General features: G+C 43.4%; 1 protein-coding gene across 3 annotated transcripts; it reads left to right on the top strand.

The window, feature by feature from the left end:
• The first annotated feature begins 66,833 nt into the window (after nucleotides 1–66,833).
• OSBPL3 (oxysterol binding protein like 3) lies at nucleotides 66,834–271,760 on the top strand. 3 transcript variants are annotated; one of them, XM_088457857.1, is made up of 24 exons: nucleotides 66,834–67,059; nucleotides 135,569–135,760; nucleotides 177,093–177,320; nucleotides 197,019–197,135; nucleotides 200,437–200,490; nucleotides 201,881–201,994; nucleotides 205,008–205,175; nucleotides 209,495–209,621; nucleotides 210,227–210,330; nucleotides 212,200–212,295; nucleotides 213,659–213,812; nucleotides 216,907–217,031; nucleotides 229,324–229,425; nucleotides 235,528–235,662; nucleotides 239,597–239,690; nucleotides 242,087–242,331; nucleotides 243,427–243,564; nucleotides 246,368–246,431; nucleotides 253,375–253,453; nucleotides 255,471–255,615; nucleotides 256,482–256,626; nucleotides 256,719–256,845; nucleotides 264,499–264,621; nucleotides 268,695–271,760. In XM_088457857.1, the coding sequence occupies exons 3-24, from the start codon at nucleotides 177,228–177,230 to the stop codon at nucleotides 268,789–268,791; spliced, it is 2,646 nt and encodes an 881-aa protein (XP_088313983.1). In that variant the 5' UTR covers nucleotides 66,834–67,059; nucleotides 135,569–135,760; nucleotides 177,093–177,227; the 3' UTR covers nucleotides 268,792–271,760. The 3 variants fall into 3 exon arrangements, with proteins under 3 accessions (XP_088313983.1, XP_088313984.1, XP_088313985.1); XM_088457858.1 differs by lacking the exon at nucleotides 135,569–135,760; XM_088457859.1 differs by lacking the exon at nucleotides 229,324–229,425.
• The last annotated feature ends 16,598 nt before the right edge of the window (nucleotides 271,761–288,358 follow it).

The raw sequence follows: 288,358 nt of genomic DNA, 5'->3' as shown, positions 1-288,358 counted from the left end.
GAATACCCCTCTTGGTCTGGCTCTTGGAGCTTTTTTCTAATAGCCTCATTTGGCTAGCAGGGTGCCTAGAATGGCACACTGCAGCCAGAATCTATTCAGCAGTGCCAACTGGATCGTCCTTAGGATGCTTCAGACAGTCACACCGCTTCCCTTAGAGCTCCCCGGAGCATCCTCAGGATGCTCTGGGCATTGCTGTAATCATTGGCAACTGTGGCCCCGCCCCTGCATGACATCACATGGAGGGGGCGTGGCCTGAAACAGGCCCGCAAATAATGTTATATATATCAAAATGACCCTCGGCAGAAAAAAGGTTCCCCACCCCTGGAATACATCAAAAACTCTATTACTATTTAATCTGAATAGGATTTGAACTTACGAAATATCCATGCTTTGCTTTACCTTAAATAGTAATTTTGCCTAATTTTACAAATTGATTTTATTGTTACATTGTCTTTATGAGTGACATTAAATTGTTACAAATACATCTTTACATAGGGGTTTTTCCAGTCGCCCCTGCGACACTACACCTTTCGCTAGATTCATTTGTGGCGACTTGAAGAGAGTCGCACAGTTTGTCAGCAGCACAGCCTGACCCCTAACCTATAAATAATCGTAATACAGAGGGAACGCAGTACACAAATCCAGCCTACATTAGGCCACTATTTAAACAACATGATTTACAAAACAATGGGCCTGATTCAGCAAGGAACGCAGTTGCTTATACGCACGCAATCGGTCGATTGTTGCTTACTGCGCATGCATCGCAGTGCACGAACTAACCACAGCGATCGGGACCGAGATCGCAGAGACTATGCAGGCCAATGGCAGAGTGGTTGACAGGAAGTGCCGTTTGTGGGTGGGACAGTGCGTTGGGACAGCGTTGCATGGGCGTGCATATTAGCCACTGCGGTGCCCCACGCAGCCTGAGGTCTCATAGCGTGCGCTGAAGTTAGCAATTCCTGATTGAGGTCTGAGCTGCATTAACTGCGTATGGGTCTGATGTTACCGATTGTTTAGCTATGCTGTCAAAGTATACAGATGTGAGGAAGGAGAAGTGGGCGTCCTTATGTCAGGATGCGATCGCAATGCGAATGCAAGCATTTACATATCACCGCTGATATTAGCAACTGCTTTGCGTTGATTAAGCAGAATAGCGATCCGTAGTGAATCAGGCCCAAAGTTACCAGTGTTACAATTTGTGCTGCTCTCATGGCATATCCTTATTGTCTCTCTTTAGACATACATAATGCATTTGTTAACAACATATTACCTATGGTGGATGACTCGCCTCAAGGTTATAGAGTGAATTCAAGGTTTCACAAGGGCTTTCCATACGTGGCTATGAAAAACAGGAATGCATGTCTAAAGACACTTCTGCGGGAGATGAAGAAAGAAGATCCAACCTTGCTTCCTGTGATCCTGAGAACTTTAGTGACCATAGTTCAAATGCATAAAAAGAAAACATGGTACAAATATCAAAAGAATCCTCAACTACAGTGCAAGATATTGAAATAATGCAAACCAAGTCCTCCAAAGCTATGCAACTAAGCTGTTTGGGGAGCTAGTTCAGCGATGCAGTGTGTTTCCATTTAGTCCCATCACTAGACTAGCTAAGGAAAATCGCCGGTCAATAATGTTAAATCTGCACAACGATAACTCGGACACTGTATCGACTGCCATGGTCCGCCTCATCCAGTGCTTTCCATATCTGAGCTGCAAAACAATTATCCTGGAAGAGGGCAGTGATTGGAAGGACACTGAATACATACATGGCATTTATCATACCATGGCTGATAAACACCTTCTAAAGACAGTGCTATGCCAAGCAGCAAAAGCTCTGACCACATTTGCAGATCCTGAGCCACTTGCAAGGCATATTACTGCTCCAACAGACTTCATAGATTATGACAAGTTCACTCCAATTAACTTCACATATGGAAACATCTACTTAGAGCCAATACTTCATGTGATGCACATAGAGAGGAAACTACAAGAATAGCATCACAATCCCTAGGTGAGAAGTGGAAGTGCCTGGGGAGAGTAAAGTTGCCCACACACTTGGCGATTTTTTACACGATTTGCCCAATTCCGACAAATCGTGTAAAAAATGCCCAAATCATGAGTTTCCACTCACGATCACGATGCCCATGCACGTCCCTGCAGGTCGTACATCGCATCTTCAGATCTGCTGTGCTGTAGGGCAGATTTTCAATCTTGGACACAATGCACTGGATGCACGATAGATCTTAAGTCAGATTGGACATTTTTTACTCCAAATCGTGTGTAGGACTGCCGGGGAGCTGCCGGGGGAGAGTTCAAGGGAAATCGTACACGATGTCGGAACGTGAGCACATCGCCAAGTGTGTAGGCATCTTTACAGAGGCATACTTGCCTACTCTCAAGGAAGGTGCGGGAGGCTCCCAATTTTTCAGGTAGTCCCCTGTATTCCCTGGAGTGTGGCCGGATCGCCCGCATCCTGCCCACTTCCTAGTCAAGTGGGCAGGATGGGGAGATAATACCACTGGAAATCATGATCTGTAGTGAGGGGGCGGAACTAAAATGATGAGATCACGTCATATTAGCTCAATACCATCCCCAATGACCTATATCTATATATATAGAGAGAGAGACACACACACTAATTTCCAGTCTATTCTGAACACCTCACACCTCACAATAGTGCTTTTATGTTCAAAAGGTTGCACCGAGGTAGCTGGATGACCATGCTAAGTGACACGAGTGGGCGGCACAAACACGTGGCCCATCTAGGAGTGACACTGCAGTGGCAGACAGGATGGCAGTTTGACAAACTAGGCCCCAAACAGTACATAATGCAAAGAAAAAAAAGAGGTGCAAGATGGAATTGTCCTTGGGCCCTCCCACCCACCCTTATGTTGTATAAACAGGACATGCGCACTTTAACAAACCAATCATTTCAGCGCCAGGGTCTGCCACACGACTGTGGCTGAAATGATTGGTTCGTTTGGGCCCCCCACAAAACAAGCTGGCAATTAATCTGTCCCTGCACAAACTGGCTCTACGGAGGCAAGATGTCGTCCTCATCCTCCTCATCCACCGATTCCTCACCCTCTTCAGTGTTGTGTACATCCTCATCCTCACAGAGTATTAATTCGTCCCCACTGGAATCCACCACCACAAGTCCCTCTGTACGTTCTGGAGGCTGGTCTCCCTGGAAGAGTTGATAATTCATTTTTATGAACATCATCTTCTCCACATTTTGTGGAAGCAACCTACGCCTTTCGCTGACAAGGTTCCCGGCTGCACTAAATACTCTTTCGGAGTACACACTGGAGGGGGGGCAACTCAGGTAAAATAGAGCCAGTTTGTACAGGGGCCTCCAAATTGTCTCTTTTTCCTGCCAGTACATGTACGGACTGTCTGACATGCCTACTTGGATGATGTCACTGATGTAATCCTTTAACAGACAGACGCACGCTTGTCACTGCTGCTTTGAGGATGCAGGTGCGGCTACAGCCCACACAATTCACAAAGACAGAAAAAAAAATGATTTTTTTATTTTTGTGGAGCGCACTTTGAGGGTTACACCACTCTTTAACAGACAGACGGACGCTTGTTGCTGCTGCTTTGAGGATGCAGGTGTGGCTACTGCGCATAAATTTCACATACAAACACAGAAAAAAGATTATTTTATTTTGGTTGGAGCGCACTTTGGGGGTTACACCACCCTTTAACAGACAGACGCACGCTTGTCGCTGCTGCTTTGAGGATGCAGGTGCGGCTACAGCCCACACAATTCACAAAGACAGAAAAAAAAAGATTTTTTTATTTTTTTTGGAGTGTACTTTGGGGGTTACAGCACCCTTTAATGGACAAGCCAGCCGGCCCTTTACTTATGACACAGGCGCACGCTTGGCGCTCCTTTGTTGATGCACAGAAAATAATTCCTCCACCATTCTGCCAGTGGTGACAGTATCATATGCAGTGACAGTAGACATGTCAGAAATTGTTGGCACATCCTTCAGTCCGGACCAGATGTCCAAACTGGCCCTTGACTTATTACACAAGCACACGCTTGGTGCTGCTGCAGTGTTGATGCACGTGCGGCTACTGCGCATACATTTTGCACACAAACACAGAAAAAAAAGAATTGTTTATTTTTTGTGGAGTGCACTTTGGGGGTTACACCACCCTTTAACAGACTTATGGGACACAGGCGCACGCTTGGCGCTGCTCCTTTGTTGATGCACGTGCAGCCACAGTGCACACAATTCACAAACACAGAAATTTTTTTTTTATTTTGTTTGGAGTGGACTTTGGGGGTTACACCACCCTTTAACAGACGAGCAAGCCGGCCCTTTACTTATGGGACACAGGCGCACACTTGGCACTGCTCCTTTGTTGATGCACATGCGGCTACTGCGCACACAATTCACAAACACAAAAAATAATTTTTTATTTTGTTTGGAGTGCACACAATTCATAAACACAGAAAATATTTTTTGATTTTGTTTGGAGTGCACTTTGGGGGTTACAGCACCCTTTAACGGACAAGCCAGCCGGCCCTTTACTTATGGGACACAGGCGCACGCTTGGCGCTGCTCCTTTGTTGATGCACGTGCAGCCACAGTGCACACAATTCACAAACACAGAAAATATTTTTTATTTTGTTTGGAGTGCACTTTGGGGGTTACAGCACCCTTTAACGGTCAAGCCAGCCGGCCCTTTACGTATGACATAGGCGCACGCTTGGCGCTACTTTGTTGATAACCGTGCGGCCACAGTGCACACAATTCACAAACACAGAAAATATTTTTTTATTTTGTTTGGAGTGCACTTTGGGGGTTACAGCACCCTTTAACGGTCAAGCCAGCCAGTCCTTTACTTATGACACAGGCGCACGCTTGGCTCTACTTTGTTGATGCACGTGCAGCTACTGCGCACACAATTCACAAACACAGAAGAAAAAAATATATTATTTGGAGTGCATTTTGGGGGTTACAGCACCTTTTAACGGACGAGCCAGCCGGCCCTTTACTTATGACACAGGTGCATGCTTGGCGCTACTTTGTTGATGCACGTGCGGCTACTGCGCACACAATTCACAAACACAGAAGAAAAAAATATATTATTTGGAGTGCATTTTGGGGGTTACAGCACCCTTTAATGGATGAGCCAGCCGGCCCTTTACTTATGACACAGGCGCACGCTTGGCACTACTTTGTTGATGCACGTGCGGCTACTGCGCACACAATTCACAAACACAGAAAAAAAAAATGTTTGCACTTGGGGGGGAGCACCCCTGATGGACAGAGCACCCCCTGGACAACACTACAGCACCCCTTTACGACTGGGACACTGCACAGGACTTTGGAGTGGACACAGCCCCTATGGACAACTGACTGCACAACACAGCCCAGCCAGCCCCTATTGACTTTGCAGGAGTAAACACAGCCCCTATGGACAACAGCAGCACAGCACAACACAGCCAGCCCCTATGGACTTTGGAGGAGTGGACACAGCCCCTATGGACAACAGCAGCACAGTGCAGCACAGCACAGCACAGCACAACACTACACTGCACTACACTACACTACACTACACAGCCCAGCCAGCCCTAACTCCCACCCTCCCTCTTCACTGTCCACAGCCGAGTGAGAAAATGGCGCCGACGCGGGTTCCAAAACCTGCGAGAACCGGAAGACTGGATGATGATGTTTTGCATCGATTTCAGATCCGAGTCAGGCTGGAAACGTCGAGCCTGACTCGGATCGGGGTGGCTCGGGGGGGTTCGGATTTCAGAAATCCGAACCCGCTGACCCTTAATTATATATATATATATATTAGGGGTGAGCGGGTTTAGCATAGTCATCCATCTACCTCGGTGCAACCTTTTGGACATAAAAACAATATTGTGAGGTGTGAGGTGTTCAGAATAGACTGGAAATGAGTGGAAATTAAGGTTTTTGAGGTTAATAATAGCATAGGAGCAGAAAAATCAACACATTCTGTGATTGTAGCTGTTTTTATGCTTTTTTTAAACAAAATACAGATCCAAAACACAAAACCCAGAACCCAAAACACCGAAGGGTGGTTTTGGCAAAACCAATCCAGATCCAAAACATGAAGAAAGATCCAGATCCAAAACACGAAAAGTGGGCCGGTGCACACACCCTAATATATATATATATATCACATACACATACATACACACACACACAACCAGTACACTTGTACCAGGGGCTGGCTGGCAACTTTAAACCTGGGGGGCAAACACAAGCATAAGGCCCTCGATTTTCTACCAAATAACTGAGACAGAAAAAATAGCATAATAAATTTCTCAGAGGTGTGGTGTATCTAATATGGTTGTAGGTTAAATAGCCATAGAACATACTTGTTATATGAAAGAGCTATAAACAAATACATAAGCCACCAGCCCCATCTGAAAAAAACAAAAAGTATTCTAGTAGTGTCCTCTATTCAATACAGACACCATAACAGTGACCTCTATAGAATAATTAGACATAAAACCAGATCCATGATCTGGCCGCCTCTCCTTCCTCATTAAAAATCTGCTTCTCCCCCCAGATTTCACTGACCCAAACCTACATTATTAAAATTCCTACCCCAGATGTGTCCATCCCACACTCCTGATTAAAAGCTGTACCTCAAATTTGATAACTCCCCTTCTCCCTCATGAAATGTCAAACCACAGATTTACTCCCTCAAACACACATACACACACATATCACACACATACTCACACATACATGCACGCACATACACACACGCACGCACATACACGCACATACACACACACACACGCACATACACACATACACACACGCACGACCAAATCTATTCTCCTCCCTCCCTCTTTGCAAATAGTGCCCTGATCCCTCAGATCTATGAGGCAACCCAATAATAGAACATACCTACCCTGCTGCAATTAGCTCCTGTCTCGTCTCTTCCTGCAGTCTTCTGAATTCTGATTGGTGGATAGCCTCAGCCATCATGCCCCTTTTATGTTCCTTATAGTGCTACTAACCCCTCCATCTGTAAGTGCTATTCACATTGCCGCCCAATCTGTAGGTTCTTAAACGTGCTTCTCGCCCCCCCATCTGTATGTTCTATTATGTGCTCACAATGTCTATATGTTCTTTATTGTGCCCTCTGACTGTATTTGTACACCTCATCACCCCCCCATTTGTTCTTTAATGAGCGCTTTATCACCCCTCCCCCCATCTGTGGTCACACAGCATGCATATGTAACTTACCTTAAGCAGTCTTCTTGTCTTCTCTCCTATTCAGAGCTCCTCAGACAGACGGCAGCACCGTCACCATGGCAATCTTGCAGGGAGCAGAGATGCTGCAGTTATCAGCTGCCGGGCAGCCGGCACAGGCACCTGGAGGAAGTGCCTTACAGGGCTGCCATAGTGGCGCCCCTCCAGGCACAGGCACTCGTTATGACCGCCTCCCATGTGACTTCAGGCGGTAACGAGGCACATGCCGGCGCGGAGGAGTGGCTCTTTAAGCGGCGCAGGGAGGGCTTGTGAAGCCTTCTACTGCTCCACTAGCCAGAGCAGATGAATGCTTCCGGTTTGCGTTCCAATGGACCGCAAATCCTGGAAGCGCAGCAGCCAGCAGGCTGTGTCAAACGGGCCGGCTGACACATTGCAAGCCAGCCCAGCAGAGGAGAGATTGGGACAGGCCCGGCGGGAACTGTCCCGCGGCTTTTCCATGTCCAATCTGCCCCTGTCGTGAAGCATCTTCTCTCCTGGCTGACGGGCATGTGATGCAGTGTGCGGCTGCAGCCACCCAGCGGCCCCTATCTTTAAATTTGTAGCAGCCCGGGGGGGCAGATGGCACCCTGCCCCCTGGCCCAGCCCGCCACTGACTTATACATATATACTTACTGCTTCAGAGGCAGGGAAAGGCATAATGGCCGCAGCAGAGAGGGAAGAGGCAGAGCCAAATGCCGGGGGTGGGGCTTAATCTCGCGCTGCAGCAGGCAGCTCCGAAGACAAAAAAAAAACAGTTCATTTTGGGGATTGGGGCCGGGGACAGTGCGTGGGGGCCCCCTATGTGTGGGGACCCCGGGACGATCGCCCCTATTGCCCTCCCTATAATCCGGCCCTGCTTTCTCACGAGTTGGTAGCCCTAAGTATACTTTTGTGTTAATCCCTGAAGGAAACACTGCAAATATTGTTTAAAAAGACATATCGTGATCAATGTCTACAATATAAAATATACATCACAATACTACTACTACTGTCTTTAAAAAAAAATTCAGATAGTGCCGGCTATCGGGGACAATTGAATAACCCCTTGGGGGTCAATTAGCCATGGTAATTTACCATGGCTAATTAAATTGCCTCCTTAATTGGCTAAAGTAAAATTATGCTCTAAATCACCAGTATAAATTAGCTTCCGATAAAAGCACTGATTTCAGAGCCATGAAGTTCAAAACAAGGTGAAAATACTTCTGCAGGAACATTTAAATGAATGGAACCTTTAACTGCACAGTTTCTATAGCTAATATGTGTAACTAAATACTATTTGTAGCTCTTACTAACTGATTTGGGGCTCATTTACATTTGGATGTAAGGCAATTTTATCACACGCCTCTCAGATGTAGCAGGGCACGTCCACTTTACCGCCGCGCTCAGGTGTTTATTTCACAAACTCCCTGAAATGCTTTTTCAAAAGTAGGCAAGTATGACTACATTATGTTGCTGTAGCTCTGTATACACACGTACCTGATACTACATAATGTAGGTGTAGTGTAGAAATATACACACACTAATCTGATACTACATAATGTAGCTGTATATACACACTGATCTGATACTACATAATGTAGCTGTATATACACCTGTATCTGATACTACATAATATAGTTGTAACACTATATACACACGTATCAGATACTACATAATGTAGCTGTATATACACACTGATCTGATACTACATAATGTAGCTGTATATACACCTGTATCTCATACTACATAATGTAGCTGTATATACACCTGTATCAGATACTACATAATGTAGCTGTATATACACCTGTATCAGATACTACATAATGTAGCTGTATATACACACGTATCTGATACTCCATAATATATTTGTAACAGTATATACACACGTATCTGATACTACATAAGGTAGCTGTATATACACACAAATCTGATACTACATACTGTAATGTAGCTGTATATACACACTGATCTGATACTACATAATGTAGCTGTATATACACACTGATCCGATACTATATAATGTAGCTGTATATACACACTGATCCGATACTATATAATGTAGCTGTATATACACACTGATCTGATACTACACAATGTAGCTGTATATACACACTGATCCGATACTATATAATGTAGCTGTATATACACACTGATCCGATACTATATAATGTAGCTGTATATACACACTGATCTGATACTACATAATGTAGCTGTATATACACACGTATCTGATAATACATAATGTAGCTGTATATACACACACGTATCTGATACTATATAATATATTTGTAACAGTATATACACACAAATCTGATACTACATACTGTAATGTAGCTGTATATACACACTTATCTGATACTACATAATGTAGCTGTATATACACCTGTATCTGATACTACATAATGTAGCTGTAGCTGTATATACAAACTAATCTGATACTACATAAAGTAGTTGTATATACAGTCACACACGTATCTGATACTATATAAGGTAGCTATAGCTGTTTACACAAGTATCTGATACTACATATTGTAGCTGTAAATACATACTGATCTGATACTACATAATGTAGCTGTATATACACACTGATCCGATACTATGTAATGTAGCTGTATATACACACTGATCTGATACTACATAATGTAGCTGTATATACACACGTATCTGATACTACATAATGTAGCTGTATATACACACGTATCTGATACTATATAATATATTTGTAACAGTATATACACACAAATCTGATACCACATACTGTAATGTAGCTGTATATACACACTTATCTGATACTACATAATGTAGCTGTATATACACACTTATCTGATACTACATAATGTAGCTGTAGCTGTATATACAAACTAATCTGATACTACACAAAGTAGTTGTATATACAGTCAAACACGTATCTGATACTATATAAGGTAGCTATAGCTGTTTACACAAGTATCTGATACTACATAATGTAGCTGTATATACATACTGATCTGATACTACATAATGTAGCTGTGTATACACATGTATCTGATACTACATAATGTAGCTGTATATACACACGTATCTGATACTATATAATATATTTGAAACAGTATATACACACAAATCTGATACTACATACTGTAATGTAGCTGTATATACACACTTATCTGATACTATATAATGTAGCTGTATATACACCTGTATCTGATACTACATAATGTAGCTGTATATACACACGTATCTGATACTATATAATATATTTGAAACAGTATATACACACAAATCTGATACTACATACTATAATGTAGCTGTATATACACCTGTAACTGATATTACATAATGTAGCTGTATATGCACATGTATCTGATACTACTTAATATATCTCTGTAGCTGTATATACCCACTAATCTGATACTACATAATGTAGGTGTATATACACACACTCATCTGATACTACATAATGTAGCTGTATATACACCTGTATCTGATACTACATAATGTAGCTGTAGCTGTATATACAAACTAATCTGATACTACATAAAGTAGTTGTATATACAGTCACACACGTATCTGATACTATATAAGGTAGCTATAGCTGTTTACACAAGTATCTGATACTACATAATGTAGCTGTATATACATACTGATCTGATACTACATAATGTAGCTGTATATACATACTGATCTGATACTACATAATGTGGCTGTATATACACACGTATCTGATACTACATAATGTAGCTGTATATACACACGTATCTGATACTATATAATATATTTGTAACAGTATATACACACAAATCTGATACTACATACTGTAATGTAGCTGTATATACACACTTATCTGGTACTACATAATGTAGCTGTATATACACCTGTATCTGATACTACATAATGTAGCTGTAGCTGTATATACAAACTAATCTGATACTACATAAAGTAGTTGTATATACAGTTACACACGTATCTGATACTATATAAGGTAGATATAGCTGTTTACACAAGTATCTGATACTACATATTGTAGCTGTAAATACATACTGATCTGATACTACATAATGTAGCTGTATATACACACTGATCCGATACTACATAATGTAGCTGTATATACACACTGATCTGATACTACATAATGTAGCTGTATATACACACTGATCCGATACTATATAATGTAGCTGTATATACACACTGATCTGATACTACATAATGTAGCTGTATATACACACGTATCTGATACTACATAATGTAGCTGTATATACACACGTATCTGATACTATATAATATATTTGTAACAGTATATACACACAAATCTGATACTACATACTGTAATGTAGCTGTATATTCACACTTATCTGATACTACATAATGTAGCTGTATATACACCTGTATCTGATACTACATAATGTAGCTGTAGCTGTATATACAAACTAATCTGATACTACACAAAGTAGTTGTACATACAGTCAAACACGTATCTGATACTATATAAGGTAGCTATAGATGTTTACACAAGTATCTGATACTACATAATGTAGCTGTATATACACACGTATCTGATACTCCATAATATATTTGTAACAGTATATACACACGTATCTGATACTACATAAGCTAGCTGTATATACACACAAATCTGATACTACATACTATAATGTAGCTGTATATTCACACTGATCCGATACTATATAATGTAGCTGTATATACACACTGATCCGATACTATATAATGTAGCTGTATATACACACTGATCAGATACTACATAATGTAGCTGTATATACACCTGTATCTGATACTACATAATGTAGCTGTATATACACCTGTATCTGATACTACATAATGTAGCTGTAGCTGTATATACAAACTAATCTGATACTACATAAAGTAGTTGTATATACAGTCACACACGTATCTGATACTATATAAGGTAGCTATAGCTGTTTACACAAGTATCTGATACTACATAATGTAGCTGTATATACATACTGATCTGATACTACATAATGTAGCTGTATATACACACTGATCCAATACTATATAATGTAGCTGTATATACACACGTATCTGATACTACATAATGTAGCTGTATATACACACGTATCTGATACTACATAATGTAGCTGTATATACACACGTATCTGATACTATATAATATATTTGTAACAGTATATACACACAAATCTGATACTACATACTGTAATGTAGCTGTATATACACACTTATCTGATACTACATAATGTAGCTGTATATACACCTGTATCTGATACTACATAATGTAGCTGTAGCTGTATATACAAACTAATCTGATACTACATAAAGTAGTTGTATATACAGTCACACACGTATCTGATACTATATAAGGTAGATATAGCTGTTTACACAAGTATCTGATACTACATAATGTAGCTGTATATACATACTGATCTAATACAACATAATGTAGCTGTAGCTGTATATACACACTGATCTGATACTATATAAAGTAGATGTAACAATATATACACACGTATCTGATACTATATAATGTAGCCGTATATACACACATATCTGATACTACATAATGTAGCTGTATATACACACATATCTGATACTACATAATGTAGCTTTATATACACCTGTATCTGATACTACATAATGTAGCTGTACATACACACAAATCTGATACTACATCATGTAGATGTATATACACCTGTAACTGATATTACATAATGTAGCTGTATATGCACATGTATCTGATACTACTTAATATATCTCTGTAGCTGTATATACCCACTAATCTGATACTACATAATGTAGCTGTATATACACACACTCATCTGATACTACATAATGTAGCTGTATATACACCTGTATCTGATACTACATAATGTAAATGTTGTGACACAGTCGGGAAAGGGGTCCCTCCTGGGGCAGATGGATTCCCTCTTTACACACACAGCAGCCGAGGAAACAGGACACAAGTCTGGGGTTCTTGTACAAACTGGTTGGCGCCAGTCTTTATTGTACGAAACGCATAAACAAAATAAAACAATAAACAAAATCCTAGCCCATCTGGGCACTAACTAAACAGTGGGTAGCCTCACTACCAGAACGGTAGGGCCTACTGCCCTCACCCTCAATAACAGCACATGCACAGTACTTACAAGGTAATCATACAGTGTCTCTGGACATGCTAGCCTGCATGCCTACATCCCCAGGTGTGAGACACTCAGCCACATCAAACCATGCTTATCAGCCATTTCCAGCTGCAAGCCCTAATGAACCTATTACCAGGCTGAAAGGCCCAAAACCTGGAGTGGCCTGTGGATGGAGCCCTCCCTCTCCTCACATCCACACCCCCAGGACCCAAACCGGCTTTTCCAAAAGCCGATAATCTGGTCAGTTTACCAATGCTTCTATCATACTGTATATACACCTGTATCTGACACTACATAATGTAGCTGTATATACCCACTGATCTGATACTACATAAAGTAGATGTAACAGTATATACACACATATCTGATACTACATAATGTAGCTGTATATACACACAGATCTGATACTACAAAATGTAGATGTATATACACCTGTATCTGATACTACATAATGTAGCTGTAACAGTATATATACCAGTATCTGACATTACATAATGTAGCTGTATATACCCACTGATCTGATACTACATAATATAGCTGTAACAGTATATACACCTGTATCTAATGCTACATAATGTAGCTGTATATACACACCTATTTGATACTACCTAATATATCTGTAGCTGTATATACTCACTAATCTGATACTACATAATTTAGTTGTATATACACCTGTATCTGATACTACATAATGAAGCTGTATATACACAGTGACCTGATACTACATAATGTAGCTGTATATACACCTGTATCTGATACTACATAATGTATCTGTATATACACACTGATCTGATACTACATAATGTAGCTGTACATACACCTGTATCTGATACAACATACTGTAACGTAGGTGTATATACCCACGTATCTGATACTACATAATGTAGCTGTATATTATACAAATGTGTCTGATACTACAATAATGTCGCTGTAGCTGTGTATACACATGTATCTTATACTACATAATGTAGCTGTATATACACCTGTATCTGATACTACATAATGTAGCTGTAGCTGTATATACCCACTAATCTGATACTACATAATGTAGCTGTATATACACCTGTATCTCATACTACATAATGTAGCTCTAGCTGCATATACACATGTATCTGATACTACTTAATGTCACTGTAGCTGTGTATACACATGTATCTTATACTACATAATGTAGCTGTATATACACACTGATCTGATACTAAAGTAGATGTAACAGTATATACACACCTATCTGATACTACATAATGTAGCTGTAGCTGTATATACACACTGATCTGATACTACATAAAGTAGGTGTAACAGTATATACACACTGATCTGATACTACATAATGTAGCTGTATGTACACAGTGATCTGATACTACATAATGTAGCTGTATATACACACCTATCTGATACTACATAACGTAGCTGTAGCTGTATATACACACTGATCTGATACTATATAAAGTAGGTGTAATAGTATATACACACTGATCTGATACTACATAATGTAGCTGTATATACACACTGATATGATACTACATAATGTAGATGTATATACACCTATATCTGATGCTACATAATGTAGATGTATATACACCTATATCTGATACTACATAATGTAGCTGTATAAACACCTGTATCTGATACTACATAATGTAGCTGTAACAGTATATGGGGGGCCCTGTAACAGTATATACACCTGTATCTGATACTACATAATGTAGCTGTATATACACACTGATCTGATACTACATAATGTAGCTGTATATACACACCTATCTGATGCTACCTAATATATCTGTAGCTGTATATACTCACTAATCTGATACTACATAATGTAGCTGTATATACATACTGATCTGATATTACATAATGTTGCTGTATATACACCTGTATCTGATACTACATAATGTAGCTGTAGCTGTATATACCCACTAATCTTATACTACATAATGTAGCTGTATATACACCTGTATCTGATACTACATAATGTAGCTGTATATACACCTGTATCTGATACTACATAATGTAGATGTATATACACCTGTATCTGATACTACATAATGTAGCTCTAGCTGTGTATACACATGTATCTGATACTACATAATGTAGCTGTATATACACACGTATCTGATACTACATAATAAAGCTGTAACAGTATATACACACTGATCTGATACTACATAATGTAGCTGTATATACACCTGTATCTGATACTACATAATGTAGCTGCATATACACCTGTATCTGATACTACATACTATAATGTAGCTGTATATACCCATTAGTCTGATACTACATAATGTAGCTGTATATACACGTGTCTGATACTACATAATGTCGCTGTAGCTGTGTATACACATTATGTAGCTGTATATACATACTGATCTGATACTACATAAATTAAATGTAACAGTATATACACACCTATCTGATACTACATAATGTAGCTGTATATACACACTGATCTGATACTACATAATGTAGCTGTATATACACACTGATCTGATACTACATAATGTAGCTGTATATACACACTGATCTGATACTACATAAGGTAGCGCAAGCTGTATATACACACTGATCTGATACTACATAATGTAGTTGTATATACACACCAATCTGATACTAAATAAGGTAGCATAGGCTGTATATACACACTTATCTGATACTACGTAAGCTAGCGGTATCTTGTATATACACACAAATGTTATTAGCAAAGCATGTCAACACCAGAGAGAAACCAGTTGTTTATTCAATCATTTTTCAGCAATTTGCCATGATAAGCACACATCTAAGCCAAAGGAAAGAATACATTTTCAAACACGTTTGACACATTTACAGTATGCCTAAAGGAAATTGGTGATAAATATCACGCAGCATATTTTCAAACTCAAGTTTTTTTATTCACATTGCGCCACCAATACTCTGCTTAATGTACGGGCTTCACATTTTCAGATGTACCACTGCTCTCCTCCTCTCTGTAACAACATGTCACCGTCTTCCACCCTCCGACCAATTTGCCACTTGCCCGTTCCAACTGTCACTCTGCCTTACCACCCACCTGACCCTGCTCATTGTACATGCTCATGAGAGGGGCGGGTGCGGTGCAATGCCTGCTGCCGTGCAGGTGTACGTCTGTTACTTACCTTGCGTCGCACCCTCTCACCTTCAGGCCGTGTGTTGAGCAGACGGTCCTGGAACCTCCGAATAGAACACGGACACGATGACCTAGGGGGAAGGAGACGAGGTGAGTACCGTCCTTCCTCACGTCGACCGACGCGCCCTACTGAACCGGGGGATAAATTCAGGTTTTAAGTGAAGATCATCATTGGCACTTTTGGCCTCAGATCCCGAATTTTCACCTATCGGTATTCACGCACCAGGTGAAGATCCGTCCTTGCACCGGGTTGCAAGGTTCACCGTCCGCCCAGAAGGAAGGAGATAGGTAGTGACAAACAAACAGGGAGAGACAGTACACACAGATATTTCTCACCGTGTCCACTCTTGCTCTTCGTCCGCTCACTCGCCTACAGGTCCCTGTAAGGAGATACACCACACAGCCGTGCAGGGCCTAAACCTATGTCAAGCAACTACACATACTAAAACGGCATCACCCTCAACCTACACTGTGTGTAGTGCGACAGATATAACAAAACTAAACATTTGCCTGCACGGAACACCAAACACAGACTAAATACACAAGAGCAAAACACAGTGCTGTCCCTTTAAATGTCTGCTACCTATCCAGAGCTGGCCAGCTCCTCTTCTCGGTGACTGGGGAAACCACTACCTCATGGGTGGAAGCCGTACAGCTCTCCACCACTGCTCACACCTCTAATCATCTATGCGGGGGCTACCTAATGGGCTCAGGGCCCTGGACCTAACGCCCAGGGTCTTACCAGCGGCTCAGGGCTTATGCCTGCCTACTGTGGGGTACTCAAGGGACTTGGGCCTACTGCCCAGAGTCCCGCTCTATTTTGCAGCTCAGGCCTAGTGGCCTGCCTAACGGTGGGCTCTGGTAGTGGCCTGGGCCTAATGTCCAGACCACTTTTATTGGGGCTCAAATATAGGGCCTAGTGCCCTCCTGTATGGGTACAGGCCTACGCCTGGTTTATGGCCACGGGCCTAGTGCCAGCCTACTCGATCATTTAGTGGCCTGGGCCTAGTACCCAGGCCACTCACACCTTATTACGGGCCAATCCTTTTATAGGGCCTAATGCCCACTATAGTGCCCCGGGCCTTGTGCCCGCCTAATTACCCACGGGCCTAGTGCCCGACAACGCTCCACGGGCCTAATGCCCGACAATCCTGGCGGTCTAGGGAGGGGGTATATGGTGGGCCTCACGGAGGGCCTACCTGCTACGTTGGAAGAGGCTGTGGGGGGGAGCTTCGTGACGCTCTTTCACTTCCCACCCCCGCAGTCCTCTCCGGTCCTCAGCCGCATTCTTCTGCCGCTGGCCCGTCCTGGCCAGCGGCGCCGCCTCTTCTTCTCTTCCTCCAGCCGGCGCTGCCTGTCTTCTCTCTTGACAGCGGCGTCTTCTGGCCTCTTCCACGGCCGCCGCCCCTCTTGCCGCGCCGATCTTCCACTCTTCGGGAGGTCTTCTCTCCTCCCTCTCCGCCGCCGAACTGACTTTTCCCGCTCTGCGCCGTCTAATACAAGACGGCGCGAGTGGGCGGGGCTATGACGCGGCGAGCCGTGATTGGCTCGTCGCGTCCGCCTCTGATTGGCTGCTGGCCCGCGAGCCAGAGCCAAACGCCCGCCGCGCCCAACGCCTGACCGGCGCTGGGAGCAAGTACTCTCTCCCAGCGCCGGCTACCCGCCGCCTCTTGGCTGCCGGGCGCCAAGCTCCGCTGAGCTTGCGCCCGGAGCCAAGCTTCTCCCGGCGCCACAGTACCGCCGGCACTGGTGAAAGGGACCAGGCGGTCCCTTCACCAGGTGCCCGCGGTATCTGCACCGACGCTAGGGACATTACTGTCCCAGCGCCGGCAACGGATGTGTCCCGCAGAGGACACATCCCTCCTGCCTGCCCCTGCACGTCGGCTGATGCTGGGATCAAACTCGTGATCCCAGCACAGCCTTCCACACTCATGACCCTTTTCTGCTGCTTGCCTATTTCATGTCATCTTTTTTTTCCTCCTGGGGTGTTGAAATGCTTTACTAATAGCCCGCACACATATATTTATTTTTTTAATTTTAACTTTCTCTTTACTTTTTACTTAATGAAGCCTGCGCTGCCTCTGTTTGGGGATGGGGGTTGCTGTTGGTTCTGAACTCAAAAATCAAAACCAATGGCATTTAGAGCTGCAAAAACCGAATGACATAGAGGTCGGGTTTCACTTGAAGCTGAAAACTGACGGATAGTCAATCTTTTGATAGCTAAATGCCATTGATGTCCATCGGATTTGGTTTACAACCAAAACAAATGGTTAGTAAATTTACCCCCTAGAGTGACAAGCTCTAGCAGAGCTATGAAAGGTAGTATGATGGGCTGATTTGTTTAAAGAGGACCCTAATAAAGAGGACCCTAATTTTGTGGGCTAAACAAATATTCATGAAAAAATATCAAGTAATAAGATAGGGCTCATGGAAATTAGTCAGGCAGTTATGTCACTCAGTGGCTCCTAGCAATTATGGGAAAGAGTCCTAGACTGCACACCCTGAATATATATAATGGGAGGTGCTAACTGTTGAGACTGTTAATGCAGACACAAAACATACAAATCACAGACGCACAACTCCAAATGACTAATTATATATAAATACATTTTGCAATAAATAGAGGCTTTTGCATAATCATGGAAAAGGTTATGGGCCTACCCACCATATCCTCTGTAGGGTAGGTCCCTAACATACAAGGCACAATCTAGGTAAGTCCTAAAAATGATGTACTGTAGTGCAGCTTTGGGTTGATTTTTGGAGTGTGGGTCCCCTGGATTGCTTTGGTTGGGCTGCTTCAGGGCATTGCATTATAACACACTCTTCCTTTTTTGCACATTTTAACATGTATTTCACTTTTCTACTCTATACGTGCAGCTGTAGCTGCTCTTATCGATCTTACTTTACACTTCACCTTTCTCATTAGAGCGATGCCCTGGGGTGGCTCGGCTGAGGTGGTTTTGGGGGTGTTCTGTGCCCTGGATTTGAACCCCAGTATGATAGGGACCTACCCTACAGAGGTTACCTGGATATGGTGGGTAGGCCCATAACCTTGGCCATGATTATGCTAAAAACCTCTATTTATTGCAAAATTTTATTGCAAAATGTATTTATATATAATTAGTAATTTGGAGTTGTGCACCTGTGATTTGTATTGTTTTGTGGCTCCTAGCAATTAACCACTTGCCTGGCACAGTCATATCAGATACGACCATGCCAGCTTGGCTTTCCCTGACATGGTCGTATCTGATACGACCAGTCAGAGAAACACAGTGGTCGGCTTGCTGGAAGTTAACTTCCAGCAGCCGCCCATCTCAGAGGGACCTGACGGTCCCTCTACACCTGCGCCTCCTCCTCCTTTGTGGCCCGATCACTGCTGGCCACAGTGATCAGGCCCCAGCGGCACCCCCCTAGAAGCAGCAGCCACGGCTCATGTAGCCGCTGCTGCTGCTGCTGTGACCCGATCACTGTGGCTAGCAGTGATCGGGCAGCCATTTCAGTAATAGGCAGTAGCGGCTCTGGTATCCGCCGCTGCTGCTATGTAGCCGGGCCGCTAGCGGGACACCCTCCCGCTGCGGCTCTGGATCACAGTGATCAATGAGATCACTGTGTAGTCAGCAGCAGCAGCGGCTCTGGTAGCCGCCGCTGCTGCTATGTACCCCGGCAGCCCCTCCCACTCCTTTCCGGCCTCAGCTCCACCTCCCCAAGTCCCCATGTGTCCCGATCACTGCTGGCCACAGTGATCGGGCAAAATATAAAATAGTTAAAAAATATGTGTATACAAGATATTTGCAAACCATCGATGGTCGGTTGCCATCCCTAATCAGAGGCTCTGCGATATCTATCGATATATTTATATATATATATATATATATATATATAAATATCTATATATATCTATATATATCTATATATATATATCTATATATATTGATAGATATCGCAGAGCCTCTGATTAGGGATGGCAACTGACCATTGATGGTTTGCAAACATTGATGGCCTGACTGAAAACAAGTGGTTTGCCATTGCTGGTGGCCATCAATGTTGCACCATCGATGGTAGCCCTCAATCGATGTTTAGGAAACATCGACAGTTGTGGTCTACACAGATCTTGCCCAATCGCTAAACAATTGATGGCTTCTAACGATGGTTGAACCATCGATGGTACAGCTGTCAATGCCCATCACTACAGTATAACATAAAAATTGCTATTTTTATGGTATACTGGGTTTTAAAAAAAATATTTTTTTCAAATAAATTAGTGATGGTTTAGTTTAAAATTATGTTTTTGACCTAATTCAATCATAAAAGAAACCGACAATTTTGGAGCGGTTTTTGGAAAAAGAATTCATCAGTTAAGTGGTTAACAGGCTGCATATTAGTTTAACCCACAAAATGGCCCCCATTGTGCAGTTGAGTATACACAACTACAGATATTTTACATGTGCAATTTAACTTTACTAGTTCTATACTGTAAATCACTTTCACATTATTCTTTGGACAACATTGATACCTGTACCACAGGTAGAGGGAAACTGGATGTCTCTCTATTCCCAAGTATCAGGGCTGTAAATACCGGTTGGCCAGGATGGCACTCGCCAGGGGTGCCAGTCAAAGGGGTCTATTTATTAAGCCTTGGATGGAGATAAAGTGAATGGATTTAAAGTACCAACCAACATGACAGGAGCTGATTGGCTGGTACTTTATCTACATTCACTTTATCTCCATCCAAGACTTAGTAAATAGACCCCAAAGTACCAACCAACCAGCTCCTAACTGTCATTTTTCGAACACAGCCTGTGACCTGGCAGTTAGGAACTGATTGGCTGGTACTTTATCTCCATTCACTTTATCTCTCTCCAAGGCTTAGTAAATAGACCCCCAAAGAGAGGGGGTGCACCCCCCACTCACCCATCCACAAATTTTAACCACAAGGGAACTCATGGGAGCAACAAATTACTCCAGCCTTTCATTTTGGTCCAAGCTCCTGGGCAAGCCTTTATTTATATATACAATGAAGAAAAGGAAAAGAGGTAGTGTATCGGTGCACTAGTCGATTAATTACATAATTCTTAAAACATAACTTTTATTAGATATATGCTATAATATATGCCCCCTCTAGGGAAACATAGCGGCGAAGTATTAAAAATATAGATTAAAGAAATTAGAATTAAAATTAAACTAAAGGTCATCTCTACTCATAGGGTTATATAATAGGTGCCTTCTTATAAAGAGATCAACTATCCTATCTGTGATCGAATATGATTTAAATTATACGTCTGTGTTAATCCATATCTTAGATCTCCTCTATGGACTCCCACAGTATATGAACTGTGTAAATGATGTTAAATTAATCAATGAGGATTGGGAGGTTATAACCAATGGTTGACAATTAAAGTGATACCGTTTTATTGTACAGATATTATATTATGAGGAAATTATTAATGAATAAAAAATCAGCTGATATTGAATTGAGCTCTTGCCCTTTCAATTGGTCCTATAATATCAGTAGCCCTATATCAATCAATATCTGCTAATAATCCTATTGTTCTTAAACTGCCTTTATCGCCAGGCATATATTCATCAACACAGATCACAGATGGTATCCTTTTTAATATGTTCACACAGTTCAGTGATGTGATATCATCACTAGATATCTCATATACATAGAAGAAAAAATTCACAATGTTGATTAATCACAGTGATGATATTTAGCTGACTCCAAATGTTCTTAACTACTTCACTATTTAATGTTCAGATTCAGCATAGTTCAGCTAAATTGGTGGTGACATGTTAGTGTTTAGTTTGAATCCAAATGTTGCAGATTCAGCTGCTTCTGTAGTATCAGCAACTCTGTATCGGTTAGCATTTACAGGTTATATTACTGAATTCAAAGCATCGATGTCATACCGATTATATCATTAGTCCAATCGTCACTGAGCTGATGTTCAAGTTGCCTTTATATATAGGCAAATGTCCGTTAGGCACATGTAACTATTTTGACCTAATATTCTATATAAGGCTATCCCTGAGATTTAAATATCTTTTGGTTTCAGCGCCTATGTATCAATTAATCACTGAAGATGAAATAAATATAAGTAAAACACCGTGATTGAATACATTTCATATCAATTAATAAATAAAAAAGTGAATATATAAGAATAATTATCACCCCATTGAATAATTAATTATACATTGTGAATTAAAAAAATATATATATACATATGTGACCCATAGTGTATTTATAAAAATATATATAAATATAATACCATTATTAGGATAATTTATAATTTGTCAATGCATTGCTAATATTAACAAGGGATACCCTTTCTTTCTAAAATATGAAACCATAATTTCATATCCAAAATTAGTCGTCCAATAGTTAGTTCACAGGAAAGCAGAGTAATTGTTCCTCTCGTTCAAACCCCAGGGGTGGACGCTTTCCATCAAAAAATATAAGACGTGCTTCACTTTTGAGAAGTTGTTTAGTCATCTCTCCTCCCCTATTATCAGTTTTGATTTTTTCCATTATGAATCCCTTTAGTAGATGCGGATTACTTTGGTGATGAAGTAAAAAGCGTTTAGCCACTGTTGTTAATGTTTCAAACTTTTTTGATTTGCGTCTACATTACAAATGTTTCCTGCATGCTCTAGCAGTCTTTGTTTGAAAGGTCTGCTGGTCATGCCAATATATCGAAGATTACAGGGACACATCAAACAGTATATGACATTCCTTGAGTTACAATTTAGGAACTCTTGAATTTTCCCAGTATGATTATATTTATCTGAAAATTGTTTTGTATTGACCATATGTTGACACCTCTTACAGTGTCCGCAGCTGAAAAAAACTTAAATTTTATTCCAGTAGTGGACTCTGATCTGAAGTGGCTATGTACCAAGGAATCTCTTAAATTTCTAGATCTTCTCCAGCAGATTTGTACTCTGTCTCCAATGATGGTAGCTAGATCTGAGTCTGCCTTCAACACATGCCCATGACATTGAATAATCTCTCTGATTTTTTGGTTCTCCAGACAGAATGTGCCAATGAATCTTATTGGTTGTTGTTCCTGTTTCCTTGTCCTTAATTTGGACTTAGAATGAATTAGCACCTCTCTTTTTTGCTTTCGGGCTGAATGAAAGGCTTTTTGTGTAGATCTTTTACTATATCCTCTTGCCTTTAGCCTCTTGTCTAGTTCTTTAGCTCTTAGTTCAAAGGTCTCATCCTCACCACAATTCCTACGAGTTGGCTTCCTCCACTGGAAAACCTGATCTTCAGCATAATCGTTTCTATCTCGTTGGAATTTAAGTTTTTTCCTTTCTATAATTCATTTTTCCATATTTTCTACTTCCAAAATATGTTTTTGATATACTCTCTGAAAATTTTCAAGGTTCTCAAATTGTTTCAATTTCTCACTTATGCAATTTATCTCCTTTGTACATTGCTCTAAAATGATCTCATCATGTTTAATCAGAATCTTAATAAGTTCAAAAGAACATTTAATGAGGGTATCTTCCCATTCTTTTTTAAGTGACTCATTGGCCAATTCAAAGGATGGGAATACCCTAGGTCTTAGGCCCCATGTTACTTTTCAACAAGCCAGAGATGTGGGCGTGATAGATAAAACCCAATTTGAATACCTGGAGGTAAAAGAACCACTTTCTATGTGTTACCAAAAGTCCACAAGGACAAAGTTAATCCGCCTGGTAGACAAATCGTCTCTGGTATAAACAATTTAACAGAAAAAGCAAGTTGTTTCATCAACAAATACTTGAGATCATTTGTCACAAGTCTCCCATCATATGTTAGGGACACCATGGATATTTTGACAAAAATAGAAGACCTTATTATCACCCCAGGAACATGGTTGGCCACGTGTGATGTGGAATCTCTTTATACTAGCATCCAACATAATAAAGGACTACATGCAACTGAATATTTCCTGAATATGGATATCCACTCTGAATTTAATATCTTTTTGGTCCAACTCTTGGAGTTTGTGTTGATTAGGAATTTTTTCACCTTTAACAGAGGCTTCTTTTTAAGCAGAGAGGGACTGCAATGGGGACAGCATGTGCATCAACCTATGCTAATTTATACATGGGTTGGTGGGAAAAGGAACACGTTTTTATGGAAATCAACGAACATCATACCCAGCATGTCCTTCTCTGGCTGCATTATATAGACAATCTCTTCATAATATGGGATGGAGAAAAAGAAAAACTCGAGGAGTTTATATCCATCCTTAATTCTAATACCTTGAATTTAAGACTGACGATGGAGATGAGCCAATGGACAGTGAATTTTTTAGACCTGTCTATATCAGTCAAAGAAGATGGTCATCTTATTACCGATATATACAGAAAGCCAACAGCTACAGATAGTTTCCTACATGCTACAAGTTTCCACCCAAGATCAGTGATCATGAGTATACCAAAAGGGGAATTTTAAGAACTCGTAGGAATTGTGGTGAGGATGAGACCTTTGAACTAAGAGCTAAAGAACTAGAAAAGAGGCTAAAGGCAAGAGGATATAGTAAAAGATCTACACAAAAAGCCTTTCATTCAGCCCGAAAGCAAAAAAGAGAGGTGTTAATTCATTCTAAGTCCAAATTAAAGACAAGGAAACAGGAACAACAACCAATAAGATTCATTGGCACATTCTGTCAGGAGAACCAAAAAATCAGAGAGATTATTCAACGTCATTGGCATGTGTTGAAGGCAGACTCAGATCTAGCTACCATCATTGGAGACAGAGTACAAATCTGCTGGAGAAGATCTAGAAATTTAAGAGATTCCTTGGTACATAGCCACTTCAGATCAGAGTCCACTACTGGAATAAAATTAAAGTTTTTTTCAGCTGCGGACACTGTAAGGCGTGTCAACATATGGTCAATACAAAACAATTTTCAGATAAATATAATCATACTTGGAAAATTCAAGAGTTCCTAAATTGTAACTCAAGGAATGTCATATACTGTTTGATGTGTCCCTGTAATCTTCGATATATTGGCATGACCAGCAGACCTTTCAAACAAAGACTGCTAGAGCATGCAGGAAACATTCGTAATGCAGACGCAGATCAAAAAAGTTTAAAACATTAACAACAGTGGCTAAACGCTTTTTACTTCATCACCAAAGTAATCCGCATCTACTAAAGGGATTCATAATGGAAAAAATCAAAACTGATAATAGGGGAGGAGAGATGACTAAACAACTTCTCAAAAGAGAAGCACGTCTTATATTTTTGATGGGAAGCGTCCACCCCTGGGGTTTGAACGAGAGGAACAATTACTCTGCTTTCCTGTGAACTAACTATTGGACAACTAATTTTGGATATGAAATTATGGTTTCATATTTTAGAAAGAAAGGGTATCCCTTGTTAATATTAGCAATGCATTGACAAATTATAAATTATCCTAATAATGGTATTATATTTATATATATTTTTTATAAATACACTATGGGTCACATATATATATATATATATTTTTAATTCACAATGTATAATTAATTATTCAATGGGGTGATAATTATTCTTATATATTCACTTTTTTATTTATTAATTGATATGAAATGTATTCAATCACGGTGTTTTACTTATATTTATTTCATCTTTGTTGGTTTTGTCTTTTATTCAATTATTTAGTTACAACCATGAGAGTCATATGTTTTTTTTTTTATTCTCTCTCCTAATATTTATTTTCACCTATTTTGTTACTTAGAAAGATTTGCACTATCACAGCACCTTTATTTTATTTTATTTTAATACACATTTAGGATATATGAGATGGATATGCTTATGCATATGCATATATATTAATGGGTTTGAGTAGTGAATGAATAAATATTATCCCTTAGTAATGTTAGCAAATTTATGAGTTTATTCCCAGGATAGTGAGTGTAATATGATTAACTTATATTGGGAGTAATACTTTTATTAATGCCAAGATGTCTGATACATTGGATTGCAAGCATTGAAACAACATGTAAATGAATTCCTCATTTCACCCACGGATGGATGAGCAGTGTTAAATCCATAAGCTTATCATAATAGAATCACTTTTTCCACAATCCATTGCTTCTGCCTGATGAAAGAATCGGCAAGCAATGTTTATTCCTGCCTCACAAATCTCCGTTTTTTGCGGAGCTCTGATTGGCCGGAAAGGAACAGGTAAGGGTATTTAAACCCTCCAGACACATCCATCGGGTTGATCCTTCGAAAAAGCCGCTGGCGGAATGCGCATCGGACCTCTCTGAGGGTCTCTCTCTGTGCGCGCAAACATACTATGCCGATTACGGCTTTGATAATAGATGCGTGCTGGGTATATGTTTAATAGATGATCGACCAATATCTGGCATCAGTATAGCATCAATTGACAGTGCAGCAGACACAATGTATTCTGTGAGCATACATGATGCCATATAGCAGCGAATGTGACTGCAATTAATCATATCTGTGATCAGAGATTTCCCATGTGTATGAGACACCAAGGGAGAATAACATATATATCATTCACCAGTGTGACTACATGATAAAGCTAATCATAGTGACGAGCATATACTGAGACAAAAAGGCAACCCAATATTGCTGCCTAAAAGCCACATATGTTATATTGTTGGATATCTGCCTATATATGAAGGCAGATTAATATGATAGCCTATTGGATTGCTATCAGTATATAGTGTGTGACACCAGTGTTTTTTGACTGCAGTAACATAATCCGCAGTGATTAATCGATGCATAGGCGCTGAAACCAAAAAGATATTTAAATCTCAGGGATAGCCTTATATAGAATATTAGGTCAAAATAGTTACATGTGCCTAACGGACATTTGCCTATATATAAAGGCAACTTAAACATCAGCTCAGTGACGATTGGACTAATGATATAATCGGTATGACATCGATGCTTTGAATTCAGTAATATAACCTGTAAATGCTAACCGATACAGAGTTGCTGATACTACAGAAGTAGTTGAATCTGCAACATTTGGATTCAAACTAAACACTAACATGTCACTACCAATTTAGCTGAACTATGCTGAATCTGAACATTAAATAGTGAAGTAGTTAAGAACATTTGGAGTCAGCTAAATATCATCACTGTGATTAATCAACATTGTGAATTTTTTCTTCTATGTATATGAGATATCTAGTGATGATATCACATCACTGAACTGTGTGAACATATTAAAAAGGATACCATCTGTGTTGATGAATATTTGCCTGGCGATAAAGGCAGTTTAAGAACAATAGGATTATTAGCAGATATTGATTGATATAGGGCTACTGATATTATAGGACCAATTGAAAGGGCAAGAGCTCAATTCAATATCAGCCGATTTTTTATTCATTAATAATTTCCTCATAATATAATATCTGTACAATAAAACGGTATCACTTTAATTGTCAACCATTGGTAATAACCTCCCAATCCTCATTGATTAATTTAACATCATTTACACAGTTCATATACTGTGGGAGTCCATAGAGGAGATCTAAGATATGGATTAACACAGACGTATAATTTAAATCATATTCGATCACAGATAGGATAGTTGATCTCTTTATAAGAAGGCACCTATTATATAACCCTATGAGTAGAGAAGACATTTAGTTTAATTTTAATTCTAATTTCTTTAATCTATATTTTTAATACTTCGCCGCTATGTTTCCCTAGAGGGGGCATATATTATAGCATATATCTAATAAAAGTTATGTTTTAAGAATTATGTAATTAATCGACTAGTGCACCGATACACTACCTCTTTTCCTTTTCTTCATTGTATATATGAATAACAGTAGTAGGTAGCACACCACCCTTATATACAAATTCTGGATAGTAAATATTGAGTGTATATTTATAGGGTGGTTGTCGAATAGAATCTGTGCGGTGTTCCATATTTCTTATATGTTAAGCCTTTATTTAATCATTTGTATTGCTATTAAATTATCTTTAAATCTTTGTTTGCTAGACTGAAGTTGATCACTAATCCCATCTGCTCGATGTACATAACAAAATGACATACTTGTGAAAAGAGACATACATACAGTATGACAAACTGATTCCTATCTATTTAATAACCTGTGTCAGTTTACATAACATGCAAAAATCAGACCTTCTGTAGCTTGGCCACTAGATGTCAGACCTTGAGCACCAATAAGAGGACAATGAAAAATAAAACAAAAAACAGGAACTCTCACCAAAAAAAGTCAGTTAAGCTGATAATAAAATATCCTGAGTTTCAAATGGAATGAAGAAGTTAGCAGGTCAGAGGTCACACCTTGGGTCTGAGCCACCATTAGTGAAAAAACTCCCATTTGGCATCAGGGCTGGATTAATTAGGAGGATCAGGCCCACAAGAAAATGTGTAACAGTGAGTACAGGGTAATGGTTGTTAAAAGTATAATAAATATGCTTTGTCCTTGGCAGCTCCCATGTTCTGACCAATCAAAGTGCTCCTATTCATTCCTATGGCAGCACCGCTAGTGACCTTCATTTGCAACAGGCTCCAGATGGGAGATGTTCTGCGGTATCTGATTTGTTTTGGGATTTTTTGTCAAGTACCAGGATGCTTAATTTGAACTGAAGGGATATATAAGTAATACATTTGTCAAAGAGGGCTCTCTGGATGTTTTTATTTAATAAACTATTATTTTTAAAACAAATTCAAACTTGTGTTTGTGGAGTTGCATTTTTCTCTGGCACGCCAAAAATGCCAGGGCATGCTGGCACTTGTGGTGCTCCAAGTGCTGATATGCCTTGCCGGCCATTTTGGGCAGCAGGCCATGCTGGTGCCTGTAAACTGAATAACCAAGGATAAAGTGTATTTATTCTAAATGTAACATCTATTGCCCTGTACCCACTGCTACATAGGATGATAAGCCTTAGTGCCAATGGCACTAGTGCTTAGTATACCTGCGAGGGGCAGCCCATAAATATTTGTGGGCCTGATTCTCCTAGGGAACCCAGCCCTGGTGCCAACTGGCCTTGGGCTGGTATGAATCTGGGTGGGGGGGGGCCTCCATACTGCGGGTTTCCTCTACTATAATTTCACATACCTGGTTGGTAAAGCCAAGCAAGTGCTGGTTAATTTGGAAATTGAAGAGACCCCACTGCCAAACTAGGCAATAAGGCCCAGGGCTGGTTATTTTGTTTTATTTAATTTTAATACAATTTTTTTTTTTTGGTGGGGGGGGGCGTTTGCTTCTTTAGACTTTTAGATTTGTTTTGTTAAAAACCTACACAGTTCCAAGGTACCTGATCAGCACCTGTAACCACAGTGGGATTGAACATTATGAACCAAATATAGTCGGGTGCATGTTCTTTTTAGAAGGTCAAAATCACTTTTAGTACAGTATATAATGTATTTTGGACTTATAACCAGTGGCAAACCCACTCCTTGGTACAGTAAGTTTAACCAGTGGTCCTTTATGAATGTAGTTAAAGCTGAATAATCAGGCAACGACACCCAATTTTTTCAAATCATTTAAGTATACTTAAAGCCAGTAGAGTGTGCTGCTTGTTTATTTTACCCCCTGTCCCTTATACTTTTTTAGGCCACATACGTACATATACAGTATTGCTAAACGTAAGCAAATGTACTTCAATCAGTGCTGTAAAATGACATACTAGGGATTCACTACCTCGTTATAGCATACAGTACCATACTGACAAAGATAATACTTGTAGCTTCTAGTGCCAAATAAGCTGAAACATAAATAACACAATTGCTGATCATGAACAACGTTGTGTTTACCAATAACATTAAACAGGTGCTGGACTGCAGACATTGCATTCCTGTAAGTGAGCAATTTGCAGACTCAGAATGAGGTACCAGAGATTGCTCATTTGGCTCTACACAGGTTGGGAAAATAAATATTGCATTTAATTTCATTAGATGAATAATGTATGACGTGACTGTTGAAAATCAATCTTAGAAAGAGTCACTTTACGAGAGAGACATTTTTATATATATATATATATATATATATATATATATATATATATATATATATACAGTCAGGTGCATAAATATTGGGACACTGACAGAATTTTCATATTTTGGCCTCTATTCAAAAGTGAAAGTTAGATTTAGGATTGTTTAGTTTGTCCCATTACTTTTGGCCCCTTAAAAAGTGGGAAGCACATATAGAAACCGTTGTAATTCCTACACCGTTCACCTGATTTGGATGTAATTACCCTCTAGGGAGTATAAAAAGCAGGCACCCTTTAAAATCTGTGTACATTCTGCTCGCTACTAGATGAGGATAGGTGCATTCCTGCTGAATCCTGTACATTGCTACTGTGGTCTTTGTATTTGGCTTGCCTTTAACAAAGTTTATTCGGAATCGGTATGAAATACCGCCAGCCGCATGGTTCGATTCCCGGCATCGCCTGGCCGACCAAAGCAGAGTTCCTGGCAGCGGAAGCCCGACAGCACTGGAAATCCCAATCGTCGATAGATAAGTATTGACTAATCTAACCTAACCCCCTAACCCTAACCCTCCTTAGGGGTGCCTAACCCTAACCTCCCCACCCCAAGTGCCTAACACTAATCCCCCCTCTAAGTGCCTAACCCTAACCCCCCCTTCCCCGCTGCCTAAACCTAAGTCCCCCGGGGTGGTGCCTAACCCTAACCCTCCCTCCCTCAAGCCTAACCCTAACCCTCCCGGGGGGGTGCCTAACCCTAAGTCCCCCCCAGGTGTCCTAAACCTAACACCTCCCAGGGGGGTGCCTAACCCTTCCCCCCCGCGGCTGTGCGCTCGCGGCGCCCGGCATCCCATCGATCGGGATGCTGGGCGCCGGTCTCCTGGTGTCGGGGAAATGCTAGGCGTCTACATCTAGACGCCCGGCATTTCACCCTCGCCGGGATATGACGGTCGCGAAGCTGGCTGCCGGTATTAAGGCAGCTTGCTTCCCGATTGTATACCGTTTATTCTACCTGCAAGTGTGTGCTACCTACCTGCATTCTATCCTGCTCCTGAATTCTGTACTGATGCATCCCTATCAGTATAGCGTGTTGGTCGCTGAAGCTGGGTCCGGGAGATTAGGAAGAGGGCCCAGCGAAGAAGGACAAGAGCATGCTGGACCAAGGAGTGGCTTCTACAAAGGGATACCCGCTCTCACATGTCCCTGCTGATGGAGATCAAGGAGAACAACCCAGATGACTATCGGAACTAACTGCACATGGATGACGCCACCTTCCAGGAATTGCGGCATCTGGTGACCCCCCACATCCAGAGACAGGACACAAGGTGGCGGAGGGCAATCCCTGCTGAAGAGAGACTAGTGGCTACCCTGAGGTACCTGGCTACAGGAAGGTCATTTGAAGACCTGAAGTTTGGAACACTCATCTCACCTCAGTCCTTGGGAGTCATCATTCCGGAGACCTGCAAAGCCATCGTTAAAGTGCTACAGTACCAGTATTGCAAGTTAAGTAAAAAAAACAAACCGCACATTGGTTTCTTGTGTAAAGAAATTTTTTTTTATTTATTTTTTACTCAACATAAAGCAAAAAATAGCCTTCATTTAGTACAATGTGCACTGACCTGCAGGCAACTGAAAGTGTGCACTAAACTGTGTGCAATATCCTTCTTTTATAACAATTTTACAAAAGAACATTATCATCAATTTTATGAATCCCAATAGGTAGCCGGCTGTATGTGACAGGGTGGGCGAGACACCAGTTTGAACAGGCTAATACACACATGGCATAAGTATACATTGTGGCCCCGGCTTCCAGCAATGTGTACTTGTGCCATGTGCGTATAGTGACCTTGTCCAAATGGCGTCATCACCACCCTATCCCATGCAGCAAGCACCTATTAGAATTCATAAAATTTGGTGATATTAAAAGCAAGACAAAAAAAACCAACAAAATTAAATATCACCAAATTTTATGAATCCCAATAGGTAGCCGGCTGTATGTGATAGGCTGGGTCAGACGCCAGTTTGAACAGGCCAATACACACATGGCACAAGTATACATTGTGGCCCCGGCTTCCAGCAAGGTGTACTTGTGCCATGTGCGTAGTGACCTTGTCCAAATGGCATCATCACCACCCTATCCCATGCAGCAAGCACCAATTAGAATTCATAAAATTTGGTGATATTAAAAGCAAGACAAAATTTACATCTCTGTATATTGGGGCAACTCATCTGCTGCATCCAGCAGAGCATTATACAAGGTCGTGCTGGTGCTTGGGGTGCTTGGTGGGGGAGTAATATCTAACTGAGCAGGGGGGGTGGACATACCTATTTGGGGCAGGGGAAAATAGCATTGGGTCTGCTATGTATGTAGAATTGGAGATATTTTTGCTCATACAGCGACTCAACAGGTCGTAGTTTAACCTGAGAACATTTATTTGGATATCTGTATCCGTATTTCTAATTGTGCTGTTCACATGAGCTGTGAAATCATCTATTGCATCAGGGGGTTTCTGCAGTAGCCATTCTGCATTTTGGAAAAAATTGTCCTCACGTTCAGTAAGGTTCTCCTTTCCAACCTGTTTTCTTTTCTTTTTTTGAGGTTATTGTGAAGAAGATGAGGGTCCAGGTGGAAGTGGAGCTTCCACTTGTGTGGTATTCTCCGGCTCACTGTCACCACCGAGCAGACTGAGGTCTGGTGTGGATGCTAAATCAGGGTCTTGGGTGGGAGTCTATATAGGAAAAAAAGAAAAAGAAAATATTATAGTCATGTTTTAACCCCTTTTTTTACTATTTTTACAGTTTCCTAACACCGTGGAAGAGAGGACCAGCATCGCGGAAGATTTTGAACAACATTGGAATTTCTCTAACTGCGGAGGAGCCATCGATGGGAAACACATCCGCATCAACCCACCTGCCAACACCAGGTCATATTACTACAACTACAAAGGATTCTTCAGCATCGTTTTCATGGCAGTGGTGAATGCCAACTACGAATTTCTATTTGTGGATGTCGGCAAAAATGGCCGTGCTTCGGATGGTGGGTCCTACAAAAAGACGGCCTTCTACCAGAGACCAGACAGAGCACGGCCTAAATTAAATTTTCGTCGCAGACGAGGCTTTTGAATTACATGAACATGTGATGAAGCCATTTGCACAGAGGGGCCTGACCAGAAAGAAGAGGATCTAGAACTACCGTGTATCCCGGGCACGGCGCATTGTGGAAAATGCATTTGGAATAATGAGCAACCGCTTCCGCATTTCCAAACCACCATCAATCTACGTGTGGAGAATATAGACTGGGTCGTGATGGCGTGCTGTGTGCTGCACAACTTTCTGTGAAGAAAATCTACTCAACGAGGACCAGTCCCAGCTAGACCAGAAGATGTAGGACCCTTGGAGGACATTGAACATTTGACATCTGTGTCTGCACCACCAATTACAACAACATCCACCGCACGTGCCAAAGAAGTGAGGGAGGAGTACATGACCTATTTTAATGGACCAGGTGCTGTACCATGGCAGGAGGACTGTCTGTGAATTACTGACTAAATTGGACATTTGGGATTTAACAACAAAAACATTAAGGATTTTGGTTTAAACTGTGTCACTACTTACTAAGACTTCTGCAACCTCCTCTTCTCCCTCACGCTCAGCCATCAAGACGATAGATTCCCTTTGAGGCTGTTGATCACTGATGAATGACATCATATGGTAGTACCACAGCGCAGAAATAAATATTTCATCTGTGCCCGCTCCTGATTTTTTGGAGTCATCCACCTTCTTTTTTTCTTTGATGTACACTGTCCTGAGATTTTGAATCTTTTGACATACAGTTTTCAGATCTGCATCAGTGATGTACTTTTTCGTATACTCCAAAAGTACCTCTAGTGCGGCCAACTTGTGCGACTTGTTGTGGTATTTCCGAGAACTGATCTTCCACAGACACTCTTTCGAGTGCAGGATTTCAATGAATCCTGTAACGAATTCACGTTCACTATCCATGGACATTATCTATGAAGAGGAAAAAAAAGGACATTTAAATATTTATGTACAGGTTGAGTCTCCCATATCCAAATATTCCGAAATACGGAATATTCCGAATTACGGAATAATTTTGGCATGACTGAGATAATAAAACCTTTGATTTTTAATGGTTCAATGTACACAAACTTTGTCTAAGGCACAAATTATTAAAAATATGGTATACAATTACCTTCAGGCTGTGTGTATAGGGTGTAAATGAAACATAAATTTATTTCATGTATGTACACAAACTTTGCTTGAGCCACAAAATTATTGAAAATATTGTATAAAATGAGCTGCAGGCTATGTGTATAAGGTGCATATAACACATATATGCATTCTGTGTGTATATTGGGGTCCCATTCCCAAGATATTTCATTATGATATGCAATTATTCCAAAATACGGAATATTCCGTTAACCAAAATACCCTTGGTCCCAAGCATTTTGGATATGGGAGACTCAACCTGTATATAGTTTTGTTAAATTTAATGTTGTTATAGTTAACATTTTTAATGTTTTAATAATTTCTTTTTTACAGGTTTTTAAAAATTTAATGTTGTTATAGTTAACATTTTTAATGTTTTAATATTTTCTTTTTTACAGGTTTTTAAAGGTTTGTTATGGTATTCTAATCGTGTTTTCTTTTACAGGAATGTCATGTGTTCATTGCTTGGTAATACAATGTTTTTCTTTGTTTGACAGCATGGGTCTTCCACCTTTGGGCCTGTCGCTGTTGTAGAACTACAGATCCCAAGATGCCCTAAAAACAGTTTTAACATGCTGTTATTTCCCAAGGGTGGGTGGCAGGTCATCCTGGGATCTGTAGTTCCACAACAGCTGGAGACCGAAAGGTAGAAGACCCCCAGCTTTAAATAATGTGTGTAATGGTGATTATTTTGTAAAATATGTGTTTATTTATTTATTTTTTGTTAAATTACTTAAAATGTATTTTTATTTTATCTGTATTTAATTGATTTTTAAACATGTTTATTATTAATATAATATGTTATTTCAATATGAATAATCTTCCTGGAATGTTTATGTTTATCTTGAATAAATATTTTTGTCTATTAATTTAAAAAAAAATTGATTGGTTTTCTAATTAATTATTAGGTGGCCCCATGACGTGGTTTGGCAAGGGGGCACGCATTGGTGGGCAGTGGGAGCTTAAATGCATGACCCAGCCACTGCCCCACCTCAATACGGCGGGCGGTAGCTGGGTCATGCATTTATTACCTGGGGGCACACATTGGTGGGCAGTGGGAGCTTAAATGCATGACCCAGCCAACGCCCGCCTCAATACGGCGGGCGGTGGCTGGGTCATGCATTTATTACCTGGGGGCACACATTGGTGGGCAGTGGGGGAGCACATATTGGTGGTCAGTGTGGTTGCATTTAAACTGTACAAATATTCACCAAACTTCCAACAAAACAAGACTTCCAGTGTGCAGGCTCCCAAAGTGCGCCTATCATCCTCCATACATGATGCTGCACAAGATGGCGGTGGGGTGTCCACAGGAAGCTGTCAATCTAATTACGCGTTGTGCGATGAATCGTACAATTCGTCGTGAGGGAAAAAAAACCTCACGATCGGCTACCATCGTGTTCCAGGTTGGCTAATCTGCCCTACAGCACGGCAGATTAGAGGATGCGAGGAACGACGAGCGGGGACGCGCATTGGCATCGTGATCGTGAGTATTAACTCACGATTTGTACTTTTATTACCCGATTCATCATCACAATTTCTCGAAATTGGCCAAATTGGATGAAAAGTCGGTATGTGTGTGGGCACCTTAAGGCACGATAACCGGCATTCTCCGACCACACAGCGCACTGAATTGAATAGCTCCGTGAGCTCGCTCCCACTGTATCTGTATCTGGATAATTTCTGATTCTTATTTTTTCTATGAACCTTTCACCAATATTTCCCCTTTCTAATCTGTATCTGAAATGGGGAGCAGAAGTCTGTGAATGCATTTACTTGTGTACACCATATTATCTCACTCAGGGGTCTATTTACTAAGCCTTAGACAGAGATAAAGTGAACTATTAGAGCCGGAAGCTCACTGGGGCTTGCGGCAGACGAGACCCTACCACGAGGGTCTCGTCGCAAGCACGATGGCCATGATGGTCGGGACCATCGCGACTATCACCTGGCCGCTTGCTAAAGCTGTGGTTGGTCACCCACAGCTAACCCTAAGTCCCCCCCGGGGTGCCTAAACCTAACCCTCCCTCCCCCTAGCCTAACCCTAACCCTCCCGGGGGGGTGCCTAACCCTAAGTCCCCCCCGGGAGCCCTAAACCTAACCCTCCCCCCCGCGGCTGTCCGCTCGCGGCGCCCGGCATCACTACGATCGTGATGCTGGGCGCCGGTCTCCCAGCATCGGGGAAATGCGGGCTTCCACATCTAGACGCCCGGCATTTCACCCATGCCGGGATAAGACAGTCGGGAAGCCGGCTGCCTGTATTTAGGCAGTCGGCTTCGCGATTGCTTCCCCTCCCATAACATGCCCATAAGACACTCTTTTTGCTTTCACTTCAGGTCACCGCACAGGAATGCCCATCACTCTGCCGCTCCATTTTCAATACCATCTGATCTGATCGCAGCAGCATCATTGTGTGTACACTCAGGGTAACACATTTGCCGTACTGGCTTTCTGAGGTTCTCGCACATGCGCATACCTCCCAACATGACCCTCTCCAGGAGGGACACAATGCTCTGGTCCTGGACTCCCTGGTAATGTATGATTGGTAGAGGCTCCAGGGGTGGGGCTGCAGCACAGTCCAAAATTCAAGTAGGGGAGTCACACCAACTGCCAGTGAGTCCCAGCCAGTGATGTTTGGCAGTGTGTGAAATGACAGTTGGTGTGATTCCCCTATTTGAATTTTGAACTGCGCTGCAGCCCTGCCTCTTACCAGGGAAGTCCAGGACCAGAGCATCGTGTCCCTCCTAGAGAGGGTCATGTTGGGAGGTATGCATGCGCAGTTGCTAAAAATCACATTGTGCAAGTTTTATGCCCAGATGCCTTGTTATTTCAATTATTTATTGTTATTTATATTAAAACACTTGAAGTACACAATAAAGTGTATATTGCAGGCTTATTCTGGTTAGACTTTTTTTGTCATTGGCTCTGTAAGCAATTATTTGGAAACCCCCCTTTCAAAATCCTGTGTTTGCCACTGGAGAGGGGTGGTCGGCGGAACGCAGGTGTAACTGGGCGTTTGAACGCCATTACAGGGGCGTGCATAATTAAGCCCCTGCAATTGTATATGCTGGCAGATATCTAGATGGCAACAGGAAGTTTAGCAGTTTGTGAGGTAGGGTCAGGTCAAATACAACTGTGTGAATGGTTCCAATGTTACTCGAAGTTACCGATGTTTTTATTGACTTGCGGATGCATGTCATGGGAAGTGGGTGGCTTTATACAGTGATGGGCGTCTTGATATAGTGCTTTGCCGTGCAATTACATTCATTAGCACAGCTATAGGGTGTGTGTGAAAGTAGGCGCGCTATCTGTGCGGAATCAGGCCCTGAGTGCGAAACGCTACGTTACAGTGTCACAGCCACTGACTCTTTAAAGTAGCATTTCACATGCAGATACACCCGCAGTCGCACACAGAATATAGGCATCGCTATGTGAATAAAACGCATTTGAAAGGAAAAAGTCATGAAAAGACGCTCAGCGCTACTGAGTCATTCATCGCATACGCGTTATTTGTAACGCGAATTGTAGCGCATGGAGAATAAATGTATGTATACACATCTGTATTTATGCTGGATGCACTAATGAAAATAATCCCTTTAAAATGAAGAGGTCTATTTAATAAACAAAAATATGGCTTTTCTTAAGCATTTTAGCTGGAGAAAGTAATACAGTACTTTTGTTTTCTCTGTTCTAAGGAACATATTTATCACAATTCGCATCTCAAATGTGAATTGGCTGTGATAAATTCGCCCAATATCGCAATGCGATATTTGAATACATTACAAGGATGTATCAGAAATTGCATGCAGGAACAGAGCTTGCGATAAAGTTCGGTCCCTGCGAATCCACTCCACATACTTTTCACTGTATTTTTCACAAAAAATACAGTATGTGTCCCACAGCCGGCTGCCACTACCCCCCATGTCCGCCCACCCCCTACCGCAAACCTTCTCTCCCCGCTTCCCCCCTTCCTTCCCTTGCCTACACTTGTCGACTTATAAATTCTCCTCCCCTGGAGAAGGCTGGGAAGGAGAAGCAGGTGGGCAGAGTTGGTGGTGGGGTCAGCCTGCATCATTAAGCCCCACCCCCTTGTGGGAAGTCACCGCTAACGCCGGATAGTTTAAATAGGGGCAGGGCTAAATGACGCTATAATCTTAGAATCACGTAATTAGGCTCCGCCCCCAACACAAAGACCCGCCGATCCCTGGTAATATTCTCCCCATTCTGCCCACTCCACTAGCAAGTGGGCAGAATGCGGGAGAAGAGCCTACCCTTCTAGGGGAGCAGGGGGTTACCTGAAAAATCAGGAGCCTCCCACGACTTCTGGGAAAGTATGCAAATATGACTTGCCTGCCTGAATATTGGTGCTCTGGTGAGGTCCTCTCTCTGGGACTCTAGTGAGCTGGTCTCGGGGTCCTGCACTGTGATCCCGATCAGCTGCTCTATGCAGCAGCTGTCCAGGTTCACAGTACAGGAGGCCAGAGACCAGCTGAACAGAGCCCCAGGGGATCTCACTGGAGCACCGATCACCGGTCCCTGGATGCAGGTGAATTATCACCATTTTTTTTTTTTTAAAGTAGTCAGCTTGTGGTCTATGTAGACCACAGCTGATCACATGGGCCGGCTCCCAGATCTACATATCACAGCGGAGCAGGAGTCGGGGAACCGGGGGGGAAAGCCCCAATAACACCATCTCCAGGTGGTGTTATTATCACAGGGCTTCCCCCCGGTATTTTTTCACAATATATTTTTAGTAAATCTGAGTAGATCACATTTCCTATTACAAGTATGGGAAATGCGATCTGTTTACTAAAAATATGTTATTTGAAAGGATTGGGGTAGTTTTTCACAAAAACTACTCCAATTGCCCTTTAATACATTTATGTGATGCTAAAATAATCTGAAAATGGTGTGAAAAATAATGTTAATAAATATGCCCCTTAGTAACATGAAAAGTGTGGAGAAATCACTGATTTCGGTGCCTTTTCATTCCTCCTTATACAGGGCCGGCTCGAGGCATGTTCGACCAGTGCGGCCGAACAGGGGCGCCACCCCATAGAGGGTGCACCCCTCCCAGCCATTCCCGATTTCAGCAGGACAGTCCTGTTTTCCGGGCACTGCCCTGCTGATGAAGTGTCCCGCGGGCAGTCGGGAGGCTGGGCACCACCACTGCCGCACCTGGAGAAGAATGGATATCGCACGTGTGTGCGCGGCATGCATTCAGTGCAGGGAGAGAGCTGGGGGCAGCCCAGCTATTGACGTAGTGCTGGGCTCGACCCCAGCCTGAGGTTAAATGGGAGGCATGCCATACCGGCACTCCCCCAAATAGCATCATTTAGGGGCATGGCCTATGGTAATTGGGCCACACCCCTTTTCGGGCACACGCGGCTTTGTCACGCCCGAGGTTTGGGGTGTCTGTGTCTCTGGCTGCACAAGGCGCGGCTCCTGCTGGAGCCGGCCCTGTCCTTATATATATATAGATGAGAGAAACGAGTTGCAACTACAAAGTTGGTAAGAATTTTTTATTTTATGCTACTATTTATGATTGTATATTATGCCATTTTATTCTTATATTCTGTAATTTGTGAAGTAAACTTGGATTCATTGTGTGTCCATTCTATGAGTTAATATATCTTCAGGACACTGCGGTATTATATGTATTTTTAATAAAACCACTTGGATGATGGTACCTACATTGAATGAAAATTCCCTTATTTACAAATAGCTCATTATTGAGGAAGGAGGATTGCCCAACAAAGACATTATAAAATGATTGTCACAGTTTTAGTATTCTGTAGATCCGGCCCAGGACCCTTGGGTATGACTGATGTGTATAGGAAACATTGAGGCTTAAACAGGAGTGTTAGCAAACTAGTGACAAAGTAGGAACCACAGACTTGTGATATGCATAGATATGGAACTGGAACCACAGTGAGCAGTCCAGGCCCACTGGGCGACCCCTTGCCTAGTGACCGGCGAAGGACAGCGAGACCAGGGATACACTCCAGGGACAAAGGTGGCCTCCGGTACTCAGAACAATATAGTACTTGTAGATTGGAACTCAGAACTCAGGCCAGGAATCAGAGTCTTATGTAGTCAGAGTACAGCTTGGGGAAGCTAAAATCCTGGTATTGCTCTGACGCAAGACCTGGAACCCAATGAGGAACTCAGCAACTGAGAGTCAGGATAGGTAATACAGCATACTGGACACCTCAGTGTACAGGCCGTATACTGCACATTGAACCCTAGCCCAGGAACCAGCACCCTTCTCTGTACCAGCCCAAGACAATAGCACACAGCACAGGGAAACCAATACAAGGTCAGCACAATAGTATAGCCATAATACCTGAAGTGAACCACAGAGCACAGAGTAAACTGAGTACAGGTAACTTGCGTGCACTGTCCCAGCGACACAGACGTAGAGCCAAGTCCATAGGGGTGATACAAGTGGTGATACAGTGAGTAGTCCACAAGGTAGCAAATGGAAGTCACAGGAGACACGATACCAGAATACAAGGAGTGGACCTGGAGTCTAGAACTATCCTAGAAAGGAACACGTTGTCCAGGCAATGGGTTACTTCCAGGGGCTGATGAATAGCCGTTGGCCTGGGTGACCAGGTGAGCACACAGGTGAGCACACAGGTGCATCAGGTAATCACAGGGAAGTGTCTCTGGGATGTCTTGAACACTGAAATAAATGAATGTCCCAGTCTGTAAGGGATGCTAAGACTCCAATTCATGACAATTATATTGTGGTTTTAAACTACCCTAGTTAGTGCTGTAGAAATAACTTATTGCTATTGAAAGTCCAATCAGTCACATGCTTACAAGCCTGCATGCGCATCTACTGTTGCCAAGACTTTGTATGCTTTCCTTAGGCCATGCTTACCGACATTTGTTTTTACCTTTCCGGGAGTGGGCAGTGATGCAAATTGTGCATATTTTAATTATCATAAAATCACATCGCTAGGCCCCCTCCCCTACACCTGGACCTTGGATTGCCGGTAAGATTCTCCCCATTCCTGCCCATTTCACTAGGAAGTGGGCAGGATGTGGGAGAAGTGCCTACTCTTTCAAGGGAGCGGGGGCTACCCAAAATATTAGAAATCTCCCACAAGTCCCTGGAGAGTAGGCAAGTATGCCCTAGGCCAGTGGTCGGGAAACAGGGGTAAATTACCCCATTTAGGGTAAAACTGAAATTCCTGGGGGTAATGGAGGGACAGCCAGGCATGCATATGAATCATTGCATGCCCTGCTGTCCGTCCATTACCCCCAGGAATGGAGGTCACTGGCGCCCAGCACCGCAGGGAGGCTGTAAGCCTGGTAATAACATCTCAGCGGGCGCCCAGCTCCTTCCCTGCAGCACCGCGTTAGCCGGAGGCTGAAGTTCTCTTCTGAACTCCAGCTTCCGGCTCTCTCATTGCGCACTATGGGAGAGACATCATAACGTCTCTCTCATAGTTCCGAGGAGCAGCCAAGCGGACAGGATGGCAGCGGATGCAGAAGCAGGGATTAAGGTAAGTTTTTTTTTTTTTTTTTGTACAAGCAGCACTACAGGGGCATAACTACGGGGGCACTGCTACAGGGGCATACAATGGGGGCACTACAACAGGGGCATTATATGGGGGCACCACTATAGGATCTCCTTCCTTTCAAGTCAAGGGGGTAACGTCGGTGTATCTAAATATATTTTGGGGTAAAGGGTAAAAAAGTTCCCTGACCCCTGCCCTAGGCAGAACACGCTGCAATAGTTTTTGCCAAAGATGAGCCCACAGTTTAGGGAGCCTCCCTGAGGAGCAACCTTACTGGGAACCATACTTGCTTTTGGCAGGCATGTAATTATGGAATTCCTTCTAGAATCCCAAGATCTTTGTTCTCTTTATATAGTCAATCTGGACAGGTTGATATAAGGTGATCAAATAATTGTTATTATTGTAGCTGGCCCTGAAATAGGAGTGACACTTATTAATTTCCTTCTATTCCACATCTTATGTGCATTAATGGCAATAGTGTCACCCTCAGTATTAGCGTCTCACTGATCTTCTCTTGGCATAGGCGTTACCTATGGAAAACACAGGGAAAATGGCCACTGTGGCCATTTCCCGGTGACCTGCACATGCGCTGTAGACTATTCTTTGTTTTTACTACACATAAGTTCAAATAAAGCATATTATTTACTTAAATATATACAAATATTCCTGTCTTAACCAAACGGAGTAGGATCTGAGGCTTAATTGGAGCTACAAAACTTTTCAGCCAATCAATGCAGTCCCACAGGAATAAAAGAAGATAGAACTGACCACTCAGGCACCTTAAAAAAGTCATACGTGATGAAACGCGTTGGTGTGAGCGAACCACTACTGACGTCACCACAGAAGTGAGCGCGAGGTATCGAGACATTCAAATCCCCCAGTGAGAGATGTGGCGGCTCCCTGCAAAGAGCCCAGAATAGGACACAGTCTCAGCGAGTGAAGGAGCAAGCGGCAGTCCAGTGGAGAATCAACACAGCTGACTCTCGGCCTGATTCAGAGCCGCTCGCAAAAGCGTGCGCTTGCTCTGAATCAGGGCGTGTGCTTTTTTTTTTTGCTGCCTCTTGGCTGCTCGCATAGCTGTGGGTTACCACCCACAGCTTATGCAAGCGGCCATGATGATGGTCGCGATGGTCAAGACCATCACGACCATCGGGCTTGCGATGAGACCCTTGCGGTAGGGTCTCGCTGCCGCAAGCCCCAGTGGACTTCCTGCACTATTAGAGCAGGAAGTTCACCTACTGACATCACGAGTGATGTCAGTAGGGCAGCCCACAAACGGCAGGCGTTCCTGTAGGAATGCCTTATTTTGCTCAGCCACACCCCTTCCCCGCCTTCCAAACGGGGCAGCTGTCAATCAACATTGTCAGCTGCCCCTTTTGGATGCGAGTGCCGGAGTAAGTGCTTTTTGCGCTCGCTCCGGGGCTCGCGCACGCACAGTGTGCACGCCACGCGTGCGCACTGGGCCACCATCGACCCGCTTGTGAGTGCATAGCGCTTGCGAGCGGGTCTGAATCAGGCCCTCTGTACTTACCATTACACCGGGGTTGTCAACGAGAGACACCGCTGGTAGGGAAAGGTAGGGAAAGGGACTACACGCTGCTACTCTTTAAGCTTACTGTATTGTCAGTTACGGGGAACTTTTTAAACACACATTTTTTCACAGAAAGAGCTATAAACATCTTTGTTTTTACGCATTGAATGAATTGTTTTCTCACATTGTTGGTCTGTTTTAACTTATGTCCGTGGTTTTTAGAGTATACCATATATGTGAAAACCTATATTTTTCTTATTCAATTTGATTATATATCCCAGCTGCACAGAGCTACAAGCGCTTCTTTCCAACTTAACATATTATATATCAGCCAGTTTTACTCACTGAAATAAATAGTAAGTTGCTTAAACAAAATTTGGGAACGCAACATTTTTTCATCTTACTGGTTCAGCTTTGGGCACATTTGTGAATCCTAACGCAGATTCACGATATTTGTGAATCCTAACGCAGATTCCAGATATTTGTGAATCTGCACAGGTGCAGGACACGTTCTGCGCTTGTGCAGAACGGGTCTGCGATAGGGATGGACATCAATGGTCGATGTTTGTGAGCCATCAATGTTTTTCTTTCGATGTTACTGTTTTAATCATTCAATGGTGGCATTCCAATGTTTGTCACCATCAAATGGTAACGATTTGATGGTGTTCCGATGGTTTCTTTAATTCCTGAAAGCTCCACCACCACTGGCACCTTCCAGGCTGCTTTGAGCCCGTTTGTGTTACTGAGAGCACTGCAGCAGTGAGCGGCTGTTACAAGTCACAGTGGCGTCTGGTTGAACACCTGTGTTCTGAGTGGTCCTCGTCCGTCTGTTGCTAGGAAACAAGGACGCCGGGCTGCTTCTCTGTGAGATCTCCCACCTGACTGCTCCGTCACCTCCGCCTCACTCCTATTGGATACTTCTCCTATTTATTCCTGCTGGTTCTCTGCTGCGGTGCCGGCTATAGCGTTCAGTACATAGTTTCCGGTTTCATGTGAGTGAATTCATGCTCTTGTGTGTTCCAGCCCTTGATGTGCAGCGGGTATCTCAACCATCTCTGCCGCACTTCAGCGTCTGTGTGAACCTGCTAGTAACACCATAGCGGTCTTTGCCGCACTTCAGCATCTGTGAGGACGAGTTGCTAGTAACACCATAGCGGTCTTTGGCGCAGTTCAGCATCAGTGTGGACAAATTACCTGTAACACCATAGCGGTTTTTGCTGCATTTCACCGTCTCTATGGACAACTTGCTTGTAACACCATAGCGGTCTTTGCCGTATTTCAACGTCTGTGTGGACTGTTTTCTAATAGCATTACAGCAGTCTCTGCTGCACTTCAGCCCACTAGCCTGCAACCAGCCAAGTTCATAACAGCCCACAAGGCTGCAGACAGCGAAGTTCATATCAGCCCACAAGGCTGCAAATTGGTCACTGGGCCTAACCTTTGATAAGGACTTCCTTTTCAGTTGACCCCATCGCTTCATCTTCAGCACTATTGCATTAGTCAGAGGTGAATCTTTTCCTGGATCCAAAATCTATTTGCCAACACCACTGTCGCTATTCCTGGTCTCCTGGAACTGATCCTTATGTGTGATTTATCAGGAGATTGTCGAAGCCGGATAATTGGCTGAGACAGAATATGTTAAGAACTAAAATCTGCACGATGCCATTTTGCGAATGACCACAAGACGCCATTTTGCGACTGGCCACCCAGCGCCATTTTAGCGAATCTCACACATTATAAGGACATACGGCGATGTTATTATTTAGCGTCATGTGATTCCCACGCAATAGAACAATGTTAAAAGTCCCCAGTATATAAATGCATACATTGATATAAACATATAATATGATCAACCCTGCAAAACACGTACCACGGTGTACTTCACAAACACATAGACACACATTGCTAATTAGCATCTTTGCTTAATATCCCAATACTTACACTCTGCACACTTACATAGAAAGGTTCCCTAGCATTAAGGTTAATATTTAAGGTTTTATTCATTATCCGTAATGTTGTGAAATACATGTTATTTGATATCTAAGGTTTAGTGCATAATAAGCAGACTGTGTTTGGTGTCATTCTAAACCACTGTGTCTTTGCAGATTTCCGGTTCCATTTGGGAAGTAATCGCAACATGTGTCTGCAAATTATGGATCATAGACAGTTAGGCATTAAAATGTACTATGTAATGCAGCCAGTTTAGATTTGTTATGCAGCAGGAAAATGGACACAAAGAGCTGTTGTAGGCTGGACTGTGACCATATGAACTGACCTATGGACTGTACTGTAACAGAAGAACCAGGAAGAAGAACCAATGGAATCCTGCCAACCTGTTCTATTGTATTGCCTATCTCTGTAAGGGTACATATGCAGGCTCTCTGAAACTAGATGGCAGTCACCTTTTCTTTGCTGTTGACGGAGGTCTCATCTTTGATGCCGGGATCTGTATCCAGAGCGCATGCGTATGTAACGACTGTACCTTGTGACTGTATAATTTGTTAGCACTAATTGTATAAAGATCACAGCGTGTAACCATCTGCTTTTTCTTGAATAATATCTTTTTGTGCTTTGGAACCACAATGAAAGTCTGAAAGCAATTATTTCTTGTGCAACTCATAACGCTAAATAGCGACATTTTAGAGTATATAGATAGGTAGGAATCGATAGTTGGGGGCTCGCAGAGTGAAATCACACTATCGGTCACACGGTAACACACGATCATCGATCTCTCAGTAAAAGGGTGGAGGCGCCATATGCAGGAAAGAACGCATTGTGCCTTCGAATACCTGCTACCACTTGCTGAGAGGCTGCTACCCGTTATTGTGTGAGTTTAAGGAGCGCTGATTAGAATCCAGGGACAAGGAAGGAAAAAGTTTGTTTTCCTTCATTGATAGAATTTCATGTTAAAAGGAGAAGTCGCACAATAGCGTATGGGTAATAATACGTTTTGTGTAACGGTCGCATTATTAGAGTATATAGATAGGTAGGAATCGATAGTTGGGGGCTCGCAGAGTGAAATCACACTATCGGTCACACGGTAACACACGATCATCGATCTCTCAGTAAAAGGGTGGAGGCGCCATATGCAGGAAAGAACGCATTGTGCCTTCGAATACCTGCTACCACTTGCTGAGAGGCTGCTACCCGTTATTGTGTGAGTTTAAGGAGCGCTGATTAGAATCCAGGGACAAGGAAGGAAAAAGTTTGTTTTCCTTCATTGATAGAATTTCATGTTAAAAGGAGAAGTCGCACAATAGCGTATGGGTAATAATACGTTTTGTGTAACGGTCGCATTATTGGAGTGTATAGATAGGTAGGAATCGATAAGATCATAGCCGGCCCAAAAAACACATAGAATTTAGCGGCAATCATGGATCCCACTCAGAATCCCACTCAAGTCCTTGCAGCCCAGATACAAGCGTCAGAGCCGTAACTAGACTTTATGGTGCCCTGTGCCAGAAAGAGTATTGGCGCCCCTCTCATTTTTCAAAGGGACATAAGGCACCCAAATAAGGGCCATGGCTTCATGGAAAGGGCCAGGGAAGTGATAGGAGAGGCCAGGAGATGCTGGGGATGAAATAAGAGGAAGCTACAAGCAAGAATGATAATAAACAGAAATTTGACAGGCCCAAACAGCGCTCCCTGATCTGTGGTGCCCTGTGCGATGGCACCGGCCGCACTACCCTAGGTATGGCCCTGACAAGTGTTGACTCAAAAGGTTCAAGAACTTTCCCTCCAGGTTGAGGATTCTCGTTCTTCCTCCATTCAAGCCACTGTCAGGGAGCCCAAAATAAATCTTCCAGATTGTTTCTCTGGGAATCGTAAAGATTTTGTTAATTTCCAGGAGAGTTGTAAACTATATTTCAAACTACGACCTCTGTCCTCTGGTTCAGAAACCCAACGTGTAGGTATAGTCATTTCCCTACTGCAGGGTGACCCACAAACCTGGGCATTCGGGTTGCCCACTACCCATACAGCACTCCACTCCATGGATGCCTTTTTTTACAGCCCTTGGTCTCCTATATGATGATCCATATAAGGCAGCTATGGCTGAAGCTAGTCTTCAATCATTAAGACAGTGACGGAAAGCAGTGGAAGATTACTGCACAGAATTTTGCAAATGGTCAGTTGACTGCAGGTGAAATGACCCAGCGATCCGTAGTCAATTTCGCCTGGGCCTTTTGGACCCGATTAAGGATATTCTTGTTCAGCATTCAGTTCCCAAAAACCTGGATGAACTAATGCAATTGGTTATGCGTGTTGCCTGACGACTCCGGGAACGTAGACTAGAGAAAGAACTTCCTACCACTTCCCCTTGATTTCCTTTTTATGTGTCATCTTCTGAACAAGAAAAACCTATGCAGTTAGGAGCATTCTGTCTGTCCTCAGAAGAGAAACACAGGAGACAATCTCTAGGTCTGTGTCTTTACTGTGGTGGTAAGGGTCATACAGCCTTATCTTGCCCAGTCAAGTTGGAAAAAGGCAAGGTCTAGATGTACAGGGGGAACTTCATCTAGGCCTGGTCTCTGTCCCCTTCCATAATTCTATCCTTATCCCCACAGTAATTCAAGTGCCTGGTATGGAGGTATCTACTACCGCTTTCCTCGATAGTGGTGCGACAGATAATTTTATGGACATCTCTTTCTTCAACATTAAAAAAGTGTCCTCTGAACTCCTGCTGCATCCTATTTCCATTGTTGGCTTAGCTGACAGTCCTATGTCCAATGGAGTTGCTAGTTTCCATTCTCCACTTGTCTGACTCTCCAATGGAGCCCTACACTTCCTTTTTCTTACTTCATTGACCTTTGGCTCCAACAATACTTGGGCTGCCTTGGCTTAGCAACCATAACCCGGTGATTAACTGACAGACTGGCAAGGTTCTTCGATGGGGGTCTACATGTTCTTCCAGATGTCTTACTCTGCTTGTATGAAGTGTCCTAAACATCAAATGAGACTCATCTTCAACTATTCCTGCCCCTTACCATGATCTTTTTGAGATCTTCTCCAAGAAAAAAGCCGATAATCTTTCTCCTCATCATGCTTATGACTGTGCTATCGAACTACTACCTGGAGCCAAATTACCCAATGGCAGGTTATATACTTTGTCAATCCCAGAAAGCAAGTCTATGCAGGAATATATCCAAGAAGGGTTACAGAAGGGATTCATCTGACCCTCTAGGTCTCCCGTTGGTGCTGGATTCTTCTTCATCCAGAAGAAAGCTGTGTCTCTTCGCCTATGCATTGATTACCGGGGATTAAATGAGATCACTGTTAAAAATTCATACCCATTGCCATTAATTTCCGTTCTGTTTGATCAACTCTGTGAGGCAACCATCTTTTCTAAAATCGATCTGCAGGGGGCCTATAATCTGATCTGGATTAAAAAGGGAGATCAGTGTAAAATGGCCTTCAATACACATCCTAGCCACTATGAATACTTTATCATGCCCTTTGGACTTTCTAATGCTTCAGCTGTCTTTCAAGATCTCATCCATGGCGTCCTTCGAGAGTTCCTAGGGGTTTTTGTTGTTTTATACCTGAACAATATACTCATTTATTCAAAGTCTCTAGAACAATATCATCAGCATGTCAGACAGGTATTGCTGAAGCTCCTGGAGAATCAACTCTACGCAAAATTAGAGAAGTGCGAGTTCGAGGTCAAGGAAGTCTCCTTTTTGAGATATGTCATCTCCTCCCAGGGATTTTCTATGGACCCGAGCAAAGTCAAGGCCATCTTGGACTGGGTTCAACCTACCACACTTAAAGCTATCCAACGCTTTCTTGGCTTCTCTAACTATTATAGAAAGTTCATCAAGTCCTTTTCTTCCATTGTGGCACCCACTGTAATATTGACAAAAAAATGGGCTGATACAGTTAACTGGCCCATTAAAGCTATTCAGGCTTTTGAATTCACAAGTCAGCCTTGCTGCCACTGAGAAGAACTATGATGTCGGTAATCATGAGCTATTGGCCATTAAATGGGCCTTCAAGGACTGGAGGCACTGGTTGGAAGGAGCGAAACACCGAATCACTGTTCTTACTGATCATAAGAATTTATCTTATATTGAGACAGCTAAAAGATTAAATTTGAGATAAGCACGGTGGGCATTATTTTTACCCGCTTTAATTACATTATTTATTTTCAGCCTGGCTCCATAAATTTGAAAATGGATGCTCTTTAACAAAGTTTTCAGACCATCCAACTAACCATTGCATCTGAGGAGTCCATCATTCCTGGTTCTCGGATCCATTTGGCCTTGACTCGTAATTTAGCTGATACCCTTCAAGCCTGCCAATCAGAAGCTCCTTCAGGAAGACTCTCCAACTTACTTTTTGCTCCCGAGAGATTGAGGAAAGCAGTGTTGACAGACTTCCATTCCTGTAAGGTTATTATTGATTCCTACCTATCTATACACTCTAAATGTCGCAAAATAGTGTTATAGGTCGCACAAGAAATAATTGCTTTCCAGACTTGGATTGTGGTTCCGAAGCACAAAAAGCTATTATTCACCAAAAAGCAGATAGTTACACGCTGTGATCTAAATACAATTAGCGCAAAAGATTATACATAAACAAGGTACAGTCAATACATTACGCAGACGCTCTGGATCCAGATTTCCGGCATCAAAGGTGAAGCCTCCGTCAACAGAAAGAATATGATGACTGACTAGCAGGTTCAGGGAGCTTGCATATAAACCCTTGCAGAGATAGGCAATACAATAGAACAAGTTGGCATAATCCCATTGGTTCTTCTTCCTGGTTCTCCTGTTACGATGCAGTTCATAGGTCAGTTTGTATTGTAATAGTTCAGCCTCCAACAGCTTCTTTGTGTCTGTTTAATTGATCAATAGACACTACATACAGAGATACATTCTAACCTATAATTCATATCTTGTGAATGCCTGCTGCGATCTCCTTACCAATGGAACCGGAAGTCTGCAAATAAACAGTGGTTTAGAATAGCACCAAACACGGTCTGCTTATCATGTACTAAACCTGAGATCTTAAATACATAATTAATAATGAATAAACCTTGAATATTAAAATTAATGCTAGGGAACCTTTTTATGTAAGTGTGCAATGTGTAAGAATATTGCATAGTTTCGCTAACATGTGTGGTGCATTTGTGTTTTGTGCTTTGATAATGTTTATATATTTTATTTAAAGTGTGTATGCATGTAAGTCTATGTGTGTGTGTTATGCATGTAAGTCTATGTGTGTGTTATGCAATTCAGTGTATTTATGATGGATTCAATATATATATTATCCCTTTCTACCATATCTTAAAACTACAGTGCAAGGTGTTACAAGCAGTGAGGTTCATTTTCAAGCAGGGTGGAGACCCCCAGCTGACTGCCATTGCCACTTCGTCTGATAGCTAATTCAAAGGTTTTCCTCTGCCTATTAGAATACACTTGTCAGTACTTCTTAAGCAAACTTCCGATCATTGTTTCTAGCTTCTCATTCAGACAAATTCAATTATGCATATCAGTGTCTGGGTTATATTTCAATTGCCACAGCCATACTTGTCTGTATGCGGGGCTTCTCAATTTATATGTAAAACACTCACAGTATCCTGGTGTATTTTTTTTTTATTACTTTTCTCAGACATGTATACAGAAGTTGTTTCTCATTACTAACTAAACCCTGCATGAATATTGTGTTTGTCAGCGTGAGAGTGTTGTATATTATTCGCTATTTAGTGTTGTGCGAATGTGTGGATACGTGCGCACACTGGGTGCGGTAGCATGCAATTATTTGACTTCGACTTTATAGGCCATACTGGCATTTCAAAAACCTCCAAACTACTCACTCGCTTAGTATGGTGGCCAACTTTGCTTCGGGATGCTTGTGAATTCGTCTTGGCCTGTGATGGCTGTGCCCAAAATAAGTCCTCTCATGCTGCTCCTCCTGGCCTCCTGCATTCCTCTTTCTACTCCGTCTAGGCCCTGGACTCATATCGTGATGGATTTCATTGTTGACCTTCCTTCTTCTTCACGATGCTCTGTCATTTGGACCGTGGTTAAGCAAAATGGTACATTTCATACCTCTTATTAAACTTCCGTCTGCCAAAGAATTGTCTATTTTATTTATCCAACATATATTCCATCTTCATGGATTACCAATGGACATTGTGTTGGACTGTGGAACACAGTTTATTGCCCGCTTTTGGAAGATCTTTTGTTCATCTTTAGGCATCAGCCTCAGTCTCTCTTCCAGATACCATCCCCAGTCCAAACGGGTGGATCAATCTTTGGAGCAGTATCTCCGGTGCTAAATTTCTAAATATCAAAAGGACTGGGTCACCCGTTTACCATTGGCAGAATTTGCTTTTAATAACTCCTGTCATTCATCTTCCAGTCTCTCCATTTTTCTGTAACTCCAGTCTGCATCCTAGAGTTAACTCCTTTGAAACTAATCCTGGAAGGTCTTCTTCTTCTACCTCTGTCTCTAGGCTCCATTCCATCTGAAGGAAGGTTCGTCATTGTCTTCTGAAATCATCGTTTCACTCTAAGACATGGGTTGATAGACACCGCAAGCCATGCAGGTTCAAAGTTGGAGATTTGGTCTGGCTGTCTTTGAAGAACATCAATCTTCGCCAACGATCACAGAAGCTGGGTCCTAGATACATTGGTCCATTCCAAATCATTTCTCAGATCAATCCTGTTGCCTTTCAGCTTAAATTACCTAACACACTCAGAATCAACAATACGTTCCATTGTTCCTTACTCAAACCGTTTTTTTCTCCCTCTAGATTTAGTTCCAGACATCCTCCTAGACCTTCTCCTGTTCTTGTTCAAGGCCATCAGGAATTCATCATGGAAAGAATCTTGGATTCCAGGTTATCATGAGGAGCATTAAAATTTTTAGTATATTGGAAGAGTTACGGACCAGAAGAGCGTTCCTGGGTTTCTGAGAAATCGCTACATTCTCCTGTTTTTTAAAAAAAAATTTTTTATAAGTTTCCTGATAAACCTGGTTCTAGGGGTTCCTTAACCCCTCGTCAAGGGGGGGTACTGTTACAAGTCACGTGGCATCTGGTTGAACACCTGTGGTCCGAGCAGTCCTCGTCCGTCTGTTGCTAGGAGACAAGGACGCCGGGGTGCTTCTCCGTGAGATTTCCACCTGACTGTTCCGTCACCTCCGCCTCCCTCCTATTGGATTCTTCTCCTATTTACTCCTGCTGGTTCTCTGCTGCTGTGCCGGCTATAGCGTTCGGTATGTAGCTTCCGGTTTCCTGTGAGTGAATTAATGCTCCTGTATGTACCAGCCCTTCGTGTCCAGCAGGTATCTCAACTATCTCTGCCATACTTCAGCATCTGTGTGAACAACCTGCTAGTAACACCATAGTGGTATTTTCCGCACTTCAGCATCTGTGTAGACAAGTTACCTGTAACACCATAGGGGTGTTTGCTGTATCTCAGCATCTGTATGAAATACAGTAGTGCCTATTACACATAAAATATGCAGACACACACACAGACAAAATTACACTTACCTGAATCCCCGGTCCTGCGCCCAGGGCCGGATTAAGGGCTGTGGGGGCCTCTGGGCAACAAACATGTGGGGGCCCCTATCAATAAAAGTTGAAAATCATTTTATATATATATATATATATATATATATATAAAACAAGTTCCATTAGGTCGGCACCCCCTTAGATAGAGTTAAAAGTACCCTGGTGCCAGCAACTCAAATTCCAATCAACACATATCCATTTGCATATATATATATATATATATATATATATATATATATATATATATATTGAACGCAGGGCGACACTCCGTAATAAACATGTCCAAAAACAGAAGGTTGTTTTGCAACGTTTCAGCGCTTTATTCCGCGCTTTCGTCAAGCATACAAGACAAACCCGTTTGTCTTGTATGCTTGACGAAAGCACGGAATTAAGCGCTGAAACGTTGCAAAACTACCTTCTGTTTTTGGACATGTTTATTACGGAGTGCTGCCCTGCGTTCAATATGCTCAGTTTGCCCTGCTGTTAGAGGCCGACTGTGGAGGGCACCTGGCTCAGTTACCTGTGGAACCCGTGAGTGCCAGAGTGATGGCTATATATATATATATATATATATATATATATAATGCACACACACGCATATATATTTAACACACATAAAAACACTCCTACACTAAAAACACCCAGATACCCACCTACTACACTACCAACACCCAGACACGCCCCTCCTACACTAAAAACACAGACATCCCCCTACTACACTAACAGCACCCAGACACCCTCTACAACACTACCAGCACCCAGACACCCCCTCCTACACTAAAAACACACAGACAACCCCCCTTACTACACTACCAGCACCCAGTCACCCCCTAGTACACTACCAGCACTCAGACACCCCCTCCTACACTAAATACACACAGACACCCCCCTACTACACTACCAGCACCCAGTCACCCCCTAGTACACTACCAGCAGTCAGACACCCCCTCCTACACTAAATACACACAGACACCCCCCTACTACACTACCAGCACCCAGTCACCCCCTAGTACACTACCAGCACTCAGACACCACCTCCTACACTAAAAACACAGACACCCCCCCACTACACTAAAAACACAGATGCCCCCCAACTACACTAAAAATGCACAGACACCCCCCTACTGCACTAAAAACACAGACACCCCCCTAACTACACTAAAAACACACCCCTCCTACACTACCAGCACCCAGGCACCCCCCTACCTTCCAGCTGAAGTGTACTGCTTGTGCTCCCTCCATGGTGCTCACTGCGTCCACTGACAGAGCAGAAGAAGCAGATCCCGGGCCCCGGCCACCTTGTGTGGGCGGAGAAGAAAGGACAGGAGAAGAGGAGCCGATAAAGGAGGTAGCCCGGTCAGTTTGAAAAGGGGGCGGAGCCAAATTGCGGGCCTCGGCACCATTAAAAGAGTTTAAAAAATTGTTTATTATGGGGATGGGGGCAGTGTGTGGGGGCCCCCTATGTGTGGGGGCCCCAGGACGACCGCCCCTGTCGCCCTGCCCTTAATCCGGCCCTGCCTGCGCCTGCCACTGTCCGCTCCTCCGTCTTTCCGCTTGGCACTATGGAAGAGACGTCATGACGTCTCTCCCTTCACCCAGTGCGGGAGCCGGAAGGCTGGTACTTACTGAAACCAACCAAGTTTTACCAGGCTTAGTCTGAGCCACCGGGGATTCAGGAGCAAGTGCTGAGCTCTGATTGGAGGAGCCCATCACATGCTCCTCTGACCCAGCAGCAGTGCAGCCTCATGGGTGTGACTCATTGTGAGGCTGTGCTTGCTGTTGTGACTGCTGCTCTGCTGGCTGCCTGTGGATGCTGCTGGTGAGTACAATGTGTGGGCACTACAGTGTGTAATAATATGGGTGTCACGTTAGTGTGGCATAATGTGTGGGCACTACAGGTAGCATAATGTGTGGGCACTATAGGTGGCATAATCTGTGGATACTACACTGTGGCATAATTTGGGTGGCACTACATTATGGTATAATGTGGGATGCACTACAGTGTGGTATAATGTGTGGGCACTACAGATGGCATAATGTGTGGGCACTACAATGGTATAATGTGTGGGTACTACAGGTGGCATAATCTGTGGATACTACAGTGTGGTATAATGTGGGATGCACTACAGTGTGGCTTAATGTGTGGGCACTACAGGTGGCATACAGTAATGTGTGGGCACTACAATGGTATAATGTGTGGGTACTACAGTATGGCATAATGTTAGCAGATGTGTGGTCTCATTTACATACAACTGACCAGCATTGCAAGGGTTACTGGGTGGCTCACCACTGCCTATCTGCACTACCCTCAGATCCTTCCTTACCAAACACTATCTCTGTGCACTATCTCCCTGAGTCCTCCATACTCACCACTACCTATCTGTACCAGCCTTTCTATGAGTTTTCATTCTAAGATGCCATGAGTGCCACACCTTTGCACTGTACATTCTTTTTGTGAGGGCACCAGCAGAAGTTAAACATCATTATTGGGAGATCCAGACCAAGGACGTATTTATATATATATATATATGGATAGATACACCCCCTCCAGTGACTGGCCACACCCCTTTGTGGGACTCTATTATGGCGTCCTCCTGTGGGCCCTTCATGTTCCAGTCCGCCACTGGGTTCTACACAAATAGGTCCTATCAATACCTAGTTGGCTGTAGACAGAACAAGTACATGGGAATACCCTTCTTTCCTATGTGGGAATGCTGACGGCTCCAGATGTAATTGCTATAAGCACTTCAGGGAGCAGCTGAAAGGCAGTGTGGCTGAATAATGGCAGCATTACATAATGAGGAATCAGTGATGAGTAAGTAATGTGCCAGCAGCTTTACTATATGAAGCAAAAGACATTGCACAGTTCCTTCCAGTAACTGCCTCCTCTCAGAATGTATGAGCTAATGTAACCCTTCTACACGTTACACACATTAGGATATTACCACAAGCAAATCTGTGGTCATTATGTTTTGAGACGTCTTTTATGTAGTACATTTTTTTTTAACATTAATGACATTATTTAAATAGCAGTGTCACGGTGGCTAACATTGTTGCCTCACAGCACTGGGCTCATGGATTCAGGGCCTGATTCAGAGCCGGACACTATTTGCGCTCGCTCGTTCAGAAAAAGGGGCCGGCTATTTAAATTGAGTGCTCGCTCTTTGCGGTCTGTTGACGCCTCTATGTCTGAGCGAGCGAACGAAACATGCGCTCGCTATTTTGTAAAGACGCCCCCTGGCCGCTCGCATCCTACGTCATCTCCGCTATTTATTAGATTAATCGAGTACATCGAAAGGCATCTGAACTGCTCGCAGTGCTTGTGGTTGGATTTTCCTACCGCAATCATGCAAACAGTTCAGGCTAAGAGACAAGCAAGTGACGTGGTCGATGACGCTGCTTTGTTAATTATGCACACCCTTAAAACGTCCGTTTTGACTGTTTGGCACGCCTGTGTTCGGATCTCCACTCCCCGTTTTCAAGCACCTTCCCCTGTTACCACCCACAAACGGCTCATCCTGTCACTCAAATTAGCAGGCACTCGCTATTTTGCGAACACACGATTTCCAACCACACTCACTGGTTGGCGCATGCGCATTACGACCCATACGCATGCGCAGATGTGCGAACATCGCTCGGAGCGAACGAGCGGCCGCTTACGATCGGCTCTGAATCAGGCCCTGAATTCCAACCAGGCCACAGGTATGTGTGAAGTTTGTAAGTACTCCATCTGTTTGCATAAGTTTCCTCCTACAATCAAAAAATATACTGGTAGGTTAATTGGCTTCTCACAGCAACAACAAAAAACCCTAAGGCAGAGGTTTGCAAACTCCGCCATTGCAGTCCAAGTTTTAAGGATATCCATGCTTGCGCATAGGTGACTTAGGGCCTGATTCAGACCCGGACGCAAGTGGCCGTTCGTTCGTTCGGCGTACGAGCGAAAAAATGTAAATTCAAGCGCTCGCTCGTATGTTCGCTCGCAGCTAATCTTCCGCCCCATAGTCTCCCAACCCCTCCTCTAGCTAGCGAACGTTCTAAATAGTGACCGTCCGTCTCCCCTTTGGTTGCAGGGAATGCTCGCACAAGTCAAATCCGGAAGTGGGCCTGTCATTATTCGATTGCCTGCTATTTCATTCTGCAAACATACTTGAATCGATTAATAGCAATCAGTATATTCATTAGCTTAATTGGGATTCACAACTTTGCAATCCGTTTTTTTTTACAATGTCAATAAACTTTATTATTGTTCGTGTGTGTCATTCCTTCCGCAGAATACGTACGTTTGTACCAAGGGGATGGTTTTTCAAATTTTAAAGTTTGTTTGAATGCTACTATTGTTTAGCGTTTGTTTATATGCAGATTTTTCATCTTTATTAATAATATTTAAAGTAGCTTACGCATGTCACTGCATCAAGCCTATCATAGCTCACATTATATTTGTGAGGGTGTAGGTCACATGACTCATACAATAACCAATAGAATGCTTTCTGTTAATTTTCAAAGTACATTAGCCAATCAAATTTTTTCTGGGACCTATATTAAAACTGTTTTGTGTTGAATAAATCATTGCCATCATGAGAGCCGCAGCATTTTGTCGTCGCGAACTCCTGGTCCTCACAGATGTGATGGACCGGAGAATAACAGATCATCCGGCCCCCATCACTAACCTCCGCAAGCGGCAAGCCTATGCGGAGGTGCGGCGCCAGCTGCGTACGTTGGGCTACTGCCGCAATATCGGCCAGCTCGAAAGGCGATGGTCCGATCTACCCTGCAGATTCCCACGCCTTTTGGACAATTTGCGTCAGCAAATTCAGGAAAGTAAGTGTATTTTTTTAACATTTTAAATGTAAGCATACCTGCGTGTGCATGTTTTCCGTCTAGCCCTGTTTTTTTATTTAGGACATACCTGCGTGTGCCTGTTTTCTGTCTAGCCCTGTTTCTTTATTTAGGACATACCTGCGTGTGCCTGTTTTCCGTCTAGCCCTTTTTCTTTTTTTTGGACATACCTGCGTGTGCATGTTTTCCGTATTGCACTTTTTTTGGGGGGGGTGTGTTAATTTAAAAATATATATATACATATTTAATAATATAAATTTTTATCCATCTTTTAGGGGCTGAGCGCAGACTACGACATCTACGACGTCAACGACGTTGTGCTCGTCCCCTATCCCCCACTCCCACCCAAACCTCCTCTCCCCAACCTTCCCCAAATTCCCCCTCCACCCCAGACCTGGCAGACCGTGATGCCCCTCCCTCTCATCACATTGCCATCCCTCAAAATTCACCCTCCCCTCCACCCCCCCTCTCTTTTCATCACCCTCCCCTCCACCCACCCCTCTCTTTTCCTCACCCTCCACTTCCAGCCAAATCACCCCTCCTCCATCCGACCAGCACTGGCCCACCTCTGAGGAGGACGATGTCGGGGCTCCAGGCCCAGTCATCATTATGACCGGTATGTTTCCCTTTTAAACTATGGTTGCTTTTGCATTATTTTGTTTTTGGTTGATGTTGTCCTTTTGCCTGTGCATTTCCAATTTCTTAAGTATTTCTAATGTTTTGGATATATATCATTGTCAAACAATGTCTAGGATGTTTTCCCCTTACACATATGACACATGTCCAAACACTCATACTTGTGTCTTTCTTGTTTACGGTAACAACAAATGTAGTATTTTTGCGTAGTTCTCCCTATTTTTTGTTGCATTTTTTTTTTAATTATACAATCTTTGCGTTTGGCATTACTTTGGTGTTTTTTTTTTTTTTTCTCTTTTTTTTAAGTATAGTCTGATTTTTAAGTTGTTTGGAAACATATAAATTAAGGTGTCATTTTAGTAATCCACACATTTTTTTAACCCACAGAGGACCAGAGGCGGAACCAAGAACTGTTTTCCGACTTGCAGAACTTGAGGGGCCATGTAGTAGGCATGCTCGTGATCCTGGATCATTTGTTGGTGCTCCAGCGCCACTAATTTTTTATATTTTCGCCCTAAAAATGTTTAAAAAAATAAAATATATTTTGATTTATTAAAGTCTCATTCCTTGTCTGTAAATATTAGATTGTTGAACCTTACATAAGTCGACTATTGTAGCATGTTTTTTTAAGTAATGTAAATTAGATTGTAGAAAGCTCAAGTAAGTATGTAAGCTGGCACATTAAACACCTAACAATACCAATAGGTTTGTAGAATTAACAGCAATTTTTGTTAAAATTTGTTTTGGGGTAATGTAAAAATTAAATCAAACCTGCTTAGGCCTAGATTAGAAATACTGATTCACCATAATACCTTTGGTGTTTGTTTTTAGCCACAAAGCAGGGTAAAATACTTTACAATTTAACACATTACAGGATTAGCCATTAAGCAAGTTTGCCTTTTTGGGACCAGGTTACACTTGCTTGTAATTTACCAAGGAAATGTTTGTTTAACGTTAAACAAAAATTTAATGCACACAAATAATAAACACAAAGTGAATTGTCACAATCAATTCACACAGTGAAACACACTCAAAAATACAACCAACACCAAAAAGAACAAAATAACAACAACAATCAAGATGTGTTTGAAGAAGTAGCATGCCAACATGAATCCACAAATGAGGCAAAGAAATGATTGTTCCAGAAATTATATCCAATGTGGCCACATGAAGTAAATTTTTTGGATCAGGTAGTAGGCATCGTTTTTTCGGTTAATTTTATGGAATAAAAGACCAAAAAAGATAAAACACAAATTTAAATTGGCCATTAAAATCTTACATGTCTACATTGTGTCAATTAACTTAATTTTTTAAAATAATTACCTAAAAAATCTGGCCACCACATCATCGCGTATGGCCCCCCCACATACTGACCTCCGACCAACCTTGGAGGGGCCATCCTCAGGCAAGGCATCCTCTGGCTGCATTGGGACACCACTCCTTATGGCGATGTTGTGAAATATCCCACACAGGACCACAATTTTTGAAACCATATCCGGCAAATACATGAGCTCGCCACCAGAGCGGTGGAGGCATCTGAATCGGCCTTTTAAAAGGTCGATACAGCACTCCACCACCTGCCTGGTGGCTGTAAGTGCGGAATTATACTCACTTTGTGGCCCTGGTGTGGGAACCAAATAAGGAGTGAGCAGCCAGGGCGTGCAAGGGTAACCACTGTCTCCTGTGAAAATATAAAAACAAACATCAGAAGAACCATTGTGTAACAAGCTTTGCATTAGTTTCAACAGAAGGTTTCAACTTACCCAGAAGCCACGCATCACCAGCTTGTAGGTTGTTTAATTTGTGCCAAATCCCTGATTGCCGGATGACGAAGGAATCATGTGCACTGCCGGGGAATTTGGCATTCAGGGACAGGATCTGGAGGGAGGCATCACATACCACCATTACATTCAGTGAATGAAAGTGCTTGCGGTTCCTAAAAATAGCCTCCAGCCTTGCTGGAGGCTGAACTGGTATGTGAGTGCCATCCACAACCCCTATGATGTATGGGAAGCCAGCTATTTGGTAAAAATTGGCCTTCGCCACATTAAGGGTACCCATATCCAATGGCATTTTAATAAAATGATGGAGGTGTTTAAAAAGGGCCTCCATCACTGCCCTCAGGATCCTTGAAAAGGAGGATTGGGATATTCCCGCAACTATTCCCACAGTGGTTTGAAAGGATCCTGAGGCACAAAAATGTAACACCGACATTAATAGAGTAAGTGGTGGTATTGCTGTAGGACTTTCAATTTGCCATTCAAGATCACTCTCTATTAATGAGAGAGTGTCTATGATGATTTGTGGCGGCAGATGGTATCGCCTTAATACCTCATCATCTGGCATTCCAAAAAGGGTGACACATGTTCTATATATCTGGGGCCTTGCACACCTACGAGGCCTACGCCTGGGACGAAGTTGAGGTTGGTCGGGTTCTGGAACCATGGCCAATATAATACGACCAACATCAACCTGAAATGGTAAGCCAGGTAGTTATTGTTTTAGACAAATGTGTTAAGAAAAATATACTTATCTTTTCTCAGAAATCCAAAGATGCTTACAGGCCTGGGACGTGTCATGTGCAGAACACCCTACATTTCAAAAGTAGAAAATATGTTTAAGATTCATTAAAGAAAATATGATTGTAAACAAATTGATTTCGTGAAAAAATAAAGAAGGGAGCACACATTAGTTCAGAAAATACTACGCTACATTTAGTGTTAAGACAAGATTTTACCCAGAAAATTTAGTAAAAAATTAGTTCGTAAAATAGTACGCTACTTTTACAGTTAAAACCACTCAAACATTAGTTCACTAAATAGTACGCTACTTTTACAGTTAAAACAAGACACATTAGTTCGTAAAATAGTACGCTACTTTTACAGTTAAATCAAGACACATTAGTTCGTAAAATAGTACGCTACTTTTACAGTTAAAACCACTCAAACATTAGTTCGCTAAATAGTACGCTGCTTTTACAGTTAAGTCAAGACACATTAGTTCGTACAATAGTATGCTACTTTTACAGTTAAAACAAGACACATTAGTTCGTAAAATAGTATCGCTACTTTTACAGTTAAATCAAGACACATTAGTTCGTAAAATAGTAGGCTACTTTTACAGTTAAAACCACTCAAACATTAGTTCGCTAAATAGTTTGCTACTTTTACAGTTAAGTCAAGACACATTAGTTCGTAAAATAGTACGCTACTTTTACAGTTAAAACAAGACACATTAGTTCGCAAAATAGTATGCTACTTTTACAGTTAAATCAAGACACAGTAGTTCGCAAAATAGTACGCTACTTTTACAGTTAAATCAAGACACATTAGTTCGCAAAATAGTACGCTACTTTTACAGTTAAAACCACTCAAACATTAGTTCGCTAAATAGTACGCTACATTTAGTGGTAAGACATGATTGTTCCCAGAAAATAAACAACATTACTTTGCGAAACATATGCTAAGAACAACACATCTAATTTGTAAAATCATGAAAACAAAAACACTTACCAAAAACAGACAAATATCCCAACGTTCAAAAACTTCACTGGGGCAATGCCAAACTAACTGTAAACCAAAAAAAAAAAAATATTAAAAACATTTGTAAACTATTTACTATTATTTTTTACAGTGGTTTTTTAAAATACTTACTCAAAAAATCACAAAAAAATAGCCAAACAATAAAAAAAAAAAAAAAAACGGAAAAGAAATAAGCTAGAAAAAAACAAAAAAAACGCTCCAAAAATGTACTCCTTCTACTCACTAAACCACAAAACCTCAAAACCACTCCAACGCCAAACCTCCAACAAACAACATGCCACATCGACTCCAGTCACACCAAGCCATAAATAGTCTTTATTTTCCCGCTCAAATTAAGGACGGACAATAGGAGCGCACAGTCAATGATGTGGCCGAATAATGCTGACGCATGTATAAAAACATCACTGAAAAGCCAAATCGGTCTGCTGTAGTGAGACCTGAAAGTCCAAAATGACTACAGAGCAGCAAAGCACTGGCCAAGAAGCGCCAAGTAAGTATTTCTCTCTTTTGGGCAAAAGGATTCTGTTTAACAATAATTTTGGGAACATTTTACATTATACATTTTAATCCCATTTTAAAAAAAGGTGTTGAGGATGCCATGGAAGAGGCTGCTGGGCCTAGTAGGCCAACTAAACAAAAAAAAAAAATGCAGCAACAATTCACAAGAAATGAGATGGAGGTTTTGGTGCAAATGTGCAATGACAACCTGCCACAGGCAGCAAGGAATATGGGTGCAAGTTAGAAATGGAAAATGTGGGATGACATAGCCAGTGGTGTCAATAGGGTGGGTGATTTTGAACGTTCAACCCGGGAGGTCAAACGCCGGTACGTAAAAACTACATTTTAGTAAAAAGTGTTTACAGGTCCAAATACTGCAGGAATAATGCCAACTTTTTACCCCACAGATGGAGCGACTTCAAATATCGTCTTAAGCAAAAACTGGCTGATAGGGCTAGGCATGCAGGGGGGACAGGTGGGGGTCCCACCCCTGTGTCACTGGAGCTCACAGATTTGGAGGAGATGGCCCAGGGGTGTGTGCAGGATGAGGAGGTGTTTGGCATGTCGAACATGGATACCGACATGCCAGACTTTGCGGCTCCTCATGTTGCCCCAGGTAAATGTTGTAATGCTAACAACTCAGAAATGTGTTTGGGCCAATATCTAGATTATAATGTTACTCTTTTCTCTTTTTTCTCACAGAGACACAGGCGGATGAGTCTCCTCCAGAGGGGAGCTTTGGCCGCAGAATTTCTGCTGGCTCTGCAGGGGAGGAAGCAGTAGATCCGGCTGGGGACCCTGTGGCAGACAGTCCAGGGCATTCCCCCTCGCAGGCAGTGGGCCTCCTCACTGATCTCAATATTAAAACGGATCAGCAGACCGAGATTCTGCTGAGGATGGACGCCAATCTGCTACAGGTGGCGGACGCCCTGGAGCAAAGTGCTGCGGCCAACGTGACCATTGCTAAGGCCCTGGCGGAAAATACTGGGGCCAACGTGCGAATAGCAAATGCCCTGGAGCAGCTCGTTCGCCAGCACATGTTGGAGCCGGCCTCCCTTCCTGCCGGAACATCAGGACCCTCCACCTCTGGCACAACAACAGCCATCCCTCCAAATGTGCCTAGCCCTATGCCTAGTCCAGAGGCCACAACATCTGCCTCTGGCCAGGCCAGCAGAAGGACATCCCGGACCCGTTCAGGCTCCCTCCCTACCCTGGCCAAACGGGCCAAAAGGCGATGACAGCACTGGCTAATTTTCCCACAATCCTTCTCAGTGTTTGCCCCATATTCCTTAATGCCCAAAACCTCCCTCTCCTTTCTTGTGATTTTTTTATTAATTGTGTTTGTTTGTGGATTTCAAATGCCACTTATTTTGTTTGTGTGTTTCTAAAATCATTTGTTATTTGTTTTTACGTTATCAAGTTTTTTTTATTTCTCCAAAATGTAAAAAAAAAATAAATAAAATAAAATAATGTTGAAAATCTGCACAATTCTCTTGTTAATTTATTCAAAAACTGGTTAAAAGGTAATGCCCGCAAACAACATTACAAACAATACAAAGGAAATCTAAACATTATTTTTGGACTAAAAAACCAAGAGTTAAAAACAATTTATGAGTTTTAATTAACACTTAGCAAAAAACAAAAGGACGATTGTTTTCTTGGCCCCTAAAAAATGAAGAAAAACAACAAACCTGCGTACAATATTGTTGCCCTAAAAAAAATAGGAAACAAATTTGGCAAAAACACGCAAATGTAAAATAAATTTGTAAGCTAATTGATTGTGTAACCCAGAAATTAGCAGCTGAGTAGTTCACTTGCGTACGTTTTTTTGCTACTATAAAAAGGCTATTGGCTAAACACCTTACAGGCATTTTTGCAATTCAAAACTGATTGTTTTTGAGGCCTCAATTGATAAATCGGAAAACCATCGATGAGTCTCGGGAAGAACGAAGAGACCATCGTCATTGCGGTAGAGAATACCAGACCACAAGCTGAGCGAGCAGTTTGAATGGAAAGTGGATCAGACAGTGACGTAACCCTTGTTCCGTTCACATTGGCCGTTCGCATCAGATAATTTATGTACGCCCAAAAAACGCATCGACGCCTGCGTTTTCCCATCTCCACCCCCATCACAGCCCCAAAACGGACAGTTCTGTCAATCACATTTGACATGTCACTTCCTGTTCGCTATTCGACGAATGACTGAAAAAATTATCGCAATCAGTCGTACGCACATGCGCACTGTTACACCGACGCATGCGTCGTTTAACAACATCGGATGACTAGGAGCGTACGGCCGCTTACGAGCGGCTCTGAATGAGGGCCTTAATTCTTACCTCAGTCAATTTGATTAACCATCTGGACTCAAGCATGGATAGCCTTAAAAACTTAAGGATATCCATGCTTGAGCACAGGTGACTTAGGGCCTAATTCAGCATGCAATGCAGTTGCTAACACCCACGCAATCGTCCGATTGTTGCGTTCTGCGCATGCGTATGCATCGCAGTGTGCATGCGCGAACCAGCCACTGCGATCGGGACTTCGATTGCTGCGGTTACGCAGACCCATCGCAGAGTGATTGATATGAAGTGCTGTTTGTAGGTGGTGATGGGAGGGGTGGTCAGGGAAATGCAGGCGTGCCAGTGCGTTTGAACACCATTGCAGGGGCGTGAATAAATTATCCACTGCGAAGGCCTATGCAGCCTGTGGCCTCAAAGCGTCTGTGGAAGTTAGCAATTCCTGAGTGAGGTCACACCTTGTGCAAGTGTGCATGAGGCTCCAATTGTACTCGATTGCACCGTTGTTTTCGCAGTCTTGCTAAACATTACGAATGTGTGTAAGGTAAAGTGGGCGTCCTTATGTAGTGCTGCGGTGGCATAGCGATCGCAATTAATTAGCATACTATCGCAGTTGAACTGCATGCGTAATCGCTATTGCATTCACAGTTGCGATCTGTAATGAACAGTGGCGGATTTTACCTAGGGGCTGCGAGGCTGCAGCCCCCAGGTAAAATCAACCACTTCAGGAATCAAATCAAGGAACATCGATGTTGTGTTTCTGGGGCTAAATCACAAATTTACTTACACTTAAAAGAAAAAAAACTAATAAAAAATTGTCTATTAGTATATGTGTGATTTAACCCCAGAAACACAACATGTTGATTGAGTTTTATCTATTTTAAATCGATAAAAAAAAATAATAGTTAAATCAATCCTTCACAAATGTTTTAAAGGCACACAATAAATGTTGGGTTAGAGGGCCTGATTCAGACCCGCTCGCAAGCGCATTGCGCTCACAAGCGGGTCAATGGTGGCCCAGTGCGCACGCGCAGCGTGTGCACTGCGTGTGCGCGAGCCCCGGAGCGAGCGCCAAAAGCACTCGCTCCAGGACTCACTACAAAAGGGGCGGCTGTCGATGTTGATCGACAGCTCGCCCCATTTTGTAGACGTGGCTGGGGGGTGGCTTCACAAACGGAGGCGTTACCATGCGAACGCCTGCCGTTTGTGGGCGGCCCCACTGACATCACCAGTGATATCAGTGGGAGAGCTTCCGGCTCTATTTGAGCCAGAAGCTCTCTGGGGATTGCGGCCACAAGGGTCTCGTCGCAAGCCTGATGGTCGAGATGATCTTGACCATCGCGACCATCATCATGGCCTCTCGCTATAGCTGTGGGTGGTGACCCACAGCTATGTGAGCGGCCAGGAGGCCACTCCTAAAAAGACCAGCGCCCGCCCTGATTCAGAGCGAGCGCTCGCTTTTTGCGAGCGCCTCTGAATCAGGTCCAGAGTCTTCATGATGGGCAAACAGGTAAAACAAACCACATGCCCAATCACAGGTAGCTGCACTTTATAAACATTTACATTGCACCACAAGGTGGCACCAAACATAAGACTAAAATCTATAACACACAGTGCAAACTAGCCTGACCTGCTGGAGCTGTGTGTGTGTGTAATACTACTAGAGCAGGGCAGGCACCTCCTGTGCTCCATGTCAGTCAGTGCAATGTGAGGGAGCACGCCCCCCAGCGGTCACCCCCATCCTGGCCATACCCAGCAGCAGCAGCAGCAGGAGGAGTCTGCTCAGTGTGCCTCAGCCTCACACAACCTAGCTGCACGGAAGAAGTTGGCCGAGCAGCAGCACGGGCTGGGGGTGAGTCAGTGTATAGGAGAACTAGCTGCCTGCGCTCCGGTGACAGTTTCCTGCTCAGCAGTTCTTGTGTGTGTCCAAGTGATGAGACATTATCCCTTGTAACCCAGCAGCATCCGGAGAGACGATTACATGACGTCTGAGCACAGACAGGTAGGAGCTAAGGCAATAATCACCCTGGGATGGGGGCTGTACAAAGCTCAGGGCACTTCGGGGTGGGGGTCTGCTGGAACCTGCTCCAGGAGGGAGTCACAGTCTGATCCGTGCACATTGTTACTGCTTATTATGCTCCTAGTGATGTATAATGTGATAGTGAGATATAGGCATATACAGTAGGGTACGTTGTAGTAGTGTGGTTACAGAGTAACTACAGGAGTTGTCCTATGCAGTTATCCAGCAATGCACATGACTTGACTGATATAAAGTATGTCACCCAGGTTACACCAATATTTATGGTTCTGCACTCTCTGCCACACTGTACCAGGAAATGAACTTTATCTACATAGCTTTACTCTTATATTGAGTTGAGGTCTATGCATTGCTCTGGGCTGGTTTAGTTTAAGAAACTTCATGGCTTAACCCTTTGCTTGGCAGGCAGCCTGGTGCCCAGATCACCGTGGCCGAAAACCTTTGCCCTTTTTCTGATTACCGTCTCTGCTTCGCATAATATAATAATTATAATGATGGAACATACTGTGTTAGTCATTTTGCAAGCCATGCTAGGGCAACGCTGCCTAACCCAGGTCATTGCAACAATCAGCTGGATTTATAAGAAATGGATCTAGGCTTCTAATATGTTCTCAGAATTTAATGATGGAGTTTTTCTTCCCTCCAGGATCTGTCCTCCCTGAGGGAATGCTGCTTGGCTGGCGCTGACTTGCTGCTGTACAGTATACTGTAGCTTTGTAGTATTTCTCAGATCAGCATAAGGCTGCCCAGTCCCCTACTGGTAAATGGGAGCCCTCTGTGTACTGGGAGGCTATGTAGCCCTCTGAGGCTCGGAATATGCTATGAAATGCAGCTTTAACAGATAAATGACTGAGTTGAAGAGTTTGCTTGATATGGGGATTTTGAAGGTTAAAAGTAGCCTGCAGCAGAGGCGACAATGGAGATAGAAGCTAATCATTGCAGGGAGCTACACGTATTAAGGTTCATACTCAGATGGGATTAGCTATAGCAGGAGTATTTAACATGAAGCCCGCCAGCTGCTGTGGAACTATACAACCCAGCATGCCCTGACACAATTTTAGCATGCCCTAATAGCAATTCTGTGGCTGGGATGTGTAGTTCCACAGCGACTGGAGGGCTGAGTGAATGGGGGCCTAACACCTCTGAGAACTTCCGGAGTGAAATAAACTTTTACGCTATAGCCGATCACATAAACACAGTGACCGATTTGATTTACACCCTATGTAGCAGTAACTGTGATTTCCCTGGAGATACAGGGATTTATGGCGTCGTTCTTCTACAGTAGTGTCTTTAGCTTTTACTTAGTAGGATGTGTTAGAGGTCCCAAGGTTGAGAGACAAATTCATCTGTCAACTGAAGGATTACCATAGCTGGCAGATTCCTTCAAGCACAGGGACACGAAGGTCTGGTGAGGGTGTGAGTTGGCGCATCTTTTCTTGCACTGAGTAGTTGCAGAATTCGGATAGACCAATAGATATGAGGGAACATATTGCAGGTAACTACACACCTTTTGTTAAAGACTAGGGCCCTGATTCAGAGCCGGACGCTCTGACCAGAGCGCTCGCTCTGAATCAGGGCCCACCTCCATAAATATGGAGCGTCGTCCTGGACGCTCGTATAGCTGTGGGTCACCACCCACAGCATATACGAGCGTGCAGGATGATGGTCGCGATGGTCTTGACCATCGCGACCACCGCCACTGCGAGCAGAAGCCTGCGGTTGAGTTTCTCAACCGCAAGGCCAGGAGTGATTTTGGCTCTATCCGAGCCAAAATCACTCCCACTGACATCACTAGTGATGTCAGTGGGGCCGGCTTCTGACGGTACGCCTCCGTCTGGCAGGCACGCCCCCGGCACGCCCACCAAAGGGGGCGTGCTGTCAATCAACATCGACAGCACGCCCCCTTTGATCAGACACTACGAGCGAAGGAAAGTCCTTCGCTCGTCGCGTCTCGCGCATGCGCACGACGGAGCTCCCTCCGTCGTGCGCATGCGCAGTGCAGACCATCGACCCACTTGTGAGCAAACAGCCGCTCGCGAGTGGGTCTGAATCAGGGTCTAGGATATTTGAATTATTATTTATTGCTATAAACCCTGCTCCATCTGTACACAGTAGTCACCGCGGTTGTCTTAGGGGTATATTTACTAAAGTGCTGGTTTTTAGAAGTGCAGATGTTGCCCATAGCAACCAATCAGATTCTATCTATTATCTTCTAGAAGCTGCTAAATAAATGTTAGCTAGAATCTGATTGGTTGCTATGGGCAACAACTCTACTTCTAAAAATCCGCGCTTTAGTAAATACACACCTACGTGTACTGTAAAAACGTAATTTTCTTTATAGAAATGCAGTTTGTGTGCTTGATATTAATCGTTACCGATATTTTTGTGTTTTCTGTGCATTAAATCCAACAAATGATTAGATATGTAAGATAAGTGGTGCATGTACTCCAGGGCAGACAAACTTCTTATTTGCGTAATAATGTTCTAAATAGACGAGGGAGAAGTTGGGATTTGCTTTTATTTTATGTTCTCCAGAATGCCATATGTGTGTTTATAATAGTACATCAATCCTAGGCTTTATTTGACAGCTCTATAAGTTGAGTTATTCAGATATGCATAAATGGTACGCTTAAATGGTTATCCACTTTGGTACAACGCACCCCTCAGTTGTAGGATTTAGCAGGGGATCGCTGCTAGAATGTGCCGTTTGCTATGCAGAGTTTTCCTGTTTTCATTGGTGATTGACTGAATGAGGTTGGAAAACTAGATGAGCTTAGGATAAAATTCAAATTTGTATTTACTTACGGTTACCGTATATAATATCGCGACGTCTTTATGTAGCTCTGCAAAGACAGTTTTTGCCAATCATACCAGCCTGTGCCCCAAATTCCCAATATAAGTGTATATGCACACACTATGGTTAATTGTGTCAGAATCTAGGTAACCCATCAGTATGCTTTTACAGTGTGGGAGGAAACTGGAGCTCCCAGAGGAAACCCACACAAACACGGGAGGGAGGACGACATACACAATCACACACATAGTGCCCTGTTTAAGAATTTAACTCATGACCACAGTGTGGTATGTCCGTAGTGCTAGCCACTGTGCCACCTGTCCACTAGGATATGCCTTATGCATTTCCCAACGTATCCATGTTTATCCCTAATATTCTGTAGTTGGGAAGGTGTATTTTCCTGATCTTCAGAATTGGAAAATCTATAGCTTAAGGCAGTCGTTCCCAAACTTTCTTGAATCACGGCGCCTTAGTGTATCAGCATTTTCTCAGGGCACCCCTAGGACAAAAGTGTTTTTCATTGAGAATTTGTGCAATCATTATTAATTACATTGTGCTTATATGTCATCCTTAGGTTCAGTTATGTGCTGGTGGACAGGGTTGTGCTCCTTTCTGACCATGTATTTTATGATTGGCAGACACCAGCACTGGTTTTGTTTATCACATGGACCATAAATAACTTGAAGTGTTACTGGACCCATCAAGCCGGGGCTCCCCTGCAAGTGCTCTGCAGCACCCCAGGGTGCCACAACACCCAGTTTGGGAACCATTGGCTTAAGGAGTCGTGGGGAGGTATAATGGTTGTTTATCTAATGTATTAATCACCAAAGCTGAAGCATATGGTTGCCTTTAGTTCCTTTTCTTTTTGGAACAGCCCCACAATTTATTTCCCTCACCTGGTGTGACAGTGGGGTGCTCTCCCCTTCCTCTGGACCCCCACCAATGCTCAGCGCTTGAAGAGAAAAAAGGTTTAAGTGCAAAGGGATTTGAGCTGTCTGGGGGGATTTACATTGTCAGGATGGGATTTCTGCACAATTTGGCAGAGCCGTAATAGGGCTTTTATGCGCCCTGTGTTGGTCTGCCCCCTGAGTGTCCAACGTCCTGATGTGCGCATGACGTCATTATGTGGCGCAGAGGGGACGGGGCCGGCAGCACTGGTATGTGCAGCGCTGACCGGAGTGTCCTGAGGATGCTTTGATTGCTGTACTAGAGGCAGCAGAGTGCATGGCATGGTACATGGAACTGCCGCAACGACCCTGGCTGCAGGTTATTGTTCCAGGCACCCTGCTAGCCTGAAGCAAGGGCTGTGGGATGGCGATGGTAGCTTTGTGAGGCGGCACACCCCTGAATAAGGCCCTGCAATTTGGCACGTGATTGGACAGATGCCGCACAATCGATTTTCTATTATAACTACACAACTTTGTTAGTGTTCATTCTAGCACCCTGCATCTGTAACTACCCGTGCAGTTCCTCTTTCCTGACTGGGGTGTCGCTCTCTGCTCTGGTGCTTCTAGCACACACTGTTCTGTATATCAGCTGTCATCAGCTGAGTGTGCTAGAAGCACCAGAACAGAGAGCGACACCCCAGGCAGGGAAGAGTAACTGCATGGGTAGTGACAGGTACAGGATGCTAGAATGAACACTATTTTTTTTTTCTTTTGTCCCTACTGACTACAATTACCTGGATTTATACTCGTCTTAACTTTTCATGATTGGGGCTCCCGCTACATCTCCTTTTTCTAAATTCTTTTTTTTGGGCGGGAGGGGAAGGGGGGGGGGGATCTCCCTATATAGCACTATTACCTGTTATCTCTATTTAATATATGTAGGTGTTCTAGAAGCACACATGCTTAAGAATTACACTTGCTAGTAATTCTCATTCAGAGTTACAAGAAGATGAATAAATCCTGCATAGGAAATGTCTGGGAACCTCTGTCCCTCCCCCAAGGCTGACTGCATGGTTAATTGGTTAGTGAGCACTTAGTGGATGGAAACGAGATTTAATATTTATGAATGTACTGTATTGATGGGTCATTGCTTTCTCAGTTTGCCATGTCAGGTACTTGATGAACAAGTTGAGTAACTTCCCTTGTTGTCACTGAGTCAGACCCAGGGTTACCTGCAGCTCACACCAGGCATTTTGTGAAGTGAGCTTAGAAATTCTCAGCTCACACCTGCTCGGCTATTGTCTGCTGCTCGTCCATCCATACATTCACAGGAACTCTCCTGACGTCAGAATAGAAATGTGGGAAACCTACAATTTTGTCATTACAAACATTGCAGAAATCTTGCTTTAGCTTCCTCACCATTGCAACTACTTTCATATTCTTTCTATTTGTGGCTCATATTATAGAGCACAGAGGGGGCAGCATTACATGATCACTATCAAAGTACGTTTAATTGCACTTGTATGCTTTACCATTTCTTCTTTATTCCATTAATGTTGGATATTTAAATGTTCAATTGCTGTATTCTATGTCCAATGTAGCCTTTATGTACTGTAGGGCTATGTAGTTATATGTCTATTATTTGTTTGCTTGTCTCTTGCACTAAGGGGCAGTGGTGTCACTGGAGTTGGTGACACCAGTACGCTGTCACCCCTCTTATGGTCCTATGCTCGCTGGAGAAAGGGGCACACCCTTGTGCCAATGAAGCCACGCTGCCTGATGCTTTGGGGGTGGGGCTACGTGTCACGCGACCATTTTCGTCATACTGGGTGCTTGCCCAGCATCCAGGAGTCACGGAGCAGCCCCCAGCCTCTCTCCCAGCACAATAGATGATGCCTCCATGCGCGCATCATCCGTCACCGCTGCTCGCCACTCAGTGACCCCATCCAAGGGTCACCAAAATAGCAGAACAGCACTGCTATTTTGGTGTCACCTGGTGCAGCCCGCACCCCCCTAGTGACGTATGAATGCAATTCAGTTGCTATTTTGCTTCAAGTCGCTTAAGAAAGAATTGCTTTCCAGTCTAATCGTGTGGTTCCAAAGCACAAAAAGTTATTTATGTGAAAAGGGGTAACACGATGTAAGTTTAACAATTAGAGTAAAAAGCAATAAAATAAACAACAATACAGCCAATACATACGCGTGCGCACTGGTCCCAGTATACAGTCATTCAGTCCAGAAGTCTGCGGTCGCAAAGAAGATGTCTGTACACTGGGGTCAGGACACAGCTTATATACCTTACAGGTTTCAGAGTTAACAAAGGGACAAATTGACAGGTTCTGATTGGTTCTTGCTTCTGGTCAGTTCATACAGTGACATTAGGGGTATGGCTCAGTCTTCCAACGGTCACATTGTGTATCTTCCCGCCAAAGAACTGGTTAAAACTGGCTACAAAACTGCATACAAGTAATAACATTCTACTCAATAACTCCCTATCATCCATAACTAGCGAACGCATGATGCGACTTCTTTGCCGATAGAAACGGATGTCTGCAAATAAACAGGGATTTAGTATGATACCAAACATGACATGTCCACTGTGTTCTGAACCTCAGATCTCTTTTAAGTACATCTTACATAATTATTGGCTAACAATATCTTTAATAACTCTGGTTATTAACTATAATGTGTGGGAGCCATTTTATACATATGCATTCGCATATGTGCGTCTGCGGGTTGAAGTAGCATATGTGCGTTTGTGTATGTATATGTGTGCAATTCGCATTTGTGCACATTGGATTGCACCAATGTAAAGTAGAGTCCAAGTTACACGTCATTAGACTATAGATGACTATATCGTCAGATAATAATTGTAGAGCGATCTTACCCAATTATTTGACTTTGACAGACGCCACTGCTAAGGGGCATATTTATTGGAAAAAATAGCTGGATATCCCCCCAAAGAGACAGTCGGCCGCGATGCCACTGGTCTCATCAATACTGACGCTGAAGTCCGACACGGGATTTGAGATATGCGTCAAAATACCGACGCCTATCTTAATCCAAAGCCAGAACACGGAAGGACACCAGCCCGAACTATGTAAGTCTGGGGCACCCTTAGTGTTAGCCACAGGGGGTGGGATAGGTTTAGATAACGTAGTGGGGTTTGTTTTTAGTTTTTGGGGTGGAGGTTAGGGTTAGGCACCCCTAGGGGGAGGGTTAGGGATCACTGGGGGGGTAGGTTTAGGCTCAAAGGGGAGACTTGGATTTAGGCACTAACGAGGAGGGTTAGGGTGTGGGGTTAGGCTACAAGAAGAGAAGGTTAGGAGGGAGAAGGGACATATACTTACCCGACCCCTGTCGGGGTACCAACCATTGGGATGACGCTGTCTGTATTTTGACAGGAGGCATCCACACACCCGGCTTTACCGATTTCCGTTTTCGGGTGACATCTGCAAATTTTAAGTATCCCCAAAAAGTATCTAGGGAGAAGGGGTGAACGCGGCACATGTCAGGGAAATCTGCTGCAGCCCACCGTTTTTGATCGCTATGCAGTTCCCATAGTTTTCTAGGACTGCTACTATATTGTGAGAATTAACAAGCGAAGCATCCTGGTGCTCGGCCCGGGAGCTAACTACAACTTCAGAAGGTGATAGCCCATAATAGCCTTTTACTCATTTTTTGACACGTTTTCTCAGAATCGAAACGTTTTTGCGCTACTGTAGCCATGCCGATTGAGACGTACTTACGAATCCTCACATGAAGTGGGTCCCAAAGGAATGGAAGAGGGCATGTAAATGTGGTCAAAGTGGTAATGCAAAATGTGTCCCATGCGGATCACTATCACACGTGCATCCCGGGCCGTAACCAGGGGTGTACAAGTGGTGCCGTCAGCCAGGGTGCAGGGCCGTGGGGGCAGCACAGCTGCTGCCCCACAGCCCATGCATTTGGCTTGCAGGAGCCTGGAACGGCACCCTGCAGCCAGCATAGCTGCCCATAACATCCTTTGTACGCTTCGAGCATTTATCCTGCAGACTGTGCAGCTGCGACGCTCCAGTCATTGTGCTGTATTTACAGATTTTGGTGGCCCCGCCCCTTCAGCATGGCGTCCTGTTCAGGGGCAGCACAGGGCACAGTGTGTTCACCTGTTCATTTAGAAATGCCCTCTAGGCCTAATATGCAATTTGATTAATAAAGAAAAACTACAATCACCATTAACCAATAAATATACAGTGGTCACATAATATAACTCATCTGTGTTTTTAATGCCCGAGCGTCTCCCCCACACAGAGAGCGCTGATATAGAGGAACAGAAGCCACTAGCCAGCGACCTCTTCTTACATGTAAAGTTGACGTGTCGGCAGAGAGTGACAAGCTGTGATAATTTACATTTTATCTATTGTAATGGATTGTATGCTGCTGTTCCTGAGTTGGTGCAAAGGTGATATCCGCCTGGTATTTCCTAAATGTGAGCCAAGAACACTCTCTCTATCTAGTAACAGTTTAAATAAACCACAACTGATAAGTTGAAGATAGAAGCAGCTTGAAATTTCCTGTTGATATGACTAACTCCTCATCTTCCTGCAGCTTAGTATGCATGTAAATGACTGTGACCATAATGCAGAAACTACTCCACTGAGGGTGCTACACTGCATACTTGCTTACTTTTGAAAAAGCGTTTCAGGGAGATTGTGAAAGCACCACCTATGAGCACGGTGGTAAAGAGGGCGTGTACTGCTACGTCTGAGAGGCGTGTGATAAAATTGCTTTACGTTCAAATGTAAATGAGCCCCATAGCAGTTAGTAAGATCTAAAACACACTGATACTTTTCAGAAAATGCATGTAGCCATAGGGCTGATCATTGTGCATTATAACCATTGCAGGGAAATTATACCAATGGTCCCATGTGAATGTGTATATCTGTGTGTTTTGTTTTGTTTTTTTTTTAAATCCATAACAGCTACATAAAGGTGCAATCAGGGAGATTGCTAGACTCTTCAGCGAATCAGGGAAATTGCTATTATATCAGGGAGTCTCCATGACAATTAGGTAGAGTTGGTGAATATGGTGCAAGGGTATGTTTATAAAATGTTTCATAATTTTCTTATAGGTAAATAAAAAGAGGGACCACATGAGACTGGATGTCCCTGCATATACAAGTCATGGCCACTTCTGGTATTCTAGATGATAGGAGTCTATTAGACAGTTCTATATTCTGCCACCTACTTTTGTGAGCACCCTCTGTCCCTTTAAATGCTTCTTCTCCACCTCTTTTGATCTCATTTAAATAATCGCATCCAACAAAACTAAATATCATTATCTCGTATGTCATATTTTATTTAGATTTGATTCTCAATATTTTTATCAAATTATTAAATGATCGTTTTTATGTTCTGTTTTTTTTTTTATAATTTCTTAATATTCCTCTAGAATCCAAGATTAGGGTAAAACCTCTCAAAATGACCTTGCCTTCTGCTAGTTGGACTGGGATGTATCAAACTGACACAATTAGTATTATCAGGCACTTTATGATGCAAATCGCACCCACATGCCATCATCCACTTTTTTTTGATTATTATTATTATTTTAAACATAAGGGTATAATATAATGGACATAAACAAATCAGATACAAACCGATAAGGGGGCCTATTCATCATAACTAAACTTTCCCTGGAGGTAATTAGGTTTAGAACTCGCATGGAGTTCGACCTGTCCAGCTGGCAGCAGGTAAGTTTCACCTGCTATTCGCCACCTCACAGTGGCGGATAGTACCTCCATCTAATTCCGAAAATTCATAATTTTCGGAATTTGATGAATACCATAATTTTCACATCCCCATACTAATGTATGGGAAGTGTGGAAATTAACGCAGGGGGACTTAGCAAGGAGATTTCAGTGATATCTCCTGTGCTAAGTGGCTTCATGAATACTAAAATAACGTTATTTAAGGAAAATGTCCTTAAAAACATTAATTTAGTGTTGATGAATAGGCCCCAAGGTCTCACACAGTAGTTCAAATATAATTGCTGGAAATGAACCTATTTTTTTTGGGCCATATATTGCGCCTTAGAAGCTCCGCCACGAGTAGTGATTCCCAGCCTTTAATACTTTCCTGAATTTCACATTTCGTTCACATCATAGCCGCATATAAAGTCAATTATTCGGGCATATTTAATATTCTTTGAATGTTTTTACATCCTTTTCACATTATTTTACTGTCACCTATATGCACTAAAGGGCAATTGTAGGATAATTTGGAAAATTCTCCTTCAAGCCCTAATCATCACATTTCTTTATTAAGCAGTTCACATTTCCCATAATTGCATTGGAAAATGCGATATGCTCAGATTTGTTTTTAGTAATTGTATGAAAATAACGGGGGACGCCTTGTGATAATAACTCCACCTGGAGATGGCGTTATTAGGGCTTTTCTCCGTTTCACCCGTATCAGACCTTACAGCGGAGTACTCTGGGCAGAACTTTGACCCAGGGAGCCTGTTCTGGACCTTCCACTGGATGGATTTGGACAACAGAACATACTTTGGACAAAAACAGTGGTAACATTGGATCCCAGAAGACACACTAGGGAGTTGAGGTCCCGGTCGGATCTCCCGTTGGTATATGCTGGGCAGAACTGTGATCCAGGAAACCTGTTCTTGACCTTCCACTGGATGGATTTGATTGAAAACTTCACAGAAGGGTGGCAGTTGGTCTGGGATGTCTAATGGGGTGGTTGGGGTCCAGGTCGGACTCCACGGCAGTGTGCGCCGGGCAGAACTGTGACCCAGGGGGCCTGTTCTGGATCTTCCACTGGATGGATTTGGACAACATCACAGAGTAAAAACGTAATAACTTGAAGATTTAAACTCGGCCAATGCCAGGCACTTCAGCTAAAAAAAATAAAAATATGTATATATATTAGAGGCGGGGCATAACAGGACTTTCAGAACTGTCAAAAAGTAGTCCAGCTACCTGTAGCACAAAGGTAGAACCACACAATAGTTGTAATGAAAAGACGGCATAGGAACACTAGTGGAGCGATGGCCTCTAATAATGCAAGAGCACATTCCAGCTGAGGAGTTCCCCCATATCTGCTGAACAACCAGTCTTGTATAGTCCATAAAGCAGAAGTTTGTGATCAGACTGAGGGGCCTATTCATCATTACTAAACTTTCCCTGGAGGTAATTAGGTTTAGAACTCGCATGGAGTTCTACCTAATTACCGGAGGAATTCATCATTCCTCCTCTTCATAACTATCTATTCCGAAAAGCTGTCATTTTTGCGATGACAGCTTTTCAGGAAATAGATAGTTATCCCTGTCTACACTAAATTACTGCAGCTGGAAACAGTGCTGCGCATGCGCTGTTAAATTTGTTAACCCAGCGCATGCGCAGCACTGCCTACACATGCGGTAAGTTTGCTTCCCCCCCTTCACTCACCTGCCCCCCCCCCCCACTCACCTCCCCCCCTTCAGCACTTACCTGTGTGTGCGCAGCAGCCTCCGGCTCCGTCCTGCTGGTCTGTCACATGGTCTCCCAGCAGACCACAGTACAGATTAGGAAAAAAAAAAACTTTTTTTTTTTTTCTAATCTGTATTGTGTTCTGCTGGGAGAACACAGTGTCCGACCTGTCCAGCTGGCAGCAGGTAAGTTTCACCTGCTATTCGCCACCTCTAAGTGGCGGATAGTACCTCCATCAAATTCCGAAAATTCATAATTTTCGGGATTTGATGAATACCATAATTTCCACATCCCCTTACTAATGGACTTAGCAAGGAGATATCAGTGATCTCTCCTGTGCTAAGTGGCTTCATGAATACTAAAATAACGTTATTGAAGGAAAATGTCCTTAAAAACGCTAATTTAGTGTTGATGAATAGGCCCCTGAATAGCTAGACCGCTGATGTGAAAGGAGTTCAACTGTCCATTTATTGGAGCTTGTGCTAGATGTTTCCTACCTTCTTGATTATCAAGCTGGTGTTGTGATGCTACAGTGATTCTGGATATAATTTTTCAGTGTCACCCCTTTTCCTCTAGGTTCTGAATGAATACAAAGTAATGTATTATATTAAACATGCCATAGAGCAGAGGCTTTGAAGCCCTCAAGGAGAATATAGGTCCCACGCCACGGTTGGTAAACCTACCCTAGCTGGGCCTCAAATGACATTTTTCTTTCAAACTTATGAGGAGAATACATGTAGATTGTGGCAGATATGTTATCAGATAAACTACTCACTTACATTTTCCTACTTTAACATGCAGCGACTTGGGTTCAATTGCAATTAAAACTCTTGCTAAGATGCTACGTCACATTGGGTTTTGAGATGCAAACCCTACATGGAATTGATTGCTGATTGCTTTGGCCATTACATCTGAATTAAGCAAGATTTTGTCCCCATTCCCACAAAGCTTTTGGATTATTATGCCATTGATTATATACATAATCACTGGTTCCCAAGTATCCTGCAATCTTAATTTCCCCCAATCCATTCCTGTTTTTACATCTGATATCTTAGAGAAGTGCCTGGGTTACTTTTGTACTGCAGGGTCATTAAGGCTATGACACCAGTGTGCCTGATTACAGGGCCTTATTGGTTCATATCATTCGTCACACAGAAGTAGGTATATCCATGACTATACTGTAATAGCACATAGTTGTGAGGTCATCATCATTATTTATTAATGGTTATTTATATAGCGCACACATATTGCACAAACTTTACAGAGGATAGTCATTCACATTATTTTGTGCCCAGATGGAGTTTACGTTCTGTACCACATGTAATATACACACATACACTAGGGTTGATAATATTTTGTCAGAAGTCATTTGACCTATCAGCATGTTTTTGGAGTGTGGTCAGAAGCTGGAGTACTTACGGAAACCCATGCAGACACAAGGAGAACATACAAACGCCACACAGATAGGGCCTTGGCGGGAATTGCGCACAAGTCCTCGGAGCAGTGAGACGGCAAGCTAGCCATTGCACCACTGTGCTGACCGCTTGAGATGCTTCCTCTGTAATATAGAAATGCTGCTGTACAATGGACTCTTACCTGTGCTAGCTGTTCAGGTGAAACGTCTCCTCCCACCCCTGCGCTACACTGAGCTGTGCTATTTTTAGCCAGCAAGATTTTAAAGAATAATATTTTAGTTACTATAAATATTGATTATCTAGGCTTTATTTTATTTATTTATTTTTAACATATGTTTGTTAGAGTTCTCCAAACAAACAAAGGTTATGAAACAGAGCATTACCACAGAGTGAGGATTTAGAATCCTTTCTATCCACAAACAATTACAGTTCCAGTAATAGAATGTCAAATTGACATAATTGAAATCAACCAATAAAATATTCACACAAATACGAGCAAGATGGGCAATTATGTAGAGAAACCAGCAGCCAGGAGAAAGGCAATAAGGAGAAGGGTAAAAGGGGAGTGGGAGTGGGAAAAGAATCCCCCAATAGAGACAACATGGCATCTAGCTAAGGAGGGACCTGAAACTCTGCGATATACGGTAAGTGCCAGTCTGGATTCAAAAATGTGCAACATTTGTTTTTGGGTCTGAGGAATTCTATGTGCCTGATTCAATTAGCCGCGGTAATTTACTGTGTGAGAATAAGGGTGGTAGCCCCTGGCTTTTACGCCCCAGTCTATTCAATTACATCCCGATTTCCTCGCATGGTAAAATTTTGGGTGATGCGTGTTAGTACCTGGGGCAATGGGTTAACGAGTTTGTGGCACCCGCAATAAGGGCACTTACCACGGCTTTCTGTTCGAGACTCCCTCAGACTCGAACAGAAATCCTCATTAAGTGCAGCCTGTGAGCGTATTGCAGCCCGCCCTGGCCGAATAATTAGCCCCTGGTTAATTACTGAGGCTAATTGAATCAGGCCCCAAATGTGGCCTCCATCTTTTATAAAAATGTATGATTCCCTTCTCAACAACCAGAAGTGTAGATTGCCGTTTAAAATATAAGGTTTTTGGCAACATAAGTGTAAATGTAAGGGGCATATGTACTAAGCCTTCTGGAGAGTGAAAAATGACAGGAGCTGATTGGTACTTTGTGTCTCTACTTTGTCTATCTCCAAGGCTTAGCACATAGCTCCCTAAAAGAGGAAAGGACTGCAACGTCCATTTAAGGAGGCTCACCTTCTTTGTTATCGTAGCAGTAAGACATGGAATTAGATTCTGGTGGGAGGGGCTGGAATGCCAGGTAGTAAATGTCGCACACAGTGAGACTAGGGGCTCCATGTGCAGATGGAGGGGATAGAGAATTGAGGAATTTAGTTGTTCCTTTGATTTTAACGAATCCATTAAAATGATTTATCGCTAATCAATTTCACTTGTGTGAGAACACTTTTCCATAATTCCTGAGTTTCCTTAACTGAGCATGGTGCTTATTTAGGTTGAGCCTCTCTAAAGGGTTCTGGGTAATCCACATTCCTTTATCCTGGCATCATATGAAAGCCAACTGCTTCTGTGTTTTCTAATCTTGCAAAACCTCATGTTTTTTTGATATGCTGTTCGGCGTGTGATCTATTATTAAACACTCCTTAATCCAGGAAAAAAACCTGCCATTTACTCGGTCTATCATTATATCTTCATTTGAGAATATCTGACATTGGCCAAATGTTTGACAAGTTTTTTTTTCTTTCTTCATCATCTTCACATCTGTATGTCCCCAGTTCTGATGCGGATGGTAACCGGACAACCTGTAGCCAATCCTATACTCAGGAGAACAGTGGGCCTGATTCAGAGTTGTACACTAATGTGCTGCTGCTGCCGCCTCTGTGCTCGCAGCTGCAATGCGAGAATATGCAAATGTTGCTTCTGTATTGAGAAGCCCACCTGCGGCTTTGCAAATCTAAGTATCTGCATAAATAGACATAGCAATGGTCACAGTTCATTCAGTTATTGCATTCTCATACATGACCGTGGGAATTGAGACGCCGTAGCCATGTTTCTTGCATACAGGATCGCAGATGCAGGGTGTGACACCCCCCCCCCCCCCCCAAAAAAAAAAAAAAAAGTTGTGACCTGCTTGCGTTCTTTGCAGTCACTCCCTGTTACCTCTCTCAAACCCTCCCTGACTGTCAATCGCACTGCGGCGAGCGACTGAGGTAATGGTCCTTAACGCATGCGCAGTATGACTTGGATGCATGAGCAGTTCACTGATAGTCGCTTAAACCCTAAAACATTGGAATAGCGTACGACTCTGAATCAGGACTAGGGTCTCTTATAAGAAAAGTGTTGTCTAGGTCAGAGGACGGGACATTTGTGTGACTAAAGAACCAATTTATTATTTAGAGCCTCATTTGCAGTGATATGCAAGACCTGTCATTTGATGGACCGCTAGCTGGTTTGGTGGCCATATACTCTCATTACCTCTGTGTCTCATAAGCCCCATCCCTCAATATTCTGTCCAGCCTCAAGCCCCCCTGTGTGTTTCCAACTTCATGTTGCCCCTTTGTGTCTCTTCCCCCCCCCCCCAGTTTCTCTTTCATCTTGACACTATCAATAGTATTTCACCTAAAGTCAGTTGCAGACTTTCTTGCTATCATCCCAAATTCACATAAGCAGCCTATTTAAATCCGTCTGATTCCTGGAAGTGTTGCAAAGGGGAAGTCTGCAGAGGACGGGCCAGCCGCCAGGAAGTGCACCCGTGACTGACCATATGTAGCCTAATAGGCAGTCACCGTGCATATACTGTTGGAAATTGTGTGTGTACATGTGGTGTTGTTGTTGCAGGGTATTTAGGCACACATCAGCGGATCGCTCAAACCATGATCAGTTCAGTTATTTAACCAGTGGTGGTAGTTTATTGGGTAGCTGTACTCACTGTTATATACACACTGGTAATGGTGCAGAACTTTGTAGGGTTTTATACAGCTCACTAGCCGGTTAGTGTATGACACATACGGGTAGCGGTACAGGCACTGGAACAGCCTTTTATGCAGGTAATCGACGGGTCTCTTATGAGCTAAATAGGAAACGTCCGTCTCCCGCCATGTCACTCCACACAGTGGCAAGATGGTGCCGGACAAGTGCAGTACTAAGTATGGTAGCCATCTTGGTACAGGGAATGAAGGCTCCCTAAAGGTACACTTAGATGGACTGCACAGTAGCGTACTCCTCTTTCAACATATGCCACCCCTGGTGCGTGATCTTGGCCTAGCCATCAGGCAGTGTGGCCTACTGGGAATTTCCCGGTGTCCTTATGCCAGTGGGCCAGTCCGACACTGATCCAGTCTAACCGTTCATTAGGAACTGTTTGCAAAAACATGTGACCAACTTCTTTCACCCCTACAATCTATTTTGAATGCAGCAGCTGGATTAGTCTACCTTGCAAAACATTCTTCTGTGCTTACATTAGATGCCTATGTTTTTACCAAATCCAATATGAAATGCTTCTACTTGCATATAAAGCTGTCAACCAAGCTACACAAACATATATCTCTTCACTTATCCCAACATATCTCCAAACTCAATGACTTCACGAATGGAGTCAGACGTTCCATGAAAACTGACCTCAACTGCAGGTGAGCTTATCAAATTCCTGAACTTAACACTAGTTAAAGAAATTTCTCCTTGATTTAATGGTGTGCAATGCTCATTTGGAACTTGTTCAGTGTGTGTTCATTAACCCAGCTTAAGGCAAACGTAGCGCTGCCACAGGCCACACTATGGAAAATTAATAAATAAATATGCATATAAACAAACAATAAGAGAGAAAAATACGGCATTCACAGGTCTTGAATATGGAACATTAAGCACACCAAGGTACAGCAGCAACTACATTTTGGAAATGATCTTACTGCTCCCCAACCTACATTGTTGTTTCAGTAGTATTTGTAAGGATAAGACAGTGGTTCTCAAACTCTGTCCTCAGGACCCCACACAGGTCACATTTTCCAGGTCACCCAACAGGTGCACAGGTGTACTCATTACTCACTGACACCGTTTAAAAGATCCACAGGTGGAGCTAATTATTTCACTTGCGACTCTGTGAGGAGACCTGGAAAACATGCACTGTTTGGGGTCCTGAGGACCGAGTTTGAGAACCTGTGGGATAAGACAACAAATTAAGAAGCTTTTGGAAAATCTAAACTTACTACACCCACTGCCAACAACAGACTGCCCAGTTTTCTACTCACCCCTACAAACAATACAACTAGATTTGTTTTAGAAAATCAGTCTTTCATAAGTTCTTGTTGGTCGTTGCTGGTGATATAATCTTCTAAAACTAAACGTGTGCTTGAAAATAGTTCAATGTTCCAAACCCAAAGACACTTGTGGAAGAAAGAGATAAATGTCTGCTTTTACTTGTGACTTCATTTACTTAGGAATGTTTTCAAATACAGAATTAACCGTGCAAGCTGTTGAGAGTAAATGCCGGAAGGCATATTCCACTATTGGATGTCCAGACTGCAGACATATGCCGTATAACTTGATACGGTGAAACAGGTATGATGCGTTCTTTGTATTCTAAAGAGAGATCTGTGATATTGAAGGCTCCTTTCCCCACACATTGGTAAAGAAAATAGTGCAGCAGTTAAGAGTCAAGGACATATTTTGTTTCTCCTGTAGGGGCTTCTACCATGGCAATGTAAGTTTTGAGCATGAAATATACCTTTAATGAAAGATTTGACTTTCATTTGTGTACATTTTGTCACATATTAATTGCTTTTTCAAATTAAATGAAAAACACCTGAGAAATTCTACTTACAAATTCTTGCATTAATAGACCGCTCTATTGCTACGATAATATACTTGAATGATCCAAATATCACAAGACTTCTTAAATCAAAACACTGTATTTATTTACAAAGACAAATCTAAAAAGATAAAATTTATCAAGTGTAATAACACTAACAAATAGCTATCTGTAAGTATCTATCAATTATAATGGTACACATAAACAATCATCCAATAGGGGATAAAACAGACAATGTCTCAGTCCAATATGCAATCTTCAAAGATTAAATGGTAAATTTGGTGGCCACTTTTTTCCAATTGCAATGTTTGGTATAATGAGTTCAATTGTTTTCACTAAAAGTAACCACTTTTGTGCTGCAATGGATCAAACAGTATATTTTAATATAATATTGATTCAAGGGTAATACCTATAGTAAAACTGTTGTGCCCAAAAGATATGTAAAGTATATATCTTCCTGCAGTATGTCCTGCTAGCTCCAGCAAGAATGTTCTTGTAGTGCGCCACGTTAACCGTTCCACAGCACAACCACTCTATATCCTCTGAAGGTTGTAGCTATAAATATACACAGTCAATACTTTGTGGTTTTAGCTATAAATAGGCGCAACAATGATGGTTGTCTGGTCTCAGCCAAGCTAGCAGCTTTTTAGTTGTCACCCCTAGGTCTGATAGAGATTGAGTGGTCGGGTATGGCTAGCAGACTGCTCACCTGTTGGAATGTACAGCGGCAACGGGTCCTGGTTTGTCACGCTGTATTAGACCACAATCAGCTGCTGTCTCTTCAGCATGTATGAATCCTGGCTTCTATTAGCCTGTCGCTGCTGTCTCCAACACCACCTCATGCCGCGTGTGAATATGCGGCTAGCAGTCTCACACTACTGTTGGGAAGAACACCAAGAACAGTTCGTAGTTGTGGATGATGTTTAAGAATATAGAGGTCACAGAAGCATTTGTAGTATCCAGATCGACGTGTTTCGACCAGAGGATGATTGATTGGTAGTTGGCCCTGTGTTCCACAAACGTTTGCATTAGAAAGGCCATTGCAATGGAAGAGGAGGGCAATGTACTGTATATTGTGCTATGCGGGGTCTTTGTGCAGTAGGCTCATGTTGTGGTGTAAGATTGTATGTGTGTCTGATATTGATGCGAAAAACTGTGTGATTTGTGCAACCTCAGGGTTATTGCAATATCATGGTAGTGTTCACTCTAGGTCCGACGGCAGGCAGGGCACCGGACCTAGGGCACATCTGCATGCGCCCGAAAAGGTGTGGTCAATGAAAAGGGGGCTTGTCTTTATGCTGCATCCCCTTTTCCGTCACTCTTGGGGGCGTGCCCAAGCACCCGCCGTCCGTTCACCGGCGGTGACCGCTGCGCTGCCGTTTTCCCCCACCCGCGGGACACTGCGGCCCGCGGGTGGAGGTCAGAACCCGCAGGCTGTTTCAGTGGGGCGCTGGAGGGCAGGGTGCTTTCTGCCCTTAAGAAATAGGGCAGGGCCCGGGACCCCGCTGAAACAGCCTAGCGGGAACGCTATCATGCTATAGGTGGTGGATATATTGTTAACATCATTGATCCATGGCCTGCAGTGTCTTCAGTTTAGCACTAGACAGCCGATCATGTCATTTAGTCAAACATTTTCAGTAGCATCGGATCTCACCGTCCTTCTTGTCGCTGTTCCATCTGCTCCTCCATGTCTTCTATGAGACTCATTTTCTGAGCACTTTGGATAAACATTCTTGTTTTTCAGGGTGACTTTTATTGGTGCTTCTCACATCTGAGCAGAGGACACTGACCCTTACACATGACCCCTTGTATGGGGTACAAAATTCTCTGCTCCTGGACTTCCTACTTCATTTATGATTGCAGTCGCCGGTGTTAAAAACACCTTTCTCGTCAATAAATTTGTCCAAAACAGGTGACTGCAGTCAAAACTTAACAAGGAAGGTCAGGAGCAGAGCATTTGTACCTGTTGGAAGGGGTCATGTTGTAGAGTTTGAAGGTACTGCTGGCAATCCAGGCCATTCCACTTCTCTATGCTGCTATTGTGTCCAGTCATGAAACCTTTCTAGTTCTGGTTCTTCAAGAGGAAGTGGCCATATAGAGGGTGCAGTCATGCCCCGCTGTGTGTATTTGGAACCCATGGAGGAGGTGTCTACCCTGGGAGTCGGTCTCCTATTTGTTTCCTATGGTTCTAAAAGAGAAAACATTTATTTAGCTATCAAAGGGGGCAATTAAATTCAACGCGAATTGAATAGCACCGGGAGTGAGCTCCCGGAGCTATTCAATTCAGTGTGCTGTGTGGTCAGAGAATGCGGGTTATCGCGCCTTAACAAGGGTGTTAAGGCGCGGTGACCGTCATTCTCTGACCAAAGTTCCGGGCGCTCGGCTGTTAGCGCCGTGCTAAGCAGAAAAACTTTGGTCCGATTTCTCCTCTTATCCCCAGGGGGGTGCCAGAAGAAATCGCTAGCCCGCCCATACAGTGCGTTGAATTGAATAGCTGTGGGAGCGTCCTCCCGTCGCTATTCAACATCGTGCTGAATTGAATCCCCCCCCCCACCCCCAAAGAACCAAATCATGCAAAACAAGAATGTATATACTGCAGCCTCCTAAGAACCACACTTGCTACAAATATGGGTTTCTCTGAACCCTCTTATCTTCGGAACGGCTAAGATGTCCCTCCCTTCATGACTTCCAATTTCAATGTGATCTATATAGTAAATAGAGTAAGAGAAATTGTAACATTGCATTTATTTGAGAAAGCAAACATTATATGCAGAAATTGCAATGGGTGGCTGTACTATCTGCAAGTTGATTCCTCGTCATACTTTCTGACCTTTGAGCTACCATACTCTTCTGATTTACTTCCATATGATCAAGGAAAGTATGGACCCTGTAGCGTCCTAAGGATGCTCCAGGCAGTGCTGCAGGGTGCTGTTCCAGGCAGTGCTGCAGGGTGCTGTTCCAGGCAGTGCTGCAGGGTGCTGTTCCAGGCATCTTGATAGCCAAATGCAAGTGTCAAGGGTCCAGCAACTATACCACCCCCTGGTCCCTGCACTCTGGGAGTCAGCACCGCTCGCACACCCCTAGTTATAGCCCAGATATAATGTTTCCCATGGTAACATTTACATATTGCATGCCTTTATAGAAAATAGGTCTCTATATTATACAACCATGCTTGCTTCTTTTAGACAGTCTGCATAAGCTGAGACTTACTCAGCCCGGCCGGTTCCTAGCAGCTTGCTAGGCCAGGCAAACTGCGTCTACAGACGCAGACCCTGGCCTCGTCCCTCCTGGAAAATGGGGAGGTTCCGGGAACGTTGGTCAGCCCATGCTCCCACTCCACCACCCAAACGCCACAGCTTGTCAGTCGTGCTGCATCTTGGGAGATCTGCAAGCGAGATCACAGGACTCGTTCTGCACATGCGCAAACCCCAAAATATCGGAGATGTGCGCAAACAATCGGGTTAGCATATATCTCTGATTCAGGCCTCGAAGTCCCTCATGTTTACATTTTGAACTCTCAAACCTATTTTAGCAAAAGGCTTATTTGTGTCTCTTACAGTAACTACGGCTGATGTCAGAACTGCAACTAATGTTGATATTAGCCTGATATTTAGACAATTTCTGACATTAGCCTATACATAGTGCACCGCCACTGTAGTTCATTTCTTCTCTACCAGCCTCCCCCTCCCGTTTAATCATTTTCTCGCCATAAAAATTCTAAACTGAAATGCAACAGTTGACAAAGTTAAAATATAAATAGAGACCTGAGAAACAAGCAATCAGTTTATGTTCTATTAGAAGCTATTAAAGAACAAGGCAATTCAATGATTCATCCAATTAACTTTTTAAATAAAACATACCTAACTCAGTCCATCAATGTGTTCTGCTCCGTAGAAGTCCCCCAATAAAATCAAATAGATTCCCTTAAGGCCTACCATGACTATTCAATGTTCTCTCAGTTACTTATCCAGTACAGCCGCTCCTCGCAGGGCCGATCGTCATATATCTGTATGCCAGACAAGGGAATCCACTTGAAAGTCAATTACCAAGTGCTCGGTACGCATATGGAGCCCACATGAGAGAAAATACTCTCTGTACAGATGCAGCAACTTGATTGAAGTCTTAAAAAGGCTGCATGGGATTTGAGTCATACTTGGTTCACAAGTCCTGCTTTCCCATCTGGGATTAATGTAAAAAGTACTGTAAGCTATGCCTGAAAATGGATCCTTTTTTTTTTTTTTTTTTTTTTTAAATCTAAGTTTTAAAATGTTAACTAAAGTTTCTGTGTATTTAATCCATGTCAGTCGTCAGGCAAGTTGGTTAAAGCAAACGGATTTAACCAATTTATCTGAACAACTGTTTTTGTCTGTTTTCTGGCGTTTGAAGCAAACTGTCGATTGTCATTTGCTCCCATACATTACCAGATTTTCATTCCAACCCGCCATGAAGTTGACTAATTGGAAAGATCATTTACAGCGATGACTTTGCTTTTAATGCAATCATTAGTTTAAATCTCACAGCAAAATTACCACCCAATCATATTTTTACCAAACCCGTACCCTATTATGTGCCCCCTACCGACTCATCCATCATCTGAACAAATCAATTAGGATATCACTTTTGTATGAAGCAATGGGTAGTGTTAGAGGAGATGACTTTACACTGGGACACTGACCCCATTAAACTTAAAACCTTAGGAGTGGCCTACACTAAAGAGGAAATATTTAATTCATTTCCAGAGCATGGAACATTGGTTATTAAGGAACTGGATTATCTTCTCAGAACCCTTTATTCTAAGGGTAAAAATGCTATATGGAAGTTTTTATCAAACTGATTGAGGAAACGTTTTCATAGCTGAGAGCTTTCATGCTCATCAGATATTGTGTTTGGTACTGATTTGATAATTTGTCCATAAGGTGGTTTTGTTGTGTTAAAGTCTGTGCGCTGAATCTCCAGCATATACAGCGGGTAAAATAAGTATTGAACACATCAACATTTTTCTCAGTAAATATATTTGAAATGGGGCTATTATAATGACATTTTCACCAAATGCCAGCAACAACCCATGCAATTCACACATCCAAAGAAATCAAACCATAGATGTCCATAAATTAATTTGTGTAATAATATGAAATGGCACAGGGAAAAAGTATTGAACACGCTTACTGAAATGTATTTAATACTTCGTACAACAGCCTTTGTTGGTAATGACAGCTTCAAGATGACTCCTGTATGGAGAAACTAGTCACATGCATTGCTCAGGTGTGATTTTTGGCCCATTCTTCCACACAAACAGTGTTCAAATCTTGAAGGCTCTGTGGGCCTCTTCTATGAGCTCTGATCTTTAGTTCTTTCCACAGATTTTCAATTGGATTAAAGTCAGGTGATTGGCTGGGCCATTATAGCAGCTTTATTTTCTTTCTCTGAAACCATTTGAGAGTGTCCTTGGCTGTGTGTTTGGGATCATTGTCTTGCTGAAATGTCCACCCTCGTTTTATCTTCAGCATCCTGGTAGAGGGCAGCAGATTTTTATCAAGAATGTCTCGGTACATTTTTCCATTCCTCCTTCCTTCAATCATATGAAGTATGCCAGTACCATGTGCTGAAATACAGCCCCACACCATGATGTTCTCACCTCCAAACTTCAATGTTGGTATGGTGTTTTTGGGGTGATGTGCAGTGCCATTTCCCCTCCAAACATGGTGTATATAATGGCATCCAAAGAGTTCAATTTTGGTCTCATCTGACCAGACTAGATTCTCACAGTATTTCACAGGCTTGTCCAAATGTTGCAAACTTTAAACAAACTTCATCATGCTTTTTCTTCAGCAATGGAGTTTTTCGTGGTGAAGGTGCATACAGGCCATGGCGGTTGCGTGCATTACTTATTGCTTTCTTTGAAACAATTGCACCTGCTAATTCCAGGTCTTTCTGGAGCTCTCGACAAGTGGTCCTTGGCTCTTGGATAACTCTTCTGATTATTTTCACTCCTCCGTTAGAAATCTTGTGATGAGCACCTGGTCATGGCCGGTTTATCGTGAAATTATGTTCTTTCCACTTCCGGATTATGGCCCCAACAGTGCTCACTGGAACAATGCCATCAATATGTTTTGCAATAATAGGTCTTGAGAGAGCTCTTTGCTTTATCCATCATGAGATGTTTCTTCTGTGACAGCTTGGTAATGAAACACCTTTTTATGGGCCATCAGTTGGGACTGAAGCATCTTATATTAATTTTCACTGACAAGGGGCAGGATTGCTTTCTAATTACTGATAGATTTCAGCTGGTGCCTTGGTTTTCCATGCCTTTTTGCTCCTCCCTTTCTTCATGTGTTCAATACTTTTTCCCTGTGTCATTTCACATTATTTTTTTAAATTCAGTAATTTTTATTGATTTTAAATGTGTTGTATATTATACTAACATACTACAATACACCAAATATAATATGGCAGACATTAGAAGACAAATGCGACAGACAATATATAATGTCATAAAATATTGGATGAAAATGCCTAACATTATGTACAAAACAGGAGACATAATATAGACCAAATCATATGAGCAGAAGCTAATAGGAGCCCGAAGGCACCTTTCTGGCCCATATAACCGGATAAGAATACACAAACAAAAACCAAAATTTTTTTTTCACATCTACTTCTGGATATAGCAAGTGCATGTCAGAACATTATCGAATTATCACATCTGCCCAGATATCACAACCACATAAAAAGAAATAAAAGAACCTAAAAAACAAACCACCTCATATCCTCCCACCCTGCATAACCTAACCTCAACCTAGGCATACCTGGATCCCTAACCGCCTCTCCCCCCCCCCCCCCCCCTCCCCCCGCGATGCTATACTAACTACCTAAAAAAAACCAAAAAAAACCCACCCTACCGTCCACACAGATACAGGATAACAAAAACCCATGTAACTAACAAGAGCAATAGACTAATGACCCTAAGCTAGGAACAGCCCGGCGCTCCCACATTTTAAAGAAATGGTGTTAAATTCATATACAATACCTAAATAACCAGAGTAGACAGATTTTACAGACTATAAACCAAACATTGAGTTACAAATGTTAGTCTGGCCAGACCTTGGCTTCTTGTGAGATCGTACAAATAGTCCCGGCTCCGTCCCCCCAAAGACACAACATAAAATACATAAGCAATACATTCTGCAAGTTCCCCGCATCCAAGGATAAATGAAAAGAAGCAGGGAGTACTGTAGGGAGAAGGTCCAAGTCTTCAACTCGTCTGGAAACAGTAAAAAATTGATCTTTGGAAGAACCCTACAGTTTAAGTTTTAGCGATAACCATGGTTAAGCCTTGGTGGTTAAATCAAATTGGATGAGGTACTAATGAAGTCACCTGTGCTCAACCATGGACATCTCTAAAACATGAACTGGTGGGGAGCCTTGAGGACCGTGATTGGGAACCTCCTGCCTTACATATTATGACACACTAATGCCACTATATAACACATTATGCCACACCGTAATGCCACTTACAACACATTATGCCACATAGCAATGCCCTTTACACATGCCATACAATAATGCCACGTATAATACGTAATGCACTTATAACAAATTATGCCACACTGTAATGCCCCTATTTCACATAATGCCACACCGTAATGCCACATACAATACATTATGCCACACAGTAATCCCCCTTACACATAATGCCACGCAGCATGCCACACTAAGTATTACCCCTAATAGCAAATTGTGTACACAGTAATGCCCATTGCACATTATACCACACAGTAATGCACATTACATCCCACTTAGACAGATCTACTTCACCAACCTTTCTCTTCACTCCTGCCAGTCTGTCACCTCAGTTCAAGACAGGTTGCACAGTTTTTATGTCCGTGCAATACCAGGTTATTGGGAACATAGTTTATAACCTGTAAACTGTGTATATCAAGTTAGTGCCCCTTATACAGTGTCCCCTGTAGTTTTGCCCCTTATGCAATGCCCCCTGTACTAGTGCCCCTTATGCAATGCCCCCTGTACTAGTGCCACTTATGCAATGCCCCTGTACTAGTGCCCCTTATGCAATGTCCCTTGTAGTAGTGGCCATTATGCATGGCTCCCTGTAGCAGTGCCCCTTATGCAGGGCACCCTGTAGCAGTGCCCCTTATGCAATGCCCCCTATACTAGTGCCCCTTATGCAATGCCACCTGTACTAGTACCCCTTATGCAATGCCCCCTGTAGTAGCACCCTTTATGCAATGCCCAATGTAGTAGTAAAGTAGTGCCCCTTGTAGTTGTGCCCCTTATGCAATGCCTTTTAAAGTAGTGCCCATATGCAGTGCCGCCTCAGTTGTGCCCCCTGTAGTTGTACCCTTTCAAGTAGTGCCCCCTTCAAGTAGTGCCCATATGCAGTGCCGCCTCAGTTGTGCCCCCTGTAGTTGTACCCTTTCAAGTAGTGCCCCCTTCAAGTAGTGCCCCCTTCAAGTAGTGCCCCCTGTAGTTGTGCCCCCTGTAGTTGTACAGGGGACACAACTCAGTAGTATTAGTGCCTCCTGTAGTCGAGCCCCCTCAACTCCACTCCACTTCCCAGTACTTACCTGACTCCGCGCATCGTCCGTCTAAATTGATCCAGCAGACGTGGCTGCGCAGGCTCCCTAGGTCGTGGGTGACGTCATGACGTCACCGTGCACTGCATCACTGGGAACTCTGGCCTTTGAAGTGATCGGAGGCTTCCTTAGCCTCCGATCATTCCAGAGGCCAGCGTTCACAGTTGCAGTGGTGATGCTACGGCGCCCCCAAGCCCCCCGGCGCCTCCAAGCCACCGCAGGGGCTGCGGGGGCGGTAGTTACACCACTGCGATCACTGGAGCTGGAGACAACGGAGCAGCACAGGCCCTGCAGCAAAGACACTCCACTCCACCGATTCAGGAGCACCAGAGCAATAGGATGACGTGCAGCAGCCAAGGAGAACCACCCAAGCAAGATGGCGGCAGTCCACACTGAACACTCCCCAGACGTCACAGCAAGCAGACATGGTCCAAAGAAAATGCAGCTGACAGGACTCTGGAGCTCAGGAAACAGGGTTCTCAGGTAAGTACAGCTCACTATATAGTCTCAGGAGCCGGAGACAGGGACGCCACTCATTGCACAGAGGACGCGGGGATAAATCGCATGCGTCCCCAAACAGGATTCCAGGTCAAGACCCATGCCGATGTTCAGAGGAAGACGCCCCAAAGCAATTAGCAGCTTTGCAATAAAAAATCCACCAAAAACAGGATATTTTGAAGAATATTAGCGGGAGAGCCGTCTGAACACACTCTACTCCTAGCTACTCCAGGCCACGCCCCCCGTCATTTCACATTATTACACATAACTTAATTTATGGACATCTATGGTTTGATTTCTTTGCATGTGTAGATTGCATGGGTTTTTTCCTGACATTTGTGAATATGTCATTACAATAGCCCCATTACAAATATATTTACTGAGATAAATGTTGATGTGTTCAATACTTATTTTACACTGTTAATAGGGAGAAGTAAGTGCCAGAGGGATCAAAGATCCTTATAACCCCCAAGTTTTTACCTGGCAAGTGAACAGTAATCATGTATTCTCCTAACAACATACACACTAACTAAACGATAACATAAGAATGCATTTATATATTGTACAGATGTACATTCCTTTAGAATGTAAGCTCTCACGAGCAGGGCCCTCTTCCCTCATGTGCTTCTCCTTCACTTAATTATACTTTCATTTACAACAGCACCCAACCCTTGGTTGCTGACACCATGCTGCTTATTTAAGCGTCAAGCAGCAATGTATTAATCATGTATCTGTCCTGCATTGTTTGTACTGTTAATAACTGTTTTCTTGTGTGCTCATTTGTTTATGTACATTGTAAGGCGCTGCGGAACCCTTGTGGTGCCATTATCAATAAAGGATGATGATAATAATAATAATAATACAGATTGTCCTTGCTTTGATTTTTAGAGGTGTATTGCTGTGTGACCGTCACTGATTTATACAATATTCACATATCATGCCTGGACTGCAGACATTGTATAAATAGATATCTGCCTGTTTCTGGTACGTTTTTGAGTTGGACGTATTTTTTACTGGAACCGTTGGAATCAATCTAGGACAGAGAATAAAGGGACAGTTTAAAATAAATGTAAAGAAGTGTAACTGAGTGTCACACATTATATGGAGCACACGGAGTCCTTTATCTGCTTTTCTGTGATGAGTCATGGTAATTTCACACTTGTGACAAATCATATGGTAGGTCTTCTTGAGTCTGGAACAAAAGGGCTGCAGGTGTACGGTCCCGTCATTTTAGCTTCAATAACGTTATAAAAAGGCCAACACGTGTACAGCGAGCGCCTGAAATCGGCTGCTTGTATTTGTTTAAGAAAATGAATTATAACATTAGAGGAGGTTGGGTGTCTTGTGTTCTGACTTTGCTTTCAGAGGCTGATTTCTCAATTGTTTGGGTATGAGGTGCGAGCGCAAATAAATAGTGTTTTCTGTACTTAATATACAGCAATGGGAGCAGGGGCACATTGCACAAGGCTACAGTAGCATCTTGCTCTTGCTTAATTCAATCTGTCCCACAGTTATGTATTTGGCTCTTTCATTTTGTCTGAATCCAATGGAGAAAAAAATGAGGTATGGATTTGGGAACATCTGCATTACTAAAAGAACATCACTTTTTACATTTACTGTATTATGCAGGAATAGTCCAGTGCACACGTGTCTTTTCTCTTACCATGTGCTGCTATATCAACAAGTAAGTATGTATATATAGGCTTGCCATATAATTCCTTTTATATTGGGGACACATATTAATTACACAGTATATGTGGCTCATTAACACCAGATGAAATGTAGACTTGCAGTCAGCCAGGTACAGAATCTGTGTAAATCACATTGGCGTATCTATAATGGCTGCAGGGTGTGCGGTGCAGACGGGCCCCTGGGTCCTGGGCGGGGGTACACCACAAACCCTGAACCTTTTAATCATTACCTCTCCGTAGTCCCGCGGCAGCGCTGCACATCTACTGGGAAAATGGCGCTGCGGATCTTGCTGGTGTTCTGCGTATGCGCAGTGTCTACTACTAGTTTGTGCTGCTAGCGCTAGAGAAGAGGGGGCCCGGTCATTTAACCCTCGCCGGGATATGACAGTCGGGAAGCCGGCTGTCGGGATTACGTCCGCCGGCTTCCCGACTACATACCATTTGGAATAAGGTGCCAGAAAGAGTTTGTGTAGCAGTTTATAATAATAGGCACTCTTAACAGACCTATAATGCATAAACCCCTTGGCTTATTGAAGATATCACCGTTTCAGACTAAACAAGTCCTTTTTCAAGCAAACAAACCTGCTATATTTCTATTTTATATGTGTTATTTTTTTTGTCAGAGGCTTCCCTCAGGTTTCAGCTAATTACCTCATGTAAGCAGCCATTTTGTAGCTTAACCAATATTCCTAGGATCCAGTGGTGCTTCAGTGATTTTCCTAATTAAATGATAGGCAGCATTGATGATTGGGGACGGGATACATGACGCTTCTTTACACTTGCATGCCGGAATTAATTACGCCAGTATGCATGAAGAAAACCCTTTGCGAGTGAGGGACTTCCGGGTATGTGACCCAGAAGTTCCTCTGGCGTCCTTCTGTGCATACGATGGGATCCCTCCCAGAAGGGAAGACACGAATAGAAGCCCATAGGCTTCTATAGGGTAAATCCATCTAAAGATGGCGTAACCCACCGTATCCAAGCCCTGGAATGCTTGGCGCATATGAGAAATGCGGGCAAACACCCGAAAATTGTATTTTTGGGGTTTGTCCGCATTTCTGTCTTTGCTGCATATGGTCCTGGGTCATCTCACAAAATTGCGGTCTCCATCTGTGTAGTGACATGCACTTTAAATGAATAGGTAGCACAGAAGGACGATTAGTCATTAAGTAAAAAGCACAGACACAATTTCTATCATAAAACTGCTGCCATTCCAAATATGTGGCAATGTTTTGGAAGCTGTACAAATTGTATAGAGTGCAATAGTGAAGAGTGTAATTCTAAAGTGGTCTTTTGTGTACAGATAACTAGAATTTTCCTACCAGTTCTGGAATATTCACAAAAGAGTGCAGGGAGGGGTTTATAGATGAAGAGGGAGAATTATCAAACCTTCTAATGAGGTTAAATAGAGATTTGGCCCCATGGGCCAATCAGATTCTAGCTATCGTTTATCTTGCACATTCTATAAATTGATAGCTAGAATCTGTTTGGTTGTTATGGAGTAATACAGTACCTTCGTTAGTCACCTTTTAAAAAAACGTAGATAAAACTCCCTCAACGTGTTTTACCGTGTATATGTCACATTCACTTTTCATCCCATTTCTTACCAACACTGAGCACTCGTTGCATAGATGTTTTCTGCAGGTAATTATTACTGAATACATCAGTGGAGGCAATAGGACGACACTTTAAGTTTAGTGTCACATCCTTTAACCTCCTGCTCTAAACGTCCAAGGCAAGAAAAGGGATGGACATCTGCTTCCGATATTTCACAGCCATCAATGTTTTCCTTTCCATGGTAGGGTTATCACTAGTCAATGGCAGTTTTCCGATGGTAGCCGCCATGGAATAGTGTGGAAACGATGGCCATTCGATGTTAAAATACAGCTGAATTCAGCGGTTTAACATTGAAAATGGCAGTGGGTTCCTATTCGCGCATGCGCTAATCATATGAATGTTTTTTTCCATTGAATGCTTTTGATGTGATGATTAGGGAAATGTATTGAAATACCGACGGCTCTTTAGCCGCCGGTTCAAATACCGACCAAAGAAGCCTGGTAGAATGAGATCCCGACGAGATGAGGTAAGTAACCCTCACCTGTTCCACCCACCCTTAAAGGTGCCTTTCCCTAAGTTCCCCGGGCTGGGTGCCTAACCCCCCCCCCCCCCCCCCCCAACGGCACCCTAAACCTAAGTCTCCTGGGGGGGGGGGTGCCTAACCTTTCCCCAAGGGTGCCTAATCCCCCCCCTCCCCGCACGCTAGCACGAACATTCCCGGGGGCGGGTGCCTAACCCCAAGTCCAACTGGGGTGCCTAATCCTAACCACCGGACATTCGGGATTCTGGCGGTCGAGATGCCGACGCCAGTATCCTGATGTCCATCGGGATATCGCCGTTAGCATTATGCCAAGCGGCGGGTTTGCGGCGTCAGTTTTTCGACTGCCGGCATCCCGTCCGCCGGCATAATAACTACATCCCGGCCGTTAGTTACCATTGCGTTTTAAAGTTTTGATGGTGGTAGCCCAGCCATCATTTGGTGCTAAGTAAGACGTGTAGAAGAGCTTCTGCATACACAGGAGCTGCAAATTCCACTTAATGGGTAATGTGTCACCTAACACATAGAAAGATATTTGATGGTGGGCTTCCGATGTCCATCACTAGGCTAGGATGAGTCGTATTTGCTCAGCTGATCATTGATAGGGCAGGGGCCTGGGGGTTCTTGTCATTAGGCCCCTTCCCCTCATGGTATAATGCTGCGAATTGCAGGTCTATGAAGAGAGGAAGGGGTCATGTCATATTCTGCCTGTCCCCTATCATGGACCTTCCATTCATGGCAGCATACTTCCTGTCTTTCCCATATCAATAGGTAGTTGGCATGCAAAAGGGTCACCTACTATTCTGGGATTCTTTCTGTGATAGTAGGTAAGTGTGAATGAGTCTCACTTTTCTTGGGACTTCCTGGGTCGGAGGCTATCACTGCCGTCTGTGGGAGAGCTTTTCATGATTGGATTTTTCAAATTTAAATATGTCATCCTCATATTGTCACTCTGGGAAATCCAAATACATGGACAGAGAAAGCTGACAAATTGTCTTTTGAAATGTAAAAACATGTGACCCTACAGTGTGTAAAGGTGCCCATTCACTAGACGATTAAATTGAGCGATTGATCGATAACTATATCGTTCAATCGTTCATTAATCATTTGCAAATAGTTTAGAAAAATGTCTAAAACGACCAGCGATGTGCGCTCCCGCTGGTCGTTTAGACATCTGTCATCGGGCAAACATGCTGGACAACCTGACTATAACGTCACGTTCAGCATGTTGGGAGATGATTGATGTGCCTACACTGAACGACTGCTCGTTCAGTTTAGGCTCATCACAGACTGACAAACGACTGCATGATTACAATGTCATAATCGTGCAGTCGTTTTGATGTCTTAGTGGATGTGTGCCTTTACTGTTGCATCCAATTTGTGGATTGCCATGTACAATGCATGCAGCAAAGTACTATTCATCCTGGATTTCTTTTCAGTTTATTTATGAAGTTGAAATGTGAAATAAAGATTACAATCACCCTTTCAAATAAACTTGGATTCCCAGGGTATACACACATGTTCTGGTTGAGCAGTTTAGGAGGTGAAATATGAATTCTCGCTTGTATTTCTGAAGAACACTAACCATTTTTATGCACAAACATTGAGATATATGTGCGTGTGTGTGTATATATGTGTATAATATGTATGTGTATGTTCAATTCAATAGTTATGAGTACGGTACATAATAAATTCTTGTATTTTATACTCAGAAATAACTGATGGATCTGGTCCTCCTCCAATCAGTGTTCTTCCTTTCTATAGATTGGATCACTAAAACCGGACCAGCTATATGCAGTTTGATAAGGACTTACTCATGTCCCCCAATTGTACCCTCCTAGCAGATACACCTAAGAAAGATGGCCCTTGGACACATATTGTGTAGTATTCAAATCAATTCTTTTTCAAAAATACTCTTATTTAGAATGCTGTCATACCATGCAGTATAACTCCACTATGGCAAGGTGGTATCCACTTTGTTTCATCCCACTATAGGGTGTGGGCTCGTGACAGAAGTAGTGGCTCCTAGCAAAATGTCAGCAGTGACGTCAATAACATTGATTTATCTCATTAAAATGTCATTTGTCAATGAGTGGGATATCTTAGGCAGCAAGTGAACAGTTAGTTCTTGAAGTTGGAATACTTACAGTATGTACATGTGATTTCTTAGTTGTCTTTTTTTTTTTAATTACATTTGCAAAAATCTAAAAAAAATGTATACACGTTTGTCATTATGGGGTATTGGGTGTAGAATTTTGGATGCAAAAAAGCACTGTAAATACATTCCAAATGCACTGTATATTTAACTAACCTCCATGTGATATGATGGTTTCTCTATTACTGTAACTATCTTCCTAAGCTACCTAAAATAAAATTCCATTAACTCCCTAACTTAATACTTTATAACTTTATTGTATTCATCTCCTTCTAAGAGCTTTTATCTACTAATTGTGTAAAGAAGCACAGACATAAACATAATTAATAATTGAAAAGGATAGTTTTAACTGGACTTCTAAAGGCACACAGTCAGCGAAAGGATAATCTCCTGCTTCAGATGTACCTATTGGCTTTCTTATCAGTGTCCAGTAGCGTTTTGTCTCATGATTCAGATGCCTTGGAGAAGTGAATTACTCATTTATGTACTGTTGACATATATTTCCTAGGCCTTAAATGCTGCTCATTAAATATGTAAGTATGTGAAACGTTGGCTGTTTATCTCAGAATGATTGGATGTTCCGGGGCACAGTGGCTCATATGGAAATAGACCACATACTGTATCTTACCAGAGGTAAACTAAAATTATCCCTTTTAGGTTGTTAATATACTTTTTAATTTTTTTTTATATATTGCCAACCTATACTATAGCGCTGCACACAGAACTTAGTGGAACTTCCAATTTATTTCTGTCGCATCTCTTGCTGGGTTGTTATGGATGCTAGCTCTACAAATAGGCTTGGCGAGGACCCAGAACAGAGGCGCAGAGTCTAACGTATCGCTTGCCTTCATCTGGGACCCTGGGGTATGGGCTTTGCTGCACCCATACACAGGTCGTGGCAATCTGTCCTAATGTACGGGCTGGTGTACACTGGAGGAAACAAAATCACTGGTCGCTGTGAGGCATATTGAAGCGTAGTTATCAGAAACGGGTCAGTACCAGGATGACAATACCAGGGGACAAGCAGAATCAGGTCAGGGAGAGCCTGAGACAGAACCAGAAAGTCACAAGAAGCAGTACCAAGAGAGCAGACAAGGAGGCTCGCAGGCGGACCAGATCAGAACACTGTAAAGTACACTGGAGGTTCAGAACTGAGTAGTGCCCAAAAACTACCTTCTATAAGGAGGGATTCCATTTTGGTGCCAATGTGACATAATGTTTTTAGAGTGCCTGCCACTTTAAGTTTAAAACAGAGCTGTGAGCGCGTCCCTAAGGGATCTGCAGTTATTGGTAACACAGCCGCACTGGTACAGCAGCCGGGGAAAGGGAGGAGATGCTGGCATTCTCCACTGCAGCCGGGGAGAGAGACCGCCTGTCAGTGAGCATAGTACTTCACCACACTGAGGGCCTGATTCAGAGCCGGACGCTATTTGCGCTCGCTCGTTCAGAAAAAGGGGCTGGCTATTTAAATTGAGCGCTCGCTCTTTGCGGTCTGTTGACGCCTCTGTCTGAGCGAGCGAACGAAACATGTGCTCGCTATTTTGTAAACACGCCCCTTGGCCGCTCACATCATACGTCATCTCCGCTATTTATTAGATTAATCGAGTACATCGAAAGGCGTATGAACTGCTTGCAATTCTTGTGGTAGCATTTTCCTACCGCAATCATGCGAGCAGTTCAGGCTAAAAGACAACCAAGTGACGTGGTCGATGACGCTGCTTTGTTAATTATGCACTCCCATTAAACGCCCGTTTTGACCGTTTGGCACGCATGCGTTCGGATCTCCACTCCCCGTTTTCAAGCACCTTCCCCTGTTACCACCCACAAACGCCTCATCCTGTCACTCAAATTAGCAGGCATTCGCTATTTTGTGAGCACACGATTTCCGACCGCACTGACTGGTTGGCGCATGCGCATTACAACCCATACGCATGCGCAGATGTGCGAACATCGCTCGGAGCGAACGAGCGGCCGCTTATGAGCGGCTCTGAATCAGGCCCAGAGTCCCGGGGAACCATTGCTGCTGCATCTGGTAAGGAGCCGGGCTCTGTAACGCTGTGACAATTTCCCAACCACCGGAGCAAATGTACAAAAAAGGGCAATTTATGCAGAAGTAAATTATCCAACCCGTAGAGGTTAGTGTTCATTCTAGCACCCTGCACCTGCCACAACCTGTGCAGTCCCTATTTCCTGCCTCGGGTGTCACTCTCTGCTCTGTGTACATTTGCTGAAATGCAGCCCCAAACTTGCAAGGAACCTCCAGCATGCTTCACTGTTGCCTGCAGACACTCTATCTATCTATCTATCTATCTATCTATCTATCTATCTATCTATCATCACATAAATTAAATTTTTTTCTAATATTACACAATGAGTGGCCTTTGGCCTTTTTTGGGTGCTTTTGGTGCACAAGTCTATTTCTAGGACCTCCACAGAAAACTTGAAAGAGGAAGTGAGATTATCTGGCTGGAACAAGGAGCACTATTGAAAAAGTTAAAGCACTACTTTGACTGAGATCAGCATTGGATTAAGGAATATCAGCAAGAAAAGCCTAAGAATTTCCTCATCTAACTAGATGAGCATAAATAAAAGATACAGTTTATGGATGAAAAACACTTAAAGAAATATTTTTCATAACAAAATAAAATTGGAATTTTGAAGAACTAAAGTTAAAAAATTTATATCAAAACAAAACACACATGTAAATAAAAGAATGGCAGGTCCACTGTTGTGTTGTTGTGCAGTGTTGACTAATGTCCAAACATATATTGTGTCGGGGGGAATCCCTTCATACAATACAAAACTATTGTCAATTAATACCTCACCACTCAAGATGCTATGATAGGTATACAACAGAATGAATTGTCATTAACTATGGACTATTGTGGTAATAATGTAAGGCCATAGCCCTTATTTAATAAGGTAAGTATATCATCCACTGTAGTAAGTGTGCCACACAGAGGGATTGTTTGTATCAATATTATCTAAGCACCACTTCAGATTTGTCGTGGTAATTACCGATTACATCTCTTGGTATATACCGATATTTAAGGTATTGTATATCGCATAATGAAGGGATCTCTTATCATACAATTACTATAATCCTTCAATTGAAGTGATACCTATCTTTATGTATTAAAGTGTTTGTTTCCCAAACATCAGCAGCTCACTGCTGTTAATTGTCCAGTCCACAATGATATAAGTCGTTTACTGGTATTAGTTGTGTTTAGATTAAGACATTCACAGCCCTAGATATCATATATTGATTTTAAAGGCTGAACCTTGACAAAGCTGTTTACAGTGAAACGCGCGCGTCGGCGTCACTGGCAGCTCCATGCTTGTTTGTTGTTGTGCAAAGAATATGATTCTATTATAATTATGCGTGATGCTACATAGTAGCGTATTTTGTGTTAATACCCAATGAATACCTCCAATTGCTCTAGGATGTCAGTGGACCAATAATTCTGTTATATATATTTGATATCAGTCAATACTTAATTAGTATTATGTATAGCAGAACTGTCACAGTGAAACCAACACAGTGGAGATAGTGTGCCCTACTAAACTGATATAGGGTTTAAGTATACGCATAGTATGAATTATGTTACAAGTTAAACGGATAATCTGTTAGAATGTTGCCAAACAATCCACTACCTTCTCTTGACCTGGGAGAATACATCAATTAATCTATTGAGAACTTATGTGGATTTAAAATCAGTATATGATATCTAGGGCTGTGAATGTCTTAATCTAAACTAGGGGTGAGCGGGTTCGGATTTCTGAAATCCGAGCCCCCCCGATCCGAGGCAGATCCGAGTCAGGCTCGACTTTTCCCGCCTGACTCGGATCTGAAATCGAGGCAAAACGTCATCATCCCGCCTTCCGAGTCTCGCAGGTTTTGGAACCTATATAAGGTACCCGCGTCGGCGCCATTTTCTCACTCGGCTGTGGACAGTGAAGAGGGAGGGTGGGAGTTAGGGCTGGCTGGGCTGTGTAGTGTAGTGTAGTGTAGTGCAGAGTAGTGTTGTGCTGCGCTGTGCTGCTGTTGTCCATAGGGGCTGTGTCCACTACTTCAAAGCCCATAGGGGCTGGCTGTGTTGTGCTGTGCTGCTGTTGTTAATAGGGGCTGTGTCCACTACTTCAAAGTCCATAGGGGCTGGCTGGACTGTGTTGTGCTGTCAGTTCTCCATAGTGTCCACTCCAAAGTCCTGTGCAGTGTCCCAGTCCTAAAGGGGTGCTGTAGTGTTGTCCAGGGGGTGCTCTGTCCATCAGGGGTGCTCCCCCCAAGTGCTAAAAAAAATAATATTTTTTGTGTGTTTGTGAATTGTGTGCGCAGTAGCCGCATGTGCATCAACAAAGTAGTGCCAAGCGTGCGCCTGTGTCATAAGTAAAGGGCCGGCTGGCTTGACCGTTAAATGGTGCTGTAACCCCCAAAGTACACTCCAGTCCAAACCAAAAAAAAAAATTATTTTCTGTGTTTGTGAATTGTGTGCACAGTAGCCGCACGTGCATCAACAAAGTAGTGCCAAGCGTGCGCCTGTGTCCCATAAGTAAAGAGCCGGCTGGCTCATTTCTTAAAGGCTGGTGTAACCCACAAAGTGCACTACTCTACAGCAAAAATAAAAAAATATTTTCTGTGTTTAGCCGCACGTATATATCAAATCGATATAACATAAATGGAGGACCAAACTTTCTCCTATAAAAATAAAATAGAGAAAGATCAAGAACCACTTCCTTCTAGTGCTGAAGCTGCTGCCACTAGTCATGACATAGACGATAACATGCCATCAACGTCGTCTGCCAAGGTCGATGCCTAATGTCATAATAGAGGGCACATACAATCCCAAATGACAAAGTTCAGGAAAATTGCCTTGAAAAAAACATTTAAATAAGCTGAAGAGAAACGTAAACTTGCCAATATGCCATTTACAACACGGAGTGGCAAGGAACGGCTAAGGTCGATCCCTAGTATGTTCATGACTAGTGGTTCAGCTTCACATGACGATGGAAGCCCTCCTCCCACTAAAAAAATCAAAAGAGTTAAGCTGGCAAAAGCACAGCGAAGAACTGTGCTTTCTAAGAAGATATCACAAATCCCCAAGGAGAGTCCAAGTGTGGTGGTGGTTGCGATGCCTGACCTTCCCAGCACTGGACGGGAAGAGGTGGCTCTTTCCACCATTTGCACGCCCCCTGCAAGTGCTGAAAGGAGCACCCACACTCCACTTGCTGATATGCAAATTGAAGATGTCACTGTTGAAGTACAACAGGATGAGGATACTGGTGTAGCTGGCGCTGAGGAGGAAGTTGGCGAGGAGGATTCTGATGGTGATGTGGTTTGTTTAAATCAGGCTCCGGGGGAGACAGTTGTTGTCCGTGGGATGAAAAAGCCCATCACGGTCATGCCTGGGCAGAAGACCAAACATCCCACCTCTTTGGTCTGGCAATATTTCTATCCAAATCCGGACAACAACTGTCTTGCCATATGTACCATATGTAAAGGCGAAATAAGTAGGGGTAGGGACGTCAACCACCTAGGAACATCCTCCCTTATACGGCACCTGCAGCGCGTTCATAAAAAGTTACTGTCAAGTTCAGAAACTTTGGCTAAGACCGTAAGCAGTCCAGGGACACCTAAATCCCGTTGTCCTGTTGTATCCAAGCGCCTGCAAACCACACCGTCAACTCCCTCCTCGTCAATTTCCTCCTTAGTCAGGATCGGAAGTAGTCCTGCAGGCCATGTCACTGGCATGACTGACTCTCCTATCCGGGATTCCTCCGGAGGTTCCTGCATTGCTTCGCCTGCTGTTGCTGCTGCTGGGAGTCGTTCATCATCCCAGAGAGGAAGTAGGAACACCACTACTTTTACTAAACAATTGACCCTCCAACAGTCCTTAGCGAGGAGGATGAAGTACGACAGCAGTCATCCTGAAGCAAAACGTATAACTGAGGCCTTGACTGCTATGTTGGTGTTAGACGTGCGTCCGGTATCCGCCATTAGTGCAGTGGGATTTAGACAATTGATGGAGGTAGTGTGTCCCCGGTTCCAAATCCCGTCTAGATTCCACTTCACTAGGCAGGCAATACCGAGACTGTACAGAAACGTCAGAAAAAGTGTCCTCAGTGTCCTGAAAAATGCCGTTGTACCCAATGTCCACTTAACCACGGACATGTGGACAAGGGCAACAGGGCAGACTAAGGACTATATGACTGTGACAGCCCACTGGGTAGATGTATCACCTTACGCAGCAACAGCAGCAGCGTCACCAGTAGCAGCATCTCAGAAAGGCCAGCTCGTTCCAAGGCAGGCTACGCTGTGTATCACCGGTTTCAGTAAGAGGCACACCGCCGACAACCTCTTAGAGAAACTGAGGGAAATCATCGCCCAGTGGCTTACCCCACTTAGACTCTCCTGGGGATTTGTGATATCTGACAACGCCACCAATATTGTGCGGGCATTACATCTGGGCAAATTCCAGCACGTCCCATATTTTTCTCACACAATAAACTTGGTGGTGCAGAATTTTCTGAAAAGCGACAGGGGCGTGCAGGAGACGCTTTGGGTGGCCCGAAAAATTTCTGGCCACTTTCGCCATTCAGCGACTGCGTGCCGAAGACTGGAGCGCCAGCAAACACTCTTGAACCTGCTCCGCCATCACCTGAAGCAAGAGGTCGTGATGCGGTGGAACTCAACCCTCTATATGCTTCAGAGGATGGAGGAGCAGCAAAAGGCCATACAAGCCTATACATCCACCTATGACATAGGCAAAGGAGGGGGTATGCACCTGACTCAAGCGCAGTGGAGAATGATTTCCGTGTTGTGCAAGGTTCTCCAGCTCTTCGAACTTGCCACACGTGAAGTCAGTTCAGACACTGCCAGCTTGAGTCAGGTCATTCCCCTCATCAGGCTTTTGTAGAAGCAGCTGGAGAAAGTGAAGGAGGAGCTAAGACGGAGCGATTCCGCTCGGCATGTGGGACTTGTGGATGAAGCCCTTCATTCGCTTTGCCAGGATTCCAAGGTGGTCAATCTGTTGAAATCAGACCACTACATTTTGGCCACCGTGCTCGATCCTAGGATTAAAGCCTATGTGGTGTCTCTCTTTCCGGCCGACACAAGCCTGCAGAGGTGCCAAGACCTGCTGGTGAACACACTGTCAGCTGAAGCGGAACGTGACACGTCAACAGCTCCTTCTTCATTTTCTCCCGCAACTGGGGCTGCCAGGAAAAAACGTAGGTATCCTAAGCAACCCGCTGGCGGTGATGCAGGGCAGGCAGGACCAAGTTTGGACATCTGGTCCGGACTGAAGGACCTGGCAACAATTTCTGACATGTCTACTGTCACTGCATATGATACTGTCACCATTGACAGAATGGTGGAGGATTACATCGGTGACAGCATCCAAGTAGGCATGTCAGACAGTCCATACCTGTACTGGCAGGAAAAAGAGGCAATTTGGAGGCCCCTGTACAAACTGGCTCTATTTTACCTGAGTTGCCCCCCTCCAGTGTGTACTCCGAAAGAGTGTTTAGTGCAGCCGGGAACCTTGTCAGCGAAAGGCGTAGGAGTTTGCTTCCACAGAATGTGGAGAAGATGATGTTCATCAAAATGAATTATCAGCTCTTCCAGGGAGACCAGCCTCCAGAACGTACAGAGGGACCTGTGGTGGTGGATTCAAGTGGGGACGAGTTAATACTTTGTGAGGATGAGAATGTACACACTGAAGAGGGTGAGGAATCGGTGGATGAGGAGGATGAGGATGACATCTTGCCTCCGTAGAGCCAGTTTGTGCAGGGACAGATTAATTGCCAGCTTGTTTTGTGGGGGCCCAAACGAACCAATCATTTCAGCCACAGTTGTGTGGCAGACCCTGGCGCTGAAATGATTGGTTTGTTAAAGTGTGCATGTCCTGTTTATACAACATAAGGGTGGGTGGGAGGGCCCAAGGACAATTCCATCTTGCACCTCTTTTTTTTTCTTTGCATTATGTACAGTTTGGGGCCTAGTTTTTCAAACTGCCATCCTGTCTGCCACTGCAGTATCACGCCTAGATGGGTCACGTGTTTGTGCCGCCCACTCGTGTCGCTTAGCATAGTCATCCAGCTACCTCGGTGCAACCTTTTGGACATAAAAACACTATTGTGAGGTGTTCAGAATAGACTGGAAATGAGTGGAATTAAGGTTATTGAGGTTAATAATAGCATAGGAGCAGAAAAACCTACACATTCTGTGATTTTAGCTGTTTTTATGCTTTTTTTTCAAAAAAATACAGATCCAAAACACAAAACCCATAACCCAAAACACGGAAGGGTGGTTTTGGCAAAACCAATCCAGATCCAAAACACGAAGAAAGATCCAGATCCAAAACCAAAACACGAAAAGTGGCCGGTGCACACCCCTAATCTAAACACAACTAATACCAGTAAACGACTTATATCATTGTGGACTGGATCATAACCAGCCCATAACAATAGTCAATAAGACAATATATTAATATGCCAATGTTTTTCCGTTTGGATGTAACACAACAATTAACAGCAGTGAGCTGCTGATGTTTGGGAAACAAACACTTTAATACATAAAGATAGGTATCACTTCAATTGAAGGATTATAGTAATTGTATGATAAGAGATCCCTTCATTATGCGATATACAATACCTTAAATATCGGTATATACCAAGAGATGTAATCGGTAATTACCACGACAAATCTGAAGTGGTGCTTAGATAATATTGATACAAACAATCCCTCTGTGTGGCACACTTACTACAGTGGATGATATACTTACCTTATTAAATAAGGGCTATGGCCTTACATTATTACCACAATAGTCCATAGTTAATGACAATTCATTCTGTTGTATACCTATCATAGCATCTTGAGTGGTGAGGTATTAATTGACAATAGTTTTGTATTGTATGAAGGGATTCCCCCAGACACAATATATGTTTGGACATTAGTCAACACTGCACAACAACACAACAGTGGACCTGCCGTTCTTTTATTTACATGTGTGTTTTGTTTTGAAATCAATTTTTTAACCTTATTTTTCACTGTATATTTTCCCTTATTGGGCATATCCGTTTTAAGGTAATAACCATTAAAAGTTAAATTTTATCTTGAAATACATTTGATTTCTGCGCCCATTATTATCAACTTCTTTTTCCTTTCTTTCCAATAAACGATTCAATTTGGTTGATTAGGGCTGCACCCCCATGACTATGAATAAGATATTATATTAAGATCATATAGGGGCTTGGTATTATATGATAGAGTGCAGGTATTTCCCTTTTTTCCCTTTTCCTTGATAAAGCATTATTTTGAAGAACTGTAGTTGTCACAATAGTGCAGGATAAGGGATATTTTTTGTGTTCTTTCTATCTATCTATCTATTTATCTATCTCAGGTTGGCATTTGAATTGCATCTATTGCAGAAGTCCTTCCATTATAATTAGGCTCACCATATTATCCCTTTAATCTGGACACCTATGAATTACAAAATTGAATTTAGCCATCCACAGAACCTGTGTAATTCATAGCTGTCCAGGATTAAAGGGATATTATGGCAAACCTAATTATAATCCCTTCTACACAGTATAAAATTATCTGACCCCAAACTCCTAATTTACTATTACAGTACCTGTTCGGAATAGTTTATAAAATAACAAAACAACCTCTGGTTAGAGCTATCATCCCTTTAATCTGAGGCACATATGAATTACACAGGTTCTGTGGCTGGGTGACTTCAAGTTTCCATTTCACCTGGTTTTAATCAGCCACAGAACCTGTGTAATTCACACGTGTCCTGAAGTAAAGTGATGATATGGCAAGGCTAATTATGAGGGACGTTATGGAGGAGAGTAATACCCCTTTCACATATAAATACCGGGTAGCACCCAGGATTTTGTCCACCATTCTGTCCCAGGTGCGACACGGCTGAGACCCCTTTCAGACTGACGCCATCGTCATCACGTGCTGAGCCGGCGCTTGGAGATGAGATCATCTCCAAGCCCCGGCTCTTCCTATGCAAAAAACGGGACCCGGGTCGCACGACCCTGGTTATCCATTCACACTGCATCACGAGCCAGGTTTAACCCGTATTCAACCCTTCTCGTGACTAGGGTTGAAATGCTCGGTCGCTCGACCTGGGTTATATCACCCTGGCCATTTGACACTGTACAGTAACCCAGGTTATTGCTGCTAGTGTGGAAGGGTTATAATTTGTACTGGGTGGAAAGTTCATATAACAAAATACTGTAATCTGTTTCACTCAAAAACCAGGAGGAAAACAATAAATTAATGAGCATAATGCAATCTAAAAAGTAAAGCATGAGGCAAAATGTACTTTTTAGCACTTGAAAAAGTTTCCCATTGATGTACGTGCCACTGCCAAACTACTCTCTTTCTCTATAAATGAGCTCCGCTGTTACAGGTATCTTTGTGGCTCACATTGTGCAGTGTGGTAGATATTAAAATGGAATTTGCTAGAATAGTAAGTAGAGTGCATGTTTTGTGTAATTGTTATACCTAGAAGAAGACCAGTAATGTCCTGAATAAACTGATATCATTCATGGCCTGTGACTAAAGATCTCTTTAAGGCAGTGATTACTGCACAAATTAAGCAGTCAGCCGTGGCACTTGTCAATTTTGACAAATGCCCTTAAGCCTCACACAAGCTGACAGAGCCATTGCAAGTAGAATTTTTATTGTTCATCCTAGAGTTCTATACAGAATATTTGAACAGCCATTTTGTCTGGTTGCAGTCAAGTCTAAGGGCCTTATTTATCATTTAATATTTGCGGTGTATTCCCTAACGATACTGAAATTTGAACCTCTATATACCCCTGCCTGTACCTTCTAAAATCCTACCTATAAACCTCTAAGGATGACGCTAATTTGTGTACGCAGTCATACAGTAAATAGAGACTCCAGACTTAGAACATGTGGTTCCGAAGTACAAAGTATTATTCAAGTAAAAGTACAGTCAGTTACACGCTATTGATCCAGACACAATTAGACGCAAAGGAATTATACAGACCCCAAGTACAGTATACATACGCAGCGCTTCCGGACCAGATGATAGGCATCAGCAAGAAACCCCGTTGTCATTCAGCATGAAGACTAAAAACTAGGGGTGAGCGGGTTCGGATTTCTGAAATCCGAACCCCCCCGAGCCCCCCCGATCCGAGTCCGATCCGAGTCAGGCTCGACTTTTCCCGCCTGACTCGGATTCTGAAATCGAGGCAAAACGTCATCTTCCCGCCTTCCGAGTCTCGCGGGTTTTGGATCCTATATAAGGTACCCACGTCGGCGCCATTTTCTCACTCGGCTGTGGACAGTGAAGAGGGAGGGTGGGAGTTAGGGCTGTGTAGTGTAGTGTAGTGTAGTGCTGCTGTTGTCCACTACTTCAAAGTCCATAGGGGCTGGCTGTGTTGTGCTGTGCTGCTGTTGTTAATAGGGGCTGTGTCCACTACTTCAAAGTCCATAGGGGCTGGCTGGACTGTGTTGTGCAGTCAGTTCTCCATAGGGGCTGTGTCCACTCCAAAGTCCTGTGCAGTGTCCCAGTCCTAAAGAGGTGCTGTAGTGTTGTCCAGGGGGTGCTCTGTCCATCAGGGGTGCTCCCCCCAAGTGCTAAAAAAATAATATATTTTCTGTGTTTGTGAATTGTGTGCGCAGTAGCCGCACGTGCATCAACAAAGTAGTGCCAAGCGTGCGCCTGTGTCATAAGTAAAGGGCCGGCTGGCTTGACCGTTAAAGGGTGCTGTAACCCCCAAAGTACACTCCAGTCCAAACCCAAAAAATAATTTTCTGTGTTTGTGAATTGTGTGCGCAGTAGCCGCATGTGCATCAACAAAGTAGTGCCAAGCGTGCGCCTGTGTCATAAGTAAAGGGCCAGCTGGCTTGACCGTTAAAGGGTGCTGTAACCCCCAAAGTACACTCCAGTCCAAACCAAAAAAATAATTATTTTCTGTGTTTGTGAATTGTGTGCGCAGTAGCCGCATGTGCATCAACAAAGTAGTGCCAAGCGTGCGCCTGTGTCATAAGTAAAGGGCCAGCTGGCTTGACCGTTAAAGGGTGCTGTAACCCCCAAAGTACACTCCAGTCCAAACCAAAAAAATAATTATTTTCTGTGTTTGTGAATTGTGTGCGCAGTAGCCGCACGTGCATCAACAAAGTAGTGCCAAGCGTGCGCCTGTGTCATAAGTAAAGGGCCGGCTGGCTTGACCGTTAAAGGGTGCTGTAACCCCCAAAGTACACTCCAAACCAAAAAAATATATATTTTCTGTGTTTGTGACTTGTGTGCACTGTGGCTGCACGTGCATCAACAAAGGAGCAGCGCCAAGCGTGCGCCTGTGTCCCATAAGTAAAGAGCCGGCTGGCTCATTTCTTAAAGGGTGGTGTAACCCACAAAGTGCACTACTCTCCAGCAAAAATAAAAAAATATTTTCTGTGTTTGTGTGCGCTTTAGCCGCACGTATATATATCAATATAACATAAATGGAGGACCAAACTTTCTCTGATAAAAATAAAATAGGGAAAGATCAAGAACCACTTCCTACTAGTGCTGTTGCTGCTGCTGGGAGTTGTTCATCATCCCAGAGAGGAAGTAGGAACATCACTACTTTTACTAAACAATTGACCCTCCAACAGTCCCTAGCGATGAGGATGAAGTACGACAGCAGTCATCCTGAAGCAAAACGTATAACTGAGGCCTTGACTGCTATGTTGGTGTTAGACGTGCGTCCGGTATCCGACATTAGTGCAGTGGGATTTAGACAATTGATGGAGGTAGTGTGTCCTCGGTTCCAAATCCCGTCTAGATTCCACCTGCATCCTCAAAGCAGCAGCGACAAGCGTGCGTCTGTCTGTTAAAGGGTGGTGACACCCTCAAAGTGTGCTACACAAACAATTAAAATATTATTCTTTTTTTTTCTGTCTTTGTGAAATGTGTGGGCTGTAGCCGCACCTGCATCCTTAAAGCAGCAGCGACAAGCGTGCGTCTGTCTGTTAAAGGGTGGTGACACCCTCAAAGTGTGCTACACAAACAATAAAAATATTCTTCTTCTTTTTTCTGTCTTTGTGAACTGTGTGGGCTGTAGCCGCACCTGCATCCTTAAAGCAGCAGCGACAAGCGTGCGTCTGTCTGTTAAAGGGTGGTGTAACTCACGAAGTGCTCCAAAAAATAAAAAACTATTTTTTTTATGTGTTTGTGACTTGTGTGCGATGTAGCCACACTTGCATCCTCAAAGCAGCAGCGACAAGCGTGCGTCTGTCTGTTAAAGGGTGGTGACACCCTCAAAGTGTGCTACACAAACAATAAAAATATTCTTCTTCTTTTTTCTGTCTTTGTGAATTGTGTGGGCTGTAGCCGCACCTGCATCCTTAAAGCAGCAGCGACAAGCGTGCGTCTGTCTGTTAGAGGGTGGTGTAACCCTCAAAGTGTGCTCCACAAACAATAAAAATATTCTTTTTTTTTTTCTGTCTTTGTGAATTGTGTGGGCTGTAGCCGCACTTGAATCCTCAAAGCAGCAGCGACAAGCGTGCGTCTGTCTGTTAAAGGATTACATCGGTGACAGCATCCAAGTAGGCATGTCAGACAGTCCGTACCTGTACTGGCAGGAAAAAGAAGCAATTTGGAGGTCCCTGTACAAACTGGCTCTATTTTACCTGAGTTGCCCCCCCTCCAGTGTGTACTCCGAAAGAGTGTTTAGTGCAGCCGGGAACCTTGTTAGCGAAAGGCGTAGGAGGTTGCTTCCACAAAATGTGGAGAAGATGATGTTCATAAAATGAATGATCAACTCTTCCAGGGAGACCAGCCTCCAGAACGTACAGAGGGACCTGTGGTTCCAGCAGGGACGAATTAATACTCTGTGAGGATGAGGATGTACATAACACTGAAGAGGGTGAGGAATCTGTGGATGAGGAGGATGAGGACGACTTCTTGCCTCCGTAGAGCCAGTTTGTGCAGGGACAGATTAATTGCCAGCTTGTTTTGTGGGGGCCCAAACGAACCAATCATTTCAGCCACAGTTGTGTGGCAGACCCTGGCGCTGAAATGATTGGTTTGTTAAAGTGTGCATGTCCTGTTTATACAACATAAGGGTGGGTGGGAGGGCCCAAGGACAATTCCATCTTGCACCTCTTTTTTTTCTTTGCATTATGTACAGTTTGGGGCCTAGTTTTTCAATGCCATCCTGTCTGCCACTGCAGTTTCACGCCTAGATGGGTCACGTGTTTGTGCCGCCCACTCGTGTCGCTTAGCATAGTCATCCAGCTACCTCGGTGCAACCTTTTGGACATAAAAACACTATTGTGAGGTGTGAGGTATTCAGAATAGACTGGAAATGAGTGGAAATTAAGGTTATTGAGGTTAATAATAGCATAGGAGCAGAAAAACCTACAAATTCTGTGATTTTAGCTGTTTTTATGCTTTTTTTCAAAAAAATACAGATCCAAAACACAAAACCCAGAACCCAAAACACGGAAGGGTGGTTTTGGCAAAACCAATCCAGATCCAAAACACGAAGAAAGATCCAGATCCAAAACCAAAACACAAAACACGAAAAGTGGCCGGTGCACACCCCTACTAAAAACCCAATGTTTGAGCACACACATTTATACCCCCCCAGAATAGACAGGACAATAGAGAAGTTTCTTGCTTATGCCATTGGTTCCCAGGGGGGAAGCATCTGTTACAGAGCGTTTAACAGGCTGGTTCAAATAGACTCATCCCAGCCTCTATCAACTGGGGGTCTCTGCCCTCCCTCCCCCATGCAACATCCTAACAGTTGTTCATAATATACATTTTGTTGCTTGAAGTCTCTGCGGTCCATAAGTTGAGAATGCATGATGCGATCTCCACACCAATAATACCGGAATTCTGTTGAAAGAGTACACATCAATATGAAACCAAACACGGCTTTCTTCGTATGTATAAAACCTTAGTTATCAAATAATCTTTATTTCACAGCATTTATACTAACTGCACAAACTCTTATACCTTAAAGCTTATTAAACCTTTTATGTGGATATGTAATGTGTGAGTATGCGGGGTTTGATATAAAGACGCTAGTTAACTTGGGGCAGATGCGTGCGCATGAAGCTAATAAAACAGTGTTTTCATACAAGGTCTTATGCATTCGCTAATATGCGACTAGTTAACAGCGCAATTGTGCGTATTAATGTGTGCATGAGGAATGGTGCACTTAAATCTCACTTACTAAGTGAACATCTAGCAGTGTGGAATGCTGAGCCTGATAGTTCCACATGCCCCCTCTCTCAGCAGCCCCCACCTTTCCCAGGCTCTAAAGAAAAGCCTTTTATTCTCCCAGACTCTTGTGTGAATGCAAATTAGCCCAGCTACAAGACCCAAACCTAAGATAACACTCTTGGCTTTGAAGTTATTTCATTGCAGGAAGCTTGCTAATGTAAGGTGTGTATTCGAGCCGGGCCACCTGGAGTGAGAGCAGACATTATCCAGGAAGCTTATCTACACAGGCTAGTTATCACGTGGCCATTTGCTCTGTTCTAGCTGAAATGGGTTTTTGGTGAATCGCCGTAACTTATGGCGATGGTCACGGATGCAATCGCATGATGCTAATAGTATTATCGCCACATGTACTAAAGTGTGAGTTTATCTAAAATGGCGCTTAGGCGGCCATTCGCAAAATGGTGTCACTGCGATTCAATTTTAAACTGATCTTGTCTCAGCCAATAATCCAGTTTCAACATCCCTGAAAACACCCAACGTATTGGTTTTATACAGAAAAATGTAGTTTGTTTAGTTTTCGTTTTTTCTTACATGTTTCTAAGCATTTCGCAATTCATAATTTTTACTGTTGTTTGGATGCATTGTTCCAGTTATAGTTACACAGTTGCATGAGTATTTACTAAAGCCCGTGAGTGTTCTCCACAAAAAGGAAAAAATATATTTATTACAATACATTACATATTTGTGCTACCTCTTTCTGCCTGATGTGTTTTTAAGAAAGAAGACACTTGTATGTCACGTGGTTCCTGTGATGTTCGAGTGGAGATATCTCTTTAATAACTGGAGATATGGGCTGGGAATTTTATATCCACAGATTGTGGTGAATGAAGCACAACCTTTTGATCTTGACATCCTGTTCTATACTATAGTATATTTTTGAAAGAGAGTATGTTGTATGCAACAGAGTCTGTAAGGGAGTACATACAGGTTGAGTCTCCCATATCCAAAATGCTCGGGACCAGGGGTATTTTGGATATCGGAATATTCCATATTTTGGAATATGTGCATACCATAATGCTATATCTTGGGAATGGTACCCAAATCTAAACACAGAATGCATTTATGTGTTATATACACCTTATGCACACACAGCCTGCAGGTAATTTTATACTATATTTTTAATTTTGTGCATCAAAAAAAGTTTGTGTACATGCTTGAAATTCATTTGTTTCATATACACCTTATACTCACAGCCTGAAGGTTATTTTATACTGTATTTTTAATAATTTTGTGCTTTAAACAAAGTTCGTGTACATTGAACCATCAGAAAACAAATGTTTCACTATCTGTCATGCTAAAAATATTCTGTATTTCGGAATATTTGGTTATGGGAGACTCAACCTGTATTTATCCTCAAACCTATGAGACAAAATCATATGGGCGGGATGTACTAGAGAGAAAATACGGTCAGAAAACTGCAGTTTTCGATGATTTGACCGCAAACCCCAAATGTACAAAGCTCCGGAAAACAAAACTTTCCAGAGCTTGTACCCGGTAGGCAATGCCATCTATAGTTGGCATTGCCTAATAGAAGTCTATGGGCTTCTTTTTACATTGTGCCCTGAAAGGAATCCAATAGGATCCTTCCCAGAGTCACCTCTTTTTGGAAGAGCTGTCCTTTGCGATTTTAATTACATATGCAAGTGCCAGCGTTCTTTACATGCGGTAACTGGCGGTATGTATCACAACCATAATGTAATGCTTGCTACATCCAAGCCCATGTTGTTTTCCTCAGTGCAGTCTTGCGAAACCTCTCAGTGGGCTTAGATCATGTCCTGCACACTATAGTAAATAGCAGTGATGTGCAGGCTTGTATTATTAGCAATGGTAACAAGTGGATTCTTGTACCATGGAAGGGATGTTGTTAATGCCGTATATATAGATGAGAATAGTGCACCCATAGGGCATGAACATTTATTTGGTGAGGTTTTTTGATCATGCAACATTATTTCTCACCAAGCCTTGGATTTCGCCAGTTAAAGCTCTGTATGTGCTATGAAGCATGCCCTCTGTACCACTAGTATTGCTTTCATGAATGGAGCTAAAAACATTGGGAATGGTAACCTTGCTTTATCTCCTGTAGCTGGCTGCCTGACCTTCTGGGCGATTACTCAAGTACAAAGAATTTTATTTTTATTTACTATATCCTTGAAACACATTATTGCAAACAGGGGTGTTACTCGAATGTAGAAATAGTCGCTACATATTATGCTTTGAGCTGGTTTGTCACTGAAATTTTCCTGTAAACTAGGTTAGGTATTACTGGGGGAATACAGTATTCAGTTACAGGGGCATATTTATACAGAAATATTTGCGGGAGTTGTCCCAAAACCACCAGAATGTAAAGCATCTTCAAATGGTGTTAGCCATTGGGTGACATATTGTAGTATTTCCCAGAAGAGTGTTCATAAGACAATGGGCGCTGGCACATGCGTGGTGTGGTAAATGTGCAGTAGCACAGCTGGTTCCCGAACCCGGAAGTAAGGTTATGATTAGTAAATATGCCCCACAGAAATAGGACTAGCAAGAATAGATTTATAGTCTCCCCTCTTGACCCTTACCATCCCTCTCACGCATGAAAAAAACATGTTATGGAATAACTTCATGCCTTATAAATTATAAAGCTTTTAGGGATCATTGCAAGTGTCTGATCTTTTAGGACATTTTTCTTGTAATTTGGAACTTTGATGGGTAAAAAAGTTACACCTATGGCCCCTGGGTGGTAATACAAAGCCAAGCCGTGTTATTTTTGGTGTGGATTTTATCAAATCAAGGTTAATAAGTGGGAAGTAGTGGTGTTCTCTAATTAAATCTTGAACGGTTTTAAAAATATGGTGCCCCTATGCCTGAACACAGATCATATTTTTCAGATTTAGGAAATATGTTTTTTTTTTCTTTTACAGGTTACTCTGTTTAGTATTTTGTGTCTAAGGGCCGGATTCAATTAGAGCCGAAAAGTGCAGTGTGGAGAAAAGTTTCCGCGGATTCGGACTTTCCGCCTGTTCTCAAAGTATCTCCATATTCAATTCCAGGACGATTTCGCGTAAGCGGAAAGTTAATGCATTGTAATAGGTGGAAAAGTATCTCCTATGAATAGCAAGAGAAAAAAAGTGCAAAATCGTTATTTTGGGGTGCAAACGTGGGGAAACTACTCAGAACCCTTGGGACAGCCCCCCAAAGGACAAATCAACAACAACAAAATTACCTCAGAACACCCCAAAAAATGACTTTTGTTTTGGGAGCGAAAAAATAAAAAGTGGGGGGACAACTATAAAAACTAGCGAAATAGACTTCTTGGGGTGCTGTAAGGAGGGGCCAAGTGTTTTTGGGATTGCAGGTGCATGTATGAGGGTGGTTTTTCACGTTTTTAAAAAGTTCACTTTAGAGACAAAAAAAATAAGCTAGCACCCATTTTCAAGTACCCCAAATTTGACTGTACTACTTACTTTCACCAAAAATACTGCTTTATGCCATTCTTCACCACTTTTGCAAAGACGCTAATAAGAAGCTATTTAAACTACTTAAGTACCCCAAACACTTTTATTAGGGCTATTAGTACACATCTTCATTGATTCCCTATGTAAGTGCATCTTTTTTGGGGGTACAGACTGTTTTCCCCAATTCTGACAGTACTTTCCGCCTGTTCCACATTCGCCGCTTTCCGTTTTTGCCTGTTTAGGAATTGAATAGGGCGAAAAGCGGGGATGCGCACGGAAAGTGTTCGCCTCTGAAACAGTCGAAGGAGGAGGAAAGTCGGAAAGGTAAAACTTTTCCAACTTTTCGCCTCTAATTGAATATGGGCCTGGGCTGCAATGCAAAGACATTTCACCTAGGCAAAATAATGAATAAACTTTACGGCAGTTCTTTATAGTAAGATTAGAACATTCTGCAGACTTAATTATCAGGTCTACCTCTGTTGCTGTGTACTTTACACTTCTGAAGTTTTTGTTCCAACTTGTTTTTAAAGTGGGGATCATAGTCCATGATGAAAACTGCCATTTATTTTTGCAGAGTTAATTAAAGAAGCCATAACCTTCTTGTGAAAGGACATCGGAATGTTCCTTTACATAATCGGTCTTGTCATGGCACCAATGAGGCCAGTGAAGTAAATCTGATTTATTTCTGACGTGCTAAGTTACTTATGAACTTTGTACATTACTATTGTATAATATCAGATAGCTTTACATAATTTTTTGGATAATGGACTATTTATTGGTCATAGCAACGGCTACCAAATGAAATGAATGCTCTACTGAAAAAAACAAAACGGTTAACTGATTTGTTTCTAGCACTTTAATACGAGATGTAGTTAATAAACCTACAGCCGGGATGCCTGCTGCCGAAATCCCGTACCACGGCCAGAAGTCCGATGTCAGAATCCCGACATGAGTGGAGATGCCGATGCCGGAATTCTGACAGCCGGCATCCCGATCGTAAGTATAGCGGGGCAGGTTAGCTGTTAGCTGGGGGGGAGGGTTAGGTTTAGGCACCACGGGGAGGTTAGGGATAGGCTGTGGTAGGGGGGAGGTTAGGGTTAGGCACCATCGGGGGGAGGATTAGGTTTACGCACTAACAGGGCAATTAAATTTGGAGCGAAAAGTCAGTTTTTGCGATAATTTCGTACCGATGACGTCATTTTTGCTGGTTTCGGTTTTCACCGTATTCAATTTCAAAGACTTTTCGCAGGTTCGAAAAGTCTTTGAAAAAAAAACGGGGATAACTTTTCACCACTGAATAGGTGGTGAAAAAAAGTGCAGAATTGGGGTTTAGGGGTGCAGGCTTAAAAAAAATAGCCTGCATCCTTGGCAAACAAAACAAATAGCTATAAACCTGGGTGCATATGCTGCTGGTGCTGACCTGGACATATTGTGTATTTTCGCAATAGTTGCAGCTTTGCTTATACACACACATCTGTCGGGTTTTTTTTTTGCAGCTTTGCTTATACACACATCTGTCGGTTTTTTTTTTTTTTTTAGAACATGAATATTTGGTGCAGTTGCAGCAAACAGGAAGCTGCCTCACAGTGTGTTAAGGGGCCTATCCATTAACAGATTTTTTTCTGAAAGATGAAAGACAAAAGATATTTATTGAAAATTCCGGTGGCTGTGCTGAAAGATATCTGTCATGTACATGACAGATTTTGGCAAAAGATGAACGATATCGCATGACATCATTCAGGGAGTGGATTTTTTTTCTCTGTAGCTGCTGCTAATATCTTTCATCGTTTACCGCATATAAACTGCCAGATATCTTGCAGCGATATGCGATAATTGACCAACATGTTGGAGAGATGAAAGATTCAATTTATCGCCCGCGGGAGTGCGCATCTGTCATCGTTCAGGGCCTATCCATAGCAGATAAATTGAACAACTGAACGATATATCGTTCAGTCGTTCAATTATCTGCTAATGGACTGTTTTACAACAGCAAATCTTTTTAGAGCGAAGGGGATGATTCAGAAGTGAATGCTGTGTGAATTAGTGCTGCGTCTTCAGTCGTAGCAGATCTGAGTGCATATACTGCTTTTGGCATCTTTTGTTAAGACACTCATTGCCAGCTTCTCAGAACCACTGCCTGCGACCAAAGATGCAGCATCGGATCCACAGTGCAAACATCGGCCGGACCATGGGACATCAGAGTAGCCCGCAGGTCATTCATGATGTTCCTGCAAAACTACACTGCCGGGGCCAGGGGAACTGCATCCCAGGATGCAGCCACCGGCTTAGGCACGCCCAGAACACAAACAACTTACTAGCCCACTCCAATGCTTCCTGTGTGTGTGTGAGTAAATATTCATAGTCCAGTGTTTAACAAACGCACTCCATACGGCATAGTCTGCCCAAGTGTTTCATCTTCCAATTCCTATTGTCTGATGGTAAATTCCCCGTCACACCCAGAGTTACCCGTACATTCATTTTGGACTAGACCACCGCGAACCCACCAGAAAACCTCAGCAATGTAGAAAAATAAAAAGGAGCATATGGCACTGTGATTATTTTATATTACGCATCGTCATTACAACCTGCATGCAATATGATCACATCCGGGCCTGGCCTTCACTCATAGAATTTATCCAGTGTAGGGATCACCTGGGCTCACCTCATGCCTCTTTCTCCCGAGCCACATCAGATCTTCATGTTTAAAGGTAAGACCAGGCCGATGCTACCATTAGTCAACCTTAGGCAGCCGGCCACTGGAGGGCCCCGCTGAGTCCACAAAAAAAAAAAATGAATTACATAATTCATGGCTGTGTGGTATATTATGAATTTATGGCAGTGTTATGAGGTACATTATGATTTTGGCACTCTGCTGTGTGTAATATTCTATATAGTATATTATGAATTTGGGCCACTGCTGTGTGGCATGTTATTTCACTGGGTAGACTGATGCGTGGCATATTATGAATTGGAGGGAGCAGGGGCGGTTGGTGAAACGTTGCCTAGGGCACCCGGAAACCTTGCACCGGCCCTGGGTAAGACCTAGGTCCTGCCGTAGTGTATGGGTCTCTGGATTGCAGGAGCTGATAGGCAACGTTTAGCCAGGGGGCAAGTGGTCCAAGCCTTTCTACCAGAGGCTACAGATGAAAATGGGTGTGATAAAATGTGTGCGTGTGGCTTTTATTGCCAATAAAATATATGCCAAGTCACAGTGCTATAGTCAAATACAAAACAGCCCATCACAGCTATATAACTCTTGTTGCTTTGCAGTGTGTGTGTGTATATATATATATATATATATATATATATTATAGTGTGTGTGTATATGTGTGTGTGTATATATGTATATATATATATATATATATATATATATATTATTTATTTATTACCAGTTATTTATATAGCGCACACATTTTCCGCAGCGCTTTACAGAGAATATTTGGCCATTCACATCAGTCCCTGCCCCACCTTACACTCTATATTCCCTACCACATGCTCACACACACACTAGGGGTAATTTAGTTAGGAGCCAATTAACCTACCTGTATATTTTTGGAGTGTGGGAGGAAACCAGAGTACCCAGAGGAAACCCACGCAAGCACAGGGAGAATATACAAACTCCACACAGGTAGGTGGGAATCGAACCAATGACCTCAGTGCTGGGAGGCAGTAACGCTAACCATTACACCATATATATATAATGTAATATATAGATCTATGGAAAGTACAGCAAAGGTCACAAATTTAGGAGGAAGGCAAACATCTAAAAGCTGGTACCACATAAAACTAGTGAAAACTTCTGATGTATTCGTGAGTTGTGTCCTTTAAAACCAAATTTGAGTTAGTAGCTGTAAGGAAAAGATTTAATGTGTTTTGCCATTGACGGCTCCAGACAGTACTCTTAATGCATTAGATTTGCAAGTTTAATGCTTGTTTAATATTACATGGGATAAAATATGTTGAGCACTATTTACTGAAGCTGTGTGGAAAGAAATAGAGTACAAAGTTGGGGTTAGTAGCAAATCCACTTTCTTCTAGTTGTCTTGAAAGGGGCATATTACATTGTACTCCAACCACTCTGTTTTTAAGTGATAGGAAAGGCTACCAAATAAATGGAAATATTGTGTATTGGTTATTGCAAAAATGTCTTGAAATCTCATAGGACAACATTTCCTCAGATGCCCAGCTGAAGGTTAACTCTACAGATTTTCTGTATATAAATGACATATTAAACACTTTAGCGGCTGTAGAAACCATAAACTTAAGCATTATATAAACATATATAATTAGAAATAAGTGACACGCCATAAGTGCCGTAAAATTGGCCACTTGACTTAGCGCAAGTTCACTTCAAACAACATCTGCATGGGCCAATTGCCCTTTCAATGGCAGAGAAGTGAGCGGTCTCCAACCTCATACCAAATGCACACACACAGCCCATCTGGACAGGTAGGCCTCTGACCCAATAGGGTGAAGTCAGTTATCATGTGTATTAAAGGGGAGGGCACTACACCAGTGCAGCAAAATGGCTGCTGGGCTGCCGTTCTTTCCCGCCAAAAACTCTGACATTTCAAACAAAAATAGGAAGGAAATTCAGAAAACAAAGAGGGCGATCGTATGCCAAACACTCTCTATAAAGCAGAAAACACATCCAATTGCACCACACAGCTATAGGCTAAACAATCTGGTACCACACCACAATCCTTAAATAAGAACCAAAGTAATGATATAGTGTTAACGCCAGGCCTAAGGGAAGGCAGATCGCTGAGGTGCGGGCAGGGATTTTGCTCCTGAAAAGGGGACGTCTCCTCATGACAAGTCTCCAATTCGTCACTCTTGGAGTGTGCCCAACACTTACGGAGGTGCTCGGCTGCCCCTAAGCTCTCCCATTACTGTGAATAGATGACATCTATTTACTCTGCGCTGATCGGAAAGAGCAATTTTCCCACCCGTGGGGGTACCGTGGCCCACGGGGGGACGGCCAAGGGTAGGCTGTTTTAGCGGGGCACCGCTATAAGGTCATGGTGCATTTTGCCACTCTAAAATTGGGCAGGGCACTCCGCTAAAACAATAATATATCAAAAAAAGTCTGAAATCTGCACTTGTTGACTAAAATTATTATGAAATGGCAGAATAGAATCAGTCACAACTCCACACATTTAATTACAATGAGTAATAGACATTATCCATCTAAGTACATTTAATAGCGCTGAAGCAAATTTAAGTTGTTTTGGTATTCATAATACTTCGCTAAAACATCTTAAAAGGTACACTAATGATGTTATACACAACATGTCTCAGCCTTGAGGTTTATATGCCATCACGCTTACTTCAGAAAGAACTCCATTATTTTTACAATTAAAGGAATGAGTCAATAATTTCTTTAAAACTAACTCATTTTCTCCGAGTGACAGGAACTTATTTTCGTCCCTATTCAGGTCCATATAGGTCAGTGTTGGCTAACCTTGACACTCCAGCTGTTATGGAACTACATAACCCAGCATGCACTGCTACAGTTTTGCTATTAGGGCATGCTAAAACTGTGGCAGGGCATGCTGGGATATATAGTTCCACAACAGCTGGAGAGTCAAGGTTAGCCAACACTGATATAGGTGCAACTGAGCAATATTTATATAAGCGTTATCACCAGTATTGGGCACAAAAACAACGTGCAGTCAGCTTTTAAGAGGGGACTTATTAAATACACCTAGTTTAAACAAACCTAAGAAACGAAATATCATTGGAATGTAACAATAATCACTCCTGTGAGGTGTAAAAGTAAAGTGATCACTTATGCAAGGAACTATCCTTCTGGGTTAATCGACAAGGCGGTACAGACAGGTGCCAGAACCCGGTGGTCTTGGGGGGCCTGGCATCCACCAGCCACCGCCAGGGCGGCTCAAGGCCTGTTCCAGCTTTGCATCCACATAAGAGTGCCACCCCATAGTAGCCGCAGTGCGGCCTCCACCAGGACCCACACCAAGCTGCGCTGCATCCCTGTAGCCTGCCCCTGGCAGCACAGGGCTCTTCCAGGTGACTCAGACATGACCTGATTGTGACCTTATAGACAGCAGTGTGTTGATGTGACCTGACATCGTAGCTCACATAGATGTACTCCGTCCCCGCCAGCGCACAATGAAGAGGTGACACTGACGCAAGGCAGGCTGCGGTGCTGGACTTGGGCTGTGGTGCTAAGCAGGTTGTGAGGGGTTGCAGTGCACTGCAGGGGGCTGAGAAGGTACCAAGAATCTGCTGTGCACTTTTGAGGGGCTGAGAATGTACTGAGGGGCTGTGGTGCACTGCTGAGCAGGTACTTAGGGGCTGTGGTGCACTGCTGAGCAGGTACTTAGGGGCTGTGGTGCACTGCTGAGCAGGTACTTAGGGACTGTGGTGCACTGCTAAGCAGGTACTTAGGGGCTGTGGTGCACTGCTGAGCAGGTACTTAGGGACTGTGGTGCACTGCTGAGCAGGTACTTAGGGGCTGTGGTGCACTGCTGAGCAGGTACTTAGGGGCTGTGGTGCACTGCTGAGCAGGTACTTAGGGGCTGTGGTGCACTGCTGAGGGGCTGATGGCCCACGTGAGGGAGCAGTGGGTCCAAATTCCAACCCATCGGTCTGGTCTGGGCGCTTTGGATGGAGGCACTCACTGGTAATGAATATTAATCAGTTTTTTTATTTATTTATTTTTTCCTGTTGGGGCAAATAATCAATGTGTGTGATTTTTCTTTTTCAAAGGTCATTCGCATGCGCAGATCCCCAATCATCGGCTTTGTATATAAACCATCGGGTTTGCGTACAAATCCTAATCAGGCTCATAGACTTAAATACAAGAAGTAAAAATAAAAAATAATTTAGGAGGTATGTATAGGGTAAGTAAATCTGGATGTTATGGATGAGGGGGCCCCAGACCATTATCTTACCCAGGGCCCCATGGGGTCCTAATCCGGCTCTGCTGGGTTAGGACCCTGGGACTGCTACTGAACATGTGTGGACAGCCGTTCAATTGTGCGCAAGTGGACTTTACTGGATTCTTCTCCCGAAAAAATTAGCATAAGGTAGCCCATAGGTTACAGCGGCTAAACGCCATCTAAAGATGCATTGCTTTCCGAAGATCGATCAATTTCAAAATTTAGCAGCTCCCATAGAAAGCTGCTTTTATTTATTAAAATGGGGGAACCGTGGCAGATGTCTCCGATATCTTCTGTGGACCCCTCTCCTTGCTGTACAACCTGATGATACTTACTTTATGTGAGTTTCCAACAAAATCCATGTCTATTATCGCAAAATACACACACACACACAGCAGTCCCCACTGGTGTAACGCACAGCCATTTTGTCCAACAGATTCATGCCACATGTGGTCTGTACCTTATAACTCCCTAAACACAGATCAAAAAGCTAGACAAATCACTACCCTATTAAACAGATAATATACACAGTAGCACAAATCTAATGGCTACATAGCATTAATGCTCAAGGACATACAAGCTATAGTCCATGCCAACTGCTAAATTCTCATTAAGAGCTACTTGAACTCCTCTCCAGATTAAACTCATGGTCCGTCCTAAACTCCTAAAATAACCTATTTACTTTCATGTCATACTCCACCGTGTGATGAATTCGTATTCCTTTGTATAATCCATACTATATGTGTTTTGCAGGCGTATAGAGAGTGCAAAATAGAGAGAGCCATATTTGCCTACTCTCGCAGAAGTTGCCTGAGACTCCTGAATTTCCAGGCAGTCCCCTGGACCCCCCAGAAGAGTAGGCGGCCCACTTGCATCCTGCCCACTTCCTAGTGAAGTGGGCACTATGGGGAGGATATTGCTGCGAATAGCAGGTGGACGGGGCCAATATGACATGTTTCTATGAAAATCGCATCATATTGGCCTCACTAGACCCCCTTCCCCTCACATTGAATGCTATGAATTGCGGGTCGATTAAGAGGGGACGGGACCTAGTGACGCATGGCACCGGGCCTCGTCCCCACCTCCAGTGAGCTGCGCCTCTCCTCTGGGCTACTCCTGGAGGAGGAAGTGCAAAAGTAGGCAAGTTTGGAGATAGCTCTATGTCAGGGAGATGTATCAACCTTCAAGAGAGGTACAGCGTGCAAATTGCCAAAAGTAACCAATCCGCATTTATCTAGCACAGTCTGTGTAATGACACTTAGAAGCTGATTGGTTGCTATTGGTAACATTGTGTCTCTCTCAAAGGTGTGATTACATATCCCCTTTGGTGTTTAATTTTTATGTATTGTGTGACCAGGCCACAGGAAGTAGTCACATGGCCTTGTGTGCAGTGTGGAGAGTCAGCTCAGTGTGACATAGCCTAGTTGCTGTGAAAAGAAGTTTCAGGTAGGCTAGTGAAGATGTTATTACTTTTAGTTCTTTTTGTATGTTATGATCATCATGGATTTCACCTTTCTTTTCATGCATGGAAGGTATTACTTTCTCATTTTGATATGAGATTTAGGCCTGATTCAGGGGTGGACAGTAATTCAGCTGCTTTTTTCCGCAGTGTATCTGCATCTTTATGCCAATGTTGCAGCTAATGGGATTCTTACAGAGATGTCCACCGGCTGCAGCACTAATCTGCCGCCTTAAGCATTAAGAAGCACCATTGAGCATTGCACCCGCCCTATGGAGGCGCAGAATCTTTATCCGAAGATGGGCGATCGCGACACGCCCTTGTCTGGCTATCCACACCCCTGGTACTACCCAGGAACGCCCACTGAGATTGCCTATCACCTGTGTACAAATGTGTTCTGCGGCTTTTGGTGGTAACCATCGGAACACATGCGCAGTGCAACTCGGAGGCATGCGCAGAGTGAAAACATCGGCCGCTTGCATCCGTTATCGACACTGCATCCACTGATGAATCCGCCCCATAGGCTGTTTTATATTTAATTTTAATATTTTAAAGTTGCGCACTGATCAGCCCGTCTCAGATCTATTTGTCAGTGCCAGCCATGGTGGTTGATGTAGGGTTTAATGTGTCATTTAAAAAAAATAAGTGGTCAGCTAATCTTTTATTACCTCCTTGATTACAAGATCTGTTTTACACCTTGATTTGTCTACAACTGATTTGCAAGATTTTTGAGTTGGAACCAAATCGGCATAGATTATCCTGCATTGCATGCACTGAAGTGAAGTGTATATTCAGGGGACTGGAGTCTCTGGCCCGGACCCTCAGGGGCACGCCTGTTCTTACCGCCCGACGTCTGCAACTACTATCATCTTGAATTAAATGTGACCGGCCAGGGGCCCGCCCGCTACTTCCCCCTCCCCCCCAGTCGCACATTAAAAGTGAGTGACAGGAACAGGCCCGCCCTACCACTCCACCTCCTACTACCATGCTCAATAAAATGTTCTATTTTTTTTAACTTATGAGCCGGCGCACGTGACATCATGAAGTCACCCCGCACCACTGAAAGAGAGAAGGAGCCGCTCTGTGTGAGGAGGAGCAGCCAGAACAGAAGGAGGTAAGTGTAATAAGAGACATAGGTGATCTCCTGCACACTATAACAGATTATACTTGCCAATGACCCAACATACATACAGTAATCATGGGCAGATGTCTAGTGGCTGGGGCTAGGGAGACACTGCAGGGCTGTCCAGCATTACAGGTGGTAGTGAACTAATGACAGCTTCAAAGCAGATCTGGTTTAAAATAAATGCAGCTGGCAGAATCTTAGGGGACTTTGTATACATTCTCCAGTCCCACTAGTTTCACCTACGGGTCTGTAAAATGGAGCTACATTCACTACTAGTCTTGGGCCTTATTAAATTTGGCTGTATAAGTGGAATTGATTTTTGGTATTATCTGGGGCGCGATGCACCAAACGGAAAATGCGGTAAAACCCCTGTTTACCGCATTTTCCGTATGCAGCAATCTCCTGGCCGCCGGGCTGCGATGCGGAGGGTAAAGCCAGCTATTTCTATAGGTGTTACCCTATAGAAGCCTATGGGCTTCTACCGCATCGCGCTGGTATGAGGGATCCGATCGGATCCCTCCCAGCATGCCCCGCGGCCGTCCCGTCACTGCGCATGCACAGATGGATTCCCGGGTCATAAACCCGGAAGTCCACTGTGCAGGAGAGATCGCAAAGGACAGCTCTTATCCAAAGAGCTGTCCTTTGCTTTACAGATCGCATATGTTAGTGCATATGCGATCTGTACAATTGCGATGTCCGGCGGTGTTAGGCAGTAAGTATTAGTGCATCCCGCCCCTAGTCTGAAAGAGCACCTGATGAGCGCTGTGAATGGGCCAGATGTACCTAACAAAAAGATAAAGGTATTGAAGTGGTTGGTAGGTCCAGCGCTCAGGGAATGGCCAGCGATTATTTTGGGAGCTACACAGAGCTGGAGATGTCCATATCCTAGTATCTGTTAATTTTCGGTTAAGGAGCATACACACTAGATGATATGCTCCCTGAGCGATATCGTCTAGTGTGTCCCTGGCAGGGTTTGCTCACTGTCGTTCATGACTCTGGCATGTGTCTTGGAAGTTTTATATAAATCTGAAAACAGTACAACATTTAAAATGCATGTTAAATCTGTACCATGTTCTTTGGGTTTACCATGTGGTGCTTTCCATTTCAGCAGCAGCTAGAATTAAATTTCAATTCATCTTTGTACTGTACATGCATTTTACAGGTTGTTTTGCCTACAGTTCAGCTCATCAAACCTAGGTTTATATATTTGCTTTGAAACTGTTCCCTGTAAGTCCTGCTTTAACACTGCATAAATATGTGATTGTGGTTGTGCATTTGTGGTTGTACATTTCGGGCTGCCACAAAATTATTTTTAGCCGAAATTTTATCCTCTGGAATAGTAAACAACAAGCACATAGGCTAAAGTCTCTCATCTGATGGGCTGTAAAATGCAAACGTATTGATCCTCATGAAAGTGGTACATGGGTAGATATATTTAATAACTTGACTATTTTCTCACTCGATGCAATATTAAGCCCAATGGCTCTCCCCACTTGTTGGAGAAACAACTAATTTTTAAAGCATAAGTGAGCCTAGTACATTGTCTTCATTTTTAATAGTGTTCAAAGTGCATTCTCCATGCAGCATAGTGTACAATGTGCTTAGTACGGGCTTTTATAGAGCTCCATTATATTTTACCAAAAGTGAATGCTTTCGAACTCTGTTGGCAGTATTGATGTGTGTGTGTGTGTGTGTGTGTGTGTACCGGTACATTTTCCACATAGATTATATTCTTAAAATTCAATAAGCAAACAAAAAACTGGGGGTACATTGAGGGTAGATGATTCCAGTCATAAAGTAAACAACAGAAGCAAAGAGCTGTATCATAACACATATCACACAGACGTAAACCTCAGGGGTCAGGTGACATTTTTGCCCCTTTCACAACGATGACTCAGGAAGTACATGGGTTCGTGGACCGGACCTTCGACCGAGGTTGGCCCCTTTAGTCTAGATCCGGGTCAGTACGTGTGCACCAGCAAATAACCGGGTATTTAGGCTATGTGTGAAATGGCTATAAGATGGCTAAGTCAATGACTTTACTGTATAATGAAGATCTAATGTTCATTCTAGCACCCTGCACCACTGAAAACCTGTGCAGTTCCTCTTTCCTGCATGGGGTGTCGCTCTCTGCTCTGGTGCTTCCAGTGCCCTCTGGTCTGTATCTTAGCAGTTTTTTGCATCAGCTGACTGTGCTAGAAGCATCAGAGCAGAGAGCGACACCCCTGGCAGGAAAGAGGAACTGCACAGGTTGTGACAGGTGCAGGGTGCTAGAATGAACTCTAAAGATCTACCCTGCTCCTCCCTATACTCATCCCATTTGAATCATTTCATAAGGGGGGATGAAGCTGAGGCAGTATATTTACAGTCAGCAGTTACGAAATTAAAATGCATTTGGATCTTATTTTCTATAACCAGAATGTTGGGCACAGATGCGGTCATCCACAAGTGTGCTATGGAAGCTTTCGTAACAATTAAAATATGTCCCATAAGGTACCTATCTCCACTTTACATATATCCTGGATACATTTGTAAAAGGGATGTGACAGGATCCTTAGGTACAGGGACACCTGTCACTTTATATATCATGATGAACACTTTCTCCCACAGAGAATGCCAAAAGTGCGCTAGCCTAAAAAATATGGAGGATATCGCCAACACAGCCACAATTTCTCCAGCAGTATTTCGAGGTTTAGGGCCAAGTTTTATGTTGCCGTTGAGTAAAGTATGCTTTATGTATTTAGAACATTTCTGAGTGATTATTACGGGACACCTTGAAACCGGAACAAAATATAATCTCCCACTCCTCTTTAGACCGTGACCTAGATAGGTCTCCTTCCCATTTCACGTGTCCGACCACTTGCTGCTTCTTAGCTTCCACCATGAAATCTCACCCTTATCGTTAAAGGACTGGAATTGGGACAATATATATGTTGGGAAAGATGGTTTCCACAAAGGGGCAGGCAAATTACATTAAAGCCAATGCCTTAGTTGAAGATATTTGTAAAAATCCCTCTAGGAAACGTTATGATTTTGCTGTAAGTACGAGAAGGAGACTAATCCCTCATCAGAAAAAATGTCGCCCACTGATAGAAGACAGCTTCCAACCCATGTCTCAATATGTAAATCTGGAATGAAATTGGCTATATCTGCCAAAGTTAAAAATGGGGAAGGAAGTGACTTCTCTTTTAGCAGGCCTACCAATCTATGCCAAACCACTACATTCACAGCTTGGGAAGGCCAGATCCTAGAAGCTTTACAAAACTAGGAAGCCATGACAAATCAGGGAGAGCAAAATGAAGCGTGACCTTCCTTTTGATAATTGCCCAGGGTTTGGAGAAAGTGTTGTCAACCAATCCCGAGCCTGATTCGGTAAACAAGCACTCCCCCTCCAATTTAGGTAATGAACGGGCTCTTCTTGAAATTTTATGCCTACTCCCTTTCCAAACATAATTTGTTAGTAACAAGTAGGTCGGAAGCAACCTAGGAATGGCACAAAATAGGTACAACAATTTGTGGACTAACACGCTTTTGGCTGCTGTGACCCTGCCTGGCCTCTATACTTCATGAAGCATTTAATCCTTCGTGAGCTCCTCAAATGCCTTAAGCAGTGGACTATAATTGCAGTCGAGAATGTCCCCTTCATTAGTCAACCGGACACCTAGGTATGTGAGCCAACGGAGCTCCAAAGCATATTTATAAATGGCTCGTAACCTGCCGAGCACATCGGAGGGGAAATATTAACCAGCAGCCAAAGGTTCAATTGCCAACAAGGGGACAACAGGCAACCCAGGCGTGTGCCATTCATAATATTAAAGTACGAAGAAAGACAACCATTAACAAAAAAATCCTAGCCGAGGGATAAAAGGCTGATATTGAATCTATAGAATAAAACACACGTGAAAGACGCTCTCCCACTTCGGGATATGCTCTCACCAACAGCACTTAATTTAAAGTCCTAAACAGTAAAAAAAATCCCTTCCTCCTTCTAGACTTCTTGTAAAAGCCCTAGAACCTGTTTTACTATATTGTCTCATTTCCTCCCTGGCTAGATTTGCTGCGCATGCAAAATAGATGATTATAGAGTCCAGGTCATCGCTGACTCGAGCTGTAGCCCAGGCAGCCATGACCTTCCCCCCCTCCCACCGACTGAAAATTTTAGAAACCGCCACTAATGCGATAAAAATGCGAAAAATACAGGCAAAAAATTGTAAAAGCTTCAGTTTGCCTTTTCATTTAAGCCAGCCCAACTTTGAAATATATGGCAAAAAAATATTAAATTCAGAAACGCGATAACATCATTAAAAATCGGAAAATTACAGCTTTCTTATGGTCAAAAGGTCGACACAGAAAATGTCAACAAGTTTTTTTTATGATTTTGACGGTTAGGCTGCGAAAGTGGACGGTTTAGGGTTATGGTGAGGATTAGGGTTTAAATAACACAAAATGTGTTGACCATTTGTGTCAACCTTTGACCCTGTTGACCCGTTGTTCACATCGACCTTAATCCATGTTGACCATTTGACCCTGTTGACCTTTTGCCCCAGTCGACCTACTAAATGTCTATCTAGACCCTGTCGATCTTTTATACCACACCCACATGAAGTTGCTCTGTGAACACCATTATAGCCAATGTGAGCTATGTTGGAAGGCAAATGAAAAATGTAAATTTTTTGTTTGGACATGGTTCTAAAAAAAAAAAATCATACTACAGTCGCATAATAAAACACTAGGCCTAATTCTGAGTCATACTCAGCAGGGATGTAGGACACAGTACATGCCTCTGAGTCACACTCAGTTGCAGAAATGCAAAGTTTGTAAGGGCCCCTATGTACCACCCAATGGTGAAAAGTGTATATAACACGTGTAACTTTGACAAGGAAGATGGGCCCTCCTCAGCTCTGGGCCCCATAGCAGCTGCACCTTTTGCACCTATGGTAGTTACACCCATGCTAGACGGTGATTGGGAGGTAACGGGGGTGGTGAAAAGACTTTTAGTGATGTTACATCTTATGGGGGTGTCGCAGGTGTGTCGCTGAAAGCGGTTGCGTTTAGAGACGCAGAACCCAGGACACAGGAGCCCCTATTCAGATGGTGAAACTGCACCTGCCATAGGGCTGGTGCACGTTTTGATGGTGCAACTGGTGGTGCATCTTAAAACACAACAGCGGGTAATGCAGCGACTATAAACGTTGCAAATGGATGTCTCAGTCCTTGCAGAGTCGGACACACGGATGTACACCAGGGAAGGGCTTTGTAGCCGTATTCGCATAAAGTCTCAGATGTGACTGCGTCCAACTCAGATTCGGGCCCAATGTGTTTCGTAAAAGATGCACTTGAAGCATAGATTAGTTCCTTGAAGTGTGCAGTGTTGGAAAGCCCCCCCATGGCGTGCAATTCAGATGTGCAAGTTACAAATCATTTTGTAGTTTTTTTATATTTTTCTTGGTAAAGTGAAGGTGTGTGACATAAAAATTGGAATAGGTTACTTTTTTTTTAATTTCATTTAATATATTCTGCAATTTCTTAATGTATTAATATAACAGGTACTTTAATTATATCCATTTTGTTTGTTTTTTGTAGTAGGTTATGCATTACTCGGTGTTTAAACCACATTTGCAAATCCTATTATATTTTACCACCAATTAGAGCCTCTTATTAAAAGAATCGCTCAGGCATGTGTGTGTGTGCAATTATTTGGATGTGTTAAGTGAACCATTTCTTACACAGAACACATAGTTTACCTCCCCTATGTACCATTGCCCCATGCTCATTGATTTTGCCAGTAATTTTAATTTCCATTTGTAAGCGTTGTCCTAAAGTTTACAGGCAGTGTTACAGCTATAGATTAATGGCAGTTGGGACCATTATTAAATGAAATACTGAAATAGTTTTCAAGGCCTGGGCCTGCAAGCAGATTTTTACCTCTCTAACATTTGCCTTGGTGGAAATCAGGATAAGAGCTATTGGGGGACGTGGCCACATCACCTCGGGGTAGTGACATGCTGGACTGCCTCTGTTCCTATACGTTCTACTTGTTGTGTGCACTGCACAGAGCAGTTGTGAACTGAACATCCGAACCTCCACAAGTGGCAGGGAACTAGTTTATGGTGGTGTGGTATATTTTATTTGTTTTGCTTTTTGTATTCATTATTATTATTATTAACTTTTCCCTTCTATGCTGTTGCTTTTTAGGATTAATTACGTAAGGCATTTTATATGCATGGAGTGGTTTAAATCCCAAGACTGAGTCAGAATGCACTGTCCAGGATATAGATAGATAGATAGATAGATAGATATTATAGAGAGAGAGATATAGATAAATATAATTTTATATAGTTACTTTCATTAGTGGATGGACACATAGATGCATGCAACTCTATACATGGGCAAAGATCCACATTTATTTCCTTATAACTCTGAATGGTCTTAACATTATTAATAAATGAAAGCTCTCAAATTTCATATAAAATGTAATTAAATACAAACACCCCCACAGCGGTTCTTTACCCCTTTAAAATCCAATGGGAATCTTCACTTCTGCAGCAGTGCAAGGAATAGACGCCCTTGATTTGTCCTAGTGTAGATGCAAAACTAATTAGCTGGAGGGGTCATTGGGCAAAAAGCCAATCATTCGTTTATACAGTGCTACAGGTGTCCTCATCATGTATCTGTAACACCAGGCAAGGTGATGTGTTATACCCCTTTCACATCGGTATGCCGGGTAGCACCCGGGATTGTGTTGGGGTGCCCATCCCGGGTTCAACCCGGCTGAGACCTCTTGCAGACTGGCGGCCCGACCCGTCACTAATACCGGTCGATGACGTCACCGCCATCACGTGCTGGTCCGATGCTTGGAGATGAGATCATCCCCAAGCCGCGGCTCTTCCTATGCAGTGAACGGGACCTGGGTCGAATCAATCCGGGCTACCCATTCACACTGCACCGCAAGCAGAGTTGAAATGTCGGGTCACTCGATACGGCTTAATTCAACCTGGCTCTTTCGCACTGCACAGTAATTTGGGTTGCTGTGCATTCACGTGCAATAACCTGGTTATTGCTTGTAGTGTGAAAGGGGTATTAGTAATGGGTATATTTACTAAAGGTCAATTCAAAGTCGATAACAATCGATCAACATTGATGTTGTTGTTCTGGGGCTAAATCACACATTTACTAATACTTATACTGACAATTATTGATTTATTTTATTTGTGTGATTTAGCCCCAGAAACCCAACATTGTTGATGGATTTTTATCAGTTTTAAATTGATTAAAATCAACCTTTAGTAAATATGCCCCTAAGAAACTAAATGTCTGTATTTAAGGTTTGTTTAATTTTATATTTATATACTACTGCATAATGTCTGATGCTCGGCTAATTATACAGTAGTTGCACTAACGCCTACTAGTTAAACCAGTCTTTCTCTAGCCAGAGCCGTGATGGCGACTACATTCAGGCCATTTTTCGTGGCTATGTTGACTCTGTAAAACAAGACCAGCAAATCATTAGTCTCTTAGCTGCTGCTTGTGAGTAGTCCTGACTCCTGCCAGTCCTTCACCCCTCTCGTAGCCTCAATCAGCCTGTCTTACGTCTCTTGGCTATAAGAAGGACATGGGGAGCCCTGGGGGAAAAGCAGGGCTCCAGCTAGGGGACAGATAAGATGAGCAACATTTGTAGAGTAGATGGGACAACTGTCTTAAGTTTTCTGCTAGAAATTATAATTTATTTTTTACTTCAGTTTTTAGAAAATGACATGTTTGAAATCCAAGAACAGACTGGAATGCTGTGAAGTAGGTTGCTGACAACAAGCCCATAGGGAATAATATGTTCTATTTTCTAGGTTGTTACAAGGCTTGAAAAAACTTCACAACCGTCTGAAAACATCTACAAGCAAAGAGGCCTTAAAGCACCGTCGACGACATGTAACCAAACCTAAAAGGTCCAATCCAAGTAGAGCTAGACAAGACTGCTGAAAGGCCAGAGCAGAGCCTTGGGTCATTTGCCTAGAGAGTGACAAATTTGAATGTAAACGGTATGGATCTATCTGAATATAAAAGGATCAACAAACAAACGATTACAGTACTTGGTATAGCATTGCTTACGCAGTTTATTCAGATAATTTTTTTCTCCATATTTACACACCCTTTTAACCTCTGTAACCTGGTCTGGTATAACCTGTACATCTGGTTTCAAGGTACATTACCTGTCATGCTTTTATTAGAGCTGAAGAGATTTTCAGCTGTATGTATTCAAGGATTTCTTCTACAAAGATTAAATGTGTTAGTGTGTGCTCCTAATACTTTATACTGAGTTTGCTATTGAGTATTGGGAAAAGTTTGGCCATACAACTTGGCATTTGTGCATGCAGAGAGAAAATCCTTCTGTGAACATACTAGAGTGCTCAATAAAGAGCAAATAAAACCTCTACTTTACATCACAATAGACAGCATATATAAAAGGCAATTCCTCATTGAGCTCCAAGGTAGAAAATAAATAACACAAGTGTTTTTATAATTTAATGGGTGTTGGTATCAAAGATTGACAATGTAAAGATATGCAGTCAAAACGTCGACACAAGATGGTCAACATGCATTAGGTCAACAGGTTCAAATGGTCAACACAAATATGGTAAATTAATCCTAACTAGAATCCTAACTCTCCCACTAGTGCCTAACCCTCCCCCTGGTGCCTAACCCTAACCGTCGTTCCCGGCAGCCTAGCCCTCACCCTCCCCCTAAAAATGTTGAAAAACCACAAAAAAACACGACAACCATTTGTGTCGACAATTTGTGTGACGACCGTTTGAACCTGTCGACCTTTTGCACTATCAACATTTTGTATCTGTCGACATTTTGTCCATGTCAACTATCTAATGTCGACCAATTCACTGTCAACCTTTACATTGTCTATCTTCTTGTATCCGGATAACAATTAAACAAATAAGGCCGCCATGCTGTATCTCACTACTCTGCAGCAGGCTGCCACACAGCAGGCACCGTGAATGACAGAGGGCAGAATTTCTTGGCAGAAATGTGGATTGGTTGATTCATGCATAGTAGCGGGGTCAGTGATGTCAACTGACCGTATTCTCAAGGCGGGTATCCACTTGCCGATTAAAATGAGCGATTGAACGATAACGTTATTGTTCAATCGCTCATTAATCGTGCACAAATCGTGCATGAAAATGTCGGAAGCGACCAGCGATGCACGCTCCCGCTGGTAGTTTCCGACATCAATCATCGCCTGAACATATGCTGGTCAATCTGCCGATAACGACAGATTGACCATGTTCAGGGATGAGGGAGGATGCCTACACTGTACCACATATCGTTCAGTGTTGGCACTGCAGGGGAAGAGGAACGAATGTACGATTACAATGTTGTATTCGTACTGTCGTTCCATTATCTGCTAGTGGATACGCACCTTCAGCTTTTGTATATAACTGAGGTAATACTATTATTATAGCAGTAGCAGGGTTGACCATGAATAGTTTTTTTTATGGTTTGTATCGGAACCTTTTTAATTTTAGGGTTGTGTAGTCCTGTAACTAATATAATAAGTTAACTTACTGTATACAGCATTTACTTTTGTACTTGGCTAGTTCTAGGTTTCAAATGACCGTATGTGTACAAGATGGATAAATAGGCCAAAGTATTGTATAAAGATGGTTTTCAAGACAACAGTCAGTGCAATGAAACCTGTTTAACATTCATCTACAACAGGCAGTATTGGGTTAAATGTGCAATCAGACCGCGCAGGTGCAGCATGTAAGATGCTCATGTACTGCAAGTGATTTTAGTGGACTAGGGACTTTAGCTAATCTCCACACTATTAAAATGCAAATAAACCAGCCATTGGTTATTATGGTATATCAAACTCTGTGCATTAAAGGGCTGAATAATATGACTGAAATAACTAAAAGACTGCCACATTCCCTATCTCTTGGCTGACCATTGTCTGTAATGGGTATACACTGCGTGATATATCCTTCATACAGTCAACAACACATTGGCCTGACCGTCTGGTAGTGTGTACACACCATATATCTGTGAACAATGACCTTTTACAGATATATCGCATCGGCCGTACTGCACACATGACCAAACGATCGACCCAGTAGCTGCCACAGGAACCAGTTAAAATTATAACAACTAGTTCTCCTGAACAGACACATTGTGCCTGATTCAGCTACAGACGGAATTGAAAAGCTGCTCACATGCAGCTTAGCAATTCCGTCTCTGCAGATATGGTAATGCAGTAAGAGGCATCACGCCTCCTGCTGCACTACGTATCTAAGCTGCGTTGTCCAGCACAGCATCGTATACTCTGCGGAACATCGGCCGCCTAAGGTGACCCATGGGGTCATACAGCTGGCCGCCGCAGATGAGAAGAAGAAGCCAGGAAATCTCTGTCAGCCGATAAAGATCCTGGCTTCTAATCCTTCCCCCCCTTCCCGCCAACGACGGTGACACGCCTCCGTTTCAGGAAACTGAGGGCATCGCCGCCCCCTCCCTGCCCACAAACTGCAGCAGACTGTAAATCACTAACAGTCTGCTGACAGTCTCCGTGCGGAATCGCAGACCTGCGCAGATTCACAATCATCAGGAATCTGCGTTCAGCAGTACACTGCGGGATAAGGCCCATTGTGCGGCCGATTAGTAAGTGTGTATACACAATATTGTTTGTGCGGAACCTCATCAAATCATTCCAGTGTGTACCCCACATACTGTATAACAGGGGTTCTCAACTCCTATCCTCAAGTATTGGATTTCTGTAATCATGCAATTTATTTTGCTGGGTCAGTAATTATCCCACCTGCTTTCACAGACGGAAATCCTTAAAACTTGACCTGTTGAGAGAACTTGAGGCTTTGAGGTTGAGAACTACTGGTCTAAAAGGCATTTATGAAGGTGGAGCATCTGTTTCTTGCATCACTTAGTGACGAGGGGCCTTTGGTGTTGTAACTGACAGGCTTGTGATTTTATTAGGCAGCAGAAAAGTACAGATTGGTGGCTGCAGCAGAGCCTCCATGAAATGGGAATTGCAATTTGAAAAGAGCATGTCTGAAAGTGGGCATATCCTTTAATGGTTAACTCTTCCTATAATGGTTGTAATGGTCCAAACAGGAAATCCACTCTAATGGGCAGGCTTTTATTCCAAACAGCAAGTCGCCCCGTCCAGGTTCTTTCTTTGTGGTGGTCACATTTGTTTGAATGGGAATATCTTGGTATGAAATATTTTGTTTATATATCTCCTTCCTTCCTAAGCTACATTGTTAGTTTGGTTTGGAGCTGTCCTTTAAAGCTGGGTACACGCTATGCGATCCCTCGCACGATATATCGTTCTAACGTGGATTGGAATGATATATTGTGCGGATTACAAAGTGAGTACACCCCAATTGCGTGTGTTCCCGAGTCGCATCTTGCCGTTGTACACAGCATCATGCGGTGTGTGCGGATGGCGCAATGTATCATTCCATCTCGTTGTCTCGTCGGCTGGGTACAGAGTCGTATAGTTTGTACCCAGCTTAAGACTGAGCAGTACGTGATAATATGAAAATGTGGGGTGTCTTTAACGACCTCCAATCTTTCACATTGTTATTACTTGTCTGCGGATAACACTAGGAGTTTTTGTTTCTGAAAAGGAATGTACCTGGTTCCCAGTGCATGTGCCAACACGTCCTCACTTTTCTTACCTGGTTCTACAACTGCATGGTCTATCACTTACTAGATTTCTGGTATGCATGTAGCTGCTCCATATTCCCATTTATAGAGACAGCTTTATGAGACTCTGCTTTCCAGTAAATTGATACTTTAGATCATTAGAAGGCGGTGATCTACGCAAGTGAGAAACTGTTACAATGGTAATTTCACCTCCGTGTAACACTTTAACAGCTTTTCAGGAAATAGTGTGGGATGCATTTAGCATCTTGTTCTGCACATCTTTATATCTATTTAGGAGAGAAAAGACTTCCTGTGTAATTTCAGGAGCAGATTTGTCTTCTTTCATTGTTACAGTAACATCTGGGCAATAAAGGTAGGTCGCTACTTTCTCAAAGTCCTGTTTTGTATATTGCAAAAACTTGCAGGACTTTATTTGTTGTTCTAAGAAGCAATTACTCGCCCCTGGTACTCCTATAGGTATCCTTTCCTTGGAAGCCCTGTCTTATGAGGGGGGGGTCCCTTGTAGAAATTGGGTCTTCCCCAAGATAACTAAAGTTTGTAGAGGAAAGCACAATGTTCAGCCTGATTTATTACATCTATAGTTAATGAGCTTAAACTTTCAAATATCATTAGATCTGTGGAAAGTAGTGGGAGCAGGGTTAGTATTGTAGTATTGAGTGAGGGCCTGTAGGGCCTGCTTACCTGTGACAGCACACCATATCGTCCAATATATCAGGCAATATATTGGGCGATATATCATTCCCATCTGCTTCGGAACGATATATAGTCTATATCGCTCAGTGTGCATCCTCAATTGCGCGTTCACGTGCAACGTCAGCAATGTCATTCCACCTGATGTGCCGCATGTCCTATTGGACGACGTCGCTGACTACCGCGTACAGTTAAATGTGGAATGGAAGGGTATATCGTGTGGTCGTACACCTGGTTAGTGCCGCGGGTGTTACGCCGCCCAAAATATCATTCCATCGAGTGTTGGGTCGGCTACAATACACAGCGTTCTGATGTGTACCCGGCCTCAAAGAAAGTTTTGTTGCTATGGGCTTTACCTCCTTATTCCAGTGGAATAAGGACCAGTATTCCAGCGATGTTGTCTGCCCATTTTTTCACATAAGGGTGTGAGGTTCAGAGTGTGCAGTACAGTGCAGCTTCCATTCACCAATGTAGTGTTCTTTCTAGCACCCTGCACCTGCCACAGCCCGTGCAGTTCCTTTTTCCTGTCTGGGGTGTCGCTCTCTGCTCTGGTGCTTCTAGCATACTCAGCTAATGCAACACATTGCTAAGGTACAGACCAGAGTCTGCTAGATGCACCAGAGCAGAGAGTGACACCCCAGGCAGGAAAGAGGAACTGCACGGGTTGTGACAGGTGCAGGGTGCTAGAATGAACACTACCAATGTAAACTACAATCTGGGACTGACGGGTAAATGTAATAGTTTGCGACTGGCAGGCATCAGTGACTCCCTGGCAAGTCTGCCCAATGTTTTAAAAGGGCAATCATTTAAAAGGCAAAACCAGGCTTAGCTATGAGGTTTTACTTGTACACGATTCTGACTCTTACGGTTTTTCCTACTCGAACAAGCATGCTTTAGCTATAAACAGGACTTTTTACTGCTTTCGTCAATTCATACAGGGGGTTACCGTGGGGAAGGATTTTCCTTCTCCTGCAGCACCCCGCTTTGTGTATGAATCGCATCACCATACTTTTGTATGGTGAATGCAATTCATAAAGGAACGGAAAGAGGATGGCGTAATCTGTACCACAACCCGAACAGAGCAGGGAAATTGCATGCTTCCATGCTGTCTGCCCAGCACTGGCTCCGCCCCCTTTTGCCCAGCGTCCTTTGCAGTAGGTCTAACCTGAATTACTGCTCCCAGACACTGGCGCATGCGCAGTGAGAAACAGACCTATCTGGCTCATATATGTCTATCTTCCCACTGCTTTCCAGGATTGCAGAGGGGGACGGATAGCACATGAAGACGTCGGACAGGTAAGTGTACATGAATGGCTACTAAACATCACTATACATCGCATCGATACATGAATAGACCCCTTAATATCCAGCTGAGAAACAGGTTCCAACAGAATAGAATCTGCCCTTTTTAGAGTTGCCAGAATTTCAAAGTAGACCGTATACCAAATGTGAACGCAGGTGGACAAGACAGCGTTATGTGTTTGGTCTACTTGCATTACTCCACCGCTGTTATTTAATATTGCTTTAAAAAACTTAGGGGGAGATTTATCAAAGCTTGGAGAGAGAGAAAGTGGAGAGCGATAAAGTACCAACCAATTAGCTCCTGACATTTTACAGGCTGTGTTTGAAAGATGATAGGAGCTGATTGGCTGGTACTTTATCTCTCTCCACTTTATCTCTCTCTTTATAAGTCTCTCCCTTAATCCTTTGTATGTCTAAACTGTCATAGCCCCCCCAAAAATGGTGGCTTGTAGCTCCGTCTAGAGCTGTGGTTCTCAAACTCTGTTCGGAGTACCCCACACAGATCACGTTTTCCAGGTCACCCAGCGGGTGCACAGGTGTACTCATTACTCACTGACACATTTTAAAAGATCCACAGGTGGAGTTAATTATTTCACTTGTGATTCTGTGAGGAGATCTGGAAAACATGTACTGTTTGGGGTCCTGAGGACCGAGTTTGAGAACCTGTGATCTAGAGTAAATAACACCTTTACATAATGATTTCTTAAGGTGCGTACACACACAACGATGTAAGTAATGAACGATTTTCGTTCAGTTTTTCCCTTGAAAAATTGAACGAAAATCGTTTTACAAAGTAGTTGGTTTTACTTTACATAAACGATTTTCTGTGTGTTGAAGGAAAAATGTTGCAACTTCTATTGAAAATCGTTCAGTTGGTCAGTCTGACTGAACTACAAACGTGAATGCGCATGAACTATTATCATTTTACACTGAACGATTTTTTGAATGATAACTACGTCATTATAGTTAAATCGTTCAAAAAATCGTTGTGTGTACGCACCTTTATAGTTGAGCTTTATTAAGATTTTACCTTTTATCTGTTCATATTACAGTTTAAAAAAATAAAGAATTTAGAGCAAATAAGTGTAGTAGTGTCGATGTTTCTGTCATGTAATAATGCATGCCGATGATTCTATATATAGGGGGAAATTAAACCTTGATAACGGACTTTCCTTAATGTATAAGTAGTGGGATTGCTATAATGCAGATATATTCCTTACTCCTTCTTACATGTTTAAAGTATTTCCAATATTTAGGGATGTAATGTATGAAGCTATCAGAGTTCAGTGCACATATCAGAAAGTTCCATCCATCTAGAGCAGACTGTTTCATGAACCCTAATAAAGGTAGAGCACTCAGCGGAGAGTTCTGCAAAGCTAAACATTAGTGGTATAATTGCTTGTTAACAAGGGAGACTGCTTAAATGAAGCCTCATTATATGTACTAGCAATTATTGCTGAACGCATTTGTTACATTGTTCCACACTCTCCCTGAAGATGCTCCAAGATGTGTTTACGCTGTGTGCAACATTAAAAACATTTCATTATTCCCAAGAATGATATTGGTCATTCCAGGATATAGTGTACATAATACATAGAACAGATGGAGCCAGTTTGTGCTTAACTGGTTCTAAAGCCAAGCATTAATTTGTCCATGTTTATTTAGAGATGGAAATGGCATTTCTTTACTCAAAGTATTCAAAGTTATCATTTAATGAATTAAGAGTTTTAAAGTTTATTATGGGAGGATGTCAATGTCTTCTTGCCTTATTCTTGTAATGTATACTGTGATATAGCAGCTGATATTGACTAATTAACCTGGTGTCTGTGTGTATGGCCCCAAAATGATCCCAGTAATAATCCAGGCGGAATCGTTCAGATAATTATCGGACATGTTGGCAAATGCATCCAGAAGGGGACCGCTGTTGCCCCCTGTTTGCTGCCATATTCCGAGTGGCTGCATCACGTGTCTGCTGGTGTATTCCTAACGCCCACAACAGCCTCCTTTTAAAAAGTTTCCTACTTCAGCAGCTGGATGGGACTTTTCTATTAAACCTCACTTTGCCTACTGAGACCTTTCTGAATCTCCTAATAATCTACTTGCACAGATCATGAGATCATTTATTATACAGATACTGCTATTAGCGTGGCACATGAACATACTGTAAGAAGGTACAGTGTGAGCTCAGAGGTCATTACACAAGCCAAAGTTCAATCATTTTAATCAGACATTATTGCAGAGTGTGTTGGTAGAGTGAACAATTGTAATTAGAAATTCTATTTTTATATATATTGATATTGGGAAGCTTTATTATTCCATCCGTTCTGTTGCCTGATGCTGTTATATTGGTGATGAATCATGTCTCCAATTAGTACTGTAATTCAGTGATTCCCAACCTCGGTCCTCAAGGCACGCTAAAGCTGGATACACATCTAAAGATTATCTGTCCAGCCAGCCAACTAGTTGATTGCTTGGAATGAAAATCTGGTAAGGTATGAAAGCAAATGACAATCGGCAATTTGCTCCCAAATGCCGGAAAATGGACAAAAACTTTTGTTTGAACAAATTGTTTCGATCAAATATTTAACAAACATTTCTGACGACCATCTTCATCTGTTTTCTGGCATTTAGGAGCAAATTGCTGATCATCAGTTACTCCCATACATTACCAGATTTTCATTCCAACCAATCAACTAGTTGGATGGTTGGATAAAAGTTGGTCTAGTGTGTGGCCAGCTTTAGTGTGCCTTGAGGACCGAAGTTGGGAACCCCTGCTGTAATTGATGATCGGTCGCATAATATAGTAACTCCCTATATATGAGTATATAATAAAAATGGACCATCGGATTCTCGAGAATTAATATTCTCTTTATTCCCTACATGGTTCCTTGTACAGCAAAAAAACAAAACAACTGTTAGGAACAGCAGGTGACTGCATATTTGTGGGGTTTACTTATTGCATTATGTGGGTGCTGATCCTGCTGTTATCTCTGCTCAGTATTGTGGTCACATGTCATTTATGTCATCTGGGGGCTGGTGTAGGAAATGATTCTTTCTGGTGCCAGCCCCTTTAATACCCCCTGTTACAGGGAAACCAACCACTGACAGCGATTATGTGCTCCTCGCACTACTCCAAATTTTACTTTTTTTTCTGTTTTATACATTGTTGCCTGTGACTACGGCTTTGCCTGAATGCTGCATGGACCAAACTACTGCCTGTGTCCTACGGGAAGATTATTCAAACCTTTGAACAATGATACAGGTGTCCTTAATATCTTCGGTTAAGCTGATCTCTTCAGATGTAGTGTATTTCTCCTACCACAAGTCATGTGTTCCTATGTATATATTTGTATATGGGATAAATTACTGTGATAAAGGGGCACCTTATTTCACAGTTAATTTACCACTTTCAATACATTTTCTTATATATAGGTGAATAATTACTGAGATATCATAACCGCTATCTTTTAATTCAACATATATTCGTGAAGTACAAATTATCAATATATTCTAATACTGACCGAATAATTGGATATGATAATAGTTGATTTCACCATAGAAAGTAAATAACCATGGGGCAGTTACACTGATGCTTTTGAGAAAGGATAAGACACAATAAAACAGACACCCAGTTTCTCTTTTTAAACAAATTCTTTATTTTCTTGATCACTCTATTGTATATTCCTCATCTTTTTAAACAATATATTTCACTGCGGTAGGACTTAACCAATAGGATATGGGATGAGTCCTTTTTAAACTGAATTAATAAAAGTGCTATTTTATTATAAGTGTAAGTGCGCCTTCCATGGCAAACCTTTTTTTTCTTTTCTTTTTTTCTTGGTAATCAATTTGTTTAGTTGCTTAGCCCCTACCCTGAAATCTCGGAGAAGAGCTGATCAGCTCACAACTACTAATGCAAGATTCAACAGTTTCTGTAGTGTGGAGATACACACCTCTAGGAGCGTAAATACCACAGCGGCAAGGGGTGCAGCTGCTATGGGGCCCAGAGCTGAGGAGCGCCCATCTTCCTCGTCAAGTTATATATATTTTTCACCATTGGGTGGTACATAGGGACCCTTACAAACTTTTGCTATTCGGCCTTCCAATACATAGTTACGTCCCTGCACACCTCTCCTCCCTTTCACATCAATTCAGTCACCTGGCCACAGTCTTCTTCATCCACCATAGTTCCATGAAACTTGGTGAAGCAGTACACTTGCTTACTGTGCGCTGAGTTATCATGGAATGCCCTCACTCACTCCAACTCCTCCCATCAGCCGGTGTGACCTTCTGCAGACTACTCCACCTTATTTCAGCAAACCTATGTTCTTTGGTGGAAACCTAGGTGCTCCTATGAACTCTAAGTGGGGCCATCTTTGCTCCCAATTTCAGCATAATTTTTATCAGCAGATTCAAGTTTAATTGTGCCATTAGTCTGGAACCCCAAATGTTACGCCTTAGAATAAAATGTATTGCCTTTCTGCTGGTCAAATAGTAAAATAGTCTGAGCATCTGCTTTCCACAGTTAATGTTGTGCTATGTGTGGCCGTGACATAGTAGCAGGCTAAATTGGATTGGGCATTGTGAGGACATGAGATGTGTGTTACAAATGTACTGGCAGCATCTCAGTCCTTGCAGAGATCAATTTACTTTTTAGTCCTTTTGTGTTCAACTTCCCGTCTCCTAGTGTATGTGTGATCATTCTCAGGACACATATTTCCATTAGCATGTCTATTATGTACTGTAATAATGTAAGTTATTGAAATGTTTAATACTGGATAAGCCTTGATGTTAGCCTGGTCCATATGTCTGTGTTAGAGCAAGGTGACACCTCCCAAAACAAAAGACCCTCTAAGTTAATTCCCACCTCCCCAGGGGACGCTCAGGATTTACTCCTCCTTCCATTTGCCTGTTTTGTGCTTCACGTGAACCTGGTAGACTGAACGGAACCATCCCAGCAGGTGTTCGTCAGGGAAGTAATACCCAGAGGAGGTAGGAGAAAGTGACAGCATAAGGGACTCGCACCAATCAGGAAACGGTGCAACCCCCCCTGGGAGGTCACAATATCGTGGGAAATTGGAAGATTTTAAAGCAGGTCACTGAAGGCAACTCCACATGTTAGTCGCTGACTTTGGCTAAGAGGTCTCGCTCTGCCATGGTACTAGTGGAACGCATCACCAGTTCTGTGGATTTATACTTTGGAAATTCTGCAAGGACCTATACGCTATTCATTGCTGTGTGTTCTGTGATTAGCTTCTACTGTATGGGATCCTGGAATCAATTGTTTGGACCCAGGGACTAACACTGCTGTGTGATCTCTGATAGTTTCTACGTGTGGGGTCCTGGAAGCGATTGAGTGGACATACGCTATTCACTGCTGTGTGATCAGTGATAGTTTCTACTGTGGGGACTGAGGGTCTCTAGCTATTTTGTGGAATTGTTCTGGGACATTATACTCTACTGGGACTGCCTCTGTCTGGACTGCTACCTGTTTATTGCCTGTTCACTGGATTTACTGCTTGTCCTGACATATTATCTATTTCTGTGTGCTGTGGAAAAATAAACCATCACGTTGGTTTCATCTGCTCGGTGTCTGGGTGATTGAGAGAACCCCGTATCCTCACATTTGGCGGCAGCGACAGTGGGATCATTCAGACATCAATCAAGGAGCAGTGAAAGCGTGAAGTCACTCACAATAGAGAAGAGAGGATCAGGCCAACTGAGTGGTCGTCAGTCCTGTAAAAGGTAAAATGGTGCTAAGGAAAGAAAGTCAGTGCCTCAAGTCTCCCAGGGCAGTGAAGCTCGTGGATGGAGGTACATCGGTATGTCGGCAGGCTAGGAAGCCGGATATATTATTTATTATAAGGATGCAGTACATATGGGCATACTGGAATGATGCTCGGAGGATGATTAGCGGGTGGAGAGTATCCAGCTTAACAGACAAATTGTGTTATCTGGGAGATGCTTTCATGCACTGCAGAAGTGAAGCAGTCACATGGAAGATGCTGGATGAACCAGAGTTTGAAGAATTCGCAGAGGAAGTGAAGGCTACAATGGCCCAAATGATACAAGGAAGCCACTGTACAAAGACAGAAGGGCAGGTCCAGGATAAGTGGTCCTCCTGGACAGACCCAGAGGAAAGATCCGAAATAGAACTACTGCAACCCGGCCAGACAACCGAGGGGGTTGCCCCAAAATTAACTGTTACCAGTGGAGCGGGGTCATTGTCAGGGGGGCCCCTAAGCCCTCTGGACGAAATGAGCATGGAGGAGTTGGTAGCAGAATGCCAGCTGCGGGGCATCCCTGGCCAATTCGGCACGCGCAGGGAAATCCTTCAGTGTATACTCCAGGACGAGGGGGACCCCACCAAAGCGTTCACTGATTATCGGACATTTATCCTCCATCTCGGCCCACGGATGAGTGTGGGGGAACAGCTGGAGTGTCTGGAGTCGTGCTTTGTTGTGGCAGAAGAAGAGGCCTCAGATCGTGGTCTCCTGGATACCCCAGGCTGGCGGGACCAGTGTTGCAGGGTGAATGCAGAAAGGCACCGCCTGCAACAGCTTCTCCCACTGCCAAAGGACACAGCTGCCCAGTGTACTATACTGGGAGAGGCTAGCGCCCAAGTGAAGGAAGCAGTGCCCATAATACAGGCACCCCAGGAGGAGTCGCACTACACCTTCCCTTTTGCTGAGGTGGAAGATGGAGACCTATTAACCAGCTGCCAGGGGATCTATGAGGACGGTGTCCGAGAGGAGATCACCAAGGTTGGGGGAGTATCATCTCACTTCCCAACCACAAGCATACCAGTCGCAGATGGCATCGTGGTCCAGGCGGTTCAGCATACTCAGCTGGGAGAGGCCCATCATGATGAACTGGCAATGGCAGACTCTTTTAGTTCATCGGGGGAGGCTGAGGAGAAAATGCCCTGTGTATGTCCTGCTATCCTAACTCCCCCTGAAGGATATGAAGGATTGTACCCGATCCCCTATTTGGAAACTGAGGAATTGCAGGCAAAATGTTGGTACGTACCCTGTGATTTAAATGGAACATGGGTAGCAAAGACTGTTAACCTAACATCAGATCATAAATCAGAAGAGGATTTGTTATCACCCTGTAATAACTCGGACAGTGGTGTGGACTGTAACTATGTGCCAGGGGATTTGCCTGCCCTTAGTAAGATTCCAGCAAATACAGACCAGGTGGATGTCAGGAGACAGCGCTTGCAACCCCTTCTCCCACCCCAGGGAGAAGGCACTGCACCACCCGGCCCCCTGCATCTCACAGAACACGAGGCATTTGTGGAGATAATTTTGGAGTGTTCAGCGGTTAAAACCTGGTGTGGTACCCAACCAGTTATCCAGCCGACCGGGCTAGAAGAGGGAGGTACCAAGGAGGAGGACAGTCCAGAAGAAGTTCCAGGTGAGACTCTGGCTTTTGAGGGGGGAGGGCTGGGACAAGACCAGCCTGTCCTGGTGGCTCCCCTGCAGCCACTAACTGCATTGTTCCATATAGAAGGTTCATCCTGGGGCCCGAGCCGTGAGGAGCCCACATGTTGCACTGAAAGTTGTCAGCCCCCCAGTTGGTGTTTGGGGGAGGAAGGAATGGACACTGCCACAGAAGTGCCATGTAAAGAGACCCAATACTTGCCTGCCCCTGGGCAACCGTTACTTGTACAAGGTGGTGAGGGGGAAGGTACCCACTGCCCCTGTGTTCCAGAAGTGAGGGTGTTAGGATGCCCGATTAGTATGATTTGGGGAAAGGGGTGTGATAATGTGAAGGGGGAACACCAAACGTCTGACTTGGGGGAATTGCTAAATCCTCTGGTGGAAAAAGGGGACATGTTATATTGTAATTTTGTACATGCGGATTGTCTAACTAGGCTGCTTCTCACATCCTGGGTCTTATGTTACATTACTCTGTGGGACACTGGTGGCACACTCACCCACAAGATGCTTTACCCTGCACCCCACCTCGCCCAGTCAGTAGTGGTTCTGGATCCCCCCAGGGAACAAGGCCTAAAAAGTGGGAGAGGAATGTGAGGACATGAGATGTGTGTTACAAATGTACTGGCAGCATCTCAGTCCTTGCAGAGATCAATTTACTTTTTAGTCCTTTTGTGTTCAACTTCCCGTCTCCTAGTGTATGTGTGATCATTCTCAGGACACATATTTCCATTAGCATGTCTATTATGTACTGTAATAATGTAAGTTATTGAAATGTTTAATACTGGATAAGCCTTGATGTTAGCCTGGTCCATATGTCTGTGTTAGAGCAAGGTGACACCTCCCAAAACAAAAGACCCTCTAAGTTAATTCCCAGCTCCCCAGGGGACGCTCAGGATTTACTCCTCCTTCCATTTGCCTGTTTTGTGCTTCACGTGAACCTGGTAGACTGAACGGAACCATCCCAGCAGGTGTTCGTCAGGGAAGTAATACCCAGAGGAGGTAGGAGAAAGTGACAGCATAAGGGACTCGCACCAATCAGGAAATGGTGCAACCCCCCCTGGGAGGTCACAATATCGTGGGAAATTGGAAGATTTTAAAACAGGTCACTGAAGGCAACTCCACATGTTAGTCGCTGACTTTGGCTAAGAGGTCTCGCTCTGCCATGGTACTAGTGGAACGCATCACCAGTTCTGTGGATTTATACTTTGGAAATTCTGCAAAGACCTATACGCTATTCATTGCTGTGTGTTCTGTGATTAGCTTCTACTGTATGGGATCCTGGAATCAATTGTTTGGACCCAGGGACTATCACTGCTGTGTGATCTCTGATAGTTTCTACGTGTGGGGTCCTGGAAGCGATTGAGTGGACATACGCTATTCACTGCTGTGTGATCAGTGATAGTTTCTACTGTGGGGACTGAGGGTCTCTAGCTATTTTGTGGAATTGTTCTGGGACATTATACTCTACTGGGACTGCCTCTGTCTGGACTGCTACCTGTTTATTGCCCGTTCACTGGATTTACTGCTTGTCCTGACATATTATCTATTTCTGTGTGCTGTGGAAAAATAAACCATCACGTTGGTTTCATCTGCTCGGTGTCTGGGTGATTGAGAGAACCCCGTATCCTCACAGGCATATATGGCAATAACAACATGTTAAAGACCCTCTCTGCCATGCCAATATTTAGGACCTCTGGGATTTCCAACTGGCAGATTCTGGGAGCATGGTAATGTGATCCGTGTCCCTAATGTATACCATCAAGCAACGGGGAAGGGGCTACGGCAGTGCAAATAACTTAATCAAGCCCCCAAAGTGGCTGCTTCAGGGAAGTGGGTGGGATCTGAGACATTGCCCTGCTCTCCCTGGAGAACTCCGCGAAATTCAGAAGACTCCTGAAGAGAAGGCCGTTTGCTTGGGTTCAAGTTCAAATTGGAAGAGACCATATCTGCATTTTGTAGAGTGGACACGTGTTTGTTAGGGCCTGAAAGTTTAACAAAGTATTGGGGAACCCTATCATAATAAATATAACTGTAAATTATTTTGGTTTTCATTTAAGTCCTCTCATGCCAGATTTTGATGAGGTGTAAGAGTTTTATTTCATACCATACAGGTATCCTCAGTCCATGCAACAGTGGATTATAGTTGCAAAAGAAAATCTATTTTTCCACCTATATGATGCCATGAGTTGTCTCTTAATATTTGACTGCATGGAATTTAATTCAGATTTATTGGGGCTCTATTGAAGAACATGCTTGTGTCACATGGAGTTGAACACAACAAACCTCAATTTATGACCACTTGAATGACTATTACCAAACCTAATTCTTTATCTCTTCTGCTGACTCCGTTATTACTACATTACATTATGATTACAGCATTGTATTGGGATGTCAACCAAAACACAGTGATGCGCTTATTCAATCAGGGATCTTGAGTGAATCCACAGCAGCTGACATACAGAGGAAACTTCCACAAATCCTCTCAAAGGAAACACAAGTAAAAAAAAAAGTATGTCTGCGCTATTGGCCACTACAGACACAATTCAATATTAAAAAATGTGTTAATTCCAATTATTTATTCATAATAAAATACATATAAAAATAGAACTGTAGTTCCTATATTTGTAAATGTACAATCAACATATAAACTATTGCATCAGTGCACCAATAAATAAAAGAAAAGGAATATATTCGTTGTCCCGATTCAAAAAAGGGGTTTGCAGGTAAAGTAAGCACCCAAATAACTGAATTCCTTCCTAATGAAAATAAATACCTGTGAAAACTTCTGTTAGAGAATGTCACAATTGGTGTATATACAGTGATAGTCTACCTTCCCAATTCCCAAGGGTGAAAGCCAGCAGAAAATGTCTTATGGGCACAAAGCACTCACTGCTCCTCCGTTTGCCAGACAATGGTAATCCAGAAATTGTATTGGGATGTGTAGGAGCTGCAAAGTGAGAGGCTGCTCCAATATAATATTCAATTGATTGGTCAAACAATCATCACTTCTTGTGCAGAATGGATCAATCAAAATGCAAATGATCCCGCCAATGATCGCATGCATATTGGTGTTTAGTAAGCCAGCGCTATGTGCGAGCCACAGGGGACCCTGGGAGGGATCCTATTGGATCCCTCTTCAGTGGCGCAACTATAATTTTTGCTTCCCCCCGCCAAAAATGTTTGACGCCCCCCCCCTACCCCGGGACATAAAACAAACACACCCAAAGATGATGTTTAAAGTGTGTAGTTCCATGATACAGTAATGCCCCTTATAACACATTATGCTACACCGTAATGCCCTTACACATTATGCCACAAAATAATACAACGTATAACACATAAAGACACACAGTAATACCCTTATAACAAATTATGCCACACCATGCCCCTTATACAGTGCCCCCTGTATTAGCGCCCATTATCCAATGCCTCCTGTATTAGTGCCCCTTATGCAATGTCCCCCTGTAGCAGTGCCCATTATGCAGGCCCCTTATGCAATGCCCCCTGTAGCAGTGCACCTTATGCAATGCCCCCTGTAGCAGTGCCCCTTAGGCAATGCCCCCTGTAGCAGTGCCCCTTAGGCAATGCCCCCTGTAGCAGTGCCCCTTAGGCAATGCCCCCTGTAGCAGTGCCCCTTAGGCAATGCCCCCTGTAGCAGTGCCCCTTAGGCAATGCCCCCTGTAGCAGTGCCCCTTAGGCAATGCCCCCTGTAGCAGTGCCCCTTAGGCAATGCCCCCTGTAGCAGTGCCCCTTATGCAATGCCCCCTGTAGCAGTGCCCCTTATGCAATGCCCCCTGTAGCTGTGCCTATACGCCGTGTCCCCTGTAGCTGTGCCTCTATGCCGTGTCCCCTGTAGCTGAGCCCGTATGCCGTCTCCCCTGTAGCTGAGCCCGTATGCCGTCTCCCCTGTAGCTGAGCCCGTATGCCGTCTCCCCTGTAGCTGAGCCCGTATGCCGTCTCCCCTGTAGCTGAGCCCGTATGCCGTCTCCCCTGTAGCTGAGCCCGTATGCCGTCTCCCCTGTAGCTGAGCCCGTATGCCGTCTCCCCTGTAGCTGAGCCCGTATGCCGTCTCCCCTGTAGCTGAGCCCGTATGCCGTCTCCCCTGTAGCTGAGCCCGTATGCCGTCTCCCCTGTAGCTGAGCCCGTATGCCGTCTCCCCTGTAGCTGAGCCCGTATGCCGTCTCCCCTGTAGCTGAGCCCGTATGCCGTCTCCCCTGTAGCTGAGCCCGTATGCCGTCTCCCCTGTAGCTGAGCCCATGTCATGCCCTCTGTAGCTGAGCCCATATGCCGTGTAGCCTGTAGATGAGCCCCCACCCATACCCGTGTACCTCAGTCAGGTGATTTGGCTGCGGCTTGCGCCTGCTCCTCTGTAAGCATGCTGCTCCTCTTCGGCTGAGCGCTGCTTCTCCTCACAGGCAGCCAGGCATACAAATGCCGGCGGAGCTAGCCTAACAGACATTAGATTTCCAGTAGGACCTTTTGCATTTGTCTTCTCCTAGGTGGCGGCCATTTGGAGGGACATTTTCAGCAGATTTCATGTGGACGGTAAGTCCTCGTGCAATCTGCAGTCCCCAAGCCTCCGCGCCCCCAAGCCCCCGCGGGGTCTGCGGGGCTGTAGTTACGCCACTGCCTCTCAGGGAAAACTCAGAAAAGAAATTCAGAAAAGGATCCCATATGATTCCAAGCTCCAGAGCTTGGTGCATGCGAAATGCGGCCAAAACTCAGAAAAAGACATTTTAGAAGGTTTCACCGCATTTGCCTTTGATGCAATCCCACCCATTGTATCGCTATCTGTTCTCTCATAAACTTCTGGGTAATGTGGGGCACGTTGCTCTAGCTCTGTGCAGCACAAATTAATGTTTTGTTTTTCTTCTTTTGAAGTATAGATATTGATGTAATACAAAGTGTACGTCTTTCACTTTATAATATCTGGAAGGTGTTGCTGTCATTTTTTTTTTTTATCAACTGTAGGAAGTTAGTCTAAAGGAGTTTTCATCCTATAAACTGTGTACGGTCGGTCTGTGGAAATGAGTACCACTTTTTCTCTATGAATTGTGCAGTATATTAGTATAATTTTGCTGATCAACTTTGTCAGACAGTTCCACTGCTGCAGGATCTATACTGTCTCTGGGACTAAGCAGACTACTCCAAGCCCCATTAGCGCCCATGAATACAGCACCATGGTGCTGGCTGTCACAATTCTAGGTGCAGGGTGGGCGGCATAGGACCCCCATGAACCCATGCACTGCACACACTGAACCCATTATAGATATGACACTGCCATGTACATAAGTTACCTTTTTGAACTGCTGTTTATATATATATATATATATATATTTATATTGGTCCAATATGGCCCGGCACTCGCTGATCCTCCATGTATCAATAAGACCTGGGTGCTCGCTTGAGGCAGTAGTATACAGATACACAGTGTAAGTCACAGATTGTGTCCAAACACACAGCGTCACTCCAGGATTTTCACAAATAGCAGCTTTAATGCTGCTATTTGTGAAAATCCTGGAGTGACGCTGTGTGTTTGGACACAATCTGTGACTTACACTGTGTGTATATATATATATATATATATATATATATATATATTATAAAATGAACAAAGATATAATTTATGGTTTCATTTCCCTTTTAGGTTCTCTTGCCTTTTCTTTATAAGCAGAATCCTTCAGCTGGAACATACATCTGCTAAGGATTGAGAAATCCTCTGATTACGCCAGTCACTGAACAATAAATCCACGTTTGCGTCCTTGCACATGCTACCTACAGTAGGGGAGAGCTTGGCAGCTACATCTTGGTTAATTACTCCTAATTGATACTTTAAGTTCAGTCCATCAGAGTGTCACTAGTTTTAATAAAAGGATAAAAGAAGAAAACGCTATAGAACTGACATGAGAAATGAAGTGTAACTTGAGTGTTCATAATAAATGTTTACCGTGGTTGTGTGGGTGACGATCAGACCCCAGAGCAGCTGCTGCACCTAACAAGAGGTAGTGTGGGGGATAGCACAGGGGTTTGTGAGGAAGAAACTGTTCCAGTGGGAGGAAATTATTTTACCTTTCATTACCTTACAGTGCAAATAATGTATGCACCCATTAGCACATTGCCTCTGCTTAGGCAGCATGCTGACAGTCATCTGTGGGCAGGAACAGATTACAATAGCTGCTGTACCTGGCAATTAAAGGATGATTTCCACAATGAGAGTTTGTCATCCGGCTAGTCTTGTTTAGAGTCTCAAGGCCCCATCTTTTACCTTCGGTAGACTTGGAAGACACAGCTTTGCTCAGCTTCTGTAGGAGAACATGGTCTTCATCATAGACATGGCAGAAATCAGGGCTATACTAATGAATACCGCAGACATGATTTCTGACCATAGACACCCACACATCGCTAATAAATATGAACAGTCGTCGCTTCACACATTATAACCTCACCAGACTTGTGTCACATGAATAAAATGTACATCCTTCAAAGAATTTAATTGGCACCCCTTCAGATTAGAATGTTCCACTACTCCTGATCGTATTAGCAATCTGTGCAGGCATTTACCACTGATAGAATACGATCTATTGTCACCCACACGAATAGATATTATTAAAGGTAAAAAATAAATAAATAAAGGATTGGTGGCGGGATGTACTAAACTGAAAAATGCGGTAAAAACCTCTGAAAATGCAGTTTTTGGGGGGGGTCTTACCACATTTCCCATATGTACTAAGCATTCGTCCTGGTGGCGTTACCTAATAGAAGCCTATGGGCTTCTTATCGGAATGCCCCCTAAGAGGGATCTAATTGGATGCCTCCCAGCTCCCCCCTGCTGTGCACATGTTCTTCTGCACATGCCGAAGGACCCTAGAGGGACGTCTAGGTGTTCAACTCGGAAGTCCCTCTATCCTAGGCAAAGGATCGCTCTTATCGGGAGAGCAGTCTTTTGCGATTTTAATTGTATTCCTAGATTCATACCATATTCTTAAACCGCCTATAGTATATGTGATAATGTCAGAAAGTTACAATTCAGCACTATAGAGATTGTGTCATACTTAACCCCAGTATGTACCCTATAAGAGGTGGGATGTACTGCATAGTGCCTCTTACCGGGAGCGATGGATCTTAACATCAGTTTATTACGTGTATCATCTTGGAAATTGTAAAAAAAAAAAAAAAAAAATTGTAATTCTTATCTAAAACTAATCTTTGATTGTGTTTTGGAATAACTGTGTATTTAGTTGAAGATTCAACTGTATTCTCCCGTATGTCCCAAAGGGTTCTCTGTGCTACAAACATCAGACTGCTGTGTTAGCACTGATCAGAAGCAGCTGTCAGCTGACTGAGTGAATAGAACAGCAGAAATCCAATGAGACTGACTGCTGTGCAGGGCTCTTTTATACCCACAAAGCCTAAAGACCCGAGTTTTTGCCTGTGCACGTGCACCGACCCATGTCTAGATTGTGTGAAAGGGGCCCACCCAGTTCGGAGTCCTGGGTGGGCTCCGAACTGGGTATGACCATGCTCTGTACCAGTGTCGGGGACTGCAAACCAGGAAATTCACAGATTGATAGGCCCGTGTATTACCTGGGTCATCAGTCTAAAAGGGGTGTTACAGACACCACGCAAATGCATGTATATGCAATTTGGCACAGAAACAAAATATATTTCCATATGTTTCACTTTCCTTCGAAAGAAAAAAATAATGTGGTTATTTTGTACACCTAAATCCTAGCGTTCGATCGATGCCAGTAGGAACTGTATATTATTATGCTTGTGTTTGTGTTCTAGACTTGCTAGCAATGTAATATGACATTGCCACTGCTACCTGTCAAGCTAGCGGCAGGAGATTCTCTCCAAGGACCGCCTAAGAATGTACTGTACTCATCTGAGAGTTTCTTGTGTTTGTCAGTATACATACACTCTTCAGCAGTGACAGGCAAACTGATGTACTTCAGGCCGTATTCAGTGACCCTCTGACCTTCAGAAAGGCTGCACATTACTCTTAATTCCTGAAATATTTTATGAACATTTTTATTCACATTTTTTTATTTATATTTTAGTGCCAGCATATATTGCTTTATACAACTGTAATAAAACAAGGCTGAGAAATAACAGGTCAATCAATATCTGTAATAACAGATCAGCAAGTCTTTTAAACAAGCATTACAAACTATAACAACTATATATGACAAAAGAAAACAGGAAGGATCTGGGAGCCGCAAGTGAAGGTTTGGAGGGCTGCATGTGGCCCAGTCCTGCTATACAGATCTGTACAGTAGAACAATCAGCTGGTTAGTTACTGCTGCTCTGAGCTAGTTTTCTTTGTTTCTTTCTCTCCAACCTCACAGTAATGTAATGTACCACAACCGCTCTAATCCTATTGCTCTCTGTTCTCTATTTGCACAAAGCCCTTTAATGATTTGAACATTTAACAGTTTACAGAACCATTTTGAAACTGTTTTTCTTTTCATCTAGGCAGTACATTACTAATCCAGTTACATGTTTGTTCCCCCTTTTACCTCCTGTTCTCAATGTTTATTTTCTCAGTACGCTTGTGTTTAGTATTGTACTTTGCTTTATCCTCTTCAATTAATGTAACCATTGGTAAAAACATGGCATAAACTGTACTTCATACTTTCCTACTCTCCCCGGACAGGCAGGTTGCTCCCGTAAATCGCAGGCGTACACGATTCCCCTCAGCTACCAACTTGTATAATAGTGGGGGGGCCGATGACACTATATTCGCGCTGATTTGTGTTATGGTGGCCCCACCTCCTGGCTGCGCAATATCTGCATTGTGTACCAGGGGCCGAGCCACGATCACGCATACACCCACAACGTGTGTCATTTCCCCCCCCTCTGCTGTGCCCGGAGGAGGCAGCCAGATTGTTGCCAACTATGCTGTACTGTATGTAGATGATATTAGTAGATTGTAGGGTGACAGAAGATTGTATTAGCAGAGTGTACAAATATGTGTAGCGGATAATGCTTGGTGCAGTAGTCCTCCAGAGTTACACCCAGGTACACATGTATTGGCCAATGTGCTGATGGTGTAGCTTGTGTAACGCAGACAATGGCACTGGTGGTGGTTAGCTTACACCTGGTATGCTAGTTCTTAAGGCCCCCATACATCAGAGACTGATCCCTGTGATGCGGCGATCCAGAGATGCCAGGTCGGCGGATCAGTTAAATCCAACATGTTGGATTTCATAGATCTGCAGATCACGATCAAAAAATGATCACACACATCTGTGAAATTTCACATGTAAAATTTCACAGATCCTGCGACTGATAGCGGAACATCGATGACCGGCATTTCCGATCGGATGATCCGATTGCAACATCGTGGCGATCCGTTGCAGATGTATAGGTGACCTCTTTAGATTTATTATAACCTGGCAGAAGAGCAAGTTACATAAGACACAGGGATATCACCGGTTTAACAGCGGTCAAACCTCCTAAAAGAGCAGTTTTCTGAGTTTTGACCACATTTTGGGCTTGCTGTATCCCTCCCAAGAAGAGAGACGTACCCCCCCTCCTCCCTACCCATAACACATTTAGCATACCTCACCTATGTAGCAACAATGTACTCTCCTCTTGGGGGCGTGGCAACATAATTTGCATCCCCAGCGCAGTGCTATGATTCATGGTATTGCACAGTGTGGGGTGGGGCTGGATGATATTTTTCCAAAAACTAAGTTGTCCTTTTTTATGTTTGAAATAGGTCAAGATCATCTATTTATAACTTACCCAACACAATTTTATTGAAAAAAAATAAAAAAATTTGTAAACACACATCATTAATATCGATCAACAATATATCGGAGCATCGATGATCAGGATATCGTATCATTGCGACTTTGAGCAGCCGCAAGGTATACACTGGAGGGCTGCTTTCTTTACATTTCACCGGCGGCTCTGCAGCCGCTGGGTGGGAGTACTGCCGAGCTGCCCAATCAGCAATGATCAGCTGCACGGCAGTATCTTTCAGCAGCCGCCCAGTCGGCCTTTGACTGTTGACTAGGCAAATGGGTGGAAAGGAGAGTATCCAAGTATGAGTTACACTGCCTGCCCCACCCACCCTCAACTCGGTAATGACCCCAGACCCCAACTCTGTAGTAACAGTTTCTACATCCCCCAATCTTCCTTTAATTTCTGTAAGCAACAACCCCCATCAATACTTCTGTAGTAACACGACCCCTAACCATGCTCTCACTACTTTAGTAACTTTCCCCCTCGACACTGCAGTTACATTTCCCCTAACCCTGTAGTATACGAGTTTTCTTATTCCTCAACCCTTCCCTCTAGCTAGAGCAAGACCCAGTACAATACAGACAGACAACAGTAGTATATATCTGTCCTCTCATCCTGGCTCTGCCTGTATGTATTATGCTTCAGCATGTCCTGCCACATTGGGAAAGCAGGGAAGCCTGCGTACTGATAGTGGTGAGGAGCGGAATGTACTTATTGAGTGGTGGACCTGTGCTTACAAAGCAGCAGTGTCTTCTGGGTCCTTTTCGTCCTGGGCATCCATAGAGCCCACATTCAGTCTCTGTATGATTATGCAGTCAGAGCTCACTGAAGTGTGAACCAAACATGCAGAATGCTGCCAGTTTTATTTCTATTTTCTTCTTAGAACTTGGAATAAACACAGGTCTATTTTGAGAATTCACATGTGGTTGTTCCAAATGAACACAAGTTTTATATAACGCTCCCATTACGGTTAAATAAAATAAATAAATAAAACATCAGGGGCATCCATTTTACACCACTACAGCTCCACAATGGTTTCCAAACAAGGTTTTATAAACTTATTATGTCTTGAACTGTTAATTTGGATGCAGCAGAAGTCTGATTTATTTATAAAAAGGGGACAGTAGAGAAAACAGGGCCACGCGTATGTATTTATTACCACATTTTTTAGCCTCTTGATGGTGTTAATCTGTACTAATGACGCAGGAGACAGGACCACTAGGAGGTGATCTACTAGGTAACAAGCCTTTGATGCTGATCCTTTCACCTCTTCTATCCTGACAGAAGAGGAACAGAAAGCCACTCTTCATTTCTCAGTATGTGTTCATTACTTATTCCCTGTATGTCTAGTGACAGAGTTTTTCTGCACGTTAAAGCAGCAGTAATTAAAATGTAAGCAATAGACAGCTGGTGTCCAACTTCACACAGAATAAATATGAGGACAGTGATTAGTATGACCTTACTCTAAGTGAACATTTATGTATTCAGTAGTACAGCATTTTTCGTTACTGTACCAAAGATAGGCTCTCCAGCTGGAATTTGTAGTTCCACAGCAGCTTGAGCTCCACAGGTAGCTTTAAGCCAGGTCTACTTTCTGTCCTTTGCTGGTGTCTCCATCTCTAATTTATTTGTTGGGGCATATTCAATATGGGAGCTACATGCTGGACTTTTCGCTCCACATCAGAGGTTTTCCGGGGATAAAGTATCGGGCGCGCGCCCGCTTTATCCCTGTATTCAATTAGAATCAGCTAAAACGGGAGCCGGCAGAAAGGTAAGTATCGGGAAAAATAAGAAATTTTCAGGAATTCATCCTAGGACCTCCCTAATGATGTCCTGACATGGGGGATCACTGTGGGTACCCCCGTTTTTCCACGCAGAAGGTAATTAGGGTTTTTAAATAGCCCCGGCAGGTGTCTTTTCCCGACTTTGAAGAAGTTATGGAGAATAGCACTTAAGTTTTTTTGGGTGCAAAAAATAACTATGCCCATCAAATTTGGGGTACATGGAAATGGGTGCAAGCATATTTTCAAGTCCCTAAAGTGCATTTTGAACATTCTTAAAAAATGCACCTGCCGCTACCACCCACATTCTGTTATACACCTGCCGCATACTTGGGAACCCCCCTGAATTAATTTAGTTGTTTAAAAATTTGTTACCCATATTTTTTTTTTTACCCCAAAATTGAACTATTTTTTGGGGGGTATCCCTATTTTTTTTAAAAAAAAACTTTTTGTGACACAGATCATTTTATTTTATTTAAGCCTGCACCCCTAAACCCCAATTCTGCACTTTTTTTCGCCAGCAAAAGGATGGCGAAAAATTATCCCCGTTTTTTACATTGACTTTTCGCACAGGCGAAAAGTCAATGAAATTGAATAAGGGGATATTAGAAATAGGCGACAATGACATCATCGGCCCCTAAAAGTCATGTTTACGTTTTGCACAGACCAAATACTGTTGGATCAGTTAGGGAGGCATCCTGGAAACATGACGTAGCCAAGTGGTTCATGAGCTCTGCCCAGTCACTTACTGATAAATAAATAGAATAAACAAAACCAGTTGGCGCTGATTATCAGAAAGTAAAGAGGAACTTGTACAATGAGACCGATAAAGCTGCTGTTCCAAAAGAAACTCTGTAGTTTCTCCAAAGAAATAAGTTACCATAGATAAAATAGAGGAACTGCGCTAAATCAATCAACATATATAATTAATCATTAAAATCTAGAAATATTTATTTCAGACATATAATAATCACATAAATGTATGGGTCCCAGCATAATAAAAACATGAACAATATTCTCATATAATGAGCATGACAAATTCCTAAAAAAATGCAAATCAGAAGAATGCAGTTGTCCTCTTTCTTGTGGGGAAAGGCAGTAACTGGTGAGTTAAAAAAGTCTCAATGACCAAAAACTGGATAATCCAGAAAATCCTCTATTGTGGAAAGTATTGTAGCATAGTTCCAATATGTAACATAAAGATAATAACAGATTACAGGCTGTATTTCCTGAAAAGATGCAACAGTGTCTCTAGTATGAAGCGATGTTAATATTCCATGGTTATTGGCAAACAAAAACTAAAGTGGACAGCCACTGTTTGCTATAAGCAGCATATATAGTATGGAGCTGATATTGCTATTCCAGTGTTAGTTTGGCTCACCCCTAAATCCGTGCTGGATGCCGATGTCTCCGCTCACTCCCCTGCATCACTCACCGGAGAGACGGGAGTTCCGGCTGTGACGTTCCTGACTGATACCACCCCTTGCCTGTTAGAGACGTCTGTCTCACCGGACGAGGTGTGCGGAGACATCGGCATCCAGCACGGACTTAGGGGTGAGGGGTGATTGCAGCAATCGTGCAATTTGCAATCGATTGTGTATAAAAATCTTTTCCTTTTTAAATGGATTGTGGCAATTCTGCAATTGGCCTTAACTCTGCCTTAACTCTGTGCTGTGCGATCATGTGTCACAGCACAGTCAGTTTCATCCCAGTCGGTGGTACCTCCCAGCTGCACTGCACAGTTAGTCACTGAGTGACATTGTCGTTGCTTTATTATTAGCAGACGTCTGTGACCCTGAAGTGCTGGGACTGAGCCACAGACACTGGGCAAATATTAGCATGCCCCAATAGGGCGGAGGTGCTATGTGGTGGGGCCCACGGTCTTCTGCTACTTGCATTTTGTCTGTCCTTGCATTAGCCAGGGAATCGGCTAATGCATCCCGGCGGTTGGAATCCCGACAGCGGCATCCCGGCAAAGGAGGAAATCCGATCGTCCCCAGGTAAGTATATACTAACTAATATCTAGCCCCTAACCCTCCCTTAGGGGTGCCTAACCCTAACCTTCCCCCCCCCAGTGCCTACACCTAACCTCCCCTTCCCCGCCGCCTAAACCTAAGCCCCCCCCCGGAACCCAAAACCTAACCCCCCGAAACCCCCCCCCCCCCCTCTGCGGCTATACGCGCCCGGCGTCCCTCCGATCGGGATGCCGGGTGTCGAGCTTTCGGCGTATGTCTAGGCATATCAACGCCTGTCTTTAGACCTTTGCCGGGATATGACAGTCGGGAAGCCGGCTGTCGGGACTAGGTCCGCCGGCTACCCGACTGCATACCTTAGCCAGTGTTTTATCATTGGTACCAGCCAGGAAACCTTTCTAAGGTAACTAAATGAATTTGCCTGTTTGTAGAGCCATTGGGAGAACAGCTGAAATAGAACAACCCCAGGAGCTTTTTTGGGAAATATTTATCAAGGTGGCATTGCAGCTTTAAGTGTAAAAAACACGACTCTAGTGCAGAGTTTCCCAAATTCCACCATTACAATCCAGGTTTTAAGGATAGCCATGCTTGAGTAGAGAGTTCAATCAAATAGACTGAGGTACTAATTAAGTCACCTGTGCTCAAGCATGGATATTCTTAAAATCTGGGCAGTAATGGCGGAGTTTGGGAAACTCTGTTCTAGTGAGATTATGCCAATACTATAGACCAGGGGTTCTCAAATTCAGGTCTCAAGTATCACCAACAGGTTTTGTGGATTACTGTAATCATGCACAGGTGAGTTAATCGATTTGCTGGGTCAGTAATTATCCCACCTGCCTCCACAGACAGAAATCCCCAAAACATGACCTGTTGGGAAAAGTTGTGGGTTGAGGTTGAGAACCCCTGCTCTAGACTAAAAACAAAACCTGTCTGTGTTCTGCTTCCATCTCAGCACTATAGCACAGTTGCTTATTTTTTAATCATCAATATACATTCTACTTATTTTGGGTGGTTATAACTATGCAAACAAGACCGGGTTCCAGGAAGCAGTCTCACTACAATTGTAACATGATGCCTGCTGCGATACCTTGCAACACAATTAGGGCGTATACATTCTTCTATATTTACATATTGCTATGCAACACCATACAAGTTAGTGTAAGAAAAATCCTCTTTTAGTGACTACAGACACTGCCTAGCAGAAGGTGAGTTTCTATTCTAAACACTGCTGGTTTTAGGAATCTTTCTGCAAATTCAGTCTTAAAATATTTGCAGCTTGCTCCAACAAGCAGAGAAACTAGGACTGTATTATTATTCATACATTATTGTACTATTTTCAAAACTGCTGCATCTTCCACTGCTAGATTTAAAGAGGCAATAAAAAAAAATGCATCATACACCTGGTTTTGTATTTAACATTTTTGCCACTTTAAATCCAGCAGTAGAAACCGTAGAAGACACATGCCACTTCGTAAATGTACCCCATAATCTTAGAGAATATTGTATCAGGGCATGATTACTAAAATTAGTGTGTTCTTCCCATAGAAAATGTTGTGATGAATAGATTTAAGGCAATATTAATGGCAGTATAATGTTTTGGGGGTTTTTTTTGGTGTGAACTACTAATTCCCCTTTCCAGACATAAACCCCAGCATTAACCCAGATCGGAACCCTGGACACTGAACACAGGTTAAAGTCGGGATTTCAGTACATACCCCCTTTCACACTTGGGTAATGGCCCTAGTTATTCCCGCATTGTCACCCTTCACACCGGACCCAGGTCTTCCAGTGACCCGGGTCTTCCGTCTAATAGTGGAAACTTGGCGATGATATAATATCCAAGGGCTTCTGTGCCTGCCAATCAAGTCCTTTTTAGGCATGACCCGAGTCGTCAAGACCCGGGTTATGCCTTTCGGACATAAGCCAGGTCACTGACACAGTTTGTAAGACAGGAAATAACCTTGGTCAATTGTGGGGTATAATAGTGTTATTTATGTATACGGTACATGGTAATGCATATTATGGCAAAGGCAACCTGTAGCTCACCAGCTACATTTTGTATGCGTTGGATACAAAATGACGACTGATACGTATGAATGACCCCCTAATAAACTCATGTCAAGAATTTAGGTTCTGTTTTCTAAACAGTAATAAAAAGCCACATGAAAATATGTACATGGCATATATAGAGCCTGATTCTGAGGTGGGAGTAAAGCAAAACAGAGCAAGGAACTTTGCGCCTTGTTGCACAGCAGGAGGGGCAGATGTAAACTGTGCAGAGAAATTTTAAATTTGGGAGGGGCATGTTCAAACCCCAATCTAAATTGCAGTGTACATATAAAGCTGTCCAGTATTTATGGGCTGCATGCAAAAGCAGCCAGTATTTACCCTGCATGCAAAAATAATAAATGTATTACCACCCTTGCACTGCAACATGGTTTGTCCAGGTACATATTTACAAAAATAAATTTGATTCTGAATTTGTATATTTTGTTTGTGTGTATAAAAAAAAATTGGGAGAACTTTAAATCGCAGCAAGTCTACAATGTGACACACTTCAGTGTTCTTTTGGTAAGGTCTCTGTTTGTCTGAGGTTACAGATAACCTTTACAGAAGTTTGGTTGAAGTTCTCCTCCCACACCTCTATGTACTATGGTCCTTGCCTGTGTATGTATGCTGACGTGCTGACTACCTTTTTCCCCCATATTTTCCCCATTTTGGTTATCTGATATACAGTCAGGTGCATAAATATTGGGACATTGACAGATTTTTTATATTTTGACCTCTATTCACCACCACAATGGCTTTCAAATGAAACAAACAAGATGTGCTTTAACTGCAGACTTTCAGATTTAATTTGAGGGTAATTACATCCAAATCAGGTGAACGGTGTAGGAATTACAACGGTTTCTATATGTGCCTCCCACTTTTTAAGGGGCCAAAAGTAATGAGACAAACTAAACAATCCTAAATCTATTTTTCACTTTTTATTACTTTGTTGCAAATCCATTGCAGATAATTTACATCCTGAAGTCTGGAACGCATAGACATCACCAGACGCTGGGTTTAATCCCTGGTGATGCTCTGCCAGGCCTCTACTGCAAATGTCTTCAGTTCCTGCTTGTTCTTGGGGCATTTTCCCTTCAGTTTTGTCTTCATCAAGTGAAATGCTTGCTCAGTTGGATTCAGGTCAGGGGATTGACTTGGCCATTGCATAACATTCCACTTTTTAGCCTTAAAAAACTCTTTGGTTGCTTTTGCAGTATGCTTCGGGTCATTGTCCATCTGCACTGTGAAGCGCCGTCCAATATGTTCTGAAGCATTTGACTGAATATGAGCATATAATATTGCCCGAAACACTTCAGAATTCATTTTGCTGCTTTTGTCAGCAGTCACATCATCAATAAATACAAGGGAACCAGTTCCATTGGCAGCCATACATGCCCATGCCATGACACTACCACCACCATGCTTCACTGATGAGGTGGTATGTTTTGGATCATGAGCAGTTCCTTTCCTTCTCCATACTCTTCTCTTCCCATCACTCTGGTACAAGTTGATCTTTGTCTCATCTGTCCATAGGATGTTGTTCCAGAACTGTAATGGCTTTTTTAGATGTTGTTTGGCAAACTCTAATCTGGTCTTCCTGTTTGTGTGGCTCACCAATGGTTTACATCTTGTGGTGAACCCTCTATATTCACTCTTGTGAAGTCTTCTCTTGATTGTTGACTTTGACACATATACACCTACCTCCTGGAGAGTGTTCTTGATTTGGCCAACTGTTGTGAAGGGGTTTTTCTTCACCAGGGAAATAATTCTTCTGTCATCCACCACAGTTGTTTTCCGTGGTCTTACGGGTCTGTTGGTGTTGCTGAGCTCTCCGATGCGTTCTTTCTTCTTAAGAATGTTCCAAACAGTTGATTTGGCCACACCTAATTTTTTTACTACATCTTTGATGGGTTTGTTTTGATTTTTCAGCCTAATGATGGCTTGCTTCACTGATAGTGACAGCTCTTTGGATCTCATATTGAGAGTCGACAGCAACTGATTCCAAATGCAAATGTCACACCTAGAATCAACTCCAGACCTTTTACCTGCTTAATTGATAATGAAATAACGAGGGAATAGCCCACACCTGTCCATGAAATAGCTTTTGAGTTGATAGTCCCATTACTTTTGGCCCCTTAAAAAGTGGGAGGCACATATAGAAACCGTTGTAATTCCTAAACCGTTCACCTGATTTGGATGTAATTACCCTCAAATTAAATGTGAAAGTCTGCAGTTAAAGCATATCTTGTTTGTTTCATTTCAAAGCCATTGTGGTGGTGAATAGAGGCCAAAATATGAAAATTCTGTCAATGTCCCAATATTTATGCACCTGACTGTATTTTGGAGGCTTGGTTTAGTATTTACCAATCATTCATTAGCTCCAGGCACACAAGTGAGCGATTTCAAGGATCAGTTTGAACTTCCAGCATAATTTTGTTTTCTGTTTGTCACAGTTCTGATAATTATCCATGGGGCCTATTTGTAAAGAAAGTAGTTTTTTTATTCAATTTATGTTGAAACTGCAGTTTCTGCATTATTTTGTGGTTTGTTGCTATGTATTAATAGCCTAATGTAAGATATTTCACAGAAATCTCTAGCAGAATGCTGATTAGCACTGCAGATCGCAGTCCTCATTATCATCAATTAGTTACCAGCCCATCAAAATGACTGGATGTTGTCGACCTGCGAAAAGTCCCGTTTGAGCGCTGAAAGGGGTCATTTTTACTCAGCAGCTCGGTGGGGCTGCGAGTCAAAATGTTAGCGCCAGCTAACTGACAAATATGGGTCACATAAACCCACAATGATAACCATAGATAAATGAGATGGGTGAGAACTTTAATATATGGCTTCAAGCCTAGTTTAAAGTTTTTTATTTTTTGGCTTCTTATGTCCCCCTGTCAGATGTGCATCTTGCAGTAAGGCTAAGCAATGGGAAATACTTTGTGTTTTTTTTATATGTCAGTTAATTTTCAGTAAACCTTCAAACCAAACTAAGGAAATGTAAGTAGTACAGAGTGAAATGTTGGCTCTACCTCCTGAACACCATCCTGCGGAGTGATCTGACATTACAGGGAACTGAGGCAGATGTAGACAGTGACATATTAGAAATTACCATGGGAAGAGGGATAAGCTGGGTACACATTTAACGATGTGTGCCCAGCCGACCCGTTGTGCAGCGGGATTTGCCGATGTCAGGAGCGACATTGCGACGCCGTGGGCCATGCTACATTCGCTGGGCGATGTCGCTGACGATGCACGGGAGCGCGCTTCGCCAGCGTCATTGAGTGTACACACTAGACGATGTTGCCGACCTGTCGTCTGATCTGGCTGGATCGGACAACATATAGTCTAGTGCAGTGGTTCCCAAACTGGGTGCCTCGGGGTACTTGCAAGGGAGTCTCGAGTTGGTGGTCCAGAACCAAATCGAAATATTTATGGTCGATGTGATAGGAAAACCAGTGCTGGTGGCGCCAATCATAAGATATGTGGACAACCAGAGAACAACCCTGTCCACCACTACATAACTAAGCCTAAATGAATGACAGGTAAGCTCAATTTACTTAATTGAAACATGTTTGCTAAATTTCTCAATAAGAAACTTTTGGCCTAGGGGTGCCATGGAAAAAATGCTGATACTCTAGGGTGCCGTCAGTCAAAAAAGTTTGGGAACCACTGGTCTAGTGTGTACCGGCCACTCGACTGCAAGCTTTAAAAAATAAATAAATGATATGTATACTTTTATTATCAATGTTCTGCATTGCATTATTTATTTTTTATTGGGAACATACCCAAGACTGAGTATTAGAGCTATAGATTAATCTCCCTCTCTCTCCCCCCCTCCCCCCTTATGTATGTAAATTGTGGTTTGAGCAAATTTCGAGGCTCCTAGGACAGAATTGTCGAGTTCCAGCGATTTGGGCATGACAGAAGCCCGGGGCTGAAGAAGGGTCTTAATCGTATGCGTTATTTATTTCGATAAAATATTCCATCTTTAGGAACATTTTGAATTGAAGATCACTTGGGTTAGGGATCAAGAATAAGAAATCTGTAATTTTCCAGTTCATTTAGCGCGGTCCACAATGTGGGGGTCAAGGCTATAGCATAGTAGTCGCATAAAGAGCCAGCTATCTTTTTAAGGTTGTAAATTAAATGACCATCATTAGCGTTTAAGCAGTAGTATGGTTTCTGGATCAGTTAGCTCTCAATTTTTGGGCTAACAGTTTTTCAGTCCTAACTCCCTCTTTGTAGAACTTCTACTAAAGTCGGGGCTGGGGACTCTGTACACCAAACCTTCAACTCCAACTCCTCTATTTTACTACTGTCCAACACTGACCAGGGCTGGATTGAGGACGGGGTGACAGGGGCCCCTGCACATAGAGGGGCCCACACACAGGGTTGGTTGGTATGACCCTGCCAAGAACAGGTGTCTAATGGCACTTGTTCCCCGATGGGGGCTTAGTGCGGTGGCTCCAAGTTCTGAATGCAGCAGCACGGTCAGTGCTGCTGCATACAGCGCAGCAGAGCGGCTCCCGAGTCCCCTCATCATTGTCACGTGACACATCATGTCAGACCTCAGGAGCTGCCCTGCACTGTATGTGCTACTGCATTCAGGTCACAGAGCCAGCCCAGAAGGTAAGTAGTCAGGGGGGAAGGGGGTAGCGGTAGGTTCCATGTAGCTTGATGGGGGCCCCACAAGCCTTAATCCTGGCTCTGACTCCATCCAAAATTTCCACTCCACGGCTCTGTTTGTAGCTCATGGAGAGTCTTTGCAGCGTATTTGTACAGAAGCTGGTTAAGTAGGCAACGTTGTGTAGCAAAGTTTTATTTGAGTTTGGATACTTTTGAAACGTGGCCATGAGGGTGGCTATTTATGTACAGATGAGTCCACATACATCTAGCCTCCTGGCGCGTTAAATAGCCCTTCTAGTCGTGCCATGCCGTGGCGTGACTGTGTAGCGCCGAGCGTCTTTTCATGCGTTTTTTTACTTTCAAATGCGTCTTATTCGCACAACGATGCAAATAGATAACATAAGTAACTACTGTGATTAAAATGATATGCAGCATGCCTATGTTCTGTGTGTGACTGCGGGTGTATCTGCATGTGAAATGCTACGTTACAGTGTCAGTGGCTGGAACACTGTAACGTAGTGTTTAGCATGCAGGTACACCCGCAGTCACACACACAATATAGGCATGCTGCATATCATTGCTGTGCGAATAAGACGCATTTGAAGGTAAAAGATGCACGAAAAGATGCTCTGCGCTACAGAGTCACACTGAGCTCCTGCGTTGCGTAGCGCGACTTGTAGCGCACGGAGGATAAATGTATGTGGGCACATCTGTAGGCGAAGATTTCAAATTGATGATTGCTGTGTCTGACTAGAAGACTGGATCTCTCACCCAGAGTACGTTTCCAAGTAGATAAACTATCCAACAAGCAAGTGTAGAGGTTATGGGGAGCTGAGAAATGTGTAAAATGTTTAGTGGAAGGGTGCTGCGAGTCATAGAAGACCTGTTGCGAGTCATAGAAGCCATGTTTGATTAATTTGATAATCAATTGTGTCTTTAAAGTTACCACCCACAAATACCTGGCCTTATGCGCTAGAAGACAGTCTGGTAAGGAAATATCTGAAAAAGCCACTCTGTCTGACATACTGTATGGAGCAAAAATCGACCTTGCTTTTTAATGTTTATAATGTGTGTTTTTAGTATAAATTTGTACCACTTTCTAAGGAGGAGATTTAATAAAGCTTGGAGAGAGATAAAATTGGAGATAAATAGCACCAACCAATCAGCTCCTGTCACTTTACAGGCTGTGTTTGAAAAATGACAGTTAAGCGCTGATTGGTTGGTGCTATTTATCTCCAATTTTATCTCCCTCCAAGCTTTATTAAATCACCCCCTTAGTGTTCCCACAAATTTCATGCCACCAGGGTATTCCAGTAAGGAATAGGGGAGGCCATTCCTAAAATGTTTCACCTTGTTTTGTTAGTACATCCTGAGCAGGTTTTATTTTGTGTACTAGAATTTGTGCACATATTACAATCAGTGCACTTATACAGTAGAACCCTGTTAATCCAGATACAATTCTTGCCTGTGGTTTCTTCAGTCTGCAGCATAATAGGGGCTCCTATATCTTTAATATTTCCAGCCTTTCTGAATATAATATGTTAATGTTTGTTGAAAGTATTCCAAATTTTCCTCTCATTTTGATTTTCACTGATGCCAAAAGCTTCTGAAATACATTTATTTAACTTCTCTCCCTAATACCCCTTTCACACATCGTCCCGGGTTTTTGCTAAGTGTGAATGCAAATGACCCGGGTCCACGACCCTGCTCTGTATCAGGGTCGGGGACTGAGACCCAGGAATTCACGTGTTGATAGACCCGTGTATTTCCCTGATCGTTGGTCTGAAAGGGATATAAAGTGAATTTATCAGGCGTGTGAAAAAATATATAGTGTATGAAGGCCTATTCCAAAGATTCATCAGTATACAATAATTAAATGCTGTTCCCCTGAAGAAGTCCCCAAAACATACAGAGGGACGAAACGCATGGAATGGACCTCCTGTGGTTACCTCTAAGCTACGCTACAGTTAAGCAATTTATATCCTTTTAAATTGTATGAGTTTTTATTGTAATTTTTATTAAAGTATGTGTTTCATTTGGATATATCACACGATTGGAGTCATTTTGAGCATCTACCAATTGATGGGACAAAATACAGGTGACTATTACTTATATGTGCCTGTGAAAGAATCCAGCTGGTACGAGGCGTACATTACCTGTGTCTAAAAAAATAGGTGCTGGGAATTTATATTGAGCACAAGTGGATTTTCTTTTGTATTCACCATTGTGATTTTCTGTTCCTGGTATATTGAAGTTTGGGTATACACGTTTCCTTACATGAGAACATGTATACCTATGTTTAGCAGTTTGTCACTATGTATGTTTTTGTTTTGATATATTGTCGTGGAAACACCGTATGAAGATCACTTCGAAACAACAAAAGGGAGCGTTTAGAACCTGAATCAATTGGAACAATCTCGGAATTATTATTTATAACTAAAGGTTATTTTTGAATGAGACTAACACAATGAAGGCACTATTTTTCACTTTTGAATCATTATTTTTTTATGTCTTATAGAATTTATCATCACTTGGAAGAATTAAGTTGCCACCGTATATTAAGGAGTGCTTAATCTTATATTTTTAAGATTTTGTATTTCACAACTTATTCATACTTCTTCCTATTTTTGGACACAATTTATTGAACTAATTTAAGCCACTTACACTTTGTTTTTACAATAATTAGAATTCAACTTTTTTTTTCTTAACATATTGCTTATTCTCCCATAAACAAATCAGGTCCGGTATACTCGTCTTTGTTTGAGACCTATAAAGAAGTATATATTTACTGAATAAACTTTAGGTAACGCAGGTGTTTTGTCTCCATTTTAAAATGTAATTCCTAGAAAAGAGTCCCGAGCAGTTTTATTCCTTGAGCTTAGCCCTGGTCTCTACACCCCATGCAGTATACTCTGAAGGTCAGTCCCTTCCTGGTATGACGTGTATTGCTTCTATGTTTAAATACCTCTCGGCATATGCTGTACACCCTTACAGGTACAATCCTATTTTTATACTCTTTACATTGCTTAATCTCCATGGCAATGGGTTCCACTCTGAGATCTCATGGCTAGGGCTTTTTTTTCTTTCTGTTTTTGCCTTATGGCTCTCAGTTTAAAAACGACATTAATATTATCCCTGGCTGTTACTATTTTTAGCTGTGCTACTTATCTGTATTTTTTTTTTTTCCCTTCAGGCAATATTAGGCAAGCAGGTCTCGAAATAACTTTTTGTGTATCATCATTTGCTTTAATACATGCCCAGTTAAATTAAATGGATGTTGGTACCATGTGTTTTTTTTTTTCTATGATCTCTATCGGTTTCTATTTTTATGACTTGCTATACCGGCTATAATTCCCCTTTCATGTTTAACAAACCGTTTTTCCTGCTGTCAATTTTGCTGTGATTACATGGGGGTGGTGTTCTTCTGCACACAAGAAAGCAGTGTTTTTTTCTCTGTCTTCTCACACACTGTATATTTATGCATGTGTGGTTGTAATTCTGTTTGTCTATCTGTAATAAAGTTGTAATGGTTGTGTCTGTTTTCTGAGGAATGTACTCTTTGGGACTGTGTATGAACTATGGAGATAAAAAAAATAATTCAGATTTGTTTTTTTGTTTGTCCGTTGTGGCATCACGCAGAAACTACGGGATGAATTTGGAGTGCGCTTTTAATATTGTATAGCTTAGTCACCTAGCAAGGAACAGAGGTATGTATTATCTCAGTGACTTCAGGGAGAGGAGCAATAAAGGAAAAACCAGATGGTTGACACGCTCCGCAAGCCAAAAGACTAGATGTATATCCATATAATTTTTTGGGGAGAAAAATACTTTTATGGACTGTTTATGAACTATGGAGACTATTTTTTTCGTTTGTTTTATCAGAATTTGCACAGACTCTTCAAGTCCAAAATGACTATATGTATTTAAATATATAAATGACTATATGTATATAAATATACATGTATTGCACACACCGAACGCAAATCGTTATAAATGTATGCATATAGTAATACATAGGAGCTCATTCAGATCCAATCGCTAAGCAGCGGTCGCTCGCTTGCTAAAGGGACCGGTTATGCAAATCAAGCGTTCACACTTTGGAGTAAGGACGCCCTCTATGTCCTAGAGAGCGATGGCAGTCTAGGACATAAGCAGGACTATAAAATCTCTCACCTGTCACTCGCTGCACACGTCATCTCCCGGAACTGTGTATTTAATCGGGAACATCGAGGACCATCGGAGCTGCTCGCAGCGCTTGTGATATACCCTACCCTCCCGCAAGCACTGCGAGCAGTTCAGGCTAAAAAACAACCAAGTGACGTCTTTAATGACGCTACTTTGCTAATTATGCACACCCATTAAACTCCGTTCTGACGGCAAGACATGCTTACGTTCGCACATCAACACCCCCGTTCATAAGCACCTTTCCCTGTCACTCAAAGTAGCGGCCAGTCTGTGTGCCACGAGCGCTCGATTCCCGATCGCTAAGACTGGCTTGCGCACACGCATTGCGAACCATGCGCAGATGCGCGATTATCGGCAACGGCGAGCGGCCGCTGCTTAGCGATCGGGTCTGAATGAGCTTCATAGATATATATATCAATATCTATTTCGCAGGAAAATCCATGTGTACATGTCAATCCAGTAGATGGCGTGCACCATGACAAATACTGCATATTAAATATACATCACAATATTAGATGCTACTATTGTCTTTGTAAAATTAGTTCCGCTGAGCAATAACAGACATCCACACACGCAGTTTACATATTGTTATGTTATTTACATTTATAAAATTTCCAAGTCATATATTTGAACTTTATACTGTTTACATTTTAATAAATACAGATAAATAGTATATCCTACTTCCACCTCTTTCTTTCCACTTATTATTAGAGCAGAGGGGGATTTTTGTTAGTGTACCTACGCTTATTACACATTACCAGTACTCTCATTAGACAATCTGGAAGATTCACCATTGCCAGGCAGTAAGACAATTCTTTCCGTCGCACATTCCTTATTTACTTTATCCTTCCCCTCTCCATTCCCCCATACATTACCTACCTCCCACAACTACATGGAGCGCAGTGTTATTCATATATCTATATTCAGTGTACTAAAGCCTAAAATGCGGTCAAAACTCAGAAAATCCCCTTTTGCTGAGTTTTGGGCGCATTTTTATATGTACGTTTTCCATATGGCGTTACCGAATAGAAAACTATGGGCTTCTTTCCGTCTTTCCCTCCCAACACCCTGCAGAAGGACGCCAGAGTGACTTCTGATTCATAAACCTGGACATTCCTCTATCACAAAAGACAACTCTTACCAAGAGAGCTGGCCTTTGCGCATTTCTAGGTACATACCAGCGATATTATCTCTATGCTGGGAGTGATATGAATGCATCAGAGGGAACTTTTCCTTACTGCCACAGCAATCTGCTTGCTAGCTTATTCTATTGTGAGTATCCACCAGCTTTCATGTGGAAGGCTGCTCTGCCCACTATTTTTCCAGCCACAGCCCTCATCATTAGTATCAGGAATTACATTGACTCCAAGCGGAGAGCAAAAGATCTGTCAGAAGCTGGACTGTTGTGTGTGTCCAACCAGATGCCGCCCAGAAATGGCCATAGCTTTACACACTGGCCCTTCCTCCCGGCACTGCAGCAAAGTAAAGCCGGGTACACAGTGGAGCAATGTGTACCCGGACAATATGGCAAGCAGACATATCCTATCCTTCATCCATCCAAGAACAGTTTGGTGATGAACATGCCTTTTCCAGCAAGATGGAGCACCTTGCTATAAGGTAAAAGTGATATCTAAGTGGCTCGGGGAACAAAACATCGAAATTTTGGGTCCATGGCCAGGAAACTCCCCAGACATTCATCCCAATGAGAACTTGTAGTCAATCCTCAAGAGGCAGATGGACAAACAAAAACCCACAAATTCTGACAAACTCCAAGCATTGATTAGGCAAGAATAGGCAGCCATCAGTCCGTATGTGGCCAAGAATTTGATTGACAGCATGCCAGGGCAAATTGCAGAGGTCTTGAAAAAGAAGGGTCAACACTGCAAAAAGGTCTAAAAACACTGAAGCAGCAAACTTTGTGAAAACCAATACTTGTGTCATTCTCAAAACTTTTGCCCATGGCTGTACATAATTGTGCACAGAGACTGTTGGGAAACCCAGTGTTTGTACCTTCTATTGTTCCTTAAACCTACACTTGGTGACCACTTTCTATATTGTATATGGGAGGAACCTTTTTTTTTAGCCCAAGAGTAGCCAGAATTCTTTATAACATGAATTCAACATTTTGCTGGAAACATGACATGATGACATTACATAGTAGCTACAGTATAGATATGCTGGCTGCACATTTTATCCTGCAAATCACATTTCACTATATCCTAAAGGTGCTCCACTGGAAAAAAATCTAATGACTGTGGAGGCCTCGAGTACACAGAACCCAATGTAATGTTCGTGGAACCACCTTGAGATGACGTGGAGCATCATCATGCTAGAAGTAGCCAGTTGAAGATGGGTAGACTCTGGCCATAGGGATACATACGATTTGCCGGCAGTAAAAATGACAGTATTATGTCTATGGGACAATGCCGATTGTGGTTGTAATGGCATTTAAAGCACTTTAACCTTGTGGGAATTATAACTTTAAATATTATAGTAAAGCGTCCTGTTTTAAAGTTATAATGTTGAACCGGTTAAAATGCTGTAAGTAACTTTACAGGCGCATCAGCATTGCCCCATATACATTACACTGTCGACAGCATTGCTGTTGACTCTAACTTCATCCCTGGCCATAAAGGGATGCACATGGTCAGCAATTATATACAGGTAGACTGTGACATTGAAACAATGCTCATTGATATTATTCCACGATCAAGTCCCTAAGATCACATTTCTTCCCAATTCTGGTGTTTGGATTGAAAAAAAAATCTAAACTCTTGACCATATCTGCATGCTTTTATGGATTGAGTTGCTGACTTGTTGACATTGTCATTAGGTCGACCGCCAATATGTAGGCATGTATTTAGGTCGACTTGGTTAACATGTTGTTTTGATGATGGTTGGAGTTGGTGTTAGGGGATAGGTTTAGGGTTAGGCTAACGTAAAATAAAAAATATGTCGACACATTTAATGTATCGACCATTTAACTATGTCAGCCTAAATACATGTTAGTGGTCAGCCTAATGACTATGTTCTATTGACCCGGATAGGAGAATAGATAAACATGAACATGTTCCCAGTTACGAAGCACAGCAAAGCTTTAATACAATTGTTAGTGTATAACAATAAGTGGGTTCTCCATCTGTCCCAATCCCGTAATCCAGAAACAACCAAATACCATTATAGAGATTTTTTTAGGTATTGCTCTCTGTATTTAGAATAGTATTTTATCAATTGATACAAATGACCAAATACGGGGCCTGATTCTGGGTTGCACACACAAGCGAATGCATCAGCGTCTGTTGGCGGTCGCCTGTTTGCACCTTTATACAAATGTTATAGAAATTCCCTTGTGTACATCCATGCAGCTGAATGTGCCTTTTAGCGCCTGGGCGCGCTGTAATATCGTTTGATTCATCCTTATAGGCCACCATTGGTCTCAACATGGAAATTTGTACCAGCCCTATAGCAGGTGCAGTTGCTCCATCTGACCATGGTCCCCTATGCTTGTGGCTCTGCGTCTGTGAATACAGCCACTTGCAGTGACATGGCAATGACACTCCCATAATATACCCACCGAACGGACCATTTTTCCGTGCACTATTATCCACCGCCCAGGATTGCCCATGACTTTTTTGCCATATACTAGACTGATACCGTCTGGCCCAAACACAGCAGCGCCTAAGTGCATACACTCTCTGTAACGCATGCGTCGTAGGGGTTTTCAGAAAGGTTCACACATCTACAGTTGCAAGTATACGATGGACTACATGAACATCGTCGTCGTATGTGGATTGCGTATTGCGTGTGGTTTGGAATCGGGACCATGGAGTATTAGATAATGACTAGGTTTATTTGTTCCTTTTATCTTGCCAGGTGCTACGGGAATGTATACACACCACACACAAGATGAATGAGCAGATGTGTTTTCCTGGTGTTCCCCAGCCTATGTTTAATGAAGATCACGGGAGTCTCTGTTACATTTCCTGAGATAAGGACTGAATACTAACAATGGGGGAGGAAAGGAACTTGGGGGTGTCCCAGAAGATGCTCTCTCCATCTCGTAGTACTAGCAGCTGCTCCTCAAAGTTGGGGAGTCGCCAGGTCAGTATGCACTGATTGTTGCAAAGTGTGTAATTCAGAAATGATTGTAGACAAAACATTATTATTAATATTATTATGCATTAACAGCAAAACTGTGGAATGCTGGGATGTGTAGTTTCAAAGCATCTGTAGTGCTAGAGGTTGCCTTCCCTTGGCCTATTCTATGCTTAGCTACGGTATACCTATGTTTCTCATCATGTTAATTTCTCTCCAGTAGTGGGTCAGCAGGGGCCGTCCTCAATTACGGTCACCAATATGCAGTAAACTGCTTTAGTAGAAACAAATGCTGTTTAAAAATGTTATCTCCTATCATTCCAGTGTTTTAGGGGTTTTATTTCAATGTGATTAATAGCAGCTGTCTACTATGGTTGTGCTCACTCAGGGGTCTCTTTTATCAAGCAGTTTTCACGCCTTTTGTTTTGTCAAAGAAACGGGATATCGCTTTTTCTTTCTATTTAACAAAAGCGCTACCACTGAGCAATCTCATATTTCTTCTGCGGTTCCTCTAATTTTGCATGTAATCAAAGGCCTCGTAGCCTGTTCAATTTATCAAGCGGCAAAATTAGTAACTTTTTCAGAATTAGGTCCCGCCATCTTGAGGTACCATGGCAGCCGGGAGGCTTTTACCTGATCCCCTCCGTTTCAAATCTGAATGCTGGCCTCGCATGTGCGTATTTCTTGGAAACTTCGCCGGCCGGGTTATGCTGGGTACACACCCGATCGGCCCAGCGGCCTGACGACCACCACGTAGACCGAGTGACCTATTTGTTTAGCATAAACACTTACCAGTCGGCCACTCAGTATGGCTGGATAGACATCACAACTGGGCCGATATTTAAATTTGCCCGCCCAGATGTGATGTCGGTGTCGGCATTTCTTGCAGCCAGTGTACGGGTTGGTTGGTGGGACGTCCAAACACACCAACAGAAGCGTCTGCAGTGCTGCATGGCTGACGCGATATATCTGTGACAGACGTCATTTACATACATATTTTGTGTACACAGGAGCCGACACACTTAACAATATATTGTTTGTCAGCTGTACAAACGATAGGTTACTGGAGAGAGGGAGAGAAGCTCTGCTTAGGGGTTCTGGATTTATAAATTGCTCAGCAACTGCGTTCTGTAATGATTATCATATGCAGCGATACCGAATGCGCCCACTGACCCAACAGTGATAGCCCCCTACATAGGTTAGTCGTATATCTGTTTTGCACTGTATAGAATGTAAATGGATTAACCGACCATATATATATCATTGCCCTTGGCACCATGCGAAATAATTTCATTCTTTGTCACTTACCTTGTGCATACAAACCATAAAGGAGTTAAAAACCTGTTCTTTGTACGTTTATCTAGAATGTGCAGTATATCTCTAGCCACCCTGGTCTAACTTGCTCTGCCACATACAATGTATAAGCTGCCATCCCTGACTAATTTATACTCTGTCACGTTACTTTGGGTGGAGGTTTCAGTTACACACCTGGATTATAGGAGATGTTTATCGAATGCTGTTTTAATAATCTTGATACTGTAGTCTGTATCCATTTTTCTGTTACTGTAAAGATGATTAAACCAATTCATGTGCTGTAGTCTGATTTGAAAATGTGCTATTACGTTAGGCTGGGGAACATGAGGCACGATTCAGAGTAGTATGGAAACACGATTTCCGTACTACGACGTTAAACGATCATCGCATACGCAGGATCTGTACTGCGCATGCGTCGGTCTCCTACAGAGGTGTCTCGTAGTTCTCACAAGCTGCAACTGTTTGAGGGGAGAGGAGTGGAATGGGGGCGTCCAGTGTTCCCGAAAACGGGGGGGGGGGGGGTTTCCTCCCGTTTCCTGGGAGTGCCGAGGCCAAGGATTTCCTGGCCTCGGCAACGGTTCTTAGACGTCCATCTGAGTAACTCGCGGTTACTCAGATGGCAGATGGTCTCGCAAGTGATCTCATGGCTGTGTCCTCGGACGCAGCTGCGGAGCGCACGAGCTTGCAGGAAGCGTCTATTTACACCAGACGCCTCCTGCTGCATTAGCATGTGTTAGCTTCGCTGCTGCTTCCAAAGACAAATCTGAATCAGGCCCATGGTTACATGAAGTCATTCATTCAAAACCGTCATTTAATCATAGACAAGTCACCCATGGTGCACCCTGGCATATATATAGCGAGTTGGGCTATGTTCTAAAGACTAGTGGTTAGAGCGACACAAGTCTCAAACCATGTACTTACTTACCTTGGTCTAGTGCATGGGGATATATGCTGTATGATAGACATAGCTTTATGTTGTTCGTCTATGAGCAAAACTGTCTGCTAGCTCTGTGTCTGCAACCTGACTAATTATGGGACCCTTCAGGATTTGGCGGTGTCACAAGTATGTTACACCACACTCCAATAGTGTCACATCAGACACCCTATCACATTAGGCCAGATCCCAAGCTATTGTATTGTGATTTTATTTATATCCTTCAGTAAAGGTGGCCATACACTGTCTTATGGTGACTTTTATCTGACAGACACCAATACTCTGCCTGATGGTGAGTATATCCGAGCTTAACTTATCGCAGCTGTCTGCCATGCTGGAAGATTTTTCATGCCCGACAGACCAATTGGTGCTCAGTTGTGGCCACACGCTGTGCAATTGTTGGTCCAATGAACCGTATATTGGTTGATCAGCTTGATAATTGCACAGTGTATGGCCACCCTTAGGAGGAGATGCATTAAGCCTTGGAGAGAGAAAGAGAAAGTACCAATCAATCATCTCCTAACTGTTATTTTTCAAACACAGCCTGTAAAGTGACAGGAGCTGATTGGTTGGTACTTTATCACTCTCCAAGGCTTAGTACATCGCCTCCCAAGACTGAAATAGAGATGGGACCGATCTATTGGAAAGACGGACCTTCTAGTCCAATTTTTGTATTCAGAAATCACGATGCTGACTTCTTACCTGTTCCCCGGTGTCTCTTGCTCCACTGTGCATGCGTGACCTTTTTCTTTATTTTTACTATCACATGCGTGCCCTTTCCCTAACCCCCTATCTTCGCACATATGGAAATAACATTGATCCGGGATCCCAGGTGTGTGTGTGTGTACAAATGTGTCCACATACATCTATCCTCCATGCACTACAAGTCACGCCACACATAACGCAGGAGTTCCATGCGACTTTTTACCTTCAAATGTGTCTTACTCACACAGTGATGTGAATAGTTAGCACAAGCAGCTTCTGCTGATTAAAATGATAAGCAGCATGCCTGTGTTCTCTGTGCAGCTGCAGCTGTATCTGCATGTGAAATGCTACGTTACATTGTCAGCGGCTGTAACACTGTAACATAGCATTTCACATGCAGATACAACCGCAGACACCCAGATAACTCAGGCATACTGCATATCATTTTAATCAGCAGAAGCTTGTGCTGACTATTCACATCACTGTGTGAATAAGACAAATTTGAAGGTAAAAAGATGCTCAACGCTACCGAGTCACACCACCGCATGTCACAACTAGAAGGGCTGTTTAACGCGCAAGGAGGTTAGATGTATGAAGACACATCTGTATGTGCGTTGGGTGCCATATAGCGGCACGTCAGGCAGGGAGAGAGCAGAAACTGCTGCTGCTCAGCCTACCTCCCCAGCCCAGCACATGCTGCCGTGTGCTGGACTGAGGAGGCCAGCTGTAGTGGACAGGAGATAAGTGTTATGGGAAAACCTTAATATCAATTTCATTATTGTTCTCTGTATTAAATGCAGCTGATCCATAAGTGCGATATGGGACTGCTGATTGTCCATCCATATACTGAAAGGGAGCTCTGGGAGTAGATGAAGGGATTGTGAGATAAGAAAGAAAAGGATGGAATTGTATTAAAATCCCAAATAGGTAAAGTCCTATGACAACAGTATTTTTCTGCAGTCATCTCTTAATAATTATATTTTACAAATAGTAACGGAAAATACAAAATATAATGGTAAGCGTCCTTGTCAGGAATGCTAACCTAATTTACTTACACTGCTGATTTGTGCCTAGTATAGGGGAATATGTATGCTAGGCATCTTTTCATGTGAAATCTCTGTGTAGCCTGTAATCCAGCCTAAGAATTTGTGTCTCCTACATCATTTGTCTTGTCATCTTTTTTTGGGGGGGGAATTTTTCAGACCAGAGCGTGCCCGCAATGATGTCACACACACACTCATTGTCATTCGGTACATCCCCAAGTTATTGTAGTGTGAGAAACCTATTGCACTTTAATTAGATTGGCAGGATAGCTCTAGTAGGAGATAAAGGGGCTCATTTACAGTTGGGAGCTCAGGGGAAAAAATAAATGTGCCTTGACAAAACCATGTTGCACTGCAGGAGGGGGCCATTTAACATGTGCAGAGAGCTTTTGAGAGAGTCTGAGATAAACTGTAAATAAGAATAAAATTGTGCAGTATTTCTGGGCTAAATGCAAAAGCAGTCAGTATGTACCCTGTATGCAGAACAAATAAATACATATATTGGCACCCCTTGCATTGTAACATGGTTTGTCTGAAGTACAAATATATTCTCATTACTCCCAGCACTGAATCAGTCCCAAAGGATTTGATAGATGCCTTCAAGCTCTCGGAGCTGAACTTTTCATATAATTCTGTGTGTACTATGGTTCAATGTGTGTCAGAAACCAAACTGTTGTCATTAGCCTGATAATGTCCACAGTAGACAATTTCTGATGTTAGCCATATACATATATACTGTAACTCCTTTTCCCCCACACTATATGACAACCACTGGTTTTTCATAAAGGGATGATGTGATCATTTATTCACTGACTTAAGCCATGTGGTGTAAGATTAGACAGCGGTTCTAGTGGGAACAGTACTGGTGAGATGCTTCAGAGACACAACATGCGAGGCTGCTACAAAACCTCACTTAGAAAGCCAGGGTGTGTTCAGGATAAAGCTACCCTTGTATTCTGTGGTCAGAGTTGTAGCCAATCAAGCGGACAATTTGGTAAGCTTTACACACCCGATATGTCTGGTCAGATATTACAACTGGACAGCATTTAAATTTGCCCACCCATTTGAGATGTCCGTGTCAGTCAGTGTAATGGCGGTCAGCGGGTCGCCCTTACACACATGCAGATGCACCAATATATCTGCACTAGCTGATTTACCCGGGTAGACCTTTGGCTATTTACTGTTTTCATTTCCATCTCACCACTCCAGTAACACATTAATTTTTCACCTCTATAGTAATGCATCCCCTCCCTCACTGCTATAGTAAGACATTACCTTCCCTCACCTGTGCAGTAACACACTCCACTCCCTCACCTCTGTAGTAACACATTTCCATCCCTCGCCCGTGTTGTAACACATTCGACATTACCCTCCCTCACCTCTGTAGTAACACATTACCCTCACTTAAACATGTAGTAATCTATTCCCCTCCCTCACCTTTGAATTAACACATTCCCCCCGCTCACCCCTGTGGTAACACATTCCCCTCAGTCGCCCATTTTGTAACACATTCCCTTCCCTCACCCCGTGGTAACACATTTGACATTCCCCTCCCTCACCTGCATAATAAAACATTCCCCTCCCTCACCTGCATAGTAAAGGTGCGTACACACTAGACAATTTTCTCCATGAGCGACATCGTCTAGTGTGTTCCCGGCAGGTGTGTGCTCAGTGTCATTAACGACACTGAGCACAAACACTGAACGATATAATGAACGATATTGTTCAGGGCCGGGCTCCCTCCCTCATTCCCGACATGCAACAACCTTGCAATATCGTCAGGGTGGCCTGCATGTTCGGATGATGAACGGCAAAGACAAACGACCAACGGGAGTGCGCATCGCTGGTCGTTATCTTTCATCATTTTTGCGCAAAAAATTTACGATATTTTGGACGACTGAACGATAACTATACCGTTATCGTTCCGTCGTCCAAAATATCGCCCAGTGTGTACGCACCTTAAAACCTCCCATACCTGTGTAGTAACACATTCCCTTCCCTCACTATTCAAATAGGGGAGCCACACCAACTGCCAGTGATGTTTGGCAGCACTTGGGATGACAGTTGGTGTTTGAATTCTGAACTGTGCTACAGCCCCGATGAGTCAGTCAGGACATTGCACAGGGGGAGGAAACATTTTAGTCCTTTTCACCCCCTTAGGAGTTGAATTTTGAAAAATCCCTTCTTAGTGGGCACCTACGTCCCACTAACACTTTCTTTTGTGTCTGTTAAGGTCATGCTGGGAGTTATGATGGGTAGACATTTAGACGACAGATCAGTCAGAAGACCGATCTGTAGTCAGAGCGGCCGACTGGTAAGCTCTACACACTTACCAATTGGCTGCTCGATATATCTGGGCTGACATCACAGCTAAGATCCTCGTGTTGGAGGTCCTTGTAGTAAGTGTACGGGCAGTCAGCGGGTCGTCTATACGCACAGCCAGATGCACCGACATATCTGCATCAGCTGTGCTGCAGGTCCAACCTGATATGTCTCTGAACGATATCGTTAACAGACATATATCAGGTAAACACACCAGCGGATTTATTCACAATATATCTCTCATCGGTAGAACGAGCAATATATCACCAAGCGTGTATCCAGCATTAGATACAAGTTGAGAAAGTACAGATGTAGGGCAAAAAGTGTTATGTAAGTAAATGCATAATCCTTTATAAAATAAGCAAATTAGCAACGTTTTGTATTTGCTCTGTTACAGATTTTATTTACTGTTTCATGACTTTTAAAAACACCGTAAAGGAATTTAAAGAAATGCATACACACTATATCCTTCTATGTATTTGTTATGGTTACATTGGCTTCCATGGCAATTGCAGAATTTACAATATTCGCATGCTAGTGTCAGGGAATTTGGAGCAACGTTGGATGCCTGGCATTTTCTTATACAAAAGTATGTAAAAAACAGAAATTAGAGTAACTTTCTTCCTGTTTGTCTCCTGAGCTATTGGCTGGCATTTCTCGCCTGATGCCAGTGGCCGCACTATGGAAATGAGGGTGTCAGATAGCATTAAGCAGCATTCCAGCAGTATAAAAAGAAAAGGACAAATAATTGCATTGATTTATTTTCTGTTTTAAAACTATTACATAGACAGCTGTCATTTATTTAATTGAAATCTCATTATTTAGTATAGCAGACATGAAACAGTTGCCAAAATGTACAGACAATACAAAGTATAACTTCTGAAAATAGGCCAAACATATGATTTGCAGAGTAAGGGATTAGGGGCCTGATTCAGAGCCGGACGCTATTTGCGCTCGCTCATCCAGAAAAAGGGGCTGGCTATTTAAATTGACCGTTCGCTCTTTGCGGTCTGTTGACGCCTCTATGTCTGAACGAGCGAACAAAACATGCGGACTTTTTTTTGTAAAAAACGCCCCCTGGCCGCTCGCATCATACGTCATCTCCGCTATTTATTAGATTAATTGAGTACATCAAAAGGCGAATGAACTGCTCGCTATTCATGTGGTTGCATTTTCTTACCGCAATCATGCGAGCAGTTCTGGCTAGAAGACACCCAACTGACGTGGTCGATGACGCTGCTTTGTTAATTATGCACACCCTTAAAACGCCCGTTTTGGCACGCCTGCGTTCGGATCTCCTCTCCCTGTTTTCAAGCACCTTCCCCTGTTACCACCCACAAACGCCTCATCCTGTCACTCAAGTTAGCAGGCACTTGCTATTTTGCAAGCACACGATTTTCGGCTGCACTGACTGGTTTGCGCATGCGTACTAAAGCGGCCGCTTACGAGCGGCTCTGAATCAGGCCCTAGGTGCATGAATCCATCGGGCTAACCTATTATACCCCTTTTAGACTTACAGCAATATATACAAAGCTGGGGTGATATAAAAGTGTACATAAAATACATTTTCAAAAAAAAGTATGCAACAAGTCCCAGAGATCAGCCAGCAAAGACAAACGGGAAGATTCACCTTGCTTCCACAGAGTAAGCTTGTTCAGAATAAAGAACAGGGGGTAAATTTACTAAAGTGAGAGTTTTTAGAAATAGAGGTATTTGATACTTAGTGTTTTATTTTTCTATTTACAATACATATTATTTACAATATCTTCATAAATAAAGATTTGTATGCCATTTCTATGTATATGTTTATTTTTATGGATTATCCTCATATCAGTCTGTAATGATTTATATAATTTGTTTTTTAATTAGTAAAAATATATTTACACTTTACTCTGCAGTATTATTAGAACGTCCAGCCACTTTTTGTTGCTTTTGTTTAGGAGAGTTATACACAATCTTCTTTGTGGCAGCTGCGACTTATAATACGTTGATTGCACTGAGAGCGCCACGGTCAGCATTGTGTGCTCTCAAAGGTTACCAGGTAGTCCTCAATCCGCATAATGAATAATGAAAATTTGAATATATCCAATCACTTCTCTTTTAATCCCAAAAAATAGTGTCACCCTGCTGTATACTCACATAAATGTGAGGACAGGGAAAGACACAAAAGAAGAGAGACCAGTAGTGCAGAGATCTCAAGGCATATAAAACAATTTAATTTCACATATTACACTCTCATAATAAAAATGTATAACAGCATATACAAGCAGAAAGTTTTCTACTGTGGCACAGGTTCTCCCACAATTTTTCTGAGATGATAAGCGCAGCTCTGGATACTTAGCTCACCCACAGGGGGATCGATGATTGAAGATTACCACAGAGTCTGATGCACAAGGTCCGGTGCCACCGCTTAACGCATTTCGGATACAAGTCCTTTTTCAAAAGCGGATGTGGCTGCTTTGTAAAATGAGATCTTATATACCCCAATAGTCCATAAAACACTGTTCTCCCTCATTAAACAATTAGATGTCGCTGGATGTAATAAAACACTTAAGGTCTCTTTCTCCGGATCCAATATGGCCGTCGCTACTTCCTTCTATGTGTTTCATAGACCGGATCCAATATGACTGCCACAACTTCCAGTTGTGAGTTCCCCGCCAATTCACTAGAGGTTGTAACAAAGAGTTTTTCACCACTGATAAATTTTAAGTTATAACATTGCATCCTGATATTATAGGTCTGCCAGGGGGGGGAGGGGGGGCTGGAGAGGGTCCTTGTGTACTGTTGGGAGTATATACAGTTCATCTGGAAAGTATTCACAGCGCTTCACTTTTTCCACATTTTGTTGTTAATGCCTTATTCCAAAATGGAATAAATTCATTCTTGTCCTCAAAATTCTACACACAATACCCCATAATGACAACGTGTAAACAGTTTTTTTGAGATTTTTGCAAATTTTATTAAAATAAAAACTAAGAAATCACATGTACAGCAGTATTTACAGCGTTTGCTCAATACTTTGTTGATGCACCTTTGGCAGCAATTACAGCCTCAAGTCTTTTTGAATATGATGCCTCAAGCTTGGCACACCTATCTTTAAGCAGTTTCGCCCATTCCTCTTTGCTGCACCTCTCAAGCTCCATCAGGTTGGAAGGAAAGCGTCGGTGCACAGCCATTTTCAGATCTCTCCAGAGATGTTCAATCGGATTCAAGTCTGGGCTCTGGCTAGGCCACTCAACGACTTTCACAGAGTTGTCCTGAAGCCACTCCTTTGATATCTTGTGCTTAGGGTCATTGTCCTGCTGAAAGATGAACTGTTGCCCCAGTCAAGGTCAAGAGTGCTCTGGAGCACAGGTGTATGCCTTTCAAAATCATGTCCAATCAACTGAATTTACAACAGGTGGACTCCAATTAAGCTGTAGAAACATCTCAAGGATGATCAGTGGAACAGGATGCACCTGAGCTGCATTTTGAGCTTCATGGCAAAGGCTGTGAATACTTATGTACATGTGATTTCTTAGTTGTTGTTTTTTTAATTAAATTTGCAAAAATCTCAAAAAAAACATTTTACATTATGGGGTACTGTGTGTAGAATTTTGAGGACAAAAATTAATTTATTCTATTTTGGAATAAGGCTGTAACATAACAAAATGTAGAAAAAGTGAAGCATTGTGAATACTGTATATGGTACTATAGGGTCCTTGATATTGATATATTCAAATTAATCTTTTGATATAAAACCACTATTTAGAGCTTTTGATGTTTGTTCCAACAAAGCAGCTGATATTTTCTGTGATGGATCACCTCTTAAACGCTTTAGGTTCTTCCCTCATTAAGCTGTCTTTACACTTCCCTTATATAATCTTCTCTATTCATAAGGATCACTCCACCCCCCTTGTCGGCAGGTATTATGACAATACTAGTATCCTTTTGCAATGAATCTATGGCTTTAAACTTTTTTTTTTTTTTTTTTTAAGTAAAATTACACTCTCTGGTTTTTGTTTAATTTTTATAGATGCATTGTTGTACCGCATCATTTACATATTTACTAAATCAATCAATGCAACTACCCTTGATATTAGCTGGATAAAAGTTTGATTTATTCTTAAATATGGTTTTCTTATTCGGTTATTTTACGGGTTCTGAAATTTGTTCCTTTTCTTTATGCAAAAAATATTTTTTTTTACTGTGAATGTATTGATATCTATAAATATATCAAAAAGGTTGGGGTCACTAGTGGGAGCGAACTTCAAAGTTTTTTGTAACAGCCTTTCTTCTATATTAGTTAGGGTCCTCTTACTTAAGTTAAAGATCTGTTTTACTTTCTTCCATGCAGTTATTTGCTTTATGTTGTTCAGGAGTTTTGGTTTTTCTACTTTTTTTTTTTTTTTAAGCTCCTCCCCTCCTCCCCTTTTCCCCCTCTTACACCTTTTATATGAAGTTAATCTCTTCTTGGTGTTCTTGTCTCCCGCTCTAAAAATTAATTGGATTGTTGTTTTGCAAGAGGTTTATATCTATTTGTAGTTCCACGATTGAAACCAGTTCTCCTGAATTTATTGTTGTCATGGGGATTGATATAGTGGCATTCATCCACTGATTTCTTTTTTTCTGGGGGTTGGGACCAACCTTCCGGTCTAGTGGGTCTTTTATACCAAGGGGTATGTACAATATCCCCATTATTCCTAGGGTGTTAATCAGAAAAATTATTATGGTTCTCCAATTACAATAATCGTTTTATTAATTTTTCCAAACAGCTGGCCTCATTTTGTCTTTAATGTTAGAATAAGGATTAGAGGGTAAGTCGACAACTAAGGTGCTTTTTCTTGATCACCTGTTTTATCAGTATGGTATTATCCCATATATATATATATATATATATATATATAGTCAGGAGCATAAATATTGGGACATTGACAGAATTTACATATTTTGGCCTCTATACACCACCACAATGGCTTTGAAATGAAACAACAAGATGTGCTTTAACTGCAGACTTTCAGATTTAATTTGAGGGTAATTACATCCAAATCAGGTGAACGGTGTAGGAATTACAACGGTTTCTATATATGCCTCCCACTTTTTAAGGGGCCAAAAGTAATGGGACTATCAACTGAAAAGCTATTTCATGGACAGGTGTGGGCTATTCCCTCGTTATTTTATTATCTATTAAGCAGGTAAAAGGTCTGGAGTTGATTCTAGGTGTGACATTTGCATTTGGAATCAGTTGCTGTCGACTCTCAATATGAGATCCAAAGAGCTGTCACTATCAGTGAAGCAAGCCATCATTAGGCTGAAAAATCAAAACAAACCCATCAGAGAGATAGCAAAAACATTAGGTGTGGCCAAATCAACTGTTTGGAACATTCTTAAAAAGAAAGAACACATCGGAGAGCTCAGCAACACCAAAAGACCTGGAAGACCACGGAAAACAACTGTGGTGGATGACAGAAGAATTATTTCCCTGGTGAAGAAAAACCCCTTCACAACAGTTGGCCAAATCAAGAACACTCTCCAGGAGGTAGGTGTATGTGTGTCAAAGTTAACAAGCAAGAGAAGACTTCACAACAGTGAATATAGAGGGTTCACCACAAGATGTAAACCATTGGTGAGCCACAAAAACAGGAAGACCAGATTAGAGTTTGCCAAACAACATCTAAAAAAGCCATTACAGTTCTGGAACAACATCCTATGGACAGATGAGACAAAGATCAATTTGTACCAGAGTGACTGGAAGAGAAGAGTATGGAGAAGGAAAGGAACTGCTCATGATCCAAAACATACCACCTCATCAGTGAAGCATGGTGATGGTAGTGTCATGGCGTGGGCATGTATGGCTGCCAATGGAACTGGTTCCCTTGTATTTATTGATGATATGACTGCTGACAAAAGCATCAGAATGAATTCTGAAGTGTTTTGGGCAATATTATATGCTCATATTCAGTCAAATGCTTCAGAACTCTTTGGACAGCGCTTCACAGTGCAGATGGACAATGACCCGAAGCATACTGCAAAAGCAACCAAAGAGTTTTTTAAGGCTAAAAAGTGGAATGTTATGCAATGGCCAAGTCAATCCCCTGACCTGAATCCGATTGAGCATGCATTTCACTTGATGAAGACAAAACTGAAGGGAAAATGCCCCAAGAACAAGCAGGAACTGAAGACATTTGCAGTAGAGGCCTGGCAGAGCATCACCAGGGATGAAACCCAGCGTCTGGTGATGTCTATGCGTTCCAGACTTCAGGCTGTAATTGCCTGCAAAGGATTCGAAACAAAGTATTAAAAAGTGAAAGTTAGATTTAGGATTGTTTAGTTTGTCCCATTACTTTTGGCCCCTTAAAAAGTGGGAGGCACATATAGAAACCGCTGTAATTCCTACACCGTTCACCTGATTTGGATGTAATTACCCTCAAATTAAATCTTTTTTTTTTTTTTTTCAATACCCTTGTATTTTTTCTCTATTATTTGGTCCTCAGCAGTTTTTACATCCTCTAAATCTTTAAAGGGGATGATCATTCAGGGTTAGTCTTCCTTATCCACAATGGTTGGGACCAGGGGTATTTTGAATATTGGATCTTTCAGTATTTTGGAATATTTGCATACCATAATGAAATATCTTGGGAATGGGACCCAAATCTAAACACAGATTATATTTGTTTCATATACACCATATACACACAGCCTAAAGGTGATATTATAGAATATTTTTTACAATTTTGTGCCTTAAACAAAGTTTGTGTACATTGAACCATCAGAAAGCAAAGGTTTCACTATCTCAGTCATGCTAAAAAAAAAAATCTGTATTTCGGAATATTCCGTATTTCTGAATATTTGGATATGGCAGACTCAAATAAGATTTTTCTAGGGATTTTATCTGGTTATTATATTTTACAAGATCTGCCTTTCTTTCATTAATTATAAGCTCCATTAAGGAAAATGAAAAACATTGCAGGATACGATCCCCATTTCTTTAAAATTCTTCATTAGAGCTGTTGAAAGATGGTGACTTGAGAATCCTTAAATCTTTCAGGATTAAATGATCGGCTTGATACCTTTCTATTGTTACTATTTCCCAAAGTATAACTTCTGAACATAGGCCAAACTATTATACCCATTTTAGATATACACCAAAAACCCGGGTTTTTCCCTGTGCATGCGCATCGATCTGGGTCTTGGCTATGTCTGGTCAAACATTACCCTGGTCAGAGTCCCAGGTCTGAGGCCCTGCAATCGACCAGGATTATTCCTAGGACTTGCAACCCGGGTCAGTGCCCCGACTTATAGGTGAAACCCAAGTCTTTGATGACCCGGGTCATGCCTAAAAAGACCTGATTTGCGGGTACAGTAGCACTTGGAGGTGGTATCATCTCCAAGAGTCCACTGTTAGACGGAAGACCTGGGTCTGGCGTGAAGAGTGACGACCTGGGAATAACCTGGGACCATCACCCAGGTGTGAAAAGGGGTAAGTACTGAAACCCCGGCTTCAAACCATGTTAAGTGTCCAGGGTTAAAGCCGGGGTTTATATCTGAGAGGGGTATTAGTGTCACATGAGATTCAGTCAGAGATGAAAGATGACCTATGAACCTTGTGACCCATAGGGAAATAGGATAATCTTCTGAGTTTTGTTTTCATGTTTTAATAAGATCATGTCAGTTCAGTCGTCCAAGGGGTTACCAAAATTGGTCTCCTATCTCAGGCAGTATTCTAACACTTATTTTTTGGGAAATAATGTTGGCATTGTTAAGCAATATGTAGATGCTGTAGGGCGAGACCCGGGGCACAGCTGCTGCAGTTGACAAGCTGACCAAGCAGAAGACAGGAGCTTGAAGGGAAGCTGAACGTTCCCTCATTGTCTTTATGGTATTGACTGATGGTACAGACTGCATATTGCAGATAACTTCCTGGTGGTTATATGAGGACAGGAAAGCCTCTCTACAATCAATAGACTGCTCACATATTCCCGACTGCCCACACTACGTTCTACTGCCAGAAGCTTCCTTCTCTTTCCGTCAAAGTAGAGTTGTACTACAGAGACTTCTGTTATTATTCGCAGGAATCAATCAATGCCGTTTATGTTGTGAGTGTATATCAGACAGTAACAGATCTGCAGCAAGTAGAGGTCACAGTGTTAGGCAAGGAAAGAGGCATAATAATGACTCATGGCTTTCTTATCAATTGTATTAAACACATTATGACAGGAAAAACAATAACAAGAAAGGGTAATATTTTGCTGTTCACAACCATAAATCAAAACTCCTCCATGACGCTAAATTATAGTGACCCCAATACACTCACTGTACCCACAGCTCATCCCCCATAAGCTGATACAAAGTACTGTAATTGAAGTTGCAACTGAATTTTAGCACAAGAATGAATATTCATGTTATCCCCTTTGCATTATACTGTCCCACAAGTGAGATTTTACTTCATAATACTTTTTCTTCTCTTATCTACCAATATTTATCAACTCAGCAAATATTCTGTCTCTCACATGCCACTGACATTAAAACCCCTTTTACACCTAAGTCCCAGGTCTGACCAGGGATTTGGAACATGGTTCCAAATTAGGTCAGCCCCATGACAGACCCCTTAAGCAATATGGCACGGACCTGGGTTATTCCTGGGTCGGTGCCGTTCACACTGCACCCTTGTGCAGTGAAACTCATCAGCCAGCACTTGGAGATTACATAATATCCAAACGCCGGGAAATCCGGATCTCCCCTTGCTGTAAACGTGACCTACGTCGGACGACCTGGGTTACCTTTTTACACTGCAGGGTTACATGGGTCGTTCCCATATTAAACCCTGCAAGCTACCCGGGTTGGATTGCTAGGTCATTTGTCCTGGGAATCCAACCCTGGCTCCTTTTTACACCGAGCAGCAAGCTGCGATGTAAAAGGGGTGTAACAAACCTCTGCTTAGCTATGTGGTGACAAATGTGGAAGGAGTCAGAGGGGCAAATTGTAATTCGACAATCTTCTATTCTGCAGTTGATAAAATCTGCAACATACATCCATCAGCCATAACATGACATAAACCAATGACGGGTGAAGGAAATAACCTTAATTATCTTGCAACAAAGTATTAAAAAGTGAAAGTTAGATTTAGGATTGTTTAGTTTGTCCCATTACTTTTGGCCCCTTAAAAAGTGCGAGGCATATATAGAAACCGTTGTAATTCCTACACCGTTCACCTGATTTGGATGTAATTACCCTCAAATTAAATCTGAAAGTCTGCAGTTAAAGCATATCTTGTTTGTTTCATTTCAAATCCATTGTGGTGGTGAACAGAGGCCAAAATATGAAAATTCTGTCAATGTCCCAATATTTATGCACTTGACTGTAGGCAGCAAGTGATCAGTCAGTTGATGTGTTGGAAACAGGAAAATTGGGCACGTGTAAGGATCTGAGCGACTTTGACATGGCCAAATCGTGATGGCTAGACGACTAGGTCAGAGCATCTCCAAACGTCAGGGCTTATGGGGTGTTTCCATTATGTAGTGATTAGTACCTACCAAAAGTGGTCTAACAAAGGACAACCAGTGAACCGGCAACAGGGTGGTGGGCGCCCAAGGCTCATTGATGCTCGTGGGGAGCGAAGGCTAGCCCGTCTGGTCCTGTCCCACAGAAGAGCTACTTTAACAATTGCAGAAAACTAAAGGTGCATACACACTAGACGATATGCTCCCTGAGCGATATCGTCTAGTGTGTCCCCGGCAGGCTGTGCTCAATGTCGTTCATGACATTGAGCACAGCCGCTGAACGATATAATTAGCGATATCGTTCAGCGCCGGGCTCTCACCCATTCCCTGACATGCAGTAACCTGACGAGGTCGTCAGGTTGGCCTGCATGTCAGCGCGATGAACGATGATGACGAACGACCCGCGGGAACGCGTGTCGTCGTCATCGTTCATCTTTTTTGTGTTAAAAATGGATGATAAAGTGGACGACTGAACGATAACGATATCGTTATCGTTCAGTCGTCCACTTTAATCGCCCAGTGTGTACGCACCATTAGTGTTGGCTATGATAGAAAGGTGTCAGAACGAACATTGCATCGCAGCTTGCGTCTGTTTCTATCCCAGAGGCATTATCACTGAATGATGGAAATCATCTCAAATAGGTGAGACCACAAGAATAGAACTTTTGCTATAATTGCAAATTTACTCAACCAGCTGGTAATGAGGTGTTATATTGCGCGATTATTAATTCATTGTATCCACTTAAACCACACTGTTGCCAGACCGTTTATGGTTTCCCTTGTCACTATAAGCCTAAGGTAAAAGTGATATACTTCATAGCTTATAGGCTCATCATGGCACATTAACATTATTTTTCTGCAATAACAGGTTGTGCAGCCCTTTGAGGATTCCAGTAAATATAATAGTAATGGGAACCAGCCTTTACTGTGATTGTAATTTATTTGTTGTTTGTTGGTTTGTAAGTACTATAATCAAAAATAACAGTTTAAGTTTTACCGAATGTAAAGAGTGCCCCCAGCAAATAGGGTTCTATATTTTTTCGGATAATCTATATCAATGTTTCATTACTTTTGGGAGGACCACTGTCCTTCTCATATCTATGTATGTATCTAGGCAATTAAGCCTGATCAATATACTGTGATCCCATGACACTGGTAAATAAATTAGACACTACTATATAATGGAAGCCTGTGTGCCTACCTACCTCTAACTTTTGTTGTGATATAAGGTTGTCTGGCCACAAAGTGCATCGCTGTTTGCTGCGTATGAGGCTGCATAGTCAGTAACTGGTCAGAGTGCCCTTACTAACCCCTGTCTACCGTGGAAAGTGCATACAATGGGCAAGTGAGCTTCAGAACTGGATCATGAAGCAGTGGAGATAGGTAGCTTGGGCTGATGAATCAAATTTTCTTTTACATCATGCGAACAGCCGGGTGCGTTATTTACCTGGGGAAGAGATGGCACCAGTATACACTATGGGAAGAAGGCAAGCAAGCAGAGCCAGTGTGATGCTTTGGGCAATATTCTGCTAGGAAACGTTGTGTCCTGGCATTCATGTCACTTGTCACGTACCACCTACCTAAACACTGTTGGAGACCAAGTACACCCCTTCATGGCAAAGGTATACCCTGATAGCAGTAGCCTCTTCCAGCAGGATAATGTGCCTGGCCACATTGCAACATTTGTTCAGGAATGGTTTGTGGCACATGACAAATTTCAAGGCGTTGACTTGGCCTCCAAATTCCCCTGGATCTCAATCCTTTTGAGCATCTGTGGGATGTGCTGGAAAACCAAGTCCGGGCCATGGAAACCCCATCTCACAACTTACAGCACTTACAGGATCTGCTGCTAACGTTTTGCTGCTAGATACCACTGCACACCTTCAGAGGTCTTGTGGAGTCCATGCCTTGACGGGTCAGACCTGTTTCGGTGGCACAAGGGGAACCTGCACAGTATTAGGCAGGTGGTTTCAGTGTTCTAGCTGCTGGGTGTATTTTTTCCATGTTATTTTATAATACATTTGAAAAATTCTAGTTCCAGGTGCACTTCTAGTTCATTCGCTATTCATCCTTGTCTTTTTTTTTTTTTTAGCAGTATTAATTGCTTCTCATTTATAGTGGCTTGTTCCCTTACTCTTCTCTTTACTTATAATGTCCAAAACGTTTTCCTAATTAAGCTTCAAACATTTTTACTACTATACATTTTTAATTGACAGATCAGTCTTTGTGTAGATTCCTGAATTTAACCTCCAGTACAGAGTCTGTTATCATACTTGATCTAACCAAATATTTTCCCTTTTTGTATAAGCGGCAAGCGTAGAACAGCCCATTTTATGGCTCCTGGATTTACAGAGATCTGATCTGCCTTCTGCTCCTTTGATTCATATGTTATTCTCTGCTTATTGTTAATGTCTAACTTTTATTTAAACTTTTCGAAAATTCACAATTATTTTTCTTTGTTTCATTCTATTAATCTTGTAGATTGCATACTCACATTCTCTCTGCTCATTCACTTCAGACTTTTTGATTCAGTATAAGATAGGTACACACTCGACAGATAACAAAATTGGATCATTTCTTCTCTCCGAGACCTGAATCTGTTCTATGAACATCAGATTTCTAGTGTACATGCTACTCAATTATAGTTCCTATGTGAACAATAAATGTCCCTAAAGGTTGTTTAGGTGACGTTTTAAATGCACTATGTCGGAACAGTCTCGGTACACACAACATACCGTATACAGCACAATATCCGCTCACCATTGGTGGCATATATCGTGCTGCAGTCCAATCATCGACCCCGGGTCCTGTGTACACACTGTACAATAATCGGAGCGGGCAGCTAAGAATTGGCTGTCCGGTCCGATTATTGCACAGTGTGTACACTCCCCTTTACACTAGTAGAATGTTTTAAGAAATCTTAACTGCTGATATCCGAATCTACAGCTGTATTTGAATAGACTTACAGGAACAGGAGCTACATGTACCCATGATTTACTCAGTTGTACACTTGTGTTTCTTTCCTTTAATGTCAGAACAGCTCTATTCAGTGAAAAATTTAAAATGTGCTTATCGCACGCTGCCATATCTGTGACAAGTCTATCCCACACTGAAGTGGCTTACTTGGATAAGAATCAGCTTTCTTTTTATTTTATACTTTTGGTGAAACCCCATGTCAGACTGGAGTGATCTTTCTAGTCGTATCACTGCTTGATTTAAAGGCTGCGTTTTTAGTCAGGTGACAGCGTTCACTTTCATTTGAAAATAAATGGTCTCGCGTGCTGTATTTTTATTTTACAGAAGCACTTTGTAAAGATGTTTGGTGGTTTGTTTTTTTTCCTCCAGCCTGTTACGAATTGATGCGTTCTTGTCAAATGTCCAATCGTCATAGTATATGAGCTCACAAATAATCATCTGTTACTTTGTGTGGCAGCACAGCGTTCGAACATAAAAGATGTTTGTTCTAAATAATCATGAATATTTTATGATCCTCTTCATTTAAAGTATGTATAGTACAGTTGTTAATAGAAATGCCAAATTAGTCTCAGCAAGAGTGTGTTCTGTAGAGTAGAAATATTTGTTATACCCACGAATGCACAACAGGCTCCAGCAGGTAAGTCTTTTATTAAATATTGCAAAAACTTATAAGAGAGAAGTTATATCATATTGAATTTCACTGACAATTGCAGCATCCTGTTATATTTTGCTACCAATTATGCAATTCATCTTTGCATAATCTCTGTGTCTGGATATGATATTTCCTTGTTTGAGTCCAGATGTTGTCATTTAAATTGTGTGTGAGACTTAATTTCTGTATGGTGATTAGTCATGTTACACGGTGACTGGTGTATATACATGTGACATTGGAAGGATGTACCGTATGTTAACATTTATCAGTTTTCAACAGGATAGCTGGGAAATTGTAGAAGGCCTGAGGGGAAGCACTAGTTGTACCCTGGAACCACAGAAACTGGAAGGTTTCCTGCTTAAGAAGAGAAAATGGCCCCTCAAAGGCTGGCACAAGGTATGTGAATATTTTTTTTCTATATTTTTGTCTCATTTACCTTCTTTTTCTCATGTTTTTACAAACCTATGCAAATAAATGCAGTTGGGATGAAGGACGTACAGGATGCGTTGGTTCGTATGTATATAATTATATTGCAAATTATTATTGCCTTTATATCACGTGATGCCCAAATTAATAAAAAAAAAACTGAAATGAATAACAAACATTATATATGTCCCTATGGGGGATATTTTTCAAAGCTTGGAGAGAGATAAAGTACCAACCAATCAGCTCCTGTCATTTTACAGGCTGTGTTTGAAAAATGACGGTTTGATGCTTATTGGTTGTTAATTTATCTCTCCACGCTTTGATAAATATCCCCCTATATGTTACAGTATCTGCTTAGAGTATATTGGACCATATTTCAGTTATTTAGGGATTGAGGTGTAAAGGTATCCTATCTACAGACCCCAAATTGCACTGTGCACTAGTGGTTTATTTTTATAGTAGTGTTCTCATTTATCTAACTTTATATTACTAGTAAATGAGGATTTCCAGTGACCAAGATATTAGGCACCAGGGGTCTCCCATTTCTGGACATGTTTTACAAGCCAGAAATAAAAGTCTGCTTCTCATAATTCCAAGAGTAGTCGCTATATTGAAATCCTAAAACTTAGGAAACCTTAGCCTTGGATCAAGTGGCTCTTTAATCTGAGTCTTTTGGGCTCTCCCTGAGCTGTATATACAGCTCATTAAACAAGTTTATGCTCCCATGTGTATGCTGATTGGTTGGCAGCTGCGGAGGCGGAATGGTGGAGGGAGGAGACAGTACTGTAAGCGCATGTATGCGTCCCTATGAGTAGACCCACATGGAGACCCATATGTACCTGTCATTAGCTGTGTCACTTGCATTGGTATTTTTTTTATGCATCGGTGTCTAACTCTGGAGTGTATCTGGACCACTGTGTGACTTTGGCAAATTAGTGAAAATAATCTATTAACTAAAAAGCTGTGCTGGTGTCATCTGCATATATTGTTACTTTTCTAGCCAAAAATCACGTTCAAAAATATGAATTATAGTGGACTTATTACAATAGGTAGATAGATATAGAGATATAGATAGAACAAACGCGTTGGTAATTTGACAGCTCTGTTGGGTTCCGCATTGGAGACAGAAGTCATATGAGAAGTAACTTTCCCTGACTTTGGCCCCTGGGCATCTGTATAAAATGTGTGGTCTTTGATGTATTCCAAGATGAAGCCTCTGTAAAACTTTCCATAGTTGCACCTACTGTACTGTACTGTGTCTATGGGTAGGGATGGCTCTGTTTCCAGAATTAGTGGGTGACATCCGTATAATAAGAAAATAACTTCAACATAGTTGCTAATGTTTTGATGTCAGAATCCAATAAAGAGATGGGTGTGTGGCTCCCAGTAATATGGAATTTGGACAGGCTTCAGTAAGACGGTAATGCTGCATTATGCATTGAATCGGGTGAAGTCCCTCCATCAGAACCTCAAAAAACTACTATGCCCTCCCCACACAGCTTGTATATCTCTAAGGGAATGCCAGAAGGTCCTAGAGTCTTTAATTTCCCCAATTGTATTGTGGTCCTCCATAGCTAATTTATGCAAGAGAATAGAATTCGGAATATATATGGTCTATAATATGGTTATATGGGTGTAGTGCATCCTGCCTTCTAGCAATATGGGCTAGTAAAGAACCTGTCTCTTCCCTTTGGTCAATAAAATCTCTGCATTAAGGAAAGTAATTATAGCTTTTATGACTTTTTATGACTACCATTTATCTGCCATGGTTGGTGATTTGGTATAAGATAACACCCTGCCAGTTCCATGCTGCTTGTAAATAAATGTAATACTATTTATTTAGCTAATTAACATTCCTCTCAGGTATGCCTTAGCGACATTACACACAGACGCTGGAGGATCTATTATTTATTGTTGTTATTGTCGCCACCATCATATTATTACTGTTCTGTCACATTGGCTGCAGGGTGATTGTTGAAACCAGTACAGATTTACTTTCCACAGCTGTTGAATCTAACCTTAACTTACCCTGTACTGAGGAGGGCGCAAATATCCCTCGGGGTGTATGAGCTATCCCGTATATATGATATACATGTATATATAAACTTGCTGATGTCATTTCTCTTTGTTATATTTTGCAAGAGAGAGAGACACATAATGACCCCGAGGGTCAGTCTTAGCATTCATAAAGCAGACATCTGCATTTTCCTAATCGTCACTGACACACCCCTGGCGTATGTGGTATGCATAACCTGGCATTTCCAGCCTACCTCTTCAATAACCACAATCGACTGCCTGCTGCTTGTGTTTTTCATGCTATTTAATATGCACACGAAACAAGCATAAAACATAAGCTATACATTTCAAAGTATATATACCGGCTGTACAAAAGATTGTAGTTTTTCGCAATGGCTGCATAATAATCTAGTATATATCCAGTTTGCTGTACCATAAAGGCATAATAAAATAACTATTTAACTACAACCTCATGGTGACAACACATAGTAAATTACAATTGACAAAGGTTATTCCAACGCTGCTTACCGTGAAAACTTCAACAACCTGTACGCAGGTGATACCAAGATTACGTCTCATTACTTGAACTCACTCCCTGACTTAAGATGGGTACACACTGACAGATACATTGGCCGATCAATTGATCGGCCAATGTATCTGCTGCCCGTTGGGCAGTGTGTACCTGGGATATGTCGGTGAATGCCTGCGTTCACCGACATATCGCATTGGCTGTGCTGCACAGCCGATGGACAGTTATGTCTGCAGAAATGTCTGTCCATCGGCAGGTGTGTACGGGCGGTCTGCAGAATGCCCGTACACACAGAGCGGCAGCCGCAAGGAGGGGGGCGGGATATGCCCCCCGCCCACCGGGACACGCCCCCTGGTCGGCGGGACCCACAGATGATGGCCGTTTAGTGTGTACTATAACCAGGGCCACTACTAACAATTGAATTATAAAACTTTTGTCCCATGCTGCCTTGAAATTCCGCCCATACAATATAAAAGAGAGCCACAATAAACCTAGGCAGACTTTATATATTCTACGTACATGTGATAATTCGGTCACAAACAGACTTCAATAAACAAGAAGATATGGAAGTGGGTTTCCAGTCAAAATGTATTTGACTATCAAGCTGCAATTCTAGGCTGCTTCTTATCTTCATGATAGCAGAATATACAGGGGACTACTGTATGCCGTATACATAACAGGCTAAAGATGGCACTGGACATGTATTTCCTTTTCTATTCTCTTTAGAGATACTTCTATCTGGACAAAGGGATCTTGAAGTATGCCAAGGGTGTGACTGAAGTAAGTTGCATTTTTATTTTTCAGATAATATCTATTATGTAGCCATGGTAACAAATAAGTTGCAAATGAAGGTCATTATTGTATCCTTTATGTAAGCATTAATTATCTACTGTATATGTAGCTGTGCTGTACAGAATAGTCCTTAATATGTCACAATACCTATAGGAGAATATAAATAGGATAGCAGACCTAGCAGAGATTGGATAGGAAATACAAGCCATTCACAGACACACAATACAATAATACAATGTTTGAGCACAGACGACGTTGTTACTATTTACAGTATCCTTCCGAGCAGAGGAGGTGTTACAGGTTGTCAGGTTAGTAAATGATGTGCAGTCAGCCAGTGTGTTACATTACATGTAACAATGTAGGTAGCGTACAGGGTATACAAACTGGTATATACAATACAGGGAAAGCAATTAGAAACTGGTTTTGAATAGACTTGAACAATAGAGTAGGAACATGAGTGAAATAGGTAGTACGTGGGTGCTTGTGATAGTGGGGTAAATTACCATATAGCAAATGTCTGCAATTAAGTTTAATGTTTGATGAGCATTTGTGTTGGAGCCATTGTGAAATACTTCACTTACAGTATAAAATCCATAACCTTTATTTTTGTACATTTTATATTGTGTAGATCGTTTTAACAAAGATTGTCTAAGTAAACACAACTCAATAATATATATATACAACACATTGTTTTGTAAATTAATACATTTTATGTTACCCTCTATAGCAAAGTTTTCCAAACTCTGCCATTACAGTCCAGGGTTTAAGGATATCCATGCTTGCGTGCAGATGGTTAAATCAAATTGACTCCGGTGCTAATTAAGGGCATGATTCAGCTTGGATCGCAACTGCAATTACACAAGCAACTGGGCGATTGTAGTGTACTGCGTATGCATCGCAGTGCATGAACACTCCACTGCGATCTGCACTGCGATCGCAGTCACCACGCAGACCCATCGCAGAGTGATTGACAGGATGTACCGTTTGAGGGTGGTGGGGGGGTGGTTATTAGCGAAACGCAGGCGTGCCAGTGCGTTTGAGTGCCGTTGCAGGAGCAATTGTACTCTGTTACCAATGGTTTAGCAGTCTTGATAAGTATTACGGATGTGTGTAAGGTAAGGTGGGCGTCCTCATGTTGTGCTGCGATGGCATAGCGATCACAGTGGACTAGCATGTCTTCGCAGTGAGACTGGGTGCGTAATAGCTATTGCAATCGCAGTTGCGATCCATACTGAATCAGACCGTAAGTCACCTGTGCCCAAGAATGGATATCCTTAAAACCTGGACTGGACTGAAACGTCTGCTTGATGGAAGTCGCTGCTGACTATGAAGGTTTTGTGTATATTTGTTTATTCCATCTGGGTCTGTGTCCTTACAGATGGAGAAAGGAAAGCTGCACGGATGCATTGATGTCGGCCTTTCTGTGATGTCCGTTAAGAAGTCAACTCATTGCATTGATCTGGATACAGAGGAACATATATACCATCTCAAGGTAATCTCACATACTTTATAAAACCCGTAGGCTCATTATATATTATACATTCTTAGTGGAAATACAGGCCTTAAGCTGTATTTCACTGGAAGATATATTGGCCAATCGGTTAATGTATCGTGTGCCCGTCGGCCAGTGTGCACCAGCAATACGTTCGTGAATGATGTCGTTCACAGACCTATCCCTGTCGGCTGTGCTGCACCTCCTGCCTGTGCACTTGCGCAGAGGCCACGGGGAGGGGGGCGCGTGTGATGCGACTCCCACCAGCGGGACCAGATGACGGATGATGGTTGTTCAGTGTGTATGAACAACAGTCATCTGCAGATATATCTTTTAGGTGTGTACCCAGCTTAAGTCTAGAGCCTGCTTGTGCCTTACTTGAAGTCTCTTTCCTTGTGTGTTTGGGATGACTATCACCATGGCATTTGTTTTGTACTTATCAGCAAGTCTCTAATCAGCTATTTCATTGAGTGTTTGGCTATTCTTGTTTTATTGGGGAGGGGGCTCTCCTCTGGTTGTGAAGCTACCAGCTTGCCTTGACGGCATATAGCAAATTCTGCCTGCTGACTACTGATGAAATGAAACTCAACACTTATTGACTTTGAAATGTCCATTATGAATTGCATTAGTATTCTTTCTTTTTTTTTATAATTCTTTATTTTAAATGGTCAATCAGAATACAATTTAGCACAAAAAGGAGAACAAATAAAGGGTCACAAAAACACAATACAGAATATATTTTTAAACAATAATAGACAGACAAAACTATTCTCTTAAATAATTTTTATGTTTCTGCTTTTGCTGGAATATACCATGATATTCTTGCTTATGGCCATAGTAAGGTAGTGTGGTATTGCCAGAGCACAGGGGGCTTCGAATAGATAGCGGGACATTGACAGAGCAGGAGGGTAGTAACATTGCCAGAGCAGGGAACCTTGGGAGGGTAGTGGCAGTGCCAGAGCAGGGAACCTTGTGAGGGTAGTGGAAGTGCCAGAGCTGGGAACTTTGGGAGAGTAGTCGCAGTGCCAGAGCAGGGAACCTTGGGAGGGTAGTGGCAGTGCCAGAGCAGGGAACCTTGGGAGGGTAGTGGCAGTGCCAGAGCAGGGAACCTTGGGAGGGTAGTGGCAGTGCCAGAGCAGGGAACCTTGGGAGGATAGTGGCAGTGCCAGAGCAGGGAACCTTGGAAGGGTAGTGGCAGTGCCAGAGCAGGGAACCTTGGGAGGGTAGTGGCAGTGCCAGAGCAGGGAGCCTTGGGAGGGTAGTGGCAGTGCCAGAGCAGGGAAACTAGGGAGGGTAGTGGCAGTGCCAGAGCAGGGAACCTTGGGAGGGTAGTGGCAGTGCCAGAGCAGGGAACCTTGGGAGGCTAGTGGCAGTGCCAGAACAGGGAACTTTGGGAGGGTAGTTGCAGTGCCAGAGCAGGGAACCTTGGGAGGGTAATGGCAGTGCCAGAGCAGGGAACCTTGGGAGGGTAGTGGCAGTGCCAGAGCAGGGAACCTTGGGAGGGTAGTGGCAGTGCCAGAGCAGGGAACCTTGGAAGGGTAGTGGCAGTGCCAGAGCAGGGAACCTTGGGAGGGTAGTGGCAGCCACTGCCAGAGCAGGAGTCCTCGGGAGAGTAGTGTGGCATCACTACCTGGCTCTGTAGCGCCCATGACCCCTTCAATAGCTTTAGCTTTGTCACTGATAAAGTGTAAGTTGACAAAGAGTGTCCAAAAAAGGCTTACATTGCCCAGCATACATTATCATGTATTGCAGGTAATTTATTGCAAATTTTAATTTGTGTTAAGTCAGCAACATTCAAGACCCTTTGTAAATAATCAGAGCTGTTCTGATATTCGGCAAAAGTCAGCAGTACATTTTTAAGTGTCTGTCTCCTGCATTATATCATCCCTGCTGTAGCTACTGTACCTGCTTTCAGAGCTATCTGAGCAACTAACTGATCATGTGCAAATCATGTACTGTCCCCTTCTTACCTAGTGTACACATGAATATTGTCACTCAGCTTATGGTCCTGGTCAGGTGGACAAACAAAAAGTTAGTCTCCCTGTCTGCCCTTTAGCTAACATGCTCAGATGGCTTTTAAAGAGGGTTGTAGCAAAAACATTTGAGATTCTTTTAGATCAAACTTGCCTGCTTGCTTTTGAGATGATTTCCAGGAGATCTGGGAAGGTCCAGGTGGCAGGTGAACAGCACGAGGCATTGCCGCAGGTAGCATTACGCTACCTGAGGAAGGGCCATGAAGAAGTCATTCTCAGCGCATTGCGTCATGATCCTGCCGTTTTCACTGGAGAAGTGGGTGTGACATGGGAGGGTCTTCTACTCTCCTGGGAGAACTCCCCTAAAGTCTGAAGTATGTTTTTGTTGGCTGGTCCATTACACAAACAGGCTCTTGTACCTTTGGTATCATTTCAGAGATTTCCTTTCCTATCCTAACATTGTATACCTTGAAGTCCGCATTTTTGTTTCCCATTTAAGATTTTTTAAATTTTCTATATATATTTGTCCCTAAAATATTGCAATGATTGTATGGATCTAGTCACACTTGCAATGCTTTCTAAGTGGTATTTGCTGGCCTTGTGTTTTTTTTTTTAGTGTTCTCTGTTTTTTTTATAACTGGCAGTCAGTAACCTGTAATGCTTATTTTCCTACACATCCAGTTCCTGGAAAATGCTAAATATTTTTCTGTATTATTGAGTATATTTTATTGTCAAGGCACATTTGGGTAACAGTGGTGTCCCAGATTTCTGTCTCAAACGTATGATTATAATATTAAAGAAGGACTCGAACAGTCCTTAGATTTGTAGAATACAGTAACTCCACCTTATAGTGACAGGGGTCTTGTCCCAGGAATCCTGCCCAGTGAGTACCAAGTTATGGCCGTAAGCTGCTCCTTGCAGAGGAAAGTGGATGTATTGTACTAGAAATATAAACTTTACCATGTCCTTACATACCGGTTAATATATTTAAACTGTAAAAAAAAAAAAGTTAAGTAGCCAAATTCCTTGTTGTTCTGCAGGTGAAATCTTCAGAGGTATTTGAGGAGTGGGTGATGAAGCTCCGTGACCACCGGCTGTACCGTCAGAATGAAATATCCGTGTTTCCACATGATATGAATACTCAGTTTTACCCATTGCTCTCAACCACAGAGTCTGCTTCCAGTTTTGATCCCATTTCAGCTCCGCAGGTAATCGGCGCAGAGTTTTTGATTGTCGCGCAAACCTCAGACCCTCTCTCAATTTTGTATCTGGCTTTTCTTAAGAGTAACAATTACTGGTAGTGTACATTTCATTTATTCATTGTATGTGAGTGTGGGGCTTTCAGCATTTAAAATCAAGGACAGAATAAACGTTAATGACAAACAAATTAAGCATTAATGGATAATTTGTCACACAATTAGGTTTATTGAAACCTCATTCACTTAAGATTAGACCATAGCATTCATCAGGTTTAGGCACTGAAATGTCTGCCTGTACCTACTCACTCCTTTCAGTGTATTGTTATTACTGTTTATATAGTTTGCTCATTGTATGGAATATAGGATTCTATGGATCCTACCCCCATTTCTAATCCTCGCTGCTTTCATTGCTGACAGAAATACATGTGAGGTTGTCAACAACCTTGTAGTCTTGTTTTATTAACAAGGGAGATGATGCGGGTCTGTCTGCACACATCAATAACAGCGTGAGGGCTATTGATTGCAGGCTGCATTTAAGCCATTTCCGTGTGTATTCATGTGTGGATTGGTGATACATGACGCATCGCTACATGTTTATTTCTTTGGTCTTGTAGATTAATGCTGCCTGCCTGTCACACATGGACTTTCTGCTTAGTAGACTTTATGACCAGTGTCAGACTTGGGGTACATAGGGGGAGATTTATCAAAACTTCAAGAGAGATAAAATGGAGAAGTTGCCCAAGGCAACCCACTAGCGCACCCAGGGGGGCTTTCTGAGTACATAGAAACCCCCCTGAAGAACCAATTTTTTTTTTTCAGAGACTGAGACAGCGCTCTGCCTCTGACCCCTGCTTTCTAATGCTGCTCCCTGCAACTGTGAACGCTGGCCTCTAAAGAAGCCTCCGATCGCTTCAGAGGCCAGCGTTCCCAGTGATGCACTGCGCAGGTGACGTTATGATGTCACTCGTGATGTAAAAAGCCTGCCCTGCAAGCCTGCTGAATCTAGACAGATCCAGTCAGAGGCAGCGGTACTGCGGGAGCGGGGGCCAGCATGGTGAGGTAAATACTGGGTACTGCATGAGGGGCACTACTTTAGGGAGTACTGCATAAGGGGCAGTACTTTAGGGGGCCCTGCATATGAGGCAAAACTGCAGGGGGCACTGCATAAGGGGCACAAATGCAGGGGGCACTGCATAATGGGCACTATAGCCTGAGAGCTGGGGGATGATTCCTGCGTTCATGCCTATGGGGGCAGAGAGGGACTGTTGAGATAACTCGGGTGGGGGGGGCAGAAGTGACACATGAGGGTTGTTGCCGTGGCATGAGGGGGGCTGCAATGACACATGGAGGAGCTGAAGTGTGTGAAGTATTATGTGAATCTTTCTTTTTCAATGTATTTTATGTGGTTCTGGATTTCAAAGCTATACAATTGGGAAGCCGGCTGCCGGAATCCCGACAGCCGGCTTCCCGACTGCTTTATCCCAGCGTGGGATAAATGACCGGCGTCTATATCTAGACGCCTGTAATTTCCCCGACGCTGGGAGACCGGCGCCCGGCATGCGAGCCGACAGCCGCGGGGGGGAGGGTTAGGTTTAGGGCACCTGGGGGGGACTTAGGGTTAGGCACCCGTCCGGGAGGGTTAGGGTCAGGCTAGGGGGAGGGAGGGTTAGGGTTAGGCACCCCCTGGGGGGACTTAGGGATAGGCACCTCCCCGGGGGGACTTAGGTTTAGGCAGCGGGGAAAGGGGGGGGTTAGGGTTAGGCACTTGGGGGGGAGGTTAGGTTTGCTGGGCTCGCCAACAGCGTGACTAAAAACGGGGGTGTATCTCACATATACGTGTGTGTGTGTGTGTGTGTGGTATGTGTATATGTATGTATATATATATATATATATATATAATATGGAGAACCCCTTAAAAACCCTGCGTTTGCCCCTGCAACCAATCAGCTCCTAAGTTCTTGCTATGAGAGCTTCTCCACTTTATCTCCCTTTAGGTTTCATACATCTCCCCCTATATAATCTATCAGTAGATTCAGTTATAAGAACCTGCTGAAGAGTTAATAAATGAATATGAAGAAACACGCACATTATGTTAGAAATACGCAGATGTGTGTTATAGATGTATATGGCTGGTGATTCAGATAAAGTCATATCCGCAATGTTTTCTTATTTCAGATATTTTATTTGAAGCTACTTTCATCACACATTTCACCTCCATAATAACCATGCTACAGTGACTTTGTTATGTAAGATTTTACTGCTTCAATAGAGACGAGACAACCCTATAAATCGTATATTGGTATTGGCGATAAGCCACTACCAAACTGTAGGACTGGTCTAGCCATAGACTTATTCTGTATTTATATTCACTTAGATATTCGCTGTGCGTACACTCCATTTATTTGCTGCTGTATTTCATTATGTACTTGGGAAAATTCCTCATTGATTTTAAAAAAATAATTCTGCCTCCTGTGCATTGCTGGGCATTCTGCTTTCATTGTTAATCAATAAGTGTTAAGTAGTGTCATCTTGATCTACTTAGATCCCTCCACCTGTACTTTGTTTAAATTCCTGTTTATGTATTTATGCAGTTGTCTTATTCTCATCCGCATCTGATGTCAGCCTCACATGCTGTACACGCAGGGTCCCCACTAAGCTGGCTGGCTGGCATCCTGCAGAATTCCGGTGCATTGCCAAGTCTTTTCTGTAACTGGCCGCTTTTCTGAGAACACTCTCCCATTTGAAAGCATTTTTAAATAGGATCTGCTCCACGTTTAATTAGTCTCCCACATCGGCACCCCACATACTGAGCACTTGCGGCAGCAGTGCCTTTTAAACCATTCGGTGTCAGCTGCGCACGCTGAAAATCCACTCTAAAGTAAATCCCCCGTTCAGTGCAACTCTTTCATTTAACTGTTGTGTGAATGGAGAAACTATTTCATACCTTTAAATGTATAGTGCATATTTTTGCGGAAACTGTTGGGTCTATTTACTAAACCTTGGATGGAGAGAAAGTGGCCGGTGATACAGTCCCACCCAACCAGCTCCTAACTGTCATTTTTCAAACACAGCCTGTGACATGGCAGATAGGAGCTGATTGGCTGGTACTTGATCTCCATTCATTTTATCGCCATCTATGTGTACTAAGAGTAAAAGGGTTTATTGGAATTTACATGTCATTTGGTAATGAACTCTAATCATTGTGAAATAATGATGATAATATTCTTTAGCCATTATTCACCCAGTGGGAAACTTATTCTTCTCCTTGTTCATAAATTCATTATGACCTTTAGAGAACATCTTCCCTTTTTTGTTGACTGAGTAATTTGCTCTCAGGGCCGCCATGAAACGTTTCAGGCCTGCAATGCCCGTGCCACAGTATGAATATTGTACCCCCTCTGTATTTGCTGTGCTGCAAGATTGTGAAATTGTACTTTTGTACAGTCGAAAAAAGCCATTGTGGGTCTGACAGGCCTTATCCTATACTATACACGGGAGTTTCTACTATACATGGTGCCATTCCGTACAGTTTCCTTTATTGTTAGTTGACTAGACCAGGGATGGGGAACCTCAGGCCCGGGGGCCGTATAAGAAACAGTGGAATCATTTGGTCTGGCCCTCTGAGCTTTTCTCTGCTAGCCTCATCTGGCTTAGCTGGGTGCCTAGAATGGCACCCGACAGCCAGGATCTATGCAGTAGTGTAGTCTGGAGCATCCTTAGCACGCTTCAGACTGTCACACCGCTGCCCTTATAGCTCCCCGGAGCATCCTCAAGGTGGCTCAGGCATTGCTGTAATCATTGGCAATTGTGGCTTTGCCCCCATGTGATGTGCTGGCACGGCCTCTGTACAATTGTTTATGCAATGCTGTCACATACAACGGCATATATACTGTGCATGGCTTTCCTTTCTCAGGAGTGGTGTTCTGGGGCTTGTAGTACTGTATGTCGGCTATCCTGCTCTTTTTGTGTCAAATCATCAATTAGTCCAATTAATTTTCATGTCTTATCTGCAGTTTTTCTGAGAATTTTTATTGTGTGTTAGACAATGGCCTTTGCTGTTTGTGCTGCTGGCAGAGTTTGAGGCTGTGGTTTTGAATTGTCAGAACTGTGACTAGCTCTCTGCACATTTCAGTGATCTGACACAGTTTTCTTCCTTTATCATAGTACTAATTTGGCTATTTCACAGCTGTTTGTGATGCTTTTGTGCCTTTATCATTCCTCTCTTTTATGTATATGTTTGTATAACTAATTAGCACATTGTACAGTCATCTTCAAGCCTCACGTAAACCTGAATGCATTAATGAGCGGCTCCCTGCTTACTTTCACAGGAAACTCACTTCGCCAGGCAGAATTCACTGAAGCTGGCAGGCGGCCTAAACTTTTCCTGCTTAAATAATGACACCAAAGTCCCAGCCTGGCTCCAGTCTAATGCTGATATGGAAAAATGTGCTAAAGGTAACTTTCTACAATGCGGCTGGTCGTGGCGCCTAACAACTGAAGGACTATGAATAATTGATATTTAGCATAATGGGTGGTTAATATTCATGTTGTTCACTTTTGTGGGTTGGAAAGCTGCATACCTAGCAGTAACCTTGGCACCATTCAATAAACGCTTCTCCAGTTGTGCATGGTAAGTTGTAGCACATCAAATGGGGCAGATGTATGAAGCTCTGGGAAGTGATAAAGTGCAGAGTGATAAACGACCAACCAATCATCTCCCAACTGTCACGTTACAGGCTGTGTTTGAAAAATTACAGTTGGGAGCTGATTGGTTGGTCGTTTATCACTCTGCACTTTATCACTTCCCAGAGCTTCATACATCTGCCCCAATATTACTTACCCTAGGGAATCATTTTGGTAGGTTACTACTAACCTTATGACGCGGTCATATCACTTTCATTTCTGGACTTGATCTTCACCTTGTCTGAAAGCCCTTCGTGAAACAATGGTCCTGGCTGATTTTTTTTTTTCGCAGCTAGTAGGCAAATTAGCTCTAATGGATTTGTACTTTAGTTATGTCAGAGCTAATGCTACAGCAGTAATATCCTATGTTCCCACAGACCTTTCTCAATGTCACAGCTATTTGGTGGAAATAAGTCAACTGCTTCAAAATATGGAGGTCCTCCACAGGACGTACTCAGCGCCTGCAATAAACGCCATCCAGGTATTCCAAGAGCACTACTTGTGTCAGCATGTGTTTTGGTCGAATGAACAATGATTTCACATGTTAAGGCCTTAACACTGTTACAGGAAACACTGAAATAAAGTAGTGGTGATAAATGAGGTAGGCTTCCGTGCTCAATTGTAGCGTGCAGGCAGAATTCAGACGCTTGGTTCAGACTTACCTTGGGCAGGATTGTCCTCCACATGCAGATGCACAGACCTGCGGCATACACAGTAGCATAAGGAAGTCAGTCGAATGCCGCGTCCGTATACAAGTAGGGTTGATAAGATGCATGATCATCAAAATCATTGCTTTCAATATATGCGGATTACTGTTTTCCTAGGACAACAATTGGCTGAGCGATATCCTATACAGTGACCACCGCTATGTGCTGATACGCTGGGGCAAATACCCTCTTTATTGTCCAATTATTAAAACAGCCCTGGACAGCTGCAGTCACGTTGCGTATATAAAGGATTAGCTGCTAATTATACGCACATGAAGCCCTGCACGTTATATTTGTCATTCATCACCTGTTTTTGTATTGATCAGCTGGTTAACAAACATTGGTTGGCTTTTATATTTCACAAGAGAAATGAGAGATCCTTATGCCTGGAAGGAAAAATACAGTTATATTTTCTCATAAATCAATAATACAGTTATACGGATATATATTTACTGTTTGTTCTAGGCACGCATTCTTATTGAATCTTTCTGTATACACACAATAAACCACAGCTGCCACCTTATGTTGGTCGCACACAGGCTATATATAAGGAATATAAGCCAATCAACCCTGTAAATTAGGGGTGGGCAATAAGCGGCCCCCCAGATGTTGTAAAACGACACATCCCAGCATGCCCTGCAACAGTTTTGCTATCTGGCCATGATAAAAATCTTGCAATGCATGCTGGGATTTGTAGTTCAACAACAGCTGGGGGACCGCCTATTTGTCCACCCCTGCTGTAAATTACTGAGTGTGCACTTAATAGCAGTATGATGCCTGACAATAATCCTTCCGAAATTGACAGGATCATTATCAGACATGGTGGTAAATATGGTTGACCACTATTGGCCTCATCTTCTGAGCGTCCTTGTGGGCCTCACTGATGCTGGAAGTGACCTGACCCTTTGGAAGTGAATAGTGAGATCTCATCCAGGTCACTGTCCATGTGTAATTGGGTAGGTGTTTTCTTGGGAGGATCCGCTGGTGTGTAGGCAATGTCTTTCTACTTATACTATAGTATAGTAGTATGTTCAGTTATCCAGCAGAAGAACACCTTGTCTGCACACTGCTTGCTTCATAACTAACAGTGGGGTTCGATCTCTGCAGTCAGGGTTGGACTGGCCCACAGGGCTACAGGGGAAATCCCCGGTGGGCCCCACTACCTGTGGGCCCACCCCTCTCTTCTAGATGTCAGGTTCCAGAACTCAAATTTTAGATTGACTCTTTATTAGATGGTCAGTTATTTTATGGTGCAAGACCACTGACCATCATGGGGGTTTGGATCCCTTCTATAGAGACTACATCAAGATTTGCTTAATGGTTAGCCAAGTGTCTGTGGTGACTAGCCACACCCCCTCTGGTGGATGACCACTCCCCTTAAGCATGGGCCCTTACCACTGCATTCACCTAGTGGGCCCTTCATGCCCCAGTCCGACACTGCCTGCAGTAATACAATTTCCCACATGTCACAAAGTAAAAACCATCAGCCCTGGTGCATTTGGCGGCAGCTCATTAGATTAGAAATATTCTCCTGCCACCTCTTTATAGCACTACCCTGAGAATTGTGAGAGAGGAAGAGTCTCCTGAAGCAGCTTATAAAGAAAATACGAGTTATTAACTGATGCAAATGTTTTTTTTGCCAGGTTGGTGCCCTTGAAAGTCCCAAGAAAGAGAAAGGAACACACAGGAGGAAGTGGCGGACAAAAGGAATGAATAAAGACTCTAAAGGTTCCCTACAGGTAGTGCGCACGCAAAATTAAATCTGAAGTATTTTGGAATTACACCCAAGACCTTTACAAATGTATCCTTTCAGACTTTTCGGGCCTGTCCAGGCTGCACCCACTCTGGGGATTGCTTTCCCTCACAAAACAAGACTTCTAGCCCCCAATCCCTCCAACATTTCCTGAACACTTACCTCTTCAGGCACAAACTTATCATATTCCTGAACCACCCATGTATTCTACATAAACTATTGTACTCCATTACCATCACCAAATTTCTGTGACAGTTGCCTGGAAACCCCCTCTCCAGCACACACCATGACCACAATAAAAATAGTATTACAATATAATTTTACTAGTGATACATTTTCTTCTCAGTACCACAAATTAAATAATCTTCTAACATGTGTCAGCCAGTAATAAATACACCTGTGCACTAACTAGGAGATCTGGAAAACATGTACTGTTAGGGATGCACTGCCATAGACCATCAATAGGGTTAATTATTAATACTATATAATAATACACTATCCAGTGCATAACGAGACCAATGACCAATGTTTACATATATGTCCAGGGCAGTGCTAGATTCTTGTCCTGCTCCCCCAGACTCCAAGACTTGCTCCAATGATGCCCACATCTGAAATAAAACATTCAGCTCAGGCAGGGTGGCCCTAGTTAGTACTGTCACATTTAATGGCTTACTGTGATCGCTGGTCCTGTTTATGCTGGAATTATGACGCACAATACACTTTGTATGACGTATATTATAGCTAGTTAAGTGCTAATTATGCCTTCTTCATGGACTGGCCACAGTCTAAAATCAAGCATTTGGTAGTCCCCCTCTAGAAATCTTGCTTGTGACACTGCTTCAAATCCAGAAATCACTGCACCAGACAACCCCAGTAGTATGTTTGTAGCTCATTTTGTGTTGGTTAATTGCCAAACTTAATCTGACAAATTACTTTGTCAGATTAAGAACCTATTTAGAGACAAAACAACAGCTGAAAAACCACCGGTTGTACCTCCTTGCTGTAGATCTGGTCTGGAAAATGTGAATAGCCTTGTGCTACAATCTTCAGTGTTCACAGAGAATTATCAGGTGTAGTAGAGATTAGAATTGCGGTTTTGTTGTTCGGTTGCTCCTGAGAACAGTCAACAGAGCACTAGACAATTACAGAAATATGGGGTAACATGATACATACAAATTCAGGCTATACAATGTGTTCTGTCTCCATTGTGTTTTGTAATCTTCTAGTTTTCATTTTCATGCCAGACATCCATATAAAGTATTGGACTTTCTGTCGGACAAGGCAAGAGCAATAAATCAATCCGCTAAATCTCATGCTCTGTTTTGCTAATCAGCCGCTATGTTTTTCAGGTGCCATCAACGATTTCAGGGAATGTGCGATTGCATGCTTCCAACCCTAATTTGTCTACCATAGATTATACAGAGGAGAAGCAATACTCCAGCGGTTCAGACAGCTCAGAGTTCTTAAAGATGCAGGACGATTTGTGTCATATTACACACAAAGGTGAGAGGACCCAACTCCCAAGATTCAAGACGATTACATCACTAAGCTGGCAGCACATGTGTTATGGTTCAACCAGAGGCGTCAAAATGTTTTTAGGTTTGGGAGGGGGGTATAAGATCGAATTTTGTTACATCGTCTCTAAATCGCCAAGTGCCGCTTGCTCATTTTATGCGCCTCATAGCTAATGAAATACGTCCCCATCGGTCCATCCTGTTGTTCTGTTATAAATTAAACATACTTTTGTTTCTGTATTATTATATCTGTGCTCTTCTGTAGTTTTTCTCAGCAGTGGCGCTTTCTTCTGGCAGTGTCAGTTTTTTTTTTTTACATTGTGTCGTCATTGACACCTGCAATGCTTAAAAGAACAGTGCATTACACTCTGCTCTCTGCGTTATCCACCTGCATCCCCTTACCTTCCCCCATTGACACACATCCCTCCGTTCTGACAGCCTTGGGTTCAGTGAGTGACTGACTTGTGATGGAAGTGTGGATTCGCATCTTGATGCGATGTTAATAGAGTAGATCTGCAGGTTTCATGGAAGGAGTCATAGTATAATATAGCATTCTATAAATATATACTTCTAGTTTACAGACTAATAAAAATGTATGATAGATTATAGAGGTCTTTTCTAAAAAAAAAAAAAAAAAAAAAAAAAAAGATGTTAAGGCAACATTTGTGGATTATGTACTAAGCCTTGGAAAGAGAAACTGGATGGAGATAAAGTACCAACTAATCAGCTCCTAATTGTCATTTTTCGAAAACAGCCTGTAAAGTGACAGGAGCTGATTAGTTGGTACTTTATCTGTTACATTCCTGTAATCTTGAACTCCGCAGTAGAACTGAAGAATATGTCTGAGTGACTTTAACTATGTTTGGTGTGAAGGTGCTTTTGCATTTTATAAATTTGTGGATTGACTATCCCGTTCACTATAGTATGTAATACGTTACAACTAACTTCAGTCAGGGGCGTATCTACCCATTGGCCAGAATGGCACTTGCCAGGGGCGCCGACCAAAGGGGGGGCACCGCCCGTCAGTGCCACCAGTAGCCAAGGGGTGGACAAGTCCCTCGGCCCCACAAGTGTAGGGCAGACCGCAGTGAGATCGGTCTGCCCTACACAGTTTACAAACAGACAGCCGCCAGCTGCGGCTGTGTGTTTGTAATAGCAGCCAGCTAATGAGAGTCAGACAGACTCTCATTAGCTGCTGCGTCGTCCGCGGAGGGAGCCGGCTGGAGCTCACTCATGAGCTCCATGTTCCGGCTCCCCCCGCAACATGTGACGGGAGAGACGTCATATGTCATGACGTCTCTCCCATGCAGGAGAAGAGCGGGCCGAGACTCTGACAGCGGCGGTCGTGTCAGGAAGCGGGGACCAGGCAAGTAGAATTTTTTTTTTGTTCTGTGTGTGTGGATAAGCCTGGCACTACAGGGGGGGGGGGGGGCACTGAAATAGGGGGTGGCCGCTACTGGGGCACTTTATGGGGGGGGTGCCCGCTACTGTATTGGGGTGGCCACTACTGGGAGCACTGTATAGGGGTGGCCACAACTGGAAGCACTGTATAGGGGGGACTACTACTGGGGGCACTGTATAGGGGGGACTACTACTGGGTACTATTACTGGAGGCACTGTATATGGGCCTACTACTGGGGTCTACTACTGTTGGCACTGTATAGGGGGGACTACTACTTGGGGCAATGCAGCATAGGGGGGATTACTACTGGGGGCACTGTATACGGGGGGCTGCTACTGGGGGCAATGCAGCATAGGGGGGATTACTACTGCGTGCACTGTATAGGGGAGGCTACTACTGGGGGCAATGCAGCATAGGGGGGATTACTACTGGGGGCACTGCATAAGGGGGGTAGGGGGGCGCCAGTACATTACATTGCCAGGGGCGCTTGGATCCCTAGATACACCCCTGACTTCAGTATCAAATTCTGCATCACCATTTTGTGTCCTAGTGCCCTGATCATTAACATCAAACTCAGAGCTTCACAAACCTGCCAAGGAGCATGTGTCCTGTATGTTTTATTTCTTCCTCGCCCCTGTGTATTTTATTTTAAACTTTTACCTGGATGATCGGAGAGCTGTCACCCATAGATTATTATCATTATCCTTTATAAGGTGATACAAGTTATCCACAGAGCCTAACAAAGCACATAAACAAATCAGCAGAACAAGAAAACTGTGACTTACAATGTACACGGATTATAGACATTGCTGCATCAGCTGTCATAGCACTTAAATAAACAGCTGGGTGGCAGAAATCATTGGTTAGGTGCCGTTGTAGGGAGTATGCAGGAGATGATGGTATAAGTAAGGGAAGGAGAAGCACATGAGGGAAGAGGGCCCTGCTCGTCAGAGCTTACATTCTAAAGGGGAGGGGCAGACAGGCAGGGATGACACAAATAGGGTAGACAATGAGCATGGGACAGCGGGTTAGGATGACAGATGGATGGCTTTGATGGAGAAATGGAAAGCTCATCCCCCACTCTGTAGTAAAATGATAGGTCAAGTATTTTCCTATAGTGCCAATTATACCAGTTTATTGTAACACATGTCAAGACACAGACACACAATCCGCTCCCAGCGTGTCATTGGACTGCAGACATAGCACAGATCACACCCTTTTGAAAGTTTGCTTTATCTCCGATAATTCCTTCTCCTCTGACATTGTGCTCACCCCCTAATATTATAGGGTACGTATTTGTTTTGTGCAACTTATGTTCTACTGAGTTCATCAACACTTCTCTTAGTCACGCTAGTAATGCTGTCCTCCTCTCATCCCGCGCTGTCCTTGATTGACCATTTAAAAAGGATTATAGTTTTCCTCTTTTACTTCAGCGATACGGAGTCACTGTTCAGTTGAGGAGCAGCGGTTCAGAACATTAAGCATCTGTCGTGCGGAAAATGTGCTGCAGTCATTGGTATCTCACACATATAGAAAAGGGTTCGACCTTCCACCTACGTATATCTGTTATATTTATAGACTATATCGTTATTTCATTTCATTACTGATGGATATGCAGTGCAGGTAACATGTTTTCTAGTCGCTGAGAGATGTTTCCATGTTTTCATTTTTTTCTCTATAGCTTATTTCACTTTGAAGTCTGCTTATAGCACAGTTTTCGCTGAGCGAGAGAAGGTTAAGCAGTTATTGGAGCAAGACTCTTCACCAACCGCACAAATTATGGGCCTGAAGAATGCCTTATCAGCGGTAAGATATATCCTAACACTGTGGGCATTTATATCACCAAAATGTATAATCTCTCTCTTAGTCTCAAGTATGAGTTTGTGCAATTTATCATCTGGGTATGCGATTCCGGCGCTGACGATGCTGGCGGACAGAATCTCGGCAGCGTAATTCTCACGCATGCAGGTAAGTATTCTAACCCTTCCCCAACCCAGCCTAACCCTAAAGATCCACCCCGCAGCCTTACCCGAACCATCCACCCCATCCGCCGCAGCCTAACCCCCCCTCCCACAGCCTAACTCTAACCCTAATACTCACCGTCTGGATTCTGGAGCCGGAATTCTGACTGCTGTTGGGATTCCGGCTACGAGATTTTGTTCGCCATCATTGTCTGCGCCGGGATGGTGATTACATCCCCTTTTTGCACCCTCCTTTAAATCTCCCTCCTCTTTTCACTTGTATCACATAATTTCTGGATGGGACAGCTAGATTGTGTATTTCCATATAGCAGGAGGGATCCATACTTAAGTATTTCAAAAGAATAATCACTTTTTTAAACTAATTTATTTCCATGGTGCAAATATCACAATAGTTTAACCCTTATCTATCTGTTTCCTACATTAGACCAGTGGTTCCCCAAACTAGGTCCTCAAGGCATCCTTGCCGTCCAGGATTTAAAGATATCCATGCCTCAGCACAGGCGACTTAGGGCCTGATTTATTACGGATCGCAACTCCAACAGCGTATGCAGATTGGCCGATGATGCGCACTACGTATGCACCGCGGTGCACATGCGTGAGTTGGCATTGCGATCGCACTGCGATCACCTACGCAGATACAAAACCATCGCAGATCAAGGGAAAGGACGTCAGCTTTTGGAGGTGGTGTCAGGGGAGTGGTTGGTGAAACACAGGCATACCAGTCTATTTGAACGCTGTTGCATGGGCATGCATAAATTAGCCATTGCGACGGCATACGCAGCTTGTGTACTCAGTGCGTGCAACGAGGTTAGCAATATCTGAGTTAGGTCAGACCTGTTGTAATTGTGCATGAGGGGCCAATGTTACTGGATGTTCCCGATGTATACACAGGAATACAAGGTATTACGGATGTGCGAAAGGTGTAGTGTTCGTCTCTATGCTTGCTGAGCGGTGGCTGATGTTACTGATGTATACACAGGACTGTGAGGTATTACAGATGGGAGAAAGCTATAGTGAGCATCTCTACTGGCTGAGCGGTGGCTGATGTTACAGGTGTATACACAGGTCTGTGAGGTATTACATATGTGAGAAAGCAGTAGTGAGCGTCTCTATACTGGCTGAGCGGTGGCTGATGTTACTGATGTATACACAGGACTGTGAGGTATTACTGATGTGAGAAAGCAGTAGTGGGCGTCTCTATGCTGGCTGAGCGGTGGCTGATGTTACTGATGTATCCACAGGACTGTGAGGTATTACTGATGTGAGAAAGCTGTAGTGAGCGTCTCTACTGGCTGAGCGGTGGCTGATGTTACTTATGTATACACAGGACTGTGAGGTATTACATATGTGAGAAAGCAGTAGTGAGCGTCTCTATACTGGCTGAGCGGTGGTTGATGTTACTGATGTATACACAGGACTGTGAGGTATTACTGATGTGAGAAAGCAGTAGTGGGCTTCTCTATGCTGGCTGAGCGGTGGCTGATGTTACTGTTGTATCCACAGGACTGTGAGGTATTACTGATGTGAGAAAGCAGTAGTGGGCGTCTCTATGCTTGCTGAGCGGTGGCTGATGTTACTGATGTATACACAGGACTGTGAGGTATTACAGATGGGAGAAAGCTGTAGTGAGCATCTCTACTGGCTGAGCGGTGGCTGATGTTACAGGTGTATACACAGGTCTGTGAGGTATTACATATGTGAGAAAGCAGTAGTGAGCGTCTCTATACTGGCTGAGCGGTGGCTGATGTTACTGATGTATACACAGGACTGTGAGGTATTACTGGTGTGAGAAAGCAGTAGTGGGCGTCTCTATGCTGGCTGAGCGGTGGCTGATGTTACTGATGTATCCACAGGACTGTGAGGTATTACTGATGTGAGAAAGCTGTAGTGAGCGTCTCTATACTGGCTGAGCGGTGGCTGATGTTACTGATGTATACACAGGACTGTGAGGTATTACTGATGTGAGAAAGCAGTAGTGGGCGTCTCTATGCTGGCTGAGCGGTGGCTGATGTTACTGTTGTATCCACAGGACTGTGAGGTATTACTGATGTGAGAAAGCAGTAGTGGGCGTCTCTATGCTGGCTGAGCGGTGGCTGATGTTACTGATGTGCACACAGGACTGTGAGGTATTACAGATGTGAGAAAGCTGTAGTGGGCGTCTATGCTGGCTAAGCAGTGGCTGATGTTACAGATGTATACAAAGGACTGTGAGGTATTACGGATGTGAGAAAGCTGTAGTGAGCGTCTCTATACTGGCTGAGCGGTGGCTGATGTTACAGATGTATACACAGGACTGCGAGGTATTACTGATGTGAGAAAGCAGTAGTGGGCGTCTCTATGCTGGCTGAGCAGTGCCTGATGTATACACAGGACTGTGAGGTATAACTGATGTGAGAAAGCTGTAGTGGGTGTCTCTATGCTGGCTGAGCAGTGGCTGATGTTACTGATGTATACACAGGACTGTGAGGTATTACAGATGGGAGAAAGCTGTAGTGAGCATCTCTACTGGCTGAGCGGTGGCTGATGTTACAGGTGTATACACAGGTCTGTGAGGTATTACTGATGTGAGAAAGCAGTAGTGGGCGTCTCTATGCTGGCTGAGCGGTGGCTGATGTTACTGATGTATCCACAGGACTGTGAGGTATTACTGATGTGAGAAAGCTGTAGTGAGCGTCTCTACTGGCTGAGCGGTGGCTGATGTTACTTATGTATACACAGGAATGTGAGGTATTACATATGTGAGAAAGCAGTAGTGAGCGTCTCTATACTGGCTGAGCGGTGGCTGATGTTACTGATGTATACACAGGACTGTGAGGTATTACTGATGTGAGAAAGCAGTAGTGGGCTTCTCTATGCTGGCTGAGCGGTGGCTGATGTTACTGATGTGCACACAGGACTGTGAGGTATTACAGATGTGAGAAAGCTGTAGTGGGCGTCTATGCTGGCTAAGCAGTGGCTGATGTTACAGATGTATACAAAGGACTGTGAGGTATTACGGATGTGAGAAAGCTGTAGTGAGCGTCTCTACTGGCTGAGCGGTGGCTGATGTTACAGATGTATACACAGGACTGTGAGGTATTACATATGTGAGAAAGCAGTAGTGAGCGTCTCTATACTGGCTGAGCGGTGGCTGATGTTACTGATGTATACACAGGACTGCGAGGTATTACTGATGTGAGAAAGCAGTAGTGGGCGTCTCTATGCTGGCTGAGCAGTGGCTGATGTATACACAGGACTGTGAGGTATAACTGATGTGAGAAAGCTGTAGTGGGTGTCTCTATGCTGGCTGAGCAGTGGCTGATGTTACTGATGTATACACAGGACTGCGAGGTATTACAGATGTGAGAAAGCTGTAGTGAGCGTTTCTATGCTGGCTTAGCGGTGGCTGATGTTACAGATGTATACACAGGAATGTGAGGTATTACTGATGTGCGAAAGCTATAGTGGGCGTCTCTATGCTGGCTGAGCGGTGGCTGATGTTCCCGATGTATACACAGGACTGCGAGGTATTACAGATGGGAGAAAGCTGTAGTGGGCGTCTCTATGCTGGCTGAGCTGTGACTGATGTTACAGATGTATACACAGGACTGTGAGGTATTACGGATGTGTGAAAGCTGTAGTGGGCGTCTCTATGCTGGCTGAGCGGTGGCTGATGTATACACAGGACTGTGAGGTATAATTGATGTGAGAAAGCTGTAGTGGGCGTCTCTATGCTGGCTGAGCGGTGGCTGATGTTACAGATGTATACACAGGACTGTGAGGTATTACAGATGTGAGAAAGCAGTAGTGAGCGTTTCTATGCTGGCTGAGTTGTGGCTGATGGTACTGATGTATACACAGGACTGTGAGGTATTACAGATAGGAGAAAGCTGTAGTGGGTGTCTCTATGCTGGCTGAGCGGTTGCTGATGTATACACAGGACTGTGAGGTATAACTGATGTGCGAAAGCTGTAGTGGGCGTCTATGCTGGCTGAGCGGTGGCTGATGTATACACAGGACTGTGAGGTATTACTGATGTGAGAAAGCAGTAGTGGGCGTCTCTATGCTGGCTGAGCGGTGGCTGATGTTACTGATGTATCCACAGGACTGTGAGGTATTACTGATGTGAGAAAGCTGTAGTCGGTGTGTCTATGCTGGCTGATGTTACAGATGTATACACAGGACTGTGAGGTATTACGGATGTGCGAAAGGTGTAGTGTTCGTCTCTATGCTTGCTGAGTGGTGGCTGATGTTACTGATGTATACACAGGACTGTGAGGTATTACAGATGGGAGAAAGCTGTAGTGAGCGTCTCTACTGGCTGAGCGGTGGCTGATGTTACAGGTGTATACACAGGAGTGTGAGGTATTACATATGTGAGAAAGCAGTAGTGAGCGTCTCTATACTGGTTGAGCGGTGGCTGATGTTACTGATGTATACACAGGACTGTGAGGTATTACTGATGCGAGAAAGCAGTAGTGGGCGTCTCTATGCTGGCTGAGCGGTGGCTGATACTGATGTATCCACAGGACTGTGAGGTATTACTGATGTGAGAAAGCAGTAGTGGGCGTCTCTATGCTGGCTGAGCGGTGGCTGATGTTACTGATGTGCACACAGGACTGTGAGGTATTACAGATGTGAGAAAGCTGTAGTGGGCGTCTCTATGCTGGCTAAGCAGTGGCTGATGTTACAGATGTATACAAAGGACTGTGAGGTATTACGGATGTGTGAAAGCTGTAGTGGGTGTCTATGCTTGCTGAGCAGTGGCTGATGTTACAAATGTATACACAGGACTGTGAGGTATTACGGATGTGCGAAAGATGTAGTGTTCGTCTCTATGCTTGCTGAGCGGTGGCTGATGTTACTGTTGTATCCACAGGACTGTGAGGTATTACTGATGTGAGAAAGCTGTAGTGAGCGTCTCTACTGGCTGAGCGGTGGCTGATGTTACTGATGTATACACAGGACTGTGAGGTATTACATATGTGAGAAAGCAGTAGTGAGCGTCTCTATACTGGCTGAGCGGTGGCTGATGTTACTGATGTATACACAGGACTGTGAGGTATTACTGATGTGAGAAAGCTGTAGTGGGCGTCTCTATGCTGGCTAAGCAGTGGCTGATGTTACAGATGTATACAAAGGACTGTGAGGTATTACGGATTTGAGAAAGCTGTAGTGAGCGTTTCTATGCTGGCTGAGCGGTGGCTGATGTTCCCGATGTATACACAGGACTGCAAGGTATTACAGATGTGAGAAAGCAGTAGTGAGCGTCTCTATGCTGGCTGAGCGGTGGCTGATGTATACACAGGACTGTGAGGTATAACTGATGTGAGATTGCTGTAGTGGGTGTCTCTATGCTGGCTGAGCGGTGGCTGATGTTACAGATGTATACACAGGACTGTGAGGTATTACAGATGGGAGAAAGCTGTAGTAGGCGTCTCTATGCTGGCTGAGCGGTGGCTGATGTTCCCGATGTATACACAGGACTGCGAGGTATTACAGATGTGAGAAAGCAGTAGTGAGCGTTTCTATGCTGGCTTAGCGGTGGCTGATGTTACAGATGTATACACAGCAATGTGAGGTTTTCCTGATGTGCGAAAGCTATAGTGGGCGTCTCTATGCTGGCTGAGCGGTGGCTGATGTTCCCGATGTATACACAGGACTGCGAGGTATTACAGATGTAAGAAAGTAGTAGTGAGCGTTTATATCCTTGCTGTGCTGTAGCTGATGTTACAGATGTATACACAGGACTGTGAGGTATTACAGATGGGAGAAAGCAGTAGTGGGTGTCTCTATGCTGGCTGAGCGGTTGCTGATGTTACTGATGTATACACAGGACTGTGAGGTATAACTGATGTGCGAAAGCTGTAGTGGGCGTCTAGGCTGGCTGAGCGGTGGCTGATGTATACACAGGACTGTGAGGTATTACAGATGTGAGAAAGCTGTAGTGGGTGTCTCTATGGTGGCTGATGTTACTGATGTATGCACAGGACTGTGAGGTATAACTGATGTGCGAAAGCTGTAGTGGGCGTCTATGCTGGCTGAGCAGTGGCTGATGTTACAGATGTATACACAGGACTGTGAAGTATTACGGATGTGTGAAAGCTGTAGTGGGCGTCTCTATGCTGGCTGAGCGGTGGCTGATGTATACACAGGACTGTGAGGTATAATTGATGTGAGAAAGCTGTAGTGGGTGTCTCTATGCTGGCTGAGCAGTGGCTGATGTTACAGATGTATACACAGGACTGTGAGGTATTACGGATTTGAGAAAGCTGTAGTGAGCGTCTATGCTGGCTGAGCGGTGGCTGATGTTCCCGATGTATACACAGGACTGCGAGGTATTACAGATGTGAGAAAGCAGTAGTGAGCGTCTCTATGCTGGCTGAGCGGTGGCTGATGTTACAGATGTATACACAGGACTGTGAGGTATTACAGATGGGAGAAAGCTGTAGTAGGCGTCTCTATGCTGGCTGAGCGGTGGCTGATGTTCCCGATGTATACACAGGACTGCGAGGTATTACAGATGTGAGAAAGCAGTAGTGAGCGTTTCTATTTTGGCTTAGCGGTGGCTGATGTTACAGATGTATACACAGGACTGTGAGGTATTACTGATCGGAGAAAGCTGTAGTGTTCGTCTCTATTCTGGCTGAGCTGTGGCTGATGTTCCCGATGTATACACAGGACTGTGAGGTATTACAGATGTGAGAAAGCTGTAGTGGGTGTCTCTATGGTGGCTGATGTTACTGATGTATACACTGGACTGTGAGGTATTACGGATGTGAGAAAGCTGTAGTGGGTGTCTCTATGCTGGCTGAGCAGTGGCTGATGTTACAGATGTATACACAGGACTGTGAGGTATTACGGATGTGTGAAAGCTGTAGTGGGCGTCTCTATTCTGGCTGAGCGGTGGCTGATGTATACACAGGACTGTGAGGTATAATTGATGTGCGAAAGCTGTAGTGGGCGTCTCTATGCTGGCTGAGCGGTGGCTGATGTTACAGATGTATACACAGGACTGTGAGGTATTACAGATGTGAGTAAGCAGCACTGGGCGTTTCTATGCTGGCTGAGCTGTAGCTGCTGTTACAGATGTATACACAGGACTGTGAGGTATTACGGATGTGAGAAAGCTGTAGTGAGCGTCTCTATGCTGGCTTTGTGATTGCATACATTAGAATATTTTCGCAGCGGGTCTGCATGCGTAATTGCAGCTGCGATCGCAATAGCAATCTGTAGTTAATCAGGTCCTTAGTTAATAGCTCAATCGATTTGATTTAACCATCTATGCTCCAGCATGGATATCCTTAAAACGTTGCCTTTTTTGGTGCCCTGAGGACCGAGTTTGGGAATCACTGCTCTAGACAATAGGTGTTGTTGCTGCTCGGCCTGACTGTCTAACAAACAGATCTGTGTTGTTTGTACCCATACATGTACATAGACCACATCTGAAAGATCTGATGGTACAATCCTGGGATTGACTATCACATTGGACTCACGCGCACCGCAGATCCTGGACAACAAAATACTTAAGTGCTTTGCAAAGTTAGATTGTGTTTGGTAACAATTATAATAAATAAGTTGGAATGAAAGGGGAATTTCACTCTGTCTCACCTAATGTAGCAATGGGGGAATATAAGTTCTATTATTGAGCTTTAAGTTATAAGGGTGGGAGCAGACTCCCTTCTCTCTAATGTATCCCTTATTTTCTCTTTGGAGATACATATTATATGAGGGAGCTGTATCAAGTTTTCTAAAGAGAACAGGTGGAGAAGTTGCCCATAGCAACCAATCAACTTATAGCTATAATTTTATAGCATGTACAGGTTGAGTCTCCCATATCCAAAATGCTTGGGACCAGGGGTATTTTGGATAACGGAATATTCCGTATTTTGGAATAATTGCATAACATAATGAAATATCTTGGGAATAGGACCCCAATATACACACAGAATGCATTTATGTGTAATATACACCTATACACACAGCTGGCAGGTAATTTCATACAATATTTTCAATAATTTTGTGGCCCAAGCAAAGTTTGTGTACAGAAATTAAATTCATTTATGTTTCATATACACCTTATACACACAGCCTAAAGGTAATTTTATACTATATTTTTAATAATTTGTGCCTTAGACAAAGTTTGTGTACATTGAACCATCAAAAATCAAAGGTTTCATTATCTCAGTCATACCAAAATTATTCCGTATTTCGGAATATTCCGTATTTCGGAATATTTGGATATGGGAGACTCAACCTGTACTAGATACAGGATAGCTAGAAGCTGGTTGCTAAGAACAACACCTCCACTTGTCCTCTTTAAATGATTTGATAAATTTGCTTCTATATTTAAAAAAATAAATAAAATGACCTTTCCCTGTAACAGAAAGCCTTGTAGTATGGAACGGCACAAGATACACATTTGTAGTGCTTTGCGATGAAATGCCACTCTATCAGTACATAGAAAACCATTAAGTGAGTGAAGTATACAAAGTATAATGGCAGCATATTGTTCCACACAGATGTGGCTCCTGAATTCAATGAGGCTTCTTATAATACAGAGGGCTTGTGTTAAAACGGTTGTTCTTGCTCACTTGCCCAGTGTTTGGCGTGCTGCTTCTACAGAAAGACCTCAGTGACTTACAAAGATGGTTGGTTGTTTTATTATTATGACCGAAGCTACAACAGAGTTATAGAAAACTATATACAGTGTATACACAGGGGCAGCTTTTCTGTATCTTAGAAGTGACTCTATGCCTTTATTAGACACTTTGGGACTGATTTAAACCTAAAAAATTTACACTTTCCTGAGGTTTCAGTTGCATGTGTCTTAAACGCCACATTAAATATAGCATACGTAATAACTACAATTCATATCTTATAAATATGATAGTCAAAATGGGACATATCTCTGAGGATCGTCTTTGACTTGCATCTCTATGGAAAATCCTGCGATCATTGTTCTACACGAAAGATGTGTGTGTGGGTCTTTAGCTGTAGATGTTACAACGGGTATAACTATTCAGTGATTGCAGGACCTTGGAAATACCTTCATCTAATCCGGATGTATCTGTGCTCTAGTGGTGCAGTGAGCAAGATTCCTTTAAAGCACACTGTAGCTGCCTGGCTCAGGGCCAATAAAAGGCCCTGAGCTTATTTTATTTATTACTAGTTATTTATATAGCGCACACCTATAAATGCCCTATCATCTGATATGTGACCGCTCCCACCAGTGCAAGTGAAACATCTATAATAAAATAATTACACAGAGGCATATATATGGGGAAAAGGAAGATCAGCTTTATTTTAGAATAAATAATTGGGCAAGAAGGAGAAAAGGACAGATAAAGTATGGTGGCGAAGAAAGTACGGCCCAACTAAACAAGATCACCATCTGCACCAACTCCACATAGGCCTGGATGGGAGGCCAGCTGCCAGCCATCACCACCATTCAATGTTTCCACCTCCCACACCAATGACGCAACAAAGAGGGCACTTGGACCGGTGGTGCTGCTGACCTCAGTAGGGTAGAATTAGCCTAACCCATGTATTGGTGGGGAGGGCACCTCAAGATCTAAAGGCAGATAGCGACTGATACCATTCTTTCCCTAAACCACATCAGTAGGCTGACCTCCCCTAAACTCCACCTACCAAACACTTCACAAACAATTGTAACCATTGCCTTTCCAGGGGCAGCCACATACAGACTTGGGGTTTAATTTCCTACATGCATATTGAATGCATTCTGTCCCTCTTATGCCAGATTGGATGACATGTCTGCAACATCGTCTAGTGTGTACCTTCAATGTCACTGACGATGCGCGCTCCCGCGCGTTGTCAGCAACATCGCCAGTCGGACCTGCATGCATCGTCAGCAAGGGCCACTTGCACTTGCCGATGCCGGGACCCCTGCCAGGGCCTGGTGCACGATAGGTCGGCTGGGTACACATCGTTAAAAGTGTACTCCCTTGTACACAGCGATTTACAGAGAATGTTTAGTCATCCGCATCAGTCCCTGCCCCAGTGGAGCTTACAATTTATATCCTACTACATGTACAAACATATACAGTGCATCCGGAAAGTATTCACAATGCTTCACTTTTTCCACATTTTGTTATGTTACAGTCTTATTCCAAAATGGAATAAATTAATTTTTGTCCTCAAAATTCTACACACAATACCCCATAATGACAACGTGTAAAAAGTGTTTTTAGATTTTTGCAAATTTAATACATTAGACTAGCCTAATTATGCGTTCGGACTTTGGGAGGAACCAAAGCATCTGGAGGGTACCCACGCAAACACTGGAAGAACATACAAACTCCACACATATTGTGCCTTGGTAAGGAATTCCACTTATGACTTCAGTGCAGTGAGGCAGTAATGCTAACCACTGTGACACTGTTATGATCTTTAATTATTCACAGAGTTCTGTACTTCATGGGGAATATGCAAAAGGCATAAGAGATGTCAGTAATGTTTAGTGGATTAGTAGAGAAGGAGCCGTGTTTGCTAGCTCTGAGCTTTCCTGCATAAACATAAATGTAGTCTGAAAGCTGTGTCTCCCAAATGCAGCCCAAATATATGCACCTGGAAGAAGCTATATACCTTCATATAACTGATAACCCTAAGCAGCGGCTTGTGTTTTGTTCAGAGAGAGATAATTTGCTCTGCTTCTTTACTTTTCTGCTTTATAGATTATTCAAAGGGCCCCATTTAAGAACTTACCTTTAATACCAGTGTGTTGGGTACGGGAATCCCGATGCCTGCATCCCGATAGGGTAAGGATACCAACACCTGTCGGTCGTATCCTAACCCTCCCACTCTCCCTCCCTGTTACCTTAACTCTCCCTCCCCGGTGCCTAAACCTAACTTCTCCCCCTAGTGCCTAAACCTAACCTTCCCCTCCCCGCATCCTAAACGCTCTCCCCTTACGGCCTAACCCTCCCCCTAGTGTCTAACCCCTAACGCTAACCCTCCCCCTAACCCCGCTATTTACCTTCCGACGTCGGGATTCTGACAGGTGTCGGCATTCTGAGCACCGGAATCCCCGCGGTCAGTATTATGAATGCATCCCATACCAGTGGCATATTTTGTTTAGTATTGCAGTGATACTTACGAATAAGTCACTGGTATTCTATATTACTTACCCTTCAGACGAGATCCAGTGACGTCTTCCACTCTGTTGCTGGCAGCCTATCGCTGGAGCTGGCAATAGGGACCTATTGCTCTCGCCATCTATTGATGGTGTAAGCAATACAGTAATTGAAAGCCCTGGTACACATCAGAACGACATGTATCCCAGCCAACCCGACAACTGATTGAAGGATGTATTGGGCACCGTACACACTGCATGATCTGGTATACGACCGCGCAATATACCCTTCCATCCTGCATTCACCTGCATGCAGTCACCATAATCATCGTCCCATCTGACATGCAGCACAAACGCACGATTGAGGGTAGACACTGAGCGATATGGTCGATATGTCGTCCAATATATCACCTGATGTGTACCCGGCCTTCGTTTACCACTGTTTGTTAAATACTGAAAGGAGGACATAACCCCTTTAGCAAGTACTAATGGAGTTATGTCTTGTTGTTAAATGGGGCCCAAAGTGTTCTTGCTTTGCTTTTATATGTTCTGCTTATTTAAAAAAAACAGATCTACAAGAGACACGATACTATGTACACTTACCGCAATCCAATGTGATCAAAGGATTATTGAAGGTTTTCCTGATGTGGTCGGCTATGTAACATAAAAAGTCTAGAACTGGTGTCTTTCAAATATCTGACTTAAATGACTTGGGGGTCTGTTTACTAAGCAGTGTTATGAGACAGAGTGAAAAGTAATAAGAAAGTGATAAGGTGCCAGCCAATCAGCTCCCAACTGTCATATCACAGGCTGTGTTTGAAAAATGACAGTTGGGAGCTGATTGGCTGGCACCTTATCACAGACTTAACACTTTTCTCTGTCTCATAACACTGCTTAGTAAATAGACCCCTTGATCTGTAAAGCTAAGTGACCCAAAATGGTGACCTCCAAACTTATGCACACTCCCTGAGATTCCCCAACCGTTTGCTGATGTTTTTTCTATTTTATTATTGCTATTTGTATTTTTCTTAAAATATTCCAGGCTGTAAAACAAAACGCTGATCTCAAAGAACGCTTGCACAGAATTCACGCTGATTCTTTGATCCGTGATTCAGCCACTAGTTCAAAGTGCAGTCCTGAGAAGGTGGGTGTAGATCTCCTTGTTTAGGAAATTACTACCAAAAAACCCCTCCCCCCAGAATCCATTCCTTCCCTCAGAAAAAGTGTACATATGTATGTGTCATGCACGTGTAATAACTGCAATTACAATTTCCCTTTTCTTCCTTCATAAATTTGTTCTTTGTTGGTGAAAAGATGTAGTGTGGTGTTTACAGTATGTTTGTGCTACAATCTGTGTTGTTACTATATTAACACCTATCCTTCCCATGACTGAAGTTTCTATACCTATCTGTCCAGCACGTCTTCCATTCCAGCTGTGTTGTGTATAAAGCTATGCAGTGTTATTCTCAGCCTTTCATCGCCCTTGATTGACGAAGCAGCGTAAGGGAACTACATACATTTAGAAAGCTGTTTCGGTCAACTAAAGCTGGCCATACATGGGGGATACGGCTTGCGAGCGGAGCCCACTCTCCTTCTGTGGTCACTAATTGCCTGCTGTAATTAGATCTATATGCATTTCGGCAACAGTCTTGCAATGTCATCTTTGTATTTTTGCAACGTTGCTGTATGTTCCGTCCCATTTGTACAGTACGTAAAACTTGTGCTGTCATATAAATAATAATTTTAACTACTATTTACCAACATTCTGCTAAAGATTCTATTGATCTCAGTGGGATTATTATAAGGCATCACGGTTGTTTTGGGGCAATACGTGCAGAGATAACCGGCCAGTTGCCCAAAGTCATCTGCCATATTGCTGCCGTTACAGTCTGCATAAGACATGATTTGGAGATTGCACAATTGTGACACAGCGAGTTGAAAGAAAATTACATACCATTGTCCCTGGTGCTTCTTTATTTGAATCATCTCTACAACTCATTGTCTTTAAATGTAAGTGGTGGGATGTTTTTCTTTTCCCTACTTCTGATTAAAGGGAAGGGAGTATCCCATGACCTCTTACAACATAAGTGAATTGCTGTGGAACGCCTAGGGGTAAATTTACTAAAGTGAGAGTTTTTAGAAGTGATGTTGCCCATAGCAATCAATCAGATTCTAGCTATTATCTTCTAGAAGGTGCTAGTTAAATGTTAAGTAGAATCTGATTGGTTGCTAGGGGCAACATCACTTTTAAAACTCACTTCTAAAAAATCTCATTTTAGTAAATTTACCCCCTAGAGAGGTACATTTTATCATATTGCTTATATAAAAAGAGATTCTTACAGACCAGAGACAGCAATGGAATTTTACTGGATAAAAAGAGGTTTCTACAACAAGGATCACGTACATATAAAAGGGAAGTTTTACAGCTCTCAGCAATATACTGTATACTACAGATGCTAAATCAAAAAAATACCTTCTTCTAATTGAGCCATATTATCTGGAATTGATGAATGTAGCACATATCTGTGCTAGGCTATAATGTAAGTGAATAACTGAAATAATCTTCATAGCAAATTCATCATTGGCATTATTATAGACTTCCTCTTTTACTTTCATAATTCATTTTTTTGTATTGTTATGATGTATGTGGGCACCTGTATTATACAATACTTATTCAGCCTATCCATACTACCTGTCAATACGTATTATCACTATGCTTTCAGTACAATCTGTATACTGTGTGTATGAGAACAGGGTTGGAAAACACAGGGAATGTGTTTTTGCTTCTAAATCAGCGTCATGTTTTGGCAAAACCACCCTCAAGTGTTTTGGTTTGTTTTGAATTTCTTTAATAATTTATAAAAACTTTAAAAATCATGTAACTTGGACCTGTTTTTGTTCCTAAAGTATTATTAGCATCAATAACACTTATTTCCAGTCAATTCTGGCCACCTCACAGCACCAACCAGTAGGGAGGGGCTTGCATGCAATCCAAAATAAATACGCGAGATCCGGTTTTTAGATCAGAGTTCCCAACTTGGGGAGAAGACCAGAGTCGGGATTCAGTTCTACTCGGAACCCCAAAGTAATCCGAGCCAGGACTCTGTTCAACTCGGAACCACGAAGTTCGAGTGTGTTCGGTTTTCACGAAAAACAAACTGCTCATCTCAACTTCTCACCGAAAATTCTTCCAACTGCTGGGCTTGGAGCAGTGAGTCCGCAGAATACATGGGTGGGCAGCCTAATGCTTTAACAGCGGAGAAACCTTTCAGCAGCACTGGAATAGAACTGTATTTCTTACACGATACACTGCAACTATCCATATGGAATATAGAAACTGTTGACATAGCAAGAGTATTGTGGTCAGTGCATAGCTGTGATATTTGCCAGCTCCTGGCTTGCCACATTGTATTCTTTTAAGCAGAAACTCTTTTAATGACCTGAGGCCAATCACCTCGGTAATAAGGCCTCAACCTTTCCAGCATTAAAGAAAATAACTGTAGTGATTTAGTTCCTGAAACTGAAGAGTACAATAAGCTTGGAAATGTGTGGAGTCACTTCGGTGTCTTCTATTCCTTAAATAGTAAGTTAGAAGTTGAGCCAAAGTTTCGTAATTCCTCTTAAGAAAATCATTTGATGCCAATCTTTTCCACAGATAACAGTGAATCACAGGTGCTGTAACCCATAGCAACCACTTGTCGTGGGACCTCAAAAGAGGCGATTCCTAATAATGTGTTGCATATATGACATTCTGGGTGATACAGAAGGAAATGATGAGACCCACCAAATGGTCCTAGCAATCAGGTTGTTCATCTCTGTTGTAAACCATTTTATAAAGGTGACAAGTGTGTGTATTTCTACCTGTACAAAACAGTACTTGTGACTGAGAACAAATTAGTATTTGACTGTTAATTGGCCATTTTCTATAAATTACATCCAATAAGCATTTTCCACTCAAAGCTCTAGCCCACATCTGTAATTTATTTTGAAATTAAATATTGGCTCTGTATGACTGTAAAGAGCTGTGTCTGGGACTGGCCTTGTGGAAGCGGCAGATAAGGGTGTTGTCTGTAATGTGCTCAGAGGCAGCCATATCACTCTTATTCAATTATTCACAAGTCAGTACCCATCTAAGAGAGGCGTTCAGGAGATTAGAGTCCTGTAAGAGCAGCCTTGTTTTCATGACGAAGAATAAAAGCATTAGGGCACGTTTAATAGCTCTGTGCTTTGTTTCATAAATCAATAAATGCATGAAAAGTGTTATAAAAATTTAAATTGGTCAAACAGTAGTCTCATGCAGTGATGTGCTATACCATTACTGTACAGCCATGGCCAAAAGTTTTGAGAATGACACAAGTATTGGTTTTCACAAAGTTTGCTGCTTCAGTGTTTTTAGACCTTTTTGTCAGATGTTACTATGGTATATTGAAGTAAAATTACAAGCATTTCATAAGTGTCAAAGGCTTTTATTGACAACTACATTAAGTTTATGCAAAGTATCAATATTTGCAGTTTTGACCCTTCTTTTTCAAGACCCCAGTCCTCAGCAGTCCAATCCCTGTACCTTTTGCAGAATATCAGTCTTTCCCTGATGTTTTTGCTGGAGAGAAGTGGCTTCTTTGTTGCCCTTCTTGACACCAGGCCATCCTCTAAAAGTCTTCACCTCACTGTGCATGAATATACACTCACACCTGCCTGCTGCCATTCCTGAGCAAAATCTGCACTGGTGGTTCCCCGGTCCCGCAGCTGAATCAACTTTAAGAGACGGTCTTGGAGCTTGCTGGACATTCTTGGGCGCCCTGAAGCCTTCCTCACAATTATTGAACCTCTGTCCTTGAGGTTCTTGATGATCTGATAAATGGTTGATTTGGGTGCAATCTTACTAGCAGCAATATCTTTGCATGTGAAGCCTTTTTTGTGCAAAGCAATGATGACTGCACGTGTTTCCTTGCAGTTAACCATGGTTAACAGAGGAAGAACAATGATTTCAAGCTCCACCCTCCTTTTAAAGCTTCTAGCCTGCTGTTCTAACTCAATCAGCATGACAGAGTGATCTCCAGCCTTGTCCTCGTCAACACTCTCCTGTGTTAATGAGAGAATTACAGACATGATCTCAACTGGTGCTTTTGTGGCAGGGCTGAAATGTAGTGAAAATGTTTGTGGGAGCAAGGGCCCGATTCAGACCCGCTCGCTAGATGCATTCGCACACAGCCAAAGTATGCAAATCCCGCGATCGTACCGAAACGCATTAGCACGCCAACTATGTCTTGGCGTGTGATCGCAGGGTGTGTTTAGACGCCCACTAGTCTGTCTTAAGATGCCCACTTATGCATGTCATCTCCATGAAGTGTATGCAACCATCTGTAGCATCGAGTACCATTGGAAGCGATCGCAGCACTTGTGGTTGACCATACCCTAACGCAAGCACTGCAAGTGCTTCAATGTGAAATTCAACAAAGTGACGTGTACTATGACCCTCCGTAATAATTATGCTCGCCTCTGAAACGGCGTTAAGACGCTCAGACACTCCTGCGTTCGCACCACCACTCCACCGTTTCCATCAACCAACCCGTTACCACCCACAAACGGCTTGTCCTGTCACTCAGTCTAACGGGCTGGCTATGCGCAGCGAGTGAACACTTCCCGATCGCATGGACTAGTTCGCGCACACGCAATTCAAAGCATATGAACATTGCGAGCCATCGACAGCTACGAGCGAACGCAGCCGAGCGAGCGGGTCTGAATCGGGCCCTACGTTCATTGTAATGGCAAAGAGGGACTTTGCAATTAATTGCAATTCTTCTGATCACTCTTCATGACATTATGTAATATATGCAAATTGCCATCATAAAAACTGAAGCAGCAGACTTTGTGAAAACCAATAATTGTGTCATTCTCAAAACTTTTGGTCATGGCTGTAGATTGTGTTGGCAAAACGCAGCTTATAAAACAAACATGTTATTAAGTAATTGCTCAAATGAACCTAAAGTTTTCCCTGCTTCTCAACCATTTTTGTGTGAGCAAAGGTCTTGGGATTTCTTGTTGCTGTGTCAGAAGACTACATGCCCCTCAGCAGAGCCATAACAGGGCTTATGAGCACCCTTTGCCGGCCCGCCCCCTTAGCGCTGATGTCATGTGAAGGGGGTGGGGCTGGCAGCACTGGTAAGTGCAACGCTGGTTGAAGCATCCTGAGGAGACTCTAATCAGCTGCACAGGTTGCTGGGTGCCTGCCAGGAGCATCTAATGGACGCGCCTGTGGCGCTGCAGCAGTGATTCCTTGCAGCAGGATGCCGTCCCAGGCACCCTACTAGCCAGAAGCAAGGGCACCTTAGGCGAGAAGCGATGATCAAGCCATAATACTTGACTAAAAAAAATATATAACTCTTCTTAACCATAAAATAACCTGCAGAGTTATGATGGATTTATATAATTTACCTCTTTTATTTTTAAAATTGAAGGTGTCATTTTTTTATTTATGTAAAAAAACCGCAAAGCACCTTAGCCTTTACTCTCTTTAAACCAGCATTCAGGAAGTACCAGTATTAAGGATAAATCACATAGGGATTGTGATTGAAAAGTTCTTTGTAGCTATTAATGCAAATGCTGGCTAGTAATATATTTTTTTATAATTTTACCATATAAATTAGGATTCTGTACATTGGTGGCCTTGAGTATTCACCCATGTCTGCAGTTTCCAGCGTTGTTGAATCATTTGGCCATGTAATCCTTTTCGGGTCTACTAGTGTTCATTGGAAACCCTAATTTGAAGAGTCTCAACTGGACATTGTTTGGGTGCTTGGATTGTTGGTTGTATTCTGATTTTATAGATTAGTAAAGTATTATTTAGCAAATTTGTATTATACAAGATTCGAAGGATTGTGTTAAGACCTCACCCACCTTGATATTTGCCAGAATATCCATATATGCTCTCAGAATCATCTAGGAAATTATTTTACCACTAGTTAATCCACATACACATAGCTGCTGTTTGGAGGTTGGTGAATTGGCCTCCTTATATCTGCGCCTGGTCAGCATTACCAGGGTTTTAATAATCTACATTGGAGTTCAATGGAGTTTATACCTGCTGGTTAGTTGGTCTAAGCAAAGTTTTGAGAAAGTTCACAAAATATCCTTTCAACGGGGATGAAATGTCTCATCTCAAGTTTGCATTTAGTCTGCTGACAATTATTGACAAGAATTATACATGTAGCAAAATAATCATTGTTTTGGATTTTCTGGTTATTAGGAGAGTCCTTGTGAGGGGAACAAGCCCCTGGTTCATCAGATGTCCAATGAAAGCCGACTGTCTATCACAGATTCCATCACAGAGTTCTATGATGCTCAGGAAGTTTTGCTGTCGTCAAGTTCGTCTGAGAATGAGGTTTGTGACTGATTTCTACATTTCCCCATACATACCCTTAGCAAGGCTGATTCTCCAGATTGGGTACTGGTATTTTGATTTGCATCTTTTACTTTCCGGGGTGTGTCTTTTCATTTTTTAAGACTGGCTTGGTATCCTTTTTTGATCCCTTGCATATACCTACCAAACATTGGGAGGCTTCCGATTCAAGAAATGTGGCTGCTGCACACTGTGGGCATGGGTACCTCATAGTGGTCGTGGCTGCTCCCTTCTCATCTGCATATTTACCAGAAGAACTTTGTGCCCCATGTAGAGAAGGCTTCTGCCTCCCCTGCATGTGGCTGTGGAATACCTCCCAACTGCATGAACACTGGACAAAAAAATTATGGTTGGGAAGTATACTTATAATAATTTCTATGCCCTGACGTTGCTCTTTAATTATTACTGTCTCACTAACTTGATGTAAACTACCAAATGTAGATATTTTCAGCAAGAAAATAAGTACTTCTGGAATTACTCATAATTTTCTGTAGCCATAACCCATAACTACTTTATTCCCTGGAGACTCATATTCTATCCCCATATATGTACACTGAAAATGTGTTTTAAAATGGGTGCAATACGTATTTGGCTACTTTCACAGAAATGTCCAGATGACTCCTATGTTTTGGGGGAGACTCCTGGATGACTAAGTCACCCTCCCACACCCTACTGAAATGTGCAGAACAGGAGGTGTAATGATGTGGTTCTTAGCCCATTAGATTGTCAAGTACAGGTGTGTCCTCATACACTTAGCCTTAATACGCCATGTGGCACGAGACGCCTAGCGTGAGTGAGCCGCCAGGTCCTGAGTGACTGGGTTTGCGCTGAGCACCTTTTTCGCCCGAAAACGTGTCTTAGTCATAATCGGGTGCTGCACTGGTTAATTTGATATGCAACACTTTGCAAAAATGATGCTCGGTGCAAGCCGAGTTGCACAGGACCTGGCTCTCCGAGAAGAGCTGTTTGGCACGACTGCAACAATAGTGTATGTGGACACATACTGTATGTATATAGATTCATTTTTTTTCAGGTAGCAATTCAGTTTGGAACAATATGTTGAGTTTTCTCTCAAAAGTTATGCTGACATAGCATAGCAGACTGGTTTAAAAATATCTCCTATTTCGAGTTTATCACAGGGCCGTCATAACAGCATTGTAGGCCCTGGACAAAGCAATGCTCTGGGGCCCCTACGATCACTGCCCCCCTCTCAAAAATGCTGCCGTAATAGTCAGAATGAGAAAAATAGAATATATATAAATGTTTGTTAAATAAAATAAATAAAAACAAAAGATTGAGGATTGATAATAGAGATGCCTGATCTGCATCTCTCTTACATCGCTGCCCAACTGACCCAGTTGAGGGAATGGGTTACTCCATTAGGCCAAGGGGATCTTTCCTTGGCTCTCCTTTAAAAAAGAGGGATTAAAATGTACTCCTTTGCAGTTTTTGTTGGCTTATACCCCGGGGAGGCAATCGGGAAGCCGACTGCCTAAATACCGGCAGCCGGCTTCCCGACTGTCTTATCCCGGCAAGGGTGAAATGCCGGGCGTCTAGATGTAGACGCCCGCATTTCCCTGACGCCGGGAGACCGGTGCCCGGCATCACGATCGTAGTGATGCCGGGCGCCGCGAGCGGACACCCGCGGGGGGGGGAGGGTTAGGGTTAGGCACCCCCGGGGGGGACTTAGGGTTAGGCACCCCCCCCCCGGGGGACTTAGGTTTAGGCAGCGGGGAAGGGGGTGGTTAGGGTTAGGCACTTGGGGGGAAGTTAGGGTTAGGCATCCCTAAGGAGGGTTAGGGGGGTTAGGTTAGTGGATACTTACCTATCCACGATCGGGATTTCCAGCGCTGTCGGGCTTCCGCTGCTTCGGACTCTGCTCCTGTCGGGCTGCCGCTGACGGGAATCGAACTGCCGGCCATGCGGCCGACGGTATGTCATACCAATTCCATACCCCGCTCTCTCGTTGTCCACCTCTATTACAAAAGGCCAGAAAAACGTGGCTTGCTGGGGAAACATTTTTTGGGGAAGCTGTGATTGATTCCTGTTTTCCGCTCTGGGGTAACGTAACTTTTTCAGAACTATGGGGGCTGAAGTGTGGCTCAGCTTTGCGGTCGTATGGGGTGGCTGCTATTGGTCCGTTATATGAGGATGGGGTTCTTTACTCATTTGCATATTTGTCCTCTAATTATGGTCTCCCAGTCCATTTCTTTTATAAATACCTTCAGCTCGGCATGCTCTCTGTGCACAGTGGAAGGGAAGCGGTTCCTGAGTTTTCTGAGGTCTCCAGTTCGTCTGCTTGTTCGTTCTTTGGCTTCTAGAAGATCTGTCTCCATGGCCTATTCTTCACTTTTATCCCCTAGTAGTGCAGAGGGATTGATTAATGTTAGAACTCACTGGAATCACAATCTGGGAGCTTTGCCTGATGGTGACTGGAAGGTTCTTGTAGGTTGTCCTCGTGATGCCACGGCTTATGCCAGATTTCAGCAGATACAATTATATATATTGCACAGGGTCTATTGGACTCCGCTTAAGCTTGTTAGGTTCGGTGCCTCTACTGTGGATTCCTGCCCTAAGTATAATGCTCCTTCTGCTGATTTCTGGCATCTTCTTTGGTCTTGTCCCCGAGTCGCCCTGTTTTGGTTGATTGCATGCGGAACATGGGTGTCCATGCTCCTTTATTGAACCCACGTATCTGTGTATTCGGTCTGGATTTGGATGAGTCCCTTTCTAAACCCTCTTCGATTATACGTTGTTAACCTTCCAACATTAGCTCGGGTGTGTATTGCCCGCATGTGGATGGCCTCTGATCCTCATACCTTTTCATCCTGGGTGGCTCTGGGGGATCGGTATGCCGAATGCCCAGCAGGAGTGAAGATCCCGACATCTACAAAAGTTATGTACAACTAACCCTCCCCCCAACCCTAACCCTCCCCGTAAGTGCCTAAACCTAACCCAACCTGTCCCCGCAGCCTAAACCGAAGTCTCCCGGGGGGTGCCTAACCCTAACCTCCCCCAGGGGGTGCCTAACCTAACCCTCTTCCCCCCGCGGCTGTCCATGCCCAGCTTACCTTCATTCGGTATGCCGGGCGTCGGGCTCCCGGCGTAGGGATAATGATCGGTGTCGGGATTTTGACGCCTATCATTAGACCCCTGCCAGGATTTGAAAGTCGGGAAGCCGGCAGTCGGCATTTCGACTGTCTGCTTCCTGACTGCATATCGGCTCTGGTTAACCTGACAATCTCTCATGAACGATACATGTATCAGAAGTGAAATTGACCAGGCAAATTTGATTAAGTCTGGTCCTTGTGGCAAGACTCATGTTATGCCCTTCCTGACCGTTAATCATTTTGGGGGGTATATTTGTTTTGCAAATTAAAAGTTGAGTTTTCTGCTAGAATATGACTATCTATTGATATGTCAGTTTTATTATTCAGTTATGACATACAGTAATGCCTGTATGTATTATTGAATTTGAAATTTGTCTTTTGTTTTGGTATTTTATCTATAGTTTAAAGAAATTTAATAAAAATACCTGTTTCAAAAAAAAACAATTGAATCCATATTAATAATTGCTTCCTGAAAATACATATAGATCGCCTTATTAATTTAATACATACTTCCCAACAGTCCAGATTAGCAGACCTCAAAAGTGGTGACCCTTACATTAAAGTGAACAGGACCACTCCTGAAAATGCTTGGGGACGACAGGGCTTGGCTGGAATGGGGACGTACCTTATATCGTCCCGATTTTGCATATCTGGGGGCCAGTAAGTGTATCATTATGGAGGATCAATATTATTTCAGAAGTCCCTTCAGGGAGATCATTCCATACTTTGTTTCCATCTTATCTTTATTTATGGTTATCTAGCGTTGCTATGGTCATTTATACACATGTGCTCTGTCTGTGTTCTAGGTATCGGATGATGACTCGTATGTCAGTGATGTCAGTGATAACATATCGGAAGATAATCTAAGCAATGACATTGATCATGAAAGACAATCACTAGGTACTGTGTGCCATTCTTTGTTTTTAATACTTGATGATGCATTTGTTCACAACTTTATCGATGAAGTCTAGCTGAAGTCTATATGGCTGTTGGGGGAGATGTATCATTGGAGAAGTATCATTGGAGAAAGCTAAAGTGGCGTAAGCAACCAATCGTCTTCTTACTGTCATTTTAAGACTGTGCTAGATAAATAACCGTTAGAAGCTGATTTGTTGCTTTGGGCATCTACTCCACTTTCTCTCACTCCAAGGCTTGATACATCTCACACGTGAGCCGTACACTGAATGCTATATTTTGATCTGGAATTCAGGTAGTGACTCGCCTGTTACCTTAGAAACAAACTGGCACCATGAGGAAGAATCGGGAACTGGCTATTTATCTATGTACCTTCTTAATGAAAATAAAATGGGCATCGTATTACATCACCAAGTTATTGGAGTCACCGTAGATGCAGTCTAGTTCATGGTCTATACGTAACCAAGCGCTATTACATTTGCTATATAATATAATCTATTCTATGCAGCTGGCATTTAGAGAGTCACCAACCCTCAACAAACCATATTACTGCAAATAAAGGCAAATAGCCGTACCTCCACAAGAGAGACGAGGACAACCACAAGTGAAATGAATAACTTCTATATTCATTAGTGCACTAGGGGCAGGGTTTGGGCTAGGCATTAGGCATAGGGGAATAATACTTACCAGAACCGCCATTTGTCACACGTCTGCTCTGGGACTGCAGCAGTCGGGACCCAGAAGACGACACTGGAGCCGCTGCAACCGCCACCACCAGGTAAGTGACCCCTGGGCCACCAAGGACGTTAGGTCGACATTATATCATGTTGACATGTCATCTGTATAGACATAATGAATGTCAACATGATTAGCATGGGCACATTTCACCCATGTACACATTCTCATGTCGACCTGATGCACATCAACATGATAAATGTTTATCTGACATACCACACCCCTCCTGCAGACCATGGTGGTCAGGAGCAGCAGATCTTTACCTAATCACTTGGCACAGACTCCAGCATGATGGGCACTGATCTCGTTTGTTAACATAAGTCACAACTCAATAGCGGCCAGAGAAGTTGCTGCACGCTGGGGGGAGAATCTTCCTCACCGGGAATAATGCCACCTCGGCTCTTCTCCACATCAGACAACTTCCTGCTCTGCTCACGTGATCATGTATCTTCATGCTACCGGAGCACATTTGGGGCTCACTCCCTGAGAAGTCCCATCTCACGCACTGATAGAGGCCAGTGCAATGCTGTTACAGTACGCTGACGTACCTATTGGCCCGGAACGAGTACATCCTGCGCGACCTTTCTAAATTTGCGCAGTAGGGTCCCTCACTGCCTTATCCGCATAGATTACGCGCTATAACGTATAAATGTGAACCCTGGTTTAGATTAATTATAGAATTTTAGTTTCTGTAAGATTTGAATGATAGCGGCTTTAACGGCAAGTCTCCAGCCATCAAAAAACATGTAGATCTTCATGTCATTTGCCGTAAGTGGCCCTTACACTGCTTACATGTGATGCTACTCATTGGAGAATGTACCTGCAATGTCAGAGTGCACGGTGCACAACCGGATGCGGAGGTCTTCTCACCAGCTTGACCAACCAGCCTTAGTGTAACCTACTGTTTAGGCTGTGTGACACCTCATGCCGATGCTCTCATCTTGCGCTTTTTGCCCCCTGGCTGGTTCACTAGAGCAATGCTGGTCATTGGCAGTGATTTTCCAAAGACCACTTCTGTTGTGATAGCACAGGATATAGGTTTGTTTTCATGGTGCTAGAAAATTCAGTATACCAGGGCGTGAAAAGCCTTCATTGGTGTCTTTGCAAAAACCCTTATATTGATATTTATATGGATTGTATCTGCTGATATAATACACTGATTATAGTGTCCATATTTCTCCATGCACCTATGATCCCAGCTTCCTTCAACATAAGGAGATTATTTAACAGGATGGATGACTTGTGTTAACACTGTGAGATGTATCAAACCTTATAGAGAGGTCAGGTAGAGAAGTTGCTCATTTCAACCTATCAGCTTCTATATACAGTGTATCATTTATAGAATGTACTTGATAAGTGATCGCTAGAAGCTGATTGGTGGTTATGGGCAACTTCTCCACTTGACCTCTTTAGAAAGTTTAAAACATCTCTCCCATAGTGTTAGCACAAGTTATCCCACCCTCTTTCTATTGGCGTTAAGGTCTATTATGGGTTGTTCTAACAAATTGGCAGTTATGTAAGTATGAATCTGGGATCCTTGTAACAGGTGAGGGAGGATGGTTTTTGCGAGTGGGCTGGAGAAACCATTTAATAGAAATGTATTGAAGATTGTAAATCCTTTTTGGTATAACGTTCTCTTGCTGTAGATGGAGCATCTGTAGTGGATGGATGTCCCAAGCACCGAACGTGTCTTCCTGCTCCGTGCCCAAACACAAGTAACATCAGTCTGTGGAACATTCTTAGGAATAACATCGGTAAGGATCTCTCCAAGGTCTCCATGCCGGTACAGCTGAATGAGCCCCTCAACACCCTGCAGCGGCTGTGTGAGGAACTTGAATACAGTGAACTGTTGGACAAAGCAGCTCAAACTCAGGACCCATTTGAAAGAATGGTATGAAATACCCCTCAGCTTTTCTTTTCTCACAGTGGTGTGCCGATGGCGAGATAAATGCAAATCTGTTTGTGGAGGGTATATTACGTGTGTTCGGTGTGAGCATACGCCAGAACCAAGCGTAGTTATTGCAGAATTATACACAAACCGAATGCACCTCCCTTATCAGCTAAGCGCTTAATTTTGCGACACATCTGCGGCCACTTTCCCATACAGATCTGGCAGCTACCTTACTAGTTTATGCTAATGTGTGAAGCTGTCTTTGTATACTAAAAATCTGTTTGACTGCATGTGGAAGCTTATCAACGTCCATTGCTCTTACGTCCACAGTCGGAGCCGATATCATTAGTATCTGGATTTACACCAGCCCTATGCTGGGTACAAAGGATCGGGCTGGAACAGATGTCCCATATGTGTCCGCATACAGCGATCGAGCAAGGAAGTCTGCTTACATGCCCACGACTCTCCTATAAGACAAGAGTTCCATGCCTTGTATGGCCACCTCCCAGTTACTGCCCAGAAATGTCCTCTTAATGGAGATTTGTGATCCATTGTCTGATCAACCCATACGCACTAGCTGTCTTCATCCACGGGCAATGATCCGGAGCATGTACAGAAGTTCATTTTCTTTCTTTGGTGTATGTGCAGCAACTGAGTTCAGCGAGATTTGTGTGTATTGTGACTGGCGTGTGACTGAGAATCAGCCCCTAATGCGGCATGACCGGGCTTTTACCAAGATGTTCTCATGTTGGCAAAGCAATGGAGTGTCGATGGAATTGTGTGTATGCGTAATTACACCAGTTCTCCAATGGAAATACTGCACCCGGCATAGGGCTGGTGCAAGTGAGCAGAGGCGATGCTGGCGGCCGTTTACGGATAACAGCGACCGGCCAGAGTGATGTGTATATACGTATTATAATACGCATTTAACTCTGCTCGCACAATGCTGGAGCAATCACATTCGATTTCTTGGTCCGATCAATCTCTGTACAGATTTTATGTTGCTTAATATACGGTTACACTGTTCCAAGGTTTTATTTTATATTTTCAATCATATATTCTCATTCATTATATTATGTGTCTATTATATCCTAGGTTTACATTGCCACGTTTGCTGTATCTACATATGCACCTAGTTTCTATAGGGCTGGTAGCAAGCCGTTTAACCCTGTGCTGGGAGAAACCTATGAATACTTTAATGAAGATAAAGGTTACAAGTTTATTGCAGAGCAGGTACAGTACTATTTATTTATTTTTGTCCCTCTAGGTCAGGGGTGGGGAACCTTTTTTCTGCCAAGGGCCATTTTGAAGTATATAACATTATTCACGGGCCTGGTGCAGGCCACGCCCCCTCCGTGTGATGTCCCACTGGGAAGGGGCCATAATCGCCAGTGATTGTAAGGACAGCTGTGTGACCGTCTGAAGCTTCCTAAGGACGCTTCACCGGCACTGCTGCATAGATTCTGGCTGCAGTGTGCCATTCTAGGCACCATGCTATCCAGATGAAGCTAGCAGAAAAAAATCTCAGACCAAATTATTCCGGGGGCCTTATACGACCCCCGGGCCTGAGGTTCCCCATCTCTGCTCTAGGTGTATCTAAAAATATTGAGTTCTGCAAATATAAATATTTTTAATCACGTATTTTTATTGAAATTTTCTAATGAAAACAACTAAAACAAGAAAAAGCATATAACAAAATAATAAAAGAACATCAATTAGATGTCAATATAAGCGTATATCGTGAGCATAGCATCATATTGGGGTACAGAATATAAACACAGTATACATAAACGCATAGCGATAGAAACAAAATAAGTATAGAGCAAAACAATATTGATCCATTCATGTTTATATCTATATAAACAGCACAGCATCATGTATAAATATGAGAGTAACCATTGTGTGTCACCAGAACTTTTTCGTTCCCATTGCAACACACTGAAGGGGCCCCTTCCCAATGCTCCTAAAGAGACGCCTCTTTCCACAGTAGTTGTTAATTTTATACCCCATAATATTGTCCTAGTTAATTTTATGCACCATACAGTAATAATGCCTTACTTCATTTTATGCTGCATAGAAGTGCCGTATACCACATAGTGCCCCCAGTTCATGTTATGCCACATTCTATTTCCCGGGTTGGGTATGAAATACCAGCAGAATCCCAATGCCGGGATCCCGACAGGGTTAACATACTGACACTCATTGGTCGGTATGCTAACCCTCTCCCTACCCTAACCCTCCCTCTTTAGTGCCTAACCCTAACCTCCCCCTCCCCGCATCTTAAACCTAACTGTCTCCCCTTCGTACCTAACCCCAAAACTTAACCCTCACCCCAACTCCGCTACTTACCTTTGGCAACCTGGCGTTCGGGATGCCGGCGCTGGGATTCTGACCGGCGCCGGTAATGTAAGTATCGGCATTCCGACCGCCGGGATGCCGAACGCATCCCGTGTTTCCCTCAGTTCACAATGTGCCACATTGTAGAGCTGCCAGTTCACGTTATGCCACACAGGGGGCAGTGATCTACCAGCTGCTATCCGACGGGCATATTTCATAATACAGGATATTCCACTTAGAGTATAGATCTTCAACTGTGCCTTCCTCCGAGTTCTAATCTCAGAGCTCAATTCCACCCCCACCCCACCCCCCCACACACACCCCCTGGCTTCACAAAGACTTTAAGCAAGAAGAAACCTATGACAGTGATGGGCTTATCTGTGAGCCTGAAACCAGAGTTTGGGAGATGGATCATATCAGTGTGGAGCTTTACTGAGAGGGAGACTGAGATCTCCCCTTTTCATGCCCGGGCAATGGGCCAGATGCAATTTCTTAGCAGCCAATTTTGAGAACTTGGCAGACAACTATATGAGCTGGGTTCAGTGCCCTCTAAGCCTCGGTGACACTCCCTGAACTACGCCCATGAGAGCAACTATCAGACACAGTAATGGCAACCAAGAGAGAAGGATGGAGGCAGGAGTTCTATAAATATTTAACAGATTTTTTACATATGGATTCCCTTTATGCTGCTAGTGTACTAAACAGACACTGAATACACATTTGAAAAATGGAAGAAAAGCTACACTTGCAATTGTTGCAGCTTGCCATGGCCCTAACAGGGCTATTCTGCGCCCAGTGCCGGCCATCCCCCCCTCCCCTCCCAAGAGCATGACGTCATGCTCTTGGGAGGGGGCCCCGGTGATTACAGCTCTGAGCTGAGCATCCTCAGGAATCCACGGGGGGGGGGGGGCTGTTAGAGCTGCAGGGAGCCTGTCTGGAGCGATTCTGGCTGCAGGGTGCCATTCCAGGCACCCATCTGCCCAGATGCAGGGGCCGTGGGTGAGCAGTGGTACCGCCCACACGGCGCTGCACTCTGTGCGGTGGCACCGCTTGCACACCCCTAGTTATGGCACTGCAGCTTGCTTTACAGTTTTAGATTGCTGGGAAGTTTTACAGCCAAGATTTGTATAGGCCACATGTATTGTCACTGATATCTGTAGCTAGTTGTTGTTTTGAATACTCTCTAAGAAGAGCGGAATAATTATAGAAATGTGCTCTGCACTAGTTAATACAGAATTTGTTACGGATTGAATGTTTTCAGCACAGCAGTAGACTCTTATAAAAGCATTTCTCGTTTTTATTAGATATGCTAAAAGGATATGCTAAACATAATTGTGTTATTCTAAATTGCAATGTTTCTAGCTGTGATCTGAGAATTGAATTAAAAAAAATTGATTAGTTCTAAACCCAAAGTGCAGACTGTTTCTTAAGTGCAAAACCGTTCAATACGTGTCTAGTTTTATGTCTAGGTCATTAAACTGCCCCCTCGGTAAGGGGTCTCCTCTTGCTTTGCACCCTATCTGCACTATACTGTATACGAGTAATTTGAATTCGCTTTTATTTTTGCTTTAGTGCTGTGGGTTAATGTCATTTTGTTGATTTATATCCCAAGTAATTTGAATTCCGGAAAATTTAAATGTTGCAAGAATGAATGGGCATAGTGGATGTTTGGAAAGCTTATTTATCTTGTTCTACGCAGGTGAGTCACCATCCGCCTATATCTGCCTGTCATGCTGAGTCTGACAATTTCATCTTATACCAAGGTAAATATTAAAATGTTAGTAAATTTAATTATTATAGATGGTTTTCTCAAATTAAAATATAATTTAACTATTGATAACTCCATGATACAATATACAAATAGTGTTAGTACGCAGTGGAGATCCATATCATCTTTCCCACTCATACATTTATATATAAAAAAAAAAACAGTCCGAGTTCAGTATGGTACAAAAGCCCAGAACGCTTAAAACCAGTGCTTAAATTGTTTGTGAATCCCACTTTGAGGAATAATTATTACAGGGTATTGAGAATGGCATGACATTTATTTAATTTCAGGAGGGAGGGTTGGAATCCCTTGGCTAGTGCTGACCCACCCCTCACTCCTCTAAAATGCAAGGGGTGAAGCTAGGCTTTCAGTCACCAGGGGCAAAGACTAATTTCAGCTCACCACCACCACCACTGTCCTAGTAGATAGTCACCCTCTACCTATATGACCGCCATATAATACGAACGACATCAGTAGCCGCGATCTAGTACAGACAGCTTTAGTGACCACTATATAATACAGAGAACAACACTATAACCACTTTATAATACAGACAGCACCACCATGACCGCCATATACTGTAATACCAAGAACATCAGTGACTGCCACATAATACCAAGAACATTAGTGACTACTATTCAATGCAGAGAGTATTTTTAGTGACCTTACAATATTATTCCTGCATCAATAATTGAACCCTTCTTCAAACTAACAAACTACTTCAGCTGCATATTAACAGCCAAAATTAATATACTTAACCCCTTTACAATAATTACCTTATTCCCAATATTATAAAATAATTACATTTCTGTACATTAAACTTCAAATTACATCCCTCAGTCTTCTTAAACATATTTCAAGAGACTTGCCGTCGCCTCTTCCGGGAGATAGATTGGCTACGGATTGGTTAAGTTCGAAAATGTGCAGAGTAGGGATGGCCATTTGCCATCGATGATGATGAAGTGATGATTTGCCATCTATTTAGGAGAGCCAACCATTCTCTAACATCGATGGCACAGAGCCATGTGATTGCTACGATCAGCCCCCAATGTGACCAACAAAGCCCTGCCCCCACCTCTGATTGGCCCGTTGCCATGAATAATAGTGCAGGGATGACCATCAGTGGGGTGAAATCATTGATGGTTCCCAGTTGATGGGTTCTAACCATCGAGGTTAACCACCAATGATACCATTGATGGTTAGTCCACCAATGGCCATCCCTAGTGCAGACTACAGCAGGAGCGGTGCTGCCATAGAGCACCAGTACCCGGCTTCCAGCAGCATTGTGGGTGCAATGTTGCGATGCTGTAGGGACCTACGTACAGGTGCTGCATTTGGGAAGACGGGGTTCAGTGATCCTGTTACCCATTGTTGCATAGGCACTATTTTTGCAAGGTTTTCAGCCGTGGAAGCAGTCAACACTTTGCACTCCCCTGGCTACACCTCTGAGTGTAGCGCATGGTTATCACTGGAGCAAATAGCGGGCTTGTTAAGCTGGGCTACATTGCCATTTTGTGTATGGGCTTGGTGGCAGCTCCTATAGGAAACTACAGAGTACAGCAAATTAAAAAAAACAACTTTTATTCCTGAAGGGCTATACATAAGCAGACAAGTTTTAAAGGAAAAATACATTTATTGAAGTTATGTTTATAGGGGCTTTTTTATATTAGAATAAAACACACCTTAAAGTAAATCCAGATAAATTGTCATAAATATTTGCTTGACGTACAAAATTCCTCTCGAAACCAGTTAAAGGAATCCTTGTCACGTATTAGAGAATAATTCTGTGCAATTCAAAATGTTCTTCAAATCCCCCATTCACTAACTTTTCAGAGATCCAGTGACCAGAAAACCTCACTGGCGTTGGTCATCTTTATATCTCTAGGAACGTAAAAACATGGAGAAGCCTAAAAGCGCACAGTATGCGTTGACTGACTGTCATCTAACGTCATTGGACTGGCCCCACTGCGGTTCATTTTGAAAAATAGTCATTCGGTGTCTGCAAACTGTCTATTTTCTTCTAGCATTTGGGGGCCTATGTATCATTCTGGTTTTTTTACATAAAATGATGCAGAAACTGCATTTTCTGCATCATGTTATGATTAGTAGTAATGTACTAAAAGCACAATGCAGGAGGTTTCACAGAAATCTTCGGCAAAGTGCTAATTAGTACTTCAGATCGCAGTTCCCATTAGTAAAACGGGGTCAGACCATAGTCCCCATTGATAATAAACTCCAAAAAGTGTAGCTTTTCGGAGTTTAATCCTGGTAGTTTACACATACTTGCCTACCCTCTCGATTTGGTCGGGAGCCTCCCAAAAATCGGGTGCCGATTCCGACCTCCCGGGAAGGCAGGCAAGCCTCACGGCTGCCGCCGACCCCTCCTATCCCTCGCATGCAAAACCCCCGCAGCGGGGAGGGGGCGGTGACGTGATTCATTCGGAATCGCGTCATTGTGACCCCGCTCCCTGCTTAACACTGCCTGTAATATCGGCAGTGTAGCGGGGGCGGGGCCAAATGACGCAATCGTGTGGCTCCACCCCCGCCCACAAACACTTATCGCCTGGCCACCCCCGTTTGCTGGCCACGCCTCCCCAGTTATGCCGATCTGACTGCTCCCTCCCGGAAGGGGCAGCCAGATAGTCGGCGAGTATGAGTTTACACCATCTTCAGGTGGATTTACTGATTAGTTTATATGATACAACAAGCTAAAGTGTGATACAATAAATGTTAGTTTCACTAAAAGAAATAATACAGCAATGTGATTCATTGTATATACAGCAATCCAAGATATTTCTGTTACAATGACTAAACAGACCATAAAAACATATTCCGAGATGATGAATTGAAGTCTTGCATTATAGTGATATTTCATGTTTGGCTGCAATTGCTGGCAGCTTTTAATGGGTCAGGTATCATCCTGGGACACAGGATGTTCCGCAAATAGCATGTACTGTCTTCTGTGTTTGAAAATGATGTCTACAAATGGGATTTAATGAACAAGTGATGATTGTAAATGTGATTTAAAATACACATTACCAGTCAGTTGTAATGAGAAGTGCATTACTTATTTCTCATTAGATACACAAAGAGCAGATACAAATAGCACCTATTCTCCTCCCTCCTGATATCCGGCATCATGCTTTTCCAGTTGTTAAAAATATTCCTAAGCCTTTAATATAATAACACTTTTATAGTCCCAGTCCTCACAGGGCTACATATTTATTATCACAGAGTAAGCATCAGTAATGAGCGAATCACTTCTTCATATCCTCAGACAGAACATTACTCTGTTCCGTGGCGAAGACCGTCAGTGGTTCTCTCCAGTTACTGTTTTTGGGGACTGACAAGAGACTAAAGTTACAAGTTTGGGATTCTCTTATCTAGAATGCTTGGAACCTGGGGTTTTCTGGATACAGTGTTTGCCCTACATTGGTACCTTGAGTAAAAAAAAGTAAAATGGCCCCTTCTTTAAACTGAATAGCGGAGCATCACAGTAGCTACAGGTAGAAACGTTTGGCGGTCATGTCTGTTTTTATGTTCAAAACAGCAACAATACTTTCCTTTCTGATTTATGGACCTTCCCGGATAGGAGCTTCTGGATAAGATATTCCATACTTACAGGGCTTCATGTTTGGGTTTTATTTTTCTTAACTAGCAAATGTCAAAGTGGCATGCTCTAACTTACTGTACATAACACCCACTTTCTAATGATCTTACAGTACATGTGCTGACACAGCCCAATATTTACAGATGGACCCGTAATAGTTTGGCACATGTTGAACAAGTCAGACTGATCCCCTCTTTCTGGTCATAGTCCCACTGCCACATACCAATTTCTTATGACTATCCAAATCCGGTGTTGACCACAGAACTTTAGTGTGTGAGTCAAGTAAATAGAGTAGAGGTCACAGTGGTGCAGCATTGAACACATTGGGGTAGATGTATGATATCGGCACTTAACGTGCCGCTATAACGCTTCCCGCTTCGCCTCTTTACCGAGGCGAAGCAGGCAGCACTACCGATGAGATGTAAGAACATCTCATCGGCCGAAGATGGGAAGCGATACCTCCCCCCCCCCCCCGGCGCTACCCGCTAGAGACAGCAGCGCATCAGCCCTGTGTCTCTGTCCCGGCCGGCTCCACTGAGCAACTCCCCGCGTGCAGCCTGGAGCCGGCAGCAGGGACAGCGCTGTCCATGCTGTGGGTATAGGCTAGCACCAGGCTGTAGCTGTTGATAACGATAGCTACAGCCGGCCGAACGGTCATGCGGTATGACCGTTCGCACATGGCCCTGCCGCTCGGCGCTGCTATCTTTTAGATAGCAGCGCCAATAAAGACAGGGGCGCATAGCGCCCCTGTCATTTACCGCCCAGACCCCCAATCATACATTGGGGAGAAGCGGTATCAGCGCACATACCATGGGCTGATACCGCTTCTAGGCTTCGTACATCTACCCCAATCCCCCCCCCCCCCCGACAGGGATAAAACCCATTCCCTAAATGGGCTGCAGTAGAGGACATATGCAAAGAAGCAATCACTGTGAGGTGTGTGCAGGACTGCACCAGTAACGTGTGCGAGGCTAACAGTAGGCGTACGTCATATACTTCTCCACTCATGCTTTCAACCATTTGTTTTGCTTGTGAAATACAAATTTGCTAAAAAGCTTCAATTACCATAAAAAAGCAGAAATACACAAACATAATTCATGCACCATCAGACTGAGAAAGCACTCATCCACATTAGCTAGTCACAAATGGGGGTGTGGATCATTAGGTCTACAATAAAATGGTAGACCATGTCCTAACACTCCTTTCTGATGCCTAACCGTCTGGGTAGTTGCCTGACCCTAACCGTCCCTTCTAGTGCCTAACCTTTGGTAAGTGCCTAACTTTCCCTCCTAGTACCTATCCCTAAAAAAAAATAAAAACGAAAACATGTATTGACCATTTGTATGTCGACCTAATGGCCCTGTCGACTGATGTCCCTGTAGACCTTCTTACTAGTCAACATTTAGTGTCGACCTTCAGACCCTGTCGACCTATTGCCTGTATTGTCTTGTCTACCTTGTATTGTCTACCTTTTTACTGTAGACCTAAATACCGGATACCCACAATTGGTTTGCTACCACTGGCAAGCGTCATGAATTTGCACTAGTTTCTGGGCACCTACCAATGATGCAGCTTTTACAGATGCCGATGCCAGTGTGCAGCTAGTCACAATTACACAGACTCGTCCTTCTCAGCTACGTTAGAATGCCCTTTCCCTCCTCCCATTCTGCCTCTCTGATCGCAATCTATTGTGTCAGTAACATAGATATATGTATATCTGTGTATACCGTATTTACTCCTGGTTTACGGTACCGGACCTTATATAGTTCTCACTCCGCACCAGCCTCCGTATCTGTAGGAGATTAGTAGTATGCAGAATGTATTATACAAAGTTTGTGTATTGCAGTTGTAACATTTAGTTATATCTGGCATTCTTAACCTATGGGTCACCAAGCCATTCAGAGGGGATTTCCCACAATCCTCTCTTTGTAAACCTTTCCCGACGAATAGCATTTTCAATTGGTTGTAGTTTTAGCAATAATACATTTTTTATATCAAGGTAAAGTAATTGAAACTAAATACATTATTAAGGTAAAACTGAACAGTGAGTTGCAAGGCTGACTCAGACACCAGACTTGTTCTCCCTGTTCCAAACACAATAAACAATTAAGAAACTGTTGTATAATAATATAGAGTGGACTTCTGGCTGTATTGTGACTCATCAGAATCCTTTCTATTGCTCATTACTCCCATCAGACTAACATTCCAGTCCACTAGGTGGAATAATATATCACACAGGTTCTCAAACTCGGTCCTCAGGACCCCAAACACTGCATGTCTTCCAGGTCTCCTCACACAATCATAAGTAAAATAATTAGCTCCACCTGTGGATCTTTTAAAATGTGTCAGTGACTAATGAATACACCTGTACTCCAGCTGGGTGACCTGGAAAATGTGACTTTGAGAACCACTGATATATCATAATTAAAGCTTGACTAGGCCCTCTATTGGTGAAAAACTATTACCGTATATGTATTGTGAGACTGAAATAAACCTTTATGCATTTAGTTTATTTAACATACTGTATGGCATGAAAAATTGTAACACCCATAATAATTATGCTAAATGTTTAATAAACTAATTATTTTTATTAACCGTTATTTATATAGCACACACGTATTACACAGCACTTTATAGAGAATATGTATTAATCCACATCGGTCCCTGCCCCAGTGGAGTTTACAATCTATGTTGTCTATCACATGGAACACACAAACACACTAAATTTTTTGTAAGAAACCGGTTTACTCACCAGTATGTTTTATTGTGTGTGGGAAGAAACCAGAGCACCCGAAGGATACCCACATGGAGAGAACATACAAACTCCACACTAATGTTGCCTTGGGCAGGAATTGAACTAATGACCTCAGGGATGTGAGGTAGTAATAGCAACTGTAGTTTATAGGCTACAGCATTTTGCTGTCATTTGTTGTCCTCATTCATTGCTTCTTATAAATGTCAATATTTCACTTTTATTTAAGTATTGCTTCTATATAACGCAATGCATATATATATATATATATATATATATATATATATATGTTCACACACACACACACACACACACACACATACACACACACACACACACACATACACACACACATACACACACACATACACACACACACACACACAAGCATTCACTCATTCACGTTAATTTTGTCAAAAGAAATACACACAGATAGTGCCCTGGTTGGAGTCAAAGCCATAATCTCAGTGCAGTAATGTAGTGCTTGCAATAAATCTGTTTTGTATTATTATTAACATCACAATTTACACATAATGTGCAATTCATTATAAAATAATGACTATTTTTGTTTTTCAGATATTCGGTGGAAAAATAAATTTTGGGGCAAGTCCATGGAAATAGTTCCTATTGGCACAACTCATTTGATTCTGCCAGGGTAATAAGCGCCATCATTTCATATTTGAACAGTAGGAGACAACAGTTTGAGGTGGTTTTCTAAATCTGTTTGATATACACATTTAGGGTTTCCATGACTAATCTTGAGGTCACATACAAGTTAAAAGATAGTACTCACTGATGTATCTATAATGGGTGCACGGTGCACACGAGTCCCTGGGTCCAGGGGTCTTAAACCGCACACCCTGCACCCATATAATTAGTATACTTACCTCTCCGAAAGTCCCACGTCGGCTGGTCCTTCAGACTGAAGTCACAGGGAAAATGGCACGGCGGCCATTTTTCTGGTGATTTGCGCATGTGCACTAGAGATTTCTCCAGGAACATAGCCCGGGCGCCATGTTCCCGGAGACCTGTGCATGTCTCCAGCACAAAGCCAGAGTCTACTGCGCTGCCAGAGAGGAGGTGGCTCGCACGAAGGCTGCACATGGGTCCACTCCTCTCTTAAAATGTCCCTGATAGGGCCCCAGTTGGTTACCTCTTTATGTCTGGGTATTTGTGTCCTTACCTACCTATCTCCCTTCGTCTCTCTGCACAGATTATTCTCCCTATTTGTCTTTCTATGTAATTAATCTGGGATTGGTATGATCTTTAAACATTCGTAATGCCGGCAATCATTTTTTCGGCAGTGTAATGTCGATCAGAGTATACTGACACGGTACTAATGTTAGTTAAAGCATTGTACCTGTCTCAACAATAACTTTTAACATGATCGTAAAGCACCATGTTAAAAGTTACAGTGCCAACTCTGTTACAATGCTTTAACTAATGCTAGTACCACTTTGGCTACTCAGATCAACAGTGCCCCTTATATAGTGCCCCCAGTAGTAGTCAATCCTATGCAGTGCACCAAGTAGTAGTCCCTCCTATGCAGTGTCCCCAGTAGTAGTCCTCTTTATGCAGTGCCCTCAGTAGTAGTCCCCCCTATGCAGTGCCCCAAGTAGTGGTTCCCCCTATGCAGTGCCCCCAGTAGTAGTCCCTTCTATGCAGTGCCCCCAGTAGTAGTCCCTTCTATGCAGTGCCCCCAGTAGTAGTCCCTTCTATGCAGTGCCCCCAGTAGTAGTCCCTCGTATGCAGTGCCCCCAGTAGTAGTCCCTCGTATGCAGTGCCCCCAGTAGTAGTCCCTCCTATGCAGTGCCCCCAGTAGTAGTCCCTCCTATGCAGTGCCCCCAGTAGTAGTCCCTCCTATGCAGTGCCCCCAGTAGTAGTCCCTCCTATGCAGTGCCCCCAGTGTCCCTTACATATATAGGACAGAGACACACAAAAAACCACTTAGCTGAATCCCCGGTCCTGCTGCTATCCGCTCCTCTGCCCGGCTCTGCACTATGGGAGAGACGTTATGACATCTCTCCCATCACCCACTGCGTGAGCCGGAACGCAGAGCTCATGGGTAAGCTCCAGCCCGGCTCCTGCAGTGGGCGCAGCAGCCAATGAGAGTCTGTCTGACTCTCATTGGCTGCCAAAACAAACAACCACGCCACCGCCGGCAGTGTTTGTTTTTGTGTAGTGCGGACCGCACTACACTAACCATCCGCGGGCCACAGGGAATGGCTCCGTGGGCCACGGGTGAAGACCCATGTCCTAGACCAAGGGCATTCAACTTGCGGGCCTCCTGCTGTTGTGGAACTACACATCCCAGCATGCCCTGCTGCTGTTTTAGCAATCCCTCATAGCAAAACTGTGGCAGGGCATGCTGGGATATGTACTCCCTCAACAGTTGGGGGGCCGTATGTTAAATCCCCCTGTGTCCTAGACCATTTTGATAGTGTTGAGTACTATGTAGGAGACTCAAATCTGCCAGGCCTAGAATGAGTAAGAAAATGTGGTAGCTGATTCAGTGCACTCCTCCTGGTATACTGGTCTGATACTGTAGGACAGCTCTGGGCATCCAGCACTTAACGCTGTCTGCTCTCAAAAACCGCCGTATGGCAACGCCTGCAGTAGGGAATGAAGATGATCTGGGGATTTAATTTTTTTTTTTCTTTTCAACTTTAAAGATTTGAGGACCATTATGAATGGAACAAGGTGACCTCCTGTATTCACAACATTTTGAGTGGCCAGAGGTGGATCGAACATTATGGGGAGATTATCATCAAGAACACCACCAGTAACACTAGTCATTGCAAAGTCACATTTGTAAAGGTAATCTGGTTTGGTCTTATAGTATGACTTGATTGAATACATGTAGCGATGAGCAAAATGTTCATAAGTGCCCCGCAAAGTATTCAAGTCCTGCGTTGGGCCAGGAATGTTACATATCGGTGTGAGTTTATACGCTGCCCTTGTTAGACTGTGCTTGTGTACCATGTCCATATATTACCCTTATACTACACTACGGAACATTGTTGCAGGGACAAGCTAAGAGAGGAGGTGGCTCAAGGGAACGACTTTGTAGCGGCATTTGAAGCTGAGGGGTAATTATACACCCATTCTCAGCAGGTAGAATTGTTTCCTATGGAAAACCAATATAGATAGGCATCTAATCCTTTCAAGTGCTTAAATATCTTTTAAATGGGATCATTAAAATGGAATTGGGTACAGAAAGTTGACAGTGACGATGTCACCAGTGAATATGTCACCGTCGGTATACCAGCACAGGGATCTCGAATGTAATTCTACTTAGAGCATTTTATCAGAGCAAGAGTTATTCCTATAAAAATGCTGGTAAGTAACATGTTTAACGTTATAACACCCGCAGGGATAAAATGCTGTAAGTAGCATTACACCCGTGTCAGGATCCCCACGTCGGCATAGTGAGGTCGGCATACTCACTGGTGATAGTGTTGACCTCCTGACCCGCATACCATTCCAATGCTATCAGACTGCTGAGCAGAAACCCGAAGTTACTTGGGTTTTTATGTGTTCAGCTAATTAGCGTTTTGAACTTTGAATTGGGCAATAATCATTGTTGTGTATGAATTATTATTCTTGTAAATGATTTGCATCCTGCTAATGCATTTTTTTCACTGCTATATTGAAATTAAAAGGCATTCTATCTTCTCTTGTAGGCAAAGTACTGGAATCCTAACGTGCATGAGATTGAAGGGACAGTGATGGACAGGAATGGTAAAGTTGTGCAGCGGCTGTTTGGGAAATGGCACGAGAGCCTGTTCTACGGGTCACCGTCCTCCCCCATCTGCCTCTGGAGGACTAGTAAGTTCCTCACGGTGGTCTCTGCATTATCGGGGGACATGTTTTAATGCAGTTTTGTTTTACACACGTGTGCTGTTTCTATTATCTAACAGATCCTATGCCCAAGGACTCTGAGCTGTATTATGGGTTTACAAGATATGCACTACAGCTTAACGAAATCGATCCAAAGACTAAACCGCTGCTGCCGTGTACTGACACTAGATTCAGACCAGACCAAAGGTAATAGATTAACTTTGTGTTGTTTTATTGATGTTTGACAAATATAAAGATTTGGTTACTCTGGCCACAGTTGTATTCATTGTACACCCACCATGTTCTCTATGTATATATAGTGTACATAAAGAGAAAGTTGTATATAAATTTATAATTGAAGATGGTGTCCTAGAGAGAGCTGCTATGTCCTTTTCACTGCGCTATACAGTTGGAAACAGATACAGTAAAAGAAGCAGGCTGGGTATTAAAGTGGTAAGAGGACAATATTTTCTATAGGAAAACAGGATCTTGATAATGAGGTTAAATGTCACCAGCAAGACTGCAGGTGGCAAAGAGCTCAGTGATCCATGCAGTGTTGGTTTGGGGGTCAGTAAGTTGCTCAGTATAGAAGGAGAATACATGTAAGTTTTGTGAGAACTTTGTACAGGTTTATTTATTGGGTAGAATACATAATTACTCCACTTCTGTATACATTGTTATGGTACACATGCACGATGTATGATTTCTTGCTTGCAAATTCATTGTTTTGTAGATTGTTTGCCTCCCCCTCCCCCCTTGTTTTATATTGTAACCTTTCCCCTATACAACACAAACTCAAATTTAGAAAAGTTATATTAAAAAAAACTTTGCATGTAATAGTGGTTTAGAAAGAAAATGAGTCTAGTCCTGGCATTAAAATGGACTGTAGCGGAGAAAGTCAGGTTAGAGGAACACCACAGACCCCACATTTACAGGTGTAATTATGGGCGTGATAGGGCACATACTGCCCTCCCACCCATATTACCCTGAGCTATCTTTCCTATCTCAGGGTAATATTGTCTCATGAGCCCGAGACATAACCTGCTAGTGGGCCCCATAATTTGAAAGTGGGGATTTCCTGCTTTTAAGTATGGGTTCCCACTTTGTTGTAGCTGTCACTATGGGAGTGATAGGGCACATACTGCCCTCCCCCATATACAGAAAATGTTACTTTTCCGTAGTCTGCGGTAAATTTGTTTGGTGATCACCATACAATAAGTACTATGAGGCCCCAACATTTGAAAGAGGGGAGCACCCTATGTGTAAAGTGGGGTGCCCCTTCATTTTTTTAGCCAGGTTGAGGGAGATCTTCCCCCATGCCTGGACTACATTATTTTACTGTTAATGTGTGGTGGTCAAACCTTTTTAGAAGAGGGGACTCTCCTTTTTAAAACAAGAGTACCCCCATTTTTCTATGTTATATGCTTGGGCACTCAAAGTCCCTCCCCCCCACCATTCATTCTTTTTTATTTTTTATATTGAGCACATCCAAATTTACTGGTGGCTGCTGCAGGGAGTTCCCACGTGTCTCCTGGACCAATGGCCTAACCTCCCCCTCTCCCTCACAGCCTAACCCTAACCTCTCCCCACAGCCGAACCCTAACCCTCCCGCTGCAACATAACCCCACTATCGACATTCTGAGAATGATGACATTTCACATGCCGACATTCGACTTTCTGAGAATGTCGCACAATGCCCGCCGATATTTTAACAATGTTGGCATCACTGTTCACATTGTGGTGTCACAGAGTTAGATGGGCAGTGGGGGAGCTCGGTCGGATGTTCCTACCTCCAGGCACCGTGGGCGAAATTCTGTCACTGGGAATGAGCAAATTTCAGCCAAGGTCTCAATCGATTGAGTATGGTGGGACTAACTATTGTTAGAGTAAAGCTGCATACACACTAGATGATTTTTATGGACGATAACGATATTGTTCAGTTTATGCAGTAAACGACCAACGATGCGCGCTCCCGCGGGTCGTGAACGATGTTTTTTGTCGTCCCTACATGCAGGCCAATCTGACGATATCGTCAAGAATTGCATGTTCAGAGATGTGGCAGGATGACTCCACTGACAGATATCTTTCAGTGTGTACACCCAATATCGTTTCAAGGGATATCTTTCACCAATATCGTTCATACAGCACATCGTCTAATGTGTATGAGCCTTAAGGGCGGGAGTCATCTATGTGGAATTTGTAGCAGAGTTTTTGACTGTACTATACTTTCTACTTAAGGGTCCATAGGGGGTCCACAGGGTTTACCTTGGGGTATAGGTTGGGAACCAAATCCGGGCACCACGCAGTTAAAGCTTTTAGCTCCCAGGATGCACTTGGGTCCACTCTCCCTATAACCCCACCCCCAGCCAGAGGCACCTCAGTTTAAGTTGTGCCCGGCCGGAGTCGGGTCACCGTTTAGTGCAGTGGGGAGCTGATTAGCAGCCCCTAAGCTTTATTTTTTCTAAATACAGAGTTTTTTTATTTTACTTTGGACTTTCAGAGCGGCAGCGTCGGACTGTCCATAGGACGTCTAAGCTGCCGCTCCGTCACCCCGCCGGCGCTGAGACGCCAGTACAGATCTGGGGATCTCAGCGGGACCCCAGAGTCTGTACTAGCGGACTCTGCGGGCGCCCAGGACTGCTGCCGGATCTATGGGGAGCAGGTAAGGTCGCGGATCACTGCTTGCGGTGATCCGCGCATTTAATATGCAGTCCTGTGCCTCCGGTCTCCGGGGACAGACCGGAGGCGCCGGCAGTGGCGGCGGGCCCCCCATACCCCGTGTGTCCACTAGACCACCAGGGACTTACTGATCGGCACTGGGAGCCGGCGTCCCGGGAGGTTAATAGCCGGCCAGGGGAGGAAGCTTTCCCTGTTACAGCGGCTCCTCCCCTCAGCTCAGCGCGCCTTTCAGTATGTATAGTCTGGCGTCGCTGAGCTGCTTCCTCCGCGGGCCACGCTTCTTCTGAGGTCTCCAGCGGCCATTTTCTTGTGGTGCAGCAGCAGAGCTCCGGTGATGGCAGTGAGTCCAGTCCCCCTGCGTACCTCACCATCAGGTCAGTGTACACAGCGCTGTAGCCTTCCCAGACACTGAATCTGGGTAAGTTGAATGCAGTGTAATAGTGCAGTATATTATATGACATGTTTATGTATATATGTATATATCTGCATGGTATGTGACTTATGCTAGTGCTGACTGTCTGTATTTAATTCTCTCACCTGTCAGTGTATATCTATCCCTTTTCCTTATCTGCCCTAATACAGCTGTACTTAGGGTGGTTCTGAGACCTCACATTTATATACTCGTTGATATTTGTGAGGTTTGTCACATACTGTTGCGTGCTGCACGTTGCCACATTTTCGTTGGAACTGTGTGTTGCATACGCTGAAAATGGGTCCCTGCGGCTAATTTTAGCATCAGTCAGGACCAGTATAGCACTGCTTGATATTTCCGCCAAGATTGGTCAGATATGTTTGACCAGGAGATAGAGCGTTATACTGCACCCATTTTTGCTATCCTGCAAGTCATGTGCTGCAGGTGTTAGTGCGGAGGATTTGTTTCATAAAGGGTTCTGTGTGTGGCGTCATCTGGTGCCGGCCCCTTTCACGACCCCCTTGGGAGGTTTGTTTTCTCGGGATCCTCTCAATTGCGGATCGCCGGGTGGGCCCCATTGTTGTATCTCACCTGGGGGTTACTTCACCATAATGCCCTTTTCATCTCAGAGTTTCTCGCAGTTTCTTGCACTCTTCCCCTGTGACACAGACTACTGCTCCCTGCAGGGGGTTTTCGCAGTATATGAAATCCCCCTGGTGCCACCATAGTCTGTCATTCCCCTTGCAGGGATTCCCACGGCCACCCTGGGTGGATGTCGTTTTCTACGGAACGCAAATTGGCGTGGTTGACGCCCTGTGGTTACTTCCCAGTTGGCTCTGCGTGAACTGGATACTGTTTTGGGCTCTTTCCCTCTTACACGGGGGGAAGCCTATTTCAAGTATTATTATCCCTGCTTTGGGCTGGTGGCAGGTCCATTCTGGTTAGAGTGAATGTTGACCTGCACCTGTATCATACACCCTCAGTATTGCGTGCCTTCTGGTTCCCTGTTGCTGACTAGCGGGGGGATCGCATGGCGGGACTCTGGCTGTTGTCAGTTATGAGGTATTACAACAGTGTTTGGCCTCCTGTCCCAAATTCCCTGAGGGTCATCACGAGCCCCTCATGGGGTGGATGGGCGTGTTACTCGTCAGATTACAGACGTTACTATGCATCCCATTCCTGCGTGGTCGGATTCTTCTGATCCGTAGGTGGTAACTCTGCCTGAAATCAGTATACTCGCTTTCAGGGGTTGTTACCCATCCTACCATGGCTATAGCATGGTTGGTTAATACTATTGCATACTGAGCTGATGCATTTGTAATGTTTTTTCCCCTCCAACACGTCTGGGGTTCAAATGTATTTGGTCGCTCATGTAATATATGCAGTTGTCATAGGTGGACATGCCTATATTGGATACCAGTCTCCTAACTTTCAGAGTTCCGGCTGCGACGGTATCCTCCGTAATACCCTATGGCTGCGCTCTGGGAATGCAGAGGTGCAGATACCATCTATAGGGTAGATCTTGTTGGGTCCTGACCTTGACAGTGGCAGTACAAATTTCCCGCCTTCAGCTATGCCCACTACAGGGCCTCAGACTAAGTCTATTAAGTCTTTTTGTCCTCTGGGTCAGCCTAAAGGTCTGTTTCTTCAACCGAGCAGGCCTGGACTGCCAGCCGATCCTGCTTCTGAACCTACGGATATATCGTCAGCATGACGAGAAAGGCCTACCACTGGGAGATGGCGATTTTCTCAGTTCGCCCGGTACTAGTGTCTAGTTGCCGCGGCTACGTGGGTAGGAGGGTACGCCCTCTCTTTGCTCAGGCGGCCTATTTCCATGTGATGGTACGCAGGCCCTTATTCGGACCCGAACAGGGCCTTACGAATCCAGAAGGCTATACAGTTGTTGGGGTAAGCGGAGCAAATTGGGCCATCCCCACTTTCTCAGCGAGGGACTGGTTGTTCTGCTTTCTTTCTGGTGCGGTGGCTGAATGGTCCTCTTTGGCCTATTCTCTGTCTCAATTCCCTGAACCAGTTCCTAAAGCTACCTGGGCTCAGGAGGCAATCCCTATGCTCCATCATACTATGTTTGGAACCTGGGGACTTTATGGTATCACTGGATATACAGGACGCGTGCCTACGGGCACTTACAGAGACCTTGCCTCAGCATGGACTGAGGTTTGCTGTATCACAGCACTTACGGTTTTCGGGCTCTGCCTGTTGGGACTGTTCTCAGCCCCACAGGGGTTTACCAGCGTTTTGGATTTTCTGACAGTTCTTCTGTTCAGTATATCCCAATGCTCCTGTACCTGGATGGCCTCCTGCTCTTAGCAGGATCACCGGGGTACTTTACAGCCGGGTCAGGTTGACTGTGGCTTCTTCAGGGTGCAGAAGTTTAATCAATGGGGAAAAAGTCCTCCCTGCATCCCTCTCTGGGTATTCTTCACCTAGGAGCCCTGCTGGATTCTCAGAATCTGAGAATTCTTCTGGCGTAAGACTGCATCTCCACTCTTCCATTAGGAGTACATGGATGTCTGCGCAGTCGACATATGTCTTTGCACTCTGGGATGCATGGTCCACTATTCAGTGTCTGCCTTTAGAAGGGTGGAATGGGCTTAGTTCCATTCCAGGCCTTTCCATAATTGGCTTATCTCCAGATGGAACAAGTTTTTTTTCTGTCTGATCACTGTTCAAATGATGCTGCTCTCCCCGGAGGCAAGTCTGTCCCTTTTCGGGTGACTATGACCATCTCGTTCAGGGTATTCTTTGCTAAGGACAGTGTCTGGTTCGCATCCATTTCAGTGCAATTGGATGTCTGTCGATTCCACCCTGTCAATTAACTTGTTGGAACTTTAGCCTGTCTTGGGCCTTCACTCTGGCATAGCCCTTGTTTCCTGGTGAACCTGAAAAAGTTCAGTCCGACAGGGTCAGAACAGTAGCTTCCTTTTTAGCAATACTGTTCGTTGGGTGGCAATGTCAGGTATGTCATACATTCGGACATTGTCTGAGGGTCTCCTCCCGACCATCTCGACACTGTTCATTTCAGGTGCTCTCCATTGGGAAGCGGGAGTCCTTAGCCGTTACGACGTGCATCCCGGGGACTAGTCTCTTCCCCAAGAGAGGTTTCATCTCCTGGTGAGCAGGGGGGGGGGGGGCCCTCCTGAGGTGACACTCATGGCCTTCTGACTCTATCACACTATGGTGTTACAGTCCAACTCTGGGGATCCTGAAGCAACCTTCAGTGACTCTTTGTCGGTGAAGGGGTTCTTCCAATTTGCGTACCTGTGTTCTCCAGTCTCCATTCTTCCTCGAGGGAAGTGTTTCAATCGAGACAGAGATGCTTTCCTGCTGGTGGCTCCTGATTGCCCCAGATGTCAGGGGTACTTGGTTTTTCGGAGTCTCTCCATCGATACTCCATTCCTGATGCTTCACTACCCAGACCTGTTGTCTCAGGGTCCTGGGGTTTGCCTTGGACCTGGGTCGTTTGTCTTTGACTACGTCCCTACAGTGGTCTTACGGCTTCCATGGCTTTGTCATCGTTGGAATGATTGGAGCACATGGATCAGCTTTTGCTGGGACCTACCACAAACTGTGGCAGCCATAATTCTTATGGTATTATACCTATCGATACGATCCTCTGGTGTCCAGGATTTCCAGATATTCTGGCATTCCTTCCGGCTGGCTTGGGTTTCACCCTCGGCCTGGCCTTCCTGACAGTGCAGATCTCTACACTGTCAGTATGATTAGGTTATGGAATTGCTCCGCTCTGATATCCAGTTCATCCTTTGGAGTGTTTTCTGGATTATGCCTCCATTTGTCCTCCCTAGGGACTCCTTGGGAGTTAGGAGTGGTTCTTCGTTAACTCCGGGGAAAGTTAATGGAACCGCTGGTTGTGATAGCCATTACATGGTCTATTGCTTTGGCTTTCTCTCTTTCTATCAGGGAGTTTATATCAACCAGGTGAGTGTCTTGCCTTGCTAGGTGGCCACGTGGTCTTCTGTCCACACCTTTTTAAGGTTCTAGGCATTGTTTTCCTTTGCCTCTCAGGATGCTTCCTTTTTGGCGGCGGATTCTCCTCTCAGCACAGGAGCGTCCCCTCCCTTGGTTGAACTGCTTTGGGACATCCCCAAGGTCAACCCTGTGGACCCCCTATGGACCCTGAAGTAGAAAACAAGAGATATGGTAAGAACTTACCTTTGTTATCTCTGTTTCTACGAAGTCCATAGGGTCCACAGGGCGCCCGCCCTGACGCACCTGGCTTCAAATGGGCTGTGTGACTGGTCACCGGTTTTCCGTCTCCCATTTCTGTGAGTATGGTTATCGAGTGTTCCAGTTTTCTCTCTTTTTTTCTCCTCCTCCGGCCTTTGGCTACTTACAAACTGAGGTGCCTCTGGCTGGGGGTGGGGTTATAGGGAGAGTGGACCCAAGTGCATCCTGGGAGCTAAAAGCTTTAACTGCGTGGTGCCCGGATTTGGTTCCCAACCTATACCCCAAGGTCAACCCTGTGGACCCAATGGACTTCGTAGAAACAGAGATAACAAAGGTTCTTACCATATCTCTTGTTTTTTGGTTTGTTATTTAATAGCAATCTGCAGTCAAATTAACACTTTCTGTCTCCAAGTTCACATTAAAAAAAAAAAAACGTATTTCATGCCAGAGACTAATTGTAATTAGGGCACTCTGAGCTGTATCCTGTCACAGTCCCTTGTGTGGAATTCTCCAGGGTATCTTCCTCTCTTGCTAATGGCTTATGTGGTTTCGTCTTGTCATAGATTTCTTGAAGAAGGAAATGTGGAAGGAGCCACAGCACAAAAAGAGCGTATCGAGCAGCTCCAGAGGGAGAGGAGGAGGGTTCTGGAAGAGAATAATCTGGATCACCAGGCTCGGTTTTTCAGGTGCATATTTCTCTTGCACTGTGTAGGGTTCTCCTACTACAGTGCCTTGCTAAAGTATTCACCCCCCTTGGCTTTTTACCTTTTTTTGTTACATTACAACCTGTAATTTATTTAATTTTTTTAATCTGAATTTTATGTGATGGATCTGCACAAAATAGTCTAATTTGGTGAAGTGAAATGAGAAAAATATATATATAAAAAGAATCTTTATAAATAAAATTCTGAAAATTGGCATGTGCATATGTAATCACCCCCTTTGCTATGAAGCCCCTCAAAAGTTCTGGTGCAACCAATTACCTTCAGAAGTCACATAATTAGTGAAATTAAGTCCACCTGTTGTCAGTATAAACACATCTTTTCAGCCCCAGAGGCTGCAACACCACTAAGCAAGAGGCATCAAGCTGGCCACACACTAGACCAACTTACATCCAACCATCCAACTAGTTGATTGGTTGGAATGAAAATCTGGTAAGGAATGAAAGCAAATGACAATCAGCAATTTGCTCCCAAACGCCGGAAAATGGACAAAAACTGATGTTTGAAAAAATTGTTTAGATTAAACATTTAACAAACTTGTCTGAATGACCATTTTCATCTGTTTTCTGGCATTTAGGAGCAAATTCTGATCATCATTTACTCCCATATGTTACCAGATTTTCATTCCAACCAGCCAACTAGTTGAATGAAAGATGGTCTAGTGTGTGGCCAACTTTACACCATGAAGACCAAGGAGCTCTCCAAACAAGTACAATTCTGGGTTGGGTTATAAAAAAAAATATCCAAATCTTTAATGATCCCCCAGAGCAACATCCATCATCATCAAATGGAAAGAAAATGGTACCACAACAAACCTGCCAAGAGAGGGCCACCCACCAAAACTCACAGACTGGGCAAGGAGGGCATTAATCAGAGAGGCAGCACAGAGACCAAAGGCAACCCTGAAGGAGCTGCAGAGTTCCACAGCAGAGACTGGTGTATCTGTGCATGTGACCACAATAAGGCGTACACTCCATAGAGCTGAACTTTATGGAAGAGTGGCCAGAAAAATCCATTACTTAATGATAAAAATATGAAGACACGATTGAGTTTGCCAAAAGGCATGTGGGCGACTCCCCAAATGTATGGAGGAGGGTGCTCTATTCAGATGAGACTAAACTTTACCTTTTCGGCCACCAAGGAAATCTCTGTCTGGCGCAAACCCAACACATCCCATCACTCCAAGAACACCATCCCCACAGTGAAACATGGTGGTGGCAGCATCATACTGTGGGGATGTTTTTCAGCAGCAGGGACTGGGAAACTGATTCGAGTCGAGGGAAAGATGGATGGTGCTAAATACAGGGATATTCTTGAGCAAAACCTGTTTCAGTCCGCCTGTGATTTGAGACTGGGACGGAGGTTCACCTTCCAGCAGGACAATGACCCGAAGCATACTGCTAAAACAACACTCCAGTGGGTTTAAGGGGAAACATTTAGATGTGTTGGAATGGCCTAGTCAAAGCCCAGATCTCAATCCAATTGAGAATCTGTGGTCAGACTTGAAGATTGCTGTTCACAAGCGGAAACCATCTAACATGAAGGAGCTGGAGTAGTTTTGCCTTGAGTAATGGGCAACAATCCCAGGGGCAAGATGTGGCAAGCTCATAGAGACTTATCCAAAGCGACTTGCAGCTGTAATTGCCACAAAAGGTGGCTCGACAAACTGCTGACTTTAGGGGGGTGAATAGTTATGCACGCTGAAGTTTTCTGTTATGTTGTCCTAAATGTTGTTTAATTCACAATATAAAAAAAAACACAACTTCACAGTTGTAGGCATGTTCTGTGAACCTGAGTTTTGTTAGACTGCTGATCTCCTGCATGCAGCTGGGATCTCCTGTATGCAGTCCTGCCTGCATTCAATAGATCAGCCATCCAACGTATTGTACTCCAGGACAAGCCCGGATGGGTGGTATCCGGTGCCAGTTCTAGACCAAGTAGAGTCCAGGACTTAGGGCTTCATTCAGAGGTGGCCGTACGGTCTACGACCGCACGGCCGCCTCGATGTTTGTCCACTGCGCATGCGCACGAGGGAGCCGGCTCCTTCGTGCGCATGCGTGAGACCCGCTACGACCGACAGCGCCGGTCGTAGCGGGTCTCTTTCCAAAGGGGGCGAGCTGTCGATCTTGATTGACAGCTCGCCCCGTTTGGAAGGCGGGCCGGGGGGGGTGGCAGCCCAAACGGAGGCGTTCCCATGGGAACGCCTACTGTTTGGGGGAGGCCCCACTGACATCACTAGTGATGTCAGTGGAGAGCTTCCGGCTCTGACAGAGCCAGAAGCTCTCCGGGGCTTAATACAAGTAAGACCCTACCCTAGGGTCTCGTCGTAAGCCCCATCGCGACCATCACCCTAGCGGTCGTTAGAGCTGTGGGTGTAAACCCACAGCCTAACGACCGAAACAGAGGCGGCCGGTCAGGATGCAAGCGGCCGCCCAGTTTCTGAGCGACCGCTTGCATCCTCCGACTGCCTCTGAATGAGGGCCTTAGTCCCTTTGACAACACCCTTAAAAAAAAAAAAAAAAAAAGATTCAAAAAATTCTATATTATTTGTGTGTAGTACATAAAAATGCAACTTACCTATATGGTAGTTTCTCTGCAACGGGGAACCTCTGAAGAAATTGATCTACCTTGGGCAGACAGTGTCTTCATGTTCTCCTCGTACAACAGAGGTTCAAGCGGACATATGCTCCCTGCGTCATCTCATGGGCCGTGGCCTCTCTGGCCTTCTGGGCCGTGGCCTCTCTGGCCTGTGTACTTCTGGCCTCTCTGGCCCGTGTCCTCTCTTGCCCTTTGGCCCGTGTCCTCTCTTGCCCTTTGGCCCGTGTCCTCTCTTGCCCTTTGGCCCGTGTCCTCTCTTGCCCTTTGGCCCGTGTCCTCTATTGCCCTTTGGCCCGTGTCCTCTCTTGCCCTTTGGCCCGTGTCCTCTCTTGCCCTTTGGCTCGTGTCCTCTCTTGTCCTCTTTGGCTCGTGTCCTCTTTGGCTCTTGTCCTCTTTGGCTCGTGTCCTCTCTTGTCCTCTTTGGCTCGTGTCCTCTCTTGTCCTCTTTGGCTCGTGTCCTCTCTTGTCCTCTTTGGCCCGTGTCCTCTCTTGTCCTCTTTGGCCCGTGTCCTCTCTGGCCCCCTTGGCCCGTGTCCTCTGTGGCCCCCTTGGCCCGTGTCCTCTGTGGCCCCCTTGGCCCGTGTCCTCTGTGGCCCCCTTGGCCCGTGTCCTCTGTGGCCCCCTTGGCCCGTGTCCTCTGTGGCCCCCTTGGCCCGTGTCCTCTGTGGCCCCCTTGGCCCGTGTCCTCTGTGGCCCCCTTGGCCCGTGTCCTCTGTGGCCCCCTTGGCCCGTGTCCTCTCTGGTCTTCTGTGTCACTCCAGACCTCGCCTGCCCAGTGTGCTCTCTGGCACGTGTCCATCCTTCCCCGTATCACTCCAGACCTCTCCTGCCCCCTGTTCCACTCCAGACCTCTCCTGCCCCTTGTGTTTCTCCTGCCCCCTGTCGTGCTCCTCTTCCTCAGTGGTGAGGTGTGGAAGAAAGATCCGGAGGTGACCCGCACATGCGCATAAGGCTCACGTCCAAGGTCATGTTTCCGTTGCCAGCTGCTGGGTTCTAGTGCCCGGCAGCTGTTCACCAACCCGGCAGTAAAAAACAGGCAGACTGCGCCCTGGCCAGAGCAGGCACCTGGAGCACAAGCACCACTGACTCTGCCCTCGCTATGCCCCTGCTATGATTTCCAACTCCCCTCTGCTATCACATGAAATACTGAGTGCTGTGAACCTGTGTCTGTGTAGCAGACCGACTTTATCTGTATCAGGCAGCCAGAAGTTTTGTATCTGCTTTGTTCAATGTAACAGCCTCTTCACCTCCTGCCACCCCATGCTGAGATTTGGGATTCTAATATGTAGGATGATGGTTAAGAAAAAGAAAAATGTTTAAACTATACTTAAGAAAGTTTTTGGGGGGTTTGTGGCTTTAAAGTACACAATTTCAAGGTGTTAATATTTTTTGATGACAACCTTTCAACTAAAGACTTTTTTTTTTTCCTTTATCAACAGAAAATCCAGTGATGAATCCTGGCTGACAAATGACAATTACTGGCAGCTGCGGAAATATCCGGGATTTGCTAAACTGGACTGTCCAATATTGTGGTGATGACCAAACAGAGCACCCACCTGTACCAAGCACTGTCCCGATGCACATTGTAGTATGTGTATTAAAGAAAAATGCTGGAATCTATCCATTTTTAGAGCTGGTCTTTAATAAAATGTTGGCACATGTGCTCCATTACACAATATCAGGATCTACAAGTGTTTGTGTTAGTAATATTACCTTCATCCTTCCGGTTAACTGCGGTACTCAATCTACTTAATGCGAATTTGTGACCTCATATGTTTAAACTTATTTTAAGAAACTTTTAAAACAATTTATACCATGTGCAAATGATTTCTTATAGGCATAAAAAAATGTATGATATTTTTTTTTTACTGACACACACCTACACCTATTTACACAACACCTAAACTATACAGTCTGTCCCAATGTACCAAATAGCTTATGTTATCCATCATTCTTATAGTAACTTTTCCCCGAGACGTCCTTGATCAGTGGGAGTAGCACATGTAACGGAATTTGTGTGTGTTATCATGGACTATGTTGGGCAATGTCATAGGGCACACCGGAAATTTCAACATTAGCAAAGATCTAGATCTGCTGGCAAACCCGTGAACAGACAATGACGATATTTAAGCACTTTAAATGATTCCAAAGGGGGGAACGTGCACTTGACTTATCTGGCTATGTGCAATATGTATTTACAAAACCATACATCTGATCCTGAAGAGCCTTCTCATCAGCCTGGAGATGGTTTGCTCCATGAGTAGTGAATTGGATTAGGTTGTGGGACTCTGCATGCTTAGATTCTTCTCTATTCTGAATTTCTGCCACCTTTACACCCCATCAATACATATAATCAATATCATCCTGTCACAACAGAAACTGTGCTTGTGTTTACTTTCCACAATGTGATGTTTCTGCATGATAGGTGATGAAGAATTTAGTTGTATAAGAATAGCATTTGGAGATTATTTTGGATACTACTCTGTTAAAACCTTTTAATTCTTAAATACTTTTCAATTTGCCCCTATTTGTGACACTGCAAAACAGCAAAGAGCTGCACAGAGCCTCACATAACTGTATTTACTGTAAAACTTCCGAGAGTTACTTAGTTCTAAAGAGACCAAAAGGAGGTATTACCATAACAACCAATCCGCTTCTTGCTATCATTTTATAGAACGTACTAGATACTAGATAAATAATAGGCAGAATCTGGTTGTTCTAGGCAAAACCTCCACTTGTGATTTGTTGCCAATTTGATAAATCTCTCCCTCTAGCCCTAGGGTGTTAGAATGTGAGGGTTGGACATAACGAGAGAGAACATCATTTTGATGTTATTTCTCTCTCTGTTTTATAGAAGACACCACATAGATGTTACATGTACATGTCAGGTCAGAGCAGAGCAGACTGGAAAATGTAAAATGCCTTTAAAAAGAAAACCCTGAAACTTAAATAAATGTATGTACTCAGCGTGTTAATGATACTGCGATATGCTTGTGTAATTCAAAATTAATGTAAAGTATTATTTTTTAATATTTATTTTTCTATACATATTTTGCCTATTGCCTTTACTGATTTTACATTCTGTTAATGTGCTATCTAGATTTCTTCATGATGGAAATAAATTGAACTTGGAAGGCCTTTCAGTGTGAGGTGCCCAGGAGATAATCATATACATTACTGTTCCAGGCAGTTTAAATATGAATTATATGATGGACAAGTTGGAGTAAAATGTGCTTTGTACATAGAAGAAATATTTAGACCAAATTTAATTTTGGTGTTTTTTATTGGAAAAGTTCTGGCATCATATTATGAATAGGACATAATCACCTACCGTACATCATGTGGTGCTCCCAGCAGCCCAGAGAAGTGGACAAGTCTCCTGGAGCTGCCCCCAACCCCGGCTGCTTCCGCCCACTTCCAGAGTGAAGTGGGCTATACAGGCGGCAGATGATGCGATCACATGGCCACTTCCCCAGCAAAGCCCACTTATGCAGGTCCGGACACCCCCCCCCCCCCCCCCCCGCACTGTTGACCTTGCTGCTAACAGTATGATACACTGTAGCACAAAACACCCAACAAAGAGTTAATTTATCCCAAAATAAGCAAAGGTAACTTAATTAGAGGCGTGAGTTTTAGTGCAATAATATATGACCTAATTGTATATGGCTCTCCTGGCTGGTCATATCAATAATTTCAAACTATCATCAGGTGAAAACAAAAATGGGATGCTGCATGATTTAGTTTATCTGGTCACCACATCACTGGTTCGATGTCATTTGACTACAGTCTCCTAGTCATTGGTCCAGCTGACAAAATGGCTGCTCCCACTGTGTGTATACAATAGGTGATCTCTAACCAACAAGGCGGAGACAGAGGATTGGCTGATGTGGTGGGTGATGGAGATGGCCTCAAGAAAATGCTCAATTGGCTTTCGCTATATTTCTCCTATTGGATATTCTTACTTTTTTATTCTTCTTTCACTGTCTTGTTAATATCAATGTTTTGTATATTCCTTTGCCTTGGCTGATGTACATTATGTAGTACTACACAGTTTATAAATGTAAAATGATACCTAATATTGGAGAGCTGTAGCACAAAGCTACTGTAGTATATACTATGTCACAGGCTACAAGGTTTTTTGTTTTTTTTTTCATTTAAAGTGTCTTATGTTTTATTAATTGAACACTGTAGGATTGTCTGCAGTACATTTCTGATCCAAAGCTGAATGTATATATAATATACAGTATTTCTATTTTTATTACCCATAACATCCAAAACTATACACGTCTTCCATAAGTAAATAAAAAAAAAATAGCTTTAGTTCTGTTGTACAAATAAAGGAAAACACATATGCGCATAAATAGTATGTGTGTGTATATATACTGTATATAATTATATATTGAATTGGTGAGCTGCTATGAAGACTAACTGTAGAGGAATAATTACTGGTGAGCACGGCATGACTATTCTGTATGATTGTGTAAATAAAACCTTATTTCACAGTAGATATCTGATGTGTTGCATTTCCATGTTTCCACAGCTAGTGCCGCACTGAGCCTTATATGGGGATTCCAATGACAAACATTAGGGGCCTGATTTTAGGGTGCGCACATGTAAAAATACAGCCGCATCATGCGATATTTAGCAACCCGCTCGTGTGCCACAGCCGCCATACAGAAATTTAGAGCCGCTACGAGCGATTCTTAGTTGGATGCTTCTCATGAGCTGCATGGGTGTTACTTGGTGGCGAGTGCGCTGCACTGGGGTATTTTTTTACGTAAGCGAAGTGTGCCGTGGGCGCATAGTCAGAATTTCAACCTAGAGTGTACGCCATTTTCAGCCGCATCTCCTGCACCAAGCGTTTTATTATTATGTATGACCAGTTATTAATATAGTATATTCCGCAGCGCTTTACAGAGAATATTTGGCCATTCTCGTCAGTCCCTGCCCCAGTGGAGCTTACAATCTATATTCTATACCATATACACACACTAGGCTTCATTTTTGTTTGGAGGCAATTGACCTAGCAGTATATTTTTGGAGAGCACAGAGTAGGTATTCGTGGTGTTACTAGTGACAGCTGCTCTCGCGGCAGAAGTGCGCCGTCAGACTCTGAATACGGTCAGATAGACACATAGGACTTATCACTGTAGTTGTCTGGAATTGTTCCTATCGTTCCATGTGACTCAATCACACCCTGGCTGCGCAGTAGAATAATTGCGCTGTTAATGGAGAGCCACGGCTTGTTAAATGATCTTCTCTGGCAACCATACGCAGCGCCATGTGTATGCAAAATTCTCCATGCATTGCAGCATTAAAGACACCTTTAGGGATGAGCAGTTCTCAAATTGGGGAATCCTGGGCAAGGTACAGCCTCCATTCTACCACTTCGCTGCTTGTAGTTCCCGGTATTAAAAAATGAGACACTCCAGAGACAAAGGGGCTTTTTTTATCAATGTCCAAGTTGTGTGAAAGTTAATGTCATATTTTCATAAAAGTATTATCGCTATTGATGAAGATTGTAACGCAAGAGATTTCACAGAGCTCTCACTTTGCCATAAAAATGAATAGCAATTGTATTTGTTAAAAAAAAGCATGATACTTTTAGAAGACCCTTTGGGGAGAATTCACGAAGCAGTAACTTCTGTAAGCCGCTGCTTTCCCGGCGTGTTGCAGTTACATATTTAAAACAGCACTCGGGGGCAGTGCCCGCCGAGCTTTACACGGACTCCGAGTGCAGTTTTTAAAACACTCACCTGCAACCTGACAGGAAGCCGCTGCTTTGTATATTCTCCACTTTGTGTTCGCTACATCTATCTGTGGCTGCATTATAAGCGTTTCACTGAGGGGTAGGGGATGTTTCTACTTCAGGGTCCATAGGGGGTCCACAGGGTTGACCTTGGGGTATAGGTTGGGAACCAAATCCGGGCACCACGCAGTTAAAGCTTTTAGCTCCCAGGATGCACTTGGGTCCACTCTCCCTATAACCCCGCCCCCCAGCCAGAGGCACCTCAGTTTAAGTTGGTGCCCGGCCGGAGTCGGGTCACCGTTACTGCAGGGGGGCTGCTTAGCAGCCTCTAAGCTTAAAAGAGTTTTGTTTTATTATTTTTTACTACTCTTCAGAGCGGCAGCATCAGACTGTCCAATGGACGTCTGAGCTGCCGCTCCTACACCCCGCCGGCGCTGCGACGCCAGTACAGATCTGGGGATCGCAGCGGGACCCCAGAGTCTGTACTAGCCGGGCTCTGGAGGAATCCCTGGGCTGCTGCCGGATCGACGGGGACAGGTAAGTCGCGTGGTCACCGCTTGCGGTGATCCACGTGTGAATATGCAGCCTTATGCCTCCGGTCTCTGGGGACAGACCGGAGGCGCTAGCGGTGGCGGCGGGCTCCCCCTCCATGGAGGTATACTCCGCGTGTCCACAGCCCACCAGGGATTATAGCGGCAGCGGGAGCCGGCATCCCGGGGGGTCAATTGCTAGCCAGGGGAGGAAGCCTTCCCTGTCTAGCGGCTCCTCCCCTCAGCTCAGCGCGCCTTTCAATAATACAGTCTGGCGTCGCTGAGCTGCTTCCTCCGTGGGCCACGCTTCTTCTGAGGTCTCCAGTGGCCATTTTCTCTCTGTGGTGCTGCAGAACTCTTAGGATGTCAGTGAGCCCAGTCCCCCTGCGTACCTGACCATTTGGGTGAGTGTACACAGCGCTATAGCCTTCCCAGACACTGAATCTGGGCAGTTGAATGTAGCGACATTGTGCAGTATATTATATGTCATGCTTATGTATGTATATATATTTTTCTGCATTGTATGTGACTTTTGCTAGTGCTGACTGTCTGCTTTTTCTCTCACCTGTCAGTGTATATCTATCCCTTTTCTTTATCTGCCCTAATACAGGTGTACCTGGGGTGGTTCTGAGACCTCACATATATATATTTGTTAATATCTGTGAGGTTTGTCACATACTGTTGCGTGCTGCACGTTGCCATATTTTAGATGGAACTGTGAGTTGCATACGCTGATAATGGGTTCCTGCAGCTAATCTTAGCGTCAGTCAGGACCGGTATGGCGCTGCTTAATATTTCCGTCAAGATAGTCAGATATATCTGACCAGGAGATTGCACACGATACTGCACCCATTATTGCTATCCTGCAAGTCATAGCCTGCAGGAATTAGTGCGGAGGATTTTAACTCAGAAAGGTTTACGTATGCGGCACCATCTGGTGCCGGGCCCCTTGCACGACCCCCTTAAAGGGCGTTGTTTCTCAGGATCCTCTCCTTTGAGGATCGCCGGGCGGGCCCCATTGTCGTCACTCGCTTGGAGTTACTTCACCATACTGCCCTTTTGAACTCGGGGTATCTCGCAATTTCTTGCAATTTACCCCTGTGCAACAGACTGTCGCTCCCCGCCGGGGTTTTTCACAGTACATGAATTACCTCCGATACCACATCGGTCTGTCATTCCCCTTGCAGGGATTACCACAACGGCCACCCTGGTGGATGTCGTTTTATACGAAATACTAATTGGCGTGATATACGCCCTGTGGTTACTGACCAGTGGCTCTGCCGTGAACTGGATGGTATATTCGGCTCTTTCCCTCTCACATGGGGGGAGCCGATCTCAAGTATTATTATCCCTGCTTTGGGGCTGGTAGCCAGGCTCATTCTGGATATAGAGAATGTCGATCCTGCACCAGTATCATACATCTCCCGTTTTCTGCCCAGCGGGTGGATCTCATAGCGGGAGTCTGGCTGTCCCCAGATACGAGGAGTCACAAAGGCCTCCTGTTTCCCATTCCCTGAGGGTCCTCACAAGTAATGGAAATCCCCTTCTGGGATGGATTTGTATGTTAATCATCGGGTTACAGGCATTAATACGCCTCCCATCCCGGCCTGGACGAATTTTACGGATCCGTAGGTGGTAACTTTGTCTGAAATCAATGTACTCGTTTTCAGGGCCTGTTGCCCGTCCTACCATGGCCATCACATGGTGATGCTTTTGTGACGTTTTTCCCCTCCAACACGTCTGAGGTTCAAATATCTTTTTGCCGCTCACAAAATATGCAGTGGTCATATGTGGGATTACCTCATGGGATGCCGGTCTTCTAACTTTCAGGGTTTCGGCTGCGACTGTATCCGCCGCAGTACCCTATGACTGCGTTATGGGAAAGCAGAGGTGCACACTCCTTCCAGGGGGAAGTTCTTGTTTGGTCCTGACCTTGACAAGATCGTTGCATCATTGGCAGTATCACTAATGGGGAGATACCGTCTTTAGCTACTCCCACTACATTCGGACTAACTCTGTTAAGTCTTTTTGTCCTCAGGGTCAGCCTAAAGGCCTGTTTTTTCCTAGGCTGTCGGCCTCCACGGGGGCCACCATATCCAGTACCGAGCAGTCCTGGACTTCCGGACGACCCTGTTTCTACACCTGAGGATATACCCTCAGCCTGACGGGACAGGTCTACATCTGGGGAATTTCCAGAGTGAGGTACTGATTCTCAACGGCCTCTCATTGCTCATGCAGCCTCCTCACTGGCATTGTTACACGGGCCCTTCAGAACTGATCAGGGCCTTACAATCCCAGAAAGCTATACAGTCTTTGTGGTAAGCAGAGCTATTTCGGCCAACCTCACTATCTCAGTGAGGGACTGGTTGTTCTACTTTCTTTTTGGGGCGGTGACCGACTGGTCCTCCTTTGCCTATACTCTGTCTCAAATCCCTGAATCAGATTCCAACGGTGCCTTGACTCAGGTGGAATCGTCCATGCTCCATCATCCGATGTTTGGAACCTGGGGATTTTATGGTATATCCGAGTATTCAGGATACGTACCTACGGGTACATACAGAGCCCTCTCATCAGCATGGGTTCAGGTTTGCTGTGCCACAGCAACACTTGTAAGTTTCGGGCTCTGCCTTTTGGGGCTGTCCTCAACTCCACCGGGGTTTACCAGCTTTATGGATTTTCTGACAGTTCACCTGTTCAGTGTATCCGAATGCTCCTTTCTCTGGACGGTCTCCTGCTTTTAGCAGGATCACCAAGGTACTTTACCGCCAGGTCAGGATAACCGGGGCTTCTTCTCGGCACAGATAATTAGTCAACGGAGGAAAAGTCCTCCCTGCATCCCTCACAGGGTTTTCTTCATCTGGGAGCACTGCTGGATTCTCAGAATCTGAGAATTTTTCTGGCGTAAGACAAGATCTCCACTCTTCAACTTCGAGTGTGCGGATATCTACGCAGTCGACATATGTCATTACTCTTTGTGATGCGCGGTCTACCAGAGTGTCTACCTTTTGGTAGGGTGGAATGTGCTCAGTTCCATTCCAGGCCTTGCCATAATTGACTCCCCTCCAGATGGATCGAGTTTTTTCCATCGGATCGCTGTTCGAACGATGATACTTTCTCCGGAGGCGAGTTGGTCTCTGTCCGGGTGGCTATGGCCATCTCGTCCAGGGTGTTCTTTGCTAAAGACAGTGTCTGGTCCGCATTCGTTTCGGGGCAGTTGGACGTCTGTCGCTTCTGCCCTGCCACTTAACTTGTTGATACTTTAAGCTGTCTTGGACTTTCACTCTGGCCTAACCCATTTGTCACGGTAAACCTGAATAGGTTCAGTCTGACAGTGTCACAACAGTGGCTTCCATCTAGGCAACACTGGTAGTTGGGTGGCAATGTTAGGAATGTCACCCATTCTGACATAGTCCAAGGGTCTTCTCCTGGCCAACTCTGCGGTGTTTATTCCCGGAGCTCTCCATTGGGAAGCGGGCTTCCTCAGCCGTCACGGCGTGCATCCCGGGGACTAGTCTCTTCTCCAAGAGAGGTTTCAACTCCTGGTGAGCAGAGGGGGCCTCCCTGAGGGGATTGATCCCCATGGCCTTCTGACTCGATCACACATTACCGGTGTTACAGTCCAGCTCTAGGAGTACTGAAGCTACCTTCAGTGACTCTTTGTCAGTGAAGTGGTCCTTCCACTTTGTGTACCTGTGTCCTCCGGTCTCCCTTCTTCCTCGAGGTCTTCGGAAGTTTAATTCGAGACGGAGGGGTTTTCCTTCTGGGGGCTCCAGGTCGTCCCAGACATCACTGGTACTAAGATTTTCGGAGTCTCCTCCTCGATGCTCCATTCCTACTGCTTCACTATCTGGACCTGTTGTCTCAGGGTCCTTGTTTTTCCCTGGATCTGGATCGCTTGTCTTTAACTGCGCCCCTACTGTGGTCCTCGGGCTTCCCTGGCTCTGTCTTCATTGAGATGTTTAGAGCAGATAGGCCAGACTTTGCTGGGATCTGCCACGGACTGTGGCATACATAATTCTTATGGTATCGTACCTGTCGATACGATCCTCCGGTGTCCAGGATTTCCAGATATTCTGGCATTCCTTCCAGCTGGCTTGGGTTTCACCCTTGGCCTGGCCTTCCTGACAGTGCGGATCTCTACACTGTCGGTATGGTTAAGATATGGAATTGCTCCGCTCTGGTATCCAGTTCATCCTTTGGAGTGTTTTCTGGATTATGTCTCCACTTGTCCTCCCTAGGGACTCCTGGGGAGTTAGTAGTGGTTCTTTGTTCCCTCCGGGGACAGTCAATGGAACCGCTGGTTGTGATAGCCATTACATGGTCTATTGTTTAAGCTCTCTCTCTCTCAGGGTGTTTAAATCAACCAGGAGAGTGTCTGAATGGGGAGCGTTCTCATGTGGCTCCCTCTTCTGGAGGGCATCATGTCAGGGTGTGAGTTGCTCTCGCCCTGTGTTTCTTCTTAAAGTGGTTTTTAGGTTCCATATTATTCTGGAACTTATGGTATGGCCATTCAGTTCCCAGTCCTCTCGGCTGTTGTGGCCTCATGGACTGTGGTCCGGCCTCTTTGGCTTTATGTGATCCGTTCAAGTTCCTTATGGTAATCGGACTCCTTATTGGTGGTCTGCGGTTTCTGGTTTTAACAGGAAACGATGGCCGGCATATAATGAAATGTTGGCTGGATGGCCTCGTATGTCTTCCTCAGGGGCCTACCCATGGGTGGGCATTTCTGTCGTTGAGGCTTGTTTTTTTCTCGGGCCGTGTAACCCTCGTGGGCGGCTCGTCGTGGCGCCTCGGCTGTTTTGCCTTACTAGGTGTCCACGTGGTCTGTCCATACCTTTTTAAGGTTCTAGGCATTGGTTTCCTTTGCCTCTCAGGATGCTTCCTTTTTGGTGACGGATTCTCCTCTCAGCACAGGAGCGTCCCCACCCTTGGTTGAACTGCTTTGGGACATCCCCAAGGTCAACCCTGTGGACCCCCTATGGACCCTGAAGTAGAAAACAAGAGATATGGTAAGAACTTACCTTTGTTATCTCTGTTTCTACGAAGTCCATAGGGTCCACAGGGCGCCCGCCCTGACGCACCTGGCTTCATATGGGCTGTGTTACTGGTCACCGGTTTCCCGTCTCCTTTTCTGTGAGTATGGTTCTAGAGTGTTCCAGTTTTCTCTCTCTTTTTCTCTCCTCCTCCGGCCTTTGGCTACTTACAATCTGAGGTGCCTCTGGCTGGGGGGCGGGGTTATAGGGAGAGTGGACCCAAGTGCATCCTGGGAGCTAAAAGCTTTAACTGCGTGGTGCCCGGATTTGGTTCCCAACCTATACCCCAAGGTCAACCCTGTGGACCCTATGGACTTCGTAGAAACAGAGATAACAAAGGTAAGTTCTTACCATATCTCTTGTTTTTCAGATTTCTACCCCCACAGTGGTTGCTGGTCATCCTTGTGTGTGTGCAGGAAAGAAACTTGTGGCTGAGGAGAGCATTTTAGATTGTACACTAATAAAAAGTGCGGCATATACTGTACAATCCTAATCTATAAGTACTTCCATATAATGCAATGTCAAATTTACTTGGGCTGCAGGTTTTCACATGCGCTAATTTTTACAGCTACCAATAATAAATTCAAACGATAGTGTTAATTAACAGCACGCGATACAGTATGTTAAGTATCGCAAATCTTATCATACTTTTGATCAGTAGGCCCCAACATGTCATTGTGTACCCAAATAATGCGTACAGCCCTAACAAAAGACCTGATTATTAGTATTTATGAACAGGATAATCTCTTCTATGCTCTGTCACTTCTCTGCATCAGATTAGCAGGCAATAACTGACAGCTTGGGAGATCTGCTTTGCAGAATTGCGAATTGCACAGTGTGGACTGGTTTCTTCAAACACTAGGGAAGGGCTATGGGTGTCACAGCCAGGGACGTAACTAGGGGGGTGTGACATGTTTTCATGGGAATTGGTTTGAAATACCGACGCCGGGATCCTGACAGGGTTAACCCACAGACACTTGTTGGTCAGTATGCTAACCCTCTCCCAACCCTAAACCTAACCCTTCCCCTAGTGCCTAACCCTCACCCCAACCCCGTTACTTACCTTCGGGATGCTGACGCTGGGATTCTGTCCGGCGTCTGTATTCTGGCACCGGTAATGTAAGCGGCGGCATCCCGAATGCATACCGTTTTCATGTTCATGCCAACTGTAGCTATTGATCATTGATATGTTAATACACTTTGCTCAGTCTCAATACTGCGGGTGCAGGGCTTCAGTTTAATAGGAGTAGAAGTGGCTAATCCTATAGTGTGGCTTTCTGTATTCCCAGGCGTGTAACACAAATTTCCCTTGGTCCAGTGGTTCGCTCACAAATCACAGCCCCCTGGTGTATCAGCATTTTTCTCATGGCATCTCTAGGCCAAAGTTTCTTACTGAGAGATTCAGCGAAAATGATTCATCAGTGATCCATGAGGGTCAGTTATGTGGCGGTGGGACAGGGTTGTGCTCTTTGTCTACATATTTTATGATTGGCAGCCACCATGACTATCATATGACCACAAATAATTTGACTTGGTCCAGGACTACCAGGTACCGGTGATACCCAGTTAGGGAACCACTGCCTTGGTCTGTTGTGTGCTATAAAGAAGACTCGGGTATATTTATGAAATGGCAGCTTTACCACAAAATTTAAAGTGGCAGTAATATTAAGTGCAAAGCCCAGCATGTATTTGGCTTTCAGAGCTGCAACTTTATAAATGTTTGAATTTTAACTAGCTCTGTACCTTGTAAAATAACAATTTCAGATCTGGCTATGTGTTTGTTACTAATACATCTAAATTGATTGATGAGAAATTATCCTATAACAAAATGTACATATAAGTATGACTTTAAATCTGTGGCCACTGTTGAATGTTATTATCATCTCTATGCTGATGATACTCAGATCTACCTTTCCTCACCTGATCTCTCCCTCTCTCTACTGACTCGTATCTCTAACTGTCTCTTCTATCTATACCTGGATGTCCCAGCGATTTCTCAAACTTAATATGTCTAAGACTGAGCTGATTGTCTTCCCACCCTCCCACATAACATCATGTCCCACTATTTCTTGATCAATAGATGGCATAACTATCTCATCTAGACCCAAAGTGTGTTGTCTTGGAGTCATCCCGGACTCTTCCCTCTCCTTCAAACCATAATATTCAGCATGGGCAGCACAGACAGTGTATATGTGAATATGTGTGCGCTATATAAATAACTGGCAATAAATATTCAGAACCTCTCGCAGTCCTGTCATTTCCATCTCAAGAATATTTCTAAGATCGGACCCTTTCTCACCCAGGATGCCACCAAAACCCTCATACACTCACTGGTCATCTCCAGATTGGACTACTGTAACCTCCTCCTATCTGGCCTCCCCAAATCCCATCTCTCTCCTCTCCAGTCTGTGCTCAATGCTGCTGCTCGGCTCATCTTCCTCTACTCTCTTGTGCTTCTCCCTACTGTAATTTAATTTATCTCTTACTCCCCACTATGGCAACTAACACTTGGCTGCTTATGTGGGCGTAAAGGTCGCTAATATAGTAATGTTTATTATACATGTCCATGTCCTGCTTTGTATTGTAAGTCACTGGTTACTTATTTGTTTATGTACTTTGTAAGGTGCTGTGGAACACTTGTGGCGCCGTATAAATAAATGATGATAATGTTAAATTTGTCTTAATGCATTTTTGTATTGGAGAGAGATAAAGTACCAACCAATCAGCTTGTAACTGCCTTTTTGCAAACGCAGCCTGTAAAATGACAAAAGCTGATTGGTTGGTACTTTTATCTCTCTCCAAGTTTTGATAAGTCTCCCCAATAATGTAGATATCGCCTATAATCAACCAATCAGCTTCTGGCTATCATTTATGTAGCACAGTCTATAAAATGATATAAATTGATTGGTTTGTGACTGGCAACTTCTACACTTTGTGTCTCTCAAAGGTTTTATAAAGGGGGGAGATAAAATGGAGGGAAATTGGTATATACCAAACCAGCACTGCAAAACACAAAAACATTATATGAATGAAACCCCAACATCTGCTATCAACGCCCTGCTTGCCCCAGGGTAAATTATCATTTATCTTGTTGGGGCAAGCCTGGGTACTGGGTGTGATAACCCCTAGAGGGAGTGTGGCTATGCCCCGTTGTGATGTATATTCTTGAGCGGCATGTGGCTGCAATAGGGTGGCGATGTGGTCATGCCACCACAAAGGGTGTGTTTATGCCTCCCCTGTACTCCTGGGTCCCAACAGAGGCCTAGCCCCTGGTAATTTTCACCTGTTTACCTACCCCTGCCTTCTGTATTTGATGGGCTGTAGTTAAAATATAGCACTGGCCACATAACCGCTCCTCCCAACTACTAAGGAACTGCTGCCGGCTATTGTTCTAAATGTTCCAGCATGACTGGCAATCATGTCCATCAGTGGCTGCCAGTGCATGCTGGGACATGTAGCTCCATGATGGAAAAAAAAACAATTGAAATAAGGTTCAATTTTTAAAACGATAAAACTCTGGGCCTGATTCAGACCCGCTCGCGAGCGCTGAGCGCTCGCAAGCGGGTCGATGTTGCCCAAGTGCGCATGCGCACGACAGAGGCGGCTCCGTCGTGCGCATGCGCGAGACCCGAATAACGACAGCGAACTCGTCGTTATGGGTCTCGCACCAAAGGGCATGCTGTCGATGGTGATTGACAGCACGCCCCCTTTGGTGGGCGTGCCGGGGGCGTGGCTGCCCAGACGGAGGCGTTCCCATGGGAACGCCTACCGACTGGGGCCGGCCCCACTGACATCACTAGTGATGTCAGTGGGAGTGCTTTTGGCTCTGATAGAGCCAAAAGCACTCCAGGGCTTGCGGCAGCGAGACCCTACCGCAGGGTCTCGTCGCAAGCCCGATGGTTGCGATGGTCTTGACCATCGTGACCATCATTTTGGCCGCTTGCTATAGCTGTCAGAGCGTCCGGCTCTGAATCAGGGCCTCTGTTTCAGCATTTAATTCTAAACATAAATGTATTTATTTTTTGTTCTTCATTGTGGCATAATGGGAAATTTCATCTCACTTTGTAATGTTTGGAAGATTAAGATTGTATTTGATAATAAAGTTGTGATTGACTTTGGGAGTGCTTTATTCAAACAATCTTTTTTAATATAACAATTTTTTTATATATATATATATATATATTTATAAATTGTGTGAATAAAACACCCCTTTGGTGCCCACCCTGCGAATGAGGTCGTGTACAAGCGATGCCCATGTAGCAACTTCTCACACCCTCTCTGTTTAGATATTACCAGTCACAGTGCCTAAACTTGAATCTGTACAGACCTCGGGTCATGGCCGGGGTCTTCCATCCACCAGAGGATGATTCAGGAACTCTGCCCCCCACACAAAAATAACCTCTTATACTCAGCCAGCATAAACCACACAATGGGCCTGATTCCGATTTGTACAGTATTGCACAGCTGCAGATAGCGCCTGTGCAATACCGTACAGCTAGAATGCAAATGCAGCAGGAGGAAATAGATGACCCCTGCATTGCATCTACAAACCGAGTGCAGCGTTGGATCGATGGTCACAGCCCTCGCCCATCCTGTGTAAGCCGAAGCTTACTCAGACTGGACGTCTGAACCTTTCAGTTGGGTCCAAAAAGTCTTCGGCGACGCAGACCCTGGACTCGGCATGCCTACAAAACGGGGGCGACAAGCTCCCGTTTTGTAGAACAGGTCTGGTCTCAACCCACGCTGCACCCCGAAAACGTTGCAGCAATGTCATAAATGCGGCAGCTAAGAGGGGACTGCGAGCAATTATACAGGACCCAGCATAACACCGTCCATATGCATCCAACTTCTTCAATCCAATGACAACGTATATCTTCCACTTTTTCCTCCAAAAGAAAAGGAGAGAATCAACCAATCAGTGGGTCTGGTTCATAAAAGTGGAATAAGATATTCTTACTCACATCTAGACTTGAAATAAATGTTTCTCCTCGAAATTCCCAATCAAATAAATTCTCCTAGATCAAGATTCTGCGTAGATGAGCATTGCCTCTCGAAAAAATTTAAGAACAGGGATATCCCATAGTGTAAATTCTTAACAAACTTTATTTAACACAAATACACATATTTATTGTTTACAGTGATATTCAAGTTAATTTGCGCTTGAATCCCACAACCTTGGCGATCAGATTCAGGCGATTAATTATTTTCACTTGATTGGAAATATTGTGCAAATAGAGTTGAATAGAACTTTTTGTGCTCACCCTATACTTTTAAAAGTGAAGAATAGCATGGTGTGAGTATACTGTAAAATCACCATTATACATAACATTATGAAGTGATTAGTAGCCTTCTGGTGCCACCTAGTGGAAATCTAACAATGCTACATGCTGATAATAATTTAATTCATGTTTAATTCAAAATTGCTTGTTTTCTGCTTGATAAACTTGTTATGCATAACTAAATATGGGTAACTGTCTGAAAACTCTAACTTGTAGAAATCAAGACTTTCTTTTTACAAAGAAAAATAGTAGGTAATAAATATGAATGATTATACTTGGTAAATAATAACAGCCGCAGGCGATGATTTTGAAAGGGAGGATTCCAAAACCAGTTTTGTCATTCACTAAAATACTCTACAAAACTACCTATGGCCTTCTGGTAGGCAGGAGAGGATTGGAGGCAGACAACTAGGCGGGGAGTTGAGCTTTGTTAATGTAAAGTGAATAAATTAACTGAGTGTTAATAATAATAATTATTAATAATGATTGCAATAATAATAAACTGTTGGCAGTCCTACTTTTAACTCCCTCTCACCCATAGGCAAACACAGGGGGGGTTTCCGGTTGCCTGGAAACCCCCCTCCCCAGGCCACACCATGTCCACTATAGAAATAGTAATATAGAATTTTAATAGTGCTGCATGTTCTTCTTAGTATCACAAATAAAATAATTAGCACCACCTGTGCATTTTTTGTGTCCGATAGTAATAAATACACCTATGCACCAACTAGGACATCTGGAAAACATGCACAGTTAGGTGAGCACTGCTATAGACAATCAATAGAGTTAATTATTAATACCACACGCATGATGAGACCGATATGTACATATATGTCCAGGGCAGTACTAGGTTCTTCTGCCTGGACTAGCTCCAATGCCCTGGAATGGTGCCCAACATCTGAAATAAAAACATTAATCTTAGGCAGGATGGTCCTACTGCTGCATTTAATGGCTTATTGGGATCACTGGTTCTCTATATATGCTGGAATTATGACACACAATATACTTTGTATGACGCATATTAAAGCTGGTTAAGTGCTAATTCTGCCCTCTTCATTGACTCACTCTAAAATCAAGCATTTGGAACCCCCCTCTAGAAATCCTGCGTTTGCCACTGCTCTCACCCCTCTTTTCTGTCTTCCTCTGCTCATCTCTTATTTCTCCTTTTACTGAGTGTGTCAGAGCTGCAGGGACGTCCGTTGCAGCTCACTAGCACCAGTAGGCTAATGATGTCTCCCCTTATATGCTGGTGTCCCTTTCGTCTATTCAATCGAGTTGGAATTTAGAACAGAGAGATTAGGAATTTGGGTACTTCGATCATTTAGGTTCAGCCTGACTTCTTTCTTCTATGCTCAATAATCACATGGTTCACATTGCCACTGTCAGAGTGCAAAAAGGAACTATCCCATCATTCGTGCATGTATATGATGTATAGGATCTGGGGATGTCCACTTCTCACTGGGGTCAACTTTTTTGTCACTACAGTAAATTATATGATGTGAGTGGCCCTGATCCTTGCTAGGTTCTATACACACTGAACCTTTGAGCTAGCTCACGGGTGTGTCCAGTAAGCGCAAATAAAGATGGTTTGGACGTCAGTTGATGATCTGGGACAGAGGGGCCTGTCGGACCACAATAAAGCAGGCTAATGTCGGTGACAACCTCCCCCTTCGCGGCTGCATCCTCCCTCATCCAAAACACTAAGAGGTCCAGCCTGTACCAGCTCCCCAGTGCAGTCTGCCTACACAGCGGGCACTTAGGTGAGGCACCCGGGAGTCTATCATCTATTATACACTTGCTGGAATCGGACTCCAGTCGCAGCCAGCGCCCACTGATCTTCCAGCTCCCGGAGCTCATGCTCCACTGAACGCTGTGTGCATTGCGCTCTGCTAACAGACACTAGAGGTCCAGTAGGACCTCTAGCATCTGTCTCTTCCTTGGCGGTGGCCATTTTTTGATGGCCGTTTTCAGCAGAGTCCATGCGGACGGCTAGTCCGCATGGAATCTGCTGAAAACGGCCATCCACAAATGGCCGCCGCCAAGAAAGAGACAGACACTAGAGGTCCAGTATGGACCTCTAGCATTAGTCTCCTCTTCGGCGGCGGCCATTTTCAGATGGCAGAGTCTGCTTTTTCACCCACCCCGCAATCCCCTCCCGGTGCACGTGCACCTCTAGCCCCCCCCTAGTTGCGGCCCTGGCCCGTAGTCTACTGCGCATGCGCAGAATGCCGGGAAAATGGCCGTGGTGGCCATTTTCCGGTGGTCTGTGCATGCGCAGTAAACTCTGGGCACTAGAGTGTGCTCGGAGTCTACTGCGCATGCGTAGAACACCGGAAAATGGCCACAGCAGCTATTTTCCGTTCTGAGGAGCGCTGACACCTGATGCGGGACCACGGACAGGTAAGTTTAAAATACTATGGGTGCAGGTTATGCGGTGCGGGGCCCCCCTGGACCCAGGGGCCCGTGTGCCCCGCACACACTGCACCCATTATAGATACGCCCCTGGATGTTAACCATAGCAACCAATCAGATTTTAGCTATTATCTTCTAGAAGGTGCTAGTTAAATGATACGTAGAATCTAATTGGTTGCTATGGGCAACATCTCCAATTCTAAAAATTCTCACTTTAGTAAATATACCGCTTAGAGCCTGATGCAGCCTTTACTGCAAGTCAGCCGTAACTACTCTTGCTATATGTGTACAGAACTAAATGTCTATGCTCGCTTTGTATGCGAAGTAGAATGCATCTCTTAAGCTGTCCGCATGAGATTACCAGTGCTGACTTGCACCAGCCATGTCTGAAATCAGGCATGATTACGTGTGTACACATCTCTGCAGTAGCCCCATTCTGTCTAGATCCCCATTACAACCTATAGGCCGCAATTGGAGATTACCAACTCAGCATCTCCCCTAGTTGTGTATGCCGGGCTGCAGGGCATGCACGGTGCCAAAACACACAAGATGCATCTGCAAAAAACCCGACTTACACTCTTTATCGGCACATTAAAGTGGAACTTAATCAAAAAGATAAATAGTACATATAATTCTGTAGAACACATTAAGGCAACTTGTGGCACTCCAGCTTTGTTCTGTTTTAAAGCATTGCTTTATGGACAAATTATTAGAAGATAATGGCGCCAAGGAAGCCCAAAAGGATGTTGCATGGGTAAAATATAACAAGGTTTTATTCACAATAACATGGAACAAGTAAAGGACAAACAATATATATTAAAAATGTTTCCCTTTTCGGGTAAGTGCATATAAGGAGCCTGATTGCGGTGGGCTGGAATAGCAATAAACATAGTACAATGTTCTGGGGGGTGATCCGGGGGTGCATAGGACCACCTATTAGCCCAGTTCGCCGATCCGCCACTGCCTGGCTTGCTTGCCCACCGCCCTCATGCCACCCTCCCACCGCTGTCCAGGGCCGGTCCCTACAGTGGCCGGCAGGTGCCTTGCACTCTTCCACACCGTCTGCCGCGATTGGAGCTCAGCTCTGATCATGCAGCTTTAGTCTAGAGTTTAGGAACAATGCGCACGTGCAGAAGTTTACGTATAAAAAAAATATGGCCGCCGGGGGAGCTGCTGCAACTCTTCCCACAAGCAGCCAAACAGAGGAGCAGCAGGTAAGTGCTGACGGCGGTGGCGGCGGTGACTGCTTATGGAGCTGATGACACAGGGCTGAGGGGGAGGTTGGAACTTCACAGAGCTGGGGGGGGACTGGAGCTGACTGCACAGGGCTGGGGGGGTTTGGAGCTGACTGCACAGGGCTGGGGTGGAGGTTGGAGCTGACTGCACAGGGGGCTGGAGGGGAGGTTGAGTTAACATAGGGCTGGGGTGACATGAGCTGGGGAATGACGCTGAGACACACTGGGGCTGGGGAATGTGGCTGAGAGATGCACTGGGGCAGAGAGAGACACACGGGCTGGGGAATGTGGCTGAGAGACACACTGGGGCAGAGAGAAACACACTGGGGCTGAGAGACACACTGGGGCAGAGAGAGACACACTGGGGCCGGGGGGAATGGGGATGAAAGGCGCACACTGGGGCCGGGGGAATGAGTCTAAGAGATGGACACTGGGGCCAGGGGAATGCGGCTGAGAGATGCACTGGGGTAGAGAGACGCACTGGGGGAATGGGGCTGAGAGATGCACTGGGGCAGAGAGAGACACTGGGACTGGGGAATGTGGCTGAGAGATGCACTGGGGCAGAGAGAGACACACGGGCTGGGGAATGTGGCTGAGAGATGCACTGGGGCAGAGAGAGACACACTGGGGCTGAGAGACACACACTGGGGCAGAGAGACACACACTGGGGCCGGGGGGAATGGGGATGAAAGGCGCACACTGGGGCCGGGGGAATGAGTCTGAGAGACGCACACTGGGGCCAGGGGAATGCGGCTGAGAGATGCACTGGGGTAGAGAGACGCACACTGGCACTGGGGGAATGGGGCTGAGAGACGCACACTGGGGCTGAGAGAATGGGGCTGAGAGATGCACATTGGGGCTGGGG

Source organism: Taudactylus pleione, unplaced genomic scaffold (assembly GCF_031769625.1).
Source record: "Taudactylus pleione unplaced genomic scaffold, aTauple2 ptg000788l, whole genome shotgun sequence".
In the NCBI taxonomy this organism is placed as follows: domain Eukaryota; kingdom Metazoa; phylum Chordata; class Amphibia; order Anura; family Myobatrachidae; genus Taudactylus; species Taudactylus pleione.
This window is presented reverse-complemented; position numbering and strand designations above follow the sequence as displayed.

What these genes read in the sequence shown, in the direction of transcription:
- OSBPL3 (XM_088457858.1), top strand. Translation starts at nt 177,228, where the DNA reads ATGGGGGAGGAAAGGAACTTGGGGGTGTCCCAGAAGATGCTCTCTCCA. An exon ending in ACTCTAAAGGTTCCCTACAG is followed by an intron (nt 212,296 to 213,658) that starts GTAGTGCGCACG and finishes TATGTTTTTCAG; the next exon opens with GTGCCATCAACGATTTCAGG. An exon ending in ACAAGTTTATTGCAGAGCAG is followed by an intron (nt 243,565 to 246,367) that starts GTACAGTACTAT and finishes TGTTCTACGCAG; the next exon opens with GTGAGTCACCATCCGCCTAT.